At 42.9% G+C, this 269,110-nt stretch overlaps 5 protein-coding genes and 1 pseudogene across 20 annotated transcripts in view; 3 read left to right on the plus strand and 3 right to left on the minus strand.

The window, feature by feature from the left end:
- The window catches only part of AHDC1 (AT-hook DNA binding motif containing 1), a 269,420-nt gene extending 258,400 nt beyond the window's left edge, over positions 1 to 11,020 (minus strand). For 3 of the 6 annotated variants that reach the window (XR_015750451.1, XR_015750450.1, XM_087970680.1), the window contains exon 1: positions 10,162 to 11,020. Coding sequence is in view for 1 of the 6 variants with exons in the window: in XM_087970680.1 (XP_087826806.1) it covers positions 10,162 to 10,357 (196 nt within the window). In the remaining 5 variants the exon portion in view is untranslated. Of the gene's footprint in view, positions 1 to 7,409; positions 7,501 to 9,178; positions 9,195 to 9,559; positions 9,623 to 10,161 lie in introns of those variants that run through there. The other 3 variants (XR_015750452.1, XM_087970683.1, XM_087970682.1) reach the window with 3 other exon arrangements.
- Positions 11,021 to 59,502: 48,482 nt separating this feature from the next.
- Positions 59,503 to 127,516, minus strand: FGR (FGR proto-oncogene, Src family tyrosine kinase). Of its 7 annotated transcripts, none has more exons than XM_087970694.1 (13): positions 127,431 to 127,516; positions 89,562 to 89,619; positions 83,932 to 84,194; positions 81,299 to 81,401; positions 80,311 to 80,409; positions 80,048 to 80,151; positions 77,650 to 77,799; positions 73,856 to 74,020; positions 69,119 to 69,298; positions 66,989 to 67,065; positions 66,629 to 66,782; positions 64,543 to 64,674; positions 59,503 to 62,933 (listed from the first exon to the last, which is right to left on the minus strand). In XM_087970694.1, exons 3-13 carry the CDS (start codon positions 84,179 to 84,181, stop codon positions 62,722 to 62,724), a joined length of 1,626 nt encoding a protein of 541 aa, XP_087826820.1. In that variant the 5' UTR covers positions 84,182 to 84,194; positions 89,562 to 89,619; positions 127,431 to 127,516; the 3' UTR covers positions 59,503 to 62,721. The 7 variants fall into 7 exon arrangements, with proteins under 7 accessions (XP_087826820.1, XP_087826819.1, XP_087826822.1 ...); XM_087970693.1 differs by lacking the exon at positions 127,431 to 127,516 and adding an exon at positions 118,944 to 119,071; XM_087970696.1 differs by lacking the exons at positions 73,856 to 74,020; positions 127,431 to 127,516 and adding exons at positions 72,691 to 72,846; positions 118,600 to 119,049.
- Positions 121,508 to 189,856, plus strand: LOC113417639 (digestive cysteine proteinase 2-like). 2 transcript variants are annotated; one of them, XM_087970691.1, is made up of 11 exons: positions 121,508 to 121,565; positions 154,625 to 154,684; positions 158,507 to 158,599; positions 161,996 to 162,168; positions 168,062 to 168,305; positions 173,561 to 173,756; positions 176,771 to 176,964; positions 179,587 to 179,678; positions 183,585 to 183,746; positions 185,623 to 185,812; positions 188,120 to 189,856. In XM_087970691.1, the coding sequence occupies exons 2-11, from the start codon at positions 154,630 to 154,632 to the stop codon at positions 188,305 to 188,307; spliced, it is 1,587 nt and encodes a 528-aa protein (XP_087826817.1). In that variant the 5' UTR covers positions 121,508 to 121,565; positions 154,625 to 154,629; the 3' UTR covers positions 188,308 to 189,856. The 2 variants fall into 2 exon arrangements, with proteins under 2 accessions (XP_087826817.1, XP_026531921.2); XM_026676136.2 differs by lacking the exon at positions 121,508 to 121,565 and adding an exon at positions 137,423 to 137,561.
- Positions 189,857 to 214,458: 24,602 nt separating this feature from the next.
- LOC113417640 (digestive cysteine proteinase 2-like) lies at positions 214,459 to 226,303 on the plus strand. The gene is made up of 11 exons (XM_026676137.2): positions 214,459 to 214,569; positions 214,971 to 215,042; positions 215,179 to 215,271; positions 216,713 to 216,885; positions 217,448 to 217,688; positions 218,848 to 219,049; positions 220,533 to 220,726; positions 221,789 to 221,880; positions 223,071 to 223,232; positions 223,439 to 223,628; positions 225,701 to 226,303. Exons 1-11 carry the CDS (start codon positions 214,527 to 214,529, stop codon positions 225,886 to 225,888), a joined length of 1,650 nt encoding a protein of 549 aa, XP_026531922.2. The 5' UTR covers positions 214,459 to 214,526; the 3' UTR covers positions 225,889 to 226,303.
- A 1,445-nt stretch (positions 226,304 to 227,748) lies between these two features.
- On the plus strand, positions 227,749 to 253,738 carry FAM76A (family with sequence similarity 76 member A). Of its 4 annotated transcripts, none has more exons than XM_026676095.2 (9): positions 227,754 to 227,986; positions 231,436 to 231,500; positions 234,893 to 234,947; positions 235,778 to 235,930; positions 236,931 to 237,088; positions 237,528 to 237,614; positions 247,117 to 247,252; positions 251,111 to 251,212; positions 251,846 to 253,738. In XM_026676095.2, exons 1-9 carry the CDS (start codon positions 227,819 to 227,821, stop codon positions 251,930 to 251,932), a joined length of 1,011 nt encoding a protein of 336 aa, XP_026531880.2. In that variant the 5' UTR covers positions 227,754 to 227,818; the 3' UTR covers positions 251,933 to 253,738. The 4 variants fall into 4 exon arrangements, with proteins under 4 accessions (XP_026531883.1, XP_026531880.2, XP_026531882.2 ...); XM_026676097.2 differs by having other exon boundaries at positions 227,886 to 227,991; XM_026676098.2 differs by lacking the exon at positions 237,528 to 237,614 and having other exon boundaries at positions 227,749 to 227,986.
- On the minus strand, positions 233,797 to 234,409 carry LOC148129891 (mesencephalic astrocyte-derived neurotrophic factor pseudogene; annotated as a pseudogene).
- Positions 253,739 to 269,110: the final 15,372 nt, after the last annotated feature.

Here is a 269,110-nt window from a genome sequence, read left to right on the forward strand (position 1 = left end):
CAAACACCAGCTCCCACCTATCAACTAGTGGGTTACCACTGGGACTTTCTGACACAGTCAGTTGCCGTTCCCATGAGGAACAGGAATGACACTCCTGGCCCATGGAAGCTCTACCCTAGCCTACTCAACACGACTCCGGAATCCACCTGGATTTGCACCCTGCTTCTTTCCAGAGAAAGCAAGTATGTCTACCAGGGCATCAAATACCACAATGAGCAAACAGAAATCTCTCGAAGATGCTTAGCTTGAACAAGTCATCAGCGGTTTCCCAGAAGATCCTTGTCAGTTTGAGATGACAAGGAGCAGCTATCTTGAAAGACCCATTTCTATCTCAGTCCTAAACTCATTTGAAGGTCATATTAAAGCCACAATTTGCTAAACCTGTCTTTTGTTAACTAAGGTAGAACTGCCTGGATTCACACACTATCCTAAGCTATACATTATTGTTTGCAAAAAAACAAACGCTGAGTTTGCATGATAAACTAAGCGAAGTTGCACACTGTTGGGAGTTAAGGGTGCTGAAAAGTATCCAGGACAGGACAGGTTGCCCTTGACTTACAACCATTTGTTGAGGGACCCATTCAAAGTTACAACATTGCACTGGAAAAAAAAAGTGATTTATGACTGTTTTTCGCATTTATGACCATTGCAGCATCGCCATGGCCATGTGATCAACATTTGGGACACTTGGAAAACTGATTCATATTATGACCATTGTGGTGTCCCAGAGCCATGTGGGACCTTCTGATAGGCAAAGTCAGTGGGGAAGCAAGATTCACTTAACAACCACGTAACCATCTTAACAACGGCAGTCACTCACTTCACAATAGTGGCACGAAAGGTAGTAAAATAGGCAAAACTCACTTAAATAAATGTCTCGCTTATCAATGGAAAATGTGGGCTCAATTATGTCGTAAGTGGAAGACTACCGGTACTGTCCTCAGGGCAAGGATCCCATGTGACTTGAAATCTTCCGCTGAATTAAAAAACAAACAAACCAGAGACTGTAGCCAGGTGAGGACCTGCTGGCTGGAGAATTCTGGGAGTTGAAGTCCACAAGTCTTAAAATTGCCAAGTTTGGAGACCTCTGCATTAACCCAATGCTAAAGAAATCACATTCGGGCTTGATGCTATGTGCAAACCAGATGCTGTGTTTTCAGTCCCCCTAATCTGTCACCACTACTGTTTTTGTATATGATCCAGGAAAGCAAATACACTCTTCATGGTTCCCATAACCAGGGCCCAGTTTCCAGACACCATTGTACAATTCCATCATACAATTATGATGGAAGGAGGGATAGTTTGCAAAGATAGAAAAATACAGCGAGGCATAATTAATTTAATGAATGTTGATGTAAGCCAGATTTCCTTTATTTTTTTCCTTCTCCTACCTCTAATTTTTCTTGTTACTATTTCTTCCTTTTTTTTCATAACAGTTTGCCCCAAAAGGGAATAGTGTGATGAGTATGCATATCTATTAATGTTTTAATCTGGGGAAAATTTCTGCCACAAATAATCTTCGAGAGGTTGTAACTGTACAGATAGTCCTCAACTTACAGCAGTTCGTTCAGTGACGTTCGAAGTTACAACAACAGAATAAAAGTGACTTATGACCGTTTTCTGCATTTACCACCCTTGCAGTATCCCTGTGGTCACGTGATCAAGATTCAGATGCTTGGCAATTGACTCATATTTATGACGGATGGAATGCCCCGCAGTCATATGATCATCCTTTGCAACTTTCTGAAAGCAAAGTCAATGGAGGAGCCAGATTCTCTTAACAACTATTTTACTAACTTAACAACTGGAGTGATTCACTTAACAACGGTAAGAAAAAGGTCATAAAATGAGGCAAAACTCCCTTAACAACTGTCTCACTTAGCAACAGAAATGTTGGGTTCAACTGAGGTTATGAGGACACGAAGATCCAAAACGGGATGCTACCACAAATGACAGCGATGGAATTGGCTCACATCATCATCAACCTGCTTCCACCAGAGACTGCTACCAACACAAGCATCTTGCAAAGGAACCAAGAGAATTTTTGGAACAGTGCAAACTCAAGGAATACCTTTCTAGAGTTTAAGAGTGATTTATGGCTGCTTAATAGAGCACAGTTCTTCTACAGTCCAAATTCTTGAGCAAACTAATTTGATCCTCTCCATCAAGAGTTAAGTACTAACACATTCCACATTCCCTTGTTCCAGGCAAGGTGATAGCTGATTTCAGCAGAGAATGTGGAGAAGGAAAACTAGGTATAAGACAGAGAATTTAAAAATATTCAGAGAAGTTTACAACTAAAAACGCAGAATGGTTGAAATGGCTGATCTACAAGATTGTGCTAGTATAAATTCAAAAGACCCTACAAGGATTTTCTTGCTGTTAAAAGTTATAGTGCATTATTGTTCCGGTGCCTTCAGCTGCATTGGGACTTTAATTCCCATAATTCTCAATCAGCCTGATCATTAACTGGGGATTAAAGGAGCAGCTAAAAAGCAAGTTACCTGCAAATTTTGAAGACAAACCACAGTGTGCCCATCTGCTGGGAATTATGACAGTTCTACACCAAACAACTGGAGGATACTGAAGTGGAAATCTGGAAAGGAGACCTTAATTGTGGCCAGACTCCACGCGCATTCACTAAGTTGAACATTGTAATAGTATTGTTAACATTTCCTTAAAACATGTTACAGTTTTAGTCAACTTTGCAAATGTTGTTTTTCTTCTTGAATTTTGTTTACGGTGCCCTGACAACTGAAAAAGTCTAACTGGAAAGGCAGAAGAATAGAGTTAATCACGTAAACACAAAAACCATCAAGGACAAAATATCTAAAGAGCAAAAAAAGCACCCAATAAAAGCTCCAGAGAATAACAACAACAAAGTTCAGTATTCCAGGACAACATGAATGACTTCGCAAGCCTATTTAGACACTGTTCAACTCTACCCAAGTTCTCTCATCATATTAAATCATAACACAATCTTCCTGGATCTGACGCAGCATGTTGCACTATCCCAAGCAATCGAGTTTACTCAACAAACCACAATTAAGCTAATCATAACTTAGTGCAACGCTTGAACCCGGGGTCTGAAAATGCTTTCTCAGAAGGTGCAGTAGAGAGCTAATTCCTGTTGTCTGGCTGATAAGTCATCCAAATCTTTCAACAGCCCTTTTCTTCCAACAGGTTCTGACCATTTCTGTTGGAAACATCTTTGTAATTTCACATTAACAACAGTAACATCAGCACAAGGAAGGAAAACAAAGGAATACAGAGGAACAAACAGATGGCTATTTTGTGGCTATTTTGACGGGAAAGGGGATTGCCTCTTATGAAGATAAGTCCTACTCCACATAATAACACATCAATTAATCATACTGGGCTTACCTCTACAATGCAGTAACCCCCCATTCCTCTAAGAAGCCAATACAGATAGTCCTTGACTAACCATCATTTTTTTAGCTAATGTTTGAAGTTAAAATGGCACTGAAAAAGTTATTTATGATTGATTCTTGCAATTGTGACCATCACAGCATTCCCATAGTCACATGATCAGACTTGGGGTGTTTGGCAATCAGAATGTATTTACATTAGGTTGCACCATCCTGGCGTCACTTGATCGCTATTCCCAGCTGGCTTCCAACAAGAAGGTCAATGGAGGAAGCCAGATTTGCTTAACCACGACATGATTCACTTAACAACTGCGGTGGTTTTTTCTTAACCGCCGTGGCACAAAAAGAAGTCATAAAATTGACTTAACTTACGCTTTGCTTAAATTAGCAATGGAGAAATATGGCTGTCAGTTGAGGAGTGCCTGCATATAACTAACACACATGGCATAGCCTTTTGCTACACCAATCACTTCGTTCTGGGATCATCTTCCATCTTCTCTATAGCAGATGTAAAAGACTTGAGATCCCAAGTGCTATGGTGGATCCAAGGCAGCTTCTTCTGAAGGAGAGGTAAAGTCAAAGTAGCCATGACTGCAATCCATAAAGAGTCATAGAGCCCAAAGAATCCAGAAGCCTCCTTTGTAAAAAGAATCAGCAGAGTGGCTTCAAAGCTGCTGGGAAATGAAACGATGATAAGCAACCCATGCGTGCATGAGATGATATGACACAGACCACAATATACTTGGGGCTTTGTGTTCAAGACTAATGCTGGCAGCCGGTAAGAAGGCTACCCTTTATGTCACATGATTCTAGGCAGAGAGTGCATCAGATCAAAGGTTTTCGACGAAACCTCAATTTAAGTTGCACTTCCGAAATGTCACACATGCAAAGGATTGCTTCATCGTAACCCACCATCCATGGAAATTGTTTGAGCAGACAAAATATAAATATGCAACCCCGTGCATGCAGTGGAAATTTTCTTCCGCAAACTGCGTCCAAGGAAACAAAACAGCTCTTCTGCTATTATTGAATCCCATACTATGAAGCTTGCAACTCTGTAGATGCAGATTATGCAAAATAACCAAGACCACAAATAAGGACATCTCCAAATCCAGGAATATGCAAGGCATGTAAAGATATCAGCAAAGTTAACCATCTCTAGTGGTCATCCCACTTTGGACCTGTGAAACCCCTGACCAAGTCCAACCCAGCTGATTGACAGATGCTTCTGAACCATCAATGTGCATAACTTTCAGAAAACATTCAGTTTAACAATTCTATTTAACTTCAGCATTTTACTTATTGCACCAACATGAAGAACTTGAAAATAATTATAAGTATTTCCTTTCGCCAACTCTGTCGTCCCCAATACCTGGTTATCAATACATCATACGAAGATTTGCATTCAAGGAACAATCCTCAGGATTGGGGGGGGACAGAAGAGAAGAACATTGTGATACCAATGATCCTTTAATCCAAAACAATAATCCAGGCTGCGACCCTATTATATAAAAGTTTAAAAAAAAACATAGCTAAATTGTAGATCAGTGTTTCTCAACCTTAGCGGTTTTAAGAGTTATGGACTTCAAATTCCCCAGAGAGCATGGGTGGCTGGAGAATTCTGGGAGTTGAAGTCCATACCTCTTAAAATTGCTGAGGTTGACAAACACTGTTGTAGATTATGTGCCTCTAAAAGAGCATGTAGCTGTCTAGCTTCATCAGGGCTGGTAGTTTCAGAGACATGCTCTCACAAGAATGACCAAATCCAGAATTCCTTGCATAAGACAAGGGAGGAAAAGTTGGTAGGAGGGGAAAAACACCGCAAATAATAATCAAAGAGAGCGATCCCATAAACAATAGAGCCAATTGTTTTTGAGAATGTGCAGGCCCAAAACATAAGGACAAGCGTCTAAGGCAGCTATACAAACAGATCCATAAATGCTGCCTTATCTGGCTTTAAGTCTGTATAGGACCACACAGGCAGGATGGTATTATGCATGCAAAAAGAGGCTTGCATTACACACAAATGTACCTATAGTTGTACCTGGGCCGTGTATTTATATTACACTTCTGCTTACTTTTCTCAGCCAAACTTGGACAGCTGCCTCAAGCCATCCACACGGTGAAAAATGAACAGTTAGAGACCTATCCTGTGTGAAGCTCTTTTGCCCGTGGGTCTTCAAAATCACAGAGAACTTTCCCACCAAATCCTGGCCCACCCGGGTTAACAAGTGGCTGTGTGGACACTTCTCCACCCACCCCCCCGCCCCCCTTGTCCCAGCTACCAAATCATTTGAGTTGGTTCTGCTCTAATATTTTGCACCACACATCGGCCTTAACACCCCAACAGGGTTGCTCACGGTTAGACTCACTCCTTCTAAGTGTCCCATACAATCTCCTAGGGCTCCTGGGGTGTGCAACAGGTGACAACGAGCAAGCGAGCCTCGGAACGGCTCTGCCCTAGAATCAGATCGCCAGCTTCTGCCTTGCCATTTCATAAGTCAAGATGCCTCCGGCCAGATTGACACAGTCACCCATGCGCCCTCCTAGTTTAACGACATCGCAGCCTACGTGTCATTTGACCGATCAACAGGTGAACTGTGTGCTGAAGTTAAAAAGAGAATTGCAACTGAATGTTCCACAGGAAGCAGCCTCAAGCCCCCAGCGGGTTTACTCATCAGCAGCTGGAAGACAGGCCAGAAGTGTTTTTAGAATAAAATTCCCAAGGCATTTGGCACTTCTCATCCCCACTCCCCAGCCTTTCTACATTCCTTCCTAAAGCACGCAGGCAAGGCAACATGACCTCAGTGTCCTAGCCACACGGAGAGATTGTGCTTCTGATGAGACTGCAGGACCAACAAACCTCTCCCCCCCCCCACCTCCCCCCGGTACGAAGCAACTCCGCTTGGCACCCTTGTTCCCTGACCCCACCGCCCCCATAATCTGGACCTTCCTCTGGGATCCAAGGGAGGTCTCCAACCTTGGCAACTTTAAGACCTGTGGACTTCAACTCCCAGAGTTCCTCAGCCAGCAAAGCACAGGCCTTCAAGTTGCCAAGGTTGGAGACCCCCTCCAACTAGAGAGCCTCTGTTTTTACTTGGCTGATGTGCACTATTAATAGATGCTTACCATTCTCTCCCAGATCTTTCCTCAGCAGAAATAAACCACTCCCAGGTCCCCAAAGCCTCCCTCCGAGACAGGAAAGGCGAGGACTGCAGCCAGGCAGGCCCCTCCAGGCTGCCCATAACCTTCTCCACGTTTCCATCTGCTCAGCTTGCATCTGCCAGACACAAGATTCCTTGTGTCCCTTGTGTCCTTGATTCAGCCTGCCGCGCCCCCCCCACCACCACACCTCCCTCCTTCCCACAACTCCAGCAGGGGTCTTAAGCTGCAATCTGCAGCCACCACTAGGAAATCCTGCCACAGTTGGGAGAGGGAGGGAGTGGGGGGAGGGGGCCGCCTGCTCTCACCAACTCCTGCGGTGTGTAAGTGGCCGGGCTAGCCCACTGCATCAGGCTGGGCAAGAGCATTCTGTCCTGGGGTGCGCACCATTGTTGAAAGGAGAAAAAACCGTTTCTGGGCACAAGATAGCCTGGTGATTGAAAAAAATAAAAATAAAAAGCCTTTTGAGGAACAGCCTGGCACACAAGCCACAGGGGCACCTAAGGGAGAACCTAACCTAAACCTTTCACTTCCTTCAGCCTGCCCAGGTGCAAGCACACAGCTCAGTGCACTTCAAAAGCTTCCCGATATACTAGTTCAGTCTCTCCCAGCAGCCCGTCTGATAGGAGCTGCTACCTGAGATCCTTGTAACGGGAGATGCCCAGCACCGCAGCTAAGGCCCTTAAAACATGTGCTCTGCCAAGAGTTATAGCCCCTCCTCCCCAGGAGATGTTTCTGGGCATACCCTGTGAGGAGAGACTCATATAAAGCAAACGGCATATCGATATTAAACCCAGTGTTACATCAGATTCCCTTTACACAGACACACACACAAATCCTCGAGAATCTAGCTCTTACCTTCTGGTTCCCATCTTCTGGAAAGAATGCTCTATGGTCCATTCACAAGCCCAGCCAAAGGGGAGTTTCCAAGATTCAGGAGCCAAGCCTTCTTGCTGGCTCTCTTCCCCCACCCTCTCTCTCTCTCTCTCTCTCTCCCCTCACTGAAACTTTTCCTGCGCAAAACTGTGTCAACAGATCTTGACAAAGAAAAGCTCAGAGGTTTAAGGCAAGTAGCACCCAGAGCACCTCCCCAGCCAAAGTGTTCCTGCTAATTTATTCCTGTATGAGTCTGTAATGTTTGGATTCCTCTTCCTCTTGTCGGCTTATCAAACCAGATCAGGAGCCAGGGGGGTGTTTGGGGGCAGGGGGAGAGACATCCCAAGAAGGAGCATTGGAGAGTGTTTTGTTTTTTTTAAATGCATCTAGCATTTCAAAAAGGGGCTCCACGCGGCAGCAGCCTAAGACATTTTGTGCCATCACTAAGACGGGACCAATCAAGGTTGCCACCCTATGTCTACTTCGCTAGGGGCAAGTAAGGTTGAGGTCAGATAACACCAGAGGGTCAACGTGCCCAACGAGATAGCTTTAAAACGGAGCAGAAGCTTCCTTAAGGCAAACACCGCTTGGCAGGAATGAGAAAGTCACCTGTTCTTCCCCTCTTCTATACATAAACTGCCCTGCGAGGTGATCGTTCCTCTTACAACTCAAACATCACACCGTGTTTTTTAGGGGAGCCAACCAAAAAGTGCGCAGAAGGGGACTGACTTCGGCTGCTACCTGGAGCATCATCCTGACTGGCAAGTAAGGCCCACTGGAAACACGATCCAGCTTGTCCTTGAGTAACCAAACCCAATTTCTTGACTCGCCAAGAGACTTTTAGACACACAGTTTGTCTGGAAAGGCATGGGGGAGAGGGGGCAATCTGGTGCCACCCTCCACTGGTTTTCATAATACAAAACTCCAGGCGTCCCACCTTCTAAGGCAGGGGTCTCCAACCTTGGCGACTTTAAGCCTGGTGGACTTCAACTCCAGATTCCCCAGCCAGCAAAGCTGGCTGGGGAATTCTGGGAGTTGAAGTCCACCAGGCTTAAAGTCGCCAAGGTTGGAGACCCTGTTCTAAGAGATAAAAACGCCTGGGTAGTGTCACTCAACACTTTTTCCAGAAAGGAGGGGAGAGAGAGAAATTCCAGGGGTGTCTCCTCTTGCCACCTCTCTTCATTGGCCTGGGGGGCTGTCATGCCATAGTCTCCCCCACCTCTCCGTTCACCTCCCATTCTCAGCTTGCCAACAGACACCCCCCGCGCCGCTTCTTCCCAGGACCACAGACCTGTTTTGCAAGCTCCGCTGCTACTACTGCTGCTGCTCGCTTCTCCGGCCGCTCGTTTGCAAAGGCGGCTACCTCGAGAGCCCTTTCCTTCCCTCCTCCTCCCTCCTCCTCCCTCCTCTCTTTCTCAAGCCACATTCACAATGCCTTGGGGAGGGGAGGGGGGGGTGGCTGAGAGGAAACTCTATAGAGAAGAGTTCACCCCTTTCCCAAGGAAGGTTCTGCAGGGCGCTTCCGTTCCTAATCGCGCCTCCCCTGCTAGCCTCACATGCTGAAATAATAAAGGTTTGTTTGCCTGCGAAAAAGCCCGCCTGAGCTCGCTTCTCCCCCCCGCAACCCCGTCCCCCTGCCGCAACTCCTTCCCCTTTCAAAGCAGCGCCTCCTCCTCCTCCTCCTCCCCCCTCCGCCTCTCAACTCTGTACTCCCCACCACCACCAACCCCCCGGTAAACAGATCCGCTTACTCCGAGGCTTCTCCAGCGCGCGCGCGCGCACACACTCACACTCACTCACTCAGAGATACACGCGCGCGCCCAGCGCCCTTCGGCTCGCGCGTCCCCGACCTGCATGTGCGAAGTCAGATTAATGTTTACACCTAAAGCGATTTCAGGAGCAATTTTAAGAAGCGGCAGCGCCAAGGGGACCGCGGGGGAGAGAGAGAGGGAGGGAGGGAGGGAAGGAAGGGAAGAAAGTGACGGCTGACAATCCGCATCTTGCAAAAAAAAAAAAAAGGGGGTGGTGGTGGTGGTGGTGAATAACTGAAGAGGAGAAAGAGAGAAAGGCAAGAAATAAAAAGAAATTATCACCTTTTTTTTTTCTTTGCGCGCGCGCTTCAACTGTCTTACCTCCAGCTGCCAAGGCTTTGCTTACACTGGTCGAGACAAAAGGCTGGTTCATACGGATTAGTTGTTGGGGTTTTTCTTTTCTTTCTTTCTTTTTTTTTGGGGTGTGTGTGTGTAAAAAAAAAACTAAAATAAAAACCAAGCATTCGCGTCTTTCTCTCCACCCACCACCATCCCTCTTTCCGAATCCCGCTGCTACTTCGCTGCCCACACGCAACCCTCCGAGCTGAGGAGGAGGAGGAAGAGGAGGGGGTGGACTTCTGCTTGCCTCCCCCCCCCCCAAACCTCCCTCCCCCCCCTTCCCGAAACGGTTAGAGAGGAGAGGAGTGCAGAAGGACCCGGAGGGAGAGGAAGGGGGGCGAGGCACAGAGAAACTCGGGTGGGAAAAAGAAATTGGGTAGCCACATCCGACGTCCTGGGGTCGCGGAGGAAGGGGAACCCAGAAAAGAAACGGGGGGAGAGCTTGGCACGAGCCAAATAACCCCCCCTCCCTCCCTTCTGGAAAGATTTGGGGGGGAGGGGGGAGGCAGGTAGGGGGTTGGGGAAAGGAAGAGGGCGGCGCGGGCTAGCTGGCTGGCGAGGGGGCAGCCCGCCGAGTTACTCACCAGCCTGCTGCTGCTGCTGCTGTTGCTGTTCCTGCTGCTGCTGCTGCTGCTGCTGCCCACCGATCCCTTCGGCGGCGGTGGCGGCTGCCTTTCGGGAGAGACTTTTTTCTTCCAGGGGATCAGGAGACTCCTGGCTGCCGGGGAGACTGCCCGACCCTTCGGCGCCACTGCCAACCTTCAGCGACAGCATATTCATCGCCTGCGCGATCACATTATCCTCACGCAACTCCGCTGCTGGACACGGTCCCCTTTTTTCGCCGCTCGCCGCCGCCGCCTCTTTTCCCTCGCCTCCTTTTTTCTTTCGCTGGCGCTCTGGCTTTCTTCCTTTTTTCTTTTGCCTCCTTCCTTCCTTTCCCTTCCCTCCCTTTCCCCCAACACCACCGCACACAAAAGACGGGAGCCAGGAAGGAGGGGTGGGTAGGAAAATATGCAAGGCGGCGAGAATTGGCTTCCCAGCGCTCGCTCGCTCGCTCGCTCGCCGCCCCCCGCGCCTCTGTCTCTCGCGCCGCGGCTGGAAAAGGAAATGAAGAAGAAGAAGAAGAAGCGGGCGGGGGTTGGAGAGGAAAAGCAGACCCTTGGCTCGCGCTGCCGCCGCTCAGCTGCTGCTGCTGTGCTGGGCTGGGGGATTTTGCTCCTCCGCCCCGCTGGTCGCCCGCCGCCGCCGCCGCCGCCGCCTCCTTCTTCTTCCCACCGCCGCTTTGGCTGGCTGGCTGGCTGGCTGGCTGGCTGGCTGGCTCGCTCCTGCCTTGCGCCTCTCGCTTGCCGGGCTCGGAGAAAAGGCTGGCCGGGGAGCTTCCTCGCAGCCGCTGCTGCCGCCTTGGCTGCCTCAGACGCTCTCGGCTTACCTTCGCTTGTCAGCAGCCCGAGCAGCATCCGGAACCCCAGGGAGAGACCCGCAAAGCATCTTGGGGATGTAGTATTTCCTTTCTTTTTCTTTTTTTTTTTTTTCTTTTTCGGCGAGGAGGTGGGGAGGGGAGGAGAGGAGGAAAGGAGACCGAGCCGACTTTCGGGGCTGGACGGGCGAAGGGAGATATTGGGGGGGGGGGGGGTTGCGGGTGCGCTAATTGGCGAAACCAGCCAACTGGGCGAGGCGGCGGTAGAAGCGCTTTGGATGCGATGCTTCCCGTCCTCCGGAGTGCGCGGTCGGGAAGCTCCATGGTGGTTCCGGGTTCGCAAGTGGCCGTGTGATGTTGTCACCCTGATTTGGGGAGGGGTGTCCCAAACTTGGCAACTTTTGAAGACTTGTGGACTTCAATTCCCAGAATTCTATGCTGGCTGGAGAATTCTGGGAGTTGAAGTCCACAAGTCTTAAAGTTGCCAAGTTTGGAGACCTCTGCCCTAATTGTTTTTGTTTTTTGTTTTAAAAAAGAGGGACAGAGAAAGAGAAGCTATAGGATCTCGGGGATCCTTGCGAGGTGCAGAAGGCAAACTTAGCTGGAGGTAACTGGGGGGAGGGAAGGTTGCCCCCTCCTCCCAGCGTTATGGGCCAAATCTTTTCCAGGGTTCGGTTTTAAAGAAATGCTTAGCTGCAACTCCCCCCCCCACACACACACACATACACACACCCTTTCTCTCCTGTCTTGTTCTCTTTCTTTAAACTTTCGGCCCCTCGGAGTTAGGGGCTCTGTGTGTGTGTTTAAAGATACGAGCCTCCCCTGAGATACCCAGCCCCTCACAGAATACTTCGCGGGGAGGGGGGGGTGCTTGCTGATCTCGGGGAAGCTTCCTAAAAGAAAAAAAAGGAAAAAAATAAATACTATAGAAGAGAAAAATGCCTCGTCTATAAATAAGACGCTACTGTTTATGTGTGAGCAGTGCCCTCTAATGGTGGGAACCGGGACTGCTCCGCTTCGGGGGAAATCTCCGAGCCTTGAACCCTCGACTTGTTCTGTCGTTCCGCAAGGAGTAGATCTCTCCCATCCAGGACAAGGGCGCGGATGGTGGCCTGGGGCAGGGATGACATCAAGCAATCCAAAAGCTGTGAGCTCAGCCTACTCTTAACCTCAGCTCAGCGGTCCTCGCAGGGAGCTTGTAATCTTCTCTAAACCAACCTTGGCAACTTGTGGAATTCTGGGAGTTGAAGTCCAGAAGTCTTAAAGTTGCCAAGGTTGGAGACCCCTGTTCTAAACAAACAGCAGGACACATCTGACCAGAGCTGTTAACAGGACGGGTGAGCAGCCCAGAAAGTGCATCCAGATTCCTTACTATATCCCATCCGCACCAGAGCCACCCAGGATCCTACTGGAAAATGTGAAGGCCAAGGTCAAAATAACAGCTGTGCAGCTTCCCTGTTTTTCTCTGTCAAAGGTAAAGGTCCCCCACCCCCACCCCGCACATACATGCTAGTCATTTCTGGCTCTAGGGGACAGTGCTCATCTCCGTTTCAAAGCCAAAGAGCCAGCGCTGTCCGAAAATGTCTCCGTGGTCATGTGGCCGGCATGACTAAACGCCAAAGGCGCACAGAACACTGTTACCTTCCCACCAAAGGGGTCCCTATTTTTCTACTTGCATTTTTATATGCTTTTGAACTGCTAGGTTGGCAGAAGCTGGGACAAGTAACAGGACAAGTAACTCTGTTATGGGGTGCTAGGGATTCGAACTGCCAAGCTGTTGATCTTTCTGGTCGACAAGCTCAGCGTCTTAGCCACTGCATCCCTTTTTCCCCTGTATAGAACTAAGCAAATAAGATAGGAAAAAAGTCCCCTTCCAAATCAATGGTCACCCAACCAACACTTCAGGAACATGCTTAAAAACAGAGGAAATCTAACGTGAAAAATAAGTTTATGTTCATCTTCAGAAGGGATGTAAACTGCTTTCCTTTTGGGAGTTCCCGTCTGCTACCAGTAACATGATTTCTGCCAAATGGGAAATATCTAGTGGTCAAAATGTCCACACTTTCATTAAATGGGCACCCATACATCACTACATACCCGGTTATTCATTTTCAGTATCTATCATTCAATCATTGATCCATACATCATTTTATCACATGTGTTCTCTAACCCAGCAATTGTATAATAAATCTTTCTCATATTTTAGGTATCTTGGTAACTCTCTGAACAGCAAAAAGCTGCTTTGCACCCCCAACTCATAGCCTGCACTGAACTTCCCAAATTTTGCTTTTGGTCAACTTCTGTACTTTTTCAACCAGAACCCTGCTAAACAAGTTCCAAGGAACATTTAAGAGACATGTGGTTTTTACACTCTTGTTACCTGTTTTTTTGTTGTTATAGATTTGTATTCTTCTAGTTACCAGATATAGTCTTCACACACACACACATTACACAAGATTCACAACCGTTTCATAATCAAACCACATCCACATTTTAACATTTCTTCAATTAACACCATCTAATCTTACTGTTTTTCAGTATTTTCTCTACACTCATTACTTCTTCATCAGCAATTTTTTGTTGGATGCTAATATTTGTAGAAGTATGGAGTTGGAAGAGTCCTTAGAAGTCATCTAGTCCAACCCCTGCTCAAGCAGGAAATGCTATACGATTTTTTGGGGGGGAGGAGAGATTGTCCAATCTCTTTTTTAAAATCTCCAATATTGGGGTAGCCACAACATTGTTTCAAAAAATGTTTCAATTTCACTCTTCAAAAGATTACTATCACTCCTCTAAAATATTCTTCCAGTATTCCCTGACTTAGATTTCCTTCCAAATAATACAATTGCTTTGATTCTTAATGCCCTTCTACAGGAAGTTCTTTGTTTAGTTTTGTTCACCCTGTTCCAAGGCCATTTTTAAAATTTCCATCAAAACCACTCTATACTTTCTTGACTCTTTTAATGGTATAGGGTTTGCTGCCTGAGCAAGGGGCTGGACTAGAAGACCTCCAAGGTCCCTTCCAAATCTGTTATTATGTTAATCTATTAATCTTATTTGTTTTGTATCCTTGACTATATAGTTAGCAAGTGTCCCTTTCTCTCTCTGTACAGATAGTATATTGTATTTCTTTCTTATTCCCATTTTTACAGCAATTTTCTACATATACTTCCCTCATCCACAGCTTCTTTCACTTCATCATTTCATACTCATTTCATACTGTTTCAAGCAGAGTAATCTCAATTTCCCACTGATTCTGTTTGAGAGATGAATCCACTGTCTTCCCTCTTTTTTTATACATTGCAGCCATTTTGTTTTCAGTCTAAATGTTTTCACTTGTTCCTTCTCTTCTGTGTCACTTTTCTCTCCCAAACGCACTCTTAGTTGTACCAGAAAATGGCAGAAGAGAAATAAAAGAAAGCTAAAAATGCTGAAGCCAAAAAAGAAAAAATATGCCAAGAAATAGCTTCCTATCTTCTTTACAGGTTGTGTTTCTCAAAACTCCAAAAGCCTTTTATTTCTCAGTCATAACCACTCTTTCATCCAAACTGAGCAGCAAGTTACAAAATACAATTTCCAGTCAGGTAAACCCAATGCTCCTTTTTCCTTTACATCTTGTAACACCTTATATTTCCCTCATGTTTTTTTTTTCCTTTGCCACACAAATTTAGAGATATCCTTCTGCCACTGTTTAAATGGTGCATCAATTGTCAAAACAGGTATTGATGAAACAAAAACAACATTCTAGGCAAGGCTTTCATTTTAGTCACAGAAATTCTTGCAACAATGACAGTTGTAGTTTCTCCCATCTTTAATGTATCTTTGTTAACTTCATTCCACGTCTTATCACAGTTATTTTGAAATACCATAGATTTCATATTTGTCCTGGTGATACCCAAATATTTTATTTTCTTCTCAATCTAAAAACCTTTTTTGTTCATCAGTTCTTTGAACGTCTGCGTTCACGTTTTTGTTAATGTCTTTGTTTTCTGTTTGATAATCTTAAAGCCTGCTAATCTATCAAATACTTTTCATTTGCCCAGTTTCAATTCCTTTTAAAATATTTTCCAGAAACAATACCATGTTGTGTTTCAGGCAGACTGCAATATTGTTTTTGTTTATCTGAGGTAAAAAAAGATCCAAGGCTTCTGTCAGCCCTTTGAGGTAGGCCAGGTCAAGAAACAGACACCTCATGAACTATAGTATTCAGCAGGTTCTGACCAGTTCTGGAGAACCAGTAGCGGAAATTTTGAGTAGTTTGGAGAACCGGGAAATCCCATCTCTGACTGGCCCTGCCCCCCATCTATTCTCTGCCTCCCGAGTCCCAGCTGATTGGCTGGTCTTTGGTTGCCCTGCACAGGAGAACAGAGCTGGAAAGCAGGTTAGTGGGGTGAGAGGAATGGAGATTTTACAGTATCCTTCCCTTGCCGCACCGACCAAGCCACACCACACCACACCCACCAAGCCACGCCCACAGAACCGGTAGTAAAAAATTTTGAATCCCACCACTGCATCACACCACTAAAAATCATGGTCATGTAACTGCAGGAGGCTAACAGTTGCCAAGTGCCAAAAATGTAATTACGTGATTGGGGGAGGGGCAGCCTTCAGAATTTTGTAAGTGGGTTATAACTAGCTCTAGGGAGGTCCATTGTAATTTTGAACAGTTGCTAAGTGATAGTCATTAAGTGAGGACCGCCTGTATTGTTGTTAAAAAGATAAATAACAGAATCTTTTAAAGCCTAACAGATTCTCCCTCTCTCTTCTTATAACAAAGAGAATCAATATGGGGTAATCTTGAGTTTCTTCCTCATTCCTTCCTCCATTTCGGGGTTAATCTGAAATGACATCAGTGAACCTTAAATCTCAGTTTAAAGAGTAGTACATTAAAAAACAGTGCCAGTTATGAGATTTAAAACCAGCCATCTTGTGTGAATGTAGCTATTATGGCTTTTTTGAATTAACATGATACATGAACTTAGTCAGTTATGGTTTATTAATAAACAGTTTTTAAATTAACTGTGACTTTGCATAATATGTGTATGCCTGTACAGTGGCATCCAATGCATTTATTGTGGAATATCACCCTCCACACACACACACCCCATACATGTTGCCCATTTCAGTGGTGGTATTCAATTTTTTTACTACCGGTTCTGTGGGCATGGCGTGGCTTGGTGGGCATGGCAGGAGAAGGATACTGTAAAGTCCCCATTCCCTCCCCATCCCATTAACCTGCTTTCCAGCTCTGTTCTCCTGTGCAAGGCAACCAAAGAAGACCCAGCCAATCAGCTGGGACTCAGGAGGCAGAGAATAAATGGGGTTGGCAGGGCCAGTCAGAGGTGGTATTTGCCGGTTCTCCGAACTACTCAAAATTTCCACTATTGGTTCTCCAGAACTGGTCAAAACCTGCTGAATACCACCCCTGACCCATTTCCTCATGGGCTGATGGACACCAATACAAGTCTTTTCGTTCCAGTAATCTCTCTGTTCATAGAGCAATGGCATGAACCACTGCTGCTATTTTAATATTTTTATTTGCTGCTTTTCTTCAAAACTTATTGATTTTAATCCGATTTATGGATTTAAGATGTAGTTTTAAACATGTCTCTTTGTTTGAACTTTCTAATTCTCATCTAATTATTGTAAGCCGCTCTGGAGAGGACCTTTTTCAGGAATGATGGTTTCAGGAATTTTGGTTCCAGAACTATCAGGAACATCACCAGATCCCTGGGAGCAAGCATTAAGGAAAACGGCGGGGCTTCTTCCTAAGTAAATACAGTCGTATCATCCGGTTAACGTGCTGACAATCTTCAAGACTTTTCAGAACATTCCTTGTGCCCCAGGGAGATGTTACAAAGATGAGAGGCTGTTGGCCTCCACCAGCTGCTGATGTCAGCTTTGAATTCCTCTGCTATTTTTAGCATCTAAATCAGAATCAATACAAATCGCCACCATCTCCTCTCTTCCTTGAATCTTTCCATATACAATTAATGCAGCATAACCACACAGCCGTGTTTGTGGCATGATCACAAATCCAACACAACCAGGGTTAGATGTTCAGCCAAGACAAAAGGAGCATCAGGTGAGCCTAAATGGCTACCTAGTCCAGCCTTCTTATTCCACAAAAACATAAAAACAGGATTCTGGGAAGTCCACAAGTGATACCTAGATATAAGGAGCACGAAGATCCCATTGGCTTAGATCAGAGGTCTCCAAACTTGGCAACTTTAAGACTGGTGGACTTCAACTCCCAGAATTCTCCAGCCAGCATAGCTGGGAGTTGAAGTCCACAAGTCTTAAAGTTGCCAAGTTTGGAGATCCCTGGCTGAAAGCAATTCCAACACAATATTTGACTTTTGTACAGGGAATGAATTTTTAGGAATGTAAGATGGTGGCAGTAGAACAGGGAATTTGTGATAATTTGTCCCCCTCCATTATAAACCTCTTTCTCCCAGAACTTTTTAAAGGAGGAGGGGGAGCATCCTGCAGGAAGACATTGGATACACCACATCTTAGACTAGTATTGGCCTTCTGTGATTGCAATAGGTTCTGAAACAATTAATTTCTCAAAAACTCACTGTCAGGATTTTCACACCCTGCTAATCCATCTTCTAGTTTTGACTGAACATGTTGTGTGAACTCTACTGTGGTGACCTGTGTATTTCTTGGCCTTATGCGTTGTGTGAACCCAATTGTCCTCTATAAAGAAACATTAACCAAACTATAGCTTAGTGGTTCCCCATCAAGGAGCCAAGAGGATATAATTCCAGGCCTATTCACAGTTTCTCAAAACTATATGAATCAAAGAGAATGGTGGCTTATCCAGGTTGTCAATCAGCCTTGATTCACATTTCTTTTGGCATCCTATACATTTATAATTTGGCATGTAACTCTTGCCAGCAAGGCCATAAAGAGAAATCCTGGACGTACTCCAGAAGCTAAAACTCTTTCTAGAAAATTGGTAGTGATCTGACTAGGTAGTGTATATCCTTTTCCTTGTGTGCAACTTTTCAAGGAAGTCTATTGACCAAGCCATTTATCTCCCAATGTTGTCATTTAAAATCTACACACATGTTACCTTAGTTTATGTGTTGTGGAACCCAAAAACTGAAATTTGCAAGCTATAGTTTATACAGGTAGTCCTCGACTTACAACCATTCCTTTAGTGGCTATTCACAGTTACAACAGCACTGAAAAAAGTTATTTAGAACCAGTCTTTGCACACGCCAGCATCACATGATCAGAAATTGTATATTTGGCAACCGGCATGTATTTGCAAAGGTTGCGGCATCCCAGAATCATATGATCATCATTTGCAACTTTCCCAGCCGGCTTTGGACAAGCAAAGTTAGTGGGGCTATCTGGATTCATTTAATGACCATTTGATTCACTTAACAACTGTGGTGATTTGTTTAACGGCCAGGGCAAAAAGGTCATAAAAACAGGTGAGACTCACTTTAACAATGGAAACTCTGGTCCCAATTGTGGTCATAGGTCAAGGACTAACCACAGATTAGTAAATACTTGGATCCAGTTTATGACTGTAACAGCCATAGGAAGGTATTTATGGGAGAAAATTCAGTAGGAGTACAGAATAATTTTGTCATCTATTCCATTAGGAGTAGAAGAAAGATCTGTCTTTGGTTAGACTGCACAGTGGCTCAGCTGCTAGCACCAAATGAAGCCTGTGGAGATTCATCATCTACCAATGGAAAAAAAAAACGCTACCACATACTCAGAAAAATCTGTCTGAAAAACAAGTCTTTAAAAACAAGTTTTTAAAAAAGTTTATATGGGGAGGGCTGTTTTATAGAACGATATAGAAAGATTGCATTGAAGAATGAAAGCAGAATAACAGTCCACTCATGGTCACTCATACCTTGGTCACCTCCAGATTGGATTACTGCAGTATGTTCTACAAGGGGTAGCCCTTGAAAGCTATCCAGAAGCTTTAATTGATCCAGAAGGCAGCCGTGTGGGCAGTTATTGGCGCACTGGCTTCTGGTAGCCGTTTGGTGCGATTCAAGGTGCTAATGATTACTTTTTAAAAACTCTATGTCAGGGGTGTCCAACCTTGGCAAGTTTAAGATTTGTGGACTTCAATTCCCAGAATTCTCCAGCCAGCAGCCTGAAGTCCACAAGTCTTAAACTCGCCAAGGTTGGACACTCCTGCTCCACATGGTATAGGACTGGGTTATTTGCTCCAACACTGGAAGTTTTTAAAAAGAGGTTGGATAACCATTTGTCTGAAATGGTATAGGTTTCCTGCTTAAGCAGGGGGTTGGACTAGAAGATCTCCAAGGTTTGGTTTGGTTTGGTTTGGTTTGGTTTGGTTCTGTTTGGTTCTGTTCTGTTCTGTTCTATGCTATGCTATGCTATGCTATGCTATTCTATTCTATTCTATTCTATTCTATTCTATTCTATTCTATTCTATTCTATTCTATGCTGTTCTGTGCTATTCTATTCTATTCTATTAAATTCTATGCTGTGCTATTCTATTCTATTCTATTCTATTCTATTCTATTCTATTCTATTCTATTCTATTAAATTCTATGCTGTTCTGTTCTGTTCTGTGCTATTCTATTCTATTCTATTCTATTCTATTCTATGCTGTTCTATTCTGTTCTGTTCTGTGCTATTCTATTCTATTCTATTCTATTCTATTCTATTCTATTCTATTCTATTCTATGCTGTTCTATTCTATTCTGTTCTGTTCTGTGCTATTCTATTCTATTCTATTAAATTCTATGCTGTTCTATTCTATTCTATTCTATTCTATTCTATTCTATTCTATTCTATTCTATTCTATTCTAATGTCTACTCTACTCTACTCTACGTCAACTATAAAACGTGTATACAAAATGGGCATCCCAAACCGACTCTCGGAGTGGTTCCAAGTGGCTATAAAAGTTGATGGGGCTAACGATAGGAGAAAGCCATGGGGAGCCAAAGAGAGAGGGCAGCCAGATCAAAGGTTCCCTCCCCACCCAGCCAAAGGGGGGGGGCAACCCCAGGCAACAATGATTAGTTGCCAGATTCTTATGACAGCAACGAAGAGGGTGAAAATGACCCTTTCCTCTTCCCAATATGGCTCACGGCCCCAAAAACAGGAATTCAGGGGACTTTCCAAGCCCTAATAGATTCAGGCTGCACTCGGTGCCTGATCAACCTAAGCATGGTCCTGAAACGGGATCAGAGCGAAAAAGCTGACCCATCCGATCTGGTTCAGACAAGTTGATCTAATTGGAGTAACTGCTGGAATCCTGACACTCTACTCTACTTTACAGTGTGCAGCCGCTGCCAAAAAAGCCAACACAATTCTAGGCTGCATAAAACAGAGGGATAGAATCAAGATCATACAAAGTCTTAATACCACTTTATAATGGCTTGGTAAGGCCACACTTGGAATATTGCATCCAGTTTTGGTCTCCATGATGTAAAAAAGGATGTTGAGACTCTAGAAAGAGTGCAGAGAAGAACAACAAAGATGATTAGAGGGATAGAGCCTAAAACAGATGAAGAACAGTTGCAGGAACTGGGTATGTCTATAGTTTAATGAAAAGAAGGACTAGGGGAGACATGATAGCAGTGATCTGATATCTCAGGGGCTGCCAGAAAGAAGAGGGAGTCAAGCTATTCTCCAAAGCACCTGAGGGCAGGACAAGAAGCAATGGGTGGAAACTAATCAAAGAGAGAAGCAACTTAGAACTAAGGAGAAATTTCCTCACAGTGAGAACAATCAATCAGTGGAACATCTTGCCTCCAGGAGTTGTGAATGCTCCAACGCTGGAAGTTTTTAAAAAGATGTTGGATAACCATTTGTCTGAAATGGTGTAGGGTTTCCTGCCTAGGCAGGGGGTTGGACTAGAAGACCTCCAAGGTCCCTTCCAACTCTGTTTATTCTATTCTATTCTATTCTATTCTATTCTATTCTATTCTATTCTATTCTATTCTATTCTATTCTATTCTACTCTACGAACTACTTTCTCCCCAAAACATATCCATGCCGTACATACTCCAGGTTCTGTCCTTTCAGCCTTGTCATCTTACACAACCTACGAAGAGCGTCTTTTCGGTGGATCCTTCCACCCTGAGATTATCTCCCTTCTGGTGCGTAACAGGTCTCAACGTCAGGAAAGCCATTATAATGTGACTTTTCCCCCAGGAGCCAGTTGAGAGGAAGTCCCTCCCAGGGTTGTTTTGTATGTGCTGGTTTGCCATTTTACATTGGAGGTAGTCCTCAACTTATGATCAAAACTGAGCCCAAAATTTCTGTTGCTAAGCAAGACAGTTGCTAAGTGAGTTTTGCCCACTTTTATAACCTTTCTTGTGCCGTTGTTAAATGAAACACTGCAGTTGTTCAGTTAGCAACATCGTTGTTGTGTGAATCTGGCTTTCCCCCTCGACTCTGCTTGTCAGAAGGTCACAAAAGTTGATCATATAACCCTGGGACACCGCAACTGTCATAAATACATACCAGTTGCCAAGCGCCTGAATTTTGAATCACGTGACCACAGGGCCATAAGCATGAGAAATATTTATTTTATTTATTGATTTGACTTATCAATTGCTTACAAGATAATAACACAAGAGCACACAACAGATATAAACTTAATGTAAACCACTCCAAACTTGATTGCAGGAAGTATGATTTCAGCAACAGAATGGTCAATGCCTGGAACTCACTACTTGATTCTGTTGTCACCTGCTCAAACCCCAACTCCCTTACCTTCAAACTATCCACTATTGACCTCACCCCATTCCTAAGAGGTCTGTAAGGGGCGTGCATAAGCGCACAATCGTGCCTACCGTCCCTGTCCTATTGTCCCCAATTATTAATTCCTATTTCTTACATTTAAACTTATGTTTATTCTTATTTCTATTGTATTGTAAGCTTTTGACAAAATAAATGAATAAAATAAATAAATAAAATAAAAATAATAGGTACAAGTATAAACATGAGTAAGAATACAGGAAATAGGTACAAATAAATGGGGGCAATAGGACAGGGACGGTAGGCAAAAAAATGTGCACTTATACACACCCCTTACAGACCTCTTAGGAATGGGGTGAGGTCAATAGTGGATAGTTTGAGATTAAAGGAGTGGGGGTTAGAGGATGTAACAGTAGAGTCAAGTAGTGCATTCCAGGCATTGACCACTGTCTTGTGCTGAAGTCGTATTTTCTGCAGTCAAGTTTGGAGTCATAAGACTTTTTTCATAAAATAGTCATAAGACTTTTTTCACTATTATTATAACTTTGAATGGTCACAAGAGGACTTACCTTTATTAATTAATTAATTAATTAATTAGATAGTTTTGGTTTCTTTTCTTCTACAGTATTTGATTTATCTATGTTGGACCCTGTCCAGAGTCAAACTGTTTGAGTTGGGAAGCCTTAACCATCTTGAAACAATGAAACAAATAAAAATAAACTGGCATCCTTTTTTTAAAAAGTGATTTACTTTCATCTTTTTCTTCTTCAGCATGTTTCATCTCTGGTCCTTCAAGCTAAGTGTGAAAACAAGGTGGCAATTGTTTGATCTCCCTTCCTTTCCCCTGCTTGTCTTCTAAAAGTATTAGGCCCCTCTATGCTTCGTATATGAATGGGCACAACACGTGGATATTCACACATGACTGCTCTGTCACATCACATTTGGCATAGAGGTTGCCAGGGTCAAGGAAGGGCGGGAGAGAGAGTGCTAATTGCACCAATGTTGTTTTCATTTCGGTCAAGCCAGCTGGCATGTTGAGTGTGTGAACCCAGTCGAGTCAAAGTTTCTGTTGTTTGTTTGCTTAATGGCTAGGTTCACTTACCTGGTTTTTGGTAACTACGCTTAGCAGCAAACCATGGTTTAGAAGCCACCCTGGCCAAGAGCATGCAAAAAACGCAACACCGCAAACAAGCCAAGTCCATTAAGGCAGGGGCTGTTGGGAAAACTTGGGTGTGACCTGAATATCGACTGACCCATTAGTTTAAAACAAGCAATGAAAAGGATTTATTGGCTGGTCTGTTAGCATTAATTCAGCTGACCGCCTACCTTTCTCCCTAGACTTACCTCCAGATCACATTTCTCCTGAAAATTTGGAACAGGTTTGCAGTATAGGTTGCTAATGGATACGCCCATGCAATTTCTGTCCAGTAAATGACACAAAAGACAGAACAATCAAGTGGCAGAATGCTCTCAGGCCATAGGTGATGATGCTCTCAGCTGCTGAAATGATTATCCGAGTTTTTAGCCGCTTTCTTGCTTTTCCTTCTGCAGGAATGGGAGTTGGGGGAGGAGGACTGAAGAAAGCAGCAGAAGGACAGGGGAACAGCCATCTCAGCAAAAATCTCTTAAGACACGAGCAATCTTTTCAAAGCCAAAGTCCTTCTTCCTTCCTAACAACCGTTTGGTTCACGCGTTGCTGTAAGCCCTGGCTTAACTATGGCTGGCTCCCTAAGCCATAGTCGGCTGGGTTCACACAAAGAGCTAAGTCCAAGCCAAGCAAACTGCATGCTGACCTGGTACGCCACGGGAACTGTCTATTTTCGGCAGGATGAAGCATTTGTTGGGGCTGAAAACTCTCAGGTTCCCCCCTCCCCCGCCCAGCTTGGCAATCCTCAGTTCTGTTCCATTGCCAGATGCCTCCTGCAACTCTCAGACTTACAGGCTTTCTTTGCCTGTGTTCTTACGGTGTGCTAAGCCAAGATTCCCTTAACTGTAAAACACAGATGGCTGGGTTAACATAATATGCTAAAACAGTGTGTCTCAACCTCACCAATGTTAAGATGGGAAGACTTCAACTCCCAGAATTGAATTGAAGTGGCTGGCTGGCTGGCTGGGGAATTCTGGGAGTTGAAGTCCACCCATCTTCAAACAGTCAGGGTTGAGAATCAAGCAGCATGTTGGACTCAGTTAAACGGAGTATCCTATTTAGTGTTTAGCGTGTCTCTTTTTTTGGGGGGGGGGAATGTGTCTGGGGAGGAAGGTTTATTTGCATGCTGTACCTGCAGTGCTACAAGAGGGAGGTGAGAGCAGGTGTCAGGAAGCATTATGCTACTCCAGAGCCCATTAGTTCTGGTGTGCTGCGCCTCAGGTCTTTTTGTGTCAGCATCAGGAACGCCAGCTGTGCAGGGACAGGTCAAGGTGCTAATAGCAAAACCACTGGACTCTCTGTTCTAGCAGCTGTTTCTTCTCAATCCTTTCTGACTTCAAAACTATCCCTTGACTGGGGGAAAGGGAGTTGTGGGCCCGCTTTGTATAATCTTCGTTTGCTGATAAGCAATAACAATTGAATATGGTACTGTGCAATATACTGCTGTTTACAAGCCACCGTGACTGGATTCATCACACAAAGGACACAGGTATTGTCTTCTACATTTTCCCCGTTTTGATGCAATAATGATATTAGAGATGAAGGCATCAGACAAAGCTGTATGAAACATTCTACAGTAGAGGCAGCTAATGCAGTTCTAAAGCAGGGGTGGGATTCTACCAGTTTGCACCTATTCGCTAGGACTGGTTGTTAACATTCTAAGCAGTTTGGAGAACCGGTTGTTAGAAGAAATTACTGGCCTAATCCTGTAAGGAAGGCAGGAAGGAAACATTCTGGTATTGCTTACAGAAACTGCCTCTCCGTTAACCCTTATTACATTCTTGGCAGGACTAGACTTCCTGTCTCAGGAACCTCTCTGGAGTTTTTTTTCCCTCCTTTGCTGGTACTTTGCTTGTGTGGAGTGACCATTCAAAGTTACAATGGCACTGAAAAAAGTGACTTATGACCATTTTTCACACTTATGACTGTTGCGGCATCCCCACAGTCATGAGAGGCCAGGCGAGGAGATGTGTGCCTCGATGTGGGTGATATTGAGTTGGCCACGTCCAGCCAATAACATGACCACCAAGCCATGTGCACCCAGTCACATGACCACCAAGCCACACCCACCACCTAAGTCACGCCCACAGAACCGGTTGTTAAACATTTTGAATCCCACCCCCGTTCTAAAGGGTTGCAGATCTGTCCCTTGAAATCTACTAGATTCCTTGCCTCACTTGACTCTTCAAATGCACACACACACGGAGTTGGCACGCCGTAAAGCAAAATGCCAAAATCTATCTTCACCTTTATTTCCATGGCCTCTAATCAATTCCAGAAATATTCTTGGAAGATTATTATTACCATTATTTGTTCAATGTCTCCACATCCTTCCCTACTCAGAGTGACTATGAATAAAATGCCCATGGTAAGAATAACCTACGTTCCCCAAACAGCTCCAAACCCAAAGCACATGAAATCAAGAGTCCATTTTTGCCAACTTCTGGAAGGTCAGGGGAGCTAAGCTAACCGCTACAGCAGTGTTTCTCAACTCAACAACTTTACGACGTGTGGACTTCAACTCCCAGAATTCCTTAATACAGCTATGGGATTCTGGGAGTTGAAGTCCACTCATCTTAAAGTTGCCAAGTTTGAGAAACACTGCTGTAGCAAAAGGCTGTTTCTGATTGATGGGATTCTGTTTGATGACTCCATCCCCCATCGGTTCATGAGAAGGGAGCTCATCACGAATTCCTCCTGGAGCACCTATTCAAAGGGGTTACCTCCATGTGAAAATGTTTCAAGCTGCAATCTAATGTTATCTTTAGAAGTGGTGGTCCACTTACCCAGCAACAAAGACAAAAATAAACCCAAATGGGAAGGTCGGGGTTAAAAGGGGTGAGGGGAACAGCCTTATTAGAGCTTTGCGACTGGCTATGCTCCTCTGAAATTAAACATAGCAGTCTCTCTTAAATTGCAGAGGTGTTCAACTTTTGGGAAAGAATTTAATTGAGGCCCTTAAGAGCAGATCACAGACTCAACAGCCTAACACTCAATAGTTTAATTCGATTAAAATGACAGCTTCACGTGAATTTTGTAGCTTTCCTAAAGAGCCCCAGGAATATTTAGAAATAAGAATAAAACCAAAGGGGTATTTTGAAAAAGGGCACTTAAAAAATGGAAAAATAATTACCGAAGTATATAATTAATCCTCAAATAGCACTAGTAAAAGATACCAAGCAGAATGCATTGAGTTGTTTTCCTGATATAAAAAAAGAAATACAATGTTTTTGTACTTAACGTCAACATCTCCAACTATATGTACAACTTATAACTGTTAAAAGGAAAGAGGCAGCCCAGGAATCTTAATATTCAATGGGATTTTTTTTCCCCCATTACCAGCTCCCTGGCTTCTTCACAGATCTGAAGTTCCTCAGTTTAGGATCTTGAAACATAACCTATCTTTCCAGAGAAAGGCTTCTTTTGCCTTTCTTATCTTGGCACCCTGAGGGCTAGAAACTTGCTCTTTGAATTTGCTAATCCTGCATTCAGTGTCCGTGTGTGTATATATATATACACGTTCAACCTGCCTCTCCGTTTCCTAGCAGTAGCTGCCCTGTTCTGTGCATTTTTTCTTTCTTCCCTGGGTTTTTTCCCTCCCCATTTCTTGGAGCCAGAGCTAGCCCTCGTTGGATAAATCATCTGTCTGTCTGAATACAGCTGTTCTCCTGTCGCCTGGCTGGCTGGTTGGGGAGGCAGAAATATAACCAGACCTCCCGGCAAGCAAGCAGCCTCCTCGGAGGCTTAATAAACAAGTCACGCTAAAGTACCGCACAGGTTCAAGCCCCTTGTTTCGCGGCGTCTTCTTCTTGCCCCTCGGAAGCCAGGCGTCCACGTCAGACACTCCTGTTGCATTAACAATGCATGCAGTTGGCTCCTTCCCAGCATGCCCTTCTCCGGGCCCTTCTACCTCAACCTTGCTTCAAATCCCAGGAGGGAAGGGGAGGCCCCCAATCGCACCTGTGCTCTTCTCTCTTCCAGCCTTTGGGACAAAACCAGCCTTCTTCCAATGCAGGTCGCCTTCCAAGCAGGATGATTGACAGGTCCCAAGCCTTCTCCCCAGCCGCCCCCCCCCCACTGGAACGGATTTGCGGGTGCTGCCAATATCTGTCTTTACCTTTGCCCCCCTCTGACCCGCTGACTTTGTTTTCCCTTCTAGGGTTTTGTGTGTTTTACAAGTGCTCTCTGGAATAATTTTTCCTGAGGAAGGAAGGAAGGAAGGAAGGAGAGAGAGAGAGAGAGGAGAGAGGGAGGAGAGAGAGAGAGAGAGGAGAGAGAGAGAGAGGGAGGAGAGAGGGAGGAGAGAGAGAGAGGAGGAGAGGAGAGAGAGAGGAGGGAGGAGGAGAGAGGGAGGAGAGAGAGAGGGAGGAGAGAGAGAGAGAGAGGGGAGAGAGAGGAGGAGAGAGAGGGAGAGAGAGAGGGGAGGAGAGAGGAGAGAGAGAGAGAGAGAGAGAGGAGAGGGGAGGAGAGAGAGAGGAGGGAGAGGGAGGAGAGAGAGGAGAGAGGGAGGAGAGAGAGAGAGAGGGAGAGAGACAGGGAGGAGAGAGAGAGAGAGAGGGAGAGAGAGGGAGGAGAGAGAGGGAGGAGAGAGGGAAAGAGAGAGAGGAGAGGAGAGAGAGAGAGAGAGGGAGGAGAGAGAGAGAGAGAGAGAGAGGCAGTAAGGGAAGTTTTTGAGTTTATAAGTAGGCGTTAATACAAAAATGCATACTACCGGTACTACTCACTGTCTTTTATAAGATTGGGTCCAACACACCATGCTAAGCCAAGGTTTGCCTAACGTTGCTTAACTGCACAAGCCACAACTGATTTACACCCCTTATGGTCACAAACTATGATTTACAAACCATAATATGGGGGAGTTTATGCATCCAACCTAGCCAATGCTAAACAAATCATGTCGTGGTTTAAAGCAATGTTTCTCAAACTTGGCAACTTTAAGAGGGGTGGACCAACTCCCAGAATTTCTCAAGCAGCATCCTGCCCGGGGAATTTGCGGGGTTAAAGTCCACACATTTTCCAAGTTGCCAAGGTTGAGAAACACTGGTTTAGAGGAATGTGTGAATCCAGGCAAAGGTTCTGGGTGGCAGGTGAATCAGACTGAGATCGAAAAAGCAAACTAAATAAATAATGCCCAAGTTGCGGCCATACAAATTGCAAGAGGACATTCATCTCACATGGAAAGTGGGGCAGGGGGAGAGGGAGGGCAGGGAGAGAATCTTAACAATATATTTTAAAGAATTATGGGTTCAGATTTATTTCTGCTCCCTGCTGCAAATTTATTTTTGCTTTTAACTGGTTCCAAAAACAGAAACACACACATCAAAGTGTTTTAAGAAATTCTAGGTAGATGGGGAGTGGGGGCTGTGTTTACATGGAACATACTCTTAATGTTGCTTGAACAAGCACCCCAGCACTGCCATTCCTACAACATGCTTAATTTGGTTGTCGAAATCATTTCTTTCCTGGATTTGTACACTGTACTGAATCACAAATTGTCCACATATGCTGAGCCACAGAAAAAAAGAAAAATGGTCCATGAAATTGAGGAGCATGAAATTGAGTTTTGTGTCTGTATAAAGAAGTTCAACCCGGGACCATGCTATTTTCAAAAAAAGATGTTTTACTTGTATTTTGTATGTGTGAAAACCCAAATAAAACTTTATTAAAAAGAAGAAAAATGGAATCAGGATTAAAACTAACCCACTTGGCTTATTGTGTGAATGCAGCTGTCAAATTTCTAACTTACCTGTTTAAGCAAGTTGAACGAACCCTAATGCTAACCAGGTTAAACATGTATAGTCAATGTCTTTGATCTGGTTCACAAACCACACTGTGATTTGATTGGTTTTGGCTTAGTGTGTTGTGTGAATGCAGCCATCAAGGGAGTTGTAAACCATGTTTACAGCTTAGAAAGACAACCTAGTGTTCTTTATTCCATAAATCATGGCTTAAGACTTGGAAACCCAGAAACAGCATTGTACCATCATTCCAATATGGGAAAAATTAAACTCAGTTGCTTCTACACAAAATTGGAATGGAGTTATAAAAAAACTGTATCAGAATTTCAAGAACTCTGAAGTACAAATTGACAGGAAATACCGTGTATTTATAACATACATGAACTGTGCCATGGTCCAGGCAATTTTAGGACACATGTTCCACATTGCCAGCCTCAATACTTGACAATTCACCATTCAAAACCATTATCTCACAAGTACCACAATAATCCTTTAAGCAATAATTCAAAGAACTTTAAAGGAAAATTGTAAATATCAGCGCCTCTGTCCTTTCTGTAACTTTTCCTTCCCCTTTTGGGGATTGTACATCATGGCACATTTATCCCTGATTAACTGAAACATGGTTTACCCAAAGAACCCTGTTTTTGCCCAACATACCAAAATCTAAACTGCCTTGCAGATTTGGTTGAAATAATACACTTGGCTAAAAGATGTCTTGGCTGTGTCCTATCAACCCAACCCGGAAAACAGGCTGCTCTGAAAACGGGTTGCAAATGGAGTGTGTTAGAGCAGAGGTCTCCAACCTTGGCAACTTGAAGACTTGTGGACTTCAACTCCCAGAATTCCTCAGCCAGCTTTGCTGGCTGAGGAATTCTGGGAGTTGAAGTCCACAAGTCTTCAAGTTGCCAAGGTTGGAGACCCCTGTAGAGGCTTTGTTTTGCCCATGAAGCACAGGTTGCTCATCCCTGTCAAAGAGCCTTGTGTGACCATTTGTGTGTTCAGACACCTTCCAACTGAGCTCTCTTGTGCAAATACAGCCAGGAAAAGATCAACAGAAAAATAGTTTTCCCAGCCCTGAAAATGTTCTCTCAGCTCTGGAGTGGACCATTGACTAGGAACACCTGCAGTGTGCGACAACAGAACCACATCTATAAATCCTGGGTGATGCGAGCAGGATGATCTTATGCAAGATCTATCTACTCTGTCTATTAATCTATCAATGTCTATCTATCCACCCATCCAGGGGTGGGATTCTACCAATTCGCACCTATTTGCTAGAACCAGGTGTTAACATTCTAAGCAGTTCAGAGAACCGGTTGTTAGAAGAAATTACTGGTCTAATCCTGTAAGGAAGGCAGGAAGGAAACTGCCTTTCTGTTAACCCTTATTACATTCTTGGCAGGACTGGACTTCCTGTCTCAGGAACCTCTCTGGAGTTTTTTTCCCTCCTTTGCTGGTACTTTGCTTGTGTGGAGTGACCATTCAAAGTTACAATGGCACTGAAAAAAGTGACTTATGACCATTTTTCACACTTACGACTGTTGCAGCATCCCCACCGTCATGAGAGGCCAGGCGAGGAGATGCGTGCCTCGATGTGAGTGACGTTGAGTTGGCCACACCCAGCCAGTCACATGACCAAGCCATGCCCACCCAGTCACATGACCACCAAGCCATGCCCACCACCTAAGCCACACCCACAGAACCAGTTGTTAAAAAATTTGAATCCCACCCCTGCATCCATCCATCTATCCATATCTATCTATCTATCTATCTATCTATCCATCCATCCATCTATCATCCATCCATCTATCTATCTATCTATCTATCCATCCATCCATCCATCCACCCATCATCTATCTATCTATCTATCTATCTATCATCTATCTATCTATCTATCTATCTATCTATCTATCTATCTATCTATCATCTATCTCCATCCATCCATCCTTCAATCCATCCATCCATCTATTTATCATCTCCATCCTTCCATCCATCCAAAAAGATTAGCTTTCAAGGCATAATGAGGCCTTTGTAAACAATGCTACAATAAGCAGATAGATGCTGCCGTCTTCCAGGCCTCCATGTGTTGCAATCAATGCTCAGTCCTGTCCTTGTCCAGGGGCACAATTCATGCTTTCTACCCTCTGTATGAAGTTGCAAGCAAGCACAGCATTGAGATACTGACCAGCCGTTCCTAGAGCAATGATCCTCAACCTTTGGGGATCACCCAGGGGGAGAGTTATGTATGAGTGGCAGGCAAGGTTGCGCACATGTGCAGTCCATTTACCCGAGAGGCAGGCACATACACCCACTACCCACCTAAGAAGAGCTATGCAGGCGGGTGCTAACCTGCCACTTCTGCAACCCAGTTTCAAATGGGCCAAGGCCTGGTAGTGGGCCATGGCCCAAGGGTTGGGGACCCCTGTCCTAGAGAACCTTCTAACTGCACTGTTCCAAAATAGTAACCATTTCTGAAGAAGAACTGCAGGTGTATGAAACTGTTCTCTTCGTTACTAACTATGGCTTGCTAAGAAACTGTTCTGTCCCCACTACACGTCCGTCTGTGTGCAGATCAACATGCAGCTAAACCCACCTATCCTCCAATAAAACAGACTGTGTGCATCAGTGATGGGATTCAAATTTTTTTACTACCTGTTCTGTGGGCATGGCATGGTGGGTGTGGTGTGGCTTGGTGGGCGTGGCAGGGGAAGGTTACTGCAAAATCTCCATTCCCTCCCCACCCCACTAACCTGCTTTCCAGCTCCGTTCTCCTGTGCTGGGCAACAAAAGAAGACCCAGCCGATCAGCTGGGACTCGGGAGGCGGAGAATAGATGGGGGCGGGGCCAGTCAGAGGTGGTATTTACCGGTTCTTTAAACTACTCAAAATTTCCATTACTGGTTCTCCAGAACTGGTCAGAACCTGCTGAATGCCACCTCTGGTGTGCGTAGATTTGAATGCTTTATTGAAAGAACAGGTGAAACTGGGGAAAATAGAGATGCATACAATGAGAACCAAATGCAAGATAGACATAGATGGCTTAGTGTACCCATTAAAGAATGTTAGAATAGCAATGATTTGATTGACAAGCCATTCTAAATCTAAACCAAAACTACAGTGCATCAGAACTGGTAAAGTCCAATAACTAGCATTTTCTCATACTTTATGGTCCTGGCTTATGACCCACTTGCCTAAAAGGCTAGCTATTGCTCAGGGAACACTACTAGTCTAAACAGGGATATTATCTTTGTCATTTCTGTGCATCACTGGTTCATCAGCATCCTAACATAAAAACTCAACCAATTGAGCGTAGTGCAGTTATACATTCCTGGTTGCCAATATACAGAATGCAGAATATCAGAATGGGAAGGGACCTTGGAGCTCTTCTCGTGCAGGGGTCTCCAACCTTGACAACTTTAAGATTTGTGGACTTCAATTCCCAGAATTCCCCAGCCAGCTGGCTGAGGAATTCTGGGAGTTGAAGTCCACAAGTCTTAAAGTGGTTAAGGTTGGAGACCCCTAGATTAGACCTATCAGAACAGAGGTGGTATTCAGCAGGTTCTGACCAGTTCTGGAGAACCGATAGTGGAAATTTTGAGCTTTAAGACTTGTGGAATTCTGGGAGTTGAAGTCCACAAGTCTTAAAGTTGCCAAGGTTGGAGACCCCTGTTCTAGTCCAACCTCTGCTCAAGCAGGAGACGCTATACCATTCTAGGCAAATGGCTGTCCAGCATCTTCTTAAAAACCTCCATGATGGAGCATCCACAGCTTCTGGAGCCAAGCCATTCCACTGATTAATTATTGTCACTGAGAGGAACATCTCCTTAATTCTAGGTTGGATCTCTCAAGCTTCCATCCATTACTTCCATGTCTTGCCTTCAGAGAATAGGTTGTCCCTCTCTTCTTTGTGGCAGCCCCTCAGATATTGGAACACTGCTCTCATGTCACCTCTAGTCCTTGTCTTTGTTAGACTAGACATATCCAGTTCCTGCAACCACTTCTCATATTTTGAAAACAAGCCACTGGGATTCAAAGAAAACTGTCAGGGAGCTGGTCCATTCACTTTCTTTCATAGAGGATACGGTCAATCGCCAAACATCCATTTCCAAAGCCAAATTTAGGAAGTTCTTTCTAGATACTGCTTGTATACAGTAGTTCCTCCCTCCTCCCCCTTAAACATGTAGACACATCTACTAACAGAGCAATGGACTTGTATTTATCCTCTCAGATTGTAGGATAAATAGAGCCTGCATGGAATTTAACCTAAAGAGCTTTCTGGAGAAGGATGCTTTGCAGCATGCTGAGTTCCTTTCCAAAATCTGTTTGAAGTTCAGATCATTACTCTGAAAATGTGAACTTCAGAATGGGAATGGGGTCTTCTCGCACCCAAGTACCCATAGAAGCTAGAAGTTGGTGGTGGTAGATCTAGAAGATAGTCTCATCAACTACTGATGAGTTTGACAACAACACTGCTTGGAGGATGGTTTTAACACACCTTTTAAGTGGGGGGTAGGGTGGAGAGGAAAGACACAGACACCTTGATATCCTGTTTCCCTGAAAATAAGACCTAACTTGAAAATAAGACCTAGCAGGTTTTATGTCTGCGCCTAATATAAGCCCTACCCATAAAGTAAGCCCTACTTAAGAGACTGCACCACCAACTGGCTACCCATTCCATCTGGTTGCTTGCAGTGCCGTGACCATGAGGTAAGGTGGTGTGGTGATGGGCCTTACCTCAGGGTCCCCACAGCCAGGCCATTCATGCCCCAACACCTGCCTCATGGGGGTGGAACCAGCAGCCATGTGCAGCAGGAGCCCAAGTGGCCACCAACCCACTTCTGCTTGCTCGCAGCTGCAATGGAGCAGAAGGCCAAGTGATGTGCTGGTGCCACAAGGTGAGGCAGGTGTCTGGGCATGGATGGCCTGGCTGTGGAAGCCCTGAGGTAAGCCAGTGCAGGGCGCATGGGGTTTGACACTGCAGTGACACTGGTGCACCATGTGGCCACCTGCTCCACCATGAGCAAGCAGAAGAAATGGACCCCCCATACATTGGGGGGGAAAAATAAGACATCCCCCAAAATAAGCCCTAGTGCTTATTTTTGGGGGGCCCAACAGAAAATAAGACTCGGTCTTATTTTGGGGAAACACAAGTAAAAGGAACCTAGAGAGATTTAAATTATGGACTTCTCAGCTCACAATGTTAGCCACTATAGCAGTGATCCCCAACCTTTTTTATGCCGTGGCGGACGCATCAGCTGGCGCCGTGGCCGGCACGGCGTCAGCTGGCGCCGCCATCTTTTTGATGAAAAAGTGCTTCCGGTGACCTCACCGGAAGCACTTTTTCATCAAAAAGATGGCGGCATAGCGTGCTCGTGAGCTTTCCGGGTAGAAATGGCTTTCTACCGAGAAAGCTCATCGAGCGTTGCGCCGCCATCTTTTGATGAAAAGTGCTTCCAGTGAGCTTTCTACCCGAAAAGCTCACCGGAAGCACTTTTTCATCAAAAAAAGATGGCGGCGCCCAGCAAACCAGCGGCCCGGTAGGACTTGTTCCACGGACCGGTACCGGTCCGCAGACTGGTGGTTGGGGACCCCTGCACTATAGGACTTGGGTGGTCAGGACAGCTTTCTCCACTTCTAACATTCCATGGTCACCTGATGGGTTGAAGGAGGCATGCAACTGTTTTGACATCAGTTCTTCGCCTCCGTGCTTCTGGGGACAACCAAAGGAAGCCTTCCTCCCCCGCTGGAAAAATAAAAGCTTCTTCTGCTGCCTTGGGTGTAGGAGGGGGGGGGCGCAACCACTTGGGTGCCAAATCTTTTGCACCCCCTTTTCCCCTGGCTTGGCTAAAGCTCCACAGCATCACAGCAGAAGACAAAAACATGCCTTGGGAAAGCTACATCAATGCCAGGCAGATCCGGGGATGGGAAGCATTAATTAGAAGGCGGTCAGGAGGAGAGTGGTTTCAAGGTATTGGCGGGAGGGGAGGGAGAGGGAGCTTGCCGTGTGACGCCTTTGCTGCAAAGGGAGTTGGAAGCATTCTAATTGGGGCTGTGTCGAGCCAGCCACTTGCAGACGGGAGGCTGTCCTAGAGTGCCTTTCTCTCTCTCTCTCTCTCTTTCCTCTCACTCCCTCTCTCTCTGCATTGCCCAGGGCTCGCCTGGGATTCTGTGCACAGCACCGGCACGGAGTTTTTCAAGGCAGCAGAGAGAAAAGTTCAAAGGAGGGCAGATGGAGAGCACCAAGGTGGGAGAACGTGACAGGAGAACATACTGTGGGGTGGAAGCACGGGGAGGGGGGCTGCACACACTGGATCAATGCGCCTCTTAAAACAAAGGAGGGTGGATCCAGCCCTGGGCGAGAAAGAGAGCACGGGGCTGCAGTCCACTGACTAAAAAGCCAGAGTAGGCGTGGGAGAGTCTAAAGTGGTTTTTCTCTACAGGGAACAAAATTCATTCTGTTAATTCTCTCCTTCCAGGCTGGACATCATCTTCTTCTTTCTTCTTCTTCTTCTTCTTCTTCTTCTTCTTCTTCTTCTTCTTCTTCTTCTTCTTCTTCTTCTTCTTCTTCTTCTTCTTCTTCTTCTTCTTCTTCTTCTTCTTCTTCTTCTTCTTCTTCTCCTTTCTCCTTTCTCCTTTCTCCTTTCTCCTTTCTCCTTTCTCCTTTCTCCTTTCTCCTTTCTCCTTTCGCCTTCTTCTTATTTAATCTTTAGTGAGATTCACAGCCTTTGGGGTTGGTTGATAGCTCAACAGCTTGAGTCCCAACCAAGGACCTAGGAACTGTTCAGGTAGTGTCAGAGGATATAAGCTGTTCCAAGTAGGGTGGTTTTTTTGTAGAATCAGGGTATTCAAGTCTAAAAAATTCAGAATTTCCAAATAGCAAGGTAGCCCTTTAGGTATTGCTCCAAGGGCTCCAATTACAATTGGGATAACACACGATTTCTTTTTCCAAAGTCGCTCAACTTCAATTTGTCAGTCCCGATACTTTGTGCTTTTTTCTTGCTGCGTGTCTACAATTCGTGCATCACCAGGTATTGCAATATCAATGAACCAAACCTTTTTCTTGTCAACTATTGTTATGTCCGGTGTGTTCTGGGCCAAATGCTTGTCTGTCTGAATTCCAAACTCTATTATTATTATTATTATTATTATTATTATTATTATTATTATTATTATTATTATTATTATTATTATTATTATTATTATTATTATTATTCACACAGTCAGCCAGATGTTCAGATTGGGTTTGGCATTTTTGTCTACCTATTGAGTCCTTCCCAAAGACCGGGGATAGGCAAATCTGGACATTTGATGGTGTTACAGACATCGTCGCAGGATGGAAGCTGTTCCAAGTAAAGCTGCCTTCTGCAATTGACCAATGGCAAATTTGTCAGCGCCTATGATGTTCAAGTGGTGCTTCAATTGTTTTGGGACTGAGACACCCAAGGCACCTATTACTATCGATACTACCCTATCATCATCATCATCATCATCATCATCATTATATGGCAGAAAAGTTTTTCCCCTTTGTGGCTGATCGGCAGGTGTACAAATGCAACAAAATGCATCCACAGGGCATCCATTCCTCCCAAACTATACAAGCTATAGATCAGGGGTCTCCAACCTTGGCCACTTTAAGCCTGGAGGACTTCAACTCCCAGAATTCCCCAGCCAGCAAATCTGGCTGGGGAATTCTGGGAGTTGAAGTCCTCCAGGCTTAAAGTGGCCAAGGTTGGAGACTGCTGATAGATATATTCAGGCTGTCCTAGGTAGCTGTTTTCGCCAGTTGCCTGCTATAACATTTCCCCGGCTCACTACAGATAGTCCTTGACTTACAACCGTTCATTTAGTGACAGAAGTTACAACGGCACTGAAAAAGTGACTTACGGCACTTTTTCACATTATGGCCATTGCAGCATCCCCAAGGCCGCGTGGTTCCAGTGTCCCAGGGCTACCTGATAACCTTTTGTGACTTTCAGACGAGCAAAGTCAACGGGGAAGCCAAGAGTCACTGAGCAACCAAGTTACTAATTTGACAACTGCAGCAATCCGCTTAACGAACGGGGCAAGGAAAGCCGTAAAAGGGGGCAACACTCACTTAACCCATTTCTCGCTTAGCCACACGCATCTTGGGCTCCATTGTGGTCGAAGATGACCTATTACCTTCAGCAATCACTTTGCTGCCCTGGGGAATTCTGGGAGTTGCAGTCCCCATGTCTGGAAGGCTCCCGGGAGAGGCTGCTTTTGCAGGAACGACTGCTCTTCCATGGACGCAAAGGGTGGTCCCAAGTTGAGTTCCCAGCATATCCAGGATGAGCTGGGACCAAATTCAGAGACCTGTCGCCTGTAGTGATGCATGGGAAGGTGCTGCTTCTTTGCCGGACCTCTGCAAGCGAAGGCAGAGGAATGTTTGAATTTGGACAACTGTTCAGACTCCTTTCGGGGTGCTTATTTTCACCGAAATCTGCCAGGAAACCATCCACCTTCCCTTGCCTTAAGTGGGCGGCGATGTTGACACACACGGCCTACAGTAGGTGCCAACTGGAGCTTTGGAGACTCCGCGACCGCCCATGGCCTTTGCTCCGTTTCCCTTTCCCTCCTCAACCTGTCTTTGTTCTCCCACAGAGGTGTGCCCTGTAGAAATGCCATTTCCTCAGCAACCAAGCTGTGATGGTAACATTTGAGCCACAGAGCGAGGTAGGGCAACAATCCACCAGGGAGACTTAAGGTAGAGAGAGAGAGAGAGAGAAAGAGAGACCAGATTCATGAGCATTAGAGCACAGCATCTTTCCTGTCTTCTCTTCTTGCCCCTAGAGATCCCTTCCAAAGTATAAACAGAAAGACATGCACAGTTGTGGCGTGGGGGGTGGGGTGGGGAAGAGCAGGAGCGATCCCCGGGGAACAGAGGATGCTGGGAGAAAAACAAAACAGCAGCCATATTCCCTGCAGTGTCCTTCTGGAAAGCAGATAAGTGCCTTTTGATTTCACAGTCACACCACCCCAGTCACTGGGCTGGTGATTAACATAAAATCAATCCACCCCCTTCTCTCTCTCTCTCTCTCTCTCTCTCTCTCTCTCTCTCTCTCTTTCTTCTTCTTCTTCTTTTTTTCCAAAGCAGCCAAGCAGCCTCTGACTGAGAGATGGGATGCAGTGAGCCTGTGCCACCTGATTAAAGAAAGCTTCCTCTTCAATCACCTCCTGCCACCGTGAGGGCTTTTTTGAGTGGGCTAAAAGCAGGTCGTGAGCCAGGAGGTGACAGCAGCAGCAGCAGCAGGTCAGGGAGATAGCGCTTCTGCTGGCAGGCAGAGAGAAGGGCAAAGGGCCCAGGAGCGGTAAAGGAGAATGGGAAGCGACGGGAAGAAGGGAACAAAGCAGAACATCTGGAGAATCCGCAGCAGAAGAAGAATGAACTGGAAGGTGGGAAGCTAGAACAGGGCACCTGGAAACCAAGGCAGAAGGAAGGTAGGCGACCAGAGCAGGGTATCTAGAGACAGTAGCAAAACAAGAAGCAACCGGAAGGTAAGGAAACCAGAATGGGGTATCTGGAAACTGCAGAACAAGGAACAATTGGAAGATAGGAAACCAGAGCAGGGCATCTGAAGACAGCAGCAGAATTGAAAGGAGCTTCTGGTGAAACAACCTATTATATGCCCAATTATTCTTTTTTCCCCCTTGGTCAAAGGGGTCCATGCGCCCTCTACTTATCTGCATGCCCATGGATCAATCTGTAGGTCATGAAAGATCAGGTCCACATTTGAAAGTCGAATTGGACTGATTCATTGCTACTCATGCCTACGCGCAGGAATTAACTAATGGTTAGCACCTGCATGGAGTTAGATAAGGATCAATGGCATTCAAGAGAGGTTGGACTTAGTTCCTTTGTGGTTTATGTAGAGATTCTAGGCTGATCCCGCTTTTAACTCGCACCCCCAGGTTATGCTACTTATCCTACAGTACGTACAGACCAGGGGTCTCAAACCCGCGGCCCGTGGGCCAATTGCGGCCCGCAGGACGATATCCTGTGGCCCCCACCATGATATGAAAGTATAATATTACTGCGGCCCGCAGGGGGAATGGACCTCTGAAGGAAGTCCGGCCCGCCGTTCCTTGCCGTGGCTTCTTGCTCCACCCTGAACTTTAACAAGTCCAAGTACAGGTCCAGACTTACGGATGATCATCTTCAAGCCATAACTGAGGGTCTCAAGTGCCTTCTCTCTCAAGCCAAATGTGGCTCAGATATGTGAGAGGAAGCGTTGTCAAGTCTCTGGCAGCAAGGAGTAAGTTGGAGAAGAAGCCATGTTCTGAGGAACTGTTCATGATCTTCATTCAATGTTCCATTCATGTGTTCAGGACAGTTCATGTATTGGAGAAATCATTAACTGTTGATGACATTTGAGGATATTTTTTTAACAACGTTTTTTGTGGAATCCCTTATGCGGCCCAGCCTCACCCAGACTCTGCCTCCAGCGGCCCCCAGGTAAATTGAGTTTGAGACCCCTGGTACAGACCAACCTAAAGGCAATTTTTCCGCACATTTCCCTCCAGCGTCTTTTGGAGATGGATTTTAAATGGCTAGTTCCAATTGGGGCAGTTAGAAAAGTGATACTGTGACCCTACTTCTTCCTGGCTTGTCATTAGGGCCATAAGTCAAAGCATGTTTCCCCTTCCATATCTAAGGTTTAAGGAAAGGCTGTAAAGAAGTGCTGACTCTAAGCACCACTGGGAGAAGTCTACGTTGTCGCTGGACCTGGGTGGAGAACTTGAAGAGTCTGAAAACAAGAGAACCAGATTAACTTTTTTCTTCTTCTTCAAATGCTGTGAATTCCCTACGTGAGAAAATTCCCCTGATAATGGTCTTGAGTGGGCTATCAGGACTCTCCAATTCCTTTTCAGCTACATTTGTCTAGTCATATATTAGGGCAGGGGTGTCAACCTCAAGCCCACGGGGCCACTCTGGAAACAGGGAGGCACCAGCCTGCAATGCCTCTGCCAGCGAAAACGGAGCTCAGGAGGGCTGCACAGAACCCTCCCAAGCTCCGTTTTCGCTGGCAGAGGGGGTTGCCGGAGGCCATCGCAGCTGGAAACGGAGCTCCGGAGCCTGTTTTTGCTGGCAGTGCACTCAGGCCACCACAGGAGCCCCTGACACGAGCGACATCAAGCTGGCCACACCTATCCTAGCCCCCCCCCCAAAAAAAGTCAAAACAACCCTGATGCGGCCCTGAGTGAAATGGAGTTTGACCCCTTCTGTATTAGAGTGAACAATAGTTCTCTTTTATGTGCTAACCTTCTCTGAGACTACTAGCAAGCTTACTAGTGGGTTGGTACTACTAGCAAAGTACTGGGCTAAGCAGAGGACAGTCTAGCAAATGGCCTGCCCAAGGGGAAGAGCTAAACCACTGCCCAAACAAGCCAATCAAAAATCACATCCCTTCCCCAGTGTCTTTTTAGGAGATCTGGAGAAACTTGGACACCAAGCCAGTTCTCCCACCAACCATCTGCTTGCTTTTCCATCTTTGCTTCATGTGGCGGGTTTCTGTTGGGTCATCACACAGATTCCTTCCCAAGTAAGCTTCCCATTCTCCATCCTGGAAAACAGGACAGCTATTCTTCAAAGTCTCCTCCCTTTCAGCTGCCTTTGGCTCAGCCAGGCCTCCTCTCAGCCTCTTCCATGGGTTCTTCCCTCTTATTCAGCAAGAAGCCACCAACTGCAATGAAAGCATGGGAGAGGCTCCAAACGGCAGCAGCTCCAAGTGGCTCCTGGATGGGTGCCTGATGTTCCCATCCCTCTTTCATAAGGCTGGAGGAGAGCAAAAGGCCCAAAGCATTTTCCAGGCTCTTTTCCTTTCCCTGGGGACAGACTCGAGAGGGCGAAAGCTGGATAGAGAAGTTTTCGGGAAAGGAGACTCAGGGAAACAACATACAGGGAGGAGAAAGTAACTGATAAGAGGATGCAGAGAGGTATGAAGAGATGGCTGGCTGGACTCGCATCACAGACACAATCCTAAAACCATCCAGAGGTAAAGGTAAAGGTTCCCCTCGCACATCCATGCTAAGTCATTTCTGGCTCTAGCGGGCGGTACTCATCTCCGTTACCAAGCCGAAGAGCCAGCACTGTCCGAAGATGTCTCCGTGGTCATGTGACCGGCATGACTAAACATCGAAGGCACAGAGAATGCTGTTACCTTCCCATCAAAGTGGTCCCTATTTTTCTACTTGCATTTTTTCCCCCCGTGCTTTCAAATTGCTAGGTTGGCAGAAGCGGGGACAAGGAACGGGAGCTCACTCCGTTACGTGGCGCTAGGGATTCGAACGGCTGAACTGCTAGGGATAAAATCATCCTAGCCAGGTGAGTCAAATTGATTGAGCTAGGATACAACTGTGATAAGTAAATAAATAAATAAAGGCAAGGTTTACATTGCACGCCATGTGTGCAAATAAACAAAACCTATTTTAGCGTAATGTGATGGCCTCATTCCAGACTGTTAATAGCACTAGCACTTAGATTTATATACCTTTTCATAGTGCTTTACCGCCCTCTCTAAGCAGTTTTACAGAGTCAGCTTATTGCCCCCAACAATCTCAGAGGGGGGCAATTGATCTCAGAGGGATGGAAGGCCAAGTCAACCTTGAGCCGGTCAGGATCAAACTATTGGCAGTCGGCAGAATTAGCCTGCAATAGTGCATTCTAACCACTACGCCAACATAGTTAAGACAGCATGTTCTCACAACATGCTGAAACACAAGCTATTCAACCACATATTAGACAGATCCAGCAGATTGGATGAACCCAGTTGCTACAAAACTTAATTTTCAAGTGTGTTGAAACATTATCAGAGGCAATCCAGTTATTATTAGCTTGTTTGTTGGTCAGTCTTTTTGTGATTTGGTTCACACGCTTCTTGCTAGACACTGTTTGCTTAATCAAAGTTTATTGAATAAACCACCAGTGGCGGAGTTCATACATATTAAGCCATAAAACTTGACTTAAAACTCCCAATTATTGTTGCAAAAGCAAACTAGACAATATAATCAGTATGATGTGTTAACTACATTTAAATAGTGTTGACATAACGCTAAACTGGGTTTTATTGAATCACTCGCATTAGCTGTGTTATATACATTAAACTGTATCGTTCCTGTTTTAGTTTAGCGCTTTGTGCTAATCCCATTGCTGTGATCTGTAAATCATAACATATGACTTAAGGTGTTACATGCACTCGCAATTTATTTAGCAAATCATGATTCAAAATCATAGTTTAATGCGGGGGTGTCAAACTCAATTTCATTGAGGGCCACATCAGGGCTATGGTGGGCCTCAGGGGGCCGGATGGGTGTGGCCGACTGGGTGGGCGGGCCCAGCTTGACGCCACTCCCCAAATTGCTGCCATGTTTCCTCTATGCATTGGGTAGACCAGGCCGGCTCCTTACATTTTCCAGGATGGCCCCAAGGGCCAGATCCGACCACATCTTGAGTTTGACACCCCTGGTTTAATGGAATGCATCAGTCGGGATGGGGAACCTAGTGGGTTTATGGGATATTTACAGAAGGCGGATGCTAATAGCAATCTGGTCTTCTTCACTGCTCAGCCACGTCAGAAAACAAATTTGCTCCATAACTAAAACAAGCAAGCTTCACAGACCAACCCAACACCCCCACTCTGTGTTTTGACTGTCCTCCTCCAGCCGCTGGATGTCAAGAGAAGACCACAGAAGTCAAGCAAAGAGCTTCCATGAGCAAACACCACCATTACTCCACAAACCGAGTCTCACTGAGACCAGGCAGTGCTGCTTCATGTGAAGCCAACAATGAAGAAGAGTCATAAAATCTTTCATCACCTCATTGTTGTTGTTGTTGTTGTTTTTAGATTAAGAACAACAAATGATTTCAGCTTGACTCAAGGATGGACAACCTCTCCAGGTGATGGTAATCTGTAGTTCCTACCTGCCTTTCCAGGCATGGCCCATAGTCCCGAAGGACCACAGGTTGACCATGCTTAAGTCATGGGATTTGTTCCCAGATTTTGGAAATAAGGAGAGATTTTCTGACAGTGAGAGCAATCAACCAGCTTGCTTTCGGAAGTTGTGGAAGCTTCATCACTGGAAGCTTCCAAGAAGAGACTGGACTGCCATCTGTCAGAAACGATGTAGGGTCTCCTGCTTGGGTGGGGGATTGAAGTAGATGACCTACAAGGCTCCTTCCAATTCCATTCATCTGTCTTTGCTTGGAGGTGTTCAAGGTTTTTAACCTGAGTGACCAGATCTCACTCATTACCTGAATACAGGTAATCCTCGACTTAGCAACCAAAACTGAGCCCAAATTTTCCATTGCTAAGTGAGACATCAGTTAGGAGGCGTGGTGGTTAGAATGCAACATTGCAGGCTAATTCTGCCGACTGCCAGCAGTTTGATCCTCACCGGCTCAAGGTTGACTCAGCCTTCCATCCTTCCAAGGTTGGTAAAACAAGGACCCAGATTGCCTGGGGGTGGGTGGGGGGTGGCAATAGGCTGAGCCTGTACATCGCTTGGAGTGTAAAGCACTGTGAATTGGTACCTAATTCTAAGCGCTATTGCTCTGTGGATTTTGCCCCATTTTAGGACCTTTCTTGCTATGGTCAGAAGGTTGCAAAGGGGGGTCATGTGACTCATAAATATGAGTCAGTTGCCAAGCATCTGCATTTTGATCACATGACTACTGGGATGCCGCAACAGTTGTAAGTTGAAAAATGGTCATAAGTCCACTGCGAAGAGAATTTTAGATGAGGGCATCCCAAGTATAGATACCGATAAGTTGTGCTTACGATACACTTGAAGAAGAAAAGATCTTACAGACCGTCAAAAAAGATACTGTTCTATTCTAAATGTTTACCCTTCTTTATTCCCCCCCTTTTTTCCATGTTTTCTTCTCTTTCCCTGCATTTCTTTCTGTCCTTTCCCTCATGGCCGCTGTCAAGGCCTTGTTTCTTTTTCTTTTTCCTTGTATATATGCTGTAGATGTGTTGTTTTTTTTAAATTGTAAAATTAATAAAATTTGTTTGTTTTTTTTTTAAAAAAGAAAAATGGTCATAAGTCACTTTTTTCAGTGCTGTTGTAAGTTCGAATGGTCACTAAATGAACGGTTGTAAGTTGACGACTATCTGTATTGACTCTTCCTTCCAGCCCTTGTAGGCAACATGGCTTTAAACTAGAATAGGAAGACTCCAATATTCCAGCTGTTAGCTAGTTTAAAAACTGCTGAGTTTATTTATGCACAAATACAACTTGTCTACAAATTGGCCTCTAAAGAGATAAAAAGATTGATTTAAAAAGAAAATCTTTGTCCTCGTTTTAAAAGGCTATTAGAATAAAACACAAAGCACTATATCTAAGGCCTGAGTATATTGTTTTTGATGAATCAATTAAGTTAAAGCAGAATTTAATGCAGAAAAACGGATCTAAATTTAAAAAAAGGGAAGCACCGTACTATCATTATAATTATGAAAATGACAGCTGCACCATGATGAACTTTGCTTATTATTAGAAACTTTCTAAATGTAGAAATAAGGTTTTCCAAGCAGATGTGACACGGTTACAATTTCCAAAATCCCCAGCCAACATCGGCTCCTGAGCAGTTCACGTTTACATAGTGGCCAGATTTCCATCTAATGCCAAGTCATAATTTGTTTCCTGAATAAGTTACTTTTAGTTGGATTCCAATGCAACATACTACCATAAGCCATAATCTAGAGTTTACAAGCTACAGTGGCTGTTAGCCATCTACCGGCTTAGCAAAATGTGGGAATTTAGTCACAACTGGAATGTTTTGCCCAAATAGTGGCCATGGAGAGAATTATGGTACATAAACAAGGCAGGTATAGTACATAAAGAACTTTTAAATAAAATAAATAGTTCCTGAATCATTAATGAATGCTCCAGAGGCATCAAGCTTAGCTTTTCTTTCCTTCTTCTTCTAGGTTCTTTATGTACTATCTTTGAAGTTTAAATATTCTGTTTTTATTTGATTAGTTTGTTTACCTTATGGCTTAATGTCTTCCACCAATCCAGCCTGCATGAGTGTAAAAACGAATATATAAGATGGCAATTTAGAATCCAAAGCCCTCTCTCTCTCTCTCTCTCATTCACTCACTCTCTCTCTCTCTCTCTCCTTTTCCTTCCCTCCCTCCATCTCTCTCTCTCTCCGGCTCTGTCTCTCCTTCTCCTTCTCCTTCTCACTCTCCCTTTCTCTCCCTCCCTCTCCCTCTCTCCCTCCCTCCCTCTCCCTCTCCAACCTTCCCCCCATCTCTTTCTCTCTTCCCTCTCCCTCCCTCTCCATCTCCATCATTCCCTCTCTTTCTCTCTCCTCCCTCTCCCTCTCTCCCTCTTCCTCTGTCTCTCTCCTCCTTCCTCTCCCCTCACTTCCTCCTTCCCTATCTCTCTCCTTCTCTCAGTCCCTTCCTTTCCCTCCCTCTCCACCTCTTCCTCCCTCCGTCTCTCTTCTTCTCCCTCTCCCTCCCTCTTCCCCTTTCCCCCTCCCTCCCTCCTTGTCTCTGTCTCTCTCTTCTCCACCTCTCTCCTCCCTCTTTCTCCTTCCCTCCCTCTCTCTCTTTCGGGATACCTTCAAAACACTGTTGATTCCTGTTGGCTGCCTGAACGATTCTCTGCAGTTTTCTTGGCCATGTTTTTCAGAAGCAGTTCACCATCACCTTCTAGTAGATCCCCAATCAGATGATACTAAATGCTGCTACTTCCCATCCATCATATATAATCCTCGACTTACAACCACATTTCTGTTGCCGAGATAGCTGTTAAGTGAGTTTTGCCCCATTTTACGACTTTTCTATTCATGTTTGTTGAGTGAATTACTCAGAATTAAAATTGCATACAATCCTAACCCCAAGCAAACGAAGAGACAAAAGTAATCAGAACAAGCAGAGGTGCAGGTAAGGTGAAAGGTGCTGGAATATATGTGTGTGTGTGTGTATGTATGTATGTATGAAACCACTGTAAAAGTCTGACCCACAGACGGACACAATACAGAAGCCTGATGATGGCAGATGAGATTCTGCTGAAACGTTGCTACAACTTTAAAAGAACTACAATGCGTGGGAAAATACCAACCAAGCCGAACACCATACATATAAGTACCAAACTTAAGAAAATATATATATATATATATATATATATATATATATAATGTTTTCTGAGGTTCTCTGGTATTTGTATGTGGATCTTTGGTTATTCGGGTTTTCTCCCGCGTAATACCAACCTGAGCACAACCAAGCCCCCACCTGAACAGAACACACCTCCAGCCAATCAGAACATGGCCAACCCCCAACCAATCAGAACACAGCCAAACCCCAACCAATGAGAACACACCCCACCCAATCAGAACACAGCCAAGCCCCCACCCAACCAAGTCACACCGCCACTAGCAGTTAAAAGGAAGAAGCAGCTGCAAGCTCACATCACTCTGAGAAGCACAGAGCTGAAGACAGAAGCCTGAAGATGATGAATGAGACTTCATCAAAACGTTGCCTAGATACTTCCAATCTTACGCGGGAGAAAACCCGAATAACCAAAGATCCACATATATATATATATATATATATATATATATATATATATATATATATATATATATATATATATATATATAAGTTTTGGTACTTGTATATATATGTATATGTATATGTATATGTATATGTATATGTATATGTATATGTATATATGTATAGTATAGTATAGGTATATGTATATGTATATGTATAGGTATAGGTATAGGTATAGGTATGTAATGTATATGTATATGTATATGTATATGTATATGTATATGATGTATATGATGTATATGTATATGTATATGATATTAATATACACATATGCATACGCATACACACACACACACACACACACTAACATCCTAAATAAGGCTACCAAGGGGAGGGCAGTCTCATCTCTGTGGGGAGCCACACCATGGCAGCATCCCCTTCTAGCTTTGGTTTCTCTGGTATCCAGCAAGTGTGGGACATATAGAATAGAATCATTCAGAATAACAGTTGGAAGGGACCTTGGAGGTCTTCTAGTCTAACCCCCTGCTCAGGCAGGAAACCCTGTTACCATTTCAGACAAATGTCTGTCCAAGCTCTTCTTAAAAGCTTCCATTGTTGCAGAATTCACAACTTAGGGAGGAAAGTTGTTCCACTGATTAATTGTTCTGTCAGGAAATTTCTTCAATAATATATTTTATATAAAGTCTTCAACTTACAGCCATTTGAAGTTAAAACGATGGTGGTGGGTGGGTGGTGGGAAGGGACTTACAGTCCCATCCTGGCACTTATGAATGTTGCAGTCTCCCCACAGCCAGGATCAAAATTCAGGCACTTGGCAACTGGCATGTATTTATGATGTTTACATTGCCCTGGGATCACATGATCACCCTTTATGACTTCCCAGCTAGCTTCCAGCAGTGGGGGAAGCCAGATTCATTTAATGACCACATGATTTATTTAACAACTGCAGCAGAGGGTTGTAAAATTGAGTGTGACTCACTTAATGACTACAGTATGGATGGATTCTTTATATTCTTTCCTGCAGCACCATCAAGGAGCAGGACTTGGATAGCTCCTAAAATTGATGCACGGTAGAGTCATTTCAACTGCAATGGTGCCAAGTTCTATTCCCAGTTGTAGAAAGATGACCTTGATGGAGGTATTCAGGAATTGAAACATTTTCTAAGTCCACAAGAAGATAAATACTGTACTTGGAAGTGACTCAGGAGGAGGAGGGGGAGGAGGAGGGGGAGGAGGAGGAGGAGGAGGAGGATTATTGAAGGGTCCTTGGTGCTCTCTGACCTTGGTTTTTTTCTTGCAGAAATTTCATTACCCAACTTGGTAACATCATCAGTGCTAGAAGGGAATGCAGTTTGTGGAGAGGAGGAGGAGGATTATTGAAGGGTCCTTGGTGCTCTCTGACCTTGGTTTTTTCCTTGCGGAAGTTTCATTACCCAATTAGGTAACATCATCAGTACTAGAAGGGAATGCAGTTTGTGGAGGAGAGGAGGAGGATCAGCCCAATCAAACTTGCAAGTTTCTTTTTATTTATAGCCAGTCTCAATAAAAGTAGTTTCAGGTTTCCTGTGGAGTTAATCTCCTGGTCTGGTCTACAGAGTGGGCTGACCTCAGTGGAAGGTCCGAAATCCGTAGAGTAAACTCCAGAATGAATGCCTGAGAAGTCCCAATAAGGATGAGGCTAATCACATATTGCTTCAGGGAGGTCAATATCTCTTTAATCTGCCTGGGGAGAAATTCACTTCCTGCCTCTCTGCAGAAACTTCTCCTTTTAACCTTGCTTCCTATTCCGTGCAGAGGAATCGGGGGGGAAATATGTGGGACCCCCTGCCCCCCCCATCTGAATTTAGAATTTTATCTTTGTTCTCATTGCATTCCACGAATACAATGACATTTGGAAGGCCCAAGAGCAGTAGTGGGATTCATTTTTTTTTTTAACTACTGGTTCTATGGGCGTGGCTTGTTGGACATGACAGGGGAAAGATACTGTAGTGTAAAGTCCCCATTCCCTCCCCCACCCCACTAACCTGCTTTCCAGTTCCGTTCTCCTTGCAGGGCAACAACAACAACAAAAAAAAGACCTAGCCAATCAGCTGGGACTCGGGAGGCAGAGAATGGATGGGGACGGGGCCAATCAGAGACGGGATTTGCTGGTTCTCCAAACGTCTCAACATTTCTACTACCGTTTCTCCAGAACTGGTCAGAACTTGCTGAATGCCACCTCTGCCCAAGAGACACCTCCCCCCATTTGGGCATTCAAGGGGATTGGATTGTTATCTCCCCACACAATGAAGCCTCATTGTCTGCAGGGCTGGATGAGAAGAAAAAGGACACTAACTGGAAAGGGACAGCAGCAGCTTATGAGTCGCTGGGGCTCAAGGAAGCATCATTCTCTGCTTCAGAAATAGGCATTCTTCCTCTTTTTTAAACTGCCAGGGACCCCCGTTTTTCTGGGGCTGTAGTGCCAGAGTTTTGGATTTTTGGACTGTGTTTCCCAAAGTCCATGAATTCTATCTTCTGCCTTTTGCTCCTTTTTTTCTCTCTTTTGTTCCCTGCCCCCCATGCAAGTGCATTTATCACCAGTCCCAATTCCAACGCTAACCAAAGCAGAGACTTGGAGGGAAGGCCACCTCTGGCCCCGGGCCACGAGTTCACCCTCTCCCTTTGCAACATCCCCATCTTTTTCTCTCATCCACTCCCAGGCTCAGCCCTACCAGATGTGGAGAATTAGCTCCAGGGTCTCCCTGCAAATTCATTTCATCTGGTGGGCAGGTGCTGCTCCCTGCTTGCCACGGCCTCCTCCTCCTCCTCGGCCAATTCTGCAATGCACCAGTTCGGTGGGAGCGCGGGGTGGGGGGGAGAGAAAGAAAGAACCTGCTCCCCGGATCTCTGGTTTGCTTGCCTCTTTGCACTTGGCTGTCACACCCTCCGCTTCCCTGCTGTCTTTCTGAGCAGGCAGCCTTCTCTCCTCTCTCTCTCCCCGACTCTCCTCCAGCCCTCCTAGCCCCTTGACCCTCCTACGCTTCTTGCATAGCCAGCTGTCCTTGCTGGCTGGGTCAGCATAAAAACAACTCCCTGGCAAGCTCAGCGTCGCAGGGGAGACTGCGCCAAATGGCCTCCACAGATGGCTCCGAGCAGGATTTGGAGCACACTGGCAACGAGAGAGCAGCAGGAGAGACAGGCCATGTTTCATCGCCTGATTCTGCAACAGGCAGCCCGATCTTGGCCACGGCCAACTTTCAGTAAACAGAGGGGCAGGGGCCGCCGAGCAAAGGCAGCGTAAATGTGCACCAGCTGGACGGGGAAAGGGCAGTTGCCAAAGTCTCTTGCTTAGCTGCGTTTTTTTCTCACGGCAAGGAAGGTTGACGTCCGGGGTGCCCCACTTCCTGCAAGCTGTTTTCGGTGCCTATTTCTGAGGAAGAGGAATCGGTGGCTTTGTAAATGGGGCGGGCGGGGGGAGGGAAGGGGAGAGAAGAGCAGAAGAGGATTCAACTCGGGTGAACTCCGATCAAGCTCGCCAGACCGGCCGTAGAGAAAGCAGATTCTTTTCCTTAATCTGTTTTTCTTCCTGCAGACGTTTCGTTAACCAAATTCGGAGAACATACCATCAAGAGTGTGACAGTACTAACCTGGACAAGTTGTCTGGAAAAAACAACAACAACCTCCCGATAGAATCAACTTTCTTAAGTTTTTTGGAACTCTTGGTGCTCTCTGAAGTTGGATGTTTGCTTGCAGACATTTCATTACCCAGCCAGGTAACATCGTTGGTGCTTTTGGACAGAAGAAAGAAGTGCTGAGGTCTGCACCTCACATCCATCTTAACCTACATTTGCAAGCCAGGGTTTTGCGTGAATGAACTTAGGAGGAACATGGACAGTTTTGATGTTGTTGTTTTTTTTTAAAAAAAGCATTTTATATCCATTTTATATAACTATAAGTGTTCAAGAACCTTCAACAGAAGGTCTCATCTATCAACACACAATCCAGTTTAGATTGGGCTAAAATTCTCCCTAGGGGAGTCTGTGATTCAGTACCCAGCTACTGTCTTTACGTATTGTGTGAACCAGGCTATCCTGTAAAAAGCGCACAATGGCTTAGTCAGAGGGCAAAGCGTGTAAGGGAACATATACAACTGGCAGTAGAGATGGTATGTGGGAGCCGTTAAGGGGGGGGGGAAAGGAGCATGCTATTAGGGGGGAGGGTCTTACAGAAAATATCACACAATCCCCCCAAAAAGAGAAACATGAGTAAGAAACTCAGAATAACTCTATCTTATTTAGAATGGGACAGAGAGAAACTGGCATTGGCCCTCAAGTTTCTGTTAAGTCTACCATTCCAGAATGGGACAACTTGCCATGGCTAACTCACTGCAGGACAATTATAACAATTCTATTTAATAATTTAAAATACCGGTAAATAAAAAAATATTTTAATTTTTGCCATTCACATTTCATTCTGTCCCTCCTTTCGTATCCTTTCTTTAATTATTCGATTCCACTATTTCTTTTTTATTAGAATAAGTCTTGTCCCGCAGTGAGTTGTCCTGCAGTGAGTTGACTATGATGAGTTGTCCTGCAGCAAGTTGACCATTGCAAGTTGGCCATAGCGAGTTGGCCATGGCGAGATGGCCATGAAAGTTGACCATGATGATGTGGCCATGACGAGATGGTCATGATAAGTTGCCCATGGAGAATTGTCCTAGATCCCTATCATTCTACCATAAAGAATATACCCGGAATCATGGCTGTTTCTTACCCAACCTGCCTCATGCAACACTTTTCACTTAACAACATCATGGGATTTGCTTACAACAGTAACCAAAAGTGCCAGAACTACCAACACTAAGAGGCATGATCGTTTGATGTCATTTATGACCATGTTGTTTAACAATGGAAATTCCAGCCAGCCCCAGTTACCATTATTAACTGTGGACTAGTACATAATTACAGTTAAAAAACCCTAGAACCCATATAAGATTCCTGGTGCCAGGAGCTCTACAGCCCTCTGATCTTCAGAGCAGCCAAGATTTTATAAGGTTTTGGAAGGCCGTCATAGTAGAAGCTACCTTGATTTGGGGAGGTAACAAACTATTGAGTAAATGCTCAATTGAACTATCTGACCAATAGAAAAAAACACACCAAACAGATTGATTTTCAATATGTAGAATGTTATTGTCTAATAGTAATTTCCAGATGATTCTTGATAAGAATTCATTTTTAGCCGTGGCTATTAAACTAAGAATGCAACCTGTGAGTTAATTTGGGAAGGATAAATTATTATTCTTAATGTTATTAGCAGTTTTTTAAATTGTTAAATGTTTTATGGCTATACCGTTCGATGCAATTAGACTGTTAATATTTCTATTTTGCTTGTTTTACATATGGCCATTGTGATCAATTGTTTATTAATAATAAAAATTTCATGGGTGTATGGCTCAAGGAGTCTGCAGCCTGATTTCCTGCCTGGAAATACTAGTAAATATATAGGTTCAACACACTACTGACCCACATATTCCACTGAATATTGTAACTGAAGTCTGGGGCCACAACCCCTCAGCCCATCTGGACAACAAGGGAAACAGCAGTTTTACAGAACCATAAGTGCCATAAGCACTCTTTTTAAACATATAATCAATCTCAGTGTTGACAACTTTATGTGTGGACTTTGTTTTGTATATGTAAATAACATAGTTGGGTTGACAATATATAAACTACAAATATATATGTTGGTAGCTTTAAGGAAAAATACTGTAATGTATTATGCTGTGTTCTGTTTGGTTAATTATGCTACAAGTTGCCATAAGTGGGAGCAATAGATCCTGGTTTAATTCTCTTTCTTTTTCTCTTTTGCACTGATGATCTCTCTTTATACTGAAACTGACTGACTACGGACCGATACTGATTAACCCTGTTTATTTTGATATTCTGTTGATATCGAAGATTATTTGTTGTATTATGGTTTGATATTTGTCTGCTGTAAAAGACATGGAACCAGTAAGACGACTTTATAACTAGATGTGAGAAGACTTTATAACTGGATATTTCTGGACTGTTAAAAACATGTATGACATGGACTGTTTATTGGACTGTGCTCTTTCTTCAAGTAAACATTAATACAACTTGTTCAACTCTGTGTGGCTGTATATTTCTTCATAACTGTTCTCATAAACCATTTTCTGTGTGCATATCCTTTTTATACAAGGATTACTCTGCACATATCCTAACAGACTTCAACTCCCAGAATTTCCCAGCCAGTATGTTAAAGTCCAAACTTCTTAAAATGGCCAAGGTTGAAACTCTGAGCTACCTAGTTAGATATACAACCACAGATGCTCATCTTGGCTTTTAATATAGACTCTCCTTCCCTGTAACACAGGGGTCTTCAAACTTGACAGCTTTAAGACTTGTAGACTTCAACTCCCAGGATTCCTCCTCCAGCCATGTTAGCTCAGGAATTCTGGGAGTTGAAGTCCACAAGTCTTAAAACTTGCCAAGTTCGAAGACCCTTGCTGGAACAGAATAACAGAACTGGAAAGGGAAGTCTTTTAGTCCAACCCCCATGCTCATGCAGGAAACACTATACCCGTGATGGCGAACCTATGGCACGCATGCTGGAAGTGGCAGGCAGAGCCATCTCTGCCGGCACACGAGCCGTTGCCCCACTTCCACTGTCCATGCATGCATGCCTCCCGCCAGCCAGCTGATTGCCAGGTATCTGCCGTGCATGAGTGGGGGGGGGATGCAGGGGTGGGATTCTACCCGTTCGCACCTATTCGCTAGAACTGGTTGTTAACATTCTAAGCAGTTCAGAGAACTGGTTAGAAGAAATTACTGGCCTAATCCTGTAAGGAAGGCAGGAAGGAAACATTCTGGTGTTGCTTACGGAAACTGCCTCTCCGTTAACCCTTATTACATTCTTGGCAGGACTAGACTTCCTGTCTCAGGAACGTCTCTGGAGGTTTTTTTCCTCCTTTGCTGGTACTTTGCTTGTGTGGAGTGACCATTCAAAGTTACAATGGCACTGAAAAAAGTGACTTATGACCATTTTTCACACTTATGACTATTGCAGCATCCCCACAGTCATGAGAGGCCAGGCGAGGAGATGTGAGTGATACTGAGTTGGCCACATCCAGCCAATAACATGACCACCAAGCCATATCCACACAGTCACATGACCACCAAGCCACGCCCACCACCTAAGCCACGCCCACAGAACCGGTTGTTAAAAAAATTGAATCTCACCCCTGAGCCATATACCATTGCAGATAAATCCATATTAAAAAACTACCAGTGTTGTAGCATCCACAACTTCTGGATGGAAGCTGTTCCACTGATCGTTCAGTCAGGAAATTTCTCTTTCATTCTAGCTTGCTTCTCTAGAATAAATGCACGTTTGCAGCTATTGCATATTGCCCTCTTAAAAAGTGTAACATCTGACATCAGAGATGAATTCAGTATACTGATTAATAGCCATCCCTTTCAAGCTTTTATTTTTAAGTTTTTAAATTACAGACTGCATCTGACTGGGCCCACCAAGCTACACTTTGATCGTAACTTCTTGCTGAAGACTAAATTGACCAGCCCATTAATTAAACAAGCCATCTTCTGGTTTAGTACCCTGTATGGACTCAGACTGTGTCTGGGCTAAGATGGCTTGAAGGTTGAGCAAATGGATAGATGAAGATGCCTCAAGCATTTTAAAAGGCACGCAGATCTCTAAAGGACTGCAGGCAGCGAATAGGTATTGTGTAAAAGTAGGCAATATCAGGGAGAGAAGAGCAATGAATGAAACAAAGAGATAAAAGGTGAGCATAACAGAGGAGAAGAGGGGGCTCACCCCTCCCACTTTCAGCTCTGATCCTACACGCCGGTTTCCCCTGAAGACCTGGATAGATTCTTCCCAAGGGGAAATCAATACCCTCAACTCAATAGCATTACATTATTTAGAATGGCTCTGTTCTCATGCCATGCTTAATGAGGTCAGGTAAAGATGTAGCCGATCCATCCATACTACATGCGAAGCCCCTTCACAGTAAGCCATGTTTGTACAACAGGGAATGCATACATTATCCAAAAGGAATCCATTGAGTCCAGCCCATTGGGCCAACTAGAAAATAGGCCCATCCAATTACCAGGATAAACCTGAAGTGTGAACTGCCACCTCCATACAGTTGACTACAAATCAGTAGTGGGTTTCAAAAATTTTTTTTACTACCAGTTCTATGGGCGTGGCTTGGTGGACATGGCAGGAGAAGGATACTGTCAGGGCTCCAACAAATCCACCCTCATTCAAATCCAAAGTCTCTAGCCGCATCTCAGAGAAAAGTAAATTGGTTTATTGTTGGTGCATGGCTGGGTGCAGCCGACACTAAATGACATCATACATTTCTTCCTTGACCCCGGTCTTTTCCCCACCCCCTAGATGTGACTTCTCCAATGGGGTACATCCATCTCTCATCCATCATGCTCTCCAATAACCTTCTGATGCTCTGACAACTTTGGGCTGTCAAGGTGATTATGTAAGCATTTCAAGAATGCCTTGTTTTCCCCCACTCCCTTTTTCTGGCAGCTAAAAAGACCAAAGGGAGTATCTTTTTAGTTGACAGATACTGTAAAATCCCCATTCCCTCCCCAGCCCCACTAAACTACTTTCCAGCTCCGTTCCCCTGTGCAGGGCAACCAAAGAAGATCCAGCCCATCCGCTGGGACTCACGAGGCAGAGAATAGATGGGGTTGGCGGGGCCAGTCAGAGGTGGGATTTGCCGGTTCTCTGAACTACTCACAATTTCCGCTACTGGTTCTCCAGAACTGGTCAGAACCTGCTGAATACCCACCTCTGCTACAAATGTAAGGGATTGTAGGAAGCTGCGGTAGATAAATCATACCTGGTCATGAGAAAGGACAATCCAAGAATAAAGCATAGAATGTGGAAGGAAACAGTTATCTTGATCAACGAAGTCTAGAAAGCCTTCATAATTCAAGAAACCTGGGATAGAATACTTCCCAGGGATCCACTTGGTATCAACTTAAGACCATTAGAGTAGCTTTTTCAGAATTCCTCCTTGGAGGAAGGATCTTAAAAAAGGTAGAACATCTTTTTCCATCTTCTTTCCTGCTTGAGCAGGGAGTTGGATTGAAGACGCTTGAGGTCCCTTCCAACTGTCATTTTGTTATTGCAAGTAACCTTTACAGCTTCATCTGTGCAGGTTTCTTCTTCCAGAACATAGAATAACAGGGTTAGAAGGGACCTTGGCGGTCTTCTAGTCCAGTGGTCATCTACCAGTGGGCCGCAAGAAAATTTTGGTGGTCCACAGAGAAATGTCGCCCACAAAGCACCCCCCAAAGCAATTAATCCAGGCTGCGTGGGAACAAGGCTGCGCCATCGCACATTGTCTGTGGGATCACAAGGCTTGCGTCCCTTGCATTGCGAACAACACGAAGTAGTGAGGGGAGGGAGGAAAGGGCGGAGAGGGGGAACTTGCCCCACTTACCCCACGTGCCTGGCCTGCTTCTTTCCGCTTCTTTCTTCTTCTGCTTGTGGCTGCATGCAAGGAAAGCAACAAAAGTCTTTCTTTCTCTCCCCCAAACTCTGCCAGAAATGAGTCTTTGGGACCCTGCAAGGACTCCTGCTTCCAGAGGCTTCACCAGCGCGACAAGTCTCACAAAGACTCATTTCTGGCAGAGTTTGGGGGAGAGAAAGAAAGACTTCTGCTGCTTCTGCTGCTTTCCTTGCATGAAGCCAAAAGTCTCTCTCTCCCCCCTCCCCCGAGAACGGAGCTGGAGACAATATCCTGTGATCCCAAATAAAGAATGATCGATCGGTAGGAAAATGGGTTGGGGAATTTTCCTGCAGACTTTTTATTTTTATTTTCCCAGGGTCCCTGGTCCATAGGATTTAAAATTATGAGTTTGGTGGTCCCTGAGGTCCAAAAGGTTATGACCCCTGTTCTAGTCTATCCCCTGCTTATACCATTTCAAACATGTTTTCCAGTCCAGCCTACATTTTCTACTTTTAATCACAGCCCATCCTTTTTAGCTTCTAAGCACAAAGTCATCCAGCTGTTGCCAAGGCTGAGATAAACATGATTTACTCATTAGGAAATGTTTACTCATGAGGACTAGTGGCTACTCAAGGTGTATCCAAGATGAGCAAACTTTAGCTAAATTGTAGAAGCTCCTTCCTTGATAGTTACACTCAGCATCCACTTCTAACTTTGGGGTGGGGTCCAAGAGCATATTTTTTCTAATTTCATCTTTTTTTCCTTGCTTCCATTGTTAGATGTTGTTTTTAACAGGATTTTTTTTTCAATTTTAGGTTAATGCCTGCTTTTTTTTAAAACAAAACTATTAGCCATCTTGGGCGTTCTCCAGGACAGAACAGCAGGATATAAATTAAGGCGTTCAATAACTTTCAGAATAAAAAGACCACTACCAGAGATGTGACAGTGATGTACTGCTCCATCAATTTTTACCTCCATGGCAGGTAAAATATTCCAGATTCATGTGAGCATGTAATGAAATCGTTTTGTGACATTTGCACCATGTTATAACGCATGCGATGTCACTATTTTCATTTATTTGTAGCCCACTTCTATTATTTTTACAAATAGCTCAAGGTGCTGAACATATCTAACACACCTTCCACTATGGCTTCTCATGGACTCCTGTGGCCAGATTTAATCTTTACAAGTGACCACTTACTTCAGATATGAGGCTCTCCTGCTGTTCCTGAATACCATCCATTTCGGCTACGTGACCACGATGCTCTTTGGAAGAGATGCATAAGCTATTTTTTGTTCTGACCAAGACTTCCTGAGACCATAATTAAGCACACACTTTGTTAAAACAACTCATTTTATTTCAAGGCTGGGAATTGTGTTCATTCCCAGCCCGTAATGAGTCCCAAATAGTCCCTCGAGATAAACACCCACCTTTCTCTCCTTTGAATTGCTGCCAACAACTAAAGTGCCAAATGAACTATAAAAAACCAACCGAAGTACAAAGTCCACACAGAGCTTCAAGGTTTAATCCGAACAGAGCGAACGACTTTGCTTCCTGCAAAAGTTTCTCTACCTTTGCATGTCCCTTATACCTTATGGGAGGGGCAATCACCTCCAAGCCTTACTCCCGAGTCACCCCTTTTGTTTCAGCTGCTCTTGCCTTCTAGCAGCTCTGTGCATACGCGCACTGGGAATAGGATCCCCTTGTTCCTCGGCCTCGCTGCTGCCAGACTCTGAAAGGCTCTGGAGCCACCACCCCTCTCCCAGATGGTCCTGGCCCCATCTCTGCATCGGACGCAGGACCCTCGCCCGAGTCCTCTCCAGACTCACGGACTGATCCAGAGGTGGGATTCAAACATTTTTACTACCAGTTCTATGGGTGTGGCTTGGTGGGCGTGACTTGGTGGGCATGGCAGGGCAAGGATACTGTAAAATCTCCATTCCCTCCCCACCCCACTAACCTGCTTTCCAGTTCCGTTCTCCTGTGCAGGGCAACAAAAGAAGAATCAGCTGGGACTCAATAGGAGGCAGAGAATAGATGGGGCAGGGCCAGATGTAATACCAGTTATTACATCCTGTGTATGAAAAGTCTATCCTATAGTTGCAAGGCCAACCCACATAGCGGTTCTTAAGGATGGTCCTTCGGGTCTCTCTGCTTCTGGATCAGTGGTGGGATTCAAAAGTTTTTACTACTGGTTCTGTGACCGTGGCATGACGTGGCTTGGTGGGCATGGCGTGGCTTGGTGGGCATTGCAAGGGAAGGATCCTGCAAAATCCCCCTTCCCTCCCCACCCCACTAACCTGCTTTTCAGCTCCGTTCTCCTTTGCAGGGCAACCAAAGACGACCCAGCCAATCAGCTGGGACTCGAGAGGCGGAGAATTGATGGGGGTGGGGCCAATCAGAGGTGGTGTTTGCCGGTTCTCCGAACTACTCAAAATTCCCACTACCGGTTCTCCAGAACTGGTCCGAACCTGCTGAATACCACCTCTGGACTGATCCCCATTCTTCCCCACTGTCCGATTCTGCTGCTTGTCTGCACAGGCTGCTGGTGAACCACAACATGTTCAAAGGAATGTTTTCTCAGAATTAACTGTCCTAAAGATGCTCTTTTTTTCCAGGTGGCAACTGGACTTCCTTGTTTTTTTTCCTTTGAAGAAGTTCCACTTCTCGTTTGTTATTGAGGGTATACTCAGAAGTGAAAAAAAGAAAAGAAAAAAGGAAGCCCAGTTGCCTCCTGAAAAAAAAAAAAAAGAGCCACTGGGACAACCATGATCTTGATGACTGAGAATCTCTAGACTCCGAACGACTAATTTAATGTTTCCCTTGGCTCTATAATCTGCAAGGGACACACACGGATGACCAAGCCATGGTTTTATCATTGTTTATCAAATGAATTGGTAAAGCATAAACCAGGGGTGTCCAACCTTGGCAACTTTAAGACTTGTGGACTTCAACTCCCAGAATTCCTCAGCCAGCAAAGCTGGCTGAGGAATTCTGGGAGTTGAAGTCCACAAGTCTTAAAGTTGCCAAGGTTGGACACCCCTGGCATAAACCATGGTTAATCAACAGCAATGGCTGGGCTCCCGAATTATGTTGAGCCCAAACCAAGCATCAGAGAGGTCTGCAGAAGAATAAAGGAAATTAAGATGGCAGCCAGAAGGTAACTGAAGTCACATGTACCAGTAGTTCCCGACTTATGACACCAATTGAGCCTGAAATTCCCTTGGCGAAGCAAGACAGTTAAGTCAGTGTTACCCCATTATACGACCTCTCTCGCCATGGGAGTTAAGGGAATCACTGCAGTCGTTAAATGGAATCATTTAAGTCATTAAGCGAATCTGGCTTCCCCCATTGACTCTGCTTGTGGACATTCACCTGGGAAGGAGGTTACAAATGGAGATCACATGACCCCAGGACAGTGCTATTGTTATACCTGCCATTGCCAGAATTTTGATCATGTGACCATGGGCTCTGAAGCGTGAACGCTGATCATAATTCACTTTTTTTCAGTGCCGTTGTAACTTTGAACAGTCACTAAATCAGAGGTCTCCAAACTTGGCAACTTTCAGACTTGTGGACTTCAACTCCCAGAATTCTATGCTGGCTGGAGAATTCTTGGAGTTGAAGTCTACAAGTCTTAAAGTCGCCAAGTTTGGGGACTCCTGCACTAAATGAATGGATGCAAGTGAAGGACTACCTGGGATGGATTGGGATTTTAATCATGTTCTTATTTTTTTTTTCCCCACACACTCCCCCAGTCAAAGAAACCAAACTGCGGCCTGGGATTATATTCCATTCACCTTTGCTCTGCTTTTACTACTCTGAAAACAGACCTGTTCCACTTGACAAAGATCCATACCCAGCCTCTCTTATTACAAAGGTTTATTTCTTTTTATGTACAGTATTTTTTTTTAAAAAAAACAACATTTTATATATAGCATAGAAAGGGGCAGCTCCTAGGCATCTGAACAACAATTTTAAAAAAAATCTCTGGACAGGGCATGTTTATTTAACCATATGCTTTGCAGGTTTGTGCATGCTCAATATCCATAGATTTCTCTTCCAAGCAATGGCACTTGAACAACCCATTCGAAGCTGGGCTGGGTTGCTTCTGAACATTGTCTACTATAAATCATCAGTGGTTACCCCCAAAGATTCTGCCCCTCCCTTTCTCATCCTGGGCTTGTCTGCCCACATCTCCCGGGTCTGCTGGCATGGAATTTGTCTACCTGTCCTATCAATGAATCAACCTTTTTTCAAAGGGCTTTTAAAAAACAGGGTGTGTGTGTGTGGGTGGAATGTAAATTACTACATTTCCAGGATAGGAAGCTTAACATGATAGCTCCCCAGAAGTGCAGGAGCTTAGATAGTACTGATGTCTCAAGAACCACAAAGGACTCTACAAAGAAAATCATGGTCCTTAAGCAAAGAGAATATGGTTAGTGGGATGGACTTTGCTTGCTTCACTGGAAGGACCCCACTGAATGGAAGCCCGTGGCAAGGAAAGGATACGGACCTCCAACTCATTTACTTGCTTCCTCATTGTCAGTGAACTCATCCTTCCCTCTGCCAAACTACATCATTTCAGTTCCCAGAACCCTACGTTGATTTAATCGTAAATCTCAAGGTTGAGAGAAGGTTGGAGAAACCCAAATAAGTTGCGTATATTCTAGTGGCGTTGCTCTTCAGCATCATGGGCAGCAGATGGCACCCTTGGGCAGCTGCCAACCTTCTCTTGGTCTAAAGGAGGGCTGTCCAACCTTGGCAACTTTAAGACCTGTGAACTTCAACTCCCAGCATTGCTGGCTGGGGAATTCTGGGAGCTGAAGTCCACACAAGTCTTAAAAGTTGCCAATGCATGCTGAGGTTGGACATCCCTCGTCTGAAAAGTCCCATGGTGGACCCTCTCATCACAAACTGCTTGTCATTTGCTTAGCAATTTATTTATTTATTTTTTTGCTTCTTGTTATTTTGCTGAGGTGCTAAGGAATAGCTCCTGCTGCCTGTGTTCCCTCTGCTTTTTCTCCGACCCCCGTCCATCCCTAATAAGCCATACAGTGACGATCCGTCCAGAACCATGATTGAAATAAGCAGTGAAGATTATTTCTCAGTAAATCTGCATAGCTTTACTATCAGCCCAGTGCAATGTGATAGTTCAGTTGTTTCAGCAATTTCCAGTGTCTTGGCTGTATTTCAAATTACAGGGAGAGGTGGAAATGAAAGGAAACTCATTTTTTCACCCCCCTGGTTCTATGGCAGTCTTCACTGTAGCTGTTTTTAGACATCTACAACACTGATCTTCTATGTTTCCACTGAAACACTTCTTAGGACAGTTTGGAGAACCAGTGGCTCTCCAGATGTTCCTGGACTCCAACTTTCAGTGGTCCCAACTAACAGGGATCAAGGGTGATGGAATTTTAATGCAACCCTACTTGGCAGGCCACGCTCCAATATTCTTTGATTGGTATTGAAATCACCGCTTCCCTCCCCAAATTATGGATAGGGTCCTATGAATGAGCTGTGGCAGATTCCTCAACATGCCTGCCAGGGTTCAAGATTAGAGGATTCTTGTGCAGAGGGAGAAAAAAGATTGTGGGTGAATAGCTGGGATATGGATACCAGGGAAGGCAGCTGTTTCCTCCAAATTTGCTAGGGCTGTTAATTGCTGGCTAGGAATTTTGGACACTGCAGTCCCAGCACATCTGGCAAGGAACATTTGGAACGGCTTCCAGTTGACAAGCAAAAATCATTAATTTTCAAGGGATGGTGCACAAGCCCCCATCTGGTAAGGCGCGTCATCTTATTGTCAGAAGGCACCATGTGGCTATGGAACAGACACTTCACAGTTCCACAGTAATCAGCTCAGACACTCTCTCCTTCTGTAAACAGCCTCCAGAGCCATTTTGGCACACACCTTTCCTTTACGTTGTCGTAGACAACCCTGTCTGCTTCCCTTACGCACCAGCGAATTAGGGCTGTGTCCCGACCCATCTCCTTTCTTGAAGTGCAGCCCCCAGGGTATCATTTCAGAGCTAAGCTGACCCTCTCGAGAAAAAGGCTGACATTGATTGATCAACCTAGTATCATGGATTCTTCCCACATTCATTCTCCTATCATAGTTGTTAACTCAAAAGCTTTCAGACATGATATCCAGATAGTACCAAGTCACAAATTGAGAGCATGAGGGCCAATGAGGAAGGAAAAGAAAAATTGGGCCCATTGTCCATATTATGGCCACGTCGCAGAATGGGAAGGAAAGAAATCCAGATCTTGCAGGACTTAAAACGTGCTTATCAAACCCAGATTTTTTTGGCCAATGGCCTAAGGACAGTCGGGAGTTCCGCCGCAACTGGAACCCATCATATCTGATGCCATGAGACTACAACTCTCAGAATTCCCAGCCAGCGTAGCCCTTGCAAGCTGGTGAATTCTGAGAGATGCAGTCACAATATATCTGGAGAACACTGGCTGCAGTTAACTTCATTGTGCAAATTTCTTCATGCTGTGGCCCTGTAGCCCTCCTGTCTTTATCCTTGGAGGCTGCATCAGGGTTAGGGAAAAGGTGCATTCAAACATTTGGGGCTACAAACCCCCCCCCCAGTGCCTTGTTGTGGGCTGGAACCAATCGGGCCGAAGTACGAAGGCTCTTCAGAGAACCCCAGGGGAACTTTTAAGGGCCAAAGGTTCTCCAGTTATCACAGAAGTAACTTAATTAAGAGAGGATGGACTATTAAAACAAACAAAACCCCTCCTCTGGCCATCTACACCCTCGACTCCTCATCATCTCCATCTTTTTTTAAAAAAAATCTCCAAAAACTAACCTGGCATCTATTTGGGATGAGTCAGAATTTTAAAACACAAAACCACAATGATAAAAAAAGCAAGGTCACTCCCCGCCCCCCAAAGGAATAAAATTAAAATGAAAAAGAAAGGAGTTCTAAGCCCAGTTCTACAAGGTGGGACCCTCAGTCCCTGGCCCTGGAGAGGGAAGAGATTTCTGCTGTGTGTCCCAGCTTCCCACCACACTCGTGGGAGGTCCCCCACCCGTGAGGGCAGGGGGAGCTCTCCGTGGTCACCATCCATCGGTTACAGTTGGTTGTCTCCTGGCTGATACTGAGGCTCTGTAGCAGTGAAGTAGTCTTCTAGAAATGACTGGAGGTATTCAAAAGTGTGGCGCTCCTCAGGCTCCTTCCTCCAGCACTGCACCATCAGATCGTGCAGCGATGGAGGGCAATTCCCAGGACAGGGCATGCGGTAACCCCGTTCCACTTGTTCCAACACCTCCCGGTTGTTCATGCCTGCACGAGAAGAACACGACAAGGTCAAGACTTGACGGTGGGAGGGCCCTATTGTGAGTCTCTAGGAATCCAGGGAGCGCTAGTTTGGGATGGTGGTTAAAGCAGCAGCCTAGAAACCGGGAGACCATGAGCACTACTTCCATCTTAGGTATGAAGCCAGCTTTGGACTAATCGTTCCCACTCAGCCCTAAGAGGTGAACAAGGGTACATCAATTTTGAAATTGTCGCCAAGGCACAGAAACTCGTAGATTGGCATACGAAATTAAAATCAAGGAAAGGACCTGTCGTGCCCCTGTCGGAGTCTGAGGAGGAAGATGAACAGTTGACAGGGAGTGTGGCTTCGTTGGCTGTGGAGGAAACCAGGGAAGGGCAAAGTCTCGCTGGGCAGAGCAGGGGAGAGGTAGAACAAGGGAGAGGGAGTTCAGAGGAAGACCCAGGCCCACCCCCTCTTCATCCTAGGGCACGCAGGGAGGAATGGAGAAGAGAGCAATATGGGTTGCATGGCTTACGGGGGAAGAAAGGGCACTGATTCCCTTCATTAGCCAAACCTGGGAAGAGAGTTTAAAAGAAATGCATGCTGAATGCGGCAGCTGTTGGGAGCAAACGTGAATTTATCTTGTGTTGACTTTGCTTATCTGTGTTCCCAGCGTCTTCCCAACCGTGATGAGTTATTGCCGTGCCTTCATGTCTGGAATTCTTCCTTCTGGCCTGTTGGACTATTTACCTCATTTTGCCTTGATTAGACTTATAATTACAGTTTTTGTTGACCACGTTTTGGAGTTGATTTTCTGCAGCCAAAGGCTGTTCCTGGGAGAGTTTTTCTCCAGCAAGAAGGTAACCAGGACATTGGGGGCAAAGTTGGAGCTAATAAAGGGACTCCTACTGATTATCTGACTGTGTTGCCTTTGTGCCACACCCTGGGTCATAACAGGACCAGTGTGCACAAATTCACAGGCACTGCAAACAGATTAAATACCACAGGGACATAATCCTCCGCAAAATTTGGTAAGTCAAGTTACATCAAAACGACAGGATCAGGATCAGAGCAGGGTTGGCACAACACACAAGCATGCAAAGTATGTGGTCCCCAGACCCCAACAGAATAGGGGTCTAAAATTTGGCCTTTGGGAGGGATTTTCCCAGAGTTCGTGAAGTTCTGAGAGGCAAAAAATATGAGCTTTCAAGAGCCACTTTATCTCTTCTTTAGCCTCCCAACCACTTCTTCACACAAATCAGGTCAACTCTGAATCTGGGCCCCAATGACTTTAGGAATACACTCCTCAATCGGCCGCATGAATTCTGGGGTGGCCTTCAAGGCTGTAGAAATTGCTTGGTCATCAGCTGAACCAGGAGCTGATTCCTCAGTGTTTATCCAATAAATAACGGCAGATTAGACTCAGATAATACCTCATACAAGAAGCTAAAAGCTGGTAAAACTGCAGCAACTGCAATCACTGGATGTTGAACCCAACCCAACCCAACCCAATGATGTTATGGTTTAATGGATTACGCAAATCAAAGAGCAATTCTATTTGAAAAGAAGGTTTCTGGCATCAGTAAATATTGCCACAGTTCATCTCTAGGCTAAAGGAAGCCTCTGCCACCTCACCTGGGTATGGCACTCGACCCTTGGTCACAAGTTCTGTCAGGAGGATGCCGAAGGACCACACGTCTGACTTGATGGTGAACTTGCCATAGAGAGCGGCTTCTGGAGCTGTCCACTTAATGGGAAATTTGGCACCTGTTGGCAAGGAGGTGGAATTAAGTGGTTAAGATCGTACAGAAGGAGATGCCACCTGGGTGAGAAAGGCTCCTACTTTCTCCACGGTGGGAGAAACATCACTAGTGAATTTAAAATGGACTTCTTAGCACAGATCATACCAGCCTCCCCAGCCAGGGGTGGAATTCTACCGGTTTGGACCGGTTCAGGTGAGCTGGATGTTAAATTTACACCTGGTTCACCGAACCAATAGTTGAACCGACTGGCTGGCCCCACCCACCCTGCCCCTCCCAGGAGTCTCCATGTGGCCCGTTTTAGATGCAGGTAAGTGTAAGGTCCGCGCGGAGCTCTGGGAGGGCGAAAAACGGGCCATTCCGGAAGTTCCGGAAGTCCAGAAACAGGCCTATTTCAGGCTTCCAGAGGCCCTCTGGATCCCGGAGGCGGCCATTTTCACCCTCCCAGAGACCTGAGGGAAGCCTCCGGACGTTGGGGAAGGTGAACAATGGCCAAACCGGAAGTTCTGGTAGGCCACGCCCACCATGGCCACGCCCATTCGGCAACCGGGCAGAGAACCGGTTGCTGGGATTTTTGAATCCCACCCCTATCCTCACCCCTCAAGAAACAGAGTCAGCGAAGAGAAAGTGTTCTTAATTTATGTTGTCAGAAGCCTCAAGCAGCAATCTGGACAATCAAGGAACCAGTCCCTCTGACCAGGAAGCCTTGGAAGGGGAAAGGCTAAGGTGGCAGCGCAAACACGCCAACCACTGTTTTTGCTTCTGAATGTGAACTTCCTGTACAAACAATTCAGAAAATAACTTTTCTGCCAAGTTAGCAGCCCTTGTGAGAGAAAAATCACTAAAAAAAATCATCTGTAATTGGAAGCTCTTTGTGGACTTTTTTGTTGTTTTTTTGCAGGAGATGGAGAAAAATAAATTTTTGCCATATGGATTTGATGATTGTTAAAATTTAAAAAGAGAAAAAAAAAATTTAATTTCCCCTTTTCTTTTTTGGGGAAAAAATATAAAGTGTCCATTTTTCCCCAAAAAGAAAAGAGGAAATTAATAAATTTAAGAGTCAAAAAGTAATAATTCTCTATATCAATGGAAGAAGTCCGAAGTTATTCTTTTTATATGTGTTTCTTGTCCTTTTAAAATACTTCCCCACACTTCTACCCCTACTCTCTTTTTACTCTATCGTTTCTTTGGATTGCTAATTTACGTTGTTTTTTATAGGTATGGTATGTTTTGTAAAATGTAACAGCCATCTGGACTCTGAGAATCCAGTTTCACGTGGCTGACATTGGGCTCTAGGCTGAAGTTCAGCCACATCCTTCCAGATGTTAATGACCTTTGTGACATGGTCCACTTTGGAAGTATTACTGATTTTCCAGTTCTAGATTCGCTCCTCCTACTGCAAACTTCAGACTGCATCTAGAATATTTTATCCAATTCTGAGGCACCACACTGCAGGAAGGATCTAGATATGTTTTAACAAGGGCTTCTGAAGGTCATTTGGTTGCCAGGGGGAGCATTGTACAGATGCCATTGCTCAGTGAAATTGTTTGCCTTTGTAAGAGAAGGGCAGGCACAGCCGTGAGGCGGAGTCAAGACAGTGATCAGCCTAGAATTGTTCTCTTCTCACAGTCTAAGCCCAACCCCTCTCGAGTTCCATTGACTCTTATCTGGTGCAAATTTAATGCTGGCCATTCGTTAACTAGATCCTTGTGTATAGGAGTGAGCCATGAATAAGATTAACTGGAGCCTAACAAGTAGTCTGGCTTCTTTGTGCCTGACAGCCTTGCACAAAGAAATCCGCAGCCCCAGTGTGGCACCTCCTGCTAAAACGGCACCAAGAAAAGCTCCCTCTTCCCCAGAGCGGAGACAGCAGCTGCCAATCAATGGTTAATTGCACAAATAGCTTCGCCCGCTTAAAGGTGACTCTTTCTCCTGCTCCGGGGTGCCCCTGAGAGTTTTACCTTGGCGAGCTGTGTATTCATTGTCTTCAATGAGGCGGGCGAGGCCAAAGTCAGCAATTTTGCACACAAGGTTGTCGCCCACAAGGATGTTGGCAGCACGCAGATCCCGGTGGATGTAATTCATTCGCTCAATGTAAGCCATTCCAGCTGCAATCTAGATTGTGTGCAGAAGCAGAAAGGCAGGGATGAGATCACACGGGAGAGTTAATCATTGCCAGCCTCCTCCTGTTCTCAATAGATCCTGGGCAGCTTTCGCTCCCCTCCCCTCCCCCCGCCTCTCCAACAGAGTCAGAAAACGATGCTCCCTGTTTTCAGACAGACTGGCCACTGAGGCTGGCCTCCTCCTGCCCACCGAGTTACCTGTGCTGCCATGTCCACCAGTTGGGGCAACTTCAAGAAACGGCCGTCCCCGTCTTTCAAAAAATCTAGCAAGCTACCTGTAGAAGAGAAAAGGTGGGGAGATCAACAGGGCCACTTCTTGGTGGGATCCTTGCACTACTGTGTTAACCTGAAAATATCTTGAAAATAAGCCCTACGGTGTGTTTTTTTTTGCGTGCACCATGTAAGCCTTATCCCCAAAATAAGCCCTACTACTCAAGCACTTGTGGCCACCTGCCCATTCTATTTGGTTGCTTGTGGTGTTGTGGCCATGAGGTGAGGTGGGAGGGTGAAGTTGCCCCACGCGCCCAAGGCCCCTGCATGTAGGCCATCCACGCCCCAACTCCTGTCTTGCCTTGTGTGGCTGCAACGCAGCAGGAGGCCAAGTGATGCACTGGGGCTACAGCAATGAGGCAGGTGCCGGGGCATCAGTGGCCTGGCTGCAGGGGCCCTGACTATGGGACATGTGAGGCAGCTCCACTCCCCCACCTCGCCTCGTGGCTGTGGCATTAACACATCACTCAGCCTCTGGCTCCATTGTAGCCACACAAGTAAGCAGATGATGTGGGCCGGAAGACACACAGAGGTCTTGCTGGGTGGGGCTGCTAGACCCACTGCCGCAAGGCGAGGCAAATGTCATCTATGGCCTGGCTGCAGGAGTCCTAAGGTAAGCCAGTGCAGGGTCCATGGGGCAGCTCCACCCCCCACCTCACAGCAATGGCACTAGCATGCTGTGTGGCCTCCTCCCTCACCATGAGCAAGCAGAAGAAGTGGGCCTCCCCTATATTCTTAAAGTACATGGTGAAAAAATAAGACATCCCCTGAAAATAAGCCCCTTAGTGTTTATTTTGGAGCCCAAAAGAAAATAAGACCAGGTCTTATTTTGGGGGAAACATGGATATAATACACTTGCAGCAGCGGTCTATTGGCTGCTTACTCCTGTTCCTGTCTGTTCTTCTTAAAACAAATTATTTGTGAAGGATATGGGATCTGTGCATCTGAAACAAAACAATGGAAATCCATTCCCCAGCTCTCTAAATGCATCAGGACTACAGTTCCCATCAAGCCCTGCTCCAGAAGTTTAGTAACACTGGATGGTACCAGGTGAAGCTTGCCAAAATGGCTGGTGTGATGAACATGGAGGCCACTAAAACCTGAAATTCAACAGCTGGATCTGCTCTTCAGCGCCCTGAATTTGCCCTTCCTGCCTGGGATGGAGATCTTATCCCTAGGCTACTTTAGGAAGGGGAGGCAGAAGGAAGGAGAGGGCTTAATGGCCCAGTGCCTGCATAAGGATGAAACTGGAGCACAAACTGTTTTTACGATCCTAAAATTTCCATGGGACCGACGTTGAAAGAAGGATGCTGCGTGTTCCTTTGCAGGATGCCAGGTTCCCATTCAATTGTAACAAAAAGAAATTCATTATTTTAAGGCACCTGATAGAAGATGAAAGGGATACCTGTAAGCAACCTGAGGCTCATAGATACCATGCTACCTATGTTGTATCACTTTCCCTTTCTTGAGACAGGAACATACCAGTCTATCTTGGATAGGGTAATCTCAGAGGAGAAAGTGGTTCATGGCTCTCCCCGTGCTCCTGCTGTCTCCATCACTCATTGATAACACAATATTCCTAACAGGTGCTCTTCCATCCGGGTTAGTGGGTGGGTTCTAGATCTGCTTGATGTCAGCGGACCTACACATGGCCTTCATTCTGAGTCAAACGTCTGAACCCTGGGCATCTTTCTGATCCTAACCCCGCGAGCTCAGGTGTCAGTTTGGTAGCCCTGGGTGGATATTCAATTTGGAGGCAATTCAGTCCTTTATCTTGAATCAAGTCTCCCTAAATTGACTCTCATGTGGACAACTGTCTTCGCTGAATATGCCCAAGCCCTTTCAGCGTCTGAGAAGAAGGTGCTCGATTCGGACGATTTGGAGCACACAAATTCAAGCCATTAGGATCAAAATTTCCAAAGTGACTCAAACCTACTCGATGGTTCAATTGAATCAACAGCTCCTACTTCACCCAATCCACAAGGGCCTGCTGGTTGGCCCCTTTGCCACCCACCCATCTAAAGGGGTGTGTGTGTCACCGGAGGCAGCTTATCTAACCTTGGGTCATGAACTCAGTAACAATGTAAATGGGCTCTTCTGACACCACAGCATACAGTTGCACCAGTTTGTCATGCCGTAAGCGCTTCATGATCTGGGCTTCCTCCAGGAAAGCTTCTGGAGACATGGTTCCAGGTTTCAGCGTCTTCACTGCCACTTTGGTGGTGCCATTCCAAGTGCCTGCAACCAGCAAGGACCAGGGGTCAGGGTCAACAAGGATAAAGACAGTAGGGTCCCAGACCCCGAGGCCCCCCTCACCCCAAGAAGTCCAGGTTCAGCGTCCTCCAACTCGGTGTCCTCCAGATGCATTGGGATGCCAATCCCTAAAACAGAGCTCCCCAAACTTGGCAACTTTAAGACTTGTGGACTTCAACTTGAAGTTGACTTCAACTTGAGTTGAAGTCCACAAGTCTTAAAGTTGTCAAGTTTGGAAGACCTCTGTCCTAGAATATCTAGCCAGCAGGTCTAAGCTGGGTCTTGGAATTCCCACCAATCATCTGAGGAAGCACAGAGTTAGGGACAGCTGACCCGAACAACTGAAATGAGATGAACGACAACAAAAATGAGATGAGGAAGGAAAGATGATGGGACAGGAATGCCTCCACACTAAGGACTTCAATTCAGAAGAAGTCATTTCCCATAGCTGACGTTTTCCTGGCTATGTGGTGGCCGAGGGGTGAAGACGCTCGCCTCCCACTTGGAAGGTTGAGAGTTCAATCCAAAGTAGCAGCGGAGATTTCTCTCCTGGAGTGCAAAGGGAAAAAAAAAAACTGCTGAGAACTCCTCGTGGTGTCAGGAAGGGCATTCATGCTCAGCTTCATATCCAGTTGTCCTGACTATAGGTAGTCCTTGAGTTATGACCACAACTGAGCCCCAAATTTCTGTTGCTGAGTGAAACACTTTAAGTGAATTTGCTCCATTTTACTACTTTTCTTGCCATAATTGTTAAGTGAATCATTCCATTAGTTAAGTTATAATACAGTTGTTAAGTGAATCTGGCATCCCCATTGACTTTGCTTGTCAAGAAGGTCGCAAAAGGTTGGATCATGTGACCCTGGGATTCTGCAACCTTCATATATGCCACTTGCCAAGCATTTTAATTGTGATCACATGGCCATGAAGATGCTACGTAGATTGTAACGGTGAAAAACAGTCGTAAGTTACTTTCTTCAGTGCTGTTGTAACTTTGAACAGTCACTAAATGAACGGTTGTAAGTCGAGGACCATCTATATACTCTGAATTAAAGGATTGCAGGCTTGTACAAAGAGAGTTTATGTGCATCCTTCTTAAGGTTCAGTTTCCAAATTGGTCTTCTTCTAGCAGGAGCTACTCTATGGGTTGACTCCTTTTTAACAGATGCAACAATTGTGCAGTTGTACAGACAACTCTCAACTTAACAACCTTTCATTTAGCAACTGTTTGAAGTTGCAATGGCGCTGAAAAAAAAGTGACTCAGGACCAGTTCTTGCAATGATGACTGTCACACCATCGTGGTCATGTGATCCAAATTAGGGTGCTTGGCAACAAGCATATATTTACGATGTTAATAGCAATAGCAATAGCACTTAGACTTATATGTTGCTTCACAGTGTTTTATGCCCCTCTCTAAGCAGTTTACAGAGTCAGCGTATTTGCCCCCAACAATCTGGGTCCTTACCTCGGAAGGATGGGAGGCTGAGTCAACCTTGAGCCTGGTGAGATTCAAACTGACCAATTGCAGGCAGCCAGCAGTCAGCAGAAGGAGGCTGCAGTACTGCACTCTAACCACTGCACCACCGTGGCTCATTAAAGCATCTTGGAGTGATATAATCACAATTTGGGACTTTCCCAGATGGCTTCTAACAAGCCAAGTCAATGGGAAAAGCCAGATTTGCTTAACAACTGCAGTTATTCGGTTAACAACCAAGGCAAAAAAAGGCCCTAACTCACTTAACAACTGCCTTGCTTAGCAACAGAAATGCCAATCCCATTTGTGGTCATAAGTCAAGAATTTACCTGTATGTAGGATACCTCATGTTAACTAACACCAAATAACTCATTCTCTAACTGTGGATCTTAGTAGACCTGAATCCTTATTATTAGGGGAGGAAATGTAAAAGTAGCGGGGGAAATAGAAATGTATGTCATGGAAATTGGCACAGCTGATTGGCTGGTACCTGGACTAGGAAATTCTGCCCTGCAGTATTTCCTATAGGTCTTGCACTTCCAGTCTATGGGAAAGGAATATATGCCATCTCTGATGGGAATAAAGATACGTTCATTAAGTCCAATGATAGCCACATGCTCTGGAGAAAAGATGTGGTTGCATTAAAGAGTTTCAGGTGGCGGTTACACTCCTGAAAGCTCTAATGTAGGGGTCCCCAATCCCCGGTCCATAGACCAGCACTGGGCCACAGCACGCCACAGACCGGGCTGTGCAAACAGGCGAAGCCCCATCCGTGGGATGCAGGCAGTACATGAAACCACGCCCACTCTGGTGCGTGGAAAAACTTCTCTCCGTGGAAGCGGTCCCTGGTGCCTGAAAGATTGGGGGCTGCTGCTCTAAAGCACCTTCTTGGAACTGAATCCAATGTGCTACACAGCCCTAGTGCGATCCCCTACACGAAACAGAGAGGTAAAGATTTATATTCTGATGCAGTGGTGGGATTATTTTTCTTTTACTACCGGTTCTGTGGGCGTGGCTTGGTGGGTGTGGCAGGGGAAGGATATTGTAAAATCTTCATTCCCTCCCCACCCCGCTAACCTGCTTTCCAGCTCTGTTCTCCTGTGCAGGGCAACAAAGGAAGACCCCGCCAATCAGCTGGGACTCAGAAGGCAGAGAACAGATGGGGGCAGGGCCAGTCAGAGGGGGTATTTGCCAGTTCTCCAAACTACTCAAAATGTCCGCTTACCGGTTCTCCAGAACCAGTCAGAACCTGCTGAATACCACCTCTGCTCCCCACCCCACTAACCTGCTTTCCAGCTCCGTTCTCCTGTGCAGGGCAACCAAAGAAGATCCAGCCAATCAGCTGGGACTCGGGAGGCAGAGAATAGATGGGGGCAGGGCCAGTCAGAGGTGGGTTTTGCCAGTTCTCGAACTACTCAAAATGTCCGCACGGTTCTCCAGAACCAGTCAGAACCTGCTAAATACCACCTCTGCCCCCACCCCACTAACCTGCTTCCAGCTCCGTCTCCTGTGCAGGGCAAAGAAGATCAGCCAATCAGCTGGGACTCGGGAGGCAGAGAATAGATGGGGCGGGGCCAGTCAGAGGTGGGTTTTGCCGGTTCTCGAACTACTCAAAATTTCTGCTACCGGTTCTCCAGAACTGGTTGGAACCTGCTGAATACCAAACCTCTAATCTAGAGGTTTCCAACCTTAGCAACTTTAAGACCTGTGGACTTCAACTCTCAAAGCTGGCTGAGGAATTCTGGGAGTTGAAGTCCACAAGTCTTAAAGTTGCTAAGGTTAGAGACCCCTGGTCTAAGCAATTGTCTTCAAGCATAGCCTGAACCTAAAAAGAGCCCTTCTCCACCTCGTCCAGGTGTGCCCTCTAAAAAAATCAAAAGCAAACCCTGACCCCCCTCGCCTTACCCATCCACACATCTCCGAAACAGCCCATGCCAAGCTTCTTGTCGAAGTGGATGGACTCCCGCACGATCTCCCACGCATCTCTAGACAGTCCCATAGTCTGAGGCCTCAGGGTGGGGCAGACTTTGGTTAGGAGGTAGCAGAGACCGTCATTGAGTTCTGTAAAGGGGGGGATGGGGTGGGTGTGGAATGAGGGAGGGTGGACAGGTGGGATGGAGTGAGATGGGAAAGCAGAATGATGAACGGAGCATGCACCCGGAAGAGGAGGCTGGACTTTGGAGAGGAGGATGAGAAGGAGCAAGAACACGGGGAGCAATATTGCTTTCGACCACCAGTTGGCGCCCTTGGCTTACTTTTAAAGCATCGAGTACCACACCGCATTCCTGCATCTTCACTGCAAATGTCGAGCAGGGAATTTGGGGCATGCAGCTAAAGTCTCCACTCCTGTATCCTTTTGGATTCAACTACTGAAGTCAAATGCAGGCTATTTTCCAAATCCTGTTCAAAATATGGACCTAACATGGTAGCGTTAAAGTATCTGAGGCAAAATGCCCTTTGGTCAAGGACCAGTCACTACTTTAACTGAAGATCCCCAGGCATCGTCTGGATCACTTCCACATTGTCTTCCAAGACTTTTAAGGAGACTTCAGACCAAACCCCTATCGAATCCTGCATTCTCTTCTTACTGGAGAAGCCATCCAGATGCCATGGGTTGAGGAACCCACAAAGAGCAGCACATGGTTATAATAATGCTCTCCCTTCCGGTAATCAGACACATATGTACTCTCCCCCCGTGCTGGAGCTTAAAATGAGACTCGGGATCCCTAAACACCGTTCAGCTCTTTCCATGGTGGATTTATCTTAACTCTCTTTGAAAGGCTGCCAAGTTGGCAAGCATCCTTACCTCTTGTGGCAGCGAGTTCCGTTGTTTAACTACCTATTGTTTGGAGGACTTCCTGTCATTCATCCTGCAGTTTTCCCCCCAGTCCATCTGCCCAATGATTTTGCCGTCATAGTGAAAGAAACACAGCCATCATGGGAGAAAAACTGAAGGAGGTGGACTTTCTCCATCCTTGCCAACAACCCTCCTCCTGAGTGCCAGGCACCTGCCCGGCTCCTCCTTCTCTTCCTCCTCTCTTCCACCCAGCCTCCCGTTGGCTGGTCGTACCCATCCACACTTCCCCAAATTGCCCATTGCCCAGTTTCTTGATGAGCTGCAACGACTCGCGAGGAATCTCCCAGACGTCTTTGGTTTTGACGGACAGGTCTGCCAGTTTGGGCATCCCCTTAGGGCACGGCACGGCTAGGCGGCAGCACAATCCTGCAGCTCTCTCTTGCAAAAGAAGCCCCCAAAACCGGAGGGGGAGGGGGCAGAAAAGCAAGAGACGCATCATGGAAGCAGGGAGGCAAAAGAGAGAGAGAAAGAAAGGGTGATAAGAGGAGGGCAAACTGGAAAGGAACAAGAGGCAAACACTGTTCCACTCAGTCTGCAGCCCAGAGAGAGCAATCAGTCCTTTGCAGAAGGCGGCAGGGGACTGGAGCCTCACTACACACCTGTTGGAAGGGTTGATAAAACAGCTGCAGTTATTCGGTTTCTCATTTCCACCACCCCCTTCCCAGTTCTAGGAAAGTCACAGCAAAAGCAATCATCACTTATATACGTATAGCACTTATATACCGTTTCAGAGTGCTTCTACAGCAGAGGTCTCCAACCTTGGCAACTTTAAGACCTGTGGACTTCAACTCCCTAAAGTTGCCAAGGTTGGAGACCTCTGCTCTACAGCCCTCTTCTAAGCGATTTACAGAGTCAGCATATTAACCCCAATATTTCGGGTCCTCATTTTACCGATCTTGGAAGGATGGAAAGCTTAAGCCAGTCAGGATCAAACTCCTGGCAGTGGGCAGAGTTTGCCTGCAATACTGCATTCTAACCACTGCACCGCCATGGCTCAGATAAAATTGTGGAATAGGAAGGGCCCTTAAAAGTTAGGTAGTGCACCAGATGGACAGTGCAGGGCTCACCACCGCACCTCGGATAGACAATCTCCAGAAAGATTATTTTGCGTTAAAACATGTTTGTGGGAAATGAGTGATGGAGCCATAATGGAGAGTTGAGGAAAGTTGTGGTTTGCTAACCATTCTAATCAAAGTGGCTAGCAGAGCCACTTTGTGCTAAACCCTCTTTTGGAGAAGGGATCAAAAATCTGTTGCTGTTTCACTGCACAACAGAAACTCTGGAGAATGTCTCAATTATCCTCACTTTGGCTAAACACTAAATGCTGACGACTGGTTTTTAGTTGAGCTTGCTACCTTGTCTGGCACCTTTTCATTCCACTTGCCGATAATTATTCCCCATCTTCACTTCCCCTTTGGAAAGGAAAATAGGAGAGAAACCAGAAAACAGGGAGTTTTCAACGCAGTGCCAAAATGGGGAGTTTGACCTTTGCAAGTCCCTGCATGAAAAATTCAGGAGCAGATGTCACAGCTGGTAGCCTTGGATATTTTGGAAGAGACACCCATCAGATACGGCTTTGCCCCTCTTTGTTTTTATTTGAGAGCCATGATTTGTTACAGGTAGTCCTTGACATAGGGTGACAATTGGGGCTGGAATTTCCACCTCTAAGTGATGCAATCATAAAGTGTGGATGCATTGCTTAGCAACAGCAATTCCTCCAGTCCCGCTTGCTGTTATTAACTGAATTCCCTCGGTGTTAGGCAAGGCAATTTCCTGCTGGCTGCCTGCAATCAAAGTCAGTGGAGAAGCCAGCAGGAAGTTGAAATCCCAGGCCAGCAGGCAGATAAGTGGAGGATGGAGGAAGGGATGTTTGAGAATGCAAGGGGGTTGGGGAGTGTGTGTGAGGGTGGAGGGGTGCATGAGTGACTGGCGTATCATAAGCATAGAGAGCTGAAGGAAGTTGTGCAACGGGGAAAGATTTACCCCAGCAATTTGCAATCTTCTCTATCAGTTTCTCCACTGACTTTCTGGGGAAGCCAGCAGTGAAGGCTGTAAAATGACAAACATATGATTATGAGATGCTTGGCAACCAGTCATAAGTGTGAATTGGTTGCCAAGCATCCAGTGACAACTCATAAAATATTTCTGTGGTCTTTTAGAGTTGCCAACAGAAAGGGAGGGGAGAGCAGTGGTCAGCTTGCATTCCATAAATGGTTTCAAAGATAGTTTTTAGGTGACCGAAGTTTCTGCTGTGCAAAATTCTAACTGGAGAGCATGATTGATGACTCTTGGCTATGGATGTGTCCCATTGGAGAATATGAATTATGATACACCCAGGGGATGGGGGAAAACCAGGGTCAAGGGTGACAATGAATGATGTGTCTCAGAGTCGGCTACACCCAGGCAATGTCGCACCTTTTAACTCCCAATAAATCCTTTTGGAGTTTTGGAAATTTAGCTCGAGACTCATGATTTAAATGGGGTTAAGTGTTGGAATCCTGACATCCAGATCATGATCATGTGACCATGAGGACGCTAGGACAGCCAGAACTCTGAGAACTGTCTGCAACCACCATTCATTCAGCAACCGTTAGAACTTGGAACAGTCATGGATCAAATGGTTGTTAAGGACTACCCGTGTTTGTTTATTAGACATGAAACCATGGCTAAATCCAGGGTCAAGACTACAACAGAAAAGATGGTTGGAACCTTACTCTTCCCTGAATCCATTTTTAAAAAACATTCACCCCACTGTCTATGGAGATTCTCGGTTATCCAGGTCATGGTTATCCCAAAGGTGCTTTTTCAAGAGGCAACTGGACTTTCTTGTTTTTTTCTTTTGAAGATGTTTTGCTTCTCATCCAAGAAGCTTCTTCAGCTCTTACAGGATGGTGGGGAATAGAAGAATTTATACTCCTTGCAGACAGCTGGTCATTTGCATTCTTGCATCTTGCATTCTCACCACTCGCTAAAAGGATGCAAATGACCAGCTGTCTGCAAGGAGTATATAAATCCTTCCATTCCCCACCATCCAGTCAGAGCTAAAGAAGCTTCTTGGGTGAGAAGCAAAACGTCTTCAAAAGAAAAACCAGAAAGTCCAGTTGCCTCCTGAAAAAAGCACCTTTGGGATTCATTCTACTGGAATTGGGTCCTGCACAAGGCCTGAATCCTTGGCTTAGCCAAAACAGCCTAGTTGGTTGCAGAACATTCTTAGGCATAAACCCTGAGCCATTATTTAGCCTAGGATGTTGTGCAATTTCAGTCTGCTAAATGTATCCCTGAACCACGATAGAGCAGCCCTAACAATCTTGAAGGTGTAAAGCAGGGGTCTCCAACCTTGGCCACTTTAAGCCTGGAGGACTTCAAGTCCCAGAATTCTCCAGCCAGCTTTGCTGGCTGGAGAATTCTGGGAGTTGAAGTCCTCCAGGCTTAAAGTGGCCAAGGTTGGAGACCCCTGGTGTAAAGGGCTCCTGAAAACACGAGTCCTAACGTTTTTTTAAAATTAAATAACCTTCCACAACCACCCTCAAAATATCCCAAGGAGAACCCCCAAAATGCAGGAATTGGCACCCGATCTTCCCTCATTCTCCTGCCAGTCTCTGGCTGTAAAGAGCCATGGAGATATCCTTGGAAAAAAATATTCAGAAGTTGTTACCAAAAAGAATTCCTTGAGATTAGGAAGATGCTCAGGCTGACTCTTCCCTGGCTAATTAGAACTGTGTTTCTCAACTCTGGTGGCCTCAAGATGTGTGCACTTCAACTCCCAGAATTCTCTAGTCAGCAAGATTGAGAAACACCGCAGTGTTTTGGGGTACAAGGAGGAGGAGAGGAAAAACATAATCAGACTTGCAAGGATCTTTTATTATTGCCTGTGTCAATAAAGCTTAGTTCTATAGTCCTTTTGTGGAGTCTGCCTCCTAATCTGGACAACCTTAAGAGGCTGACATGTTGATCTATCCCATACCAATCTTAACACCTGCCCCTCTCTTGAATCCATCACTCTTTACCTCTGTAATGCTGCACCAGATGTTGCACAGTCTCAAACTGTGTCCGGGTGGTGATGTAATAGCCACCGCTGTCCAGCTTCCGGATCTTGTAATGCTTGATGTGGTCTCCCTTCATCTCGTCCCAATCCCGGATAGATAATGAGTAGGCACCTAGGAAAAGAGAAGGGAAGCAGAAACAGGTTGTGTGGAGGCCACCTGACTTTGGCATTACGTATTACTGAGCTCCAATTCTCAGGAGCTTCAGCCAGAGAGGCCAACCGCATGGCATGCTGGGGATTGTAGTTTGACCTCACTGGGATAGTAAACGGTCAACATCTTCCTTACCTCCCCAAATGAGGACCTCAGTTAATAGAATGTAGGTGGTGATATAACAAAAGAGACTCTTGGAAGTCACTCGTGTGCCCTTCGGTCTGATATAGGCTTATAATTAGAATAGAATAGAATAACAGAGTTGGAAGGGACCTTGGAGGTCTTCTAGTCCAACCCCCTGCCTAGGCAGGAAACCCTACACCACTTCAGACCAATGGTTATCCAACATCTTTTTAAAAACTTCTAGTGTTGGAGCATTCACAACTTCTGGAGGCAAGTTGTTAGCCCAATTAACCCAAGAAAGTTGTTCCATTTGTCAACTCTGAAGCTGACCTGACCGAAACCATTTTGAAGCTTCAGTGTTGCCACACTGGAGCTGAGGGATAGAGAGGGGGGGATAGAGATAGCTGGAGTTTTGTAGCCAAAACAAAATACTTCCTCCTGGGAATCAAGGACATTCTCATACCTGGTCAGAGGGAGGAGGAGTGATGTTACTAAGCAACCAAACGGTATTTTGATTGGACCATGTGCCTGATAGTTTGGGGAAGGGGAAACACTTTTACTTTTAATTAGGTGAAAACCGCGGGAACCTTCAGAGTTGGTTTTCACCAGAATTGTGCCAATATAATAAAACTATTCTTTGAGAAATCTACCTGCCTCGGAGTTTTGCTTGCTATGGGATTATTACTTGGAACTCTGAACACCGTTTTTTGTTTAATCTCTAGAAGTGTCGGGAGCTCCAGCTAGATGGAGGGAAGTGTTAAGAGGGGCCCAAGCTTAGAGTCCTTGCATTGTGCAAAGTGACACAGGTCTGACCTCCTACAGGATCCTTGAAGCCTTACCTAACCTTCCCAAGGGAATGCAGTCAGTCTGGTGAGATTCTTGTAACACAGGTGTCTAATCACAAAGTTTCTGCTTGGGACTATTAACAGGTGGTTTTGGTTGCTTATGCCTGACAATAAAACCCTAACAGGTTTGCAGTCTGACTACCTTAAAGAATATCTCCATCCTTAATATTCTTCCTTGAAACCTCCACTTAATGTCTGGAGCCCCGACTTAAATTTGCAACTGGTAGCAAGGCAGGGACGCATTGAAAATAAAACATTTTTCACAGTGGCTCAGTGTTTGCAAAATGCCCTTCCAATTAAGCTCCAAGTATTTCTCCATACACCATTTATTTAATTAGAGGAAAGGGAGGTCGTATTGTTTTTGTTTACCCTTGCATAAGTGTGCACACCCCAATCCTGATCACGACCGCCTTGCTTAGAGAAGGCTTACAATTTTCCCCAACACCAGAACCCCACAGGAAGTCTCAAAGCCCCCCCCCCCCATCTCCCCCACCAATAGATTTTCTATCTTTGCAATCTTTCTTTCCACTGGGTGGTCCTGCCTGGAACCACGAAGTTTGGAGACCTCTGGCCTAGGCTGTGTTTTGAGTTTCGGAGGCATTTTATAGCATCCCCTTATACGGTTGGTCTCATCGTTTGTCATTACAGAACACCACCTTTCATCTGTAAGTTCTGACCCAGCTCCCCAAACACGACAAACCCTCTGAAGTTAACTCCCTCTCCTCTGCCTTCTGCTCATTTGCGTGTCAGGCACTGGACCCAGTTGTTCCTCCTCTTCCTCATCAGCCACCTCGACCTGGGGCTGTTGACTCTCCATCTGAGGGCTGATGGACGGCCCAGGCTCCACCCCTGTCTCTATCTCTGACAGCGTCATTCCCTCTTCCCTCTTGGAGCTCTCAGGGTCAGCACCAGTGCCTTGATCCTGACCTTGACTCCCACGCCTCCTCCTCTGATTCGGTTGCTGCAGGGGCCGGGGGCCAACAGGCCACTATATTACTGACCTTCTCATCTTCTTTGAAGTTTCTAAAGCAACTTTTTAAAATTATTGAATCTAGTGAGACCAGGTAGGCAAAAAAAATGCAAGAGAATAATTTTTCTTCAGGCACTAGATGGGACTCTTGCAGAGGAGAAGGCAGCAGCCTAAGCTAGGAAGGCAAAAATCTGGCAGCACCGCAGACAGTTCTGTCCCCCAATGGCTTTTGCCACAAGACAAGGGAAACAGGGTGACACCTCAGTGGTACCTTTGGTGGTTTCGCTCTCACGAATGAGAAAGGTCCCCCGGGGGTTGCCATGGCACAGCAGCTGCCTCTCAGCATCCTTCCGGCCAATCTTCCCAAAGTACCACCTGGGAAGAAAGAAGGGAGGTTATGGATCAGTGTTTCTCAACTTTTAAGACACGTGGACCAACTCCCAGAATTCCCCAGTATCCCATCTGCATGCAGTATATCTGCGAGATTTCCCTTAAACGCCCCCTCCAACCTGCTTCCTCCCCCCCCGTACTTACTCTTCTGCTTGGATCGAGTCCACAGGAGCCACGTAATTGCTGGGGATGTAGCCGGTGGTTCCCGTGGTCAGGGAGCGTGCCTCCCACCAGTCACCCTCTCTGTAGCAAAAAAGAGGGCGGGGGACACAACATCAGTAACCCCCTGCTTGGAATTTCAACAGCAAAAGGGCACAAAATCCAGACAGCAGCTCACTCAAAAGGAACGGAAAGCACCTGTTGAAGAACTAATCGACCTTTTACTGCACTATTGGTCAGTCAAGAGTGGACCAGTGGTGAGATTCAAACATTTTTACTACCGGCTCTGTGGGCATGGCTTAGTGGGCGTGGCAGGGGAAGGATATTGCAAAATCTCCATTCCCTCCCCATCCCACTAACCTGCTTTCCAGCTCCGTTGTCCTGTGCAGGGCAACAAAAGAAGACCCAGCCAATCAGCTGGGACTCAATGGGCGGCAGAGAATAGACACAGGGGCCAGTCAGAGGTGGGATTTGCTGATTCTCCAAACTAATCAAAATTTCCACTACCGGTTCTCCAGAACTGGTGAATACTACCTCTGGAGTGGACCATATTGGGATAATTGGCCAAAACCCCTTGGGGTCTCTGCCTTCTTTTCATACCTGCAGGGCAGCCTGAATCAACAGTGAAATCTGTGCAAGCTACAGGAGCAGAGATTTCCCGGCAACTCACATGCTGTTGCTTGCGTTGCACATGGACATACCCGTACACACACATACGCGCGTGCGTATCAAGCTAAACTCAGCCCGTAGTTATCCCAGGTGTGCAATTCCACAGACAGAAGCTAAAGAAAGCCAGGCCTCTTCCCCTCCTGGCTAAGACCGAGAGTTCCTCTTTCTTTCTTTCTATTCCGCCATGAAGAAATTTGAAAGCAATGTCATTTGCTTGGTAGTCGCCATCCAGAAAAATCAATGCTGTTTAGCTTCAGGAAGGAATAGGCCCCGTGTTCCCATTCTGTCGGAACCCAAAACTCACGTGTTGTTGATGATATGGAATTTCTCTCCTTTGACGAATGTCAGATCGTCTTCTGTTCTGGCTTCATAATCATACAAGGCAATAAAAAGGGTCACTCCGCCACCTGCAAAGAGAGAAAAGGAGCTTGAGGAGGACAAACTCAGCCTCGGACGCGTTGCCGCTGAGAGCATCCTGAGTCCGTAGAAGACCCTCAATGCCCCACTTTCTTGAATGGTTGGACAGAAAGGGTGAAAAGTCATGGCAGGGGTGGGCTTCAAAAATTTTAGCGAAGGGTTCATTGCCCAGGTCGCTGGAGGGTGTGGCCATGGTGGGTGTGGCCTAGTCGGCCTCCTGCATCACGATTGGGGGGGTGTTTTTGCTCTCCCCAGGCTCCGGAGGCTTTCCTCGAGCCTCCAGGAAGGTAAAATGGCCTCCCCGGGCTCCGGAGGCTCTCTGGAAGCTGGAAACAGGCCCATTTCCAGCCTCCCCGAACCTCCACACACGCCCTGCACTTACCTGCATCCAAAATGGGCCATGTGGGGACTCCTGGAAGGGGCAGGGTGGGCAGGGCTAGCCAGGAGTGGGATTTAAAAGCTCTCTGAACTGCACAGAATCTTAGCTGGGGGGGTGTCTCTTGAGCCCCTGCGAACCCAGCAGCCCACCCCGGAGTCATAGTGTCCTCTAATGGCTTGAAAATGTTTTCCTCTACCTAGATGGCCATCTGTGGCTCTTCCTTCTTAAATTTGTCTGGTACAATGGCTACTTCTGCTGACTGCCTGTTGCCAGCAGTTCGGCAGTTCTAATCTCACCAGGCTCAAGGTTGACTCAGCTTTCCATCTTTCCCAGGTCGGTAAAATGAGGACCCAGATTGTTGTGTATGTGTGTGTGAAATACTGGGATTGTAAATTGCCTAGTGCTGCAACACACTACGAAGCGGTATAACACACTATGAAGTCTAAGCACTATTGCTACCCCAGGACGCAGGTTCTCTTCTTGTCTTCGATCCAGAAGCCTCTGATGATTTGGACTCTGGACCTGTGGCTCTTCCCAGCCTGGAGTAGGAAGACGAAAGCCAAACCAAGCCACACTTGGACAAAGAGGGGTACAGATAGTCCTCGAGTTACGACCACAATTGAACCCAAAATTTATGTTGCTAAGTAAAACATTTGTTAAGTGGGTGTGCCCCATTTTGTGGCTTTTCTTGCCGCAGCTGTTAAGCAAATCATTGCATTTGTTAAGTTAGAGAGGGCTCTAAAGCACTGTGAAGCGGTATATAAGCCTCGGTGCTACTACCCAGGGTACTGTTATTGTTATTAAGTGAATCCAGCTCCCCCACTGAATTTGTGTCAGTGCTCCGACAATCCACCTCCATTCAAATCATGAGACTCTAGCCACATCTCTCAGATTTTTTTAAAAAAATCATTTATTAGGAGTGAACAATGCTGGCATAACCTGGGTGCAGCCAGAGACACATAATTCATTTCCCCCTTGACCCTGGTCTTCCCCCACCTCCTGGATGTATCTTCTCTAGTGGGACACATCCATAGCCAAGAGTAATAATCTTGCGCGCCAGAATCTTCAGCCGCCTAGCTATGAAAATGAAAATATTTAAGGTATGCATTACTTCCCCCACTCCCTTTCTGCTGTCAACTCTAAAAGACCAGAGAAATATTTTTGAGTTGACAATGTGCTTGTCAGAAGGTCACTAAAAAGGATCCCATGACCCCAGGACACTGCAATGGTCAGGAAAGTGAACCAGTCGCCAAGCATCTGAGTGTAAATCATGTGATTATGGGGATGCTGCAATGCTCATAAGCGTGAGCGTGCCATTGTAACTTTGAGTGGTCACTAAATGAGCCATTGTAAGTCGAGGACTACCTGTATATCACAGCCCATAACCTTTAGTAACAATAGATGATAGGTTTTGCAAGTCTCATTATCTTTTAATGGTTGGCTTTTCTTTCTGGTGTTTGGGTCACTTTTTTTCAAACTTTCATTATCATTTTTACTTTAGGATACCCACTGTCATTAAAAGTTGGCCAGATTTATAAATGCATAAAATAAAATAAAATAAAATAAAATTAAATTAAAATAAAAAAAATAAAATAAAATAAAATAAAAAATAAAATAAAATAAAATAAAATAAAATAAAATAAAATAATAAAATAAAATAAAAAAATAAAATAAAATAAAATAAAAATAAAATAAAATAAAATAAAATAAAATAAAATAAAATAAAATAAAATAAAATAAAATAAAATAAAATAAAATAAAAAATAAAATAAAATAAAATAAAATAAAAATAAAAAAATAAAATAAAATAATAAAATAAAATAAAATAAACAATAAACAAAGAGGTCATCATCAAACAATAAACTGATTCAGATTAACAATAAATAATCATTTTGAAAGATAATCTTATTTATCAGACAGCCTCCTGAAACACTAAACCAGAGATCTCCAAACTTGGCAACTTTTAAGACTTGTGGACTTCAACTCCCAGCAAAGCTGGCTGAGGAATTCTGGGAATTGAAGTCCACAAGTCTTAAAAGTTGCCAAGTTTGAGGACCTCCGCACTAAACCAACTGAAAAAAAGAGAGAGAAAGGAAAATCTGAACCCAATCATCCTTTCCTTAACCGATATGAAGACTGACCTGTGATGCCCATTCCTGGCATGTGAATGGAGGGTGCTGGGTAGAGCCCGGAGACCCCAGGACCAGCTGGAGTCAAAGGCCCTGGGGTCCCTGGGAAGTTGTTGAAATCTGGGATCCGTGTGAAGTTGGGAGGGTTCTGATGGGAGGAGTTAGGATCATAGCAGGAGTTGGGCGGTGGGTTAATGGCTCCATCGTTGCTCTTGGTCTGAGTTTGGTTCGCCTTCTTTTTCTTGCATTGTACACAACCCATCGCTGGGCAGCAGCTGCCAGAAGTGGAGAGGGAGGGAGGGAGGGAGGGAGGGAGGGAGGGAGGGAGAGAGAGAGAGAGAGAGAGAGAGAGAGAGAGAGAGAGAGAGAGAGAGAGAGAGAGAAAGAAACCTGGTTTGTTTAACCATCGTTTACTGAATAACCTCCCCAACTAATTTGATTCATACAACAGGTGGCACCTTATACTAAAGTTTGCAAATAGCAATGGATAGTTCTCCATATCATACTACAGTAGGTTTAACCCAAAGAAATTATATCCTGGCTTAATCAGAGTCCGTGTTCACTCCTTACACTATGCCATAGTTTGTTACAATACTGTTTGCTTAAACCATTTTTTTAATGAATCCACTAATATTAGGTTTTGCTGTTACTCCCTTAGCGTCAAGTTTGGATGATACCATTTTTTTCAATCTTCGAAATGCAGCAGCCGGCATGTTTGAATCTGCAACAGGCTAAGCTTTTTCCTCCCTCAAACTTTAATAAAATAAAATAAAAAAAACATATAAAAGTAACTGTAGTTCTTTAGGTGCACCCAAAAATGAACTACAACGACCAATACCGTGCATTAAATTTAAACAGGGAGCCCTCTACTTACAACCTCAATGGGGACCAGAATTTCTTTGCTACCAAGATGGTTGTTAAGCGAGTCATGTCCAATTTTAGGAACTCTTTTGCCATGGTTTTAAGCAAATCACTGCAGTTATTAAGTGAATCACGTAGTCGTTAAGCAAATCTGTCTTCTCCCATTGACTGGGGGAAGGTCACAAATGGCAATCACATGGCCCAAGATTGTGCAACCATCACAAACACATGCCAGTTGCCAAGCACCTAAATATTGATCATTGCAACCATGAGGATGCTGTGAGAGTCAGTCATAAATAACTTTTTTTCAGTGCCATTGTAACTTTGAAGAGTCACTAACCAAATAGTTGTATACAATACGCACATACCTGTATACCTGTATACAATACACACATATAATTTGCTTAGTAAAGAATAACTGAAGAGGCATGAAAAATCATGGAGAAGGGGACAGAAAATTGCTTCTTCCCTTCTGAAACAGGAGGTCGTTTCTGTTTGTAAGATTCCTGGCCTAATTGATAGAGTAAGTTTGCTATTTTCCCATCGGAAAAAGGCAGGAATGATGAACAGAACAGAATTGGGACCTTAGAGGTCTTCTAGTCCAACCCCTTGCTCAGGCAGGAAGCCCTACACCATTTCAGACAAATGGTTGTCCAATTTCTTCTTAAAAACTTCCAGTGTTGGAGCATTCACAACTTCTGGAGGCAAGTTGTTCCACTGATTAATTGTTCTAACTGTCAGGAAATTTCTCCTTAGTTCTAAGTTGCTTCTCTCCTTGATTAGTTTCCACCCGTTGCTTCTTGTCCTGCCCTCGGGTGCTTTGGAGAATAGCTTGACTCCCTCTTCTTTGTGGCAGCCCCTGAGATATCAGATCACTGCTATCATGTCTCCCCTTGTCCTTCTTTTCATTAAACTAGACATACCCAGTTCTTGCAACCGTTCTTTATATGTTTTAGGCTCCAGGCCCCTAATCATCTTCATTGCTCTTATCTGTACTCTTTCTAGAGTCTCAACATCTTTTTTACATCGTGGAGACCAAAACTGGATGCAGGATTCCAAGTGTGGCCTTACCAAGACATTATTAAGTGGTATTAACACTTCACGTGCTCTTGATTCTATCCCTCTGTTTTGTGCAACCTAGAACTGTGTTGGCTGCTGCAGCCCATTGATGACGGTGACCACAGAGCTGAGAAGACAATGATGCAATTCAACACAAGGTTCAAAGGAGGAGCAAGGAAAAACACACTTCTGGCTTTGTTTTTCTCAAGTGCTGCTGAATTCAGTTGGACTTTCCCCCCCATCCTGTTCTTTCTTTCTGCTCTCTGTTGGTTGCATGGCAACCTGTTTGGCACATCAGTCCAAAGAGAAGGCACCCGAAAAGCTATGGATCACAAACAACATTTAGAAAGATTCAGAAGGACCCAGGAAGGTCAGGGATACCAGGGGCAGGTATCCTTCCTGCACACCAGGGGCAGGAAGTGCACCACTTCCAAACAAAGCAAAGAGCTGATCCTTTTCAAAATGAAACATGTTCCATCAAAACAGGAAAAGTCATCAAACATTTAGACCTACAGTCAAAATTTACTGAATAACACACCTGACCCAGTTTCCCAACAAGCAAAGTCAATTGGGGAAGCCACTTAACAACCATATGATTCATTTAGCCAACATGGCAAAATGGCCACAAAATTGGATCCAGTCACATGATCTCTTGATTAATGACCATATGACTTAGCAACTGGGCAGCCCCAACTGTGGTCATAAATCAAGGCCGACCTGTAATTATTTTTTCTGAAATTACTGATTCCCACTTCTCACTCAAAAAATGAGAGAGTGACATTTGAAAGGCTGTGTGCAAAGCTCTGGCAGCTGCAATAAATCTTAGTCTATCTTAGACTAAGATTTACTGCAGTTGCCAGTAACAGGTTCTGACCTGTTCTGGAGAACCGGTAGCGGAAATTCTGATTAGTTCAGAGAACCAGCAAATACTAGCTCTGACTGGCTCCACCACCATCTATTCTCTGCCTCCTGAGTCCCAGCTGATCGGCTGGGTCTTCTTTTGTTGCCCTGTGCAGGAGAACGGAGCTAGAAAGCAGGTTAGTGGGGTGGGGAGGGAATGGGGATTTTGCAGTATCCTTCCCCCAGAAGTGGGGTGGGAATGGAGATTCTGCAATATCCTTCCCCTGCCACGCCCACCAAGCCACACCACACCCACCAAGCCACACCCACAGAACCGGTAGTAAATAATTTTTGAATCCCACCACTGCCTAGTCCTGGCTTAGCCCTGGGCTTCCAACACAGTCCTTTTCAAAATGTGACTAATGACACTTCCACAAACATTTCTGTAAAAAAGCTGCATCGTGTAAGGCCAAGTTTGCAAGGTTTTGGCAGAGGAAAATCACAGGAAATGAGTCTGCAGGGAAACTAGGCTTCCCTCATTTATCTGCAGACATTCACGGAGATTCCAAAAAGGGATGTGAAGGTTCAGGAATAAGAGAGAGCCAGTAGAGATGTTTGGGGGGTTTCCAGGATTAACCCAACTCCCTTGGTAGCTGAGCTTGTAATTGAAGAGATATCCTGGAGAAAAAAAATGATTAAGGCCAAACATTTTTGAAGGTTGAGGAAAACGAGCATCTTGCCAGTTGGACAATATTTCCTATAATCCAAGGAAATAAAACGAGATGCCTTCCGATCAATCTCTCTTGGAATTGGCCATTTGGAGCAGGGGTCAGCTGGCTGAGGAACTCTGGGAGTTGAAGTCCATAAGTCTTAAAGTTGCCAAGGCTGGAGACCCCTGATCTGGAGTATTGACAAAGGAATAAAAAGGGAAGGACCAGAAAAGCAAGGTATCAGCTTTGGAAGCCATATTGACATTCAATGCTCCCACGCTGCCACAATTGAGCCTGGGAAAGTGGGAGGGGGAAAATCATTGAGTATATCTAGTTGGACAAAATAAAATTATTTTGCTGATTCAAGGTCACGTAGTGTTGCACATAGTGAAAAGGAAGTAGTACTTTGGGAAGGAAGTCTTACTTTGGTGATAGGGCCATGTGGTGTGGTGATGGGTATGGGGGATGGATTTGTAGTTTTTACTTTTGCAAGGAAGCCCGAAACTTTCGCATTCGGGATTCTACAGATGTACCAGTTACTATCCAAATAAAAGGAACCTTTGAGAGATGTCTGTTTCAGAGTTATTGGTTGGAATGGAGAGACCTCCATTGGTCCTTGTGTCAGCTGGAACGCTGAACCCCAGGCACATCTGGATTGTCCTAAGATATTATCCTTACCCTTCTCTAAACCCAAGGCATAAAGGTCAAACCACATTGGGAAGGGGATTTAATTCTGGTTTTGGATTAATTTGGGGATTTCGGACTGTGGCTGGAATGCTTTCCTGCCTTCAGAAGGTAGAGGGGACAAAAAGAAAAACAGAATTGTCCAGAGAGTTCCTACAGCTAAGTTGAGGATTATAAGCATGGAGCAGTGAAGATTGTAGGAAAAATAAGCACAGAGCTGAAGATATATCCTAATTCAGAATGACAGGGACCCCAAAGGCACGTGCCCACAGCAGCCCTTCATTAGTAATGGAAGAGCAATAAGGGGCATCTAGAAATGTAGGCAGACAATAACTTGGTCAAACGCACATGCGGTAGATTCTCATGAATTGATCTCATAGATCAAAAATGCAGAAAGAAACACAGCCTTGCAAATTCAGCCTATTGCTACTTTTGCAGGTTTGCGGTAGCCTCTACACACAACGTGTTTTTTGTGGCAGTGAGAAATTCTAATGCAGACCCCACCATCTCTCTTTCCTTCGCCCCTCAATAGGTTTCCACCACTTCTATCCAGATGAACAGGAATGAAATCAAGTGGAACGTAACAAGCAAAGTGATAGGAAAAAAAGAATGTGCATTCATGGGTTTCCCACAGAGGAAAATTTGCCACACGTTTCCCACAAAACAGGTTGGGAAGAATTCTCAGGACTGTAAAAAAGGAGATTTGATGACACAGATTGTCCTAGATGAAGTATCTCACTATCCTGGAGAAACAGATGGAAGCCATATCCGACAACATTTTTTTTTTTCAGGGTTCCTTAAATTACCTTCCTCCAGATCTGGATGATTCATTTCATCTTTAAATCTCTTTAACTCTCCAAAGATGAAGGACACCCATCTCTGCTTCCATTTTCCCTGTCAGCCCTATAAGGTAGCTCAGATCAAGAAACCAATGCCATATTGGCCAAAAACTACTTTTATTGTAACAGTTTAGGAACAGAATCTTGCAAGTCTGAATGTCTTTTATCTTTGTATAAATTAAGGGGGAGCTAGCTGGTTTGATATAGGTGGTTCAAATCCCTAGCGCCGCGTAACGGAGTGAGCTCCCATTACTTGTCCCAGCTTCTGCCAACCTAGCAGTTCGAAAGCATTTAAAAAATGCAAGTAGAAAAATAGGGACCCCTTTGGTGGGAAGGGAACAGCGTTCTGTGTGCCTTCGGCATTTAGTCATGCCGGCCACATGACCACAGAGACGTCTTTGGACAGCGCTGGCTCTTCAGCTTTGTAACGGAGATGAGCACCACCCCTTAGAGCTGGAAACGACTAGCATGTATGTGCGAGGGGAACCTTTACCTTTAGCTAGTTTGAGATGTTTCCCGAATCCCACCTGAGGAGGGGGGCTTTTCTGTCTGTCCTTCAGGGCTATTTTCAATGCGCCCTACCCAAGACCAGGGGTGTGCTCTATCCATCCATGCACCCATTCACCCCTACACCAGAGGAAAGACTCACCAGAATGGGATTTCACGTCAGTTCACTTGTTCCATGTTTCTTGCCGGAGAACAGGAGTCTAAAGGGAAAAAAAAGAAGCATACTTTTTATTTATATGTATTTACTTATTAAATTTGCCAGCCATCTCACTATTCAAAGTGATTCTGGGACACATACAATGCAATAAAACCATAAACATAAAAACATTAAAAGTACCAAGAAGTAGGTAAAGACTAAAGACCCAGAGCACAGAAGGTACAGAGGCAGAATTTTCTCTATTATTCTACCAACCATCTCTAGCATAGAGCACCCCCATCAGTTGCTTTACCCTTAACCATTCTAACCATAGTTACTTAGAAACCGGTGCTGAAGGACATGGCCTATTGTGTTGTATTTGCTCAAACCTAAGCTAGAATACACATGAAAATGTAAGTCAAGTCTTTTTTTTTTACCAACTATAGTAGCAAAATAGTATTGAGTCTATCAATTTGCTTTATGGAATTTTATTTAAAAAAATAGACTGGAAAATCCATGTTTCCATTTGTCAAAGTTCCCTCAACAGAGTTCTTATACAGATTCCCTCATTGTAGGTAGCTTTTAACATCTACTCCACAATAAACTCTTGTTAAAATGCTGATTTTCCCTACAGGTTTGGCTTCACAAACTTCCCAATTGCCTCTTAAATCTTAGTGAAATTTTATTATTTCTACTCCTTCTCTCCCTATTGCCTTCTAAGTCAAATGTTGCTGCTAAAATGCCCTGAATAAATAAACACATCTTTGAGGCCAATGGATATATTTGCAATTGAGGCACTTTTACAAAATATTTTCTATAGATAGCCTTGCCCTTATATTAAATGGCTGCAGAGATGGCTGATCATTCATGCAAAGTAGAGTTTACATTCCTTTATTTGTGATGTCAAAAACTTGCCCCAGTGCGCCTATCTACTAGGTAAGCTTGAGTCTGAATGCCAAAGTGCAGAAACTGTCTTTTGAATCCCCCCCCCGTTGTGTCTAAAATTTCTTTTTCTGCAAAAGACAAGTAAAAGAAGCTCAGAAGGAACTCCACTCATTTCCCTCTCCCCAAAAAATCTGAATTGGAGACTAATCTAAAATAGAAGGATAATTTCAGCTTCAAATGCCAACTCACACAAGCATTAACTCACCATCATGGAGAGGGCAAAATCATTATGCTCAAAATGTGACACCAAGGAAAGCAACTAAATGAAGACATTTGTCACTTCAGATACACAAGATTCCGTTACTGCAGCCTTACAACAAAGTAGATTCAGCTCATCTTGTGGTCTTTTTTTCCCATTCGGTTTACTTGGGAGACCACCATCTCTCTTGCAAGTCTGAAAGTACAAATCTCCCCGTCTAGTTTTACCATCTGATTAGTTAGGGCAGATCCTTTCTACGGTTACAGGAACTGGGCTTGGCTAGTCTAGTGAAGAGAAGGACCAGGGGAGACATGATAGCAATCTTTCAATATTTGAGGGGCTGCCACAGAGAGGAAGGGGTCAACCTGTTTTCTAAACCACCCGAAGGCCAGACAAGGAATAATGGATGGAAACTGAACAAGGAGAGATTCAACCTGGAAATAAGGAGAAACTTTCTGACAGTGAGAACAATCAACCAATGAAACAGAAGTTGCCTTCAGAAGTGAGACTTTCAAGAAGAGATTGGACTCCCATCTGTCAGAAATGGTGTAGGATCTCCCGCTTGGGCGGGGGTTTGAACTAGATGACCTACAAGGTCCCTTCCAACTCTGATTATCTGTTATCTGTTATGTTTCTTCTTCTACCCGTTACTCAGTTGTGGGCTCCTCCTCCATTTATCTGATCATTCTCTATGACAGAGGTCCCCAACCCATGGGCCAACTCTGGGAGTTGAAGTCCACAAGTCTTAAAGTTGCCAAGGTTGGAGACCCCTGCTCCAGATGGCCAGTTCCATGAGAGACCGGAAGGCATCTCGTTTTATTTCCTTGGATTATAGGGGATGTTGTCCAGCTGGCAAGATGTTCTCTTTCCTCAACCTTCAAAAATGTTTGGTCATAGTTCCCTTTTCTCTAGGATATCTCTTCAATTGACCCCCTGCACATATGCGGCGAGACCCAAAGACCAGCTGGCCAGCGGGAGGTGCATACATGCATGCGCAGCAAAGCAGAGTTGGGGTGACGGATCACGTGCCCACAGAGGGCTCTGCATGCCACCTCTGGCATGCGTACCATTGGTTCACCATCACGGATCTAGGTTGTCCTCCCCCCACAGTCTGTGGAAAAATTGTCCTCCATGAAACTGGTCCCTGTTGCCAAAAAGATTTGGTAATGCTGCTGTAGGCAACATTCCCCCACCCCCATCTTCCAAGGTCATCCTCACATTCCATTACAGCCCATGAAGTAGTATTGACCTCTTGAGAGACAAGATGGTTTCACCAAACCATGAAGGAGGTGCTCATGGTGCATCTTCTTCTCAAGTAGCCACTGCTGGACCCAAGAGTCCTGGGTAATTTTTGTTCAACTTGTGATGACCTGGAGTGTAACACAAACGTAACAAAATCCAAAACATACTTTAATGCCTCCAACTTGGCCCCACTGTTCAATAATTCTCAGTTGGAGATAAAACATATTCAAAAATAGTCTTCAAAAGAAAGCAATACTGTCCGAACTTAATCAGCAGATAGAGGTGAAATAAAAAACCAATCAAACTACAATGAAGAAATTTCCACAACAGACCAGGATAAGTAATTACCAAATTCAGGGAGATAACAAGGCACAGTCTGTTGGAAGGATGCCAACCAAGATAACTTCAGCCCAAAATAAAACATGCTTTGCTTCTGGCAATGCTGTGTTTTAACCATCCCTCTTATATACTATTCTCCCCAGCTGCAACCAATGAGGGGGATCATGGCCACTTCCTCTCTCACAAGCCAAGTTGTTTCCTTCTCCGTTCCTCCCTACATGTCCTAGGATGAAGAGGGGATGGGCCTGGTTCTTCCTCTGACTGCCCAGCCAGCCTCTGCCCTTCCCCAGCCTCCTCCACAACCTCCGGAGCCACATCTCCACTCCCTGTCTGCTGTCCCTCCTCTCCCTCAGAGTCCGACTCGAACAAGGGCATGACGCAACCTCTCCTTTCTAGAGAATGTTATTGAGAAGGTAGTAGGGTAGCCACTGCAGAAGACCTGCCTTCAGGCAAAACCTAAAACCTTGCTCCTTTCCCCAGGCCTTGGATCAAGATGCCTGCATGACCATTTAGGCTGCAGATGATTCAGGGAGAGTTTTTCGCTCGTTCTTTCAAGATGACTGATGTTCTTTTGATCTAACCTGGCCTCTTTTCTACGTTCTCCTAATCTGTGAAGCCGCTCAGGGTTATTTTGGAGTTGTCAAGTCTAGAAACTCATAGAAACAAACAAATCAATCAATAAATGCTGTGCCAAAAAGTCTGGTCTTAATTTATTCTCCAGTGCTCTTGATCATTGGATCTTGGAGGGAGAAAAACAAAAATAGCGTGAAAAGGGCGTTGTACGTTCTCTCACTTTTCCAATCTTTTTGAGAAGCAGTTGCTCCAAATTGTTCCCCACTTGGATCACTTGGGGTCCTAGCTCACGTATCGGTACCAAACCCCCATCTCTGGCCTATCAAGTACACCTCGCCATCATGCCCAGTGCTGATTGCACAGCTGTCAAGCCAAATCACTGTCTGCTGATGGCTACGTATTTCCAGGCTATAAGGCGACGCGTAGCGACCCCCACCACCACAAAATCCCCGGGTGCACGCGGGCGAGTGCCAGGCCGGGGCGGAAGCTGCGCCCGGGCGAGGCGGCGCGGACCGCGCGCGGAACCGGCCCACCTTGTCACCAACCACCCCCCCCCCCTGGGAGGCTGTTTTGGGCAAGGCTAGTCTGCGGAATCATTTTTAATGGCGGGTGCCTTAATACAATGAGAGCCAAGAACGATGAATTGGAGTCCTCGGTCTCTGATGCTGACCTTCACAGCAACCCCAAAGGAAAGGGGAGGGGGGAGAAAAAAAGGAGAGAGCCTCAAAAAAAAAAAAAAAAAAAAAAAAAGCTGGAAATAGCCAAAGCCCCGAGGTCCTTAACCTTCCACTGAGCACCAGGAGAAAGGCAGGTAAATGGAAAACTGTATGATCTGATATTCCCCAAATAGATTTGGCTACAAAAATCTATTGCAAGTAGTCATTGATTTACAATCATAACTGAGCCCAGTACAGGTTATTCCTTGTTTTACAATAATTCGTGACTTACGGCCGTTTTTCACACTTACGACCATTGCAGCATCCCCACAGTCAAATGATCGAAATACAGAACCTTGGCAAACTGACTCATGACAGCTGCGGTGTCCTTGGGTTCATGTGATCATGTTCTTTTGACAAGCAAAGTCAATGGGGAAGCCAGACTCACTTAACAACCGTGTTACTCACTTAACAGCGGCAGTGGTTCACTTAACTGTGGCAAGAAAGGTCATTTTACAGGCAATTCACAATTTACTGGGGCAAAATTTACTTAACAAATTTTGGGCTCAACTGTGGTCATAAGTTGAGGACTATCTGTAATGATGGTTATGAAGTGCAATGGTCATAAAGAGAACCACCGTTTGACTGAACCTGGTTTTACAACCTTGCTTGCACAGTTGTTGTTTTTTTTTAAAAGTTTTATTTTTTCACATTTCAAAAACATCTTTTTTTTAGTGAACAGCATGATTCCAGGCTTTCACGTTTCCATACAAACATGACCTTGATTACATATTCATCTTTCACATTTGGTTTCATTTCTTATCATCGCTTTCCATATTTTCTATTAATTTTCTCAAGTACTTTCCTCAAAACTTATTTTATATATTTTCAATTCATTTCTTAACCTATTTCTTTTAACTTTAAATCATTCTCATATCTTCGTATTCATTGTGCTTTATACTTTTATCTGACAGGTTTGCAATTTTATCGCGTATTCTTATTTTATAATTTCAAAAACTCCATCTCAATTCAAACATTTCAAAAAAGTTTCCCCCACCAGTTAGAATGTGACACCCCTATACCTATACCATATCATTTGGTTAGTTCCTCTTTAATTCCCAATAATCATTTAACTTTTTAATTATCACCTTAAAAATTAATAACAATAATCTCCTGGCAACTACATAACACATATACCTTTTAAGTCAGATTTTGCATGGCACTTTCCCCTTCAATTACATCAAATAATTTCAAAAAGAAAAATTAGTCTATTCAATTAATCATAAAAACTGATATTAATCTCATTACAGCAATCCTCATAATTCATTTCAACTATATTCTTGAATTATATGCTTGCACAGTTGTTATGTGAGTGCTATGTTATGTGAACCCCTTATTCGCTAGGGACCGTCTTTTGCAGAAACTGGAAGTAAATGCCAGTTTACGGCAAAAACACTGTAAATCTCATTCGAGTGACTGCACACACTGCATGCAGCCCTCAATGCCGCCAAATGGCCAAGCACCCAAAATTCGGCCATGGGGGGAAGACGTTAACATTTCAAAACGTAAGTAGCTTTTGGGAGGTCCGTTATAACTTTGAACAGTCACTAAATTATTGGCTGTAAGTCAGAAGCTGTTTCCCCACCTTTGCTTTTTTCTTTTTTTTCCTTTTAATTTTATTCTTTTAGTATTTAAAAAAATTTGTTTTGTTCATTTTTGTTTCATTTACAGGTATAACAATACATACAGGTAGTCCTCACTGACTGACTGAAACTGGGACTGGCAACCTCATCGCTAAGCAGTGCAACTGCAAAGTGAAAACTCATGCAACGTTGACATTACAACAGAGGTTTGTCAGTTCCAGCTGAGGTTGTTAAGTGAATCACTGCAAGTCATTAAGTGCAATGGGCTCCATTAATGGGACATTTTGCTTCTCAGCCCACACCATTTCTGTCTAAAATTCCTGGGTGGTCCAAGCTCAGAGACTAAGCCAAAGACAGAAAAGAGGATGACAAAGAAGAACAGGGAGAAGAAAAGGAGATGGTCCATCGTCTTGTCCCAAAGGTGCTTTTTTTCCAAAGGCCACTGGACTTCCTTTGTTTTTCTCCTTGAAGATGTTTCGCTTCTCACCCAAGAAGCTTCATCAGCTTCAAACGGAAGAAGTCAGAGTCAAAACTGAACTGAAGAAGTCAGAGTCAGAATCGAAGAGGTCTTCAAGGAAAAACCAAGAAAGTCCAGTGGCCTTTGAAAAAAGCACTTTTGGGAAAACCATGATCAGGATGACTGAGAATCTCCATAGACATCTTGATTAAGGCTCTTTGATTTAATCTGATGAACATACTTCTTTGTAGAATAGAATAGAATAGAATAGAATAGAATAGAATAGAATAGAATAGAATAGAATAGAATAGGAATAGGCATAGGAATAGCATAGGAATAGAATAGAGTTGGAAGAGACCTTGGGGGTCTTCTAGTCCAACCCCCTGCCTAGGCAGGAAACCCTACACCACTTCAGACAAATGGTTATCCCAACATCTTTTTAAAAACGTCCATATTGGAGCATTCACAACTTCTGGAGGCAAGTTGTTCCACTGGTTAATTGTTCTCTCAGTCAGGAAATTTCTCCTTAGTTCTAAGTTGCTTCTCTCCTTGATTAGTCTTTACCCATTGCTTCTTGTCCTGCCCTCGGGTGCTTTGGAGAATAGCTTGACTCCCTCTTCTTTCTGGCAGTCCCTGAGATATTGGAACATTGCTATCATGTCTCCCCTTGTCCTTCTTTTCATCAGACTAGCCATGCACTGTTCCTTCAACTGTTCTTTATATGTTTTAGCCTCCAATCCCCCAATCATCTTTGTTGCTCTTTTAACTGTGGTTGATACTGAATTTAGCTTTAGAAATGTGAAATTGGAGGTAGGGAGGATTAGTGCTCTCTATTCCACCCCACAGAAAAGGAATCTTCAGTCTATCCAGCAGCAGTTGATGGAAATCACTAATTTCCCATCTCAGCAAGCCAAGCGGAAACCAGTGTCACCCCACCCATTTTTGTTTTTAATACATATTTTCTGGATTCAGATCATGTGGAAACTACCCTGGCTCAAATTCAATCAAATGATCGAAAAGTAACACTTATGGGTATCATCTGCATGTTGATTTCACTTTCATATTTCAGCTTACATTGTTTCCCACCACAGTATAACAGCGGCACCATATCGCTCACCCAATTCACCATGAAATTTTCCAGGACGTGCTGCATCGCCTTCTTTCATGGGGAGGAAGCAGACCAGAAGACCTCAATCTAGGCAGCTCATTTAGTTCATTTAGTGACCATTGCACTGAAAAAAGGGGATTATGGCTGTTTTTCCATGTTTATGTCCGTTATGGCATCCCCATAGCCATGTGATCAAAATTCAGATAGAATAGAATAGAATAACAGAGTTGGAAGGGACCTTGGAGGTCATCTAGTCCAGTGGTCGCCCACCAGTGGGCTGGGGACCACTGATAGTCCGTGAGAAAATTTTGGTGATCCGCAGAGAAATGTCACCCCCAAAGCAATTAATCCAGGCTGCACAGGAACACTTTTCCCCCCCAGAAGATAGGTGATGCCACCTGCCAGAATAAATTATGGAGCTGCTATAAAATGAGGTACAAGAAGGAAATGACAGCAAGCGGTTTAAATCACAATTTATGACAATGGTGGTCTCAGCCGGCTACAACTGACCTAAGCTTGAAAGCTAGAGAGTACTTGAGTGGGAGGACTACCCACATGGCCCATGGGAACACAAGGCTTGCGTCGCTTGCATTGCAAACAAGAGGTAGTGAAGGGAGGGGGAAAGGGCGGAGGGGGGAATTTGCCCCTCTCGCCCCATGTGCCTCGCCTGGCCACCGGGCTGCTTCTTTCTTCTTCTGCTTTTGGCTGCATATGCAAGGAAAGCAGCAAAAGTCTTTCTTTCTGTCCCCCAAACTCCGCCAGAAATGAGTCTTTGGGACCCTGCAAGGCCTCCTGCTTCCAGAGGCTGCACCAGCGTGACAAGTCTCACAAAGACTCATTTCTGGAAGAGTTTGGGGGAAGAGAAAGAAAGACTTCTGCTGCTTTCTTTGCATGAAGCCAAAACACACAGATACTCTCTCTCTCTCTCTCTCTCCTCCCCCCCCCCTCTCTTTCTCTCCCCCTGAGAACGGAGCTGGAGACGGTATCCTGCGATCCCAAATAGAATGATCGATCGGTAGGAAAACAGGGTTAGGAATTTTCCTGCAGACTTTTGGGGATTTTCCCAGGGTCTCTGGTCCATGGGATTTAAAATGATGAGTTTGGTGGTCCCTGTCCTATACCACCAACTAGCTGACCTTAGCTTAGTTACTTAAAGTGAACAACCCAAATGATAAGTTAATGATTTAGTCCGGACCCAAAGAAGTGATCGGTTTAGTATAGGGGTCACCAAACCTAGCAACTTTACGGCTTGTGGACTTCAACTCCCAGAATTCTCTGGGAATTAGCTGGCTGGAGAATTCTGAGAGTTAAAGACCACAAGTTGTAAAGTTGCCAGTTTGGAGACTTCTGGTTTAGCCTGTATCATGCAACCCCAGCTGTGGTTATAATAATCACCCAAAGCATCTCACAATATCAAGAGGGAGAAGCATTTTAGAGTATTGGGTTTTTTTGTTTTTTGTTTTGTTTTGTATACTGTTGCACAATCGCATTGAGTTCGGTAGCCCCACATCCTATCACCTTCCCCTCTTCTTCTGAGAAGTATTATTGTTGGTCAGTTGCAGTTTGAGGCTGCAGGGAAAGGTGAGGTTGCTTGAGTCAAAGCAAAAGAATAAGGGGTCCATGACTTCAGTTGTGCAATTGGATCTTACCACGGTTTATTGAATAAATTACAGTGACTGAGTTCATAGAAGATGCTAAGCTAAAATCAGGCAATAGAGTTTACGGCTGATACGTGTGAACACACCCATAGGTTGGCCAACATTTATCTGTTTATCAGATAAATTTTGTAATAATTCGTGGCATCTGCCTTTGTTTTCTCCTTATGTAGAAGTTGGTGAAAAGAATTTTGAGAATCTTTTTTCCCACCTTAATAATTAGTATGCAGTAATTGTTCTTCAGATGATCACTCTTCTCCTTCCTGGCCGCCAAGAGATAATCATATTCTCAAATTTGATCAAATCGAACCTTCACTCAGAGGTAGTTAGGCAATGCTTGAGAGAAACGCCCAGCAGGTTGTATATAGACTATAACTTTTATAACATTTTCTCACCAAGCAATGTAGTTAAAACACTTATACAGGTAGTCCTTGACTTACAGACAGCATTGATCCCAAAATTTCTGTTACTAAACAAGATAGTTATTAAGTGAATTTGCTCCATTGTACGACCTTTATTGGCACATTTGTTAAATGAATCACTGCAGTTGTTAAGTTAGTAACACAGTTGTAAGATGAAGTCCACAAGTCTTAAAGTTGCCAAGTTTGGAGACCTCTGGTATAGGATATTGAACAAACATGTATTTATTTCAGAGGTGGTTATTCGGCAGGTTCTGACCAGTTCTGGAGAACCGGTAGCAGACATTTTGAGTAGTTCGGAGAACCGGCAAATCCCACCTCTGACTGGCCCCGCCCCATCAATTTTCCGCCTCCCGAGTCCCAGCTGATTGGCTGGATCTTCTTTGGTTGCCCTGCACAGGAGAACGGAGCTGGAAAGCAGGTTAATGGGGTGGGGAGGGAATGGAGATTTTGCTGTATCCTTCCCCTGCCACGCCCACCAAGCCATACCCACAGAACTGGTAGTAAAAAATTTTTGAATCCCACCACTGATTTATTTATTAAATTGGTTTGCCTTCCATCTCGCCACAAGGTGCCCACATATTTTCATGCCAGCAAATGGAGATTCCTGAATCCAGACACTGTACATAAAAGATGGAAAACTGAAACCTTCTCGATGTGTTGTACAAGTTCTAAAATTCCATATTATTGGTCATGCTGTTTGGAGCTCCTGGGAATTGTAATTCATCATCAGCTCCTTGAGACTCAAGGTTCTCCTATCCATGAATTAACTACAACTCAATATAGCAGGGCTTTTTTTTTTCCAAAATGAAATATGCATAATAGATTCAACACAAGGACTGTGGCCGATTTTAATCATGATTTGTTGCCTAAGCCATAAGAGACCAGTTTTTGGACACTGCATTAAATCATAAAACATGAGTTACAACAAAACACCAAAGGCTGTGCCTACAGATCATGCCACTCTCCAAGTAAATAACTATATAATAAAGTTATGATGTGCATCCCTAGCCAATTATAATGGTCTGTTCAGAGCCTGATAAAGATTGAGGAGACGGTTTCGAAATCAGCCTCGTGTACATTTTTCAGTTATCTAAGAAAAGAACAGGTTTACAGTAAAGCTTTCAGAAAAAGACCACACTAATAAATATAGGAAGCTATATTTGTATTCATACAGCCAGTTTGGTCTAGTGGTTAAGGCACTAGGCTAGAAACGGGGAGACTGTGAGTTCAAGTCCCTCCTTAGCCATGAAAGGCCAGTCACGCTCTCTCAGCCCAACCCACCTCACAGGGTTGTTGTTGTTGTGGGGGAAATAGGAGGAAGGTGTGTTGGACATGTTCACCGCCTTGAGTTACTTGTAAAAACGATAAAGGCAAGATATGAATGAATGAATGAGACTCTAAGGAGAAAGAAATCCAATTGCCAAGTTTTAGCCACTCTTCTCATCAAAGAAGTGACCCTGGATGACATACCATAAAGTTAAACAGCCCATCAATACTTAAAGCCATTACCATTACTAATTATTTTAAAAACCTTAAACTATAAAAAGATAGAAAATACAAAGAAATAGCAGGTGAAGGGATGTTAATGTTTTAAGTTACTTTTTATTTATGTGTTTTAACTATTTTATTTGCTACTATTGTGATTTGTACTTAGTGCTTAAAAACGGAGTACAAATCATATAATTGGCTTTTAAAAAAAAACTCATAAAACTTAAATCATCCCAGCCTGAATCTCAGCTCAGCTTGAGATACAAAAAGATGTCTGAAATGGTTTCCCGGGGGCTGGACTAGAAGACCTCCAAGGTCCTTCCCAACACTGTTACTCTGCTAATTGTGAAAGATAGAACTGCATATTGATGGAAAACTCACCAGAGGAGATCCAGATACAGGCTGAGTCAACTGATCCAGAACTTGAGTTAGGCAAGGTCCTAAGGCCAGCCTTATATTTCAAATTATGAAGTATAGAACAGAGACTGTCATGGTGTCCTCTTGACAAGAATAAGCCTGATTCAGCAAGTTAGTCCAACTGGTACAATAGTCAGTGGTGACTGCTTGACTCTTTGCAGTGAATAATGTTCCATCTCCTTTCCTAAAAACTCCACCAATCTGCTCTGTTGAATTACCTACTGAACTGTAGATCGCTATTTCTCAACTTTAGAAACTTTTAAGTGGTGTGGACTTCAACTTCCCAAACTCCCCATCCCAGTAACGGAAGTTCTCACCTCTTAAACCTGCAGAGGTTGAGAACCACTGCTGAAGGATTGACTAGTTTTAATTTCTCCCCAGATGTGTGATTTGTTTTCTCTAGGTTTATTTGGAGAAGCATTTCTCATGCCTACATTTCCCATGCACTTGTGCAGCAGGATGTTTTATAAGTCTGCGACGTGCTTCAGCGTTACTTCAGTTAAGGATTTATGACTGCAGCAAATATCTTGCGTTGATAGCAGAAGCTGGCCGCATGTGTCATTGGCAGCACAGAACAGGGCCTGCCTTTGCAAGACGACTTCCTGTCCAGCAACCACATGCTTTCTTAAAACACAAAGGATACCTAGAAAGGGATCAGCAATATATCATGATAGAGCTAAATAATAGTTTCCCTCTCATGGTTTTATCAGATTGGTCATTAATAGCTGCGTCCTGCTTTCCAAATTGAAGCCTTGCAGGTTCCTGAAGATTATTTTTGTCTTGGTATGAACTAGATGGACTTTGCTTCCTTTTAGCGATGACAAATGTTATAACATCATGTACACTGGTTAACAGCAGATGTACGTGAGACGAGGTTCACAGCAGTCAAGCTGCAAACAGTGGTTTGCGGGAAACTATTTTCTCAAAGTTTGATGGCCACAGCTGTCCTTTTGAACAGGCTCCCTGCTTCACGGAATAAAGCTTCACAAAAAAAAATTTAAAAAGGAAGAAGAAAACTTACCAGGCCTGAAAGATTAAATCAATTTTTAAAATGGATTTTTAAAATGATGAATTGCAAACTCTGTTTAATCTGTTTGCACAGCTGAGATTTCTCACGGTTTTTAAATGGAGAGACAAGCATCTTCCTTATTCACACAACAAGAAAGCTACATGGACACAATGAAGTACACCAGAGTCAAGAAGGAGACCCTACCTATGTTTGTCAATTCTAGAAGCTGCAATAGTTGCCAGTCGAGGATAATTTGGTTTGATGTCTGTTTATCAGCTCCTGACTAACATGTAGCATGTCCTAAATGCCAAATAGCTGCCAAGGAGTAAGTGGAAGGAGGCATTTACTCTGCGGTCCAGCCAATTGGGTGACTTTGGGCCAGTCTCTCTCTCTCTCTCTCTCAGCCCAACCCACCTCACAAGGTTGTTGTTGTGGGGAACACTGGAGGAAAAAGGAGCACTAGATATGTTTGCTGCCTTGAGTTATTTATACAATAATAAAGGCAGGATAAAAGTAATCTAAAGAAACCAAACCAAACATCAACACAGCACAACTGTATGGCAGTCCTTCTGATTCCAGCCCAAGGATTTAAGATGATTCATACTCAATATCTGCACTTCACTAAGAATCCTTTATAGTTGAACAAAAAACACGAGAGCAAATTCCAAAGACAGATGAGCTGAATTTAGTGGTATCAGATTTTAAACTGTTGCATTTTGCCCCAGGTTTCTAGATGACAGTTTATTGTTGAGTCCTTGGAGAGAAAGAGCTTAAAAGCGTTGGCATAAATATAGCACATTGGATGTTTGATATCTGTTGCTTCTGGGCACCATCTTCACAAAACAGCTTTTTTTAAACTCTCTCTCTCTAAGCCATTTGCATGTACGGATGCTTTTAAGGCAAGATAAGAAATGGAAAAGTGCCATACTGCATTTCATTCAAAGTAGATTTTATAGATCTATTGGGGAAGAGAGATGAGATCTCGTACATCATATAAAAAGAATATAAAGCTAGCAGGCAGGAGCCTGTCTGCAGGGAACGTGGTTTTCTTAAGATTAGCAAGGCAGGCACACGCTTGCTATGGAGTAACCTCTGAGCCCCTCCACAACCAAAGTTCCTGGCAAGAAGACCACAATCTACCCAGAGAAGCAGATGGTCTCTAAGGGGGCCAGCTAAGCAGAGGATGCTGGGATTCAGCAGGTCTTGCCAAGTGTGAGAATCAGAGTTAAGAGACAATCAGTGGGCCTCCACCACAGAAAAGTCAGAGGGAATTCTGGAATTCAAAAAACTCAGAATTGCAGAGGTGATGGTAACTTGTATCATCATCATTGTCTTTTAATGACCCCATAATCCCTTGAGCGGTGGAGTCTAGGCAACTGAATGGAGCGGAGTGTTTGGTGGCCTGGATGCCCTTCCTATCGCCAATGTGGAGTTATATTCAGCAGATATAATCTCAACGTGCCCAGAAAGAAAAATATCTGCCTCTACCTAGAATCGAACTCACAGCCTCCGGACTGTGAGGTGAGAACTCCACCTCTAGGCCACCGTACCCCTCGTGGTGATAACCTGTATGCTGTTGTAAAACATGTGAGAATGGCCTTGGGAAACAGGGCGAAGGCTATAGCCAGGGGAACTGTCGGACAAGAGATTGCTCAGTCCACAGAAGGAATAAGGCTATGACAATGTCTCACAAGGGACCCATTCTAGTTTCATGGGGTAGAAAGGCGAAAGGCAATGCAGGACAAACGTTATTTTCAGATTTGCAAAATTCTGTTAATGCAACTTTATGATAAAGTTGAATTAATTCATCTGGGTGAGCTTCCTTTCTGGGCTATCTCACATGGTTGACATTGATCTTGCAAGCCTGAAAATCCATTTCTCTCCCATCATCTCTGCAGCTCAAGACACTTAGAAGGGTCCCTGCAAAAACATTTGCCATGCCCATTGTATACCTTTTGTGAATGGAGCTACCTCTTGTCCAATCCATTCCCCCGACTTTGGCTCCTCTCCTTCTCCCAAGGTCATTCCCACCTACAGCATCATGACACTCAGCAGTGATGGGATTCCAAAAAGGTTATTACCGGTTCTGTGGGCATGGCATGGCGTGGCTTGGTCGGCATGGCTTGGTGGATGTGACAGGGGACGGATGCTGTAAAATCCCCATTCCCTCCCCTGTGTCCAGTTTTGGTCGCCACAATGTAAAAAAGATGTTAAGACTCTAGAAAGAGTGCAGGGAAGAGCAATAAAGATGATTAGAGGGATAGAGGCATAGGAAGAACAGCTGCAGGAACCGGGAATGTCTAGTCCAGAGGTCTCCAAACTTGGCAACTTTAAGACTTGTGGACTTCAACTCCCAGAATTCTAGGAGTTGAAGTCCACAAGCTATGCTGGCTGGAGAATTCTAGGAGTTGAAGTCCGAAGTCTTAAAGTTGCCAAGTTTGGAGACCCCTGGTCTAGTCTAATGAAAAGAAGGACTAGGGGAGACATGATAGCCAAGCTATTCTCCAAAGCACCTGAGCGCAGGACAAGAAGCAACGGGTGGAAACTAATCAAGGAGAGAAGCAACTTAGAACTAAGGAGAAATTCCCTGACAGATAGAACAATTAATCAGTGGAACAACTTGCCTCCAGAAGTTGTGAATGCTCCAACGCTGGAAGTTTTTAAGAAGAGATTGTATAACCATTTGTCTGAAGTGGTGTAGGGATTCCTGCCTAAGCAGGGGGTTGGACTAGAAGACCTCCAAGGTCCCTTCTAAATTTTCCAACATTCTGTTATTCTGCATGACCTCAGCCAATCTCCTACACTGGCCCCCAAATGCAGAAATTTTTCAAATGTTGGGCTCTGGTCAAAAAAGCAGCTGTCATGTCAACTTTGCTCTCTTAATACTGTATTAAACTCCCGAGCGCCCAAAATTTAAGAAGTTCTGCATTTTCCTCCTTCATCCCCACCCTTGCTGTGTTAGCTCTTGTTCCGTGTGACTGGCTGGTAAGAGGTAGTGAAAAACAAATGGTGGTAACTTGAGCCTACAGTTCTGGAGCAGGAACTGGGGTGTGACTGTCACAGACTGAAGGTTGTTGATTGTTGCTGGCTTCAGAATGGGATGCTAGAGGCCCAATGTCAAAAAATAAAAGTGTGAGGTTAGGAGAGAAATTACCTTCGGTATAATTTCTCTTCCCATTTTGAATAATAGCAAATAGTAAATAGAACGGCTCAATAGGCCAATATTGAATCACATTACAAAAATTACAATGTCAATCTGTTGTGTGTTTCTCAACACTGAACTGATACTAAACCTGTAGTCCTCAACTTACAACCCCAACGGAAACCCACATTTCCATTGTTAAGCAAGACAGCTGTCAAGTGAATTTTGCTCCATTTTTATGACCTCTTTTACCACAGTTGTTAAACGAATCACTGCAGTTGCTAAGTGAATCCCACAGTCCTTAAGTGAATGTGGGCTTCACCCATTGACTTTACTTGTTGGAAGCCAGCTGGGGAGGTTGCACGTGGTGATCCTATGACCACGGGAAAGGGAAACTGTCAGATATACCTGCCAGTTGCCAAGCAGCCTAATTTGGATCGTGTGACTAACTATGCTGCATGTACCATAAATGTGAAAACCAGTCGTAAGTCACTTTTTCCAAGGCCGCTGTAACTTCAAACAGTCACTAAACAAATGGTTGTACATTGAGGACTACCTGTTGTATTATGCAAAGGATGATGGAAAAATTAGAACAATTAATCAATGGAAAAACTTCCCCTCCAGAAGTTGTAAATGCTTCAACACTGGAAGTTTTTAAGAAGATATTGGATAACATTTGTCTGAAATGGTATAGGATTTCCTGCCTAAGCAGGGGGTTGGACTAGAAGACCTCCAAGGTCCCTTCCAACTCTGTTATTCTACATTGGTAAGAGATGCACACGCCCCCTCTTAAAGTAATCCATAATAAAGGAGTCTCTGCTCCTAATTCTAGCACCTTTCAAAACATTGATTTGATTACAGATTAACAAGAGTTGGAAGGGACCTTGTAGGTCATCTAGTCCAACCCCCTACCCAAGCAGGAGACTCCACGCCAGTGATGGCTAGCCTTTTCCAGACCGAGTGTCTAAAGTGCATGCATGTGTGTGCAAAGGCGTGCATGCGCGACCCCCCAAAATGCAATGCGCCCCACCCCTGTGCATGCGCATGTGACCCCATGCATGTGTCCTGTGCATGCACATGTGAGCCCTGTGCAGGTGCCTCAGCTCCCACGCATGCACCCTACCCCGCCATGCATATGCGTGCAGCCCCCCCATACGCACCCCGCCCACTGCACATACGCAGCAAAGACCCAATGACCAGCTAGCCAGCGGGAGGTGCGCGCATGTGTGATGGAGCTGAACTAGGGCAAAGGCTTGCGTGCCCACAGAGAGGGTGTTGTATGCGACCTGTGGCACACATGCCATAGATTCGCCAACACGGCCCAACACCCTTTCTGACAGATGGCAGAAGGGGTGGGATCTGACAGGGTTAACTACCAGTTCGGTCATTTACGAGGTTCGGTGATTTACGATGTGCTTCCCTGCACGCTGCCGGTGTGCGCCTGTAAATCGTCATCAGCGCACTGCGTGCAGAGAAGCAGCCTTTCAAAAAGCCCTTTTTTCCTGCTTTTTTAACTGCAGCTGTGCCTCGCACGGCAGCTGAAGTTGAAAAATTAGGAAATAAAGATCAGGTAAGAGCCCGGGTGGGTAGGTGGGCAAAAACATCAGCAGACATAGAGCTGGTTCTATGTCTGCTGCTCTTCAGAGCTACCGGTTCGACAGAGGTGGACAGAACCGGTAGAAACCCACCCCTGGATGGCAGTCCAATCTCTTCTTGAAAGCCTCCAGTGATGAAGCTCCCACAACTTCTGACGGCAACTTCTGTTCCATGGGTTGATTGCTCTCACGGTCAGATAATTTCTCCTTATGTCTACACTGAATCTCTCCTTGATCAAAACACGCGATTTCCTATTTGCATCGAATCTTAGAACCTGAACGGTGCGGAAGGGAGAGATTTGCAAAGCGTCCCTGAAAAACGGGAGGGCAAAGCAGCAGCAGCAGCAGCAAGGTCTGAAGAGTAGCCGAGGGTCTGAGTGAGGCACAAGGCAGGGAGGAAGTGTGCAGGAGAGTGAAGGGCGTTTGTTGGTGGGAAACAGGATGGAGACAGGAAGCCACCAGATTCCGGTCCATTTCACTGCAACTACAAGGAGGAAGCGGAGCCAAGAGGGAGGGGGGGGCAAGGCAGGGGGAGAACAGGGATGGGGTTGAAAACAGCCCAGCATCCTCAGAGGGAATATACAGCAGCTGGTAACCGAGGTCAGCTTGAGGACCAGAGAAAGAGAGCGGGGCCTTCTGGGAAATCTCATTTCACCAGTTCTTGGCTGGGAAGACCTGTGGTTCAGCTTATACTGGGGAGGGTTTCCATGACAGGATGAGGAGAGAAGTGTTAGGATCAGGCCACATGCTGATCGAGACCAAAATGCCTTTCACACTTCTGAGGTTATGTCCAGATATGGTCAACGCATAAAAAAAACCAAATGGGATGACCCAGGGTGGGATACAAAAGCAACAGTCACAAAAACAGGTGAAGTCCCTTTAATTCTTTCAACTTGGCTTCAAAACTCCAAATATCCTTGACTGGAGACAAAAAAAAACATCCCCCACAAACAGTTGCAAAAAAGGAGGACATGCCGTTTAAATTAAAAATGCCTATAAATTATAAAGAGTTAAAAACAACACAAACCACCTGAAGCAATTAAGAGAACTAGGTAAGATAAGGGCTTGAAGATGTCCACAGATACTGGAATACATACTGGGAAGGACGCCAAACTCAGGTAAGAACCAATAGACTAGAAATATTTTCACGCTTTGTTTCCAGCGCTGACTCATGTGCAGTCTGTCCTTTTAACCAGTTCTCAAAGCTGCAGCCCATGAAGGGGATCAAGGCCTTTTCCTCCCTCGTAGACCACGCCATTCACGTTTCTCCCTTATCCTCTCCTCCCTGTGTGCCCTCGGATGGAGAAGGGATGGGCCTGGGTCCTCCTCTGACTGCCCAGCCAAAGGCCTGTGCCCTTCCCCAGCTTCCTCCACAACCTCCGGAGCCACACTTCCATTCCCTGTGGGCTGTTCCTCCTCTCCCTCGAGTCAGTCTCCAACAGGGGCATGACACTAAAACTGTGCAAGCTATGCATTGTGAGATCTGGGCTGGTCCAAACCTCACCTCTATACTATTGGCATCTCAAACCAAACTTCTAAGAACCCCAAACTAGAAGAGTTATTAGAGACAGAGAGAGAGACACAGAGAGAGAGAGAGACAGAGACAGAGAGACATACAGAGAGAGATGGAGACAGAAATATATAAGAGAAATGGAAGTGTGGATATCCAAAGAAGCTGGAGATTGTATATCAAGCCATTCAAACACAATTGTTGATCTTCTCTTATCAACATAAAAACCAGAATACCAGAATTCTTCAATGAGTTTTTCTCAAAATTTCTTACTGCTTCTTCATTCACTTATCAACCTAGGGACTAGTTGGAAAGAAAATAACTCCATTCACATTTGGTCATCTCCTGCCTCTGTTCTAATAATGGCAACGGTCAGAACAGGATATGTGTCAATCACCTTGTCAAACAATAGGCTTATGCAAGCAAGAAGGGGAACATCTGTGATGTGCAATCACTTCCAAAACCTCATGGTTTTGTTTGCAGGCTGTTTGCTCTTGATGTAGCATGCTGTGTGATTCCAGGCATTATCATTGGTAAGCCATGGTTTGTGGCTTACAATAATCAGCAAGCCATCATTAAATGATCCATGGTTTGGCATCATCAGTAATCCCAGTACACAAGCTTACATGACCTTTGATTATCTTCATAGTTGCATTTTGAGGTTGCCTACCCTGCTAGCAATGATGCAGTAATGTCTCCTCTAACAACGGAAATCTGACCTTGAAAATTAATCTTCCTTTTTTTGGAGTCCAGAATTTCACCTGTAATGTTTAGCTAAACACATCTGCACATCAGGACATTTGAGGGAGGAGACACACTAATCAGGGCCCCCTTAACTTGGCAACTTTAAGACTTGTAGACTTCAACTCCCAGAATTCTTAAAGTCCACAAGTCTTAAAATTGCCAAGTTTGGAGGCCTCTGATCTACATGGAAGGAGGTGTTCTCCCTATCAAAAGATGATGATTCAGGAAAAGGATTAGAAGAAGCCTCTTGCTCAAGGCTACAGAATGAATCAATGAATAGGGGCAGCCAGCCTTCAGATCCATCTCTAGAAATGTGGCTTTCTTTCAAGCTTTCCTGATCATGGACATGGGACTCAAACAGGCAAATAAGACCAGATGTAGCATCCAATCAGAGCTAGCCTCAGCAATGCAGTCCAAGTCTTATCTATCCTTCTTCGAGTAGCACAGTGTTTTTGGCATCTTTAAGATGTGTGGACTTCAACTTCCAGAATTCCTCACCTAGTTTGGAGTTGGAAGTCCAAACATCTTAAAGTTCCCAAGTTTGAGGACAAAGGGTTAGCACAAAACAGAGCCAGCATCAATTGCCAATTCTGGTTTTCATCTGTTTTGACTCTCTATCATATCAAGTTCTCATAGATCACCCAATGAGGCTCTGCAGCATGACTTAGGATCAGCTGGTTTTTAGAACTCTGCTTGAGCTCCACTAGTTTGGTTTGCTTGCCCCATATCCCATTCCCTCTTTTACAACTCCCCATCAAAAATAAGTTTAAAAATGTGAAAATATCAGGACACAAAAACAACCAATGAGGATTCAGGCAGATCCAGCCCTCTCTATTGGACTTACTAAGAATATGACTGAAACTGATCTGCAGGACAACCGCCTCTCTTGAGGGAAAGAGGAAGAAACCAATTGAAAGTCACAAATAAAGTGAAAGTTTCAAATAAGCAAGCCCTCTTGATAAATCTGGGGGTTTTCAGGGAGATTCTGAATGACTCCATTTTGGAGATTTGCTAATAAGGAATTCTGCAAATACACCCACACACCCACACACACCATTCCCCACCCTACCAAAATGAAGTAGTAGATTTTCTCCACTTTCTTCTACCTTAGCAGAAGCTTGGAAACAAGCAGATTTCAGAAACAGAGGCGGGAGATGAAAAAAAACAGGTGGAAACTAATCAAGGAGAGAATCAACCTAGAACTGAGAAATTTCCTGACGGTGGGAACTCGGTGGAATGAGTTACCTCCAGAAGTTGTGGGTGCTCCTACACTGCAGGTTTTTAAGAAGAGACTAAACAACCATTTGTCTGAAATAGTATAGGGTCTCCTGCTTGAACAGGGGGTTGGACTAGAAGACCTCCAAGGTCCCTTCCAACTCTTGTTATTCTGAGAGATGAGGGGTATGAAGGAACTCAGGAAACAAAGGGTTAATGGAATTGGCAAATGCTGGAGTGGTGGTGGGAGGCCAGTTAACACCTAGTGGGGTTGAGTCATTGCCATGCCTCCAACATTTCCCGTGCAGGTAGATGGGGCTTACAGAAAATACTAACCTTTTAATCATAATCTACAATGGTTGGGTTCACCCAGCCTACTGCGCCTGAGCCATATAAGTGACCTTGTAGCTAGGTGTGAATGCAGCTTTGAAACAGAGGGTGCTCTGTCCGTGAAGTTTTTCAAGCAGAAGGTGGACGATTGCCTATAGCTGGCACTGGATTTACTTCACTAAGTGGGAGGCTAGGTTAGACGTCAATCAAAGCCAAGGTCCCAAAGTCCAGTTGCATTTTTGAAAGCACCGTTGGGACAACCATGACCTGGATGACTGAGAACCTCCACAATCAAAGCAAGGCACAACAAAATAACTAAATCTATCTATGGAGTTAACGATTTCTGCATCTCCCGAAGGCTTTAAAAGGCGGCTGGGGAAACCATTTCTCCTGAATGCTTTAGTGTTGCAAAGGGTTGAACTACAAATAGACCTCAACTTATGACACGTTAATAAAACAATTGGCCAGACTTATGACAGCCTCGGACAGAGTGCTTTACTATGGCTCATAAAGCACTTCTGGCCATTGTAGAATGTTGTATCCGCCCCTTTCATGTGCACATGGCCGTATTTTGGTGCTTGGCAACAATTCACATTTAAAACTGGTTGAAGCAACCCATGATCACAACTTACTCATTTGGGAGAATAAATTCTGACTTACAACCACATGATTTGCTTAACATGATTCAGACTTACGATGGTGTGATCTGCTTAAAAACTACCATCAAATCGGATCCAGTCACATGGGTGCCTTGACTTAAGGCCAAAATTCCAGTCCCAATTGCCATCATAAATAGCAATAGCACTTAAGACTTATATTCCGCTTTACAGTGCTTTATAGCCCTCTCTAAGCGGTTTACAGAGTCAGCCTATTGCAGCCAACAGTTTTGCATCCTCATTTTACCCACTTCGGAAGGACAGAAGGTTGAGTCAACCTTGAGCCTGGTGAGATTTGAACTGTCAAACTGCAGGCAGCTGGCAGGCAGCAGAAGTAGCCTGCAGTACTGCACCCTAACCACTATGCCACCATGGCTCATAAATAGAGGACTACCGGTAAATTATTATTTTTTTCCAAGTTTGACAACTTTGGGGTGGGTGGACTTCAACTCACAGAATTCTCCCATGAATTATGACACTTCCAAAGAAGGGGGGGAAATGTTGGTCCATGCTGTAAACACAAATTTCTAACAATCCGCCCCTAACCTGTTCATACATATCAGCACAAAATTTATCCTAAATACGGGTTCTTTCGTTCAAAAGCACAGAACAACCCAGTCACAAAAGGAAAGCTTTGTTACACCCCCATGTACTGTATCAGTGACAAATCCCTCTGCACGCTGGAAAACCTACTAAATAAGTAACAAATCTTTTTATGATTCTATTCAAGGTTCCAATTTTCCAGATCCCACTGAAAACTCTGAATAGACAGACAGCAGCTATCTCTATGCGGATGTGAGGAGTGAGGACTGACTGCGGAGGTTGCTACATATGCTACATTTTGTACTTGCTGACTACCCAAGTACACGATGAATGCACATCAAGGCATTTTTTTGAACAGCACACATATGTTTCGATAGAGATATTTGCTGGGAGGGAGGGAGGGCTTTGCCGGTAATGAACATTCCCCAGGCAAATAAGTGCTTCGGCATACCCAGGGCATTAATAAAAGCTGTTCTGCTTGGCCATGGAGTCTGCAGGTGGGAACTGGCTTTTCACATCCAAAACACAATAACACAGTAGTTCCATTACATAAAGTTATTCATTTAAGCCACCCAGATATTGCTATTTATACAGTTGGGAATCCAAAGGTTTGATCTCGCCTCTCTCTCTTTGTTAAGATATGAGCCTGCCTTTTGACTTGCAGGTCCATAAGAAAGATTTTAAGAAACCTTAAGGCTATAATGGACCAAAGTAGCAAATTCATTAAAGGTCAATAAAACGGAGTGTCTGATTCACACAACACTCCAGGTCAATGAGGCAGAATGCTGGGCTCCAATAACTTATGATGACCAAACAATTGAACCATAGTTAGCTTGAATCCACAAGGTTGACTCAGACTTCCATCATTCCAAGGTCTGTAAAATGAGGACCCAGATTGTTGGGGGCAATATGCTGACTCTGTAAACTGCTTAGAGAAGATTGTAAAAGCACTGCTGGGGAGAATAGTATATAAGAGAGAGAGTTAAAACACAGAGTTGCCAGAAGTAAAGTGTGTTTTATTTTGGGCTGAAGTTATCTTGGTTGGTGTCCTTCCAACAGACTGTGCCTAGTTATCTCCTTGAATTTGGTAATTACTTATCCCGCTCAGTTGTGGAAATTTCCTTCATTGTAGTTTGTTTGGTTTTTCATTTTACCTCTATCTGCTCATTAAGTTCAGACTATATTGCTTTCTTTTGAAGACTATTTTTGAGTAAGTTTATTTCCAATTGAGAATTATTGAACAGTGGGGCCAAGTTGGAGGCATTAAAGGACATTTATTTATGTTTTGGATTTTGTTACATTTGTGTTACACTCTGGGTCATCACAGATGGTTCATACAATAGATTGGTTCATACAATATGCAAAGGCAATGGCTGACTCCCAATTATGTGAAATGCAAATGGAACATGTTGTACAAATCCAGCTATGAAGCTAAGTTCTTTTCAAATCAGCTCTCTAATGCACGCATCACTAATATACAAATTATTGTGGTTAAATTGCAGTTCTAACAGGAAAGTCAGTTCCCAGTATTGTGAAGACATAAATTACTTGCTAAACCATGCAGAATTTCAAGAGTTAAAATCTGGGTTTTCAAACTTGGCAACTTTAATATGTGTGGACTTCAATTCCCAGAATTCCTCAGTCAGCATGGAGGAATGAAGTTTGGTCAAAGCTAAAGTGTTTGCCAGTTTATGAACCTGCCCCAATGACATAGTAGTTTCTTTAAACCAGAGAATTCTGGGAGTTGAAGTCCACAAGTCTTAAAGATGCCAAGTTTGGGGACCCCTGCTTTAAACAAATAACTGATTGCCTAATTGATTAATTAGGGACCATCAATTGGTGTAAACTCTTAATAACCACATAGATTTTCTCCAGAATCATCCTCCTCAACCCGGCCTTTCAAGTCTCTAAATGATAATTCACTGTAATTTTGTGTCATAATTGCCTTTTATACAGAACTATAATGTAGAGAAAGTTCCACTATAAAGCAACATAAAACTTTATTAAAAGGGACAATCACATTCTCACGAATTCCTCTTTAATACTGTATTTCCTTTTGTTTCTATGATAATGCATGAGAACCAAAGATATCTTAGCCAACAAAACATTGAATTCTCAGATCTTTAGCTAATCAACCAAAGTTGCATGATTAATGTGCAGTTCTATTTAACTATCATTTCATCCCACATTGGCACAACAGCTGGTACTAGACAACTCAGGATGACCTGCCAAGATCTTATCGGTACAAATCTTAGCAATATCAACTTATGTAGAGGAAAATGCATGGGCTGATTGACAAATAATGTGAATTTCTTCCTCAAAATGCAGTGCCAGATGGGAAAACTTGCTAATTAGACTTCTAGAAGGTATCCTCCCAGCCCATCTGGAAAGCACTTAGTTGGGGAAAACTAGAGTGACTAAAAAAAGTTTATAATTGGGACTTTCTGCTCATAAAGCACACGTCCCCAAACTCAAATCTGATTCATTTGTCTCTGCCCTAGCAATAATGAGCCTGAATAAGGAAATGGGTTAAAACTAGGAAGAAGTTGTTGGAAATTCGTTTCCAAATTTTTGGAAGTGTAAACATGTATCAGGCACATTTAATCACATGTGGTGGACTTGCAATGCTGCAAAAAAATATTGGAGACTGATTCAAACATGGTTAGAACAAATGGTGGGAGAGTGTATTCCATTTAAACCGGAATTTTTTTCTCCTAGGAATAATATCAGAAAAATTTAAGAAGGAAATAATGTATCTAACAGTACATGTATTGATGGTGTGGCTAGAATAATATATGCACAATACTGGAAAAATGAAATCATACCTCCAGAAACAGAAATAATAAGAAAAATTATGGCATGCGCAGAATCAGATACTGATTCTGATAACTTTAGAAATAAAAGACAAAGGAGAGCCTAAATATTATAAAACATGGAATAAATTTTATCGATGGTTATATAGCAGAAGACAAGGTAGAAATGTTAGTAGTTATGATTAGATTAATTAGTAATTAATATATTAAAAAAGGAAATTATAAATGATGGTATAAAATGTATATATGTGTAACATGGCTAAGTTGGATGTATTGTGTTGTATTCTCATAATTAAAATTAAAAAATAAATTTTAAAAAAACTAGGAAGAAGTCAGATAATTTTTATCTGCTGTGACCAGAAGTAACTTATAAGGGTTTTTCAGAGAGATCTCAGCCCTATAAGATAGACCAGACTAAGAAAGCAATTCCATATAGGTCACGATTACTTGTAATGTAACAGCTATAAGCAACAATCTTGCAAGTACAGCAGTAGTAGGATTCAAATTTTTTTACTACCAATTCTGTGAGCGTGGCTTGGTGGGCGTGGCAGGGGAAGGATACTGCAAAATCCCCATTCCCTCCCCACCCCACTAACCTGCTTCCCAGCTCCGTTCTCCTGTGCAGGGCAACCAAAGAAGATCCAGCCGATCAGCTGGGACTCAAGGGGAGGTAGAGAATAGATGGGGGCAGGGCCAGTCAGAGGTGAGATTTGCCAATTCTCCGAACTACTCAAAATTTCTGCTATTGGTTCTCCAGAACTGGTCAGAACCTGCTCAATACCAACTCTGAAGTACACAGATAGCCCTCTTCTTACAACTACTATTGAGCCCAAAATTTCTGTTCTTAAGAACATTTGTTAAGTAAGTTTTGCCCCATTTTATGAACTTTCTTGTCCCAGTTGTTAAGTGAATCGCTGCAGTGGTTAGTAACACGGTTGGCTTCCTCATTGACTTCACTTGCCGGAAAGCTGCAAAAAGTGTTCACGTGACCAGCAATGGTCATAAGTGTGAACCAGTTGCCAAGCATCTGCATTTTGATCACGTAATCGTGGGGATACTAAAAGATGGTGAGTGTGAGAAATGGTCCTAAGTCAATTTTTTTTCAGTGTCGTAACTTTGAACGGTCACTAAATGAACTGTTGTAAGCCGAGGACTAGCTGCATGAATGTGTTTCCCCCTCCCTCATCTTGTCTTCATGTAAATTAGGGATGGACGCGTCCCAGTCGTTTTCCCAAATTACTTTCTTGGCTCAGGTTCAAGCCACTGTTATCTCACCACTGGCTTGGGAGCAAGTTCCCTCCGGCTGTCCTTCCAGGACATTCTCACTGCCTTTACAAGAAGGTCTTGCCATCACGTGCAAGTAACCGGGAACAGAAGCAGAGTTCAAAGCGCTGAAAGTTTATTCCATGCTACCTAGACACGAGAATCTGATCTACATGTAGCCTTTGGCTTACAATAGTTCATTTACAGGCCGTTCAAAGTTACAATGGCACTGCAAAAAGGGACCGTTTTTCAAATGACCCTTGCAGCATCCCCGTGAAAACACGATCAAAATTCAGACGCTTAGCATTTGACTCATATTTACGATGGTTGCAGTGTCCTGGGGTCATGTAATCCCCCTTTATGACCTTCTGAGAAGCAAAGTCAATGGAGAAGCCAGATTCACTGCACTACCATTTTACTAACTTAACTGCAGTGATTTACCTGTGGCAGGAAAGGTCGTAAAATGGGACAAAGTTCACTTAGCAACTGTCTCATTTAGCAACAGAAATTTTGGGCTCAATTGTGATCGTAAGTTGAGGACTACCGGTGCTAACAGTCAAGCCTAATTGGTGGTTAGATAAGGGTCAAGAGAATTCACAGGGAGGAGCTAGACTTGGATCTCTTGTGGGAACGCAATGTTTCCAAACTGATGACACATTTAACCCCATGCTCCAGCTCAACCTGCTCATTTCTTACACTTAATGAGCAGCTCTACTCAAAAATGCTGGGAACCTAATCCAAATCCTTCGGTATTCACAACATCTACCCCCAACACTTTTTAGCTGCAGTCCTTTTTCAAAAGCTGCTAGTCTAAAACCAACATTTTTACAAACAAAAAAAAGGGGTGGGGGAACACTCCCTATGGGCCGCAGAAATGTTCTCTCTCAGGAAGGAGAATTAACTTCTGCTTAATGCTGGAGAGGAAACACCTCATTTAAGAATAGTCGTAGTAACAGTCTTCCTCCACCCTCCTGGTCCTCTCATCCCCACACAATGCAATCTTCAGCTTTGAAAAACAGGATTTCCGTCGGGAGCTGAGACCAATTCCCGGATCTCCGAGTGTTGGAAATTAAGAGAAAACTGTTCCGTTTCTTGGGGAGGGGGGAGGAATTTCCAATTCTGGAACGGAGACATTTAATAATATACTGCAGTACAAATAATGCTAACATTAAAAAAAAACATCTTTACTGCTAATACTAACAAGAGTCAAGAGTAAAAATACCGGTAAATCTTTTTCTTAGAAGACTTTAAACATAAAAACAGAAATATTTCTAGTTGCAGTGAACAGACATAACTGAGCTACAAGCTTACATGTTGCAAAACCAGATAGCGTCATGCGGGGGCGGGGATGGCTAAATTCAGGCATGGCTCAGTCTAAGCCAGGGGTCTCCAACCTTAGCAACTTTAAGTCTGGAGGACTTCAACTCCCAGAATTACCCAGCCAGCAAAGCTGGCTGGGGATTCTGGGAGTTGAAGTCCTCCAGCTTAAAGTTGTCAAGGTTGGAGACCCCTGGTCTAAGCCATAAGGGTTGATCAGGGTTACTGAATAACCTGTAGGTGTTTTTTTAAACGAGTGTTGCACTAAGTCAAAAGGACGTTATAGCCAAGTGAAGTTCAAAGTATAGTTTGTAAAGTTGTGTTCACTGGATCCCTCAACTAATTCAGTATGTTAAGCACAAAAGGGGCGTATGGGGGTGGTGGGGGGATGGAGATGCTGTAGTTGGCAGCCTGGGGTTTATTCCATCGTGTGAACTCCGGCGGGAAGGGGGGGGATTAGAGGGAGGGAAGTCCACCTTGTCCTAAGGCTGCAGGTGGTCATTTCAGCAGGATACATTAAAAACCAAACCAAAACCAAAACAAAAGGCGCAAACTCAGGAGCCGTTCGCGGTCGCCGCCGCCGGCGAACTTTCTCAGAGGTTACTCGTCCGACCTACAACACAGCGTGCGCGACGAGGGGGGCGGGGCTTGGGCCAGGAGCCTATCAATGGGGGCGAAACGGGAGGCGCCCCCGGCCGAGCGAATTCGGTTGATCAAGTCTTGGCGATCCGGCGGCGGAAAGGAGCGGGCGCGAAAGGCAGGCGAAGGGGAAGCAAAGGGCAAGAGGAAGCCCCAAGGCGACGGGTGGGGGGCGGAGCGGGCCACGACCCCACCCTGCAAAGGGGGAAGGAAAGCGGCCACAGGTGTCCTGGCGGTCGCGCGGCGAATTCAACCGCAGCCTTTCCTGGGTAGAGGTGGGCCGGAGGGGGGACACACCGCGCGCCCCTCTCGCCCAGAGAGCCCGCGAAAGGGATTTAGGAGCCTCCTTCGGATTAGGAAAGAGGGGGGCAGTGGGGTCGAAGAGAAGTAACGTTCCTTGCCCCCCCGGATTGCAAACGGGGCGGGTATAGGCATTTGCGAAGGAAGCAGCAGCGCCTGACACCCCTCCCCCCCCCCTAGAGATTGGACTGCCATTTGTCAGAAATGGTGTAGGGTCTCCCGCTTGGGCGGGGCGGGGGGGTTAGACTAGATGACCTACAAGGTCCCTTCCAACTCTGATTAGCCGTTATCCCAGCCCCAGCCGCCCACCCCCGCGAGTCCAGTTCTGCCCTGGTTGCGGACTGCGCGAAAAGGGATTGAAGGAGATTGAAGCGTTTGCAGAGAGAATCCGGAAGAGGGACAGAAGCGAAGCCCCGGCGAAGGTCCCACTCGGCCCTGCCCGTCCAGCCCGCCTCCACCCGCCTTGCGCAGTATGCCCTCCTCGGGAGCGCCTGCCAGCCGGACTGGGAATAAGGAAGTGCCTTCCGCATCTCTCCCCTCCGCTGCCGGGAGCTCCGGGCACCCCCGGAGCGACTCCCGCGCATCCCGTCCATTCTCAAACGCCTCCAGAGGCGCCTGTCCACCCACCATCCCGTGGGCGGCCGGACGCGCGTGTTCCCCACCCCAGCCCACCCCCGCCTGGTCCCGCGGCCTTGGCTTTCCCGGCGCCTTCCGAAGCGCGGGATGTGGCGATGGCCGAGCCCCTCCGGAAAAGCCATCTGCGAACCCCCCACCCCGGGGTCCAGGTTGGCCTAAAAACGCCCGTTACACGTGCCGCCGGGTACCGTTTTCCTCAGCAGCCTCTCGCTTGGTAGCCGCCTCACGCCGGCTGGCAGGCTCGCCTTCCCGACCGGAACGGCTCCGCGACTGCGCCGCTTCTTTTCTCCGGCGCTTGGAACGGCTCGTCCGCTTCTCAAGCTCCGAGCTGGGCGACCCTGCTGCTTCTTCAGCCGAGGCCGGCCAAGCGAAGAAAGTGAGGCTGGCCCGGCTGAGGAGAGCGCTTCTTGGGCGGGCATGCGCGCGCCGGAGTGTATAAATATATTCCCTGGCTGACCCTTCAGCTGGTCTACTGTAATAGCGATTGCACAGGCACACGCGCGCAGGCACAGAAACCCTCGCTTTTCCCCACCTTCCTTCGCTCTGCCCTCCCCTTTCGCTCTAAGCAGAGCCGTGAGGCGGGGGCCGAGGGCCGAGGGCGCGCGCGTGCGGTTGGATGTCTCGGCAGCATCTCCTCCTTCCAGGCCGCCGCCGCCGCCGCCCCCGGTCGCTTGTCAGGCAGGGCACCCCACCCCACCCCACCCCCACCACCCAGCGCCCGGCTCCCACCCATCGTCAGTGGGTCGCACGCTGCCTGCTCTCTGGAGGAGGAATGAGGGGCGGGGAAGCGGGGGCTCCTGTACAAGGGTATTTTAAAGGCATTTCGGGCGAGTTTGGAAAAGGAAGCGCCTCCTCTTCGGTTTTGGGTGACCGCTCCCCAGCCCGGCCTTTAGAAGCCGCGTCCGCAGGACGGCCTTTTGCGGGATCATAAACCGAAACTGCTCCTTCTGCTCTGCGTTAAATGTCAGAGCGGGGTCAATCCGAGTCCTGCCGACTTGGCTTTATGGGCTGGCTACCGGATCCTGGGTGGGTATGTAGGGTTTGTTCACTGATAGGCCACTGTACCATCGTTGAGTATGTCTGAACCCAACCTGTGTGGTTTATTGCTCCGTGTTTTGTCCCAACTTGGGTTATGGTCCTGTAGGAAGTTAGCACCCACACCTCTCCTAGAATATTGAAATATCCTAGGAAATATTAAAAAGGCAGAATATTTCCCCTAAAAAGAGTAGAAACTCAGAAGCAGGAACTCACCTCAGAAGTAGCAGCTCACCCCCACCTTTGTTAATGGGTGGGCCATTAAGGCCTGGGCCAGAATACTTTACATAACAAAGATCTCCAGGTAAAGCTCAATTGCTCAAAAGCCCTTTCAGTGCATCATCATCATCCAGCAAGGCTCAACCAAGCCTGGAACACAGGACAGCCTACAGAGTTGTCCTTGCATGGCCTCATGGGAGTCTGACAACCAATTAGAAACAAGCTTCAATTCAAATCTCAACGAAGGTTATAAAACCTAGGCACTCTCAGGCCCTCAGCCCTTTTTTCTTGATCTCTTCCTTCTTGACCTTCCCTTCTCACCTTGAAGCATGTGATCATCCTTCCTTTTCACTTTGGAGCTCCAAGCCATGTGGTCCTGGTGTCCACCATTAAACCATCTTTCCAAACAGCCTCCATGTTTCCAGTGTCTTTTTCCCCACTTGGAACTGAACCCAGATGGATATTTATTTCAATGGTCCCATGTGTCATCCATTGTTCATGGTTCTATGTGTCATACAAACTCAGAAAACTGGGTTGAGTAAATTATGGATATAAATATTGTGGAGCTGTAACTAGTCTACTCTTGTCTGAGACTCAGCCAGATCTGTTGCTTTCCCAACTTGGTGGGTGTTAATCTTGTAAGAAATAAGGAAATTCAAAATAAAATAGTATATAAGATTTCACAAAGGTTTCACAAATTGGGGTTGGACTAGATGACCTGCAGGGTCTTTTCCAACTCTGTTAATCTGTTGTCAAATGAAATATATCTCCCTGTATATATATATGCTTTGCTTTTATACTTTTGACATGCTCCATTGTTAAGCCTTTTTATATTTTTATCTTATGTATAATATGCCTTTTATATTATTATTATGTTGGGGGGGGGTTGTTATAATCTCTTTGGAAAAATGGTAGTATATGATGAGCTTTTAAAAATTTTATCTTCATAAATTAGAAAGAGGCCCTTATGAGGGGATGCTACATTCCTTAATGCTAAGGAAAAATGCCATGTAGGTAGCCAAAGTAAGAGGTACAGAGGGGTACAGATGAGAACATAACGGAAGGATTCTCCCTAGAGACATCCTAGAATTAGCTGCAACATCTGAGAGCAATCCAAGGAGTTTGAAGTTGGGAGAGAATGAGGGAGGAGGGAACTTGGGTGATGAGATGAAACTATATCAAGTATGTTTTGAGGTTCTAAAGGTGTAGCTTTTGATTTGAACCTGCTTGTTGAGGTTCTAAAGACTACTGGCGCTTTGCAAACCATCTGATATTTCTTTTTAATAAATCCTCTTTGTTTTCAATGAACGAAGTTTTTTTTTGTTGGCTTTGAGTTATTTCCAACAACCTTCCTTGGGCTATTTTTGGGTGGTCCAACTTGCCTGAATTCAAGCCTGTGGATTTGTTGTTGTATGTATTGGGCAGATCCAGAAAATGGGTTAGTTTGGGGTCATGTAGCTGATAGAGTGGTGGTTTTCAGCTTATCTGCAAAGCCAGTGACTGAATCTGGCCTTTCAGCACAGAATGGAACATGAAACATTGCGTCACTGAACTTTGGATTGGTAAATGATTGGCTTGAAAAACGGGAACAGAAGCCACTGGTTGCTGGTTCTCAACTAATCTTTTAGAAGAGATTAATTGGATTATAACTTTTCACAGTATGATGGTGGTGCATGCTCAAAACTGCCTTAAACCTATAAATTTTCCAAATAGGATATACTATCTTCAATCTAAGGGAGACTCCACCAAACGGAAGTTAGTCCATTGTAGCCAAAGCTAAACAAATCAACGACAGGGTTCAACACTGAGCAACTATCTACTTAAATCAGCATTTATTCAGAACACTGAGGACTGGAACTTTAGGAAAATGCCCACTACTCCTGAGAATCTCTAATTACAGGTGAGACTGTCTGATTTAATAATAAGCCAGTACGAATAGTTTTTTCAGTCCTTGTTACTAACAGTTGTCTGTCAAGATTGGAATTAATGTTTGTTTTCTGCAAAATAAGTAACATTTTGGGACATGAGTAAATTCCCTGGAATTATTTGGAGAATTTTTCAAGCATCTGTTTCCTCTGTATCCAAAGGCATGGATCTCTGAGCTGGAAATAAAACTCTCACCAACTTTGCATGCCAACAAAGATCAGATTGTACTGCCAGATACATGCAAGAAAGACTCATACAGGTGGTCCTCAACTTACGACCAAAATTGAGCCCAACATTTATGTTGTTGAAACATTTGTTAAGTAAGTTTTGCCCCATTTTACGATTTTTCTTGCCAGAGCGGTTAGGTGAATCGGCTGTGAATTTTATTCATTCACAGCCCATAATGAGTCTCAAACAGTTTGTAAAGAGTCCCATGGAAGTCTGCCAAAGTCCTTCAGGATAAGTCTGATAAGCACGCACCTTTATCTTCCTTGAAATGCTGCCAACGACTAAATTTCCAATTAGTTATACGAGGCCAACCGGAGCACAAATTCAACACAGAGCTTCAGGTTTCAAACCGACCCGTACGAACAAAGTTGCTTCCTGCAAAGGTTCCTGTCCCTTTGCTTCTCCTTTATGTCTTATGGGAGGGCCAATCACCTCCAAGCCTTACTCCCGAGTTGCCCCTTTTGTCTTAACTGTTCTTGCCTTCTGGCAGCTCTGCGCACATGCACACTGGGAACAGGCTCCCCTTGTTTCTCTGCCTCACTGCTGTCAGATTCTGGAGGCTCCAGAGTCAGCACATAACTCCCAGATGGCCCTGGCGCCATCTCTGTATCAGACGCAGGACCCTCGTCCAAGTCCTCCCCAGACTCCCGGACTGGCCCATGTTCCTCCCCACTGTCCGACTCTGCTGCCATCTCTGCAGGCTGCCAGTGGACCACAACACATTGACTTGTATGTCAGAAGGTCACAGAAGGTAATCACATTGACTCCAGGACACTGCAACCGTCATAAATACGACACAGTTGCCAAACATCTGAATTTTGATCACATGGTCATGAGAATGCTGTAATGGTCATAAGTGTGAAAAATGGTCATAAGTCACTTTTTTCAATCCAGGGGTAACTTTGGTCACTAAATGGACTATTTTAAGTCGTGGACTACCCACCCTTAAAATCTAAAGCGCTGCAATTGGTGTGCAGGTAATTCTCAACTTATAACCACAATTGGTACCAGGATGTCCATTGCTAAGCAACAGCAGTTATCAAATGAATAACAACTCAGACACAGACTTCAGAGAATAATTAGGACTGCAGAAAAAACAATTACTACCAACCTGCCTTCAATCGAGGACCTGCATACTGCACAAGTCAAAGAGAGGGCTGTGAAAATATTTACAGACCCCTCACATCCCGGACACAAACTGTTTCAACTCCTTCCCTCAAAACGACGCTATAGAGCATTGCACAGCAGAACAACTAGACACAAGGACAGTTTTTTCCTGAATGCCATCACTCTGCTAAACAAATAATTCCCTCAACACTGTCCAACTATTTACAAAGTCTGCACTACTATCACTGTGAATCTTCCAATTACTTCTTATCACCCATCCCCTCCCACTTGTGATTGTATGACTGTAACCTTGTCGCTTGTATTCTTATGATTTTTTAATTGACTCTTTCCTAGTATGATTTGATTGCTTATTGTACCCTATGACTATCATTAAGTGTCGTACCTTATGATTCTCGACTCCTGATGAATGTATCTTTTCTTTTATGTACACTGAGAGCATTTACACCAAGACAAATTCCTTGTGTGTCCAATCACACTTGGCCAATAAAGTATTCTATTCTATTCTATTCTAACTCAGTTTTATAATCTTTTTTGCCATGATCATTGAGCAAATGTTGCTTCCCCCCTGCATTGACTTCGAGAGTTGGAAGCTCCCTGGAGAAAAAAAAAGTGGTTGATCACATGACCCCAGGAGCAGGGGGTCTCCAACCGTGGCAACGTTAAGCCTGGTGGACTTCAACTCCCAGAATTCCCCAGCCAAGCTGGCTGGGGAATTCTGGGAGTTGAAGTCCATCAGGCTTAAGGTTGCCAAGGTTGGAGACCTCTGCCCAGGAAGATGCTAAAATCATGTAAATACATCCTGGTTATCAACTCCTTGAATTTTGATCACGGGACCACAGGGATGCTGGAATTGACCGATCATAACCTTTTTCACCACCGTTGTAACTTTGAGCAGTGGTTAAACGGTCGCAAGTCAAGGGCTACCTATGTACCAATTAATCTGAAAAATCAGACTCAAAGCCAATGTTCCCATTATATGCTTAATCAGGCCTTACGTAGTTTACTCACTGAACTAGCAATAACCTCATCATGTGACTGTACAGTTGTTGCTTCACCCAAGCATGGAGAAGAGGACCTGAGCCTTCTCACCCGGACTGGCTCCGGGAATTAGTTGTCAACACAGAAATGTACCATTGCAAAATTTAGAGGAGGAACAAAGGAGGGAAAAATCAGTGTTTCACCAGAGAATGAGGAGGAAGGAACCAGAGGAGACCTGAGATGGGAGGGTATGAAGCTGCAGCCTTCACTCTTCCTGGGCTGTAGGGCAGGACAGTTCTGAAGCTGCCTGAAGAAAAGGTTCACACTCACACACACACACACACACACACACACACACACACACATACCACTTCCCCTCAGGTTTTGCTTGAAGCAGTAAATTTATATTCTTATCAGTCTGGTGTATATTAACGCAGAACACCATGACAAGTCAGAATGGCAGGTAACATGGAAGGGACCATAGAGGTCTTCTAGTCCGACCCCCTGCTTAGACAGGAACCCCTATGCCATTCTGGACAAATGGCAAATCTCTTCTTGAAAAACCTCCTGTGATGAAGTTTATTGCTCTCCCTGTCAGGAAGTTTCTCCTTAGTTTTAGGTTGCTTCTCTCCTTGATTCTCATCCTTTGCTGCTTCTGCCTTCAGACTAATGGTATATAGTGGATTAGTCAATGTTTCGACTCTTTATTTATCAAATTTATTGAATAGATAGATGGATTAACAGAGTTGGAAGGGACCTTGTAGGTCATCTCGTCCAACCCCCTGCCCAAGCAGGAGACCCTACACCATTTCTGACAAATGGCAGTCCAATCTCTTCTTGAAAGCCTCCAGGGATGAAGCTCCCACAACAAAAAAGAGATCACTCTGGCGGAAAAACAAATCTGGTCATGTTGCCAACTTTAAAAGCCGATACAAAAATTTATGCCACCAGATAAAGACTGAATGCACCAATTATCACATCAAACAAGAGGAAAACCTTCTACGCACCAATTCCATCCATGCTTTTTACAATTTTGTAAACAACAAAATAAAAGACTCAAGGTCCATCCCACCCCTGATAGGACCTAATGGTAAAGACTGCAATGACAACACCATTAAAGCCAACCTCTTTAACACATTCTTTGGCTCAGTCTTTGTAAACAGCAATGGATCATGCCCAGTATTTCCTAGCCAAACCACAGACAACTACAGTGATCTAATACATATCGATTTTACAGAAGACAATGTTGAAAAAGCACTACACAATCTAAAACTATATCTATTGGACCGGATGGAATATGTGCCTACTTCTTAAAAAAGCTATCCACTGCCATAGCAGAACCTCTAAGCATAATCTTTGAAAAATCTTTCAGGACCAGCTCCTTGCCTAACCTATAGTCACAAGCCACAGTCATCCCCATCTTCAAAAAGGGAGACCCCAGCCTAGTTGAAAATTACAGACCAATCTCCTTATGCTGCGTCACCTGTAAAGTCATGGAATCAATTATTAACCAATCCATTATCCTCCACTTAGAGATAAACAATCTACTCTCTAATAAACAATTTGGTTTCAGAAAAAAACTATCCTGTAATCTGCAACTCTTACACTGCAAAAACATATGGATGACACAACTCGATCAGGGCAAAGCAATAGACGCAATCTACATAGACTTCTGTAAAGCCTTTGATTCAGTGGTACACGACAAACTACTCCTAAAACTAAAATCTTATGGTATTTCTGGACAACTGCATAACTGGATAGAAGCATTCCTGTCAAACAGACAACAAATGGTCAAAATTGAGAGTGTCCTATCAAATTCTGTACCTGTCAATAGTGGTGTTCCTCAAGGCAGTGTTCTAGGACCAACTCTCTTCATACTCTACATAAATGACCCCTGTGATCACATTAAGAGCAACTGCGTTCTCTTCGCAGATGATGTAAAGCTGTTCAATACCACAGACAATACTGCTACCCTTCAAAAAGATCTTGATTATGTATCAGAATGGTCAAACAAATGGCAACTTCAAATCTCAACAAATAAATGCTCTGTCTTACATATTGGCAAAGAAAAATCAGAAAATAAAATACAGGCTGAATAGTCAAGACCTTGTTGATGATCCAAACTCTGTCAAGGATCTTGGAGTACTCATGTCTAATGACCTAAGTGCTAGAGCCCACTGTAACTACATAGCCAAAAAGGCGTTAAGAGTTGTTAACCTAATCCTACATAGCTTTTTCTCTGGTAATATCACACTACTAACTGGAGCATACAAAACATTTGCTAGATCAATACTTGAATACAGCTCATCAGTCTGGAACTCACATTACATATCTGATATTAGCACTGCTGAGAAAGTCCAGAAATATTTCACAAGAAGAGTTCTCCACTCCTCTACTCGTTGTAGAATACCTTATGCCACCAGACTTGAAATTCTAGACCAAGAAAACCTTGAATTATGCCCTCTTCGGTCTGATTTAAGTATGGTATATAAAATCATACATTGCAATGACTTACCTGTCAATGAATACTTCAGCTTTAACCATAACAACACAAGAGCACACAATAGATACAAACTCAAGGTTAACCGCCCCAAACTTGTTTGCAGGAAATACGACTTCAGCAAAAGAGTGGTCAATGTCTGGAATACTCTACCTGACTCTGGTTTCCTCCCCAAACCCCAAAACCTTTAACCTTAGACTGTCTACTATTGACGTCACCCCTTTCCTAAGAGGTCTGTAGGGGGCGTGTATAAGCGCACCAAGGTGCCTACCGTCCCTGTCCTATTGTTTCTTTTATTTTTCTTATATGTACCCATTTCATGTATTCATAACTATGTTTATACATACCTGTTATCTTGTAAGCGATTGACAAATCAAATAAAATAAATAAATAAATAAATAAAATAAACTTCTGGAGGCAACTTCTGTTCCATGGGTTGATTGTTCTCACTGTCAGAAAATTTCCCTTATGCCTTGGAAAATAGCTTGCTGTTCATCTCGCAGTTTAAAGCAAGATAAAACACACAAACATTCAACAATTATAAAACATTACAATTACAGAAAGTTAAACAAACTGAAAGGGAGAAGTGGGAGTTACTTCTCTGTCCATGCCCTAAAACCACCTCTAGCCAACAGCTTCTCCTTTAGGCCAGCTGGCATAGCCAGGATTTAAGGCAGGGGTCTTCAAACTTGACAGCTTTAAGACTTGTGGACTTCAACTCCCAGGATTCTACCTCCAGTCATGTTAGCTCAGGAATTCTGGGAGTTGAAGTCCACAAGTCTTAACCTTGCCAAGTTTGAAAACCCTTGATTTAAAGTTTTTCCTAAAGGCTAAAAGAGAGGAGAGGCTCTTACCTACTGTGGCAAGAGCAAGCAACTAGCTCTGCTCTTTTCCGGGAGACATTATTCCACCATTTCATTCCCCCACTCTATATTTTTATATTTCTTCCTCTCAGAGTCCAGCCCATTGTGGATTATTCAATAACCCAAGTAAAACATGACTCACCTACCCTATTGTGGAGCTGTGTTTTCTCTTAAGGTTTAGTTCTGCAGGGGGATCTAAGCGACCGTGTGGTTAAGACCGTGCTTCCCAACCCTGGCAACTTTAAGATGGGTGGACTTTAACTCCTAGATTTCTCCCAGCCAGGAATAGAGTTTCAATTATGATGATGCATCTGCCACCTTGTGGTTGTTTGACACTCATGCTCACCCTTGTGGATGCCCAGGTACAAAAGGTTCTTGGGCATGGACGTGGCCCTGTCTTCTCCCGAAACAGGTTCATTTATCACCTGGCCAACTTTAAGATGGTGTGGACTTCAACTCCCAGAATTCCTCAGTGAGCATACTGGCTGGGAAATTCTGGGAGTTGAAGTCCACATTTTAAAGCAGCCCAGATTGAGAAATACCATTGTAGACTGAACCATTGCAAAGGTAACAGGCATTTTCCTTACACTGTTCTTCAGCAATTTCCCCAAAAAGCTTTCAGCTTCCTTTTGACAATTGTCTCTAACTTGGCTTCAGTAATGTATTCCATTCTAACTCATCTGTCCACCTTTTCTCAGTTTCTGAAACTGAAAAATGTCAAAAAACCTGAACAGATTTATACTATTATGACCCACGCTGCATCTGCTCCCTTACTGCAGCAGATGGTATCCCATTATTTTTAAGCCTATTCAAATATAAGAGAGTCCGGTCATGTCAAGATTCAACGCTATATTCCTTACAGTCCTTTTAAAGATCCTTTGTTAGGGAATGGAAGCATGGAGATGTGGAATCCTTGAAACACATAGATCAGATTCTCGTAAACACCCAACGAGCAGGGAGTTTGATAGGTTCAGCCCTATCATAGAAATCCTTTTTAACAGTAGTTTTATTAAACATTATAATTTTAAAAACTAATATAAACTAAAATAAGATACAATCAATGTCTCTTAACTATAAACAAATTCTTAAAGCGTCTCTGTTCAGTTCTGATCAGCAAAAATCCATTAAGAGTTATCAGAGGTGGTAATATTTCTATTTTAGCCTTGATCAAATAAAGCAACTTTATATTTCTTCCTCCTACTTCTAACGAACTTGAACCTTTAATACCTTCAAATAATGTCCTAGAACCTGATTTCTTTTTGTTGGTTTTTAAATGTCCCGTTTCACAAAATTCTTCAAAGCTTTAGTAAGCCTCTTTTGTAAATCCAATATAGGAAAATTACCCAGGTCATTCTCTCTTAGTTAGTTATTTGTGTATCCCTTTTAATTCTTAAAATATCAGCTAGTGTCTTTTGGATGTCCAGGGTAACCTCTTTTTTCATGTCATTTGTAAACTGTCATTTTAAAACCTTTTTTTTAAATTAAAAAATAAACATTTGCTTGCATCCTAGGCACTTCTCATTTACATCTCCACCCTTATTAAAAACGACAAAAGTTTTCTTGCCTCCAAATTAGCCATTTGGTGGGTGCATTTTGGCAATGCAATTCTGGGGGCGAGGGAGCCACATATAGCCCAGCACATTCCAGTCTATAAATGAGACCGGAAAGCAAAATACAAGGTCATTTGACATGTCAGGCTACATGATAATAGCAACTACTTCTGACTTCTCCGTTTAGATTGTTGTGTGCTGTATGAAGCCAGACATGCTAACTGTTTTACTTTTTGTATATTAGGGAGAATCCCGTGCGGTATTAAGATTAATTTTCAGCTGTCCACCCAGGTGGGCTCAGCATTGACACTGCTATGAAAGCTGTTAATTTTCTCAGAGTTGTCATTAATGCAAGATCACAGGAGACACGATGTGCTAAAGTTTCTAATTGCATTTCTTCGTCTTGGATATGCTGCTTGCATTGAACGTCGATATTTTTAAGCATCTATACAACAACCTGGGAAGTCAATTAGATTCCTAGAACATTTGAAAAAAAAAAAAACCAAGCAGGGGGCTGCAAAACAATCAATATGTAAGGAGTGTTGTTCGGGAAAGCTAATTATTTCATGCGACAAAAGCAACCACTAAAAAAAAAGGCTAGCTATAGCTGGCCTGCTCTCAGCCAGAAATTAGCTATTTCTGGTAGACAAAAAGCCACCTAGGCTGTTTTTTTGCTGGCAAGCAATGAACAAGATGTGCTTTCATGGCATCTACGTATGCACAGCAATGTCACCGTGCATACGTAGATGCCACTACCCCTCACAAGGAAGGCAGGCTTGCAAGATGATGTCACTCTGGGGTGGTAATTCAACTTGTTTTGTGGCAGACCCCTCCAATTCCATCCCATCTTGCTCCAATAACATATAGCACAGCTTCCTCAACTTGATGCTCTTCAAAGGTTAATGCAGGCCCCATGTTGCTCAGCCAATGGCAAACTCTTGGCCTAGAAGAACTTTAGAATTTAATAGGGTAGCAAAGATTAGGACGCCCCTTTCCCCCCTCCTAGGCCCTGAGTGGAGGTCTTCTAATCCAGGGGTTGCCAACCTTTTGGACCTCAGGGACCACCAAACTCATAATTTTAAATCCCGCAGACCAGAGATCCTGGAAAAATCCCAAAAACAGTCTACAGGAAAATTTCCCACCCCGTTTTTCTACCGATCGATCATTCTTTATTTGAAATTGCAGGATACCATCTCCAGCTCCATTCTCGGGGAGGGGAGGGAGAGACTTTTGGCTTCATGCAAGGAAAGCAGCAGAAGCAGCAGAAATCTTTCTTTCTCTCCCCAAACTCTGCAAGAAATGAGTTTTTCTGAGATTTGTCACACCGGCGCAGCCTCTTGGAGCAGGAGGCCTTGCAGGGTCCCAAAGACTCATTTCTGGCAGAGTTTGGGGAGAGAAAGAAAGACTTTTGCTGCTTTCCTCGTGCAGCCAAAAGCAGAAGAAGAAAGAAGCGGAAAGAAGCAGCCCAGTGGCTAGGCAGGGCACGTGGGGCGAGAGGTAAAGGTGAGTGAGGCCTTTGCCTTTTTTCCCTACCCCAATCACTACCTCTGTGTTGGTTTGGGGCATAATGCCCGCATAGCGATTGGCAAGCCAATGGCAGGGTTGTTTTCAGGGGCGGGCCGCACTGGACGACCAGTGCGGGCCGTAGTGCCCACCCCTGGCCTAAGAACAAAAAAAGTAAGGACCTTGGTGTTCAATCCAGCGCCAACTCCTGGACCTTAACTCTAATTTTAAATGAGAAGAGATCCTGAAAATCATCTACAGGATTCCACCCTTTTTACCAATCATTTTAATTTATTGCAGGTACCACTCCAGCTCTCTCGGGGAGCTTTTCCAGAGCGCCACTGGTTCCCCAAAGTGACCACTGTTCTAATCCAACCCCTCTGCCATGGTAGGACATACAGAATATAGAAGAACAATTCAGAGTTTAGAATAAAGAGAAGCTTGATCTCTTGCAGAATATAAACAGCAGGTACATTTTGGTTATTTTTATACAGGTAGTCCTCAATTTATGGTTACAATAGAGACCAGAACTTCTGTTGCTAAATAAGGTAGTCGTTAAGTGAGTCACACCTAATTTTCCTTTTTTTTTTTTGCTGTGGTTGTTAAGCAAATCACTGGAGATATTAAGGTAATCATGCAGTCATTAAAAGACTGAGCTTGTTGGAAGTCAGCTGGGAAGGTCACAGATGGAGATCACAGGACTCTGCAATTGTCATAAATACATGATAGTTGCCAAGTGCCAGAATGTTGATCACGTGACCATGGGGATGCTGTGATATGTGTAAGTGCGAGGACTGGTTATGTCATGGCCCTGTTGGAGACTGACTCCGAGGGAGAGGAGGAACAGCCGACAGTGGATGGAAGTGTGGCTCCGGAGGTTGTGGAGGGGGCTGGGGAAGGGCAGAGGCTGGCTGGGAAGTCAGAGGAAGACCCAGGCCCATCCCCTCTTCAGCCTAGGGCATGCAGGGAACAGAGAAGGGAACAACATGGCTTACAGGAGAGGAAGCAGCCACGATACCCTTCATTGGTTGCAGCTTGGGGGAATAGTATATAGGAGGGGCATTTAAAACACAGCGTTGCTAGAAGCAAAGCGTGTTTTATTTCTGGCTGAGGTTTATCTTGGTTGGAGTTCTTCCAAAGCTGGGTCACCAACCTTTTGGACCCCAGGGACCACCAAACTCATAATTTTAAATCCCAGGGACCACTAACCAATTCTGTGGGCATGGCCTAATTTGTGGGTGTGGCTTGGTGGTCATGTAACTGGCTGGGCATGGCTTGTATGTAAATACTATAAATATTTATATAAATATTGAATTTTTTATTTAAAAAGAGCAACTTTTACTCAAAATCAGGCAAAGCAGGCAGGCAGATTGAGTTGCTCACAGAATCATTCAGCGATCTATCTATCTGCCATCGACTGGCTCAGTCTCTCAAATTTGCTTGCCTTGAGTCTGCACTGAATAATAGAACCTTCAGTCCTAAGGGAGGTTCGGCTGTGCTTAAAAGCAGAGCCGAAGATCTAAAGACTAGCTAGAAAGCAAGAAATCCAACCATTTCCTGCGTCCTAGCTAATCTAAATCTCCTGGGACAGCAGAACAGCTGATAGTCGGAAAAAGGAAAAATAAGCAATTTTAGCAGGCAAGTTTGCCGGGTAAGGAGTAAGTGGGTGGGGGGGGTTCCCATGAGCCATGTGGACGGTGCAGCCTTGTGTTTCTGCGCAGCCTGGATTAATTGCTTTGGGGGATGCTCTGGGGGTGAGATTTCTGCAGCCCACCAAAATTTTCTCAGGGCCAACCAGTGGGCCACGGCCCACCGGTTGGAGACTGCTGTTCCAAAGGACTGTGTCTTGTTATCTTCTTGAAGTTTGTAATTAATTATCCTGGTCTGTCATGAAAATTCCTTCAGTGCAGTTTGTTTTGGGTTTTTTATTTCTCCATTATCTGTTCATTGAGTTTGGACTGTAATTCTTTCTTTTGGAGACTATTTTGGAAATAATTTAATCTCCAACTGCAAACAATTGAACAGTGGGGTCAAGTTGGAGGCATTAAAGGAAATTTATTTACGTTTGGGAATTTATTATGTGTGTGCTGCTTCCCGGGTCATCACAGGTTATAAGTCAAGGACTATCTGTATATGAGCAAACTATTTCTGAAGTACCCACAATGGAGGAATGATTGCTGGAGATGGCAGAATTAGCAGAGATGGCAAAATTAGTTTGCTTGTTTGATTAGAGAAAGATCAACAGCTACATTTATCAGTGACTAGAAATCCTTTATGGATGTTTTGCTGAAAAAAAGGAAATGGGATTGAGTTTGAAAAGTAGGAAGGGTAGCTCATGGAAAGAAAGAAATTACGGTGTAACTTTAACAAGAAAAGGTAAAATATAAATGCATTTATAAGTGCTGTCAAAAAGGTTGGAAGCTGCTGCTTTATAATAATTTTCTTTTTTTATTCATAATTCTTTCTTCCTTTGCTTCTTTTCTAATATTTGTATTTTTAAAAAAATCTTGTTAAAATATCAATGAAAGTTATATTTTAAAAACTGGTGCATTTTCTTTTAATGTCCTGTGACATTTTCAGATTACGCACTTAGCTATTTTGAGACGTGTGTTTCAGTTTCTGCTGTTCTCCCATTTTCCTACTATAACATGAGCAGAAGGTGCTCCTTAGGAAATCACAATCCATTAATACTGTAGTCACGTCTTTCTGATAATTAAGAACTGGGATGTCACTAAGAATTTCTCCAGGAGTCTTCCTGGAGCACCATTTGAGATCTGGTTATTTTTCACTGGAGGCTTTTAAGAAGAGATTGTCCTGAATGATAGAGGATTTTCTCATCTCCGAGTAGCGATTGAAAACTTCTAACTCTATTATTCTGTTGTTGATTTTTCAGATTCTCTGCATTTCATTTCATTCATTTTCCGTGGAACATGGGTGGAAATCGTGATACTGCTGAAATTAAGATATGTATCTCTCAGCTTTGGTAACGGTTAGACTTAGAGCAATATTTCTCAACCATGGCAACTTTAAGGCATATGGACTTCAACTTCTTTGGAGTTCTTGTTTATAAAAGTCTCTTTTATAAATCCAATATAGTAAAGTTATCTAAAATCACCCTTTTGGTTTGTTATTTGTATTCCTCTGTTTATTATTGAGACATCAGCCAGTTTCATTTTTATGTCCAGTGTAGCATCTTTTTCCATATTGTTCTTGTAGCTTGTCATTTTTAAATCTACTTTCTAATCAAGTCTCAATCTTGTCTGGCAAACTTGTTCCTCTGCCCTAATTTCTTTTAAACATAGTCCATCTATAAAGGCAGATTTTATTTTATTCTTAAAATAAACTTCTAGGTCCATTATTCAAAAATATCCTTCAATATGTCCAATGTTAAAGTATTTTCCTCCAGTCTGAATTGAACATTTAGTTCCTTCTGATTCCCTCTAGTGTTCAACCTTCAAGGTTTCAACTATAAAATTTTATTTAAAGGGAATTCAAAATAAAAGGATTTTCCCATATGAAGGGTTCTTAATATTCATTCAAAAATCTTCTTTCAAATCCATCTGGACCTTTAGTCCATTTGTAACTTTCCAGAATCAACGTTCTAATCACCCCTTTGCTGTTTATTCCAAAAGGAAAAATAATAAGTCCTTAAATTTGTACTTTAAAATTTATTTTGCTAAGAATTGAAGGAAACTCACCCAGTGCTGTTAAACCTGTCGATCCAAAGAATCCTAATAGCTGAAAAGGGTGAATAAACATTTGGGTTTGTTTATTACACATTATTGTTTAAGTTTAAAAAAAACATTTTTGAAAACGATTAGAAAAGGAAATAGGTTAACACAATTTTTAAAAACCCTCATCTCCCAGAGCTCTAAGCCCACAGGAAACTGCTGTCTTGCGGATTCCTTTGAAAAGCAACTGTCTGGAGCACTTGTAGGAGGTCTCAAATCTTCTTGTCTGGAGAGGAATTGTAAATAGCTTTTCTACTCACCAGTTCCCTGCAGACACCCCTATATTTCTGTATACACAGGAAGAAGATTCCCCCACTCAAATAGCATGTTCTAGGTTGTCTAGGTCTAGAATTTCAAGTCTGGTGGCATAAGGTATTCTACAACGAGTAGAGGAGTGGAGAACTCTTCTTGTGAAATATTTCTGGACTTTCTCAACTGTATTAATATCAGATACGTAATGTGGGTTCCAGACTGATGAGCTGTATTCGAGTATTGGTCTAGCAAATGTTTTGTATGCTCTAGTTATTAGTGTAATATTACCAGAGAAAAAGCTACGCAGGATTAGGTTAACAACTCTTAATGCCTTTTTGGCTATGTAGTTACAGTGGGCTCTAGCACTTAGGTCATTAGAGATGAGTACTCCAAGGTCCTTGACAGAGTTTGGATCATCAACAAGGTCTTGACTATTCAGCTTGTATTTTATTTTCTGATATTTTTTTTTGCCAATATGTAAGACAGAGCATTTATTTGTTGAGGTTTGAAGTTGCCATTTGTTTGACCATTCTGATACCATAGTCATGTATCAGAATACATGTTAGAATTTCCAGGTTTAGTAAACAGGACAGGAATTTGCAAAATTTTTAGTAAGTAATTAATGAGTAAGTAAGTAACTTGCCCACTGATTAAAACATGTAAGTCCAGTTCAGTTTTTTAGCTTTTAGCAGCTCAGCTCAATCTGCAGAAAAAAAGCTTAAAGGGGACTGTGGTTGATTTTCTTTCTTTTTTTTCCCAACTGCTAAAAGTTTTTCTATTTTCTAAATACCATTCACCAAAATAATTTTAAAAGATGCAATTCTAGAGTTGGCAGGCGAACAGTTGGCAGTGATGTTTGTCTATATTGCTTTCCCCCCCCAAATGAACACAAGGTTTTTTTTTTTAAAATCAGATTTCAGATTATTTAGCAAGCTCAGAACTAAGAGCGTGGGGAAATTGTTTCCATTATTCATACCTGTTTCTCTCAGTAGAAGAAGCCTCCTGGAACTGCATACAAGCAATAGAAACAATATTAAATCAAAATATAATGAAATATTACTTAAAAACAAGCTAACACCTTGCATCCTCCCTGCAAGGCAATTGGTGTTAACGGTCTTGCAGGCAGCAGGGAGAATAAATTGCAAATGAAACCAGTTTGGGGTGGTGTCTTCCTTCCCTTCTCTTTTTTGATTTATTCCTACAGGGCAATTGAAATTAATGGCTTGTGTGAGGATGCCCAGCTCAACAGGCTTCTCAGGTTTTTTATCTGCTTTTCTCCCAAATATTAGTTCAAGGAAGTTTCTGGAATATTTGGATGTTGTTGCATACAGATTTCATCCAGAACAAGCGCTATTTAAATGTCTGATTAAACCACACTGGGTGTGCTTCCAGAGCATGCAAAGTCCCCAAGCAAATCACATTTTGGTTTTATTATGATGTGTGAACCTGCACAGCTTTTGCTTGTCTGAATGACAAACTAACCAATTTTCGCCTAGAATGATGTGGAATTGGCTAGTTTGATTAGTTTATGGTTCAGTGTATTGCAATCAGCCATAAAAGAACCTTTGGACCAGAGCAGCTTGATTGCGGTTGACAGTTGTGGGAATCAGGAAAAACTAGGTGTGATACTCCTGTAGGAGTCTGAATCTGAGGAGGAAGCCGAACAGCTGACAGGGAGTGGGAGTGTGGCTCCATTGGCTGTGGAGGAGGCTGGGGAAGGGCAAAGTCTGGCGGGGCAGAGCAGGGGAGAGATAGAACAAGGGAGAGGGAGTTCAGATGAAAACCCAGGCCCACCTCCTCTTCAACCTAGGGCATGCAGGGAGGAACGGAGAAGAGAGCAACATGGGTTGTGTGGTTTACGGGGGAGGAAAGGGCCCTGATTCCCTTCATTAGCCACAGCTGGGAAGACAGTTGATAAGAAATTCAGGCTGCGTGCAGAAGGCTGCTGGGAGCAAATGTGACTTTATCCTGTGTTGTCGTAGCTTATCTATGTTCCTGGCATCTTCCCAACCATGTGAGTTTTGCCATGCTTTCAAGTCTGAAATTCTTGCTCCTGCCCTGCCAAACTAATTACTTCAGTTTAGCTTGTTTGGACTTTACATTACAGTTTATGTTGCTCAAGTTTTGGACTTAATTTTCTGTAGTCAAAGGCTGTTCCTGGGAGAGATTTTCTCCAGCCAGAAGGTAACCTGGACATTGGGGGCAAAGTTGGAGATAATAAAGGGACTCTTATTGCTTCTCTGACTGTGTTGCCTTTGTGCCATGCCCCGGGTCATCACACTTAAAACATGGTCCAGTTGTCCATGATCAAGTGACATTGGAACATGGACATAAAATTATAAGAAGTTCTTTAGAGGACATTGAATCGATAGTCAGTATAGGTATCAAAATTACAGCATCCTTTATGAATGGCTTTCCAAACTCTGCCTGAACTTATCCAAAGAAGGAGAAACCATTACTACTTTTCCTCAAGTTTCAGAAGGTCTCCCTGGCCACAAAGGCTAAAAGGTAGCAGAAGGGTTCATCTCAACTTTGGACTCTGGAATTCTCAAGGCTGTTGTTCTTTTTACCCCAAGTGAAGGCTCTCAGAGTATGGTTGACTTTGCCCAACACACATAACTAGAAACCTAGGAACTACATGCATACAACATGCAAAACTTGAGTAATCTTCTTGTCTTTCTGGTGACTTTCAGGTGAACACCCAGCCTACTTGGTTAATCTGGAGCTCAGTGTGTTAACTGAATCCAGAAAGTAGATTCATTCGATAACTCAAGTAAAGGATGTGAATCTTCTAAGCCAGGAGTCCCCAAACTTGGCAAGTTTAAGACTTGTGGACTTCAACTCCCAGAATTCCTGAGCTAACATGACTGGAGGAGGAATTCTGGGAGTTGAAGTCCACAAGTCTTAAACTTGCCAAGTTTGGAGACCTCTGTTCTAAGCCAATGCAAGATACGGTTTTCCCCCCCTAAATTCTGAACAGACTCTTACAATCAGCTTTTCCTCTTTCCACATCCTTGTTTGGCCAACCATCTCTTCCTGCCCCCAAACAACTCCCACTCTTTTGAAATCCAAGCTGAAGCTCCACCCTGTTGGAGAGGAGGTGAGGCTCCTATTTGCCAGCTGCCTTCATTTAAAAGGGAAGGTGAGCTATGTGCTAGGAAAGGTTGGGAAGACGAAGAGTCACCATGGGGAGACTGATCTTTTTACTTCACTTATGTGCCTGGACTTTTGCTTTCGGTGAGTGTTTGGTTGAGGAAGGGTGATTTTTCTTCTTCTTCTTATGAACAGTTTCTGTAGGCAAAGCATGTTTTGCTTTAATACTGATGCTTGTGGGTGGAGAATTCAGTGTGTTTGCTTTGCTACTCTCTGTGTAGCTGGGTTCCTCTCCTTCAGTTGGGGCGGTGGGGTAGACAAGTTGCTACATCACTCTCCAAGATGTGAGAACTGCCATGGCTTTAATAATAGCCAAAAAAAAGGGAACTATTGAAACACAAGAGAATATTTGCAGTTTGAGGGTGGAAACCACAAGCTTTGCAGAAGTATTTAGAATATTACAAGAAATGGCCAAGTGGTCTCTAAAAACACCCTTTAAGAGGGTTGGAACTGTGTTCGTACAATCTGTTTGAACTGCAAACAAGCTAACCCTCATCTAGTTATGTTGCGTGAATCAGACTCTGTCCTGTCCCAGCTCTGACACACAAAAAAGACTACAGTTCTCGGCTTTACTTGATTTTGAGCAATGACAGCAGCGGCAGGCAGGGTGTGTAGGGTGATGTGCACACACAATCTCAAACTGTCCCAGATCACTTGGATGCTTACAAGCAAGATCCCATTGGTGCACGCTCCAGAGATCACAGAGTTGGCACAATTTGTCAGCCAATCCAGGTGTCAGCTTTGGAAGCCCTATTGAGACCAGATGCTCCCATGGCGCCACATTTTGAACCTGGGAAAGTGGGAGGGGGGATTTCTTGGAGTGTATGTAGTTAGACGTAATAACTTTCTTTTTCTAATTCAAGGTCATGTTATTTTGCACATAAGTGAGGGGAGGTCTCAAGTTGGGACGGATGATGATTGGGGCATGTGATGTGATGATGGGTGCAGGGGATGGATTTGTAGTTTTTACTTATCGCAAGGAAGCCCGGAACTTTCAGATTCGGGATTCCCCAGTTGTGCCAGTTACTGTCCAAAATAAAAGGAACTTTTGAGAAGATGTCTGTCTTGGAGTTATTGGTTGGGAGTGGAGGTTTGCTGGAACACTGACAGCAGGTTCAAAAAGCACAGCATTTTCACAGGAAAGAGCTCAGGGCATAACAGACAGAGGTCCCAGTAAACAGAGTACTTATCTGTAATGGATGGCTTTCCTGTGATGGTCATAAAAGAGACCCAGACCCTACCAAGGGCAAGCAGTCACTGGTGGGAAACCCCTTGCTTGGCAAAGAGCCTGAAGATCTGTCCTTCACTCAGTCTCATGCATCTTATGGCTGGAAGGAGCTCCTGGATCAAACCCCTCATACTCTGCTTCCAGGTGGTCTATAGACTCTACTGCCCAATCAGGCCAAGGTGTCTCCCTACTCCTGAATGGGGCAGGCTGCTATTCCACAGGGTCCTCTGAAGTCACCTCCTCAGACACCTCAGAGCCAGAGCTGGGGGTAGATCAATTCAGGGTGTCCTTGCAAACAAACCAACTTATCTTCTGTGGATGTGCAGTTTCACTCATTGTGGGGTGAGGGGAGGTGATGGAAAACTGCCGAAATGGGAAACGGTGTGCTGTAATCTTGGGTTATAAACACCGAGGTTAATGTCTAGATCAGTGTTCCTCATCCTTAGGAAGTTTTAAGGTGTGTGTGGACTTCAACTCCCAGAATTCTTCAGCCAGAACATTGAAGTCCACACTTCTTAAAGTTCCTAAGATTGAGAAATACTGATTTCGATAAATCCACGGATTAAGGCACAGGAAGCTAATGAAACAGGGGCACTTCTAAGTGTGGCTTTCCTTCTTTGGACTCTGCCACTCCTCAAAACACCCTCCAAAGGCATTTGAAATGTTTCCTTGTGACTTCTTATGATAGTTTTAAATTGGCCGGTTGAGTAATTTTGATTTTGCTGTTAGCAACTCAGAGAACTCTTCTTCAGGATTTGGGTGGCCAAGAACACATACATCAATAAATACATGATTATTCAGGTAGAGCCTTTACAGATCAGCTGTATGATTCTGCATAGGAACGAAAATGCCCCATATCTATGTGTAATTTGCAGCTTTGCGCTGATCCAACATGCATATTCCTGGCTTTGTGTACATGTAGTAGATCATCTATGACATATACATATTGCACGAGATAGGTATACTCAGATGTCACACTGTTCAAATGAAAGATGGAATGTTTGTGTAAATAAAATAAAACAATTAATTAAAAAAACATATACGGTACATCGTGCCTTACAATTCAAGTATAAATCTCAAGTTGTTTTAAAGAACCAGAAACTGTCATAGAGGAAGCTCTACATCTCATGACTGAATACAGATCTTTCAAGATTTGACTGTTTCATTGTTAAAGATTCTTGAGCTATAGGGACAATGGGTAGTATATTGCCAGCTTTTTTCCCCTTAAAGATTAAACTGCCTCGCAAAACAAGCTAAACTCCAAAAGATGTAATATCTCCTTGCAGCGAGAGAAAGAACTATATTTATTTTACGCCTCCCTGCTGCAATGGATAATACAGTTGGTTCCAACTTGGCAACTGCCTTGGCTAGCGGCTACAGTTCCAGTACTGTTGAGAAAGTAACTTTGCAACCAATCTTCTCATTTATTGTCATCACAGGTTTGTAAAGCAAATGAGAGCTGAAGGAAGAGGCTAAGCACAGTCATGGTTTCACTTAGCAACTGCTTTGCTTCATCCAGTTGTTGACTCCAACTGTGGTCATTAAATAAGGACTGCCATAGACCTGTGACTGAGACAACTAGGAAGCAAGCAGGACGTCCTTGGTTTTCAATGGTCTGAACCAGGGTCAGGTCATCACAGAGGGGTCATGTGCCATATCGGGACTTTTTCCCCCTTCGCTGAACCCGACATGGGTGTGGCTAGCATTGATGCATCCACCCCATGAGCCGCGAGTTTGACAGCCCTGCTCTAAACTGACTGTGATCTAGTATAATGCATGAACCCAGAGTGTCAATGTGCATCCTTCTTGACTAAGAGTAAGGAAAATCAAAAATATCCCTTAAAATAGGTATTTAACTTATATTCTTTATTCCAGCCCAACTAAGGATAATATCAGATTTAATTATCACAAATATCAGAAGCACCGTTCTTTGAGCCCGGGAACTAATTTTTTCCAGTCTTTTGCTAAGTTTGGGTTCAACTCAGGAATTTCCCTGAACTAGAAGAGTTTTTAGGTTCTTCTTTTATCATTTGATTTGTTACTTTGCTTTTAAAAAATAAAACATCCGCTTATTAAAAATGAAAGATGCCTAGCAAGAGAAATATATCCTATTTTCATTTAAAGAGAAGGACCAGGGGAGACATGGTAGCAGTCTTCCAATATTTGAGGGGCTGCCACAGGGAGGAGGAAGGGGTCAAGCTATTTTCCAAAGCACCCGAAGGCCAGACAAGGAATAATGGATGGAAACTGAACAAGGAGAGATTCAACCTGGAAATAAGGAGAAACTTTCTGACAGTGAGAACAATCTACCAATGGAACACCTTGCCCTCAGAAGTTGTGGGAGTGCCATCACTTGAGACTTTCAAGAAGAGATTGGACTGCCATTTGTCAGAAATGGTGTAGGGTCTCCCGCTTGGGCGGGGGGGGGTGTTGGACTAGATGACCTACAAGGTCCCTTCCAACTCTGATTGTCTGTTATCTGTTATAATGAAGGACACTTTTGAAGATCCAGGTTGATCTGCCATCCTTCAGGAATAGTTTAACATTTTCATTTCTTTATCCCCGGCTTAAAGCTATGTATAGCTGACCATGCTGGCATACCAGTTTCTCCAGATAAATCAGCACATTCTCCCTGGTTTGGCTTTGCGTTTTAGGTCAAGTCACAACAAAGCATGACTGTAGCAGAAACTGGTGAGCAAAAAAGCAGAAGTGACTTCTGACTTCCTGCTGGCTTCCCCATTGACTTTGCTTATGGGAAGCTGGCAGGGACCACTGGAAATCACAATCATATGACTACAATGGCCACAGTTTTGTGAATAAAACTAGTCTGAATATTGTGGAAGTTTTGATTCCATAGGAGTAAGTTTTTTTAAAATACATTCTTTAAGTTAGCAGGTGTTAGGTACCTTGATTCAAAAATTATTGTGGCATAATCCACCGTTTGGGCTAACTTTTGAGGTTACAAAAAGGCAAATGGACAAACATAATGAGATTTTTAGTTGTGGCTTGTGTGTGTGTTTTAAAGCAGCCCCAATAGTCCTGCTGAGCAATCACCCAGATATCAATCAGTATTTCTCTCTTTGTTACATTAAGAAGGTTCAAGCTATTTCCTTCCACTTGCCCCTCTTCAGATGTATTGACCAACAATGGCTAGATTAAGACAGGAGAGTTTCAATCAACTTGAGAACACCAAGTTGGGAAAGGAAGTTTTTTAAAATGTTAACCCAGAGTGTATGCATGTGTTTACATTAGACAGCAAATGCACCTAAGTAGGCTTCATTGATTAGATTCACATATTGCATTAAGCCAAGGGTCTTCAAACTTGGCAAGTTTTAAGACTTGTGGACTTCAACACCCAGAATTCCTGAGCTAACATGACTGGAGGAGGAATTCTGGGAGTTGAAGTCCACAAGTCTTAAAACTTGCCAAGTTTGAAGACACCTGCATTAAGCCATGGTTTGCCTTTCTGTGGCTAATTGAATAAACCCCAGTAGTTGAGTAGTTCACCAACACATTAGGATAAAATCAAAGAAATCAAAATTATAACTTATTGTATTGTGTGAATTCAGGCAATGGCTTTTCCTCTGTGTGGAATTAGTTTAAATGCCCATTAATTTTCCAGCTTGTTTGGCAAAAAAACAGGCAAGCATATTATTTTTTTTCACCAGCCATGTGGTTTTTACCAGTATCTCCAGTTTACTAAGGTGATCTCACTTATGGAGCTTTGGATACTATAATGATCAGCTGAACGTTCATATTTTGTGTGTGGCTATTAAACAAGTTTGAAGGAGCTAGGCAGCTGTAATGGCTTGTCAACTATAGTTTATGGCTTAATGCATTTGCAGAGCCAATTGCAAAACTGTATTTTATTTAATAAACCATGGTTAGCAAGTCTAACTCAGATTTGATTTGGGGATTCAGGTATTATTGTCCCATCAACCAGCTATCTTAGTCCTAAACCAAAAACTAAACTCCATTCTGTGCTAATGCAAACTCTGGCTGTTGTCCAATGTGGCAATTTAGCTTTGAACCTGACCTGCTTAACTGGGATACAGTCACTGTTGTTCGCAGTTAGCTCCTGATAAACATTTCCCCTAATTCGACACCCACAGAGTCATAGCTGGCAAAGCATTATGCAACCACTGCATAGAACAAACCTTTGTTTCCCCTTTAGTTTCTTTTAATGTGTGGCGCCCTTCCTAGTGACATCCTCCATCAAAATTTGCGTAATTATTGGGTTATTAGCAAGCACGCACTCAATTAAGGAAGGCAAATTTAAGGTATAGCAAATTGCAGCACCTTATCATAATCAGTCCTCACTCTCTTTCAAATGTCCTGTTGCTTAGGATGGCAAAATAATGCTGATAATATCTGGAATTTACCCCTTTCTGATGCTTTATGGCTGAGATTTTTTGTTGTTGTAGCCCCAATGTTAGGATGCAGTTTAGCTCCGTTTTCCTAAGCTATGGGGAGGGAGGACCTCTGCTGTTAAAAAACCAATATAGCAACTGTCTTTAATAAACCCACTTGGGTTAAAAGATAAAACCATGTTCAAGCTGAGTTTGACTTCAAGTGATTTTGTGAGCAAGACTGTACGGTTTCCCCTGGCAACAGAATAAAAGGAACTTGACACTGGCTTCTTTTCTTCCCCCCGCCCCCCCGCAACTTTCCAATCAAGTCTACAGCCCTGGAATTTCTTGATAGTCTCCCATTCTGGTATTAAACAGGCGAACCGACATACTTTTTGAACTGTTGTTGGTTTACAGAGTTTACAGATTAACAGAGTTGGAAGGGACCTTGTAGATCATCTAGTCCAACCCCCCCAAGCAGACCCTGCACCATTTCTGGCAGATGGCAGTCCAGTCTCTGGTCACTTGGTTGTAATACTGCTATGTAAGGAGAGTTGTTTTAGAAGAAAAGGAAACAGAACCTGTCCTTCAATACATTTGTGACTTGGAAAAGGTGCTCTTCTTTGGATTTTTGTTGGCACCGTAAACCAAAGTTTATCAATCTTTGCAGCTTTCAGATGGGTGGAATCCAATTCCCAGCATTCCCTAGCCAGCATGCTAGCTGAGGAATTCTGGGAGTCGGAGTCCACCCAACTGAAAGCTGCCACGGTTGAGAAATATTAAATAGACAAAATATTACCATAGACGAACATGACATTCTTTCTCCAAATGAAAGGGGAATAAAAAAGTGCTTTCTGCCACAATCTATCCACCTGTTCCATACGTATGCACAGAATTTCTGATGGTTTTTGGCCATCAGGCTCACTTTTAGATACAAGGATGAGCAGCCCTTTCCGACGAATTATTTAAAAAAAAAACTCACATTGCTGGCTTATGGTGGCCATTGAAGTATTTAATTTAAATGCTTGAAAATGCTGAGATTCTTTGAAGCTGATTGCAGACTTAGCTGGAACTCTAAAAGCACCCTTCTTGTTCCTATTTTGGCTTGACAGACTGGTCCATCCAGAGTAACCCTCCATGCCAGTCTGGTTCTTTCAAGTTAATTGAATTATCAACCACAAACTGCAACTCTCACAGCCGTTCATCCAGTTTCACTGGGAACTACAAGCGAGAGTCTGTGGGAGGACGAAGACATGTGCCAATCAATCCTGGACAATTGTGCAATTGTGTGCAATTTTTCTTTTGCCATTCCAAGGTTGTGGGCATCTGCACACAATAGATTTAAGCTACTGAGCCATCTCCAAGGCATTGTGGAAACTGAAATTCAGGAAGTGCCAAGGAATGCTGAAGATTTTTGTTTTTACAGAACTACAATTCCAAAAATTCTCTTCCCTAAAGATTGATCCAGCAAAAAGCATCAGAGGAGACCTGGTGAAATTCTAATCCTTAGAACCACTTACAGCTTTTTTTTGGGGGGGGGAGGGGGGAAACAATCATGGCAATAATGTCCTGTTTTACCTGGTGTTTTCATACCAGACCTTCCTCTTCCTCTTTAAATGGCTGGTTGTTCTGTTCTATACTGGTCTTGAACTGAAATGGACTTTGAATACAAACACTGACATGAATGGGATGAATCACAATCCTGATGGCCCCAGATCAGTGGTGGTATGCTACCGGTTTGGACCGGTTTGGCCAAACTGGTAGTAAAAAAAAAAAGCCTTCCACGATCAGCTGAGAGGAGAAAGAAACCAGGATCGACCCTCCCACCCCTGCGCTTTTCTCTTCTTCATCCTCTCAGCTGATTGGTGCTTCAGGCCTCAGCTGGTGTGGGGAAAGCTGTGCATGCACATGTTAGGTGTGTGCACCTTAGGTGCGTGCGCACACCTGTGCGATCACCAAACCAGTAGTGGAACAGGTAGGATCCCACTGCTGCCCCAGATGTTTTGCATGACTATTCCTAGAATTTGACTCTCCCAACACATCTGGGTATAGTAGGATAGGATAGAGCACAAACCTGTGAGAAGCTTACATTTTTAATTGGTTAGTAGGAACTTGTTCTAATATGGTTGGCTATGCTGTAAAGACCACTTTTTTCAAGTTGCTTTTAAGAAGGTGACAAATGTGTATGATCTTGAGTCCTTTATTGGGCGGGAGAACATTTTGTATTTTTCAGATCCGTTTTGTGGAATTCTCAAACATGGCAGACATCCTACCACCTTTTAACATTTGAGGCTGGGACAGTTATCCTTGGTATGGAAAGTCCCTGAGCTTGGAAGGAACAGAGATTGGGAGCAGATCCCTTCTATTCTATCACTGATGTTTTGCCCATCCTCAAATAATTTTGAAATCTGATATTATGGACTCAACTGGTCCGTTTCATAATGACCTCCATTCAATTCTCAACCATTTCTTTGCTTATTGTCAACAGTAGGTAGCTCCGCCTAGCTACCTATTATTTGAAAGAATTATAAATAATCATAATATAATAATTATAAATAATTATTTATAATAACTAAATTAAAAATAAATATTATAATAAGGGATGTGATAACTCAGAGGTTAAAGATGCTGAGCTCGTTGGATGGAGAGCTGATAGCCTGGGTTCGAGATCTGAGCACTGCACGATGGTGTGAGCTCCCATCACTTGTTCCAGCTCCTGCCCACCTAGCAGTTCGAAAGCATGCAAATGCAGGTAGATGAATAGCTATCACTTTGGTAGGAAGGTAACAGTATTCCATGTGCTTTTGATTATAGACATGCTGGCCACATGACCACAGAAATTGTCTTCGGACAACGCTGGCTCCCTTGGCCAAAATAGTAGATAAGCCCTGTCAGAACACAACTAGAAAGGAGAAACTTTTACCTTTATCTCCTAGCAAGTTGCATAAGTAAAATTAATGGTTCATAATGTACAATGTATTTAGCAATGTTGGGCAACTCAACTGCACTGAAGAAAAAGAAAGTAAAGCCAACGAGAACACAGAATGGGCCCTTTTTATTATTATTATTTTTTTGCTTTGAGCAAGAATAGCTCCTGACGCTGGGTTGGGAAGAAATGTGGGTTGCACGAGTAAGGCCATCATCACAGCAGTTGAGTTAAATGTTGATCCATTTAGAGTTGAATATTTGTAATGTGGTTTAGACTGGAGTAGACTAGGAAATTGAGGGTGGGAAAAAAACCCTCCTGGAGAGAAAGCAATGGCAAACCACTTTGTATGGCTGCCAACAAAACAACATACATATCTGTCAGAGAAGACCAACTGCCTAACAGTAATCCAAAATGGATATCATTATTATTTAAATTGCATGGCTGGCTTCTCTTCAGTGCCTTAGCTAAGTTCTGGTGCTCAACCACTAATTCCTTTGAAGCTTGAAATCTATATATTCTAAATATACTGTATTTTTTTCCTGATCAATTAGTAACTTTTCTGTGGGGTGGGGGGGGGTGAGGTTACCATCTATGGGTGCCCTATATTTGGAAATAGATACTGTGTTTCCCCGAAAATAAGACCCTGTCTTATCTTTTTTTGCCACCAAAAAAGGCACCAGGTCTTATTTTTAGGGGATGTCATCCACTGACGAACCTCACTTGCACGCATTGCCCCCAGCCTCCTTTTTTCTGTCAGAGGCCTTCAGTAACAACTACTTCTGCAGCTGGCAAGGCTTTCCTGAAGGCCTCTGGGCCAATAACAGAGCTCTGGATCGATCCAGAGCTCTGTTATCGGCTGCAGAGGCTTTCAGGGAAGCCTTGCTGGCTGCAGAAAAAATGGGCCAGCAAGGCAGGTGTCGGGGTGTGCGAGGCCTGGCTACAACTGTCCAAAGGTAAGTAGTAGGGCAGCTCCACCATCCACCATCCCCACCCTAGCTTAATTTTTACCTGTGTACCCTGGAGTGGGTAGGATCTTAATTAGGGCTTATTTTGGGAGTAGGGCTTATATTGGGCACAAGTGTAAAAATCAATTACTTTCAGGGTAGGTTGTATTTTTGGGGAAACAGGGTAGTAATAGCATTTAGACTTATATACCACTCCATATTACTTTACAGCAGGGGTGTCCAACCTTGGCAACTTTAAGACTTGTAGACTTCAACTCCCAGAATTCCTCAGCCAGCAAAGCTGGCTGAGGAATTCTGGGAGTTGAAGTCCACAAGTCTTAAAGTTGCCAAGGTTGGACACCCCTGCTTTACAGCTTTCTGTGATCAGTTTACAAATCCCAGCATATTGCCCCCAATAATGTAAGTCCTCATTTTACCGACCTTGGAAGGATGGAAGGCTGAATCAATCTCGAGCCCTCTCAGGATCGAACTCCAGACTCTGGCCAGAATTTGCCTGCAATACTGTATTCTAACCACTGCACCAACAAGGCTCCATACCAGTTGAAAAAGGGGATATTTTTAGTTATGGTGCCCTTTTTATGAAACTCTCTCCTTAAACTGGATTTCCTATGCTGGAGCTAAGTAAAGGTTCTCAAACTGTTAGATTCCTGTCGGATTCTTATTTCTGAACGATTACGTCAACTATTCTCTTTTAAATTTTTGTTTTAGTTTTACCCTTTTAGTATGGCCCAAGTTTACACTGTCCTAATTGTTAAGACTGAGAGCTATTATAAAACCTCTTATATAAGATGAGCAAATGTGTACTTATTAACATTGGGTGAGATCTTTGCACAGACGGAGCCAGCATAAGAAAAATAAAGGTTGTGACACTTGGTTGCACAGCTAGAGAATTAAAATAGATGCAGGTGAAAAGGAACAGCTGACCTGATCTGGCTGGTTCACTGCTAGCTCAATTATTTTTCTGGAAGGAAGATTTTTTTTTGGCCCTGCTACGGTTTTGGCAAGTGGGTATGGTGATAGTGGGAAGAGTAAAAGGAGGGGTTATAGAGAAATGGAGGAGTCTGGGAGATAATTGCCTACAGATAATGGTTCCTTGCAAAACAGTTGCTGGGTGTGATACGTTTTTTTAAAAAAATGTCAGTGAAGAATCTTTTGGTTTTCGTAGAGCTAGAACAATATAACAAAGCAAAGGGGAAAGGGGGAATTAAAAGTGAAATGGAGTGGATACACTCTGTTTTTACACGTGTGAGAGCAAAACACCCTGGGAAGTTTATATTGCTCTGTGGTAGAACAAGATTTTTTTTTCTTTCTTCTTAATGTTGTACATTTGAGAGTGGATCGTGAAAGACAGTAGTCAACCAATGGGGATAACATTGCACAAATTTTGGTCAGGTGACCATGGAAGTTTTTCTGAACAAAAAGAATAACAGAATAACACAGTTGGAAGGGACCTTGGAGATCTTCTAGTCCAACCCCCTGCTCAAGCAAGAAATCCTATACTGATTCAGACAAATGGATGCCCAGTCTGTTGAAGCACCCACAATTTCTGGAGGCAAGTTGTTCCACTAATTAATTGTTCTAACTGTCAGGAAAAGTCTCCTTAGTTCTAAGTTGCTTCTCTCCTTGATTCGTTTCCATCCATAGCTTCTTGTCTTGCCTTCAGGTGTTTTGGAAAATAGTTTGACCCCTTCTTCTTTGTGGCAGCCTCTTAGCTATTGGAACACTGCTATCACATTAGAATTCCTCTACTACTTCCTGTTAACATCTTAGATAATTTCTCTTGGCTTATTTTTAAAAATTCCACAGCTAAGAGGTCCAAGGTGTTCCATATTGAACATTCAGCAAAATTCCTTGGAGGTTACACACCCACACACAAAAAGTGGGGGTGTTTTGTCTCAGTATTCCAGTCCATTCTGGTTGCCATAGCATCGGTTTAATTCTTTAAGTCTGACTGTGAGAGCATCATTGTTTGTTCAGTGCAAAAAAATGACTAACCAAGGATGAATGTAGACTAACAGCTGGAAATGAAATAGATTGAAGTATTAGGGAACAAGATCAGTGACAGGCCATAACTGCACAAATACTGTCAGGCTTTTTGATATGCTTGGCAGAAACAAACTGACTTGCAAGAATTGGAGAGCTTCTGATAAGCGATGAATTGTGGAAAAAACAAGAAGCCATTATGAAAGAACTCTTAACAACTGCTGTTAACCAATTCAGGTTCTGTCTATGGAGATTCTCAGTCATCCAGATTATGGTTGTCCCAAAAGTGCTTTTTCAAGAAGCAACTGGACTTTCTGTTTTTTCTTTGAAGACTTTGTGCTTCTCATCCAAAAATCTTCTTCAACTCTGTTTCGCTTCTCATCCAAGAAGCTTCTTCAGAGCTGAAGAAGCTTCTAGGATGAGAAGCGAAATGTCTTCAAAGAAAAAACAGAAAGTCCAGTTGCCTCTTGAAAAAGCACTTTTGGGGAAATTCAGGACTCTGCTTATAATAGTTTCTTTTTCTCCCCAATCTTTGTAAAGAGATGGAAGCAATTTTCTTTTAGATACTAGATAGTTGCCTCTGTTCCTTGTTTTAGTAAAGGCCTAATGTTGCATCAGATTGTTCATATTTGACAAGGTAAAAACTTCCAATTCCACACTGAATAAATCTGACCCCAGGCTTTATAGGTGAGGAGCACTGATGGGTAGAGATAGATTTTAGCTTGAGCTTAAACTTTGTTGGTTGGTTGGCTAACATTGCTGTCAATGTTCCTCTCAAATCCTTCAACAATTGAGAATCAAGAAACCTAGATATCTATCTGTAGATCCTTCATCACAATTTCTTTGTTCCAGTGTTGGAAAAGAAAGTCCAAAACTGAGAAGATAGAAGATATGGAAGAAAGAGGAAAATGTATTGTATTTGAATTACCAGGAAAAGTGCTGATTTGGGGGGGAAATATGAAAGAAGAACACATTGCCTTGAAAAACCAGAACTTCCTCCTCATGGAACATGTGAATATCTCAACAGTTCAGCCCTGCCTGGGAGTCAGTAGTAATCAGGAACATTGCATTTGTACCCGTTTCTCCTGTTCTGTGCCCAGCTACGGAGAGGATAAGAAAGCAAACAAGGGTGGAAATGGATGCTGTAAGGCTTGTCTTCCCCTAGGTGATAGCATTTTATCTCTTCTTCATCAAGCGGCCTTGCTCAAATCTGCTGTGGTCATGGAAAATGCTGACTTTTAAAGAAAGGATCAGATCCATTTTCAGGTTGTGTTGCCTTGTTTTTGTGATTTGGTCAGGATTGTATTTTTTTCAAGCAAAGTTGCTTAATAGCAGGGAATGAATCTTACAAGAACTGATACTCTTTGAATACTCAGTCAAAAGGAGAGCAAATTGAAATTCAGTCGACACTGTCTGGTTTCACGCAATATTTGGACCAAGTTATAATGAGATTGAGGATAGTTTGCAGTTTGGTATGTGGTAAGAATCCAGCCATTTGTCCTGCCATATTGTCTGAGCTGAGTTGTCTCTTGAAGTTATAATATGCCTTGACATCAGTGGTGGGATTCAATTTTTTTACTACTGATTCTGTGGATGTGGCTTGGTGGGCATGGCAAGGGGAAGGATACCGTAAAATCTCCAGTCAGAGCTGGTATTTGCTGGTTCTCTGAACTAGTCAAAATTTCCGCTACCGGTTCTCCAGAACTGGTCCGAACCTGCTGAATACCACCTCTGCTTGACATAAAATGTTAATGAGAATACAGGGACTGTTAACTTAGGTTTTACATGCTACCTGAACCACAACTTTGGATTTGGGCTCAGATTCTCTTTTGTTTTGTTTCTTGAATTGCCAGGCGCACCAAACACGCAATTCATCCATGCACAGATAACAGCAACACCGACCATCAGCTGTTTCTTGCATTCCCAGGTGTGCCAAACATGTGATTTGCACGTGCACAGATAACAGCAACACCAGTGGTGGTATTCTATAGGTTTGGCCCGGTTCTGCCAAGCCGGTAGCAGCGATGAGCAGCAGAGACCGAATTGGTTCTCTCCGATGCTTTGTGTTGGGCCCACCCACGCACCTGGGCTCCCATTCTAACCTTTATGTCCTGCTTTTGAAGCGCAGCTGCTTTGCACGGCACGGCAATTGCCATGCAGCAGCTGCTGAAATGTCAGGGAGAGTGCAGGATTGCAGGAGCAGGGGTGGGATTCTACCAGTTCGCACCTATTCTCTAGAACTGGTTGTTAACATTCTAAGCAGTTTGGAGAACCGGTTGTTAGAAGAAATTACTGGCCTAATCCTGTAAGGAAGGCAGGAAGGAAACATTCTGGTGTTGCTTACAGAAACTGCCTCTCCGTTAACCCTTATTACATTCTTGGCAGGACTAGACTTCCTGTCTCAGGAACTTCTCTGGAGTTTTTTTCCCCTCCTTTGCTGGTACTTTGCTTGTGTGGAGTGACCAATCAAAGTTACAATGGCACTGAAAAAAGTGACTTATGACCATTTTTCACACTTGTGACTGTTGCAGCATCCCCACAGTCATGAGAGGCCAGGCGAGGAGATGCGTGCCTCGATGTGAGTGATATTGAGTTGGCCACACCCAGCCAGTCACATGACCACCAAGCCATGTCCACCCAGTCACATGACCACTAAGCCACGGCCACCAACTAAGCCATGCCCACAGAACTGGTTGTTAAAAAATTTGAATCCCAATCCTGTGCAGGTGAGTCAAAATGCCTTTGTGCCTGCGCAAAGTGTGTGTGTGCATGCAAAGAGGGCCCACCAAGCCACGCCCACCAAACTGGTGCTAAAAATATTTGAAACACACCACTGAGCAACACCTACCATCAGCTGTTTCTTAGCTGAGCTGAGGTGTGGTAATCCACTCTGCCATGCAAATCAACTGAGCTAAGAAACAACAGAATATTGGAGAGGTGAGAGGTAATAGTGGGGCAGGTGGGTGGGGCCGGTCAAAATTTTCCCTACCTGGACGCCAGAACCAGTCCGAATCCCCTGAATACCACCTCTGGTGAGATTCCTGTACGCACAGAGATGGAAAGATTCGACACCACCCACTGTGGAGGAATGATTGGTGAATTTGACAGATTTTGCTGAAATTGATAAATTGACTTCTTTGATGAGAGAAAAGACATTATCTACACCTATTGGTGACTGGAAGTCTCTAATGGCATTTTTTCGTAAAAATGAACTTATGATTTATGGTTTCGATGACATGACAAGGTAGATTATAGAAAGAAGAGAGTCATTATTTAACTTGAGAGAAAGAGGTTAAAATGTCACCTTACCTCACCTGGCTATGAAGAATATCGAGAGCAACTTCGGTATATTTTTTTCCTTCAAGATTTTTTTTCACCTTTTCTTCCACTTTTTTGCCTTTTTAAATTTTGTTCTTCCTGCAGCTTTTATCTTCTTGTTTAAAAGGTTCCAACAAATATACTGTATAAAGGCAATGAAATTGGAGCAATTCTAGACTTAAACAATAGATAGGGAGAGGAGTTTCTTAATTACATCATAAATGGTAGCTCAGTCCAGATTTCTGAAAAACTGGAGAGGAGAGACTGGAAATGTACAAAGAGACACTTAATGAACTCCGCAGTAACAAATGGTCGATCTGAGGTTTCTATGGCAGTTTCCAAAATTCTGTCCCATGTCTCTTGATCAAAGTGCTTACTTCCTTACTTGAGGTCCAAAGTTTGGCAGAAGACACTTAGAATTGAAGGGTTTGAGTAGATTTTGGAGATCCTCGAGTCTAGGATGCCTTATTTGCACACATCTTGGGCATAGGCAGATTCTACTTAGAGAAGAGTTGATTATCTGAAGACTACCAGGATCAGAGATGGTATTCAGCAGGTTCTGATCAGTTCTGGAGAACCGGTAGCGGAAATTTTGAGTAGTTTGGAGAACCAGCAAATACCACCTCTGACTGGCCCCGTCCCCACCTATTCTCTGCCTCCTGAGTCCCAGCTGATGGGCTGGGTCTTCTTTGGTTGCCCTGCACAGGAAAACAGAGCTGGGAAGCAGGTTAGTGGGGTGGGGAGGGAATGGGTATTTTGCAGTATCCTTCCCCTGCCACACCCACCAAGCGACGCCCACCAAGCCACACCACACCACGCCCACCAAGCCACACCCACAGAACCAGTATTAAAAAAAATTGAATCCCACAAATGATATTGGTTTGGCATGTGCTCACATCTAAATCAGGATTTCCAAACTTCTAGATCAGACATGTCCAATCCATGGCCAATGGACCTCATGCACCCCTGGAGTAATACAGCCCTACAAGACTTTAACATTATTATGTGATTTGTATACATGAATTTCTTTCTTTCTTTTTCTTTCTTTCTCTCTCTCTTTCTTTTTCATTTTTTTCCCTCTCCTTCGTTCCTTCCTTCCATCCTCCCTCCCTCTCTCTCTCACTTTCTTTCTCTCTCTCTCTTTATTTTTCCTTCTTTCTCCCTCTCCTTCCTTCCTTCCATCCTCCCTCCCTCCCTCTTTCTTTCTTTCTTTCTTTTTTTCTTTCTCTATCAAACTTCTTAACTGCCATTTTCTCATGGAGGGGCTCTAATGAGGAGCACTAGATTGGGGAAGCTGATCTAAACCACAGGTGCAATAAACTGGAGGTGTGAAAGAACGGTGTGCCAATATGAATTATTATTGTTGCTATTAGCGATGAAGCAAAGTTAAGTAAATTTGGGGCAACTCTGCCAGCCTTTTTTTAGTACCATAAATTTGCTGTTGTTGCTTGATATGTGGATGTCTACCAGGGTAAGAGGCATCCACTTTCAAACGGACAAGCACTTTGCATACATTATTTCACTGTAATCAACACAGCAACCCTGGCTTATAAATCTGTATTATGGTCTCCTCCATTACTGGTAGGAGGACTTAGGCTGGAAGCCCTGTTTGTTTCTACCTTGTTCCAAGGTGACTCCACTACAAATAAGAACTAAAAGCAGGAGAGTTTTGATTTTCTTACTGTCACCCAATTACACCTGCATAAAAACAAATAGCAAGATGGGATTTATGGATGGGATTCATACAGGTCATCACAGTTGTTAAGTTGTGATGGTTGTAAACAAGTTGATTTTACAACCGTTTTTGTGGGGGTTTGTTAAGCAAATGTCACAGATAGTAAATGAATGAATGGTTTGTGATGGGCACAGTTTTACCAAAGAGCAGATGTAAAATGCCTGCTTATGGCAAAAAAATCATAAAAGGTCACTTGATTGTAGGACATAAATGCGATCACGTTGCAGAGTTTGGTCACATGATGGGAGCAGCCATCAGAATTTCAAATCCTAGTCATAAGTATCTTAAAGGTAGTTGTCACAACTTCAAGTGGTCGCTAGGCATCCAACTATAAGTCAAGATTTACCTGTACGTTGTGCTAAACATAACCCTGACTGGAATAAACCACAATTGGCCACATTTGTGCAACAATATATTGAACCATGCAATTTGATTTACTAAGCTTCATGGGTACAATGCACTGACTATACCGAAAAACAAACAGACCATAATATGACTTTAACATCATATATGAACCCAGTGATGATAATACCGTCCTGCTAGCCTTCTCTTCTAGATTTCCTTTGTTTCTGCAGAAAATCTGATGGCAAATGTAATGCAATGAAATGTTTACATTCCCCTTTCTTTTCTCTTCTTTCAGGAAATATGTGCAATAATTCTAACACAACCCCAAATTTTGGAGGCCTCTACCATGTCAAAGGTAAGTTTCATCCAGGGTGCCTTTTGGGAAGCCACTGACCAACACTTTTTAATCATTTTCCTTGATAGTGACTAAAAATTTTTTTTGACTTGCATAACTCAGCCACCCAATTTTTAAACCATATTTGTCATTTTTCCTTGCAATTTCTTTTAAATAGAATAGGAGTTCTGAATCAGTTTGCACACCTCTGCTTTATAAGCCACAGTAGATAGCTATCATCATGGAGTTAATGCTCTGGGCATCTCTCCAAGCAGCATAAAGCACAACTGGGAATGTGCAAATATCTTTTGGACCGGGGTGTCCAGTTTGGCAACTTAAAAACCTGTAGCCTTCAACTCCCAGAATTCCGCTTCCGGCTTCTCAGAGTTGAAGTTCACAAGTCTTAAAGTTCCCAAGGTTGGACACCCATTACCCTTTGGATATTGGTGATTACACCTGTTGGCTTTCTGAAGGCATATCATATAATTCTCCTATTTGGTCTTCTTAGCTTCAAGTGGCGAATCTTTGATCTTCAAGATGTTCTTAAATGCCAGATCTCATCAGCCCTAGCTATCACAATCCTTGGTTAAAGACAATTGCAGTTATAACTCCACAACCTCTGGAAGGTTGTCCATTCCTGTTTTAAAGATAATGGCTTAATGTCTTCCCTGAGAACAAGTAATTTGTTAAAGATCAAACTTTCAAAATAGATGCAATCAGGTTCACAGGATGCATTAAGTCCTGGTTTGTTTAACTGGTTTGCTGGCTTCATACCACACTCTATGCCATGTTCATAAACAACAGTGATTAGGTTCACTCAATATGCTACACCATTATTCACCAACTTACTGTAATGTGAAAATCCCCCAGTGAAGAACTAGAAGAGGCCAATGTTTCAGGGTTCAAGTTTTATTGCACGCCAAGACCATACAATCACCTTGAAGAAAATAATTGGCCATCTGGAACTGTGATGTGTGCACACTTCACACTGCCTTTTCTTTCACACACTTTTCTCAATTGGAGAAATGTTGTGGAATGTTGTGTTATCTTTTGCCACCATTTTTTATGAAGTACCCAGTTTGGGCTCTTTTTTAGGACTATGGGTTATGGGTGCGTTGAAAATGCAAGTTTGCACCAGCAAAAATTGGACTGGAAGCGAAATCTAGTCTGTAATTGGCATCTTCCCCTTAGCCAAATGGAAAAGGGTGGGGAGCTTGTCAGAATCCTGCTAACCTACCTGGGCAGAGTTTTCTCCGGGGAGTGCCTTGTTTTAAACTTCTTCCTTTCTTTTTTTGTTTACCTGCATAGTTTTTTTTGCAAATCTCAAGAGAGATCTAGAGGCACCCAGATTTATTGAGGTTGGTGTATGTTTCCAGGAATGAGTTTATCTGGTGACAGAATCTTAAATTTTACTGAATCAAAGGGTGGGAGTCATTAATACATAGCAGAACAGCCTTTGGAAGCTTTGTTACCAGATACATCCCTTCCACATGAGGGAAGTTGGGCGAAGTGCCTCTTTTGCTTTGGCACATGAACATGCGGGTTCACAGATGTTAATAGCTGCCTAGCAAATCCCCATTGTGTAGCTTCACTCTAGGCTGAAAAGCCACATGTGGACAAAAAGCAATTACCCAGCTTTATAACTTCACATTTTCCTTGGGAGTGAATATGCAAGCTGAGGAGCTTTTATGATGTGGTTTCTTTCACGTCTTCCCGGAATTTTTGTCCAATCGACAGGGTAATCTGCCTGTTCTGTACAGTAGCTTCTATGCCGAAGGAAGAAACCGTGGGGGATTTCATTTTTAAGATTCATTTTTAAGATTCAGTTCAAGTAATGCTCAACTTAGGACTACAATTGGAATTAGAATTTCCATTGCTATGCAAGGTATTTATTAAGCAATTCACATCTCATTTTGCAACCTTTTTTTGTGCCATATCTGTTAAGTGAATCACTGCAGTCGTAATTGTTGCTATTGTTAAATGGATCATGCGGTCATTAATCAAATCTGGCTCCCCCGCCCCCCCAATTGACTTTATTTGTCAAAAGCCACCTGGGAAAGTTGCAAATGCTGTTCACATGACCCTGGGACATGGCAACCGTTGCAAATACATGCCAGTTGCCAAGCACTCGAATTTTGATCATGTGACTGTAGGGATGCTGCAACGGTCAACAAATGCGAGGACCAGTTGTAAGACTTGAGTGATTTCTAATCCAAAATATTTTAAACAGGCACTGTTTTCCCTTGTTTCCAGGATAATTTGTTGGGAAATCCCTGAAGATCTCAAAAAAGAGCTGCCATACCACCAACCTCACAACTGCTCTGAGTCAGTTGTGGCACATATGAGATTGATTGATTTATATACCTCCCTAATCAGCAAAAGACTTTCCAGCGCTTATGTGATGCCTGGTTATTAGAACTGTGCATCAAAGCATGGTAGCCCAGGGAATTGGCTCTGAGATTGTATTCTGGGGGTAGGGGAGGATTGAGGATAGAGGTATTTGGGTGGTATGAGTGGAAGGATGGATCAAGGGAGACTTGCTATCCTCCCAATCAAGCCTCCACCTGTCAAATTGACAGATTTATGAGTGCATATTTAGGGAGAGAGAAAGATAGGACTGACAGCTTTTGGATCAATTCTAATATTGAGGGAACCCCTTTGCAACCTGTTTTAAGTTATTTAATAAAAGTTAATCCCTTTTCCTTGTCTAAATGCCAACAGAGTCCTGCTCTGTATCCTTCTCACGTTCCACCTAGTCCTATTATCTCAGATATATATATAGAGAGAGGAAGAAATTGTGGAGAAATACAAAGGCATTTCTACATCAATAGTTCCTTTGGGTCAACAAGATTTTGCCTGAATTTTGTAGAAAGAAAGAAAGAAAGAGTAGGATCGCCATAAGAGCGAGAGAGAGGATGTTTGGCTTAACATCATAAAAGCACAACAACATTAACCGTAAAGATAGATTTCATTAATCACATGCTAGGAGACTATTTCAGCTTGCTTTTCTTTAAAATAAAATGTAAACGTGTAATTTATATTTATGAACAAGGCAGTTGCACAAACAATGGATATTCCCACCTAGCCAGGGGCCTTTAGTATAACCACGGTGGAGCCTGAGAGATTACTGAACACATTTTTTTTAAAGAAAATCAAATGCCAAAACTAGACGTGCCCTGTTTCCAAAGAAAATGGCATGCAAATTAATAGCTGTCAATGCAACATCTCTCGTTGTGTCACTGACTAATTGGAAAAGTTGTTCCCAGAGTTTAAGATTGAACAGACCTTTGTGAAGTTCATGTTTTTCGTTTGTGATGGAAAATACCACTTTCCTTGTTTTTCAGCTAAATTGCTTGTTAATGTTAAGAAAACGAAGTTTGAAAAAGGGATTTTTGTGGGTCTTTTACATAAGTAGGCTCAACAATTCTTACATAAAGATGGGCTCTGCCTGTATATCTATCTATATATCTATCCATCCATCCATCTATCTATTTATCTATCATCTGTCTGTTTGTCCATCCATCCATCCATCCATCCATCCATCCAGGAAGTCCTCAATTCACGACCACACTTGGGACCAGAATTTCTGTTGCTAAGCAAGGTGGTTCTTAAATGAATCACACCCAATATTATGACTTTTTTTGCCATGGTTGTTAAGCAAATATTTAGAGTTCGTAAGTGACGTGGGTGTAAAGACTCCAAACTAATGATACATTTGACCCCATCCTCGGGCTCAGCCTGGTCATCTTCTACAATCAATAACCATAAATTTGGCGGTGTTTCCACCTAGACTTTTCTATATCAAATGTTTGATTGATCCAAGTCACACTTTGTGTCCTGCAGGAGTCATCACTCTCCCTTATGCTGAAATCGAAGAGCCGTTTGAAGCCTGGTACAACCTGACTGGGAACAAGAGTCGCATTGAATATTATAATGGTAAGAAACTGGTGCCTTCATGAAATAAAAAGAGAAGAACCAGCAGTTTTAGATTTGGGGAGAGAAAACCTCCAAAAGGGGTCAAACAGGTCAATGGTAAATCAGGATATGGTGACCCAACTCTGAAGAGTTACAATTTATTGATTAAACTGCTGCCTGTTTCTCCGAAAGCAAACAACTAATATCAAGACAATAGATATAAAATTTCACATTGAAAGATAAATATTAGAAGAGGAATATACAAACCCCATGCAAAGTTAGGATAAAATGACCACCTGTCTCTGATTCCCTGGGATCTGCCAAAAGTACAAAACAAAATAGAGAGCAAAATCCCACTTCCATCTAGCACTGAAGCTGTTACCTAGTTGCATAATGAAATGCCTGCAAGAAAACAACCAAGCTCAGAGAGCACCCTCAGTTGTCATTCTCCTTCTCCTCTTCCTCTCTCCAAACCCCACTCCCTTCTAGCACTGATGGTGTTATCTAGTTTGGTAACGAACTGTCTGCAAGAAAGCCATCAAGCTCAGAGAGCACCAAGCTCCCTAAAGTCAGAATTATCTCTTTCTCTCAAGAATAGGGGGTGAAACAAAAACAAATGCAATATATGGAATAACTTTGGTTTTCTTGCACATGGTAGAGGGTTGGTCAAGTGAATCCCCCTTGGGGAGGGGGACATTGAAGGGGGAGCAACATTCCCTCTTAAGAACTTTGTCCCCCCAGGGGACAACCACAGAAGGCAACATCACACATTATGACAATTTCATTGCTTTACTGGACGAGGGCTTGAATACAATGGTCCCTTTAGGTTTCTCAATCTTCACCCAGCTAATTAAAGGTACACTTTGCTGATCAATATGATTTTCCCAACTAATGTAAGGTTATCTAAATTATTAATCAGATAGTTAGCAAAGTTGCCTTGTAGCTTCTTGCTTCCAGAAAGATTTCTTGGGGTAGAGAAGACAGTGAGCAAAGCAGCAGGCAAAAAGCAGCAAAGAAAATAGCTATTGATTAGAGGAGCTCTTACACACTACGTGCCCACCCTTACACACTTCACACACATATACCCAGAGCAGAGCACCTCTTTTTTTCTCCTAATTTATAACCTGAAAGTGTTGGACTCCCATCAATCATGTCGTGAAATATTGCTACAATTTAGAAGACAGTTAAAGGAGTGGTTGAGTTGGTTTCGGTTGGCTTTTGATCACAGACATCATGATTCATGGCACATGGTACTGTTATCCATCAGATGTACTTTGACCTTCTCCTGATCTTTGGTAGATCATTGTTGTAATCCACTCTAGCATTTCCACGCAGGTGCGTGTTCGGATGGACATATAATTCATCAAGCAAGAATTTGTCATGATTGCAAGAAATGGTTGTTTGCTGGACCAACCTTCCAAGAGGGCGCAATGTGTTCAAACAGATTCTTCCCGATTCAGCTCGTCCTTGGCTTTGGCTTATCCAAAGAACCTTTCCCGTAGTTTGTTCCAACTGCAGAGTTCTGTGATTAACATTGAATTAGCAGGACAACTCCAGCCCAGTGAGGACCAGATAGAACGAATCTGAGCCATTGTAGCTTAGTGAAAAGAGCACATGTGTTTTGAACACAGCAAGTCTAGAGTTCAATGCTTGATGCCTCTGTAAAAGGCTCCAATTTAAATTGATGGAGTGCCCCTGCCAAGGCCTGGTTCACAAATCGTGTTAAAGTGTACGTAGTTTGGACTTTGGGTGATGGATGAGTCTTTCCTTTGGGATTTAAAACTTAGTTTATGACTTTTTATGTTATGTAAAGCTAGCCAGTTGTGTCCCAAAGGTGCTTTTTCAGGAGGCACCTGGACTTTCTTGTAGTGCTCCTGGTATCCTCAGGTTCACTCAGGTGACCCTGAGGACATAGAGAAATCTCCAAGTGCTTCAACGACCCTCTAAAAGGATGCAAATGACCAGCCATCTGCAAGGAGTATAAATCCTTCCATTCCCCACTATCCAGTCAGAGCTGAAGAAGCTTCTTGGATGAGAAGCGAAATGTCTTCAAAAGAAAAAACAAGAAAGTCCAGTTGCCTCCTGAAAAAGCACTTTTGGGACAACCATGATCTGGAATGACTGAGAATTTCTACAGACTTTTAGCCAGTTGTGATGTTTTTTTTCCAAACTATGGTGACAAAAGGCTTCCCTCTCTACGTATGTACATGCGATCTGCATTCACTGCTAAACATTTGAGATGTTCTCCCTCAACCAAGGTTCAGAAGTTGAACCTGGTCAGCATAGGGAGACAACAGAGCACATGGAGGCAACTAAGCTAATGTCCGATGTAAAGAATCAGGACTATCCATTAGACTGCAGCATAGAAGATTCATTCAAACCTATACACAGGTATCTTGTCAACTACAATTCAACACTAAATTGGTGCCAGATAAGAATCAACAGAATTCAGGAGAGGTTGAACTTGAACCACTTGTGGGAATGTAACAATTCTAAGTTGATGACACACTTATCTCCGCCCTCAGCTCTGCCTACTCTTCTCGTACAGCTAGGTGACCCTAAGGAGAATTCCCCAACTCATTAAGCCTGATAGGAGACTCATCTGGAGAAGATGTTTCAGATATGGGCGTCTCTCTAATGAGCTATTATTTCGTCTCTGCATGAAAAGGCAGTTAGGCAACAGAAGATCTAATGAATGTGTTGCATGGAAGAAAGAGGTTTAGGCCTAATCCTCTAATTTATTATGGAACAGGAAGTCTCTTTGGATCATGTTTGATGACTTCAAGGACCCATCCATGTAGTTTTACAACCGGTAACAACTTCCCGGCTTGCCATTAGATTCTTTTGATGTGTTTTTTAAAACTTGCCAGTCCAGCCAAAAGCTTTGGGACTTCCTGGTGGGCTTACCTTGCAGCCCAATTTTCTCTCATCAGCCAAGGCTGACTAAATGCTACCAGCTAGATGAGCAGTGTTTCCCCTGCAAAAAAAAACACCCCCTCTCCTGCCGTGGTGCAGGAGGCCAACTAGGCCACGCCCACCATGGCCAAGTCCACCCAGCAATCAGGCAGAGATCCCTTTGCTAAAATTTTTGAAGGCCACCCTTGAAAAACAGGCCTTGCTTCTCTGTTGGCCTTGGGGATTGAGGGTGTAGAGAAATCCAGACTCGAAGGGAAATTGTGATTTAGAACATGCATGGATCTGCTCCACATTATATTTTGCCTTTTGAATTGGGGTCTCAGCACAACTATGTGGGTTCCTCGGAAGGAGTTTCAGCAGACAACTTCCTGCTACTTGATCCCTTTGCTTGGGCAAGCCAGAGATCCTTAGCGCACGTGCAAAGTGCGTGCTTTGTGGCTTAGCCACGTTTCTCTCCTTCTTCATTTTGGTTTACTGTGGCTCACGTTGTCGTTTCTGCAGGCCAGGTGGTGACGCTGCAGCTTGGATGTTTAGAGCCCTATGGTGCTTTGTTCAAGATTACACCAGCCACCACGGAAAATGTGGTCAACATTCAGAAGTGCTTCCTGTTAAATGGCACCAAAGAAAGTCATGTGAAGCCACAAGGGGTCTTTCCCGAAATGAAAGATTTCAAGGTGAGTCAACGATGCTCAGCAGCTAGAGAAGAAAAGGAAGTCCAAGACTTCAAGCTGGACTTGAAAACAAAGTTGACTGGTTGATCTTTGGAAAGAATAGAATAGGATAACAGAGTTGGAAGGAACCTTGGAGGTCTTCTAGTCCAACCCGCTGCTTAGGCAGGAAACCCTATACCATTTCAGACAAATGTTATCCAACATCTTCTTAAAAATTTCCAGTGTTGGAGCATTCACAACTTCTGGAGGCAAGTTGTTCCGCTGATTGATTGTTTCTAACTGTTAGGAAATTTCTCCTTAGTTCCAGGTTGCTTCTATCCTTGATTAGTTTCCACCCTTTGCTTCTTGTCCTGCCCTCAGGTGCTTTGGAGAATAGCTTGACTCCCTCTTCTTTGGGGCAGCCCCAGAGATATTGGAGCACTGCTATCATGTCTCCCCTAGTCCTTCTTTTCATCAAACTAGAATATACCCAGTTCCTGCAACTGTTCTTCATATGTTTTAGCCTCCAGTCCCCTAATCATCTTCGTTGGTCTTCTCTGCACTCTTTCTAGAGTCTCAACAACTGCTATCTCTTGGTTTGTGAAGTAGGCCACAGTATAGGTAGCCTTCAACTTACAACAGTTCAATTAGTGACCATTCAAGCAGAGGTGGTATTCAGCAGGTTTTGACTGGTTCCGGAGAACCTGTAGCGGAAATTTTGAGTAGTTCGGAGAACCGGCAAATGCCACCTCTGACTGGCTTCGCCCCCCATTTCTTCTCTGCCTCCCATTGAGTCCCAGCTGATTGGGATTTTGTTGCCCTGCACAGGAGAATGGAGCTGAAAAGCAGGTTAGTGGGGTGGGGAGGGAATGGGAACTTGCAGTAACCTTCCCCTGCCATGCCCATCAAGCCACACCCACAGAACCGGTAGTTAAATATTTCGAATCCCACCACTGCCAAGGTTACAATGGCATTTTGTTCAGTGGTGTTGTAACTTTGAATGGTCACTAAACAAGGTAAGTGAAGGACTACCTACTTATGTCCACTTTTCACACTTATGACCATTGCGGCATTCCCATGGTCACGTGATTTACATTTGGATGTTTGGCAGCTGGTTCATATTTATGACGGTTGCAGTGTCCCCGGGCCAAGTAAGTGTGAAAATCTTTGGCAACCTTCTGACAAGCAAAGTTGAGGGGAAGGCAGGTTCATTTACTAATTCAACAACTGCAGTGATCCACTTAACAAATGTGGCAAGAAGAGTTGTAAAATGGGACAAAGCTCTCTTTAAAAACTCCCTTAGCAACCTAAATTCTTAGCTCAATTGTGGTTATAAGTCAAGGACTACCTGTATCTGGGTTATCACATCATACTAAGCCATAACTTGTGGTTATTTTAATCATTGAGTCATGTCCGACTCTTGGTGACTTTACAGACAAATGGTCTCCATGTTCTCCAACTTTCCTATGTTGTGAGAGCCCAACCATTCAGTGGTGGGATTCAAGTTTTACTACCAGTTCTGTGCGCATGGCTTGGTGCGCGTGGCATGGATTGGTAGGTGGGGCTTGTGGGCCTGGCAGGGGAAGGTTACTGCAAAATCCCCATTCCCTCCCCACCCCACTAACCTGCTTTCCAGTTCCGTTCTCCTGTGCAGGGCAGCAAAAGTCAGAGGTGGGATTTGCCGGTTCTCCAAACTACTCAAAATTTCCAGTACCGGTTCTCCAGAACTGGTCAGAACCTGCTGAATACCCACCTCTGGAACCAGCCCACCATGTCTCTGCCAGTGAACAGGGAGCTCAGGAGGGCCGGGTATAGCCCTCCCGAGCTCTGTTTTCACTAACAGAGGGTTGTGGAAGGCTGTTTGCCTCTGAAAACAGATATCGGGAGCCCATTTTCACTGGCAGAGTGCTCAGGCCAGCACACGTACTCCCAACACGAGTGACGTCAAGGTGGCCATGTCTACTCCGGCCACGCACACACACACACACACACACACACACACACACAAGGTGAAACACAACTCTGATGCGACCCTCAATAAAATCAAGTTTGACACCCCTGATTTAGGCAATAAACAACCCATGCCAGCCATTTAAGTAGGATGTGTATTTTTTTTCTAACGTTGGAGGTCTTCTCCATGCCAAGCAGATCTTCAGTCTTTCTCCAGATCACCTGCTTTTGGAGAGCCATCGAAGTCCATCTTCGATGGCTCTGAGAATGACTTCACTTTCGGCGCACCCCGGTTCTTTCAACAGACCATGGGAAACACTCATATCCCAGCCCTCCTCTCTTTCGATAGGCCTGAGAAAGCCGTCCAGCCCTTGGACAGATCACATACAGCCAGCTCCGCCTGCCCTTTGCCTTAGTGAGTCAGCCACTTCCTTCTATGGCAAAGCCACTCTTCTCCCGTGCCAAGTTCCTAATAAAATTGCAAGGCAGGTTCCAGCCAGATGCTGTTGTCTTGACAGTAATGAAATCTCTTTTCTGCAGTGGCTGCTCGAAGTGGCATTTGTCACACACATCGGATGGCAAGCTGTTATTTGACCTATGCCAAAACGCTGTCTAAGAGAGCATGAGGCTGCAGATGTGGGCGAGAAACTTTGCAGTGTTGTTTTGCTAGTTTGCTAATGAAGGACTCAAACTCCTCCTTGCCTTCAGAGACCCCCTCACCCATTTGAATCATGGCAGCCTGTCTTTCTGATAAAGATAAAGGCAAAAGTTTCCCCTGTCCAGTCGTGTCTGATTCTAGGAGGCGGTGCTCCAGAGGTGGTATTCAGCCAGTTCTGACCAGTTCTGGAGAACCAGTAGTGGACATTTTGAGTAGTTCAGAGAACCAGCAAATACCACCTCTGACTGGCTCCACTACCATCTATTCTCTGCCTCCCGAGTCCCAGCTGATCGGCTGGGTCTTCTTTGGTTGCCCTGCACAGGAGAACGGAGCTGGAAAGCAGGTTAGTGAGGTGGGGTGGGGAGGGAATGGGCATTTTGCAGTAACCTTCCCCCAGGAGTGGAGAGGGAATGGAGATTTTGCAGTATCCTTTCCCTGCCACGCCCACCAAGACATGGCCACCAAATCACACCATGCCCACCAAGTCACACCATGCCCACCAAGTCACGTGACGCCCATCAAGCCACGCCCACAGAACCGGTAGTAAAAAAAACTTTGAACACCACCACTGGTGCTCATCTCTGTTCCTTAACTGAGAGAATGAATGTTGTCTGAAGATGCTTCCGTGCTCATGTGGCTAGCATGATTATATACATGAAGGTGCATGGAATATTGTTACCTCCCCACCAAAGTAGGACTTTAGAACATAGAATCATTGGGTTGGAACAGACTTCACAGGTCTTCTTGTCCAACCCCGTGCTCAGGCAGGAAACCCTATACTATTTCAGGCTAATGGTTGTCCAATCTCTTCTTTAAAACCTCCAGTGATGGAGTACCCACAACTTACACAGGCAAGCCATCCCATTGATTAATTGTTCTCTCCGTCAGCAACTTGTTCCCTTGTTCTACCATTACAATTACCATTCTATCATTATTCTGCTGTTCTAGTTCTGTTTATTACTATAAGCCTCATTTACAAAGCCACAGGGGCCAAAACAAGGCATCAGCCAACCTTGTCTCACACCCAAGAAAAATCAGTCCTTTGATAGAAGCAGTTCCCCGTCTACAGGAACCTACCTATTTATCTACTCACATTTGCATGCTTTTGAACTGCTAGGTTGGTAGGAGGTGGGGCAAGTAATGGGAGCTCACCCCATCAAGCAGGGTCCAGTTATCAAACCCAAGTTCAGTGTCCTTAACCACAGATAGAGCTGCCTTAGAAGTTGGATTTCTTGGCTACTTGGGATGTTGGCTGGAAGCTTGACTGTCACCTGTAGTAAACCCAAGAACCCATCAGAGATGGAGCGACTCTTTGACATGTCCAAGCTGTGTTGTGGGTTCCTCGTGGCCTGCTCTCACTTGCTTTCCCTTTAGATGAGAAAGCATTCAGGATAATGTTGATAACCTGCATTCCACTTACAAATGAAGTTGGGGTGAAGGAACAGTTAATTCAGTATGAGAGCTCCTGTTTCCTTTGTTGAGGTGCCAAATTCAACACCTGGTATCACTAGCGGTCATTACTTCTGTATGGATTAAATCAGCCATAAGATGTTATTCTTCCAGAAAATTGAAATGCCAATTGAAAAAGACAACTAGGGGTGCGTGACTCCTGTTGGCTGAAAGACCACCCAGGTTTCTCTATATAGCATGCCAAGGCTACACTCCAAAGGAAGATGAAGACCGAGGAGAAGACAGAGGATTTAAAATATAAATTAAGTTCCCCAAACCTCTGCAAAGATGATTCCCGTTGTTTCTTAAAACCATTCTCCAAACTCTTAACAAAGCAGGAGAAGAGTGAAACATTGAGCTCTGGATATATTACCCTAAGCAATCATGTGGCTTTAGTTTACCATGATGTTTTAGCCTAGCTATATTGTGATTGGCAAGCCATGAATTCTTGTGCAGTAACTTGAGTGACCTTAGTCAATTGTGGGGGGGTTTCCCCCCCAGTATATTAGAATTAGAATAGAATAGAGTTGGAAGGGACCTTGGAGGTCTTCTAGTCCAACCCTCTGCTCAAGCAGGAGACCCAATACCATCTCAGACAAGTGACTGTCCAGGCTCTTCTTAAAAACCGCCAGTGATGGAGCGCCCATGATTTCTTAAGGCAAGCTGTTCCACTGGTTAATTGTCCTCACTGTTGGGGAGTTTCTCCTTAATCCCAGGTTGCTTCTCTCTTTAATTAGTTTCCAATCATTGTTTCTTGTCCTGCCTTCCGGTGCTTTGGAGAATAATTTGACCCCCTCTTCTTTGTGGCAGCCCCTCAAGTACTGGAATCCTGCTATCATGTCACCCCTAATTCTTCTTTTCTTTAGACTAACCAGCCCCAAATCCTGCAGCCATATACAGTACAATATACAATATACATGTACATATACACACACAGAGAGAGAGAGAGAGAGAGAGAGAGAGAGAAATACAATGACAAGAACCAGGGTTGGTGCAGTATGCAATCCTCTCATGCCCTTGATGGAGACCGACTCTGGGGGAGAGGAGGAACAGCCGACAGGGAGTGGAAGGGTGGCTCTGGAGGTTGTGGAGGAGGCTGGGGAAGGGCAGAGGCCAGCTGGGCAGTCCAAGGAAGCTCCAGGCCCATCCCCTCCATCCTAGGGCACGCAGGGAGGTGAGGATAAGGGAGAGACGTGGTCTCCTGGGGAGGAGAGGGCCAAGTTGATCTTCTTCATGGGCTGCAGCTGTGACAACTGGATAAGAGGACAGACATACGGGCGAGTACGGAAGCAAGCGTGGAAAATCTCTAGTTTATGGTTCCTCTCTGAGTTTGGCGTCCTTCCCAGTGTGTGTTCTGATATCTGTGGATGTCTTCCAGCCCTTATCTTGCCTGGTTTGTGTTTTTTTTTTTTTTTACTCTTTATGATTTAAACGGCATTTCCTCCTTCTTGTAACTGTTTGTGTGGGAGTTTTTTGTCTCCAGTCAAGGATATTTGGAGCTTGGAAGCAAAGTGAAGGAATAAAAGGGGCTTCCCCTGTTTTTTGTGACTGTGTTTATTTTGTATCCCACCCTGGGTCGTCACAAATCCCAATCAAAAAGCTTGACTGGAACAATGCAGTTTGAGGGGGTCCTCGGTGCTCTTTGAACTTGGTTGTTTTTTTGCAGAAGTTTCATTACCCAAACTAGGTAACATCATCACTGCTAGTTTGGGCAATGAAACATCTGCAAGAAAACAACCAAGTTCAAAGAGCACTGAGGACGCCTCCTTTCAACCGTGAGCTACAAAGGTTCTCCTTTTATTGGTACAAGGCAGTTTCCCCTGTGCCTCTTTCAAAGGCTCCTCTCTGTTGTTTCTCCAGTTTGTAAGAGAAGAATACTTCAGAGGCATATACACCGCCGTATGGCAGAGGATAACCAACTGGGGCAAGAAGAAGAATGTCTATACGATGTGGGTGACAAATGCCAGCTGCGGAGTCACCCCGGTGCATTACCAGATGAAGGGTTACAACAACTTACTGGGATCCCACTACGACAAGTATGAAATCAATTACAGCGATTTCTCCAACAGTTTCCCAGCTTCCATCTTTGTCCTGAAATCAAATGGTGAGTCAGAAGGATTCTTCTCCTGCCCGTGTTCCAAAGTATTTGGGGAGGCGGCCCTGGAGCTTTTGGCCATTGTGTGCAGGGTGACTACTGTGGTTGCAAACTTCACAGCTCTGCAGGGATCAGAACAGTGGTGGGATTCAACTTTTTTTTTTTTAACCACCGGTTTGGTGGGCGTGGCTTGGTGGGCGCACTTTGCATGCACAGAGGGTTTCATACTGACCTTCTCCTGCAATCCTGCGTTCTCCCGGTGTGTGTTCAACAGCTGATTGCCGTGCAAAGCAGCTGAGCTTCAAAACCAGGAAATAATGGTCAGTATAGAGCCTGGGCAGGCAGGAGGGCCCAGCAGCTGATCGTCAGAGCAAACCAGTTCGCTCACGGACGATCCTCAGAACTACCAGTTTGGCCCGAACCGGGCTGAACCGATAGAATACCACCCCTGGATCAGAATCGTGTGTCATCACGCCCAAGCAGACCCTCTTCTGAGAGAGAAAAACTCTCAGCTAAAGGATAAACTCTCAAGTTACTGGTAAATCTCCGTGTTGGGTTGGATGGCAACCAGGTGGTTCTAGTATGCAGAATGAACTGAAAGATTGAGAACAAAAGGGTGGAGCAGGGGTGTCGAACTCAAGGCCTGGGGGCCGGATCCAGCCTGTGGGGTGCATAGATCTGCCCTGAAAACAGCAAAAGACTGGCCCGCAGTGCTTCTGCCAGTAAAAATGGAGCTGGGGAGGGCTGCCTATGAAAACAGGCTCCCGAGCTCCGTTTTTGCTGGCAGAAGATTTGCAGGAAGCCGAAAACAGAGCTCGAGAGCCCATTTTCCCTGGCAGAACACTTGGGCCCACACAGGCATTCCCGACATGAGTGACGTTGAGTTGGCTACACCCACCCTGGCCATGCCTCCCCCTCTCCCCCCACCTGAGGTCAAACACAACCCTGATGCAGCCCTCAGTGAAATCTAGTTTGACACCCCGGTGTAGAGGGAATGGCATTGATGAATAGAAGGAAGAGCAGCTACCAAGGCAATTGTCCCCAAAAGGGATCCATTTTCAAAGGTGTAACATGCATGGTTCATATGAAGATGAAAGATGGGACACATTCAGATGTGCAAAGGTCCATTACTAGAGCCTTATAATAAAAAGTAACACTAACCTCCATGGCATTGGTTTCCTTGTTTGGTTTACCTTGAACAGCTGACAGAAGGAGGGGTTTCGTTCACACATGATGCAAAGCTATAATATGTTATGTGTGCTTTTATGTCAGGTTTGAGACAAGCTCTTGTGGTTTCTGTTGTCTGGTTTTACGCCCACTAATGGCTTAGTGAACTATGTTTGAAGTCTTCAAGCAGAAGCTTGATAGTTATCTGCACAAAATCCTATAATGGATCCTGCATTGCACAGGGCAGGGATTAGACTAGATGATCTCTGAGCCCGTTCCAGTTCTGATTCTATAATTCCATCACACAAACCCATCTGTAGTCTAGCCTGGCATAAAGTAGCCTGGCTTCTAATTTTTGTTTTTAATGCCTCTGCCAGAATATATGAGCCATGTGAGATATTAAATACAGGTAGGCCTCGACTTACGAACATAACTGAGCCCAAGATTTCTGTTGCTAAGCGAGACAGTTGTTAAGTGAATTTTGTCCCATTTTACGACCTTTCTCGCCACAGCTAAGTGAATCATTGCAGTTGTTAATTTAGTCACATGGTTGTTAAGCGAATCTGGCTTCCCCATTGACTTTGGTTGTTCGAAGGTGATCACATGACCCTCTGAATTTTGATCACGTGACTATGGAGATACTGCAATGGTCATAAGTGTGAAAAAGGGTTATAGGTCACTCTTTTCAGTTGTAACTTTGAACAGTCACTAAATGAACTGTTGTGAGTGCCCAATAGAATTAGCAAGAGCACCTCTGCAGGAATTGCTCAGTTTTTGGAAATGCTTTTCATTCCAAAGGTGGTTGTTGTTGTTAGTTGTAAAGTTGTATCTGACCCAGAGGTGGGATTCAAATTTTTTTACTACTGGTTCTGTGGGTGTGGCTTGGCGGGCATGGGATGGCATGGCTTGGTGAGCGTGGCATGGCTTGATGGGCGTGGCATGGCTTCGTGGGCGTGGCATGGCTTGGTGGGTGTAACTTAATGGGGGTGGCAGGGGAAGCATACTGCAAAATCGCCATTCCCTCTCCACCCCACTAATCTGCTTTCCAGCTCCGTTCTCCTGTGCAGGACAACAAAAGGAGACCCAGCCAATCAGCTGGGACTTGGGAGGCAGAGAATAGATGGGGTGGGGAGTCAGTGGTGGTATTCCAAACTATTCAAAATTTTCACTACCGGTTCTCCGAACTACTCAAAATTTCCGCTACTGGTTCTCCAGAACTAGTCAGAACCTGCTGAATACCATCTCTGGTCTGACCCATTGCGACCCCATGGACGACGTTCCTCCAGGCCTTCCTGTCCTCTACAATCCCCTGGAGTCCATTTAGGCTCACGCTGACTGCTTTTATGACTCCATCCAGCCACCTCATTCTCTGCCGTCCCCTTCTTTTTCTTTTGCCCTCAATCGTTCCCAGCATTAGGCTCTTCTCCAGGGAGTCCTTTCTTCTCATTAGGTGGCCAAAGTATTTGAGGGTTTCATCTTCAGGATCTGGCCTTCTAAAGAGCAGTCAGGGTTGATCTCCTCTAGGACTGACCGGTTGGATCGCCTTGCAGTCCAAGGGATTTGCAGGAGTCTTCTCCAGCACCAGAGTTCAAAGGCCTCAATTCCAAGGGTAGAAAATCACCATAGACAGAGGTCTCCAAACTTGGCAACTTTAAGACTTGTGGACTTCAACTCCCAGGATTCTATGCTGGCTGGATAGTTTGGAGACCCCTGCTATAGAGGGTCTATATAGCCTTGACTCTTGCAAAAGTATACAATGGCTTGAGGTGAGGTAAAATGCTAAGTGCAGAGACACTTCTAATCCAACCTGTTGCCTCAACCAACCTGAGATGATGATGATATTTCTACATGGCCTAATTAGCAGTGTCTCTCAACCTTGGGAACTCTAAGAAGTGTGGACTTCAACAGTGTATCCTGTTTGAAGAATTCTGGGAGTTAAAGTCCACATACCTTCAAGCGGCCAAGGTTGAGAAACACTGGCCTATAACAAACTCCTTTTGAGTCTTTTTCTTCAAAAACATAAGCAGTGGACATATTTTTTCCAGCTTTGTGGGCTTACTTATTCGATCAATTTCTGGGGTGGTTAGGATGCCGTACCTCCAACAGCTCAAACTTCTCTTTCATCTGTTTGTTTATTTGTTTCTTTATTCATCCCTGACATTTCTGTGCCACTCCACTTGAAAACAGCTGTGAACAACCTTAGAGCAAAAATAAGGATTAAGAACAACAGAACAAAGGGAAAACAATGGAAATCATATTGACGGAACCCAACAGGCGCAATCTCAAATTTAATATCTCCCCCAAATATTCTGTCCCTCTTCTCTGTGAAAATGGTTTCGTCGGAGAAATGGTGATTCCTATAAATGGGATCAGGCTATTTTATAGGGTGTCAACTCATAAAATATTTCTATGGTCTTTTTAGAGTTGCCAACAGAAAGGGAAGTGGGAGCAGTGGGCAGCTTGCATTCCATAAATGGTTTCAAAGATAGTTTCTAGGTGACCAAAGTTTCTGCCGAGCAAAATTCTAACTGGAGAGTATGATTGATGACTCTTGGCTGTGGATGTGTCCCATTGGAGAATATCAATTATGATACACCCAGGGGGTGGGGGGAAAACCAGGGTCAAGGGTGACAATGTCTCAGAGTCAGCTACACCCAGGCAGTGCTGACATATTTACTCCTAATAAATCTTCTTTAAGTTTTGGAAGTTCGGCTCGAGACTCGTGATTTAAATGGGGGTAACTGCTGGAGCCCTGACATAGGGGGGATACCGTCGTTCAGAATGTCTAGCTATGGGGGTCTCTAAAGATGGGGGGCTTCTTAGAATCTGTCTCTTGACCAGCTGACATTCCTCCTGAATGGCCTTTTCTATTTTATATAATTGAATGGTTGGAATGTGTTGTATGATGTCCTTGACAATGGGGAGAGCCAGACTGGCTTCATGAGGGCAGAATTCACTTAATGACTGCCATGATTTGCTTAACAACCACAGCAAAAATGGTCGTAAAATCAGGCATGACTCAACAACTGCCTTGTTTAGCAACAGAAATTCTGATCTCAGTTGAGATTGTAAGTCGATAGGCTGCCTATATGCCGTAAAAAAAGGAACATCATAGCAAGGACAGCAAGTAGCTGACAGTTTTCTGAACATGGATTACACAATTTCCTTATTTCTTTCTGTGCCCCTCTAATCTTGCAAACCTCAACAATTATATTGGCTTCCAATTGCCATTTTTCACTTCCACCAGCTCCCGTTCCTAGCAGCACAAGCCAAAACTGAAACACCCAAATGACAAAGCAGATTGGAGAACAAATGACCTTTTATTTTTCTTGCAGGGAAAAGGGCTCCAAAATCTTATCTGAAAATGTTGCATTGGTGGTAGCTAAAGCTCTCATAGATGTGGTTGCGGATGGTGTAGATGCTGAAAATGACACCATCTGCCTTTATCAGCTTCTTCTTCTTCTTCTTCTTCTTCTTCTTCTTCTTCTTCTTCTTCTTCTTCTTCTTCTTCTTCTTCTTCTTCTTCTTCTTCTTCTTCTTCTTCTTCTTCTTCTTCTTCTTCTTCTTCTTCTTCTTCTTCTTCTTCTTCTTCTTCTTCTTCTTCTCCTCCTCCTCCTCCTCCTCCTCCTCCTCCTCCTCCTCCTCCTCCTCCTATTCCCAGCCTATCAGGCTGTGGCCCATAAGGGCCAAGGGAGCTTGCAGGGTTATTATGCGATGTTAATTTGGACAGATGTTATGGCTTGTGTTACAGAACTTCCGACACGATCTCCACCCTCTCCATAGGCCGCTTGCTTAAGACACTTGGAAATGTATATGATCTTTTAATAACTTTCTGGCCTGGGGATATTTGCCCTTCCCTTCTCTGTGTTCCTATTGTGATTGGATGTTTGGCAACTTGGATCATGTAAGCTAGGAATCATTTATTTCTATGAAAGAGAGCAATGTGGCTTAAAGCTGCATGTTATCCTCGTTATTTAATTTTATCCCACTTTTTTTTTTAACACAAAATTCAACATACCTGTAGTAGAGCCTTAGAATCCTTAGAATTCTCCATGGGATATTGTGACATCCACCTCTGCATTGTGCTTCCTCCCTAGAAACTAAACTGTGTGATGAGCTGCCAGGAGATTCCACAGAGCACCTCATCATGGCCAACCCCATGGCTGACTTCGTGGGTGGACAGGAGGATCGTGCTCACAGTCTCTTCCACCATTACAGAAAACGCTTTGGAAAGAGCTATGACACTGAGCAGGAGATGGAACATCGGAAGCATACCTTCACCCACAACATGAGGTGCAAAACCTCAAGGGAAGAGGCAGAGGGAGGGAGGGAGGCTGGTAGAAGGACAGGAAAGTCACTTAGCACTTAGACTCACATACCACTTCACTGTGCTTTACAGCCCTCTCTCAGCGGTTTACAGAGTCAGCCTATTGCCCCCAATAATTTGGGTCCTCATTTTATCCACCCCGGAAGGATGGAAGGCTGAGTCGACTTTGAGCCTGGTGGGATTCGAACTGCCAAATTGCAAGCAGATGGCAGTAGTAGCCTGCAGTACTGCACTCTAACCACTGCACCAGAGGAGAAAAGAACTAGTTCTTGAATGAAAAGAAGGACTGGGGATGACATGATAGCAACGTTCCAATATTTGAAGGGCTGCCACAAAGAAGAGGAGTGGGCCAACCTATTCCCTAAAGCACCAGAAGCCAGGAGAAAAAGCAATGGGGGGAAATTAATCAAGGAGAGAACCAATCTTGAACTGAGGAAGTATTTCCTGAGAGTTAAAACAATTCATCAGTGGAACGACTTGCCTTCAGAAGATCAACTTGGCCCTCTCCTCCCCAGTAGACCACGTCTCTCCCTTATTCTCACCTCCCTGCGTGCCCTAGGATGGAGAGGGGATGGGCCTGGAGCTTCCTCGGACTGCCCAGCCGGCCTCTGCCCTTCCCCAGCCTCCTCCACAACCTCCAGAGCTACACTTCCACTCCCTGTTGGCTGTTCCTCCTCTCCCTCAGAGTCGATCTCCATCAGGGGCATGACAGGATTGCATACTGCACCAACCCTGGTTCTTGTCATTGTATTTCTCTCTCTCTCTCTCTCTCTCTCTCTCTCTCTGTGTGTGTGTGTGTGTGTCTATGTATATGTATTGTATATTGTACTGTATATGGCTGCAGGATTTGGGTCTGGCTAGTCTTAAGAAAAGAAGAATTAGGGGTGACATGATAGCAGTATTCCAGTACTTGAGGGGCTGCCACAAAAAAGAGAGGGCCAAATTATTCTCCAAAGCACCGGAAGGCAGGACAAGAAACAATGATTGGAAAACAATTAAAGAGAGAAGCAACCTGGGATTAAGGAGAAACTTCCTAATAGTGAGGACAATTAACCAGTGGAACAGCTTGCCTTAAGAAATCGTGGGCGCTCCATCACTGGAGGTTTTTAAGAAGAGATTCGACAACCATTTGTCTGAGGTGGTATTGGGTCTCCTGCTTGAGCAGGGGGTTGGACTAGAAGACCTCCAAAGTCCCTTCCAACTCTATTCTATTCTAATTCTAATATACTGGGGGGAGGGGGAAACCCCACAATTGACTAAAGTCACCCAAGTTACTGCACAAGAATGCATGGCTTGCAAACCACGTTATAGCTAGGCTAAAACGTCATGGTAAACTAAAGCCACATGATTGCTTAGGGTAATATATCCAAGACATCCAACTCAGTTATTCTGTATTCTGATGAAAAACATCAGGGGTGGGATTCAAAATTTTTAACAACCGGTTCTGTGGGTGTGGCTTGGTGGTCATGTGACTGGGTGGACATGGCTTGGTGGTCATGTGACTGGCTGGGCGTGACCAACTCAATATCACTCACATCGAGGCACGCATCTCCTCGCCTGGCCTCTCATGACTGTGGGGATGTTGCAACAGTCATAAGTGTGAAAAATGGTCATAAGTCACTTTTTTCAGTGCCATTGTAACTTTGAATGGTCACTCCACACAAGCAAAGTACCAGCAAAGGAGGGGGAAAAGGAGGGGGAAGTCTAGTCCTGCCAAGAATGTAATAAGGGTTAATGGAGAGGCAGTTTCTCTAAGCAACACCAGAATGTTTCCTTCCTGCCTTCCTTACAGGATTAGGCCAGTAATTTCTTCTAACAACCAGTTCTCCGAACTGCTTAGAGTGTTAACAACCGGTTCTAGCAAACAGGTGCGAACTGGTAGAATCCCACCCCTGAAAAACATTAGCAGGCATCTTGGCTATATCAGGTGAACTTTCTCCATAATCAATAAATGTGCTCATAATTGAAGGAAAGCCTTGAAAGATACATTCTACAAATAGTTGGTTGCACTTTTTTCTCTTTACTATTCCTTAATATTCTGACTTTAGCTCTGCCATGCCATTTTAACGCAAGTTCAAAGGCTTTCATTGCCCTTTGTACAAAGACATGGGTGGTAAAATGAAAACTTCTTCTCCCATTTCACCAGCCAAGTTTTGAGTTTGTGCTTCACTGGAGGCATTAGCATGTAAAACCAATCTGATGTTATCCTTTAGTATCAGTGATGCAGTTAGTTTACATCTGAGATTAAAATGCATAATCAAGAACATTATAAAACAACACTTGTCCAAACAAGCAGCTATCGACAAAGACTAGAACTGGTGCCAGAAGTTCCCATAATGTTACCAAAAGTGAAGATTGAAAAACATGTCCAGAAGTCAAGCCTGGATAGTTGAGAGTCCCAAAATTAGTGGGGTTAGCAATTAGAGGGTGATCAGAAGGTGAAACGGGGGCCATCCACACTTAAGAGCTGTGGTGGCACATGCAGTGTTGCAGGCTAACTCTACATTCCAATGCCAAGAGTTCGATTCTCACCAGCTCAAGGTTGACTCGGCCTTTCATCCTTCTGAAGTCGGTAAAATAAGGGCCCAGATTGCTGGCGGCAACAGGCTGACTCTGTAAACCGCTCAGAGAGTGCTGTAAAGCACTGTAAGGTGGTATATAAGTCTAAGCGCTATTGCTATTGCTATTTGTTTTCAAGTCCCTCGGGTTTCTAGGAGAAGCCAGGCACCATGTCCACCATTTTGTGAAGGTGCAAGCCCAACATGTGGGCCATTTCTTCAATTTCAATTGTTTCTTCTTCATCAAGAAGGTAAAGAAAGCACAATTTGCATAAGACAGAATGCCTTTTTTAGTGCGTGTCCGTTGTCTGCTGACTCTCTCCACCCGCCTTGATTTTAGGACAGAGGGACCTATAAGAACCAGAAAGTTAGATGATGTACGGTACCTGGCTCAGCTCTTGCCCTTTCTCCTCCTTTCCCAGGTTCGTCCATTCCAAGAATCGAGCCAACCTTCCCTTTAAGCTGGCCCTGAATCACTTGGCTGACCTCACCTTGGAAGAGATGGCTGTGATGAGGGGGAAACTCAAGAGCACAGCACCCAACAAGGGGCAGCCTTTCCCTGAGGAGATTTACACAGGCCTCATTTTGCCAGAAAGCTTGGACTGGAGACTCTATGGTATATATTGCTGGTCTGGGAAGAATGTGGTTAGTAAAAGATGAGTCAGCTCAAGTCAAACTTTGTACACAGTCATTAAGCAACACAGATGAGTCTTCCAGGCCTTGGTGTAGGATTTTGGTGGATGGTTGGTTTTTTTTTTTTCTATTTTAAGTCTAAGTCACCCAGAGTTATTTTGGAGTTGGGAAACTTCTAAATCTCACATCAGCCACATTGTCTAATTGTTTTCTCTTCGTCATCTGCCTCGTGTTCAATGCAGGTAGTCCTCAACAATTGAGCCCAAAATTTATGTTGTTAAGCAAAACAGTTAAGTGAGTTTTGCCCCATTTTACGTCCTTTCTTGACATAGTTGTTAAGTGAATCACTGCAGTTGTTAAGTTAAGTGAATCTCATTTCCTCATTGACGTCACTTATCAGAAAGTCACAAAAGATGATCACATGACCCTGGAATACTGCAACCGTTGTAAATATGAGTCAGTTGTCAAATGTCTGAATTTTGATCACGTGATCCTGGGATACTGCAACAGTCATAAGTGTGAAAAATGGTTATGTCACTTTTTCAGTACTGTTGCAATTTCAAACGGTCACTAAATAAACTATGGTTAGTCAAGGACTACCTGTACATCTGTACCTCTAGCCAGCCTTCTATTTCTCCATTGCTACTGAATTCACCTGAGGTGAAAAATAGGCAGTTTTAAATCTATATTATTTATTTATTGTAAATTTGTTTGCCACCCATCTCGTCATAAGGTGACTTACTTGTTCAGCCATCGTGGCCTCCTTGTTCCAAGGTCACATAGCCATTAAGAATGATTTACTGACTTCAAGGTTTGGCTGTGTACTTCATTGTAAGTCAGAAACCAACAAGAGTGTGTGGGTTGATGTTAGGAATAAATCAGTTTCCTGATTTTTTTGCTTTGCTTTTAAGGTTTTTTTTTTATAGTTTTCATTCAAACATAGGATTCTCTTCCTTTTCCAACACTGTTTTCATCAGTTTTTTGCAAATTACGGTATAGTACTGTTCTAATTTTCCTTCTATTCCCTTTGACTGTAATTAATAATAGGATGTTTTTGCTGCTGCATAGTATTCACCCAAAATTGGAAAGCAAATGAAATTCCAAGTGAAGATACTATGACTGATAAGATTTTTCAATGGGCCGAAATGAATAGGTTGACACTAGAATTGAAAGAACAAGATAAATCAGAATATTATAAAGTATGGAATAAATTCTATTTTTGGAGGGACATGAAAGGGTGTTCACTAAACTGAAATAAAAATTTAAGATAAATAGAAAAGAGGTGAGAGACGTCATACCTGAGGTATGAGAAAAAGAACTAAAAAGATACAAAGCTTAAATGTATATATGTGTATTTTAATGTTTATACCTTTTGATTTTTTCTAAGGTAAAATGTTTTTGACTGAAATGTACGTCAAAGAAGACCACCACGTTCAATATTTTTTTAATGTTTATAATTAATGAAACTATTTTTTTTTAAAAAAAAATAAAGGATGTTTTTTGCTGATTGCTCACTTGGGCCACGTCTTCACCCAGACCTTACATCTTCTAGAACAGCAGTCGCCAACTGGTGGGCCGTGAGAAAATTTTGGTGGGCCGCAGAGAAATCTCACCCCCAGAGAACCGCCCAAAGCAATTAATCCAGGCTGCGCCGGAACACAAGCCCACATGGCTCGCGGGAAACCTCCCCGCCCACTCACTCCTTACCCGGCAAACTTGCCTGCTAAATTGCTATTTTTCCTTTTTCCGACCATCATCCGTTCTGCTGTGCCAGGAGATTTAGATTAGCTAGGAAGCAGGAAATGGTTGGATTTCTTGCTTTCTAGCTAGTCTTTAGATCAGCCAAACCTCCCTTAGGACTGAAGGTTCTATTATTCAGTGCAGACTCATGTCAAGCAAATTTGAGAAACTGAGCTAGCCGATGGCAGATAGATAGATCACTGACTGATTCTGTGAGCAACTCAATCTGCCTGCCTGCTTTGCCGGATTTTGGGTAAAAGTTGCTCTTTTTTGAATAAAAAAATCAATATTTACATAAATATTTATAATATTTACATACAAGCCATGCCCAGCCAATCACATGACCACCAAGCCACACCCACAAATTAGGCCACGCCCACAGAACCAGTTAGTAGTCCCTGGGGATTTAAAATTATGAGTTTGGTGGTCCCTGAGGTCCAAAAGTTTGGCGACCTCTGGTCTAGAATCATCCAACAATTACTGTATCAAAACAATACATAATGTAATGATAACAGGCTTCATATCACCAGTGATAATAGGGGAATTCTAGAAGATTTTGAAACTCATGAATGGAGAGAGAGAGCCTTAGTCCTCACCTGATGTGACAAAGAGTGGATCTGGATACAAATACTAAATGGCATAGGTAGAAAATGCCAAAGACAAAAATTAAAAACGATTCTTCTGGGGTGGGTGAATGAACGTTAAACATTGTTATAGGTATCCTTTGGATTTTTACTATTGAAAAAGAAAAAAAAAATGGGATTCTGGTCTTGTTTGGCAGCATCTGAAGATAAGCAGCATCAGAGGAGGTGTGCAGCAGGATGACAAGGCAAGTGTGCAAACATTTTCTCTTTGCTCTTTCCAGGGGCAGTAACTCCTGTCAAAGATCAGGCTGTGTGTGGTTCCTGCTGGAGTTTTTCTACTACAGGATCCCTTGAAGGAGCTCTCTTCCTTAAGGTAGGAACTGCTTGCTTCCTTAGAATTTGGAAGGTGTTGGTTAGGAGTGTGCAAAACACTTCACATTTGTTTAAAAAAAAAAACCCTGTTCCAAAATACATTCATGTTAACTGTTTGAAAAGGAGAATTGAGATCTTGAACATGCACAGAATGTTTCAAGACTGGAAAGTTTTGCATTCCAGTGCCTCACATAATTCTCATGTAGGGGGCTCAAGAACCACTATTTGTCTGTCTGTCTGTCCCTCCCTCCCTCCATATCTATCTATCTATCTATCTATCTATCTATCTATCTATCTATCTATCTATCTATCTATCTATCTATCTATCTATCATCTTTATCCTTTATCCAATTTTATAAGTAAATCAAGATGGCGAACATATCTAATATTCCTTCTTCCTGTTTCCCCCAAAACAACTCTGTGGAGTAGAATGGGCTGAGATAGAGGGATTGGCCCAAAGTCACTCAGTTGGATTTCATGCCTAACGTGGGACTAGAACTCACATTCTCCTGGTTTCTAGGCTAGCACCTTAACTACTATACCAAACTGGATCTTCAGTTGTCAATATCTGTTCTCATATTGACAAAGATTGATAGATATAGATACAGGTATATAGATATAGATAGTTATAGATGATATAGATTAGATTAGGATTAGATGGAGATGGAGATACCATAGAGATAGAGATACCTTAGAGATGGAGACAGAGACAGAGATATCACTATCCTGGTCTTGTTTCCAACAAATGGACTCAATATCACTGGTGGAATTTACAGAATAAACATTATGCATTGCATCAATAACCAAAGAAAAATAACATAAGTAACTAGGCTAAACATGGACATGGAATAATCACTTATATCTATATCAATAAGTTTGCCAGAGAGGGAAATAATACCCCAAATATATATATATATATATATATATATATATATATATATACAGAGGAACATGGCTAAAGTTGCCAAACTCTTTCAAATACGTTCTTTAAATAGTTTGTTTTAATAAGTATAAACGGTTTGTTCCAAGCATTAGTTTTTACATAAGCAAAGAGAAATTAATTCAGTTCCTCTTCCTAATTTCATTGTACTGAGTAATGCACTTAATTATGAATACCTAATAATATTTTAGAATGCAGCATAAATCAAGTTAAGCATTTTGAGAGTGGCTCAGAGGTGGTATTCAGCAGGTTCTGACCAGTTCTGGAGAACCGGCAGCAGAAATTTTGAGTAGTTCGGAGAACTGGCAAATCCCACCTCTGACTGGCCCTGCCCCCATCTATTCTCTGCCTCCCGAGTCCCAGCTGACCGGCTGGGTCTTCTTTAGTTGCCCTGCACAGGAGAATTGAGCTGGAAAGCAGGTTAGCGGGGTGAGGAGGGAATGGGATTTTGCAGTTAACTTCCCCCAGGAGTGGGGAGGGAATGGAGATTTTGCAGTATCCTTCCCCTGCCATGCCCACCAAGCCATGCCCACCAAGCCACACCACGCCCACCAAGCCATGCCCACAGAACTGGTAGTAAAAAAAATTGAATCCCACCACTGGAATGGCTCCATCCCCATAATACTGCAAGCGAAAGTAGAGAATCAATATTATAGTCCAAAAATGGACAACTGTAGGTCTTTAACAACCTATGGACTTTAACTCCCAGAATTCCTGGCTGGCTCAGGAATTCTGGGAGTTGAAGTCCACAGGTTGTAAAGGGCCTATTGTTGCCCACCTCTGTTACAATCCAATCCAATGACTTGATTCATAGAGCTCACTAACACATAATATGGTTGCCTCTAATTTTGCCTTAGCCATTAGGGTTTGTCAGGCATATTTTATAAAGAACATTAGGTGAATACAGGTACTCCTCGACTTACAACAGTTCATTTAGTGACCATTCAAAGTTACAATGACATTGGAAAAAATGATTTATGACCGTTTTTAACACACTGTTGCAGCATCCTCGTGGTCACCTAATCAAAATTCAGATGCTTGGCAACTAATTCATATTTATGACGGTCACAGCGTCCTTGGATTATGTGATCCCTTTTTGTGACCTTCTGACAAGCAAAGTCAATGGGGAAGCCAGATTCACTTAACGACCATGTTGCTAAAGTAACAACTAGAATGGATTCACTTAACAATTGTGGTTAAAAAAAGGTTGCAAAATGGGGCACAATTCACTTAACAACATAAATTTTTGGCTCAGTTGTGGTCATAAGTCAAGGACTATCTGTACAGCCAACTTATCTAACAAGTATGAAGTATGAAGATGTTGAGACTCTAGAAAAAGTACAGAGAAGAGCAACCAGGATGATTAGGGGACTGGAGACTAAAACATACGAAGAACGATTACAGGAACTGGGCATGGCTAGTCTAGTGAAGAGAAGGACCAGGGGAGACAGGGTAGCAGTCTTCCAATATTTGAGGGGCTGCCACAGAGAGGAGGAAGGGGTCAAGCTATTTTCTAAAGCACCTGTAGGCCAGACAAGGAATAATGGATGGAAACTGAACAAGGAGAGATTCAATCTGGAAATAAGGAGAAACTTTCCGACAGTGAGAACAATCAACCCATGGAACTGCTTGCCCTTGTGGGAGCTTCATCACTGGAGACTTTCAAGAAGAGATTGGACTGCCATCTGTCAGAAATGGCGTATGCTCTCCTGCTTGGGCAGGAGGTTGGACTAGATGACTTATAAGGTCCCTTCCAACTCTGATTATCTGTTATCTGTATATTTCTATTCCGTCGATTATTTTGCACAAGAAAAAGGCATCGTAAGACAATGCAATGCTCGGGGCTCAGTTGGGAAAGCTGCCACATTCGTGTTCCAAATATTTCTTCCAAAGTATTTCTTCAAATTGGATGCACTACGCAGCCCTAGTATATAACCTTTTAGAAACAATTTCTAAGGATCCTTAGAAATACCAATCAATCTCTTCGTGATTTCTCAGTAAGGCTTTAGGGACAGTCTTTTTTAAAAAAACCCACATACACTGAGTAATATTCAAAAGTTGTTCCATCTACAGTCTTCTAAATTATACCGTTGAGGTTTTTTTTTCTTTTTTTAAAAAGAAAGCAGCAGTTCTAGCAATGAAACAGAACAAAACCAGAAAGATTAAAACTGTTCCTACAGAGAAAACGAATTCCTGAGCTGAGCCCACACTTGGCCAACTCCCTAATTTGTGGGGGGCGAAAGACCTTAGAATGGTGCTTCTGGTATTTATAATAATTTAATCAGACTTTTACCCTTATTTTGTCATTCCTATTCCACAAAACTTTGTGTTGTCCAGGATTCCAAAGGATGGTCACATCCTTTGTTATTATTATTGTTTTGATTATTGTTTTGCAAAGCACAGCAATGCAGCTAGACCACAACTGAGCCCAAATTTCTGTAGCTAAGTGAAACCCTTGTTAAGTGAGTTTGGTCCCATTTTGCAACCTTTCTTGCCACCTTTGCTAAGTGAATCATTGCAGTTGTTAAGTTAGTAACAGAATCTGGCTTCCCCTTTGATTCTGCTTGTCAGAAGGTCGCAAAAGGGGATCACGAGGCCCTGGGACATTGCAACCGTCATAAATATGAGTCTGTTGCCAAGCGCCTCAATTCATACAACCATGAAGCTCCTGCAACAGTTGTAAGTGTGAAAACCAGTCATAAGTCACTTTTTTCAGTGCTGTCCTAAGTTCAAACGGTTACTAAATGAATTGCTGTAAGTTGAGGACTACCTTTACCCGGCTGTAAAAAAAAAAAAAAGGATGCAACTGCTTTCTGTAAAAATAGAAATGCTGTATACACACAAACACACAGCCCTTCCGGTGATTTTTCTGATGCAGTTAGGAACCTCGATTGGTAGCTTTGCTTTGCTCCCTTGCCAGGAAAGGCAACCAAGCCTGAACAAAGTATGTTTTATTTTGCTCCCCAGACAGGGAATCTCATCTCGCTGTCTCAACAAATTCTCATCGACTGCTCCTGGGGTTTTGGGAACTACGCCTGCGATGGTGGTGAGGAGTGGCAGGCGTTTGAATGGATCCTGAAACATGGCGGCATCGCCACCACCGAGTCGTATGGGCCCTACAAAGGACAAGTGAGTGACAGACGCCCGTGTCTTAGGGGGGCATCCAGAAGACCTCTGGATGTGTGGGAAAAATGGGTGTGGCTTAAGACTTGCTCTGAAAGAGACACTGGTTGCAACTGCTTGTTTCCAGCTTGGGATGGGATGGGATGGGATGGGATGGATTAGAATAGAACAGAGTAGAGTAGAGTAGAGTAGAGTAGAGTAGAGTAGAGTAGAGTAGAGTAGAGTAGCATACAATAGAACATAATAGAATAGAGTAGACTAGAGTGGAGTAGAGTAGAGTAGAATAGAATAGAATAGAACAGAATAGAATAGAGTAGAATAGAGTGGAGTAGAGTAGAGTAGAGTAGAGTAGAGTAGAGTAGAGTAGAGTAGCGTAGAATAGAGTAGAGTAGAGTAGAGTAGAGTAGAGTAGAGTAGAGTAGAGTAGCGTAGAATAGAATAGAATAGAATAGAATAGAATAGAGTAGAGTAGAGTAGAACAGAACAGAATAGAATAGAGTAGACTAGAGTAGAGTAGCGTAGCGTAGCGTAGCATAGCATAGCATAGCATAGCATAGCATACAGAGGTGGCATTCAGCAGGTTCTGGCCAGTTCTGGAAAACCAGTAGCGGAAATTTTGAGTAGTTCAGAGAACCGGCAAATACCACCTCTGACTGGAGATTGTACAGTATCCTTCCTCTGCCACGCCCACCAAGCCACGCCCACAGAACCGGTAGTAAAAAAAAAATTGAATCCCACTACTGATAGCATAGCATAGAATAGCATAGAGGAGTGGAATGGAGGAATGGCATGGTGTGGCATGGAATTCTTTATTGGCCAAGCGTGATTAGACACACAAGGAATTTGTCTCAGATGCATAAGCTCTCAGTGTACATCCAACAATAGCAATAGATCATTATCATAGTCATTGTAAAAATACATTCATCATAAAACAGTAGATACAACACTTAATGAGAGACATGGGTACTAAATAAGCAATCAACATAAATCATACTAGGATATCAAGTAAACACGATAAATCGTTAAGATACAAGCAACAAAGTTATAATCATAAGAAGATAAGGAGATAGGTAATAGGGAGGATGAGAATAATGATGGTAATACTGCCTTTCTAGATAGCTTGACAGTGTTGTGGGAATTAGTTGTTTAGCAGATGGTCCTCAACTTATGACCAGTTGCATGCTGACTGTTCTAAGTGAGGATGGAAACCCTCCCCCCAGGGATTTTTTACCCCAGATTTGAAGTTTTGACATCTAGGCATCCTTTCATGCCATCACCTGACCGCATTTAATTCTGACATGCATGTATCCTCTTATGTATCTGTGTATGCCTAGATTCCCATGGATTTATTTTTCCCTGTCGCTTTTGTCCATGCATCTTTATGCATTTATTTACAACTTAGTCCTCAATGTACCTCCATAACTGAGCCCAACATTTCCGTTGCTAAGTGAGACATGTGTTAAGTGAGTTTTGCTCCGTTTTACAACTTCTCTTGCCTCACTTGTCAGTGAATCACTGCAGTTCTGAGTTAGTGACCCAGTTGTTAAGTGAATCTGTCTTCCCCGTTGATGTTGCTTGTCAGAAGGTCACAAAAGGGGATCACATGGCCCTTGGGACACGGCGGTGGTCACAAGTATGAATCAGTTGCCAAGCGTCTGAATTTTGATCACCTGATCACAGGGTTGCTTCACAGGTGGTAACTGTGAAAAACGGTCATAAGTCACTTTTTTCAGTGCCGTTGTAACTTGGAACGGTCACTAAATGAAATGTTGTAAGTCAAGGACTACCTGTATTCATAGAGGGCATTCAGAGGCCCCTAAGTCCAGGGGATGGATGCTACAGCCAATGGAATCTTGCCTATGGGGTTTACTCTTTCCACCAGAATGGCTACTGTCACAGCAACGAGACTCACCTCGTGAGCAAGCTCTCAAGCTACGTCAATGTCACTTCTGGGAACACCACCGCTCTGAAGGCTGCCATTTACAAGCACGGACCCGTCTCTGTCAGCATCGATGCCTCCCACAGGACGTTCTCTTTCTATTCTAATGGGGTTTACTACGAGCCCAAATGCAGTAAGTTTCCATCGAGCCCCTGCTCCATGGGGCGTTTGTCCTGATCTGCACAATGTCTCCTTCCTTAAGTATCTGAGCCAATTTTCTTCTGGTTTATTTATTTTTTTAATGTACTTTTATTATAGATTATAGCAGGGTTAGCAAACCAAAAAAATGACATAATGACACAGTGGACTTAAATACATTGATGGAGCAAAAATACTTCTGTGTGGAAGTACCCATAGCTTACCACATTAATGTGGAACTGGTAAATCAAGATGCATTCTTGAAATTACATTCCAAGGGCAGTTCATACTCAACAGGAACTGGGTCCAAATTCTGCCCTTAGGAGAAATCTACTTGTGTCATATTTCAGCCAGAGCCTTCATTTTTCTACAGCTAAAGGCTTCTATTCTGAAGGAAGAAAACCAACCTTCCTTCCTCCCTCCTTCCCCCCCTTTCTTTCTTTCTTTCTTTCTTTCTTTCTTTCTTTCTTTCTTTCTTTCTTTCTTTCTTTCTTTCTTTCTTTCTTTCTTTCTTTCTTTCTTTCCTTCCTTCCTTCCTTCCTTCCTTCCTTCCTTCCTTCCTTCCTTCCTTCCTTCCTTCCTTCCTTCTGTCTTGCTTTTGTGAATTAAATCACCACAGTTTTTCCATGCCCCTTTAACATCTCATGCTGGGACAGGGGGCAGAGAAAGGGATACCAGCTTTGAAGAATACCCAGTTGGATTAACTTGAGCAAGGGTGGCTAAGAAGGGAGAATTGTCCTGCCGGACCACCTACCCAATGATCTGTGTGCTATGTTAAAGATTCATTGAGCTATGTGTGCAGCACAGTTATGACTATTAATCTCCAGCTGATACAGTCCTGTTTTTCAGTATGCAAATCCATTATCCCATTCATTTTCAAAACTCTAGTTATAGATGTTCCAAAGAGCTTAAGAAACAACCAATGCAGGTATAACCAATGGAGTTTTCCCCATTCCTACCTCACCAATCCAGAATAGATTCAAATTGATACTACTAGCTAGGCATCTTTTGATTGCTATGATATAAAAAAGATCTTGACACTCTACTGTACAGAGAAGACCAACAAAGAGGATTAGGGGACTGGAGGCTAAAACATATGAAGAACAGTTGCAGGAACTGGATATGTCTAATTTAATGAAGAGAAGGATTAGGGGTGACGTGATTAACAGAGTAATAGAGTTGGAAGGGACCTTGTATGTCATCTAGTCCAACCCTGCCCCTACCCAAGCAGGAAACCCTTCACCATTTCTGACAAGTGGCAGTCCATTCTCTTCTTGAAAGCTTCCAGTAATGAAGCTCCCACAACTTCTGAAGGCAAATTCTGTTCCATGGGTTGATTGCTCTCACTATCAGAAATATTTTCCTTATTTCCAGGTTGAATCTCTCCTTGTTCAGTTTCCATCCATTATTCCTTGTCTGGCCTTCGGGTGCTTTGGAAAACAGCTTGACCCCTTCCTCCTCTCTGTGGCAGCACCTCAAATATTGGAACGCTGCTATTCATGAATTGTTAAATGAAATGAATGGCACGATAGCAGTGTTCCAATATCTCAGGGGCTGCCACAAAGGAGAGAGGGTCAATCTATTCTCCAAAGTACCTGGAGTTAGGACAAGAAGCAAAGGATGGAAGCTAATCAAGGAGAGAAGCAACCTAGAAATAAGGAGAAATTTCCTGACAGAACAATCAGTGGAAAAAATTGTCTCCAGAAGTTTTGAGTGCTTCAACATGGAGGTTTTAAAGAAGAGATTGGATAACTATTTGTCTAAAATGTTATATTTCTCCATTAAGATCATTTTAAATTTCTAAATGTAAACCCTTTTTTAAAAAGACATTTATAATTATTTATATAAAACGTTTAGAAGCATGTTGGTTTTGGAGGGAGGGGGGAGGGAGTGTAGATGTTTTGCATGTATTTGCAAATTTTAGATTGCAGAAAGAATGCTGATGGACGTTATTTGATGCCAGTGGTCATAACACTGAGGTTTCCCGAATTCTCAATTGGTTAATTGTAATTCACATCCCTAAAAGATAATACTGCGAATCATGGAACCACAATAAAGATGGAGAGAAGCAGAGAAATTGCAGTCTTGATTACTGCAGTTGTGAAGCCCACAATCTGCATTTTCATAACTGCAGTAATAAACAGGACCATTTAATCTTCACAAGTTTTGTAAATCCAGGATTCAAAAGTCCCAGCCTGGGTCTTTTAGCCTAAGTGATGCTGTGGTGCATTCCTTTGCCTAATCACACATATCAAAACATCATTTTGTTCTGAGTGTATTCTTTTTTCTTTATCTTTTTTAGAAAACAAGAGGGGTGAGCTAGATCATGCTGTCCTGGCTGTTGGTTATGGTGTCCTTCAAGGGGAGCTTTACTGGCTCATCAAGAACTCTTGGTCAACCTATTGGGGCAACGATGGTTACATTCTCATGTCCATGAAAGACAACAACTGCGGTGTTACTACTGATGCTGTTTTCCCAATTGTTGCTTAATGGGAGCACGGCTTGGCCAATTCCTTCAGGCAATTTCGAAGAAAATGCAAATCCAGTCCTTTCTTCCTTCTTTTACTGAAGCAGGGCCACGTTTTTCTCATCTCCTGGACTTCATCTTAAATCATACAACTGGAAGAAACTCAAGAGATCCATGTCAATGAAAATTCTCAGTCACCCAGGTAGAGTTGTCTGGAAGTTGAGTCATGTCAACTGGACCTATTTTCCTTCCAGTTGTAATGTTTCACTGCCTTATCCAAGTAGCTTCTTCAGTCGGAGCAAGTTACTAAACATCAAGTGAAGGGACAGGATTGGGATATACTGAGGAGCAGCACAGTCTACGTAGTATGGTACATGAGGTATCTGCAAAGATTTCATCAAAATGATATGTGTGTTGTGATGCCACAGCAAGACTACAAGCTTATATATTTGCACCTTATATATTTGTGAGCAACCTAATAAATCAACTGTAATAGGAAGGTTGTTCCATCAACAGCATCACAATGCACATTTTATTTCCCCTCTTGCCTCCTCCAGACCAGGTATGTGATAGGGAAGCTTGTTGCATTGTTTGACACGTAGTTTGTAGCTTTATTTTTCCATCGGTGCCTCTATGCTGTAGAGCAGAGATGTCAAACTTGATTGAGGGCCGCATCAGGGTTGTGTTTGACCTTGGGGAGCAGGGACCTTGTGGGGAGCTGGGAAGTTGGTTAGGGACACTCTCTAATAAACCAACTAACTAAACATATACGGGATCCCCCTAACCAACTTGCTCTAACTGAAGAAGCTACTTGGATAAGCAATGAAACCTTTCAAACCAAACAGGAAAGAAGTCCAGTTGTCATGCCTCAACTTCTAGTCAAGAGGTACATATTTGATAAAACAACTTAGTTGCTATTGTTGATGAGGTTTTCAAGGACACAAGCCATTGTGCAAAGGATGTCTTGCCTTGAACATCTGGGAAGGAGTGCCCCAAATAAATAAAATGTCCACGTCCATCCTCCTTGGTAACACCCAAATAAAATGTAAGCAGGATTTCAGCTCTTTTTCTCCCAATAGTTTAGGTATCTCCAAATCTTCCTAGAACTTTTCCCCAAAAATATAAAGAAGGAAAATTCATTCTATATTTATAGGCATGAATATACATTCCTCTGATGATTCCAGGTTATTTCCTTAGCAGTGGTGTAGATAAGGGGTTCCCATTGACTTCTTCCAGTCTAGCCTACATCCCTGGACATCCTTGTGGTCTTCCATTCAAGTAAATCAGACCTACCTATTAACTAACTAACTAACTAACTGGCTAACAGGTCTATTGTGAAACTAATTACTGACAGAGAAATGCTGCCATTTATTTTAGCCCCAAAGTGCCTTTATTCCTCCAATCTTTAGCTATGACCTGCAGAATTCTCTAAAAATTGCTGCTAAATTGTGGTTTTTAATAGGAGGGTGGGGAGGAAATAAAAATGTGGAAATAAGACGTTGCTGTAATTGAACTAATTTAATATAATTTTCATTATGTGTTTAAATAAAACCAAGTTTATATCCATGTAAACATTTAGTGTGGTTTCTAGCAAGCAGCTCCGAAGTGTGATTGTCACTTGGAAAAACACTGCTATTCTAGATTTTTAAAAACAAAACAAAATCAAATTCTCCTTCATCAGCAGCCTTCAGGAACTTGCTGGGAAGAAAGGCACAAATCCTATAATTTAGAACAGACCCAAAGCAGACCAAGATACAATTGTTGAAACTAGATATGCTCATAATATAAAGGTAAAGATTCCCCTCACACATACATGCTAGTTATTTCCGGCTCTAGGGGGCAGTGCTCATCTCTGTTACAAGGCCGAAGAGCCAGTGCTGTCCAAAGACGTCTCCGTGGTCATGTGGCCAGCATGACTAAACGCCGAAGGTGCACAGAACGCTGTTACCTTCCCACCAAAGTGGTCCCTATTTTTCTACTTGCATTTTTACATGCTTTTGAACTGCTAGGTTGGCAGAAGCTGGGACAAGTTACGGGAGCTCACTCTGTCACGCGGCACTAGGGATTTGAACCACCGAACTGCCAACCTTTCTGACCGACAAGCTCAGCGTCTTAGCCACTGAGCCACCGCGTCCCCATTTTCACTCATATTCCAAGCCTTTTCTAATGGTGTAGCAACTGAATAGCAATCAAAGGATGATTAATCTATGATCTATGGTCAGGTTCAGAAAAAGGTGAGGCAGGGAGGTGGTGCAAGAAAGTTTTAATCATCTGTGACTTGAGCCAACCATGAACATGTCACCTTCACAGGAGCTACTGTGTTTTTTTTTTACCAGCTTGAACTGATTAAAATATGAATATGAAAATGCACCACAAAATGGACAAATTCTTGTCGATTGTGCTATACATTCAGGGCATGTAAAGCTTGGCATCCAGATAGTCTGAAGATATCAACTCAAAGACCAAGAAAGACACACAGTTTCTTCTAAGCAGTTTCCTCACCTGTAGACAGAAATATTTCCAGACTAAAGCAAACTACTTGCACCATTAAAGATATACTCTGAAAATTCCTGGGAAAGACCATCTTGGTTCTCTTTCTCCCAACCAACTATCTAAACGTTGCTGTCTCTTGTTCCTCTGGAATGCAGCCCCTCCCTCCTGGGAATCCAGACTACATTCCACTACAGATGGCTGAAGCTGGAAGTGAAAAACTTTAATCAGAGTCACCTTATGATGATGGTTGACTGGTTGACTCTCCTTTTCTGCAATCCATGGCCGTAGCCTCTTCTTCATGGAGAAACCCATGCTGTACATCAGCCTTCCCCAACATGTGTTAACCCTGCAAGGTAGTCCAAACAAATTGCCAGGTGTGCTAGGCTAGCTCTGTCTTTAGTGCAAGGTTACATTAACAGAATTAACAGGTATTTCTCCCCTCCTTTCCTTCTGCTCTCCAGAAAACTAAGGATTTCCCTTCTGAAATGTTTCCCGTCCCTCCCTCCTTCTGTGGGCTGGGATATCTTTTATATGTCCCATCTGCTAATCTCTCTCCTGTCTCCCAAAATCATTTCCACGTACAGGTAGTCCTTGAGTTAACAGCTGTTAAGTGAATTGCTGCAGTTGTTAAATTAGCAACATGGTTGTTAAGTGAATCTGGCTTTCCCATGAACTTTGCTCATCAGATGGTCGCAAAAAGGGATCATATGACCCCCCGGGACACTGCAATCATCACAAATATGAACCAGCATCCAAGCATCCAAGTTTTGATTACGTGACCATGAGGATATTACAACGGTCATATGAAAAATATGATACTACAATGGTCATATGAAAAATGGTCATAAGTCAATTCTTTCAGTGTCATTGTAACTGTTATGCCCCTGGTGGAGACTGACTCCGAGGGAGAGGAGGAACAGCCGACAGGGAGTGGAAGTCTGGAGGTTGTGGAGAAGGCTGGGGAAGGGCAGAGGCCGGCTGGGCAGTCAGAGGAAGACCCAGGCCTATTCCCTCTCCATCCTAGGGCACGTAGGGAGGAGAGGATAAGGGAGAAACGTGAATGGCATGGTCTACGGGGGAGGAAAGGGCCTTGATCCCCTTCATGGGCTGCAGCTGTAAGAACTGGTTAAAAGGACAGACTGAGCATGAGCCAGTGTTGGAAACAAAGCATGAAAATATTTCTAGTCTGTCCATTCTTACCTGACTTTAGCGTCCTTCCCAGTGTATGTTCCGATATCTGTGGACGTCTTCAAGCACTTATCTTGCCTGGTTCCCTTAATTGCTTCAGTGTGGTTTGTGTTGTTTTTACTCTTTATAATTTATAGGCAGTTTTAATTTCCTCCTTTTCGTAACTGCTTGTGGGGGAGTTTTTTGTCTCCAGTCAAGGATATTTGGAACTTTGAAGCAAAGTGAAGGATTAAAAGAGGCTTCACCTGTTTTTGTGACTGTGTTTATTTTTGTATCCCACCCTGGGTTATCACAGTAACTTCAAACAGTCACTAAATCAATGGTTGTAAGTTGAGAACTATTTGTGCCATTAGATCTGCTACTCTGCAGATAAGGTAGGATAGCAACTCCCAGAATTCTTGTCTTAAGACATCTGGAAGAGGCTGAATTGTAGGAATTGCATCAACGTCATCTTCTTGGCAACCAGGAAGTCTACCATATTGTATCATTCTGGGCACTATGACTTCTCAAGAATCAACCCACATTAGGGGTGGAATGAGGGGAGTGCTTTCCTTATCAACTCTAGCATCTGAATCGCTTCAAGAAGGAAACTCCAGAGGTTGGATTGCATAAATTGCTTTGGAAACATTTTGCTTTGGCATAAGTTGCTTTGGAAACATCTAATCTCCAAAAGCACCCTATATAATAATCTCCAGATTTGTTTATACCCTGGCTGCTTTTTTTTAACACAAACACTTCAGGCGCTTTCACAACAATTTTAAAAATACAGGCTATAGAACATAAGTATGAAGTCAAGGCAATTATCCAAATCAGAAATTAAAATAAACATAATTAAGGCAATATTTTAAAAAAAAAAATTGGCAAAAGGAACACATGTTGCCATTTGCCAAAACACCAAGAGTTGAGCCCAAATGCAATCCATAATCTGGGACACACGCTGAAGGTTCTCTGGTGGCTGAGTTTCCAGCAATGAGTTCATCTCACCGGCTTAAGTTTGACTCAGCCTTCCATCCTTCCGAAGTGGATAAAATGAGGACCCCGATTGTTGGGGGCAATAGGCTGACTCTGTAAACCACTTGGAGAGGGCTGTAAAGCCCTGTAAAGTGGTACATCACTCTAAATCATGGTTGGTAAGTAAGTATATAGGTGGGTGGGAGAGAGGAAGGAAGGAAGGAAGGAAGAGTTCTCTACTACCGGGGAAACAAAGTCTACTTGAACATGCTCAGAGGCACAATCATTTTTATTTGAAATTGTTAGGCCTGAACCTTAATTTTCATCCGGATGCTTTTGAAGGCAAGTTTATTGGTGCATCCCTTAGCTCGGTGATGCTGCCAAACTTGATTCTTAATCATTTCATCTGGTGTGTTAAATACTTGACAGAAGCTCCCACGATTTTTTCAAAGCAGGGTGGATGGCTCTCTGCTGGAGTTCCTTTCATTGTCCTGCCCATACGGTTTTCCAACAAAATTTCTGCTCGGTACACATATTTAATGAAAGTATTCAAAAACGATCGTCCCTGTGCAAAAAGGGCAGCACATAAATCTAAAAAATAAATGATAAAAGGCCACAATTCAAGACAGAACATTGCAGTTGAGGAATTAGAGGGCCTTTGAAGAGTCCTATTATCTGCATTTCAAGTACAGCTTCACCTCTCCTAGCCATTCCACATTATTTACAGGAGCAGATCAGGTCATCTGTCAGCTGCCACCTCACACTGGCTTATGCTTCGATACAACGCAGTGACAATCTGCCATGAACTCTGGGGAGGGTGCATGGGAGAGGAGATGCTTGGGGGGAAATGAAAGTAATTGCTGTATCTCATCGAGATGCTGCTTCAAGGTCACCCTGCTGGGAGAAGAATGCAGCTACATACCAAACTCTGCTTGAAGTGACCATTCTTGAAACATCTTGCTTGAAGTTGATTGGGCCAGCAATTGGAGGCAGCTAAGGGAGGGAAAAGTTGAACTTGGGGATTTTGGTGCAGTGCGCTTGACTTCTAATAAAATTATACCTTTCTCAACAAATGGCGCCAAGGAACATTTCTATTTAGAGTTTAAGTTGCAGCAGGTCTAACATTGTCAACGGTTGTTCAGTCAGAAAGCACATTAGTCCTTTGTCTCCCCTACTATTCATAGTGACACTGGAAATACTAAATAGAAATATCAGACAAGATATAGAGATAAAAATTATGGAAATAAAAAAAGAAAAATATAAATTACAGGCATTTGCAGATGATTTAGTTTTCATTTTGGAAGATCCACAAACAGGGCCTAAACTAATAAAAAACAGAGGAATATGGCGAAATGGCAGGATTGAAAATAAATAAAGAGAAAACTAAAAATCTCACAGATACGCAGAAAAAAGAGTTAATGAAGAGAATAGGTATTCAGATTACTAAGAAGGTAAAATACTTAGGGATTAATTTGACAGCAAGATGTGTAACTATTAAGGAAGATAATTATTATAAACTGATGCAATAAATTAAAACAGATCTGGAGAAATGGAAAAACCTACAATTATCACTGATAGGGAGGATAGCTACAATAAAAATGAATATATTGCCAAGATTATTATATCTATTTCAAACTATTCTGATAAAACTGGGAAAAATATTTTGAGGAACTCAATAAAGTAATATTAAGATATATTTGGCAAGGGAAAAAAGCAATAATACATTTTAAAATGTTGCAAGATGCAAGAAATAAAGAAGGGTTACCAAACTGGGAATTATATTATCAGGTTGCAGTACTCACTTGGGTGAAAGAATGGATTGTATTGAGGAATAAAAGACTATTGACTTTGGAGGGATATGATTTGCAATTGGGCTGGCATGCCTTCTTGTGGTATGGGAAAAGTAAAATACATCGTTACTTTCAAAGGCATTCTATTAGGAATGCATTATTGCTAGTATGGGAGAAAGTCAGAGAACAACACTATTTGAGGATACCAGTTTGGCTTTCGACAATGGAAGCACTGGTTCACCCAAATGTCATCAACATAGAAAATATTATTAGACATAAAGATATTTTACATGAGAAGGGGGAACTCAAAAATAAATAAGGATTGAGTGATCAAGGGATTGATATGACACAGTATTCACAAGTGCAGATACATTCTAGATATGAGAAAGATGCAAAACTATATGGTTTTTATAAAGAATTAACAGAATTAGACAAGATACTAACAGGGCAGAAGAAAAATTGATTTTAAAAATTGTACAGCTACTTATTATACATTAAACTGAAAGATGAACAAGTAAAGGAAACAAGTATGAGCAAAAAACTTTGGCTATAGAATTAGATAAATGGCAAAAATTGTAGGACAGGAACTATAAATAAACAATGTCAACTGCATACAAAGAAAATATGCATAAGATGTTTTATAGATGGCATTTGCGCCAGTGTAGTTGGCAAAGATGTTTAAAGATAAGTCAGCTGGAAGTATATCTGGGTCATATTATCATATGTGGTGGACTTGCCCAAAAGCAAAAAAAAAATACTGGACAAAAATACATATGTGGTTGGAAAAAATGATAAAACAGCATATTGATTTGAAGCTAGAAATATTTATATTGGGGATTCTACCCAAAAAAATATAGTAAAGGAAAATGCATGTTTAGTTATTCATATATTAACTGCTGCTAGAATTGTATTTGCACAAAGCTGGAAGAGTGAAGAGTTACCTACAGATGAGAATATGATTAGGAAAATATTAGAATGTGCAGAAATGAAAAGACTAATGCTTGCAATTAAGGAGAAAGAGCAAACTGAATATTATATATGGATTTATTTTATCAATGGTTAAATAACAAAATGGAAGTTAGAAACAGGGAAACAGGGAAACAAAATAAAGAAGATAAGTTAAAAGAGATAAGCAAATATTATGATTAATATGTTGAATATTATTATTTTAATATTGTAGAATTAATATGTGGAATATTACTATTTTAATATTGTAGAATCAATATCAATGTAATGAATGATGTTGCAAACTTTGATTACTGTTCAACAAGATATTTGTATCCAGACAACACACTGTTCAACTGAAGATGGAATTATTATATTATAAATAAAAATAATAAAAGAAAGAAAGAAAGAAAGAAAGAAAGAAAGAAAGAAAGAAAGGAAGGAAGGAAGGAAGGAAGGAAGGAAGGAAGGAAGGAAGGAAGGAAGGAAGGAAGGAAAGAAAGAAAGAAAGAAGGAAAGAAAGAAAGAAAGAAAGAAAGAAAGAAAGAAAGAAAGAAAGAAAGAAAGAAAGTTAGAATCAGTTTCAGTTCATGAAACCAGGTGTAATATTAAAAATTATTTCATCGTTCATAACTGTGGAGCTGTGTAGGTGGGCAGTGAAGAATGATCTTGGTGAGGGATAGGAAATATAACAGATGTAGATTTTATCCTTAAGAATCCTTATGACATACCTGAGATTAGAAGAAAAACTGCAACGAGAGTCAGCTTTTAAATGGCTGACCCAGGTTTTAAAACCACCTTTGCTGATATGAGTTGTGATAACAATAGGCGAATTCACACATATTTCAAGCAACACAAACAAAAATCATGGAACAGGGAATAACAGAATAACAGAGTTGGAAGGGACCTTGGAGGTCTTCTAGTCCAACCTCTTGTTCAACTAGGAAACCCTATAGGGTCTATACCATTCCAGACAAACGGCTGTCCAATCTCTTCTTAAAAACCTCCAGTGTTGAAGCACCCACAACTTCTGGAGGCAAGTTGTTCCACTAATATAATTGTTGGGAGCCTAGAATTGGTTTAGGAGAAAACATGGAATATTGAGGGATATATTGTGAAAATTGGAAAGCTGAGAAAGTGACGTGAGCCTGATTTTACATTATCTGCATAATCAACAAGGCACAGTCTACATTCTTGTTTATCTACCAGTAATGATGCATGTTGTGAACTCAGCCTGTCAAAAATTCAGATGACTAACTTGACTCTGCTGGCATCTCACACAAACATTTTTATTTTTATTTTATTTTTTTATTAAGCTTATACGCTGCCCTTCTCACTGTCTGAGGAGACTCTGGGTGGTTTACAATATAACAAAAATAGATTTATTTTTTTGGTCTATTCATTCCTAACAAAAAGACCTCTATCTCCCATCTCCAAACTAGGCCACCCTGAACAATGGCACTTGACAATAGGGCCAAGTCTGGGCTTCGACTAGAGGCCTGGGCTTCGATTTCAGCCTTAGTGTCACTGCTGGCCCCCAAAATGGCTGCCTCCACTCGAGAGGCTGCCCAAGAACACACCCCACTCTTGGATGGTCTCCACAGCAGAGGTGCTATTCAGCAGGTTCTGACCAGTTCTGGAGAACCGGTAGCGAAAATTTTGAGTAGTTCAGAAAACTGGCAAATACCGCCTCTGACTGGAGATTTTACAGTATCCTTCCCCTGCCACACCCATCAAGCCATGCCCACAGAACCAGTAGTAAAAAAAATTGAATCCCACTCCTTCTCCACAGCCCCTGAAAATTGCATGAGAACAGGACAAACATTGGAGAATAGTTGTTGTCAGGGGTCGGTGAACGTTGGCATGTCATCCAAAATGTTACAGCTTGTCACCTTTAACATACGTGACATAAGTTCGTCTTCTCTCATCTGGGCCATTTAAGCTCCTGGACTTTGAGGAATAATAAAAAACGACCTCATTGCATGCAAGAATTGCCTCTTTCTTCTGCTTCTTCAAGGGAAGCTGGATTTGAAGCCCAAGAAGATTGCATAAAGCCCTGGAAACAATTGCGTGGGTGGTGACTGCATTTTTATGCCCAGCATGTTTCATGTTCCCAGTCCTGAGAAACAGAAGCTCCAGTTCTACTAATCAGCTGCAAAGGGTCCCCCTGCCACCCTTGGGTGTGTCTCCTACAACGCTTCCAGAAACAGCTGCAAATCATAATTTTAATATGACCAATTTTTTTTAATGTGGCAGAGATTATTACATAGCATAGGGAGTGATGACATTAATTGTTTTATTAATTCAGCTATCATTACAGTGCAATTGTAACTGAAATCTAATTAAGGCTTTGCCCTAGAACCCAACCCAGATCCCAGCTCTGCTAACTTAATTGAAGGATCTGGCATGCCATTGAGAGGGTGGCCCTGGGGCTGGAAAACCAACATTGCACTTTTTGACAATAAGGAAGAAGTTTTTGTTCCTACACACTGTAGATGATGGGAACTTTCAGGGAAGTTTTGAGTTCCATCTGTGAGAGATTGCCATCCACGAGGACCACAAAGCCATGTTCTGTCTTCACCTGCCTCTCTCTTTTGAATTACATCTTGGGGCAACATCATCTGCGTTGGTATTCAGAAAAGCCATCAAAATCTTTGAGGGTTAGTGGTATAGCAAATCCCATCCTGCCATAGGTGTTGTTGTTTTTTGCTCTTTTCTTGGTATGTCAACAGTTAGGAAGTTGAGATTTGGAATTTGAACTTTTAAAAAACTTTTAATTATTTCTTCTTACTTATTTATCATCTGGAAGCCACTTGGTAATTGAGCAGTATGTGCCATGGAAGGAAGGAAGGAAGGTAAGAAGGAAGGAAGGAAGGAAGGAAGGAAGGAAGGAAGGAAGGAAGGAAGGAAGGAAGGAAGGAAGGAAGGAAGGAAGGAAGGAAGTTTCAGAAAAGCCCAACTGCAAGATTGTTCCAAAAGTGTTTTTTCCAAAGTCGTGGACTTTCTTGTTTTTCCTCGAAGACATTTCACTTCTCATCCAAGAAACTTCTTCAGTCTCAATCTTCTTGGATGAGAAGTGAAACATCTTCAAGGAAAAACATAGAAAGTCCAGTTGCTTCTAGAAAAAGCATTGTTGGGACAACCATGACCTGGATGACTGAGAATCTCCATAGACAGAACTGCAAGGTTGTCATTCCTTTTTTTTTTCCTTTTGGTTCCAAAGTTGGATTGCTGCATATTTGAGTCACTTTTGCCAGGATGAAAAGGTATTAGTGTATCAGTAAATCAGTGTTAGGAAGAAGGAAGTTTCCCTACAAAATGCAACGCATGGTGCTTCTCTCCCACAAAACAAGTCCTTGATTTGTTTTTGGGGTTGATGGAAAAGATAGTGGAGCTTCAGTCTATAATCAACTTCATTTGTGGGAGGACTGAACATTTGATTTCCTCCTGAACAAATCGGTCTCACCACTGAAAACATTCTTCCCCAGTCTCCAGATATTGCATGGCAGCTCCCATCATTCTTAACTTGCTTACTCAACTGTACTTCATCATTTCCAACCAAGAGAACCAACATTTGTTGAAGTTTCCTATACAGATAGTCCTTGACTTACAACTGGTACATATTTGCTAAACAAGTAATTTCCCCGACATGGTCCAATTATTTACTAAGTCTGCATTACTATCACTATTAATCTTCTCCTTACTCCTATCACCCATCCCCCACTCCCACTTGTGACTGTATGACTGTTTGTTGCTTGTATCCTTACGATTTATATTGACTGTTTCCTAGTTACGATTTGATTGTTTATTTGTACCCTATGACTATCATTAAGTGTTGTCCCTTATGATTCTTGACAAATGTATCTTTTCTTTTTATGTACAACAAGAGCATATGTACCAAAACAAATTCCTTGTGTGTCTAGTCACACTTGGCCAATAAAGAATTCATTCATTCATTCATTCATTCATTCATTCATTCATTCATTCATTCATTCATGATGGTTGCAATGTCTTGGAGTCATGTGATCCCCTTTTGCGACCTTCTGACAAGCAAAATCAAAGGGGAAGCCAGATTCACTTAATAACCATGTTACTAACTTGACAACTGCAGCAATTCACTTAACAACTGTGGCAAGAAAGGTCGTAAAATGGGGCGGAACTCACTTAACGAATGTTTCACTTCACAACATAAATGTTGGGCTCAGTTGTGGTTGTAACTGGAGGATTACCTATAGTCTTAATGGATTTATTTTGCTAGAGGTAGTCTCTCTGGACTTGTTCCATTTATTCATAGTAATTGTCTTTTGTGCATTATGTTAAGCCATTATTTGTTTAACATTGATTATTGCATTTTCTAGATTCACTTCTAAATTCACCCTAACAGTGCTCGGTTTACACATGGTATGAAGCCAAAGCTAACCAGGCTGGGTCATGGCTTAAAGCCTTGATGTGATGTTTGAGCCAAGAGTTTTAAAGGAGCTGGTAGAGGTCATCTCAGAACCGCTGCACCATATATTTCAAAAATCCTGGAGCACCGGGGAACTACCAGAGGACTGGAAAAGAGCTGATGTGGTTCCCATCTTCAAAAAAGGGGAAAAAAGAGACCCAGGAAACTATAGACCAATCAGCCTAACATCAATACCTGGGAAGATACTGGAAAAGATAATAAAAAAACAGATCTGCCAACATCTAGAAACAAGTAAAGTAATAACTAGCAGTCAGCACGGGTTTGTTAAAAACAGATCATGCCAAACCAATCTTATTTCATTCTTCAACACAGTGACTAAATTAGTAGACCAGCAAAATACTGTGGACATAATATATTTAGATTTCAGCAAGGCATTCGACAAAGTAGACCACAACCTACTTCTTAGTAAGCTAGAAAAAAGTGGAATAGATAGCACCACCACCAGATGGACTTGCAACTAGCTGACAAACCATAGTCAACAAGTAGTCCTTAATGGGTCTAAGTCTACATGGAGGGAAGTAAGCAGTGGGGTGTCACAAGGTTCCGTCTTAGGCCCAGTACTCTTCAATATCTTCATTAACGACTTAGATGGGGGAATAGAAGGAGAACTTACCAAATTTGCAGATGATACTAAGCTGGCAGGAATAGCTAACACCCAAGAAGATAGGCTCAAGATCCAGATGGATCTTGACAGACTAGAACACTGGGCCATATCTAACAAAATGAAATTCAATGTAGAGAAAAGTAAAGTCCTACACTTAGGCAAGTAAAACCAAAAGTACACATATAAACTGGGTGAAACCAGGCTCAATAGCAGTAACTGTGAGAGGGACCTTGGAGTCTTAGTGGACAACCAGCTAAATAGGAGCCAGCAGTGTGCAGCAGCCACCAAAAAAGCTAATGCAATCCTAAGTTGTATTAACAGAGGGATACAATCAAGATCAACTGTGCTAATATCAGATATGTAATGTGAGTTCCAAAAGTTGTGGGTGTTCCAAAACTGGAGGTCCTTAAGAAGAGATTGGACAACCATTTATCTGAAATGGTTTAGAATTTCCTGCTTGAGCAGTGAGTTGGATTAGAAGACCTCCAAGGTCCCTTCCAAATTTGTTACTCTGTGATTTCATAGAGTGGGGTCAACAGAAAAAGAAGGCTCTCTTCTTACGCCTTGCCAGTCAGAATTCTTTGACTGACGGAGTCTGCAACATATCTCTGTGCAAATGACACTGTGGAAAGATGAGGAAAGCGGGACACAGAGCAACGTTGGGCCAAACCAAAACTGTAAACATAGTTGAGATGTATATATCTTTTTTTCTTCTTAGCAGTGAGATCTATTGAGTCCAACGCTTTCGCCAATCTCTGCCTTTCATGGCCAAGCAATATGTAAACATTAGGTGGTAATGATATTTCCTCACTGGCTGTTTTCAGTTCACACTAGCTGCTATTAATAGTACATAGGTTGGATGAAATACCCTACTTTTCTGCTCTGTTTATCACCTTAACCTAGAATGGGATAATTGCCAGCATTGGTCCTCGTACAAAATTTCTCCTTGGTTGATATCAGGATGTAGTTAAGATTGCTCCAGAAGCAGAATTCTTGATTAGTAGCTATCTATTTTCAGCAGATACCTGAATCCACAACCAGCGCATAAACCGCAGCCACACAACCAGCACATCATTTTTTAACATTGTCTATTAAGAACATCCAACAGGCGACTTTTACATTGAAATGAAAGACATGTTTGTGTTGGGAACTGCCAACGAGAAGGACAAGCAAGCATTTGACAGGACTGCAATCTATAGACGCACTTCGTCTGTTTTTTTTTTTTTTTCTGTCTACGGTGGATGATGGGTAGATGGCAAGATTTGTTTCAAGGGAGGCGAATGGTCTGTTGTTGCCACCTCGTGGCCAAGCTGTTGCAAAACCCCATTGCAGCTCAGCAAGGAATTAAACGCCTACAGCTGTATTGAATCCTTTTCATTTGCAAAATGAAATTGCTGCCAAAAAAGCAGAACCAGGTGATGTAGATTTGACTAAAAAGACATATGGATTACTTCCGAAGAAGGAAACTAAAAGTTTTATGCTGAACTTTTTTTTTCATTTCAAGCTTTTAATTTTAAATCAGTCATGGCAATCATAGCTTCTTTTCCCCATCCCAAGCCTGGGAATTATAAATTGTTAGGGGGGTGCTGAACTTTAAGGGTGTCCTAAAGAATGACTTTGGCAGGAATGAATCTTTACATAAGAAAAAAAAATGACTCAATCTTTGAAATGGGAAGAAAAGGGAAACATGCAGTACTTAAGGAGGAAAATAAGGTAGGGAAACTCAGTGAGCAAAGATGATTTTGGTTTAACAAGCACAAGATGCTGGCTGGTTGTGGGAACTGAGATTAAACCTGAGTGATTTGAAATAATTACTGGCTGCCAGCTAAACTGAAATGGAGTATATGAAATGCTGTGGATACGATTTGTAGTAACTACTGTATTAAAGCATTATTTAGTTATTATACTCACATGTGCTTCTATCAAGTTACTTTTATGGTTGCAATCACACAACATATTATACTGCCTACAGCTGGGCTCACATTACACCAAAAAAGGCGTCATTACCACCTAGAATGATTAAGCTAAAACCAATCAAACCCTGGTGACTGCGATTGCACATCAGGCTGGTCCAGACTAAAAAGGACTGGATACTTTGTGATTCAGTATCTTTTATGTCCTCAATCTTAGCACATTGTGTGTACCACGTTAAATCATACTGAGGTTTGTTTGCTTTAATTTAGCATCTTGAGATTTTGCTAATCTTGATTTATAGCTGAGGGCATAATGTGAACATACTCTATGTTAAGAATACTTAAATGCCTACATGTGGTTACATCCATGTCCTTGAAGGTGTTTTTCAAAGGGCTCTAATCATTCATATGTAGCTTAACATATAGGTGAGCCATAGTGTCACAGTGGTTAGAGTGCAGTACTGCAGGCTACTTCTGCTGGCTGCCGGCTGCCGGCAATTCAGCAGTTCGAATCTCACCAGGCTCAAGGTTGCCTCAGCCTTCCATCCTTCTGAGGTCAGGGTTGGGCTGCTGGAGGTTCGCAGGGGTTCAAGAGGGGTTCAATCCTCTAGCTAAGATTCTGCACAGTTCGCAGAACCCCCAAATCCCACTCCTGGCTGGCCCCGCTCACCCCACCCTGCCCCTCCCAGGAGTCCCCACACGGCCCATTTTGGATGCAGGAAAATGCAGGATGTGCACAGAGGCATGGGGATGGCGAAAAACAGGCATCCCGGAAGTTTGGGAAGGCTGGAAACGGGCCTATTTCTGGCTTTCAGAAAGCCTCCGGAGCCCGGGGAGGCTGTTTTTGCCCTCCTGGAGGCTCCAGGAAAGCCTCCAGAGCCCAGGGAAGGCAAAAAGCCCCCCCTCCGGGCATGGTGCAGGAGGCCAACTAGGCCACGCCCACCCAGAAACCATGTGTCAGCTCTAAGATTCAGCTGCCACGAATGGAAGGGGGGTGGAGGAGTTGGAAAGTTCAAGGTTATTCCGTATGTCACATTAAAAAATTCCAGTTGCAGTTAATTGGTTCTCGTGATTAATGAAGTGTAGAAGTGGGAGGAGAGAAGGGGGGTTTGGTGAAAGGCGCTGAAAATGACTTTCACTTTTGGAAATGCCATAGAAGTACCAGAGCTGTTCCTAATAAATCAGTTGGAGATTATACTTGTCTCGGAGTGTTTGATTACCATGGACAATTTCTGGATGCCTAACACTGTGCAGAGAACCCGTTGCTAAAATTTTTGAAGCCCACCCTTGTCCGAGGTGGGTAAAATGAGGACCCAAAGTGTTGGGGGCAATAGGCTGACTCTGTAAACCGCTGAGAGAGGGCTGTAAAAGCCCTGTGAAATGGTATGTAAGTCTAAGTGCTATTGCTATTAATGATCCTACACCAAATTAGGTATCTCTAACCCTCATTTCAATGGGCGTCCAAGAAGCTATCTCTGCCCATCTTTAGGCTGTATAAAGTTTAAGAGAAAAATAAGAAGGAACATCATAAAGTATAAATTCTAGTGGCATTGAGGACACAGAAATCATCTAACCCAACCTCCTACTGCCTTGGGTTGCCATGTTGCTCGTGTCAGGAATCCAGCAATGTTTTGGAATATTCTGAATATTGCAGTCCCCATTTGCCCATTTAAAAGGAGCTCTTGGCCTTTTTGCAGCCTGAGAACGCAGTCTTACTATTCTTTGTAGACTATACAAACTTCACAGTTCTGCAGCCCTGATGTTTGAGGCTTCTTAAGGGTCCTAAATCTTTTTAAGGAACAGGCAATATTCCATCAAGTAGAAGGGGAGCTATGTGTCATTGAGCCCTCCTAGATTTTGTAAAGCTTCAGTTGACTCCAGAAAATTGTTGACACCCAGAGATTTTTCAGTAAATGGTGGTAGGGCTTATGATGCCCTTGCTTTTAATGAGGTGATAGCTGGTACCACAATTCACTTAGAATATATCTAGGTAGGAAGTCTGTTTTCTAATGTTGTGGTGCTTTTTGGTCTTTCCAAAATGCAGGTTCTGCTTGCTACTTTAACTCTCTTTCTCAATTCTCTATCTGGAGTTTTCTCGTGACTCCCAACTTAAAAAAAAAAAAAAAGATTACCCTTGTTGCTTGAATTTAAAGCTTGTCTGAAATTTCTAGAAACTTTATTCTTTAATCATTGCAATTGACAGTTATTTGTGGGACGCAAATGAAAATATTTGGGGGAAACATAGATCCCAGAGCTGTGGTGGCACAGTGGTTAGAATGCAGTATTGTAGCAGTGGTGGGATTCAACTTTTTTTACTACCGGTTCTGTGGGCGTGGCTTGGTGGGCATGGCAGGGGAAGGATACTGTAAAATCTCCAGTCAGAGGTGGTATTGGCTGGTTCTCCAAACTACTCAAAATTTCTGTTACCGGTTCTCCAGAACCTGCTGAATACCACCTCTGTATTGCAGGCTAACTCTGCCCATAACCTGGAGTTGGATCCTGGCTGGCTCAAGGTTGACTCAGCCTTCCATCCTTCTGAGGTCAGTAAAGCAAGGACCCAGATTGTTGGGGGCAAATCATGGTGTAAACCGTGGTGTATAGCATGAAGCAGTATATATGTATATGTGCTATTGCTAATTATGGCCATATCTCCATGCTATGGAAGATGGAGGTGAGGAATGGGGAATCAGAAAGCTTGTAGAAAGGTCTTTCATATAAATTGTCAGTGGGTGGTCTGATGACTCATTGCCTTTAGGATTATAATAGATGCCTTGAACAGAAAATGCTGATGATCTGGGGGAGGCATTGGTGCTCACTGCCATAGGTCCACCCTTGAAAATCATCTCAAGTTTGGGATATCGCCATATGGAAAATTGATGTATCTCAACACATTACCTAGGGAATCAGATTCATTGCAACAAGATTCTGGGTGAGATGTGGGAAGTGAGTATTTATAAACGGTTGCAGATGACTTCCCAAGCACACAGATGCTGGAATAAAAATAAACTCAAGAGAGACACAATGCAACAAAAGCAAATGTGCTTAAGTTGTCTCTAACTTCTTCTTTAAGAACTCCAAAGCTGTTCTGAGGGACAGAAGAGACCGAAGTATCTGCTGTCCAATCTGGCTGCCGTCCTGATGCTTGATAAGGCTATGGTGGAGAAATCAGGGCTTCAAGTTTTAGACGACAAGAATGTTGGGGAAAGAAAAGTTAGACAGGTAGTCCTTGAGTTACAGCTGTAATAGAGCCCGCCCATTGTGGTGGTAAGTCATAATAGATGTCTTTTATGATCTTTGTTTGCAGCAGTCATTAAGTGAACACAGTGGTTAAGTGAATACCATAGTCATTAAATGACACACACACACCCCATGGTTTGCTATGGACTGATTTTGCCAAAACCCGGAAATAAATGCCAGGTTTTGGCAAAACATGGCAGGTGATTGTAGGAAACAGCCGTCGATGCAATCTGGTTGGTAAGAGCATGAAGTGTGGTCATGGGACTGTGGGTAGAGGCAATGATTGGAACTTCATATCCAGGTCATAAGTATCCTCCAAGTAGGTTTGTCATAACCAAGTAACCAATCATAAGTCAAAGACTTCCTATATAGATTGAGCAAAGTAGTTCTGATTGATTCAAAAGTAGTTCCTATTTAGTTGAAATTCTATCTATCCATCCTATCCTGTCTGTCTGCCTATCTGCCTATCTGTCTATCTATCATCTATCGACTATCTATCTATCTATCTATCTATCTATCTATCTATCTATCTATCTATCTATCATCTATCTATCTATCCATCCATCCATCCTTGTTAGTCAGTCTGTCTATCTGTCTGTCTGTCTGTCTAATCTATCAATTATCTATATATCTATATATATCTATATCTATATCTATATCTATCTATCTATCTATCAATCATCTATCTATCTATCATATATATATATATATATATATATATATATATATATATATATATATATATATATATATATATATATATATATATATCCATCCATCCATCCATCCATCCTGTCTGTCTGTCTGTCTGTCTGTCTGTCTGTCTGTCTGTCTCTATCTATCTATCTATCTATCTATCTATCTATCTATCTGCTCTATCTGCTCTATCTGCTCTATCTATCTATCTATCTATCTATCTACCTACCTACCTACCTACCTACCTACCTACCTATCTATCCATTCTTGTCTGTCTGTCTATCTACCTATCTATCTATCCATCCATCCATCCATCCATCCTACCCTCTGTCTATCTAATCTATCCATCAATTTATCTATCTATCCATCCATCCTTGTCTGTCTGTCTGTCTGTCTGTCTGTCTGTCTATCTATCTATCTATCTATCTATCTATCTATCTATCTATCTATCTCTAATTTAGGCATTTCCTATTTCACTATCAAAGTTGCTATCAGAATTTGCTGATAGACTTACTAGATTATTAAACTTAGTAATTGATAGACTTCAAATAGAGGATGAAAGGGGGTTATATTATAACTCTCCTATTGGAACCAGTGAAAGAGCACTCAAGCTAATCCAGGGTCAAAATCAATTTCTTGCTGTGTTGGAGATTTTTCTTTTTCTTTTTTCTTTTTGGAACTGATAAAGTTTTGAGTGAGGAGCTAGAATGTTGCACAAGGACTTCTTTTACTTGGAAATGTTTGTTCCTTTATACTGCCCTTCAGCAGAACTCTCAGGTCAGTTGACAAGAACATGCTGAAATATACTAATTTGCAGAAATAACTGTGTTTGCACAACACACTGAGCCATCAATCTGCCAGTTCCATTTCAGCCTTGTGCAATGTGTAAACTTAGCTTGTGTGGCTATCTTATGGTTAGCACAAAACCCAGTCACTAGGGTTGGTAAACCTTTGCCTATGGAATAATTTGATTGGTGAACTAAACTCCTGTGGCTGATTCAGCAGAAATAAATTATGACTAATTCATTAAACCATTATTGAAAAAAGCTGAATGGATGAATACAGTCATCCTACAGCTGTGTTTAGACGTGAACCATCTAGCAGAATCATGGTTAATAATGGTTATTTCATAATGGAAATATATCGTGCAAAGAAGGCTAATAATATATTTCAAAGCAAGAAACACTACTTTTATTTCAGGATTCCCCAAACTTGGCAACTTTAAGACTTATGGACTTCAATGCCCAGAATTTAGCCAGCATGCTTTTTGAATGGATCAAATCTTCCAAATGGTTTTCAAGAGCTGAAATGCAGCCAGAAGATAGATATAATGTGACCTAGCATGTCAGGTCAGGAGAAGCTGCAGATCCTATGCGTTGATGAAAGACCATCACATCTATCAAAGCTACCCAGATCTCTAGACTAAAACTGAGTTTGGCATGACCACATTAGCTGTGTTAAATCAAAATCAGCCTGTTGCACAAATGCAACTGCTGAGCTTGTAAGTAACTTAAGAGTATTGTGTGAACACAAACTATTTCTTTAGGGAGGAACGCCATCTTGCTCAGAATAGGATGAATATTGTCCTTCTGGGTAGACAAAAACCCACTTCCCTGGAGAATCTCCATTTTGTTGGTAAAAGGAGGGGAGAGAGGCATTTGGTCTGATCCATTCTCCACCCATTACTGGTCCCAGGCAGTAGTTTAGGACTTCCACTGACGCAACTGAACTTAATAGAAATGACGAGTAGGAGATGGAGCACCTCACCATATTTTTCAGTAATTTCACACACATGTTTAAAAGGTGGTATGGATTAACAAGATGGAAATAAACCTCTGGACCAATAGAGTATTATCACCCTATTTAGAAACTGGCCTTCCAGTTTGGAAATATTACATCTCTGATTCCCAGAGGTTTTATTGAGGCAATAAATATAAATCTCAGCTCTCCAGATCCTTAATCCCATTTTCAGGAACTTGTTTACAGCAGAAAGTTCATGGGCATGACACAGCAAGTTGCTTTTTTTGTAGTGTAGAAGTCACCCCCCAAAAATGCAGAAAACCACTCTGTTGCGGAACACTGAAATCAAAGTGAGATAAAGGATTCTGCCCCTTCCAAGGTTTGCCTGACCTCCTTTTTCCAAGAGCTGAGAGAACGTGACTGGCCCGAGGTCACCCCACTGGTTTGATGCCCAAGGCAAGACCAGAAGCCACCGTCTCTGGATTTCTAGCCTGGGTGCCTTAACCACTACAACAGACTGGCTTTCTATATCCAATTCTTGGCAGAGCCAGTGAGAAAACAACTCAGAAAAATATCTTCCAGAAAACTCATTGGGAATGGGAATAATCAGGAGTGGGATTCTACTGGTTCGGACTGGTTCTATAGAACTGGTTGTTATGATTCTGCACAGTTCGGAGAGCCAGCAAATTGTGCCCCTGGCTGGCCCCTCCCCTCTCCACCTGCCCCTCCCCACCCAGTCAGTCAGTCTTTATCATGCATGCACAACATTGCGCGCATGCCTGACATCGCTGACTGCCCCACCCAGTCACTCCAGGTATTTCTTTTTTTCCCCCTAACTTACTTACTTACTGCTTTGCCCAGAAGGCTTCCTGAGGTCCAGGAAGGCAAAAAATGGAGGAGGGGGTGCAACACCACTACCCCTCCATTTTTTTGGCTTCCTGGGCCCCAGGGAAGCCTTCTAGGAGCAAAAATGCCCCCCAGGAGGCTCCCCTAAGGCGCAGGAGGCCCCCAAAATGGGGGGAGGGTTGCTGCAAAAATAAAAGAAGACACCATACCCACCCAGTCACATGGCCATGCCCACCTAGCCACACCCACCTAGCCACGCCCACAGAACCAGTCGTTACAAAATTTGAATCCCTGGGCATAATATGGGAACCAGATGAATATTAAGCCATTGTCCCCGATTTGCAGTGATAATATATTATACATTTTGCCAATTTAAAACTAAATAAGTTTATTCTAATTGCTAATTGCAGGAATGCAGGGGGGGGGCACTTGTTCCTCTTTGCTTCTATTGTGTGCCAAGTTATAATCTGAACTGATTCGGTGATGATTTCGGAGGCACTTATTTTACAGGGAAATTGGTCTCCTCTCGTTTTACATTTTAATGAAGTCACCATAAAGATTTTGCACTTAGCAAAATTTTAAATAAGTCAGCAACATAGCCATGCAACCGACTGGAAAACAGCAGGAGAGCCTGGCTCTGGAGAAGAAGAACTTAGTAAGTTGTTAGTTGGGTAGCTGAAAGAAAAGATCGAAGGACTAATACACAAGGAGAAGCTAACAGTTGGATTTTAAAAGGCGCTCTGCCTCTCCACTCTAGTCTCTTTAGAAATGGCAGATAAAATAGTACAATGCTAATCCATCAAAGAACACATTTTCATATTAAAACAATTAACCCACTGCATTCCCAGAAAGTATTGCTCTTTATGAGAGGAGGAAGCACTTCTGGCAAGGCTGCAAAAACTGGAAATTATTGACCTTGTGTAGAGGTTCCAGTTTGCCTTTCGCCTTCATTCTGTTCAATTGTTCCACAGAAAAATGCTGGAATGGTGATGTTGTGGCTATAAGGTTGCTGTTACCATTAACCCTGGTTTGGGCTGATAGTAACTTCACTTCTGGCCTAATTTCTCTTTCTTCCAACATCTGACCTTGCAGTTCATGGGTTCTTTTAAACAACGTGCGCTCTACTTTTTAGAGGGCAGTGGTACCGGCGCCCTTGATGCTTTTCAGAAATCTGGGCAGGATATGAGCTAATGTTTCTCAAAAATGGCTGAGAATCCATTCAGATACCTTTCCAAAAACTGTCTAAGAATCCATCAAGAAAAGCACATTGCCAAAAGAACATTACAGCCTAAGTAAGACGTCCTTAGAATTATAGCTGCATTGATGTTGTTCACTACCTAATTCAAATAGGTACATGTTTGTGTTCTTTCTTTATTTTAGGTCTCCTAGGGTCAGGTTTTTGTTTTTTTTTACTCTTGATGACTGCCTGGACAAGTCCTTACAGTTTTCTTGGCAGTTTTGTTTTGTTTTTTGTTTGTTTGTTTTGAAGTGGTTTTCCATTGCCTCCTTCCTAGGACTGAGATGTAGAAAGTTAGCACCCTCCCCTCCCCTAGAAGAATGGCATATTTTGAGAAACCTTAAAAAGGCAGACTATTATATTTCCCTGGATGAGAAATGGAGAAACATGCTCTTGGAAAGCAGCCCCCCACCTTCCTTAAGAGCCCACAGCAGATGTCAGCACTTAAGAGATAAAGAAATACTGTATGTAGCTGTATTCATAGGCAAAAATTACCTGCAACAAGGTCTAAACAAAGGTAGGATTAGGCCTCAGTCACAATAGGAATTGCCCACCAAGCCCCTTCATTTCATCAGCCAAACTTCAACCAAGCTTAGCTCAGACAAACTCCGAGGATTTGTACATGGCCCCATGGGAATCTGAGAACAGCCAATAGAATACATGTTCTTGCACAGGAACAGGAGGTTCAAGTGCAAAGCCCAAGAGAAGGTATAAATACACCCACTCTCCAAGCGGTCAGCTGTCAGATGGTTCTGCTTCATCAATAAAACATCTTTCCAATCATCCTCCATGTTTCCAGTGTCTTTCTCCCAGCTTGGAACTGAACCAGATGGATATTTATTCCCAAAGAGAGAAAGTGACTGGTCTAATGTACCCAGCTGGTTTTGTTCCTAAAGTGGGACTGGAAGTCATTGTCTCCCTGGTGCCTTCACCATTATACTAAACTGCCAGTCATATCCATGCCTAGTTTAAAAATAGATTATTTCACAAAGTTTTGCCCAGGTAAAACTGCTGATTTTATAAAGCGAGAATAGACGTTTACCTTTCAAACAACCTGTCCCAATCTGGTCTCTTTCAGGTGAACTGGCCCAAGGTTTCCAGAAGCCCCACTGCCAGAACATGTAACATTTTGGTCCCAGCATATCTGGAAGGTACAAAACTGGGAAGTCCAGTTTTAAAATAACATAGATACCTTTTCAACAAGTTTATGACATGATGGATTCAAACTGATAAGAAGGCTCAGCTGCAGGTTAAGAAATATTGATAAATGTAGGCCATCCTTGACTTGCAATCATTCATTTAGTGACCATTGAAAATGATAACAGCACTGGAAAAAGTGACTTACGACTAGTCCTTGCACTTACGTCCATTGCAGCATCCCCAGGGTCACATGATCAAAATTTGGTTGCTTGGCAAAGGGCATGTGTTCATGATGGCTGCAACATCCTGGGGCCATGAGATCGCCATCGGTGACTTTCCCAGCTGGCTTCCAACAAGCAAACTCAAAGGGAGAAGTCAGAGTCACTTAACAACAGCATGAATCACTGAACAACTGCAGTGATTTGCTTTACATTCATGGCAAAAAGGTTGGGTCTAACTCACTTAACAACCCCCTTCCTTAGCAACAGAAATTCTGATTCCCAATTGTGGTCGTATGTAGAAGTCTACTTGCATGATATTTAGGTATAACTGGGAAAATTGATTAGTCATGATGACAATATAGATACCGCACCTCAGGCAAGTTACAGAAAATTGTTTAGGTTTATTACTGTATTAGTATAATGAAACTATCAATTTAACAAATATGCTTTGTTCTGAGACCTACCGGTAGCTCAAAAATTGTTTTAAGCCATGGTTTGTCAGCAATAACAAAACAGACTGAGTTCTTAATGCGATATTTGAAGCTAGATCACAGCCTTCATAAATACGGGATTTCCTGAACATATTTGGAGGGAAGCCTGTCCTGGAGAATATTTTATTTATTGGATTTGCCTATAATTAAGAGATCACCCCATTCCTAAGAAGTCTGTAAGGGATGTGCATAAGTGCACATTTGTGCCTACTGTCCCTATCCTATTGTCCCCATTTATTTGTACTTATTTCCTGTATTCTTACTCATGTTTATACTTATACCTATTATCTTATAAGCGAATGACAAATCAAATAAATCAAATAAATAAATTAATTAAGAGATGAAGTTATGGGATGAAGAGTTTTATACCTGTTAATTAAGAGAAGGTGGAGCTTATGAAATTATTTATACTTGTCGCAATAAGGATGAAAAGTTCTTAGGATTTTATTTTTATTTTATTTTTTCTTTCGCTTTCTTGGGCATTCTTGTTTTTCTTTTTAGTCTGAATTTTACCATTGTAATGAAAACTTTTCATAAAATTATTATTTAAGTAAAACAATTTGGAAATAAACTGTTTTAAATTTACCTGGACTTATTTTTGAGTAGACATGGAAAGAACTTTTCTATTATCATATATTTATGTATTTATTAAATTTATTTGCTACCCATCTTACCATAAGGTAATTCTGGGCAGCATAGAGTCATAAAAAATATACATTAAAACCTAAATAAATTGCAACCAAAGATTCAAAACTAAGAACACATGGCGAGGGGCAGGATACTATGGGCCAATCCTGTAGGGATGAGATTTATCAGAATAAAAGAATTGTTTTATGAGTGATTGGCCAATAATTACTTTACAGACAATAATTTAATTGCCAAATCTGTCACTATTTTTTAATTGTTGATTTAGATTCATGTATTTAGTTTTCATGTGTTCGAAGTCTATAGAATTAAGTGCTACAATTTCATACTTGTGCTTTCTCAGTGTATTTCTTCTTTACAAACTAACTTGTCTCTTAAAACAACTTTAAGTAACAGGGGCCAAATGAAAGCCAAGACAGAATTCTTATTAACAAGTTCATACAGAGTCTGTCTGAAAGAGCTGGCAGCATCGCTAGATGTGTTTTGACTTCCACAAGAACGTATTGACGTAAGTGCAGATTGGATCCAACCTTGGGATATAAACCAGCTAGATTTGCAGGAGGAAGAGAAATGAGAGAAGATAACATTGGCCAGTCTTAAACATTTTATTTGTCTTGCATTGCTGCCAGCCAAGGCAGATGATATTGTTGGAGGAACACAGCTTTAGCTGTGACCTTTCAACACAGAAAAATGGCGCTGAAGCTAGCAAGAACTTAAAGATTTGGCCTTGTGCAATTGGCTGATATCCGTCTTCATCTTCTGAATGATTCTACCTTAATTCAAGAGGAGGTTCGAACCACAATATCATACTCCAACTCTCCAACTTCAAATTCAGAATTTTTCTTCCTCGCTTTAGCATAATTCACTGTAACACCCCAGCTTGTCTTTAATAGGTGGGGTAAGAGGAGGGTAGACTGGCACGTTTGAAAATATAATACTATAGCCCTCCGTTGTTTATTTTCTAAGAATAATTTTATTTATATAGCTTAGTTTCTAAGCACGTCCAGAGATATTTTTGGAAATAAAATGATAGTAAGGACTGCTTCTTTTTTACAGTCCATCAGTCCTTCTCTCCTTCCTTCCTTCCTTCTTTCCAAAAAAGCCAACTGAGACAGGTTTATGAGAATTATGCTGAACCTGTTCGTTTCTGCCATTTTTAATGTCATTTTTTATATCCATGACTTGGAGGGGAAAGAGTTACATTGAATTTATTGTAAGATCCTTTATGAATACTTTAAAAAGTTGGATGGATAGGTGGATGGATGGATGGATGGATGTTTGCTGGCAGAATGGCCAGAATAGAGAGCAGTTTGGGAATAATAATTCCAGTGTGTATGCAACTGATGGAGATGTTACAGGCTTCAGAGTTGCCTTCTCAGCTCATTTTCCCAGTACTGGCTTCCAAGAATAAATTCACAATCAACTATCTTAACGTATTATTGGATATTTTCTTGCCATCCAGCCTATAGCAAATCAGATCAGAGACTTTTCCATCCAATTCTTGCAATCCATTGCATTTCTAAACCCACCCATTTGGGAGGTCTGAGTTTATCCATTGGTTAGCTGAGCATTACTGACTTTATAAGACATTTGCTTTCCGTGACTCTGAGTAGTAGAGTGCCTGGCCTGGGACAGGAATGGAGAAGCTGATCTTGCTAACATGGGCAACCTGTTTCCTTGGTAAGCTGACCTTTAACTATTTATTATGGTGGGTCACACAATCAGTTTACACTGGATATGGCATTTTTATCCACCTATCAAGTGCTTCCCAATGACCTAGGATAGGCAGAAGTTGTTTTATGGTGTTAAGGATAATATCACAGGATATTATTATGTGATATTTCAGTTTCCAGGGAGGTACAGTAGTTCTCTTAATTTGCTTATTGATGCAAAAGGTAATGTATTGATTGCCACTTCAGATTTTGTGGATCCCAGTTCAGTTTGAAAGCTTGTGAAACTTTAAACACTCTTTATTGATTTTCCATTTGTTTCTATTGTTGACAGGTGTGCTGTTATATTATATTATACTATTATATTAAATTCAATTATATCAATCTATCCTCTTGGTTTTTGCATTCCAGTGGTGAACGGTGCACAGTTACCCAAACAATTGCAGATGCTTCCCATATTAGGGGATGTCTATCATGTTACAGGTAATGTGAGAACATTACATGATTCACAAAGGAATGGTCTGCAAAGATCTAGTGGTGGAACTGTTCAGAATAAAAGGGATCACAGTCAATATTTTCTGTTGTTGCTTGTTTTTTTTACTTTGCCTCTTTTTTTCAGGGATACTTAAACTGCCTTATGCTGAAATAGAAGAGCCATTTGAAGCCTGGTTCAACAAGACTGGAGGAAAAAGCCGGATTCAGTATTATGACGGTAATCCATGTGTGATACCATGGTAGTGGGTTCCCCCAATGAAAACCTTTCCGGCATTTTCACCATGAATGTAGATAGCCTTTCAGGGAGCAAGAATGGATAAAAAGTAAGGCTGCATGCCCAAACATATAGACTGCACTTCTTGCAGGCACTAGATATGTCTACTCTAATGGAGAGAAGGATTGGGATGATGTGATAGCAGTCTTGCAATATTTAAGGGACTCTCAAGAGAAGAAGAGGTTAATCTATTCTCCAAAGCAGGACCAGAAGTAACTGGTGGAAGTTCATTAAAGAGAAGTCCAACCTAGAACTAAGAAGAAATTTCCTGATAGTGAAATTTATCAATGGAAGGGCTTACCTCCCGAAGTTGTGGGTGCTCTTATCACTGGAGGTTTTTCAGAAGAGACTGAACAATCATTTGTCTAAAATGGTGTAGGGTCTCCTGCTTGAATATGGTCTTGGACTAGAAGACCTCCAAGGTCCCTTCCAACTCTTATTATTTTGTATTCTGTATCTTGGACTGCCCAGATGTGTTGAGTTTCAATTGCACAGTTTCACAACTGTACTAAGTTGTGGAGGGATGAAAAAGACTCATATTATCTGCTTTGCCTTCTGCAAGTGTCAGCTTTGGAAGCCATATTTTACTTAGAAGCTTCCACACTGCCACATCTTAGTGCCTGGGAATTTGGGAGGGGGGATTTCATAGAGAGGTGGAAGTTTAGATATAACAACATTCTTCTTCTAAAGTCAAGGACAAGTTACCCTGCACCTGGAAAGGAGTGATTGGAGGAATGTCTCCAGTTGGGTCAATGAGTGATTGGACCATGTGATGGGCTGGTGGGTGCAGGGAATGGGTTTTTGATTTTACGAAGGGAAAACCCTAACTCTCAGGTTCAGGTTTCCCAGATGTGCCAGTATGACTGCTCTAATAAATTCTTACTTGGATGAACTTTGTTTTTGAGTGTTGAATGAAACGGGGAGTTCCAAACCTGACACAACTCCTTTTAGATAAAGGTTTCTCCCATCATCACCATTACTTTTCTTTTATGTTCCACCTTATCTTCAAGAAAGGGAGGTAGTTAGACATATATACCCCATTGCCTTTTAAATTTGTACTGGAATTCTGTGGTGTAAGTTAGCTCTCAGGCTCTGGCTCCGGGCCTTTCTCCAAAGCATGTACTCTGCCGCTGACCTATTTTTCCTCCCCATCTGTTCTGCTCATATGCATGCCACATGCATCGTCTTATAGAGATCATTTGAATGCACTGCCCGCACTAATGCACTCTGACAGCCAAGAGTCTTCTGGAATTGTGGAGAGTTTCTCCCAGCACACCTAGAGGGCACCAGAGCCAGACACAATTATCCTAATGAAATAAGAAGGGGCTATCCTGTCAGAGGCCATCAAATATTTGGTCTAATTCTGCTTTTCTCTTTTCTCCAGGCCAGGTTATCACTTACCAGTTAAGCTATGTAAAACCTTTTGGAGCCAACTTCAAGGTAACCCCAGAAACCACTGAAACAGAGGTCAATATTAAGGAATGTTTTCAGATCAATGGAACGTCTGAGAATCCTGTGACACCTCAAAGTGTGTTTCCTAACTTAAAAGACTTCCAGGTGAGGGGTTTTTTGGGGGGCATCTTCTCATCTCTCTGGATTCTTCATGTATCACATCAAACCTGAATTATGTTAACTATAATTAAGCCATGCACCAAAAATCATGGCTAGATCTCTTTATTTGCTTTTGGGTCCCACCAGGTCAGTGTCCATCTGTGCAGTTGACCCCAGGCCCCAGCTATGAAAACAGTGGCATCTAAAATGAGCCACTTCCCCAAATGGGAGACACGTGTGAAGGTGTCTCCTATCATGACATTTCTAATAATCCTGGCTGGGGTATGTGCATCTCATTTCATTGGGGGCAACTTCTTAAAAGATTTTTTTTAATCATGAATTAAGGCTGCATTGTCTATACCTGCTGATTTTGGAGTATGCCAGATTGAAGTCAATTGTAACTATGTGTGGTTATCGATAATTGCACTGAAAATGTTGCAGTACAAAGCCACACATATTGTGTAGAGATTAAATACTTGTGCTGAACAGTAATGTACAATATTTTTAACTGACCCTTCCATTAATGTACTGGAAAACCTTCCCTCTATTCTGCTCTCTTACACACTAGCCTGTACAGCATGAGCATTACAATGGACAGAATTGCACAGTCTTGGAGAATGTCTCCTATTGGGGTAAGAAGAAGAACACCTACAAGTTGTGGGTGACAGACGGTTCCCGTGGGCCTTTGCCAGTCCATTATGAAATGAAAGGCTTCAACACTCTCCTGGGTTCTCACTATGACAAGTATGAAATAGATTATACCAGCTACTCCCAGAGTTTCTCACCCAGCATCTTCAATCTCCCTCCTGGTAAGTATGGACAAAAACATTTGGGAGGATGCCAGAACTCAAATAATTAACTCAAATAATCAAATAAGACCAGAATAATTTCACACTTTGCTTCCAGCAACTTTGCCATACACAGTTTGCCCTTTTAAACAGTCTTCCCAGCTGCAGCCCATGAAGGGGATCAGGGCCCTTTCCTCCCCCGTAAACCACGCAACTCATGTTGCTCCCTTATCCATTCCTCCCTGCATCCCCTAGGATGAAAAGGGGGTGGGCCTGGGTCTTCCTCTGACTGCCCAGCCGGCCTGTGCCATTCCCCAGTTTCCTCCACAGCCACCGGAGCCACACTCCCACTCCCTGTCAGCTGTTCCACCACTCCCTCGGAGTCAGATTCCAACAGGGGCATGACACTACCTTTCAGATGTTTGTTTTTAAAACTATCTCCCTTTAGCCCAAATTAGTCTGTATTTTGTTAAATTTATTAAATAACTAAAAGTATTATAGAAATTTAAAATATGTAACCTGGGAAAAATATTCCACCCTCCTTACAGCATCCTGTTAATTAAACCACTTGTAGGTGTCAGTAGAGACAATGCTCTTTTCTCAAAGACAGAAATTTGGGGATCATATGAAGAAGAGAACCCTGGAGATGAATGGCACCTTCATCAATCCTTAGCTTAGAAATGTGTAGGTTTTGCAGTGGTTAAGTCGGTCTTCCCCAAGCTGACATTCTCTAGATGCGTCCTCTCAGAATTTCCTTGTGAATATGAGCAATTCTGGCCATTGCTCAGAATTCTAGGAGTTGACAACTTCATATTTGGAAACCACTCAACTTGGGAAAGAAAGAACATGTTAGGGGTGTCACAGGAAAAGCAATTAGGCTGAACCCACATAATGGCCATCTAATTTGACCTCTTAAATTGGCATCCAAGCCAAAGATTCTGAAGTCTTTCCCAAATGCCTGTGATTCATGTTCCAAGTCTTCCCACTTCCTTCTCAAGGTCACCTTCTCAATGGCCAGACTATGGCGATGTCAAAACGAAATCACAAGATTATACTAAGTATAATATCTTGAAACAACCTGTTGTTAATATCAGTCTTCTCGATAGGGCACATAGCAGGGAACAGAGAACTCTGGAAGGCAAGTTTTTACTTGGTTGATTTTCTGATTTCCTTCTCCTAGGCATCAAGTGTGCACACTGGCCAAGAGTAGGACCAGAACACAGGATCTTGGCCAACCCAATGCAGGAATTCGTTGGGAGAACTGGAGAAGCCAACCAACACCATGAACATGTGTTTCATCACTACAAGAAAAAATTCCAAAAGACCTACAAAAACAAAAAAGAGACAGAGCACAGGCGACACAACTTCATCCACAATATGAGGTAAAGGAACCAGCAGAGATAGCAATAGCAATAGCACTTAGACGTAAATACCGCTTTACAGTGCTTTTACAGCCCTCTCTAAGTGGTTTACAGAGTCAGCATATGGCCTCCAACAATCTGTGTCCTCATTTTACCCACCTTGGAAGGATGGAAGGTTGAGCCAGTTGGGATCGAACTCCTGGCAGCGGGCAGAATTAATTTGCAATAGCACTAGCACTTAGACTTAAATACCGCTTTTACAGTGGTTTACAGCCCTCTCTAAGCAGTTTACAGAGTCAGCATATTTCCCCGAACAACCTGGATCCCCTTTTACCAACCTTGGAAGGATGGAAGGCTGAGTCAACTTTGATCCTGGTGAGATTCAAACAGCCAAATTGCAGTCAGCCAGCAGTCAGCAGAAGTAGCCTGCAGTACTGCATTCTAATCATTGTGCCACCCAGAGCTCAGATGTAGAGCGGGAAAACGTAATTAGCTAGAATTCTACAATTTTCCAGATTCTGCTACTTGATCACTAAGCATATTCTACAATAAAGGAAGAGGGATTGAGTTGGTCAAGATATTTTGAGGACTTTTCTGTGGCGTATTCAACAATTACATGTCAAGTAAACAACATGTTAAGTAATTACATGCTAAGCCCCAAATAAACAAACCACAGTACAGTTAACCGTGAAGAATGAAACCCAGTCAATTTATTTATTTTGAAGATTGATATGGCTGCCCACTCTTTTATATTCCTTTGTCTTACGCAGGAAAAAGAAATGTAGCATGTCAGCTCCTTTATCTGGCAAACAGGATCAATGGAGCGCAACCTCTGGTATTTAGCTCTTGGATTCCAGCAGAGAATTCACATCTAAATACATAGTCACTATTCTATTCACTCGTGCCAATTTAATGCTTCTGTCTTCTACTCAGAGTGAGAATGGATGTTTCCAGTGGAACATCTCCTAGCATCAATTCAATGAAACTCAAGAGTTTCTCCTTAAAACGTATGAAAAGAAAGCCTGGAAGACAACAATGGAAGGCAATCCCTATCAAATTCCATGTGTAGGGCAGGGTAAATGCATATTATGCCAGCTATACAAGTCAGTTTCGCTTTGGTTTTATCTGCATCAGGGGAAAAACACGAGAACCATCACATGACTGTTCACAACCCCACAATTAGAATACAACCCCACAATTAGAATAGATTCTGCAGTTTTTTCTGCAGGCAGAAATAAGAACACTAATGAAGTTAAATATGTCCAGTCCAGACAACGGTCCAGCTTGTTCCTTCTTCAAGTGAGAACACATCCAGTGCTGTGGCCAAGAGGTGGAGCTCTTGCCTCACACTCAGGAGGCTGCGAGTTCGATCTTAGGTAGAGGCTAATATTTGGTATAGACTCTCCTGCTCCAGCAGGGAGTTGGACTAAATGACCTCCAAGGTCCCTTCCAATTCTGTTATTCTATGTCTATGTCCATCTTCTCCTTCTCTATGTCCTTCCAGGTACATTCACTCCAAGAACCGAGCCAACCTCTCCTTCAAACTGGCCGTAAACCACTTGGCAGATCGAACACCAGAAGAGATGGCCGTGATGAGGGGGAGGCTACAGACTGAGGAACCCAGGAAAGGGTGGCCGTTCCCATCTGACAGCTACAATGGTCTCATCTTGCCGGAGAGCTTAGACTGGAGGCTTTACGGTAATTGTGACGTCTAAGTGTCTTTTGCTCAGCTCACGCTCCACACAGCAACAACTAACAAAGCAACTGAGCTTTCTTTCCTTGGGAGCTTCTTTGGATCAGACGGGGTATCCGGCAGGTTTTGACCAGTTCTGGAGAACCGGTAGCGGACATTTTGAGTAGTTAGGAGAACTGGCAAATACCACCTCTGACGGGCCCCGCCCCCATCTATTCTCCGCCTCCTGAGTGCCAGCTGATTGGCTGGGTGTCCTTTGGTTGCCCTGCACAGGAGAAAGGAGCCGGAAAGCAGTTAGTGGGGTGGGGAGGGAATGGGGATTTTGCAGTATATTCTTCCCCTGCCATGCCCACCAAGCCATGCCATGCCCGCCAAGCCACACCACAGAACTGGTAGTAAACATTTTGAATCCCACCACTGCTGGATGTCCGAAAAAAGTGTCTTAAAAACTGCAGGTTGGTGGAGACTGTTTCTGAACTTTGTGCTTGAAGTGGAAAAGAATGAAACTTTGGTCTTGGGTTTTACCAATTAGATTGATAGATTTCTATAGGAATGGCTTGTTCATATTATTATGAAAAAACCCAAAAAGTTGTGATTTGATATTAATGCCTTATTCTCCTGCAATAGAGTCAGAAGTCAATGTTTTTTCTTCTTCTTTTTTCTTATCCTCCCTCGCTTCTCTTCCCCCTCTTCCTCCCCATTTTCCTATTTACTTTCATATTTTGTATCGTGTTTTATTTTATAACTCAGTAAAAAATGTTAAACAAAAAACAGCAGGTTGGGACAAAATAGGATTTGTGACATCAGATTTCCCCCCCTTTGAAACTAAAATCCTGCTTCTATCAGAGGAATAGAATTCGGATCCTCCACAGACCACAATGATACCGTCTAAGTCCTCATTTTGGCTTTCAGCCCATTAAAAATCCACACTTTGGTTTAAGTTTCAGCCCAGATAATTTTCCTTTAATCTATTGCCTTTTGCATGCTGCGTTACTTGGAATGCTGGTATTTCCTTGATTGTTATTTTGACAATCCTTCCCAATAAATCCTTCTCCTTCTCAATAAAGGAGCTGTGACACCCGTTAAAGACCAGGCAATGTGTGGATCCTGCTGGAGCTTTGCCACAACAGGAGCTCTGGAAGGGGCCCTCTTTCTCAAGGTGAGACCCTAGACGCCTGTTGACTGTTGACAGTGACGGCTGTTTGGTCTAGTGGTTAAGGCACCAAGCTAGAAACCAGGAGACTGTGAGTTCTAGTCCCACTTTAGACATGAAAGCCAGATGGGTGACTTTGGGCCCACCACTCTTTCTCAGCCCGTGTCATGCCCTTGTTAGAGTCAGACTCTGAGGGAGAGGAGGAACAGCCGACAGGGAGTGGAGGTGTGGCTCTGGAGGTTGTGGAGGAGGCTGGGGAAGGGCAGAGGCCGGCTGGGCAGTCAGAAGAAGAACCAGGCCCATCCCCTCCGCTTCCTAGGACACGCAGGGAGGAACGAAGAAGGAAACAACTTGGCTTACGAGAGAGCAAGCGGCCATGATCCCCCTCATTGGTTGCAGCTGGGGAGAATAGTATATAAGAGAGACAGTTAAAACACAGCGTTGCCAGAAGCAAAATGTGTGTGTTCTTTTGGGCTGAAGTTATTTTGGTTGGTGTCCTTCCAACAGACTGTGCCTTGTTATCTCTTTGAAGTTGGTAATTATTTATCCTGGTCCGCTGTGGAAATTCCTTCATTGTAGTTTCTTTTGGTTTTTTATTTCACTTCTATCTGCTCATTAAGTTCAGACTGTATTGCTTTCTTTTGAAGACTATTTTTGCATGAGAATTATTGAACAGTGGGGCCACGCTGGAGGCATTAAAGGACATTTATTCACATTTTGGATTTTGTTATATTTGTGTTACACTCCAGGTCATCACAGCCCAATTCACCACACAGGGGGATTGTTGCGGGGAACATAAGAGGCAGAAAGAATATTGGGGACGTTTGCAGCCTTGAGTTATTTATAGGAGTGAATTCTGAGTATTGCCCCCTTTTTACAACCTTTCTTGCTACAGTCATTAAGTGAATCACTGCAGTTGGTAATGGTTGTTAAGTGAATCGGGCATCCCATTGACTTTGCTTGTCCGAAGGTCGCATGTGACCTTGGGACACACCAACAATCATAAATATGAGTCAGTTGCCAAACACCTGAATTTTGACCATTAAGGTCATTAAGTATAAAAAACTATCATAAGACACTTTTTTCAGTGCCGTTGTAACTTTGAACAGTCACTAGATGGACTGTTGTAAGTTGAGGACTACCTGTAGTCGGTTTCTAACCAGAGAGAGAGGTTCTCTTTCGTTCTTTCCATGCAGACAGGAGTGCTTACCCCACTATCTCAGCAAATCTTGATCGACTGCTCCTGGGGTTTTGGAAACCGTGCGTGTGATGGGGGCCAGGAACCACAGGCATTTGAATGGATTATGAAGCACGGAGGGATTGCCACTGCTGAGGCCTATGGACCATATATGGGTCAGGTAAGTCTAGGGTAGTTTTGCTGATACTCTTCCTGTATCCCTCAGGTGAGAGGTTTCTCCCGGTTGTCCTTATCCAGGGATTGTACGCAAATTTCTGCAGTTGTTAAGTGAATCATGCGGTTGTTAAGTGAATCTGGCCTCCCCAGATGACTTTTCTTGACAGGAGCCAGCTGGGAAGGTTACCAATGTTGATTCTGCCCCCACAGAATGGCTACTGCCACTACAACCAAACGGAGCTGATGGCACCAATCACCGGCTTCATAGCTATTACCTCCCAAAACATGACTGACCTTAAAGCTGCTCTGTACAAGCATGGCCCCATCGCAGTGAACATCGATGCCTCCCACAAGTCCTTTGCCTTCTATTCCAATGGCATCTATTATGAGCCCAACTGTGGTGAGTTTCCTTTCACTTCTTGGTTCATGGTCTTTTTCCAAGCGGGGATCCAGATGTAGTAAATCTATTGGAGCAATCCACGGAACCGTCGAGTTTCCTCGGCTTTCTTGATGACAGGGATGCTCAGTATCTTTTGTGCTGTGAATTTTGAGGGTATCTCATAAGCATGCTTCGTGAATGGCTGCTCTGAAGAAGAGCTGTCTTCTGTTTAGAAAAGGGAGAGTTGACAGTAGACAAAATGAGAGTCAGCTAGGTGTGGCCAGCCATACGATTTACTGACAGGCACAGTGAAGTGAATGCTCACCAGCTATACTAGATCCTCTCTAAAGCAGTGTTTCTCAACCCTTAGCAACTTTAAGATGTGTGGACTTCAACACAGAATTTCCCCAGCCTCTCTGCCCAGGCTGAACCTTGGTCCTCTCTAGTCTGGTAGACCTCTCTTCTATGGATCTGATGCTTATAATGCTGTAGAAGAGCAGGCAGAGCTGGAGGGTGGAGTTAAACAAGTCATCAGCCTAGAATCATTACATTCCCACAAAGGGTCAAAGTCCAACACCCTTTGATTGTTAATTGACTAGTGTATGATGTATATAGGCTTGAGCAATAAATCTTAGCTGCAACTTAATGTGTGGTCCTAATTGTTCACACCTAACAAGTGTCTGTTCTTGTGCTGCTGTGATCAGTGCCTCAGTGTTGCCTTTTAGTCCAGCTCTTTGATACATTTCCCCAGTGTCAACCACCTAAGGTCGCTGTTGATGGTACATCCATGGTAAGCCCCATGCAGAGTCTTGTCTTGCCATGGCATTTCCTCTGCTTGATCTCCCGATGCACTCCTGGATCTCTGGGTTTCATCCAGGACAGCGCTTTGACACTTACCAGACCCTGCTGCCCTATTTCTGGATGAGGTACATTCTCTAGGTGTTGAACACAGGCTGGAAACCTCCAAACATTGTGAGGAAGCAGGCTGGGGAATTCTGGGAATTGAAGTCCATGCATTTTAAAGATGCCAAGGTTGAGAAACCCAGCTCCAGAGCATTCTTTGGCATCTTCACCTTCAGTTCACCCTTGTTATTCTCTGGGCAGGCAGCCAATTGTCTAGAAAAAAGATAATAATGGACTCTAGCCAGCTGCCATTTTTATTAATTCTTGGAAGTAAAAATCATTCCAGATGGTTTTTCTCCTTCTCTTTCTTTCTTTCTTCTTTCTTTCTTTCTTTCTTTCTTTCTTTCTTTCTTTCTTTCTTTCTTTCTTTCTTTCTTCTTTCTTTCTTTCTTCTTTCTTTCTTTCTTTCTTTCTTTCTTTTTCTTTCTTTTTCTTTCTCTATCTATCTTCTATCTGTCTTATTTTTTTCCCCACCTTTACAATTTTTGCAAATAACCCAAGGCAGTGAGCATATTGCAAATAACCCAAGGCAGTGAGCATACACAGTCTTCCTCCTATTTTGCCCATAACAGCCCCATAAGGTGGGTTGAGCTGAGTGAGTGATTGGCCCAAAGTCACCCTCTGGCTTTCATGGCTAAGATAGGACTTGAAACTCAGTCTCCCGCTTTCAAGTTTGGTGTCTTAATCACTAGGCCAAACTGGCAGCATGCTAACTTCCTTTTCCTCATTTCAGTTTTAGAACCTTTCAAAAAGATTGGATGGGTATCTTAAGAGGATTTCATGAATATTACATTAGGGGCTTTGAAATTATGAGAAAGTCATATTTGGAATAATCATTATGTTTCCTTCCTCTCCCCAAGATTGAAACATTTCAGTATCCTTTACCCCACTGGAACATATTAATTCAGAATTTATAGGGAAACCTCTTGTACTTCAGTAAGATATGAAATTTGCTCCCTGCATTCTAACCAAACCAATCTTTTTCTGAAAAGACCAAGGTAATCAAAGGTAGGCTTGACTATTGTGCTGAGTTAGGGACTTGCAGCTCACAGCAAGAAGAGCAGTAGTAGAGAGAATGAAAAATCTACCTCTCTGAATAAAAATCAGAAGTACCTTTAAACCTGTCGTTTCTTCATATATATGAATTGTCAAAGGAGATGATAAGTTAATAATTACACTTATTCTTCTAGGAAATACAACCATGGAGTTAGATCATGCTGTCCTAGCCGTAGGCTATGGAGACCTCCAGGGGGAACCCTACTGGCTCATTAAGAACTCTTGGTCTACATATTGGGGCAATGATGGCTACATCCTCATGTCCATGAAGGAAAACAACTGTGGAGTGACTTCTAGTGCCACCTATCCAATCCTGGCCTAACAACAGTGGCTATTGTGTTCAGCAAAAGACATTTGGTTGTATTGTATTAGAAAATCCCATAGCAAAAGGTCCCCATTTTACGGATCATTCTGCTGAGTCGCCATTCGTGCTGTGAAATGCTATTGCATTTTAAGGCAGAAGCTGTTGTTTGAACATGTGTCCGCATACACAACCTGCCATTCCACCCCAGCTTTTTGAATCTAGGTAACAAACATTGAGACCACTCTACAGCGGGTAATACAACCATAGATTTAATGATGTTGCTGATGTTGTTAGCCTTGCCATTGTGGTTTGTAAACTATGGCTTATGGCAGTTTGGCACATTGCAAATTTAGCCAATTATGGCAGATTTATAAGCCATGGCTAACCAAATAGTGTAATATCTGAAGCAAATCAATAAAAAAACATTGAATTATGTGGCTGATATCTCATCTTTTTCTTAAGAAATACACAGCTCATAACATAAGATTTGACCTTAAGATCTGGAGTTCATGCTTCAATTTATGTTTTGCAATAAACAGTGACTATGTTCAAGGGATATGTTAAGTCAGTGGTTGCCAACCAGTGGGCTGGGGACCACTGGTGGTCCACAAGAAAATTTTGGTGGTCCACAGAGAAATGTCACCCCCAAAGCACCCCCCAAAGCAATTAATCCAGGCTGCAGCGGGAACACAAGGCTGCACCGCCCACATGGTCTGTGGGAACACAAGGCTTGCATTGCTTGCATTCCGAACAACACAAGGTAGTGAGGGGAGGGGGAAGGGGCAGAGGGGGGGAACTTGCCCAACATGCCCCACATGCCTCGCCTGGCCACCGGGCTGCTTCTTCCTTCTTCTTTCTTCTTGTTTTTGGCTGCACACAAGGAAAACAGCAAAAGTCCTTCTTTCTCTTCCCCCAAACTCCACCAGAAATGAGTCTTTGGGACCCTGCAAAGCATCTTGCTCCAAGAGGCTGCACCGGCGCAACAAATCTCACAAAGACTCATTTCTGGCAGAATTTGGGAGAGAGAAAGAAAGATTTTTGCTGCTTCTGCTGCTTTCCTTGCATGAAGCCAAGTCTCCCTCTCTCTCCCACTGAGAACGGAACTGGAGATGGTATCCTGCGATTCCAAATAAAGAATAATCCGATCGGTAGGAAAATGGGGTGGGGAATTTTCCTGCAGACTTTTTGGGGGATTTTCCCAGGATCTCTGGTCCTCTGATTAAAAATTATGAGTTTGGCGGTCCCTGAGGTCCCAAAGGTTGGCGACCCCTGGGTTAAGAAAATATATGTTCAGGTGGGGCGTGTGTGGGGGGGTGGACTAGAGGATCTCTAAGGTCCCTTCCACGACTGTGATTCTAAGGCTCGCTTTCTGCACGCCCTAAACACGGAAGGAGCAAGAACAAGGCAGGGGAGAAAGGTGACGATGCTGCTGTGGAACAGTGTCCCGATTTTGGCCAGTCCGAGATGAGATTTAGGGTCAGTAGAAAGACACGTCCGTTTGCTAGCCAAGACTTGGTGTGTGTCCCCCGAAGAGATGAACAGTACGTAATCGGCTGACAGCCCAGCCGAAGCATGGATACGGGTCGGTCCGCGTTGCCTCTGTCGACGCAACACAAGACTGTGTTCCTTTCGAGGCAGAAATCTCTCCGTTATTCCGGCATCTCGCTTTGAACCGGACCGTGAGCCACTCTAGCCTCACTTCTTCCCTGCTCTCTATGGCGAAAGATTCCTCGCGCGGGTCACCTGACGTCTATCTCCTCCTCCCTCACCACCAACTCGGATGGCGCCCTCCCGTGACGTCAGAGCGCAGCTCCTGTTTTGTTTTGTCTTTTTCCCTTTGCCACTTCCCCAAACACACAAAGCCGCCCCGCCTCCCGCTCCTGAGTGACGTCTCGGGAGACTCAATGAGCCTCAAATAAGGCCAAAGCGCCCACCTCACAATGGCTAAATGGCATTGATATTAGCCAATGACGTCGAGAGGAGGGAAGGGACACCACGTCGGGTTGGGGGAAGGCGGCGCCTGTCGGGGAAGGCGGCGGAATGGCGGCGCTCTACGCTTGTACCAAGTGCCACCAGCGGTTCCCCTTCGAGGCGCTCAGCCAGGGGCAGCAGCTCTGTAAGGTCAGGGCCGGGTGTGGGGGAAGCCGAAGGGTGAGCGGAGTTGGGACGAGGGGAAGTGGCGTCGGGTTTGTTAAGCGGAAACTCTGAATCTCGGTTTGAATCTCGGTTCGATTCCCTCCTCACTCCCGAATCCATCCTTACCGCCTCCGGAGTGAGGCTGAGGGCTCTTGGGGTTGCGCTGCCCGTTGCCGCCTTGAATTTTGAAACAAAACAGCGCTGTGGCTTCTTTTAATGGGGTTGTTGTTGCGGTACTAATGGACAAAAATGGCCATCCGAAGAGGTTACTTGGGGCCAGTCCCTCCCTCTCCCTCTCAACCCAGCCCACCTCACAAGGTGGTTGTTCTGGATAAAAGAGGAGCAGGGCTATCGGATAGGTCGCCACCTTGAGAGTACTACCTATTATTTTATTTATTATTATTATATACATACATACATACATACACACACACATATACAATATAATATGTGTGTATATATATTATATCTATATGTTATAAAATATATAAAACGACCCTCACAGGACTGTTGTTGGGAATCCAGGAGGTGTTAGGTATGGTCACTGTCTTGAGACTTGTGTGTGTGGTGTGTGTGCATATATATACACACATACACCTAACACTTCCTGGATTCCCCACACAACAGTCCTGTGAGGGGGTTTTATTTTCCCACAACAGCAGTCCTGTGAGGTAGGCTGACCTCAGAGGGTTTGGCCCCAAAATCTGCCAGCTGGTTTTCATTCCAGAATTAGAACTCATGGTCTCCTGGTTTCTAGACCGGCATCCTCATCTGTCTCTCCAGTAAAGGCAAGACCAAAAAAAAAAAAGAATTATAATAATTGGGATCGCTGAAAGGAGAATGAAATAGTTCTGTAAGGGTTTATATATGTATGTATGTATGTATGTATTTATTGCATCTGTATTTTGCTTATTGAAGAAATTAAGTCTTGATTCACCTTCAGCCAATTGCATAATAAATATAATATAATAAAATAAATCAGGGGAGTATAAATGAGGTTTGTCCCCATTTCATCCATACAACTGCCCTTTTGTAAGATAAAGTTAAGAACTTTAGTAAAATTTTAAAAATTAATAAAATTCATCTTATTTAATTATTTCAGTTTTAGTTCTAAGCTTCAGAGTAGTGATGTTTAGGGCAATGCATTTAACCTGGTTGTTGACTTAATCCTGTTTTGTTTGTAGAGGACACTAAATGCTGAAAAGTCAACACTAATCAAATTTGAAACATTGTATCAGTGTATCTGACCTGAAAATCAGGAGTTTGGTAACAACTTTTTTGATACAATAACAGATTTTATTAAAAAGCAGACACTTTTGGGAGCTGCATTTGATGAAGAAAGCTGCAACTCATGAAAGGTTTTGCCTTTACATAAAATGTGTAAATCACAAAAGGTGCTATTGATTCCTTCTGATTTTTCTTTGACAGCATACACTAATACAACTGTCCATCTGAACTGGTTAAGTGTGACCTGATTAAGTGTGTTTTGTAAACATCACCAGTGAGTGGAGACTGTAGTCTAAGCATCTATGGTTGGATAATGTGACTCTGGTCACAGCCTTTTCCACTACTGCCATAAGTTGAGGGCTACTCAACTTATGGAAAGGGGCATGTGAAGTCTGTTTATATTTTGGAGAGTTGAAATCTAGCATATCTAGAGGGCACATGGTTTAGGAAAGCAGCATGGAATTGTACTGTGATTTATCTTAAATTTCTAGTCAATCAGTCATAATGGTTTGTAGATTTATACTGTACACACCTAGGTAATTATAGTTAATTCAACAAATCCTGGTTAATGGAAGTATGATATGTGCAATCAGCTTTGTATGACTTCTATGCTACACTGGTTCTCCAGGTTTCATATCTCCAAGGAGGAAATGTATTGAAAAGGAGAAGAGGTGTGTCATGAAACTAAGGCCAGTGCCCCAATCCTGATTTCTAACATTTTTAGAGCCATCCTACCATCATTGTACCCATATACAATAATCAGGAAGATATAATTTTAAAAAATACCTTAATTGTATTAAATAGCAATATAACTTGCTAGTGAAGAAATGGCCCTCAGAATTCAGAAGCATTTACCTGAGAGTAAATTCCACTGATTTCAACAATACTTATTTCTAAGAAAAATTTGATTCTTTGGGCCATGGATGATGAGAAATGTACCTTGGAAAGTAATTTGGAATTGAATAAACAGATGCTTTGTGGTTTTAACCCTATGGCCATTTAATAGTTTAGATATTTTCCCTTCAAGCATTTATTGTTCATTAGCCACTGATTTAATTAAGATGTGTATCTAGCAAAATAAATTCTGAATGGTGCTTGTTAAGTTAAATTTGGGGTATAGTCATTGCAAGTTATTATCTTTTTGTATGCCATCCTTGTACTAAATTGTTCCAGTTTGAAACTGGTGTGCAATAAAGTCTATATAGTAATAAGATATAGGCAATAAAATTAATACTGTAGATAAGTATCCTGGCAGAGGTTGGAACCACTTAGATAAGAGTAAAAAGGACAATAATGTCTGTTGTTCTGGATTAAATTAAACTGGAGGAGAAAAGGCTCTAGGAGGGCAATTTAAGGATGGAGAAAAATAATGTTGATTAGAGGGAAGATTACTATCTCAGGATCCTTGTGGGCAAAACAGGATTTTAAGTGAACCATTAAATTGCATTGGATATTTTTACGCTGCTATAGTGATTTGCTAGTACTTTGTACTCTTGTTTAGAGTTTGATGCAGCTTTCTATGCTATGTGATACCTAGTGAAGTTTATATTAAATGTCAATGGTTTCTTCTAAGGCAGGGGTGTCAAAGTCGCGGCCCGCAGGCCATATGCATCACGCGCTGGCCATGCCCACCCCTCGTTTAGTGAAGGGGGGAAAGTTGCAATACGTCACGTGACGACCATGTCATCGCAAGTTTGACACCCCTATTCTAAGGTATTGATTAGGATAAAGAACAGCTGTGTAAAAACCATAAATTTCACTACAGAGTGCTGTGATCATAACTGCTTCCTAGGGAGAGCCCTTCTTATTACTCTTAACAGCTGAATTCAATCAATCCATTGATTTTACACGTATGGGACATTTTGTGTGCTATTTACCTCGGTAGCGCAGTGGTTAGAATGCGGTATGGTAGGTTACTTCTGCTGACTGCCGGTCTGCCTACAATTAGCTGTTCGAATCTCACCATGCTCAAGGTTGACTCAGCCTTCCATCCTGGGTCCATCGGTAAAATGAGGACCCGGATTGTTGTGGGCAATTGGGTGACTGTAAACCGCTTAGGGAGAGCTGTAAAAGAACTATGAAGTGGTATATAAGTCTAAGTGCTAGTGCTACATACAGTATAATTTCCTTGGTTCTGCTGATGCTTTTCTCTGGGAGTTTGTATGCATTTCGAGTCTTTTTAACTCATCTCTTCTTCTTCAGGAATGTCGAATTGCACACCCAATTGTTAAATGTACCTACTGTAGAACTGAATTCCAGCAGGAGAGGTAAATACTGCATATGATAACTTATTAAGAAGTAGCAACGTGGAATGACTGATGTTTCCCACATGAAAACTTTTTACAGTGTTCTGTTCTTTTATTTCCAATGTGTTTTGAATACCAATAAATAGTTCAAAATGCTTTATGACTTGTTGATGTTCAGCCAGGCAGAAGAACAAATACTTTACATTAGTTTTCTAAATTATGCTTGTAGCAGTTTAGAAATAAATTCTGCTGGAACAGATAGCACTTCCAAGATAAAAAGTATGGAAAATACTTCTTGTCTTCTATCCACGTGAGGTAGCTGTTATGAAAAAAAAAAAAATTCTTCTCCATTGCAACTGTAATACTAGTCATGACTCTAGAACAACTCATCATTTCCTTTAGTAGCTCCCTGGAATGCTCTTAGTGCCAGCTCCAACTATATGGAAGTGTGCCACTAGCATTGGCAGTAATTACAGGGTTGGGATTCCCATGTGTAATGCTGCATCCACAATGAAGGCAGATGCGGATTTTTTTTTTTTATGGTAGCTCTGCACATTCAATATGCCAAATTGCTATAGGGACTTGGACCCCAGATTTTGGCCAGAAGGGAATTAAAATCCACCATATCTGTAAGCTTGAACTGTACAAACAGTGGCAGCCAGAAAAAATTACATTTGCAAATATAGCTAGTCCTTGATTTATAACCACAATTGGGATCAGAATTTCCATTCCTAAACAAGATGGTTGTTAAATAAGTTGTGCTTGATTTTATGACTTTCCTGTCAAGTGAATCATGAGATCGTTAAGCAAATCCTGCTTTCCCGTTAACTTTGCTTGCAGGAAGATGACTGGAAAGGTCACAAATGTTAATCACTTGGCCCAGAACACCGTAACGGCTGCAAATATGTGCCATTTGCCAAGTGCCCAAATAATAAGCCTATGATCTTGGGGATGCTGCAATAGACATAAGAATGAGCACTTGCTGTAAGTCACTTTTTTCAGTGCTGTTGTAACTTCAAGAGGTCACTAAATGGTTGTAAGTCAAGGACTGTCTGTAAATGGAGAGTAATTCAGCTCTGTTGAAGATTGCTTAGAAAAGTGCTTTCCTGAATTCAGTGGGGCTTCTTGGGAAAGGGATTATGGACTGTTACTTCAGTTATATTGATCTAAGTCAGTGATCCCCAACCTTTTTTATGCCGCGGCCTGGTACCGGCATCAGCTGGGCACCGCTGCCCGGTACTGGCATCAGCTGGGCGCCGCCATCTTTTTGATGAAAAAGTTGCTTCCGGTGACCTCACCGGAAGCACTTTTCATCAAAAGATGGCGGCACTAGCGCTTGGTGAGCTTTTCCGGTAGAAATGGCTTTCTACCTGGAAAAGCTCACCGAGCGTTGCGCGCCATCTTTTTGATGAAAAGTGCTTCCGGTGAGCTTTCTACCCGGAAAAGCTCACCGGAAGCACTTTTTCATCAAAAAAAGATGGCGGCGCCCAGCAAACCAGCGGCCCGGTAGGACTTGTTCCACGGACCGGTACCGGTCCACGGACTGGTGGTTGGGGACCCCTCATCTAAGTGACAATTATTTTTTGTGGTAGGATTGCCATAGGCTATAGTAATTTTGGGAACTTGTGAGCAGCTCCAATTAATTTAAATATGAATACTTCAACCAGCAATGCCTTCTCTTTGTATCCAGTTCTTAAATTGGGAGAATATTTACACATTTTTGCCTTAAAAGTGGGCCTCAGTCCTAAGGCAACCAAGAACCATATAATGAATGGCACAGTAAGCCTGTGGATTTCCAGATGTTGCCTATGATCTACCCATTCATAATTACTAAGGGGTAATAAAAGATGAAGTCTAATCAACTGGAAACCTCTGTTATAAGATAAAATCATAATGTGAAAGCCACAAATGTGTTTAAAATTCTGACTGCTATATTTGATCAGTATACATTGGGACTGTGCAGCTGTATAGCCTTAGACTTTGTAGTCTTAAAAACTCCAAAACATGCTTAACATCTATTTGCAATCTCTTTTTAAAATTATCTTTGTTTAATGTTGATTCTTTTAAGTCAGCTGACAGAGTTCATAACTTTTATTTTAGAACTTGTACATCAGTCCATGTCTTAAAATAAGAGACAATAGAAATAAAAATTTGAGATATTCCAAGGCATTTGAACACTGAACAGGTATTACAAGAATTCCCCCATTTGACATTTGAAATCCAATTAAATAAGTTACAAGAAATAGCTTTCCAAGAAAGAAAAGAGGAAAAAAAATCAAAATAATCTGTGTATAATGTGCTCATTTGCTAGAGATCTCTATGGTAAACAAAGACCTGTCTCAAAGCTGGCTGCTTTCTGTGCATATTTATGAATCAGCTCATTGATTTTATGAATGCAGTCTGATTTTTCTGCATAGTCACACCTAAAAGAAACACCTTTTCCAAATTTTTGATTTCTTGACTTTGTAGCAAGCAGATCAGTCTCTTTATCATAATTCAGTTTGCAGATCTGTTTAACTTTCTTTTTGAGCTTCTCAACAAAGACATGATGCCTTAAAAGTTTTAATACCTCATTAATTTGAGAGGCTGCATCACTGATTGCTCTAGTATAATGACAGAAATGGGTGCCTTTTGCCTCTTTGCAGAATTTCAAAAGCTTTTTTCCCCCCAATACTATTTGGTGTGAACTCAACTTCCTTCTCTGGTGGAGCACAATATTGCATTCCCAGGAGTGACAACACGTACTTCGTGGTCTCCCTCTTGCAGAGGATAGCTGTTTTTGCAAAATGGAGAGGATGGGGAGCAGGATCAAAACTAGTGCAGCCCAAAGCCCATTAGCTGCCGAAATCCTACTTCTTGTAACTCATCTCAAACATTCACTTAGCTCACCCACTTGCACCTCTTAAAGCAGCTGCATCTTTTTCTGCCATAGCTACAGCATCCAGTGGTGGGATTCAATTTTTTTTACTACTGGTTCTGTGGGTGTGGCTTGGTGGGCATGGCAGGGGAAGGATACTGCAAAATCCCCATTCCCTCCCCACCCCACTAACCTGCTTTCCAGCTCCGTTCTCCTGTGCAGGGCAACCAAAGAAGACCCAGCCGATCAGCTGGGACTCAGGAGGCAGAGAATAGATGGGGGCAGGGCCAGTCAGAGGTGGGATTTGCTGGTTCTCCAAACTACTCAAAATTTCCACTACCAGTTCTCCAGAACTGGTCAGAACCTGCTGAATACCACCTCTGATGCCATCCCAAGAAAATGATGCAGCAGCTTTAAAGAATTGCAAACAGATGCTCAATTTGCACTCCTGTATGTCTTAAAACATCCTTTGGAGATGGAATCTGAATAGCTGCATGGACCTAAGCCACATTGTCCAGTTTCATTTTTTTTCATACTCTGTTTTTCCTTTTGCTAGTAAAACCAATACAATATGCAAGAAGTGCGCTCAGAATGTGAAACTTTATGGAACCGTATGTATCAAAACTCTTTTTTCCCTTTAGCAATTTGGAATGCTTACCAATGGTATAAAATCACTAATAGAAGTAGCAGTAAAGCAGTAGCAGAGAAAAAGTCATTTATAGAAATGTGTATTATTATAAATTGCTATTAAATTTGCATGCTGCCCAACTCCACATATTAAAGATTAGCTGAAATGGGTTGATAGTCTGGTAGTACAATGTTTCTCCACCTCAGCTACTTTAAGGTATATGGATTTCAACTCCCAGGATTCCCCTAGGCGGAATGCTGAATGTGGAATCCTGGGAGGTGAAGTCCACACATCTGAAAGTTGCTGAAGCTATAGTTTGTAGTGAGAGTTGCTCCGAATTGCTGACTGCTGATACATGTTTTCCATCACTGGCCTAGTGCCTGATAAACAAATGAGGGGTTCACAAAGAATGTCTTCATGTAAGCCAGCTAAGACACTTGAGCGTTAATTGAAATTGTATTCTTAAGTACATTTGTTACATTTCAAGTGCCTAAAGATCTTTAAATGTGCATTCTTGCTTTGTAAGTTTAAAACACTTTTTAAACATTTAAGCTGTGTGAGGGCTATAATACTGTTTCAGTGTATAAGAGGATTATTTTCCGTGGTTGATCAAAGAAAAGTAACAACTATAGAGAAGCTAAATACTTGTGTCATCATCCGTTTCCCCCCTACTTTTACTCAATTATATCATTGAAAAAATTATATCATTGAAAAAAGCTTGGAATGCATTGTTAGGAGCATTTGAGCAGATTTGCTTATATATTCCAAAGTGATGCTAATCCCTTTGTTGTTTCATCTTCTTTATTATTTAAGCCAAAGCCATGCCAGTACTGCAACATAATTGCAGCATTTATTGGCAACAAGTGCCAGCGGTGTACGAACTCGGAGAAGAAATATGGGCCACCCCATTCATGCGAACAATGTAAGCAACAATGTGCCTTTGACAGGAAGGATGATAGGAAAAAAGTGAGTATCTTTGTATGTCCATTTCAGGTAGTCCTTGACTTGCAACAGTTCATTTAATGACTGTTCAAAATTACAGGGGCACTGAAAAAAGTAACTTGTAACTATTTTTCACACTTATGACTATGGCAGCATCCCCACAGTCACATGATCAAAATTCAGATGCTTAGACAACTGGTTCATATTTATGACCGTTGAAGTGGTCGCCTTTTGCGACTTTCTGACAAGCAAAGTCAATGAGGAAGTCAAGATTCACTTAACAACTGGATTAATAACTTATCGACTGCAGTGATTCACTTATCAACTGTGCATGAAAGATCATAAAATGGAGGCAAAACTCACTTAAATGTTTCACTTACCAAGATAAATTTGGGTCTCAATGGTGGTCATAGACCATAGATCAATGGTGGTCCTAGACCTGTAGAGAAAGGATACTTGTAGACTGGAAGCACATTATTGTACTTGCCAGTATCCTGGGCAGCAGTTAACTGGTGCTAGCCATTATTTCTAGCTGCACCTCAGTCATTAAGACAGAACCGAAATCATGAATAACAAATTTTACAGCTTTTGGAAGAAGAAAAAAACCTGTATAAGTTAAGCATTGTTTTTTCCCAATAAGTTGTGAGTTGAATCGAATATCATTTTCCTTAAGAGGAAATTGAAGAGTTGATCTGTATTAAATAGCAGATTTTTTTTTAATTCATTGGGTTTCAGAATGGGGTGATTGTTATTGGGAAAGATAGATGAGCCTATTTCTAATTCCTGCTGGATTCACATGCCTCTTCCATCCTGTTTTGGCCACATTTTTTCAATTGTTTAAACCAATTAAAGTTTGTATTCATGTTTTCTCTGAAATGACCTTTTGATGCCCATTTGTAAGCTGCAAACTGCATTTTATACAACATGATACTATAGAATGCAGGTTGGTTCCTATCTGCACATGAATCTGTTGATCAAATCTACTAATAGAAACCCATTTCTCTGTTGTTTTCCTTGACTTCAGGTAGATGGGAAGTTACTCTGTTGGCTCTGCACACTCTCCTATAAGCGAGTGCTACAAAAAACCAAAGAACAGCGTAAACATTTAAACACCTCCTCTCGGACAAGCTTGCCAGAAAAGGAGCAATATGGCCGACTTAACTGTGGCAGCCACTACAGCAGGTATCTTTGCTTTGCATGCTGTTTTCTAGCCCATCAATGATCTTGTTGACATATGCTAAGCCAAGGTTTGCTTAAGTATAGCTAGTCTTCATTTAACAATGGTAATTGGTACTGCAAACTCCATTGCTAAACGATGGGGTTGTCAAATACAACATGCTGTGAACTGCATCAACTTACAGCAATTGTGACAGTTCCACTTACCATTGTTAAGCAAATATAGTGGCGTAGTTAGACATGACATCACACAATCACTATTCATGAATTCCTGCCTATAGCATTGATGTATGTTATATAGTTTGGATAAACAGCCAAGCTCAGAGATCACCCTCAGCTTCAAACATCCTCTTTTATTGGTAATGGCTGAAAATTTTAAAATTGGGATTTCAGATTGGCCGGTTTCCAGGCTGTGGTTAATTTTTCTTCTGTGCTCTTTTTGCAGCCAGAAAACCTTATCTACATCTTCTATTCAGAATGAACTCCCAAAGAAAAAACCCAAGTTTGATGCCATATTAGCCAATGGGAATAGGTAAGCTACTTAAAGGGCTATTGGATTTGTCTTTGCTTAAAAAAGGAAGGAAGGAAGGAAGGAAAGAAAGAAAGCATTTGATACACATTCTGGTGTTTAGTGATGAAAAGTAGAAGTTCCTCAAAATAGCCACAAAATTAGTCATTCTGGAAAGGAAGATAGACATCTCTCTCCTTCCCCCACCCACCCACTTCATGCCACAATTTCACTGGTATGTCTCCTGCAGAGCTCCTCTTTGCCTCGACATATGGAGGCTCTCATTGGCTTGCAAACAATTTAAAGACATAGTTTCCAACAGGCCTGTGATACAGAAAAATAATAATGCAGTGTTCCCTGTCTTTTATGATTTTAGTCTTGTTCAGTCTTTCTATTTGTGTAACAGAACTGTGCATATTAATATAACATTTATTTTATTCTGTATATTGTGGTTCAAATACTCAAATTATTTCATTTATAGCAACTCAGCACAGGTAGTCCTCTTTTAGTGACCACAATTGGGAGCGGTTATTCCATTGCTAAACATCATGCTTGCTTAAATAAAATATCATATGGCCATGAAAGATTACAAGCTAACTTTGGGTTAAGGGAAACATCACATGACCACAACTTACAATTTTATTTTCCCCTTCTCTATTAACTCGACTTGTTGCGATCCAGTTGCAGAGCACATAAATGATGATTATTTGACTGGGGGGATGCTGCAGTGGTTGTAAATGCAAGGATTATTCAGAAAGCTATTTTTTAAACATAATCATAACTGATTATTAATAGTCATTCTAAGAGGTAGTCAGTAAGAAAGGGTTATCTGTAATTGTTAAATTAAAACCTGCCAAGCAAGTCTGCTTCCACAAGGTTGAGGAAGCAAAACTGCTCTATGGAATCCTTCTTTATCATGGCCTCCAGTCTGCCTGGAGAGTCCTTGGTATTGTAGTCACAACATATCTGAAAAATAACTGACTGGGGAAACTTGGCCTGTGGCCACCAAGAGTGGACATTCCGATGCAAGGATTGAATGAAGGGCTTCCTAGGACACTCTCTGGCCTAATGCTGTACCATATTCAACTGCAAGTTTGCAGGTTTGCATTTAGGCACAAAGGATCAGGCTCAAATCATCCTACTTTGAACCAATTATATACAGACCCAACTCTCTGGAGATTCTGGCTGTAATGTTAGGAAAACTGAAAGGGAAGAAGAGCCAGGTGGATGGACTCAGTTACAGAGACAGTGAATGGACTATTGCAGTGGTTCCCAAAGTGGGCGGTACTGCCCCCTGGAGGGCGGTGGAATGCCGCAGGGGGGCGCTAAGAGGCAAGCAGGCTGGCAGGGGGGCACTAAGAGGTGGCAGGGGGGCACTGGAGGTGGCCCCCTCGCGGGGCGCAATTCAGGGGTGGGATTTTGCAGATAACTTGGCCAAACTGGGAGTCAAAGCGCTGAAGTGTGAGCGGCACGGGAAACTTTGGCCGGGGTCTCAAGATGAGAGCGACTCTGGCCGCTTCTTTCCGCTAACAGGCGGCCAAGATATCTGCAAACTGTCAAGTGCTCCTCAAGAGAGACGATCTTGCAGATAGCTGGCCGAACTCCTGTGCAAAGGGGAGCACAACGTTGTTGCACCGCACTAACACGGGGGGTGGGGGGAGGTGGCTCGTCCCCGAAGCGCCAGCATTGCTCCAGTGGCGCAGCCCCGAGGACGCTACCTTTGCCTGCACCCGTCGCTAAAGTGCGGCAGCCAGAGAAGCGCTCCATTCAGAAGCGCTGAACTCCCAATCGGCGCTGGAGGCAGCGCTGGAAGGGGCTTCCACAAAGGGGGAAGAAAACTCTTCCTCTGCCGCAGCAGCCGCTGCTTTTGCCCCTCTCATAAACCCTGCCAGCTCCCGGGTGTCCTGTTTGCAGTCCTGCCTGAGGGCGTGCCCCCTGCCCCCCTGTCCCGCCCCCCTCCGGTTACGCGTCTATTAGGAGCCCCTGAGCCTGGCTTCTGGAGTCCTTCGGGGCACCGGGTGTAAAACCGCATCCAGCCGGCCACTCCTTTGTTTGAAGGGGAGATTTCTGGTTCCTTGTGTTGCTGTGTTTTTTTTTCCTCCCGTGGATGGTGGAGGAATCAAGAGTTTCACGTATTTGTGGTGTGGGTCCCTGTCACAAAATCGGAGCCTTTTGGCAAGGCTTCTTGTATTTTATGTTACTGGCCCATTGCAGAGAGAGGTTGTTGAGAGAAAGAGAAATTGTAATATAATGGCAAAATAGTTCCGTTTTATTATACCGGTAGGAGAGCGGCTTCTGATAATCACGAAATGCAAAACAGTAAATGTTTCCCCCTCCTAATCAAGGTGACAGTATTTAATACCTGAGGCAATAAGCAGTAGAAATTCAACAATACAGAACGAACCATTTTATGTGACACCTCACTGTTGATACTTAAGAGACAGTTTTGCCTGTTAGCAGAGGGAAGAAGCCGGAGTCACTCTCATCTCTTGAGAGCCCGGCCAAAGTTTCCTGTGCCACCATCACTCAAAATTCAAATTAGTGGTCCACAGGATTTAAAATTATGAGTTTGTGGTCCCTGAGGTCCAAAAGGTTGGTGACTCCTGGATTAGGCCACACCTGCCTGGGCAGAAAATAGGTAGATAGGTTAAGGAAGGGATAGAGAGAGAAGGAAAGAGAGGGGGAATGAGAGAAAGAGAGGGAATGAGAGAGAAAAAGAAAGAAAGAGAGAGGGGGGAGGAGAAAGTGAATGGGATAGGGAGGGAGAGAGAGAGAAAGAGAAAAAGAGGGTGAAAGAGAGGGAATGAGAGAAAGAAAGAGGGAGGGAGGGAGGAAAAAGTGAATGGGATATGGAGAGAAGGAGAGAGAGAGAGAGAGAGAAAGAGAGAGAAAGAGAAGGAAAAGACAAAGAAAAGAAAGAAAAGGGAAAGAAAAGGGGAGAGAAAAAGGGAGAAAGGAAGAAAAAGGATAGACAAAGAAAGAGGGGAGAATGGAAGGAAGGGACAGAAAGAAAGAGAAAGAAAAGAAGGGAGGAGAAAGTGAATGAGATATCTAGTCCAACCACCTGCTCCAGCAGGGTTAGAAGGGTGTGTGTGTGTGTGTATGCGTGCGCATGGCTGTCAAAACACCAAAAACAGGTCAAGTAGCTCTGGGGAGGTCAGTCATAAATTAGAACACTTACTAAGCAACCAGCCATTAAACGAGGACCACTTATATTTGGTTTGCCAGTCACATGGCCACCTGGCCACGCCCACCCAGTCACATGACCACCAAACCATGCCCAGCCAGCAAGCCACGCCTAGCCAGTCACACGCCCACAAATTAAGCCACACCCACAGAACCAGTTGTTAAGAAATTTGAATCCCACCCCTGGGTGGGGGGCACTGAGGATGAGTTTGTAGCACCAAGGGGGCGGTGGACTGAGAAAGTTTGGGAACCACTGGACTATTGGGAGGACATGATAGGGATAGATCATCTTGAAGAAATCTCATGTGGTTGCCACGAGTCAGAAACTCCTTGATGACATAATCAGATTGCAGCTAACCCCAACAAATATTCATGGAGATTCTCAGTCATCCAGGCCATGGTTGTCCCAAAGGTGCTTTTTCAAGAGGCAACTGGGTTTTCTTGAAAAAAGCACCTTTGGGATCCAAGAAATGTTCTTCAGTTTATTTAAGCAAACATAGTTTCTGGGTACCAAGGGATAATCTAAATTATCTAAAACCAAAGTATTTCAAACCTCTGTTGAATTATAGAGGCACCTCTTAATCATTTGCAGCATCTGAAATTTTCAACATTATTAATATCTATAATTTCTAGAGTACTTTTGAGGGAGATTTATTTGGAAATGAGAACTAGCTTAGCCTAGTGCAGAGGTCTCCAAACTTGGCAACTTTAAGACTTGTGGACTTCAACTCCCAGAATTCTCCAGCCAGCTGGCTAGAGAGTTCTGGGAGTTGGTCCACAAGTCTTAAAGTTGCCAAGTTTGGAGACCCCTGGCCTAGTGGTTAAACCAGGAGACTGTGAGTTTTAGGAAACTCACAGGAAAGCAGGAAAGCAGGCTGGGTGACTTGGCTAGTCCCTCACTTCACAGGGTTATCTTATGGGGAAAACAAAGGAGGGAGGAATATTATGTAGGTTCATTGGCTTGAGTTACTTATAAAATAATAAAGGTGGGATAATCTAATACATAAATTGGATGAGAAGTCCTTGCAGTGTTCCTACATAGCCACTGGAGGGCAGCATAAACTGTGAGAAAGAAATTACAGGTAGTCCTTGACTTACGATCACAATTGAACCCAAAATTTTTCTTAATTGAAACATTTGTTAAGTGAGTTTTGCCCCATTTTACAACCTTTCTTGCCTCAGTTGTTAAGTGAGCCATTGGAGTTGATAAGTTAGTAACACGGTTGTTAAAGGAATCTGGCTTCCCCACTGACTTTGCTTGTCAGAAGGTGGCAGAAGGGGATCACATGACTTTGGAACACAGCAACGGTCATAAATGCGAGTCGGTTGCCAAACATCTGAATTTTGATCATATGATCGTGCAGATGCTGCAAAGGTCGTAACTGAAAAACGGTCCTAAGTCTCTTTTTTTCAGTTCCGTTGTAACTTTGAACGGTCCCCAATTGAACCTTTGTTCTGACTACCTGTACTGGGTTGCAGACAAAGTTGAGTCAGCAGGAATCTGACTGCGACTATTCTTGCACTCAGGAGTGCAAGATTTCTGCCCCAGATCTGCCTGTGATATGGAGGTTAATACAGCAGGAAATTGCATCAGAGTTGCATCAGATCGGCAAACTTGGGAAGTGACTGTGCCTTCATTTAAGCAGAACAATCAAATAGTCCTCAACTTACACTACAGTTGGGACCAGAATTTCTGTCGCTAAGCAAAGTGATTGTTAAGTGAGTCATGCCCGATTTTACAACCCTTTTTTTGGCCACAGTTTTTAAGCAAATCAGTGCAATTGGGTGAATCAAGTATTCGTTAAGTGAATCCTGCTTCCCCCATTGACTTTGCTTGTTGGAAGCCAGCTGGTGACCATTATAGGATCCCAGGATGCTGCAACCTTTCTAAATGCATGCCAGTTGCCTAGTGCTTGAATTTTGATCATGTGACTATGGAGATGCTGCGGTTGCCATAAGTACGAGGACCATCCAGTTGTTGTTTTTTCAGTGCCATTATAACAAGCACTAAATGAATGTAAATTGAGGAGTACTTGTACTTCTCTGATATCTGTAGACCAGGGGTGTCAAACTCAAGGCCTGGGGGCCAGATCCAGCCCACGGGGTGCTTAGATCTGGTCCACGGGGCCACCCTGGAAACAGCGAAGAACCGGCCCGTGGTGCTTCTGCTAGCAAGCTCAGTTTTTGCTGGCAGAGGGTTGCAGGAGACCGTTGCAGTCAAAAACTGAGTTCAGGAGCCCGTTTTTGCTGGCAGAGCGCTCAGGACACCACAGGTGTCCCCAACACGGGTGACATTGAGCTAACCACACTCCCTGTCCCATCCCCCAACCCTGATGCGGCCTTGATGAAATCGAGTTTGACACCCCTGCTTTAGACAATAAGGCGTTAACAAGAGGGACGAAGATAGTGAAGAAAATGACTATTCTATGTTTCTTTGCTACCTAGCAGAGAAATCCACCCTGATTGTCTCTTCATCGTGGCCATTTTAAATTGCCTTGGGCTGGGTAAGGGGAGGTCCTGTCTTCCTTCTTTGCTAGCATCCCATAATGTTCCAGAGAGTAATCATTTTTAGGGGGTTTATGTACAAGTCTGAAATAGCCAGCAAGCAAGGGTTATATACTGGTAGCTATAGCTTATCTTACCCAGCTATAATCCTGCTATGTTTACTGCTGAGTGTAGGAACATGTTCTACTTTAGATAAAGTTGACAAGCTCAGAATTGCTTTTCAGGTCACTGTACTAAAACAAAAAACTAGGACTATGTTGCACTTGTGTATTGTTCTATTGCTTATTGCCTGGTAGAGTTTTCAGCATTTCAGTAAAAATATTTTTATCCATACATCAAAACATGTTCTACAATTTATGTAATGTTCAAATCGCATAGAACAAGGGCATGTTTATTTTTAATCTAATAATGTGATCGGTACTTGTGCAGACTATAGGTAAAAAGGAGACAAATACAGTTGTAACTTCGCACAGTCACTAAATGAACTGTTCTAAGTCGAGGACTACCAGTACCCTAATTTGAATCATAGCTGAATCATTCTCTGGAATATTTTCTGATTCAATTTTTTCTGGCAACTCACATTTCTAATGAAGGTATTAGGTTGAAGGAGGCTGCTATAGATTTAGAATTATCCTTTTTGCCTCACAGGACTTCTGGAGTCTTGCAATTAATGCAGAAAAATTCAAAATAGAAAGCACCTGATCTATTTGATGGTGTGACAAGGGATTATTATTATGAGTACAGACAGAGCCATCCAACCAGTGGAAGGAATCAGAAATTTTGGAAAGTTAAGTGTTTGTTCTTAGGAAAGAAAAAAAAATGAATCTCACTATTTTCCAGATAATCACATTGCAGTGTTTATTTTTTTTAATTAGAATTTTAAACAACAAACATAAAAATTAACAAAGTAATATTTAAGGTGAAAAAATAAAGTCAAAAGTGCACAAAGAGGAAAAACACATATAAAGAAGTGACAAAAATTTGTGAAGAAATTATTTTAAGTCTATCTGATAAAAACGTTGTCAACAATTTATAATCTTTATTCAGTAATGACATTATAGGCCAATGTCATTACTGAATAAAGATTATAAATTGTTGACAATTTCTTATTAGAGTTAGATCTTGCCCCTCTTTAGGGATTAATGTTACATTAGCCTCTTTTCATGTCTCTGGAATCTTTCCTCCCTGTAAAATAGAATTCATCATATTTTGGAGGGGTTGTAAAAGTTAATCCTCAAAGGATTTGCAATAGGAATCTGATAATCCATCTGGTCCTAGTACTTTTCCTGGATTAATCTTTTTAATGACTTCAGAAAGTTCCCTTATTTTTATGGGTTCATTCATAACTTGCTTTTGCTTCTTTGTAAGCCTTGCTAAACATTGGTTTTCTAAAAAATTATTTATTTTCCAGAGAAATATATCCCTTATATAAATTAGAATAATAGTGAGGAAATATTTTTTGTATAACTGCATTGTCCATTAATACAGTATCTCCCTCTTGAAGTTTCAAAATCATTTTCTTTTCTTTCTCTTTTCTTAGTTTATAGCTAGCCATTTCCCTGGTTTATTTGCAAATTCAACATTCTTTTGCTTTGCATGAGTTATTTTTATTTCCATTTCTCTTACAGTTAACAATTGTTGACAATTATTGCTTTAAAAGTTTAATTTGATGTGAAATTCTTAACTTATCTGGCAAATTCTTTTCTTTCTATCATATCCAAAATAGCCTGTGTTTTCTCTTGGGTCGTCTTTTTAAGATTAGTATTATTTTATGTGAAATAACATGTGATGAAAGTTTTCCTGTATCCCAAATCATTCTTAAATTAGTAACTTTATTTATTTATAAAAAATTTGTTTGTAATCTTCTACCATCAAGTCTTTCTATAATAGCTTGTTTTTAATTTCCATCTGAAAAAAGTAGGTTTCCTTTTATCAACCAAACTCACAGGGTTATGATCAGAAAAAGCCTTTGGTAACATCTCAGCTTTAGAAATCATAGCCAAATTAATTTGTTTTATACTTTCAGACATTTATTTTGCAGAGTTTTCCATCTTATCAAGCCTTTCATCCATTTTTTTCAAGGACTGTACATTTGAATTCAAGTGATTGAGTCAATTTAGTTCCTAATTGATCGAGCATTGTCTGAAGTAAACTCAAATTGCTTTATCATCTTTCTTGACCAGCTGTTCCAAGCAGTGGTGGGATTCAAATTTTTTTTTTCTACCGGTTCTGTGGGCGTGGCTTGGTGGCCGTGGCAGGGGAAGGATACTGTAAAATCTCCAGTCAGAGGTGGTATTTGCCGGTTCTCCAAACTACTCAAAAATTCCACTACTGGTTTTCCAGAACTGGTCAGAACCTGCTGAATATCACCTCTGGTTCCAAGGAAACTCTTCTACTCTAATCTTGCAGCCCAGATGTTGAGCACAAAGAATCAGGATCATAGGTTAAATTTCAATTCAGAAGATTTATTGCTCAGTCCTTTATATAAGAATCTAGTCAACTAAAGTTCAATACTAAATTGGGTGCCAGATAAAGGTCAACAGAATTCAAGAGAGGTTGGACTTAGAGTATTTGTGGGATAGTAATGATTCTAGGCTAATGACTTGTTTAATTCCATCCCCAGCTCTGCCTGCTCTTTTTCTACACTCCTATTTAAAAATGAAAATGCTAACAAAGATAAACTTCACTCATTCCTATGTCTTTTAAAGCTGTAATTGTAAACACACGTCATATTTTCCATCTCCATGGTTACCATCAAGTACTCTGACTGCTCAAGTTATCTTCATAGTTTGTTTTGTAAATTCAGCCAATTATTGGGAGTCTTTTAGTGCAAAGCAAGCAGCGTTCCCACAGAAGGTCTGAGTCAATTGTTTAATTCAGTAGAAAAATTAAATCTTTTCCAAATAACTTTCCCCTTCATCCAATTTAAAGTTACTTACACCATCTCTTGTTAAGCTTTCTGCCAAAAATCACTAAGATAAGTCCTTATCCGTTGTAAAAGGGAATTTCTCTGACTGTACAGTAATTATATCAAAATGTGATTAAGAAATGCAGATTGGCTGGTTGTTTTGTCCATTTTTGACTGTTCCACAGCTGTGAACATAGATGGAATCCCACACCTCCCAAACACTCAACTCACAACCAAACTGCAAAAGCTTCCAGTTTTGCAGTTAACCTATGGGAGCATCTGTTCAGAGATCAGATAGGTTATTTCATATTCCCTTCTTGGTCTGGAGAGAATTTGGTGCCTCCAGGTGCTGATCTCTGCTGTAATACTGTCTCCACTCCCTGAAGATGATGAAACCACTCTTAATCCTCACCAGAAACCTTACTGCATCTTTTAGATACAAACAACTCAGTATTGCCTGTTTATGAAGTCTTGTGAAGATCATCAAGTTTCAGGATTATGTTGTCAGGCTGTTAGGGTTGCAGCAGCTTGCTGTGCGTTACTGAAAAATAACCTCATGTTGCAGAAATGCAAAACACAGTTTTGCTTTGCAGAAGCAATGGTTAAGAAGAGAATAGAAGTCTCTATTTAGAGCAGATGTTGAAATAAAAGGTTGTACCAGATACCATACATGGGCATGACCAGCGCAACACATTTGTGTTATTATATTTTTTTAATGAGGCACCCTGAAACAATTGAATAAGAGGTATGGAAATTATGCCCCCCCCCCCATGAAATGCGTTAAAACTCAGTGACGGATGGGAACCAGGGTTACTTTCCAAACCTATAACTTTTTGGATCCAATCTTCTCTTGTTTATGGATCCATTGGGATGGATATTGGGTTGTAATAATGAGCCCAGTGAAGTCACTCCAATGGTCTCCTACAGTTTTTCTCCAGACCTCGCCTTGGATTCCCCTGGCACCGATCATTTTGTCATCATAGCCCAACTGAAGGAAGAAGTAGCTACTTTGAAGAAAATGCTACACCAGAAGGATCAGATGATCCTGGAGAAAGAAAAGAAGGTAACACCTTTGAAGCTCCCTGCTGGGATGTTTTGCTTCACAGCAGACTCTCCTGCATTGCTCCCTGTTCTGCTCGCCCAGGGTTACTTGAAGAGGAGGGGTCAGGATCTAACATCTTGATGAGACTCTAAGCCCGTGTTTCTCAACCTTAGCAACTATAACCCAACTATCCTACTGACTGGGGAATTCTGGGAGCTGAAGTCCAGAAATCTTAAAGTTGCAAAGGTTGAGAAACACTGCTCTAAGCCCAGAACTGCTGTGTGGATGAACCCATGCTGTCGTTTCAGGGTTTGCATTTGAAAAGGATCTATGAAGTAATGTCTCTGTTGAGTATAACTTCATACTAATCTGAAAAAAGCAAAGAAATATCACTTCATTTTCTGATTATTGTTTAATACATACAGCCGCCTTCCCAACCAGCAGTTAAAACAACATCATCGTATTATCCATCCATCCATCCATCCTTGTCTGTCTGTCTGTATCTAATCTATCTTATCTATATCATTATCTATCTATCTATCTATCTATCTATCTATCTATCTATCTATCTATCTAATCTATCTTCTATCTATCTATATCTATCTATCTATCTATCTATCTATCTATCTATCTATCATTAAAACAATAAACATTAAAAATCTAGCACCAAAGCCAAACTTTCACATGCAGTCCATCAGTAAATCCTCTCATCAATCTCACCCTATTCCACACTTGCAAGACTAGGAGGGTGGGGGGACTACCGAAATTCAGAGGAAAGGTGTTCCATAGGTAGAGGCTGTCGCAGAAAAATCACACTTCCTAAATCCCATAAGCAACATTTAAAGGAATGGAATAGGAACATGCTCATCCTATTTGACCTGATGAGCCACGGTGGCGCCGTGGTTAGAATTCAGCACTGTAGGCTATTGCTGCTGGCTGGCTGCAATTTGGCAGTTCGAAGCTCACCAGGCTCAAGGTGGACTCAGCCTTCCATCCTTCCGAGGTGGGTAAAATGAGGACCCAGATTGTTGGGGGCAATAGGCTGACCCTGTAAACTGCTTAGAGAGGGCTGTGAAACACTGTGAAGCGGTATATAAGTCTGAGTGCTATTGCTATAAGATGATGAATGTCCTTAGGGAGAGGCAGTCCTGCAGTACCTGGCTCTGTGCCATACAGGGCTTAAAAGTAATAGCCAACACCTTGAATTCCACCCAGAATAAAATTTGGAGCCAGTGCAGCTCACACAACAGAGGTGTTGGAGGTGCATAGCGGCCATGAATTTCTGCACCACCTCAGATCCCTGGCCCAGAGAAGGCAGGTTTAAGCCCTCAGGACCATAAGCTTGTAGGACTCCCCTGCTAGCCCAGTCAAAGTCCAGGATCACAAGCAGGGATGCTGCTACAGTCCAGGGAGGAAGGTAAGTGAGCAGCAATCCTTATGGATCCCTTTGGCCCAACCTTACAAAGAACACCCAGAAATCTCTTGTGCCTAGTGGCCACCAGTGACTCACAAATGACAACAGCCACACCCTCATCCCTGCCCTAGAGTCATAGTTGGTGCCACGGTCGAAACTCAGGAGGGCACCTTTCAGGGAGGGGAATCTTCCTTTGATGTCTTTGTTTCCTTTCTTCTCTCTATCATTTTTATTACTATGTTATCTTTTAAACTCTTCTTCTATATTGTTGCCAAGAAAATAATGCGGGGGTTTGTCCATAAATTTACCAGGAGTCTAGCTTCATTTGAAGTTGGTTTTTATCTTTTCCCTGTTTCCTCTAAAATCATCACTTTGAATGAGATGATTGAAATGACCGATGAAATCATAACATGGAAAGAAAAGAATAGGATTGAATAGGCAAGATAATTGTCCAGAAATTTAAGTAACTTGTTTGATGTTTAGAGCTGGAATTTATTGGTAGACAAATAAAACACTGGGTTGTGTTTTGCCAGTTCTCCTCTATAGGGTAGAAATATGGACCAAAATGACAGTTGGAAATGTTGAGTTACAAAAGATGGCCAAAACTATCTCATTTAGAATTTGGGCAAAATGTGACGGTCCTCCATAGTATGGGAAAGATGGAGAAATTGTAAATAATATCCAAAAAAGAAATAGGAATATTTAGAACATACAATACATCACAAGAAATCCTGACTAATCTATCTATCTCACACTGCAATCATAGAACTAAGAATAAACCTTAAACACAATGCATGGTATCAGGCCCTAAACGCTCCTAAGAAAAGCTGTATCTTCAGCTTTTTCTTGAAGACATTGTTGGAGATAGATGAATCTTCAGTGGGAGATGATTCCAGAGGTCCTGCCCCATCACAGAAAAACAACACTTCTGGGCTTTGCTTGGCCCCCCTCTCCTCCCAAAACTCCCAAAAATGGGAACAACCAGCTGAATTAAGGTAGTGTGGTCTTACAGTAACCAGGCACGAATCCATAAAGAGGTTTATGGATTGAAATCAGCACTATTTAATTCAACAGAGATTCAGCACTCAAAAACAATATATATTCTGGCTGAAATATTTATCTGCATGGTTTGGCAAAAAATACATGTCCTTCTTTTGGACCAGTAACCCAAAATAACCAATAGTGCTGATAGTCACCAATGTCCAGTATTTGAATTTGAATTTAAATTATTTATTGTCATTGTACATATATACACAATATACATACAACGAAATTAACATACCCAGAGATCAGACCAACACGCACACACACATGACAATCCCCAAACACCCCACCCACCCACCAAAATTCCCCGCCCCCTAAAAACACAAGGATCCACACAACAGACCAAGTAATACTGTCCAACAGCTCACTGATGGTCTGAAGTTTTAATTGTTCTGTATCTTCTGCCAGAAGGCAACAGTTCACAAAGATTGTAAGCAGGATGGGAAGAGTCTCTGAGAATGTTGTGCAACTTCCTCAAACAGCAAGATGCAAAGATGTCATCCAGGGCTGGTAGCTGGAGCCCAATGATATTCTGAGCAGTTTTAACGATTCTCTGTAGAGCTTTTTTGTCCGCTACAGAGCTGTTCCTGTACCATGCAAGAATGTCGTATGTCAGGACACTCTCAAAGGTGCTGCGGTAGTAGGACAGAAGTAGATGCTGAGATAGATTTATCTTCCTGAGCGTTCTCAGGAAGTACAGCCTCTTCTGTGCCTTCTTCACAAGCATGTTAGCATTCATAGTCCATGAGGTTGTCTTCTCCCTCTCCCTCTAGTGTCATTATTTCACTGGACATTTAGTAGGAAGTGGCTCCAATGTTAGTATTTCATGTATTTGAAAAATTATTTACTGTAACAAAACAGACATGCAACGCCAATGTAGCCATTTCTTTATCTCTTGTTACTTCTTTTTGTCAGATACAGTGAACTTCATGTATATGCACGTATTTCACAGATGCACTGCCCAAGGACATTCAGCTCCCTGAAAGTGATAACAAAATGGATTATTTTTTCACTATTGCTCCAAAATACAGATTAGAGAAATGGAACTAAGCTACCTTTGAGAGGCAAACCAATCCAAACTCCGACTTTTTTTTTTAACTTTTCTGCCATCACATTTTATGTTCATAATCATTTACGTTGTTTAAAATTTTCAGTCCGTTGTTCGCAATAGGATGGTAGTATTAAAAGGAAATGGCTCTTGTCCTGCCAGTCTGAAAGGTATCAGAAGGGAAGTTGGCCCCAACTGGGCTAGGTGCCTGTTTCAGTTTTCCAGAAAAATATATTCGGAGATTAATAAAACACCACCTGTTAATTCTTCTTCAGCCTGGAACTGACTTACTCGATTCCTCCGGGGTGGGGGTGGCATCACTTCAGTTGCAAATGCCTCTCAGCAGCCCCATTGTCTTTGTTTTGGTTCGCAGATAACGGAACTGAAGGCTGACCTGCAGTACCAGGAATCCCAAATGAGGGTGAAAATGAACCAGATGGAAAAAACTCACAAGGAAGTTACAGAACATTTGCAGGTAATCTTGATTTCATACGAGTATTCACAAGACTCTTTTTTTTTTTACGAGTATTCACAAGACTCATTAGACTTGATTGCTACACCGTGCTGTGCCAAAATGTGGTGTTGGTTTTTTTCCTCAGTTTTGGCTTGATGTTCAATGCATCTCATGAACCCAGCCATTGTGGTTTATAATATCCTGTGTTATGAAAGTGGTTCCAGTCTCAGCAACTCAGGTGTGTGGACTTCAACTCCCAGAATTCCCCAGCCAGCATGGGCTTGTTCCTGCGGTCACTAGGAATCAGGATCCAATTTGGGTCAGTCATCAGGACCAGAGGTTTAATCTTCTGAGGTTTTGGACTCGTGCTGGAGTCTTGTCAGAAGTTCCCTGAGGAAGGGCTCCAGCACGAGTCCAAAACCTCAGAAGATTAAATCTCTGGTCCTGGTAATTGACTGCAACGCCATCCTGGGATCCATATATTTGCCTTCATTCTCCAGGAATCAGGTTTGATTCAAGGGACCAAAGCAATGGTAAACCACAGATTAGCGGTATGCAAATCCAGCCATTTTGGCTTACTCCAGGGTAGTTAGCCATTGTTTAGCATACTGAAATGCACATTTTATTCACACCTCTCTTCCTTTCTCCCTGCAGGCCAAGAACCGAGAGCTCCTGAAACAGGCTGCAGCTTTATCCAAGGGCAAAAAATCAGAGAAATCAGGAGCAATAACTTCCCCTTAAATCCAGGCAATCTCCTGCCCTGAGATGTCTGGGGTTTAAAACCCCCCTGGGCTCCAGAACCACACGCAGATAGTTCACTCTTGTGGACATGTTAGAATCCTTTGAGATTGGCTCTTCAATAGAGTCCCCCAGTGCTGGCTTACAACATCTCCTCCTCCTGTCACAGTACAGTGAAGAGAATGATTGGGAGTCTTGGTGGTCCTCTCCTCCAAGCTCAAGAACAAGCCCCCTGTAGCTCAGATACTTCTCTCCAACCATTTTTACCATCCCTGCCTTAGGACCGATGAAGCCAGAGGGCCTGTTTGCCGATTGGATCCTTGACAGGGTTCTGCTTTTTTTTTACTACACAAGAGACCTAAGGTGGCAAGAATCAGGTTTTCAAAGAATTTATAAAGCATTTTTAAAAATGAAAATTCTGCCTATTTGGGGGGGGTGTCTACCCCTCAATCCTTAAGGACAGCTTGAGACTTTTTTATCATAGGTTTGTAAATTGAGAACGGAGCTTCAATCAGCAATTTTCTCTCCAGCTTCTAAAAACTCAAGAGTTTCTCGGCAGAATAGTTGAATATGGAGGCCAGCGGTTATGAATTAATGTTTTGCTCATGATTTTATGCTTCTTTAGGTAGCATAGTTTTTTAGGCTGGTTCAGCAGCTCCTTTTTGTCATTGATTCCGTTTGGAGTGATATCAGGAATCAGAAGTAGGTTAGCATTACTTTTCGGGTACATGGGGTGACTTAGTAACAAGTGTGTACATCTATGCAGTTTTTCTGAAGAAAAAAAAAACCATTTTGACTTCCTTGGCAGAAGGATAAAAGGAATTGGGGGAAATGCTGAAACTAAAGGACGAAGACTTTTTGAAATCTTGATATAAAAAAAAAGACACCCTCAAGTCAGGTTTATGTGGCTTGCAAGAAAATGAGACAGCTTTAAGTGCCTATAAAGGTAGAGATGAAAATAATTCAATGAGTTTTTCAGCTCTGGTCCCTCGCTGAATTTTCTGGGAAATGGTAAGTGTTCAAAAGCATTGAGAAGCTAGTTTGTTTTCAGTTTGCTCCAGGCTGATTGAATTGGAGGGGAGGAGAAAGGGGAAATGAAGAAAATCATTGCAAAGAAATGCCTCACGCAGCAGTTGGAGATGAATTAATCACCTTTTTTATATATAAATCAGAGAAGAAACCTGTGCTGCTGTTTAGTTTCTGATGCCCATCTCAAAAAAAAAAAGGAAGACAACCTTGGATGGGGAAGCATGCAGAAATTGACGCTGTAATTCAGGTTATTTATTTTTTGATCTTGTTTGCTCTTTTTGGTAGGAACCCATTGCCTAAGAAAGAGCATACTAAATAGAACCTAATTTTTATACTTAATATATATTTTTAGGAAGAATTGATTCATAGAGATTTAAGTAGGTTGTTTTTTTAGCAATCTTTCCCCCATCCCATCCCCCCAATTAAGAAAATGATATTTCTGGAACAATTGAAGTGTTTTTCCCTTTGTTATGACAGTTCAATCATGCATTAAAGTGGGTGGTTTGCTGTGATGCTGTTCTTTCTGGAATATATTAAGTTGATTTGTACAAAAGACATGCTAAAATACGCATCTGGGGGAAAGGGGGAATCTTACAGCAGCTTTTTGGTTGGATATTTTGTCTATAGCTTTTTGGATCTGTCCAGCCAAAATAAGCTTTATTTTCTTTCTCTCTGAACTTGGGCCTGGTTTAAGTATTGCTGTCTTCATGAAACACAAAGAGCTTTGGTGCTAGGGTGAAATTCACTGTCTGTAGCAAATTAAACCCTTTTTTCCCATAATTAAGATGTGTTGTTTGGTGTGTCCTCTTAAATCTTCTTTTCCTATCTCTGTAACTGTTGTTATTGCTCTAAAATGGCAAAAGCTTCTTGGGATTTTAATAGACTGAGCTGTTTCCTACCTGCACTACATTTGAAAAGTCTCTCACTTTGGCTAATGAAGTTGACATTTCCTGATCAGCATTCTTCACACCACACCCCCATGACCAGAGTGATGTTTCATAAATCAGATAAGCAGATATCCATGCATATGATAGAAGGGCATAAATGACAGTTCCTTAGGGAAATCCATACCCTCATCTGTTATGGACTCCTTCAGAAGGTCCACAACAGATGAGTAGCTGTCCCCACCCTTCGCCAACGCAATGATGAAGAAAAATGTGTGATGTGGCAGATTGTGGGGGCCATCAAAAGGAAAGTATATATTCCTAGAGTGATTATGAGCCTTGGTGGCGCAGTGATTAGAGTGCAGTACTGCAGGCTATTTCTGCTGAATGCCAGCTGACTGCAATTTGGCCGTTCAAATCTCACCAGACTCAAGGTTGACTCAGCCATCCATCCTTCTGAGCAGGGATCCCCAACCTTTTCGACGCCGCGGCCCGGTTCCGACATCAGCTGGGCGCCGCGCCCGGTATCGGCGTCAACTGGGCGCCGCCATCTTTTATGACGAAAAGGCGCTTCCGGTGACGCCATCGAGCGCAGTTCGCATAAAAAGATGATGGCGCTTGCTTTCTGGTGAGCTTTTTCGGTAGAAATGGCTTTCTACCCGGAAAGCTCACCGAGCGCTGGCGCCGCCATCTTTTATGATTAAACAGCGCCCGGTGAGCTTTCTACCCGGAAAAGCTCACCAGAAGCGCTTTTTACCAAAAAGATGGCGGCGCCCAGCAACCAGCGGCCCGGTAAGGCTTGTTCCGCTGTCGGTACCGGTCCGCGCCCGGCGGTTGGGGACCCCTGCTTCTGAGGACCCAAATTGTTGAGGGCAATATGCTGACTTTGTAAACTGCTTAAAGAGGGCTGTAAAGTCTATTGCTATTATAAGTTAATAGTAACAGTTATTTGTTTCTGTGCAGGTGACTGCACAGAGGCTAACAGATAACAGATAAACAGAGTTGGAAGGGACCTTGTAGGTCATCTAGTCTAACCCCCTGCCCAAGTGGGAGACCTTACACCATATCTGACAAATGGCAGTCCAGTCTCTTCTAGAAAGTCTCAAGTGATGGTGCTCCCACAACTTCTGAGGGCAACTTCTGTTCCATTGGTTGATTGTTCTCACTGTCAGAAAGTTTCTCCTTATTTCCAGGTTAAATCTCTCCTTGTTCAGTTTCCATCCATTTGGCTGAGGTCAGAAAACCTAGGCAGAGATGTACTTTAATGAGAGTTCCATGGCAAACCGCCAGAAAAATCCCAGGTGTGTGCAGACTAGACTGGGAATTTAAAATATATCCCTGAAGCAGGACCTCAATTCTGTATTATTGCCAAGAAAGCTACATTGTAGAACTCAAGCAGGGGGTCTCAACTTAGGGACATTCTTACCTGCTTATACCTGTTCTTTGTCATATCAAGTGCAATGGTATACATGGTGCATCCTAACTGCAGGAAAGGGCAGGTAAGGTATATAAGATTTGTTTTGGTGGTTTGGGTTTGTTTTGTTTGTTTTTGCTTTTTGTTTCTTTTTTAAAAAAGGCCCCTGAAATCTTTCTGTGGGAAGTTAGTGCAAATGATTGGTGTCTTAAAATTAAGGAGCTCCATTCTCACAAACAGAGATAAAAAAAATTAAAAATAGAATGAAATAGAAAAATAGGATTTTAAAGCATAATTTTAAGGAAAATGCCAACAGTTTAATTATTTCCAACAGTTCTGTTCAGAATATTTTACAAATGATGGCAATGGTTAACATAGATAACAAATGACAACCTTTGAATAAATGTGTCCTTCAGTGTAAGGTTTTTTAAATTGGTTGTTTGGTTATTTTTTTAGCAAGAACAATTTATGAGGCTTAAATACCTCTGAAAGATGTAGTTTCGCTTTCCAGTATTTTGTGAAAACAAACAAAAGAAGTTGAATCATATATTTATCTGCTTAAGGAAATGTGGATAAAAAATCAAAATCAGAATTCATAATGAAATGTTGAATGCTTACTGCTTTCACAGTTGCTTCAGGCTGTTTCCATTTTGTTGTTACAAAAATTATAATTTCTTCACTAACACAGTCCAAAAAATAAATACATTGAAATGGAGTATTGTGCCATTTATGGATTATTTCCATGATCATTTTTTGATGTCTTGCTGAAATAAATTTAAAAGGAATTTCATATTGCAAAGAGTTTGAGCAAGCTTTATTGGACTTCAGATCAGTGTCTCTGAGGGTTTAAAAAAAAATTAAGAAGAAATGATCACTGATAAAGTTCTTTTGGCATTAAATGAAGTTGATGTACATCATTGTTCAAATATTAATGGTCTTAATTGATGAGATTTAGAGTTTGTATAGAAATGACTGAACTTGGCTTAGTCATAGCCAATTTAAAACTTGTGACCATTCCTTTTGCAAAGTATATTCAAAGTAACAGCATAATCTTCAGCTCTGTAAAATCCCTATTCCTTGTGCTAAGTAAATTTATCCTCATAGCTGAGAACAGAATAATTGGAGAATAAGAAAATATCCATCACTATTAATAGATTGTACCTTTCTAGACTACTTAAATAATATTTGAGGATTTTGGGATAGTAGATGATTAATGTCTTTGTATTCAGGTGAAACAGTATTACGTTAATCAAATCCAGAGGGAGGATGTATTTATCCTTTAATTATTATTTTAATATTTAATTATTTTTCATTTTAGCTCCATAGCAACAAAAATAATATTCCAAATTGGGTATATCTAAGCCTCTCTCATGTTTTTATTAATATTCTGTGGTCAACCTAATCTGTTTATCACTGTATATAATTGAAGGAAAAAGTAACTTGCCAAATATGAAATCAAGTAGGCAATAAATTGGGATGCCTAGAATAACAGAATAACAGAGGAAAAGACATTTTAAGCTATTTTACCAAATAATGAGAGCCGAAAACATTGCCCTGGCTTAAATCCTCTTTTAATCTTGCGCAGAAAAGAATAATTAATCATTAAAGCTTCTTTAGCTGGTGCCCATTGTTTGAAAAACTATGCCTATTTAAACTCACACGGATTAACATAAAATCCAGTAACCTTTAAAGCCCATTTTATGTTTGCTTAATAGTAATTAAACATATTTATTTAGTTTATTCTGCTATTCTGTGCTAATCATTTTATAGTAATATTCAACAAAGTAGTCAGGTTCAATCACATTTATTTGGAACTTTTTATTTATTTACAAAACAAATCTGTATATAATCAATTGATAGTAATTGCTACTCAACATCTTCAGAGCCCAGGAATTAGACCAACTACTTATTTAGTAGGGGTGGGGGGAGAATCTATTCCTGGTTATCTTCCTTCATCTCCATAAGTTCTGAACCAATCAATCTACAGTTCCCATCATGCCTGACCTCAGGTATACTCCTCTTCACCTGTCACACAGCTGGCAGCTCCCTGGCTGCCTACTCCACTGATAGGATGGGTTGCATCAGCCAGCAAGAGCTGGGTTTTTGTTATTGCTTAGCTTTGCAGTCTGTCCCATGCTATATAGCAGGATTAGAGCAGTGAGCTCATTGGGAAAGGATGGCATGCATGTTAATATCTGTCTGCTGGGTAAACTTCCAACTGTACTGTCTGGTAGCTGGCTTGTCACAAAGAAATGGTAAGTATGAGAGTCATCCAGAAGATTAAAAAGTATAGTGGGATAATCATTAAAGGAGTATAGTGCCCCTTAATTCTAGAGTATGACCAAGTAGCATAGTGGCTTAGAAGTGGAGTTCTCACCTCAGTCAGGAGGCTGTGAGTTCGGTCCTCAGGCGGCAGCAGATATTTCTCTCTGTGTGTGCAAAGATAAAGTATCTGCTGTGAACTCTACATAGGCATCGGGAAGGGCAGCCAGCCAGTAAACGCTCAGCTCCATCCAATGGCCTCTACTCCCCCCGCCCCATGCAAGGGATTATAAGGTAATTAAAAGAGAAAAATTCTAGAGTGTGACTATTCTGCCCAATTCTGAGGCCTTAACTGGGCTTTTCAAGCTCTGCGAAGCAGGTCAACCTCTGAGATCAAAGGAAAGATCCAAGAAGAAGCAATGGGTACCAAGGTACTGATTTGTATTCACCACCCCTCGGGTCTTTCTTAAAATGGTTTGAAAAATAGACGTGCTTCAGAGGCTCTTGTGTTGGAACTGCATAAGATGCTTGTCCCACTGAGGAGTCCAAAATCTGTCCTTTCAGAGAGATGGGTGTGATGCTTAAGATTGCAATAAGCAAATGATATACAGGTTAAAGAGAACAGAAATAATAAAATGTATTAAATCCTAAAACACCACTCTGTAGTTTTCATTTGCAGATCCTAATTGATGTTGTTAACCTTGAATGTAAAAACAAAATGATTCCAAAGTAGCAAACTATCTAGAAATTATGCTTCCTTTTTTATTTGCTTCTCTCTGAGAGATTTCTCAAGGCCAAAAGGTGCTTAGCCAACCAATGACCAGTCCCTGGTTCTTGCTTCGAGTGAGACACAACCTAGAGCTTTGAACTGAAATGATAAAAAAACAGATGTTCTTGGACCGTTTACAGCAAGATTATATAGAATAAAATATATAGGTATACACTTTAATAGGCATTTCTCATATGCCACGTGTATTCATTGCCAACACTCATTGTAGAAGTATTTTTTCCAAAGGAAAGCGCTGCTATTTTTAAGATACTAAATGGTCTCTTTCCAGTTTCTCTGTTTGCATGATTGAGCCAAAAATTCACAGTGCAGAACATAATGAATTGATAAGGAAATTGATGAAGACATCAAAAAGAAAGAAACTATTTTTCTCCACCCTCATTTATTTTAGATGAGCCTCTCCAGAGCCAGGCCTGGAAACTTTTCCTGCAGTGTTTCCACGTAGAGCAGAAAATAGCAACTATTTCATGGCTGAGTCCATGCAATATGTTCAGCTCCTTAAAGCTGAGTTATAGATCTAGCAGCTGTTTTGCAGAAGCTAAGCTTGGTTAGGTTTATTTGTGGCTTAGTGTGTTGTGCAAACCCTGTCTATTTGGACAGTGGTGTGAATACAAAACATGAATAGTTTGAGTAAGCAGATCAAAAGCATCTTGTGAATTCAGCCACTGCTTTTTTCCTAAGTAAAGCAGCTATATGAACCACCAATACATGGTATCACTATATGACATAATTGGATGTATTTCACCTGCCTTTATTTGGCACTCGGAACAGTTGGTATTTAACACTTTGGATATTCCCCTTCTAACATTTTTTTTTAATTTTTAGTTTGCTCATTTTATGTTCATTATATTCCCCCTTTAAGGTTCAACAACCAAGTTGTTGTATTATTTAAAAAAAAACTGCAAGAGAGTGTAGTAAAAGGAACTTTTATTCAAAATTTAGCTCCTTGTACAAAATTTCCAGAAGCAAAATATGCTGAACACTGGCATCTTTAAGATGTATGGACTTCAACTCCCAAACTTTCCAGCCAAAAGTGTGTGTGTGTGTGTGTGTGTGTGTGTTTGATACCAGATCCTTAGGAAGGACCAGTCTCCTGCAGACCCATATCTATTGTACAGGGCAGGCTGACCCCGGAAGCAGGGGCCAGGACAATATAGAAGGACCTGTCAGGTGCCTGTTTACTTGAATGAGCAGGATGGATGTGGAAATCAGATCATTCCTTTCCATTTTAGATGTGGGGCGTTTAGCTTCTAAGAAACTGATATTTATAACGGGCCAGTTCTTCTGTGAGGTGATGTCTCTTTTTAAACCTGATTCACACGCGCAGTATGTGTTAAGTAGTTGAGGAACTGTGAAGTGACAACAACAATAAGCTTTTGGGCAGCCGAAATTTAATAAACTACACTTTCCTTTAAAAGAAAGGAACATGTATGGTTATGTACTACCAACATATGTCTGTGCAAAAAAAAATGATGTACTCATCAATGTATAATCCACTTTTGAATTGGTTTCTGAAAATGGTTTGCTAAACAGATTTCTCCAATGTAGTCTTGAAGTATCTCTAGTGGGCATGATCAGTGGGTATTACTAACTGCATGATGAGACCTGTCAAACAGCCTCCTTGGAGGATACTGACCTAGAGGAAGCTGTTGTGACTTGAACAGGCTGGCTGAAGATTATGGGAGCTGCTGAACATCATATATGGCACACATCTGATCAATAAAGGCTGCCTTATAAAGTTACTGTTCCTCGTTCTGGATTCCTATATCAAGCTCAACCATAACCCTTGGTTTACCAAATAAAGGACCTGGTGTGAAAGATTATAAAGGGGTTGGGAAGATAGTGAGAAATAGCTGGGCTTACACACTGCTCAGAGTCAAAACCAAATTAAATTATGACTAAGCATAATGCACATTAATTAGAACCCATTGTGTTGGCATCTGCTTCAGCTTCTGGAGAGCTTGTGGCTAAGAGTTTCCACTCTCAAATGGTCTCTGATAATTTCCCTGATAAACCCTTGTTTGGTTCTTCCAAGGTGTTTGCAATCTCTGCATACATCTGTATGTTTGTGTGTATATACATATGCACATACATCTGTCTCTTATTTAGTATCCTATGACTATCACTAAGTGATATATCTTATGATTCATGATGAATGAATGTATGATGACAATGTTCATGATCCATCACTTATATCTTTTATGTACACTGATCTTATGCACCGAAGACAAATTCATTGTGTGTCCGATCACATTTGGCCAATAAAGAATTCCATTCCATTCTATTCTATTTATTCTGTATCGGGTGAAACCTGTCAAGTTGAACTTGGCTCCTAATAACTTTTGGGTACGTCCATGTAGTTTCCTCAACAATCATATGGAAGTGGTTTTCCATGGTTCCTTTTGATATATATATTTTTTAACTTCTGGCCTTGGAATTTTTTGTTGACTTCCATCCAACTTGAAATCAGCTCCAGTCCTGCTTCACTTTTTCAAGATCAGCCAAGGTTGGCTATCCTTTGCCCCCTGTGTGTTTGTCTACATCCCTGTATTTGCATCCAATCAAAAGGATAAAAGATCCCACTAGAAAGCTCACTAAAACTGCACAGTCGGGATAAATATCTAGTCCACAATTTATCTGGTACCAGAAGACCTCATTTCCTCCCACCACCACCTTTCCCAACAGTTCAACCTTGCTCAACAATAATCTCCCTGAGACAGTTCACAACAACAGCAACAGGTTCAACGGGTTCTTTTTCCAGCTATGTTGGTAAATCCTTATTGAGCCACTGTTGAGCAATGGTGAACTGTGGTTAAAAATAGTTCTTAGGTAGATATGTGTGTGTGAGAGAGAGGGGGAGGGCTTTTTCTTCTCTCGCTGCTGCTACCATAATAATTCAAGGTGCATTGGGACAAGCCAGCTTCAGCTAAACCACAAATCCCTTCTCATGCCCTTTTCTTTCTACACAAACATACCCACCACTATCCCTTTGCAGTGTAATTTGCCCAGATTGGAGGAAAAGCCACCTTTCTCCATAGACCTTGAGTCTTCCTCTGCCCCTCCTCTGCTCCCAACTGCTCCCTCATTGGCTCTGCTGCAAAATAGGAAGGCAGGATACAGAGGCATGTTGCCCTAATTGGCAGACTGGCTTGATTCATATATAGAGAAAGGCTGTTGCCGGGCAAAGCAAAAAAAAAAAAAAGGCATTAAAATACCAGTTACAGCTTCTGCTTTATGGACTGTGCTGCATGGAGCTCTTAAAAATCACAAAGCAGATCTTGTTATTGGGGCGTTGCCCCAATCAAAAATCCTTTTGTCCTGCTGAAATGAAAGTGCAAGCTAAAATAGGACTAACGGTGTCAAAGCTGCAACAACCCACATAACCATTAGGTGGTGCCAAAGAGATAGAGCAAATTCTCATTCTTGGTGGCCATCTGGTGCCCATCTGGGATTTGGCAGCCCAGACACAGCGCTGTCAGAATAGCTGGGAAAGGCAAAAGCCAAGCTTAGCAGCGTTTTATTACTGCTGCTGCTTCTAACCATGATTTTCTAGAGTCAAAATGGAACAGTTACATCCACCCTTATTTTGGAAAGAGACAGAAGAGTTTTGCACTGCTTGCATAGATGTGTGTAACTTGTGCTTCTGGGGAAATTCCTTGGGACTCTCAAGAAATAGAAGCCTGGCCCGTGCACTCTCCCATTTAGAGCTTCCATGACTCATGTGCACAATTCCAAATTATCACCAAGATTTATTACCAAAAAATTAGCTTTGATTGATGCCATCTTGGTCGCTGCAGCCTGGAGATGAAAGCCCTACACATTGGAATTTTGTCCCACTGAAATATGTGGAGCTGACTTTGCGGTATTCTGACAACAAGACTGTCAGAAAAACATTTCATTTCTTATTTCACAAACGTTGCCCGAACTGCTTTTCTCTCTGAGGTTTTTTTTCTTTTAGCCCATCATGAACTTATTTAAAGGTTAGTTTCTGGTTTTTTTTTCTCCTCTTCATCTTTCTTTTCCTCTGCCTATACATCCTCCTCACTCTGCTTCACTGGCTTTTCACGTATTTATCCTGCAAAATGCCATAGGAAAACACACTTTGCAATTCCTTGACAAGGCTTCTGTTTTTCTAGCATCTTCAGCTGCTTATGTTTCGGGAACTGAATTTCACTATGAAAAGGGGACAAAGGAGAAAGGTGTTGTTGCTCTTGCTTTCTGTTACATTTCTTTCCATTGCTTGAGAATCACTTTCCTGCCTTCACATTCCAGCCGGTGACCACTTTGTTGTTAGCGAAATGCACACGTATTGCTGTCCACTTCTGTGAATTTCACTGAAATCCTTTGCTCCTACAAAAGACATGTTTGAAAGCAAATCCTGCCATCTGATCTGCCCTAGAAGTATAACGGTGCCTTCAGGTTGAACCCAGCTCTTGTGTTCATGCCAGCCACTCAAAAGTCATATGAATTTATTTTGCCACTATATTCAGAATGCAGACTCATCTTTCTAGTCTTAACAGCCCTGTTTTTGTGGATAAGCCCCAACTCCTCCATCCAAGTATTAACTAGGATCAATTCCTGTTTAGCCAAGGTCAGGTTGACCATGCCAACCCAACAGGTTGGGTGCCCCATTCTCCGCTGAGTATCCCACCCAAAATGCTCCAGTATCTTCTATTAATTACTAAAGGGTGGGATGAGAGAGGATGGATCTTAAATTAGGTAATTCCCACATTGCACTTCTTTTCATTTAAACACATTCTCCTTGAATACAGATGGTAAAAATTTAAACATAGCTTCTCAGTTACGGCTTCTTTATGCCTTTTAAAAAATTATGATTGATTTTTTAATCTTACTAGAAATGCCTGACTCTACTTATCTGTACTTTCTTGGAATTAAATTTGTTTTAACAGCTCACAATTACCTTTTAATCTATGTGTAAATATCCAAACATCTCTTTCCTTCAGGAGAGTTTCAATCTGATGAGTCACGAGCTAATAAAAGCAGATGATTGCATTTTGTTTAATCTTGCCAATCCAGTTATATTTTGGGGGTAGGAGGGGACCCTTAACCCTAGGTTGCCATTGGTAAACAATATATTTAAACTGACTGACGTTTCTGAGTTACCAAAACCTCATTAGATTAGAAAGTTAAAAAGTGGAGGTAGAAGAGGAAACCCAGCAAATATTAAAGTGATGTTTAACCAGTGAAATATGGTTTTCAACCAGTGCTCAGTGGTTTTGTGGGTTAGCTTCCTAATACAGTAGTGCAAAATGTGTATCTCTTATAATGAAATTCATTTCCGAAACATTAGGAAGAAATCTTCAATACCATACCAGCATAGAATACAGATAGTCCTCAACTTACAGCAGCTCATTTAGTGACCGGTCAAAATTATGTCATTGAAAAAAAAATGACTTTTTCACATTTACAACCGCTGCAGCATCCCCATGGTCATGTGATCAAAATTCAGATGTTTGGCAACCGGTTCACATTTATGACGGTTGCAGAGTCCCAGGGTTATGTGATCATCACCTTTTGTGATTTTCTGACAAGCAAAATCAACGGGGAAGCCAGAGTCACTTAACAAACGTATTATTAACTTAACAACTATAGTGGTTCACTTAACAACGGTGGCAAATAAGGTTGTAAAATGGGGCAAAACTCACTTAACAAAGGTCTTACTTAGCAACAGAAAGCTTGAGTTCAATTGAGATCGTAGGTCAAGGACTACCTGTAATCCCAATTCTTGAGATGTTAAATTGCTAATTCCAATCAACTTCCAAATCAATAAAATACAATTCCCAAGTTATACCACTTACTGCTAGGACTCAGCCCACTTAGTTACAAAAGACTTGTAAAAGTTCTCCTCCTTATGAGGTTCATGGACAATGGACCAACAACTATCCTTGTCAGGGCCATCTCCTCCATAAAATGTGCTCCCTGAAAATACAGATGGCTCAATTCTGCCCAAATATCACCAAAAAGTTAAGACCATCTTGACTGAAGGTGCTTTTGGCTCTTCATTGTTACTGGTGCCTTGTTACATCTTTTACATTTTTCTTATTTATTCGTTTTTGTACTGTGTTGTTGTTTTACCTTATGACTCACCCAGAAGTTTTTCAGACCAAATAGAAATAAAATAAATACAGGACCTTTTTCCCCCTCCTGTAAACCATTTAATAGATTGTCCCAATCTCCTGGGCCTTTTCTATGGCATTCAGCATCACTGTAATACTCCGTACATTAAAAAAAATTAACCAATTTTTTTTATCTTAATTTCATATCAGGCAGCCTGTGTAAAATGCATCTATTCCAACACGATCTTAGGGTAATTATAATATGAATATGAATTCAAGTCCACCCTTTGTTTTTAACGCTGGTCATCTCTTACCTTCCGTTTATTCATAAGAACTGGAACTAAAGACCATGAAACCTGTCCCTCCCCTTGAAGAACCTCTTTAAAGCCAAACTGTGATTCATAAACCATGATAGATGTCAAGAACAAAACTTGTTTATAAGGTGATTACTTGTTTCCTGAGATTGCAGAAATGTGGGTTTTTAAGCATTCCCTATCTTGAAGACAAAAATTTATGAGTTGGTATTAGACACCCCGTGAACAAATATTATTAGAAGAAAAGCATCTTTGACCTCTCTCTCTTCGTATCCTTTATTCCTTTATGGATTTTGCCCCACCGCACTTGTTTTGCACATTCCACAGACAAGACTGTCCCAACATATACACATATGATCTGTCTATGTTTGTTTCCTTAGCGTATCTCAGAAACTGAACGGAAGAAGAGACACCTATTTTGTTTTGTCACTTGCAAAACATCTCTATTCACAGTTGAGTCATAGCAAAACAATATGGGAAGATTATTAAATCCATGTGTAAAGCGATAGCAGTGGCAGAGATTGAGCTGCGGTTCAGCCTGTTACAATGGAGTTCAGTTCAGTTTCTTTGCATGCTTACTCAGAAGCACCATAGTTAGGAAATGCTGATTGCTAAGTAAGAGTCTACTGAATTGCACCTCGGCTGAATAAAACTGCCATTCTAGTATGTGTTTAATTAAGAGCCTATTCTACTCGGTTTACCTGAGTAGATACATGTTGGACCATAGAGCACTTCAAACCACTCAGAATTTAGCAGATTAGCAGAGTTGGAAGGGACCCTGTAGGTCATCTAGTCCAGGGGTCGCCAACCTTTTGGACCTCAGGGACCACCAAACTCATAATTTTAAATCCCAGGGACCACTAACCAGTTCTGTGGGCATGGCCTAATTTGTGGGTGTGGCTTGGTGGTCATGTGACTGGCTGAGCATGGCTTGTATGTAAATATTATAAATATTTATATAAATATTGATTTTTTTATTAAAAAAGAGCAACTTTTACCGAAAATCAGGCAAAGCAGGAAGGCAGATTGAGTTGCTCACAGAATCATTCAGTGATCTATCTATCTGCCATCGGCTAGCTCAGTCTGTCACATAAAATTTGCTTGCCCTGAGTCTGCACTGAATAATAGAACCTTCAGTCCTAAGGGAGGTTTGGCTGTGCTTAAAAGCAGAGCTGAAGATCTAAAGACTAGCTAGAAAGCAAGAAATCCAACCATTTTCTGCTTCCTAGCTAATCTAAATCTCCCGGCACAGCAGAACAGATGAACAGATGTTGGTCGGAAAAAGGAAAAATAGCAATTTAGCGGGCAAATTTGCTGGGTAAGGAGTGAGTGGGCGGGGAGGGTTCCCGCGGTCCATGTGGGCAGCGCAGCCTTGCGTTTCTGCGCAGCCTGGATTAATTGCTTTGAGGGGGTGCTCTGGGGGTGAGATTTCTCTGTGGCCCACCAAAATTTTCTCGCGGCCCACCGATTGGCGACCACTGATCTAGTCCAACCCCCCACCAGCAGGATGCTGTCTTTCATACCTCTACTTAAGATCAAGTTGTACAATTCAAGGCTTGAACATTTAGGTGTTTTTTTTATTCCACCTGTCAAGCAATGTTTGCTGCTGGAGTCCTTCAAAACATAATAAAAGCAGGTACAATCCAATTACTGCAAATTAAAGAAAAATATTTCTAAAAGGCAGAAAATGGGAAGTGTAGACTCCCTCTCTGACAATTAAAAAAGAAGGAAGGAAGGAAGGAAGGAAGGAAGGAAGGAAGGAAGGAAGGAAGGAAGGAAGGAAGGAAGGAAGGAAGGAAGGAAGGATGGATACTGGTGTTCTATTAAAAAAGAGGGATAGAGAGAACTCATTGAACATGATGACAATTACTACAAAGGCCCTGTTTTCTCACTGCCAGCTATATTTTCAAGGGTGGCATGTCACAGAGAAAAATCCCAATATGCGACATAGGCTTCCTATAGGATGAGGACAGATCTTCAAACCCTATGTTACTACACTCAATAGGTTTTAAAGTATAGGGCAGTTTTTTCAATTCAGAGCAAGTCAGCAGCCAATGTAGACCAAGGGAGCATCCAATCCAACTTGGCCCTTAATATTAAGCCAGAAATGTCCATTTATTGTTCCAGGGTATTTATATGATGGAGTCTAGCTGAAGGTCATCAAGGCATGCACAGGAGGGACAGAATAGTCCACCTTACCTGCAATTGTTAAATTGATTTGTGAAACAATGTCATCCAAGCAAAAAGTGAAAACCAGATTGATGGGTTTGTGTGGACTTTTCTGGAGTAAATATTAGCCTTTTCACATAATGGTAATTTTTGTGGTTTAGGCTGCTTCTGTGTTAAGAATAAGACTGTTCACACAGTGCCCCAAATCACAAATTGTCAAACAAAGCTCAACTCTATCAAGCATCCAGTCTGTGTGATTAATCTATTGTTGTGCAAATCCAGACAATTTATTGAGCAAACTATATTTAGATTAACCATGAGTTGGCATATTATCAGAATATAACCATAATAAACATTTTCTATATTATTCTGCATTTAAATTCTGAATCTTATAGCAGACATCTTGAAGGTGTATGTTTCTCCCCAAATCTTGAAGATTGGCAATTAAATTCTTTAATATAGTATACCATACTATAAGCTTTATTACAACCTTAGATCAGCATGTAATGCAATAATATGCATTTAATACTAATAAATCCTATCCAACTTAGCAAGGCTTGCTTTTAAACATAGGTAAGTTTATACTCATTAGGCAACTAGTATTGTATTTTTGAAAGGGTAACTTAATGGCATCTCGCTTACATTGAAACTTTGTTCTGTATAGATGCCTTTTGCTTCAAATGACATTTTAATATCTGTTGACCAGATTTTAAACTTGGCACAGATGACGTACAGATGCCAGATTCTTCTTGCATGTGTCAATAACTTGGATCACTGCAAGAATCGTTTTTGTTTTTGTTTTCCTGCCCCAGAAATAAATATATTGCGCAGTGAGATTCTCCCTTGTGTATTTATGATAGTGTTGCCTTATCTCTTTGGGTTTATTGGAGTAATAGCACAATCTTACCGTAGATATGTTTGATTTCTTTAAAATCCTGCTTTAGAAGTAACTCAAGGTGGCAAACTTACTTAACACTCCTATTTTCCCCACAACAACAACGCTGAGGTAAACTGAGCTGAGAGAGAGAAACTGGCCCCAATTTATCCGACTGTTTTTCATGGGTTAGGCAGGACTAGAACTCATAATCCCTTGATTTCTAGCCTGGCGATTTAAACATTAGACCAAACTTGCTCGCTATTATTCTGTTAATACTACATACATTTGCAACATTTTGGTTTCATTCTACAGTATCCCTCCAAAGGCAGAATGGAGGTCTTATTGTTTCTGAATTAGGTTTCATTTACAAATCTAAAAGCTCACACTCTTGGAAATATTACCCCAAATTGCAATCAAAGATATGTATATTAAAGTGACAGTCCATTATGATAAATGGATGGACCTCAATGTTGAGTAATTGTACATATTATTTTCCATTAAGATATTAAGGATATTCTAGATTTTTTGCTTAAATGAGAGTGGTTATGGTATCTAGTGGAGAACCAGCTTGATTTGCTCCACGTAATTGTTTTCCTTGATCTTTGATGAGTTTGTCCAGCACATTCCCCCCTGGTGGTTAGAGTACGCAAGACTGCAGAATTTATCACAATTAATTAATCATGCCACATCTTCTCTTTTTGATAATTTTGCCAGCTGAATGAGATTCAGTGTGCTTCATACACAATGAACCGATGTAGATTTTACTCCTGCTCCAAAAATTTAACTAAGACATTTCAGTGGTATAAGAAATTTTGTGCTGAATTTATAACCAGATTGTTAGATCCTTTCAATAGAAATAGTACAAAAGCTGGCTCGTATTTTATTTATTTGTTGGATTTATTCCCCCACCACCAACACAACCACAATCACAGATTCCCTCCGCACCAGCATGCATGGTACAGGTATATGTGTGTGTGTGTGTGTGTGTGTGTGTGTGTGTGAGAGAGAGAGAGAGAGAGAGAGAGAGAGAAATATACCTTAAAGCAGGGGTCCCCAGACTTGGCAACTTTAAGGCTTGTGGACTTCAACTCCCAGAATTCTCCAGCTGGTTTCAACTCCCAGAATTCCTGAGCTAACATGACTGGAGGAGGAATTCTGGGAGTTGAAGTCCACAAGCCTTAAAGTTGCCTACTTTGGGGAACCCCTGCCTTAAAGAGATAAACCAAGGGTCTTCAAACTTAGCACGTTTAAGACTTGCACACTTCAACTCCCAGAATTCCTCAGCTAACATGACTGGAGAAGGAATCCTGGGAGTTGAAGTCCACCAGTCTTAAAGCTGTCAAGTTTAAAGACCCCCTGAGATAAACA

The sequence above is a fragment of the Notechis scutatus genome, chromosome 8 (assembly GCF_049901735.1).
Source record: "Notechis scutatus isolate UNSWTSFEM ecotype Mainland chromosome 8, rNotScu1.2, whole genome shotgun sequence".
Lineage (NCBI taxonomy): Eukaryota > Metazoa > Chordata > Lepidosauria > Squamata > Elapidae > Notechis > Notechis scutatus.

Coding starts and splice junctions, on each gene's coding strand:
- FGR (XM_087970694.1), bottom strand. CDS start 84,181: ATGGGTTGTGTACAATGCAAGAAAAAGAAGGCGAACCAAACTCAGACC. Junction 80,152..80,310: donor GACTCGATCCAAGCAGAAGA/GTAAGTACGGGG, acceptor CTTTCTTCCCAG/GTGGTACTTTGGGAAGATTG. Junction 67,066..69,118: donor TACTGAGTTCATGACCCAAG/GTTAGATAAGCT, acceptor TCTCTTCTACAG/GTAGCTTGCTAGATTTTTTG.
- LOC113417639 (XM_026676136.2), top strand. CDS start 137,510: ATGGGGAGACTGATCTTTTTACTTCACTTATGTGCCTGGACTTTTGCT. Junction 176,965..179,586: donor CTTGGACTGGAGACTCTATG/GTATATATTGCT, acceptor TGCTCTTTCCAG/GGGCAGTAACTCCTGTCAAA. Junction 185,813..188,119: donor TTACTACGAGCCCAAATGCA/GTAAGTTTCCAT, acceptor TATCTTTTTTAG/AAAACAAGAGGGGTGAGCTA.
- LOC113417640 (XM_026676137.2), top strand. CDS start 214,527: ATGGAGAAGCTGATCTTGCTAACATGGGCAACCTGTTTCCTTG. Junction 220,727..221,788: donor CTTAGACTGGAGGCTTTACG/GTAATTGTGACG, acceptor TTCTCAATAAAG/GAGCTGTGACACCCGTTAAA. Junction 221,881..223,070: donor AAGGGGCCCTCTTTCTCAAG/GTGAGACCCTAG, acceptor CTTTCCATGCAG/ACAGGAGTGCTTACCCCACT.
- FAM76A (XM_026676095.2), top strand. CDS start 227,819: ATGGCATTGATATTAGCCAATGACGTCGAGAGGAGGGAAGGGACACCA. Junction 231,501..234,892: donor ACTGAATTCCAGCAGGAGAG/GTAAATACTGCA, acceptor TCCTTTTGCTAG/TAAAACCAATACAATATGCA. Junction 235,931..236,930: donor GGAAGGATGATAGGAAAAAA/GTGAGTATCTTT, acceptor CCTTGACTTCAG/GTAGATGGGAAGTTACTCTG.